The sequence below is a fragment of the Dryobates pubescens genome, chromosome 29 (assembly GCF_014839835.1).
Source record: "Dryobates pubescens isolate bDryPub1 chromosome 29, bDryPub1.pri, whole genome shotgun sequence".
In the NCBI taxonomy this organism is placed as follows: domain Eukaryota; kingdom Metazoa; phylum Chordata; class Aves; order Piciformes; family Picidae; genus Dryobates; species Dryobates pubescens.
The window spans coordinates 4,602,237-4,856,198 of record NC_071640.1 but is presented as its reverse complement, the minus strand read 5'-3'; the positions used below and the strand labels follow the sequence as shown (position 1 = coordinate 4,856,198).

Sequence of the window (253,962 nt, the reverse complement as noted above, 5' to 3'; positions counted from 1 at the left end):
TTTGCTCTCATGTTTTATTACAATAATGTATGTCTACAGCCAAGTTTGATTTTGCCTCCTTTGTTCTATTCTTTAATGTTAATGAGTCTTATGATCTGATATTCTCCATACTGTCAAACATGGCAGAGCTGTAAGACTGATGGCATCTGGGCATTTTGCACAGGACTGGAGAAAATTCCCTGAGTTCCATGTCAAAATGCCCCACTGGCTGGTGATCAGAGCTGTGGCCTTGGAAGCCCTGTCAGTGTGGAGAGAGTCCACCCATTTAGTGTTCTGGACTTCATGCACACCCAGCACTGAGTGAGGTTTTACTTCAGGAAAAGTTTGGTTACTTTGCTGAGGTCAGTTTCCAGTAGCATTCCTTCTTCCTAAGTGGCAGCATGGCAATACAATGTAGACTCTAGCTGAGCCCACCAGAATCTCCCCCCTGGCATGTGTCTGTGCCAGATGTGGGCATCCCTTCTTCCCTGTGGTTTTTTTCTGTAACACCAGTAAGTAGTGGTGATGATCTTTTTCAGTTCAATGACCAGGCTATTTGAAATTTTATGTATTGTACACGAGGACAATTGTAGACTAATGCCACTGCCCTCAGCCTTGTTTAAATTTCATAAAGATTATTGCAGGATGAAGATAAAATGCCAGACTCCAAGGTCTGGCATCTGTCAGAACAAATGAAGCTGAAAGGGTCATTTTTTTCACACTTTCATTGCAACATATTTGAAGACATTCACAGGTTGAAAAATGGTTACTTCTCCTTTTGTGACATCTGACATTTGTCTTGCGATTGGCAGTGTGTTACCAGAAAATAGCTTACAGTTTCTCTCATCTCGTGATTGATGTCCTGGAAAGAGAGAGTTACAGAAGAGATGGATTCAAAATGCTACAACTGCAAATGCCTTTCCTTACAGCTTTCAAGTAGTGCAATATACAGCCTGAAATACCCAGGTTTGCCTATTGTGTAAGCAATAGTTAATTTTTTCCACTGATAACAGTGGAATAAATTAACTATTGTATAGAATGAACACTGCTAAGATCTCTCTCTGGTGTGGAGATCTTTCTGTTTCCCTGAATGTAATTCAGATTTCTATAACCTGTGCACACACAGGTTGATGCAGTATGCCATGTTTATATCCCACTTCAAATGTGAAGGGTCCCTTGTAGAAAAGTCAAAATACTCAATTATCTGCCTCTAGTAATCCAGTGTTCATTTATTTATGTAATTGGAAAATTGAATGCAGTATTATTCTCAGGGGGAGGAGGGAGCTAAGCCAGAAGTGTACTTTAGAGACTTAATGACAAAGTCACATTTCTTTTCTCTGCCATCTAATGCAATTTCTTCTGCGTACTATTTACCATCCAAAGCAATTTCACATTGCCTTTAAGTTACCTGCCTGTACACACAGACACAAAAATTACCAAGACACTTTATCCAGGACATGAATGCTAATGCACTGATAATCTGTTAATCCTTCCTAGCAAAAGATGCAGAACACGAGAGGTGGTGAGTGTTGGTTTTTCAGTAGTGCTTTTCTGTATATACTTTTTGGAGGATAACACAGCACCATTCCATGACTACATACAGGAGATGAACATTGCACACCAGTGACATCTTTCTCCTTACCAGACACACTGCTCTGGGATTCCTCAATGAGTGTAAATCAGAATAGAACACTTCCAACAGCTAAGGAAGATGTAAGATGAGTGAGTCAAAAGTTTCAAGCCAGACTTCCCCCTTTCATTGCAGGTTTGCATCTAGCCCAGGCTTGGTGACTGCTTGTGAAATTGTGAGTTCTTCCTCTGCAGGTTAAGTCACCTGAAAATTGTCTTCTAGGTCTAGTTTGAGCCCTTGACACTTCATGGCAATCTCACCCCGTTACAGCCATGTGTTTTGGGAACATTTAACATGCACTAAGCAAATCACTTGCCACATCTAGCTACTCTCTTCTGAAACACAGCTGGAAGGGGAGGTACTCAGGTAATTACACAGCTAATGTTCAGGTGAAACCAGTTATACCTCCTTCAGAATTAGTCTCCTCAGCTGGAGATTTCACCCTCATGCTGTGCAGGTGATTCCTATTTACCAGCATTAGCCCCTGGTCACATTAGTCTTTGGTTCAGCCCATAATCAGGAGGTCAGAACATTCTCTCAGAGGGGTAACAGCAGTTTGGAAGCCCTTTTGATGAAGAGGAATCTAGTCCTTCTCCTGGAGCCTTGTGCAGGTCAGTCAGTGGTGTGGTTTCATATCTTTATGCTCTCAGTGCTTGAGTTAGAAGGGGCTGGAGCTTCTGTGCTGATTTTGGGAGTGCAAGAAGGTTATTCCTCCTGTACTACTGATGGGTGTGGGAGCCACAGGAGCAGCTTCTGACTGGGGCTTACCTGTGTGGTGCCTCTGCCCTTGCTTACTCTAGCGAGACTGACTTTCATGGTTGCCATCAAAGCCCTGCCTTGCTAGCCTGCACTGATACTCTCTTAATCCTGAGGTAAAGGGGGATGCAGGACGTGAGAGGTGGTGGTGTTGGTTTTTCAGTAGTACTTTTCTATCTGTTCTTCTCAGAGGATAACAGGATGGACAGTGGCAGTCTGCTTCTGTATTACCCTCTTCCCTCAAATTATTTTCTATCATGCATCACTCTGTTTCCACGGTTTTGCTTCTCAGCTTGCCTAATAAACTGATGTGGTCAGCTTGGCCAAATCCATTAGTTCAGCTTCCTATGTTTCTGTGCCAGCACTTCTGCAGGGTGTGTGTCTCCACTTCAAAGGTGAATCTGTCCTGTGGGTCTCTTCAAGGTGTTGCCATGCATCAGCCTTTGCTGAGTCGATGCATCAATTCCAGCTTTTCCCTTTGTGTTGTTAGAGGATTGCTCTCCGTGGCTTTGTTGGGCGGGTGCTGGTCCTCCAGCCTGCCCACCTTGCTGCTCTCAGGCCGTATCCGGCGTGCAGGCTGCCTCTTGGTTCTGCAGGGCAGAAATGCCTAAAGAATTACTGCTTGGTCAGGCCCAGCTCCAGCAGATGGAGTTGCCCAGGGGCTTTTTGGAGCACTCCCACACACGGGAATCTCCATGGCCATACCTGCCTGGCTTGGCCACTTGGGGAGCAGGGCCTGGCTCCCTGTTGCTTCCGGAACCTTCCGGGCAGCCATTTCCCGCCTGAAGCAGCCATTTCCTGCTCAGGGAAGCTGCCGGTGAGTAGTGGCCGGGGAGGGGGAGGGCAATGGGGAAGGGGGAGGCCTGGCTTGGAGCAGGGGACAGCAAGGACTGTCCTTCAGGTAGGTTTGTCATTGTTGAGCCCCGAGTGAAATGGGTCACTTTCATAACAATTTCTGCTGTTAATGGTTGGTGAGAAGGAAGCAGAGTGCAGAGCCCCCCCCGGCTCTACACCATCAGCAGCTGGGTGAGTGCTGAGGGGCTGCTGCACGGCTCCTTGGTGTGCAATAGGGAGACCGGGTTAAAATAATTGGCACATCTGGCATGGATTTTGCTCTATTCCACTGCTGATCTTCATCACCCACAGAAGTTGATCAGAGCCTCCTAAAGCAGGCAGCTGTGTACCCTGTGGGAAGGGGACGGTGCAGTGGCATGAGCTGTGGGACCTCCCTGTTGTGAGTCCTTCAAGAGCACTTGGAGTCAGGGTGGTGATGGTAGAGTTCGGTTAAATGGACCAAATTTCAGTAGCAATTTATAAATATTGCTGAGACTTGGTGTAGGTCAGGAGATAAAAGACCTGGGTCATGGCTGCTGCCCCAGCAGCATGGTGGGAGTGCAGGCAGGAGGACTGCGGAGGTCCTCAGATCACAGCAAGCTGAGACACGCAGCAATCTTTAGTGGAACATGAACAGATCTTCAGAAAAGTAATTTTTTTTTCTTCTTCTCACTTCTGCTCCCCTGTTGCCCTTTATGTTCTCACCAAAGAACTTTGCTTCATTTATTTTCCTTGAAACTCTTGTTCTCATAGCACTTCTGCTTTTTCACCTCTGCTTTTGCCTTTTATCTCCCTCCTTTTCCCTCCCTTATTGTCATGATGGAGGGGAGAACTGAACTCTCACCTTCCCTTTCTCGATCCTGGGGGTGTTGTGTTTTTTTGGTGTGGTTTTTTTTGTTTGGTCCCACCCCCAAGAAATTAGATTATTGAACTTGATGGTTCTCACTATGTTGCTGGGTTTGGGGAAGGTTCCTTTGCAGGAAGGGTTTGTCTGAAGAACTTGGAGCTCCCCACAGCAGCCCGGCTCCCAGACAGGGAATCTGGGAGATCAGCTCCTTCTGCACCCATCTGCTCTGCAATGCACCCAGATATCTTGGCCTGTGTGTGGCTGGGAGTCAGCTCACTTTACCTGATGCAGCCTTTTGAGATGTGGGTGAATATGCTCCATCTGCCACTCTCCAGTGCTTTGTGTCTGTTCTGATTTCTGTGCGTGGGTACCTTTTGTATCACCTGTGATTCTAAAATGACTGTGAAATCCTCTCGCTAGTGAAGTCAGGGATTAAAAATCAGCTCTCAATGCCATTGCTTTCAAAGCATTCAGGAGTAGCTGCCTTCTCTGCACTTTTGGCCATGCTTATTTGCAGCCCCATGCTCCCATCCCAGCAGTAGCTTACTTGTGGTCTCTTTTGCCAGCTCACTGTCAGAAACAAGCCTTGTGCCCATCCCTCTGCCTTGCTCACCTGCAGCTCATGCCAGCCTGTTCTGCTGGTTTGCTGCCAGGAACAAGCTGCAGGCAAGCTGGCCAGGCCAGGAGGCTCCAGAGGTACCCTGTCCTGTACAGCTCATCAGCATCAGCTTTATTCTCTCCTACTAATGTTTCAGTCTTGGATCTGGTGGGACCAAAATGTCTCTTTGCATAGACTGGAATTGTTAACTATGCAGTGCTCCAGATGGTATCTCCCAGCTGTGCCGCAGGACAAGGACTTCTCCTCGTCCCTGAGAAAAAGAAAATGTGTGTCTGTCCAGTCACCAGCACTGGCCCCAGCTGCTCAGCCTGATGCTCTGTTTTGCTTTGCTGTTGTGCTATTCACTTACTGATTTAACTATCAAAAAATCCTAGATGGCTTTCTCCAGAGTGGCAAACTCACCTTGGCTTTGTGCAGGGCTAAGCTGCAGCAGCTCAGGCAGAGGTACAACTCCCTCTGTGGGCACCCAGCTGTTCCTCCCCAGGACGCTGCAGTGTGCTTCTTGTTGCCCACTTGAGCAAGAGCAAACTATTCCACTCACAAGCTGAGCACTCACTTCTCTTGGGTAATGACTCTGTTTATGAAGCTGTCACCTCTTTTTGGAGATGCTGACTGGTATGACTGCTAATGTGCCTCTGCCTGCAAGTACACAGACATTCTGCAGCAAGCATTCAAGTGTGCTCAGTAATTAGAAACCTGTCCCAAAAAAATGAGTGCTGTCACCTGCCTTTGTGCCAGCATCTAGCAGTTCTGCTGCTCAATTGCTGGTTTTGTTACCTGTCTCTGCTTTCAAACTTATTTTTGTGTAGGAGAGATAGTTATTCCCCTTTTTATCTGGTGCATAGTTTAGGGAAGAGGAAAGAGAGCATCTTTTTCTTCCCAGTCATTGCCTTAACAGCAGAGGCTTCCAGCAGCTGCAGAATCTGAGCATGCAGAGATGTGGAATACCTCAGCACTAGCCAGGCAGACAAAGAGCACAGCTGAGACATTTAGCAATAGTTCACTGTGCCCAGAGCTCTTTTCTGTACCCATCTTTTGTCCCTGAGGTGACTGTAGTAATCTAGAAGCAAATCTACACTGCTTGGAGAGGGACCTGTCAGTCTCAGAGGCTTACTTTGCTGATACCCTTTCCTGTCAGTGGGCTGTTCAGATCTGTCTGGACGACAGGAAAAGTTGCCTGTAAGGAGACGATAATAGCAAGAAAAGACATGATCTCCAGGCCTGGGCTGATGCTGAGCCTGTGACCTATGCTCTGTACTAGATAGTGCTGATTAGAGTTGCTACTTAACAGTTTTTCGTGTCAGCAAGGGTTTGGAACCTGAACTCCCAGATCCTCTTGACTGATTTCTGCTCTGTGGCATAGGCTTGTTAACATTTGGTCACAAGGTATGAGTGTGCTGGAGGCCAGACCAGTATGCAGAAGGAGGTGGCTCTTCCCCACCCCTGCTGTGCTACCACATGAAGCATGGCACTGGGGAAATGGGAATGCTGCCAGCTGGGATGGGAGCTGGATGTGTACACCTGGCACTTAGGTGGATGAGTCTGGACAGCAGCAGCATGTTTTGATCTTTACATACCATCAGCAGCAGCGCTCCATGAGTGCTCCCCACTTGTGACTTCTTGAAAGCAACAATACTTGCCAGCATGAGAGGCAAGGGGGTGGCATCAGCCATCTCACTGCATTAGGGTTCCCCAGAGAAAAAGGCATCCTGGGGTTAGTGCATGTAGGAGACACTGTGAATCCTGGCTGTTTACAGAGAAGAAATGAGCTTGTTCTGAGCCTCAGACAGCTTCTGGCTTTGCTGTTCCTGGGGGATGTGTGTACTGAGCCCACTCACAGAAATGTGCGGCAGCAGGTTTGCCCAGATGTTTACTGTTCCCGTGTCAGATCTGGCTCTATCTCCATCTCAGCCCACTGCTGAGATTTCTTTTTGTTACAAGTTCCTCTCCCATTGGGAGCCTCATTTTTCTGTCAGTCCCTGCTGGAGCAGTGGCATTAATTCTGTGCCACAGGCACATGCTGTAATTGTCCTCCCCTCCGCACGCCGGCAGCGGGCACATTGCACTCCTGAGAATGCAGGTGCTGCGCAGGAGCTATTAATGCCTCGTCCAGATGTGGCCCATCAATCCTGGGCTGGTGGTTGCCCAGCATAGCTACATTTCAAGGAGTTTAATTTAAAGTTTATTTATTGCCATCTACTTTTTTCCAGCCTGGTCCAATCTTGCATCTGCTATTGAATTATGAGGAAGAACTACCATCAACACTGACAATTAAAATTCTTTGATGAAGGTGCTGTTGTGTGATCTACACTCACCACCTCTTTTTTTTTTTCTTAGAGAATTGCCTGCCTTTCCTTCCTTCCTCCCCCCCCCCCCCCCCCCCCCCCCCAGGAATGAGGTCACTTACTTGAATGCTCAGCTCTGAATTGAGGAGTTTCATTGTGGCTTTGGAAGCCTGGAGCAGAAAACGTTGGAAAGCAGGTTTGTTTTGAGTGCCAGAGCATCATTCCCTCCTGCATAGCCCCAGGATGCAGCCAGTGTTTGTCTTCTTATGGCCTCTCATTGTGCCAGGGGAGGTTTAGATTGGATATTAGGAAGAACTTCTTTACTGGAAGGGTGGTCAGGCATTGGAACAGGCTGCCCAGGGAGGTGGTGGAGTCACCATCCCTGGAGGTGTTTAAAAAAACATGTATCTGTGGCACTCTGGGACATGGTTTAATGGCCATGATGGTGTTAGGTTGATGGTTGGACTCGATGCTCTCAGAGGGCTGTTCCAACTGAAACAATTCTATGATTCTCATCATCCTCCTTGCTCTGCTGGGTCCCTGCAGCCTCCCAGGGCCAAGAGAGGCACAGTCTGTTAGGCGCCCTCAGCTGCTGTATTTAACCTGGACTATCATTTCCCTTGTTTACAGAAGTGTGAGAACTGGCATCAGTGTGTAGTGTTAAAAGGGTATCACAGAGCACTGCCACTCTGCTTTGAATCAGCTTGCCTATCCTGTCAGCAGCCTGCTCAGCGGCTGTGTGATGGAGACAGTCATGTTCCTTTCTGCCAGAGCTGTGTGCTCTGTGGGGAGCATGGTTAATCCCTGGATCACAGGGGGTTACAACAAATGACCCTGCTCTTAGGCCAAAGAAATGACACAGGCTGCAATTGAATAACCTTATTAAATAACCTTTAGCACTGGTTCCCTTTCTACTCTGAGCTTCTGACTAATGTCTGAGAGCTTTACGACAAGCTTGGTGTTTGGTTTTAACAACAAAGGGCTGTGAAGAGCTGCATTGTAAGGGAAAAAAACCTCCTGTGGGAAATTTGTTTTATGATGACACTGCTTGCAGTTTTCAACCAAAGAGCCACAAATCCAAGGACTGCTGGTCTGTTTTTCAGCATCTCTAAGACAAAATTTTAGCAAAGTAAGCAAAAAGCATATTTTGATTCAATATACATATGACCAGCTTGAATGATAGGAAGCTGAAGCCTGGGGGAGAAGTGATTGCAGCTTTTATGAGCTGCTCTAAATACTTTTTTCCCTGATGACTCTCTTAGAGAGCTGGAGAAAAGTCCTGTGGTCCATATGAACAGTGTCTACATGGACAGAGCACTCTGGGCAGCAAAAACTGTCAGAAGACATGGGCTGGCCAAATGTGGTGGCTGTAGTCCAGGCTCCCTGTCTCTCACACTACTAGAAGTCCCTATATGGGCTGTGTGCTGGGGTGCTTCACCTCAGGCCATATGGATTGTGTAGGCAGTGCTGCTCTGGGACTTGTCCTACAACTGGAGGATCTGGCTGGCTGTGGGGGACATTTAGTTTCAAGGGGTGATGTTTCAGCAGCTCCTGTGCAATTTAAAATCACAAACTGATTTGAGTAGTCTGGGGCCTTTAAAGGTCACCTAATCCAACCACCTGATGTCATCAGGGACATTTGCAACTAGAGTGGGTTGCTCAGAGCCCCTGCCTGTCCTGGAATGGTTCTGGGAATGGGGAATCTCCACCTCTCTGGGCAACCTGTGACAGTATTTCACTGGCCTCAATGCAGTGGGAGAAACATCTTTGCCTTGGTGAGGGTTATGGAGCTTTCCCCTCAGAGAGGGAGAGCATCTCTGTGCCTGGATATAGGCATGGTTCAGTTTCTTCATGTGCTGCAGAGGTCCTGGGTAGGTGAGAGATGGCATTTGGGCTCCTAAGTCCTGCTGGAATCTCAGAAGTTAGGTGCCTCCAGCTGCCAGCTAGGCTTGACCTGTCTCACTCTGCCCTGTGGTTATTCCTCCATGAGGTGAAATTGATAAAGTATTAATTTTTGTCTGTTTCCGTCAGCTCTGCCTTGTGAGCATCCTCCTGCTCGCTTGATTTGTTCTAGCAGGATGGAGTCCAGAGCCTTCTGCTAACCTGCCCCAGCTGCACACAGCCAAGCTCATGCCTTTCTCTCGCATTATTTCTGCCTTACTTACCTTCACTTCACCTTAAGCACACCAAAGAAAAAAAATCAGCAGCACTACCCGGATAAATCCATCTGGTCTCTGTCTCAGCCTCATTTAACCTCCCATTGAGGAGATTGTATCACATGGTACTCAGCTGAAACCTATTACCTTGCATGCCCGAGCATATCATATTGAATTACCTTCACCCATAGGCCTGCGGTGTTTGCTAATAGCTAATGGCATCTTTTAAGTTGGAGCTGATTTATTTGAAGGCACTTCCTGTTCCGTGGAGCAGCAGGGGTTGTGCCTTGGTGGTTTAAGCAGAGCTCAGTGAGGGAATGCCGATGGGCTACTCGGGAAGCAGCTGATGGCAGGCTGGCTTCACACCTCCCCACACCGGGCAGTGCTGGTGCTGACTTCCCAACATTCCCATTCCTCACCAGTGGCCAGACAAAGCAAGCATTAATAACTGGGAGAGGCTGCTTCTGCAGAGATCCAGGAGGGCACAATGCTCTGGGTGCTGGGCAGCGTGCAGCTCATCTGCAGGTGAGGGATTCACTGAGAACGAGGCAACGTGCCCCAGGCTCCCCCCCACATGTTGTTCCCTGCCCTCTGCTTCAGCTGCCTCTGTGGGAGATGTTGATTTTGTGTGGTTCTGATGGCAGAAGCAAGTTCACTCGTGTCATTGCTGATTTTTGACAATTTTCTGCAGGTGTAGGACAGCACTGGGATGAAATTGTTGTAAAGGAAAAAATCAAAAGCCTATTACAGTGATGTTATGAAATTTTCTCCCCTCTTCCTTCTCTTTATCAGTGGAAATATAAAAGCCCTTCTGCAGGTGAGGGTCAGATGTGCTAATGGCCAAGCAGTGAGCTGCACCTCAATATAACTGGGCTCTGGGGTGTGAGCAGCTATACCAGGGACACGAGGATCTGAACACAGAGAAGCTACAGCAGTGGTTCAGGAACAGCAGCTGGGGCTATTGGTAACTGGATGGTTCCTATCATGCGGCAGAAGGTCCCTGCAGCGTGCCTGTGACACCAGCCAGCTGTGTGTGCTCTGGCTGCTGTGGGCCAGGGGGGCAAATAGCCCAAGGACCAAGAACAGGGCCAGGTGTTGTGGTCATGTGAAAGAAGGAATGCAGGCTGTGGTTCTGCAAAACTCCAGGCTGATCTGATGTCAGCTTGGAGAGTTTTGTGTTAAAAATCAATCCGTTAACCCCTTGCTGAACTTGTGAGGTTGGTCTGGTAGCAGCCAAGCTGCCAGCAGCACTGCACATGTGTGCAGGTATGTTATCCATCACTAGCTAAGCAGTGGGATGAGGAGATCTTCGTCTCTCAGCTCCCTGATGTCAGCAACATTGTGGCAGGAGGACATGCCAGAGATCAGTCATGTCTGCCTGCATGTGGGGCTGAGGGCTTTGCAGGGATCCCAGGAGAAAGTGAGAATGTGAGTTATGGACACAAACCCAGCTCCCAGACCAAGACTTGAGTCTGATATTTGTCTTTGCATCAGCCCAGGTGCTCTCAGCACTGCTCTCCTTATGTGGGGATGAGGGAGGATCGTGGCTTCCAGCTTCCAAGCAGAAAAATAGTGACTGCAATAAATCAAAGTCCATCATCTTGGGACCTCTGTTATTCAGGTTTCATTCCCTGAAGATGTGGCACAAAAATCAAATGGTTGAGATTATTCGATTCTCACTCATCTCAGCAATGGAGAAATCTGATAATGTAATGGGGCTGCATCGATATCATTTATGTGCAGAGGAGCTGGGCTTGCTGTCAGGTGAAAGCAGCAGAAAACCTACAGGGTGTCCAAGTTTTCCTCTGCTTCTCCTCACCTCCTTTTTTAATAACTGAATAACCTACTCTGATGTCTCTCTAGGATCAATAACAGTGCAGGACACATAATGACAAACTGCAAAACGTTTTCCCCTGAGTGAAGGGGCAGTGTCTCAAAACAGAGCCTTTGAGCAGCTCTGATGCTGATACAGCCAGGCAGAGGTGGTGTGGTGAATGAAGCAGCATGTGGACTGCTCCTGTTGCTAGCCCAATCACTTTGATCTGCTCTTTCTCTGTTGATGTTGTTCTTAATTCGTGTTTCAGGGTGGTGTGTGGGAGCTGGCTCCCATTCAGCAGCCTGTGTGCTCTTCCTTGTGCTTCACAGATCAGGGGGCGCTGCCCTCTGTGCAGGGTGCAGGCAGCACTGGCGAGAAGCCTGCAGCTTTCACCTCCCAGCCCTTGGGCAGAATTAAAGACATTTCTTGTTTCCTCCTTAAGATGCAAGGAGAGGTGAACCAGGCTGTGTGAGTGCCCCCGCAGTGGCTGAGGCGATGGTGGGGAGGACGTACTGCTGTTGTCGGATCTGGACCGTGAGTTGGCAAGCATAGTCTCGGCATCCAGCACAGGGATGGTCTCGGTGACCAGCCTGGCTGTTCAATGACTCAGCACCTAGTTACCTGCATGCTGGAGTGTGGGTCAGAGCAAGGGGCAATGATTTTAAACTAGAGCAGGTTAGATTTAAATAGGACATTAGGAAGAAGTTCTTTACTGTGAGGGTGGTGGAACACTGGAACAGGCTGCCTAGAGAAGTTGTGGATGCAATGCTCCCTCCCTGCAAAGTGTTTAAGACCAGGATGGATGAGGCTTTGACCACGTCACTCTAGTGGGAGGTGTCCCTGCCCATGGCAAGGATATTAGAACTAGATATCTTCAAGGTTCTTTCCAACTCAAGCTGTTCTATGATTCTATGAGACTGTTTGCCAGGGACTGAGAAGTGGGCTTCTTGGGTGGTGATTTCAGCAGCAAAAGCAGGTGGCACAGGGTGGAGGCAGCACTGGAAGAAGCTGTGGGAAGCCCCATCAAACATCAAATGCAGATTCTGCAATACTTATCTGCCTGGTGCCAAGCTGCTGGCTGCCAGTGTGTGGGGGAGAGGAGAGTTAGGGAATGTTATGCATAATATTTCACACTTCTTCGCAAAGTAATGTTAATTACACCTACTACAAACAAAGCCACTGCATATTCTGTGCCACTTCCACTCCCTCAGGTACCCAAAGGGCAAAGGAAGTCAGAATCAGAGGATCACAGGCTGGTTTGGCTTGGAAGGAACCTTTCAAAGTCATCTGGTCCAACCCCGCCCTGCACTGAGCAGAGACATCTGCAATTAGAGCAGGTTGCTCAGAGCCCTGGGAGGTTAAAAGCCTGGGGACTTTTTTTTCTGGGAAGAGCTGCATTCTTTGTCCCCTCAATGCTGCAGCCGACCTCCCTGGGGTGGCTGGTTGTGTTCCTCTCCAGCATGTGTGTGTTTACCTTATTCTGCTGTGCCCAGATGGTCTTGGGCTGGTGCACGCAACAGTGGGCTTTGGTCAGAGCCTCTGAACATCTCCATCCTGGCTTGGCTATAGGCAACAACCACTGGTCCTTCCTGCAGGATGTGGGAGAGTGTGGGCAGTCAATAGACATAGGCAAAATAAAGTTGTGAACAGCAGCAGGAGCTGAAGTAGCAACATCAATAGCAGTTCCCAGATAATGATCTAATTAGCACAAACAACAAGTTTCCACTAATGACTCTTGTTCTTCCAGCCCCTTCCTTTCTGCTCGCCTGTCATTATTGACTTCTCTGGCAGGGAGAAGCTATGGTCCCCTGTCTCTGGGGCCAAGGCTTTGGAGGTTTGTTTACTGGCTGGCTTTGAATTACTTCTCCAGAGGATGTTTGCTCTGGAGCTTGGGCTGACATGCGTGGGATGGCTGTGTGCAGAAGGGGAGAGAAGTCAGCTGCTTGGCTTCTGTAGCTTGTGAGAGGCCTTGGGAAAGTTGTGCTCCTGCTGCGTGTGCCCAGATGTAAAAAGAAAGATGCTGGCATTCACTTAGGGGTGGAGGGTGGCAGCTGGCTGCTTGGGAAAGGCTTGGAAAGATGTGAGTGACAGGTGCAAGTTGCTGCTGTTGCTCTTGGCTTTGTTGGGCTGATGGAGTGGTTCAGGTCTTGCTGTGGTGCCCAGTGGCAAGTGGGTGGCCAAGGTCCGGTGATCTGCAGCGAGGACCAAACATTCAAACCTGCCCTAAAATGGAATTTCAGTGCCCAGGGTGTCATTAGCAGGGGTCAGGCATTACTGGCACTCAGGTCTGTGGGGTGTGGAGGATACTTTTATAGCCGTGGTGTGAAGGGGCAGCAGGAGCAACTGCTGCAAACTGGATGCTGGGGAGCTGCTGGAAGGACTGCTGCCAAAGGACCTTCAGCATGAGGCAAAGTGTAAAAGCAGAACAGACTTTGTACTTGGATCATGGCAATGCTGCCTTTGTGCAGCTCTGTGCAGGGACATGGGGCTCCTGCTTGGAGGGCCCAATGCAGTTAAATGCAGGTGATGGTGTGAACCACTGCAGGGTGACCAGGAAGGGTCTGAAGGGAAACACAAGGCCCAGAGTGGGGGATGTTAGTGAGTGTGTCTTTTGCCTTCCCTTCTTGGGCAGGTGCTCGCTCCCGGCAGGAAAAGCAGCAGAAGGTCAGAGGGTTCTCTTGTCTGTCTTGTTCCTGCTGCTGGAAGCCAGCAGACTCCAGTGACCAGCCTGAGTCCAGAGCTGCTGTCTGAGCACAGGAACAGCCACAGGTGCTTTCCACATCCCGTGTCATTTTGATGCAGTCAGCCTGTCTTCTGCTCCTCCCAGAGGAGCTAATTACAGGGATGTTAATGAGACAGAGGTACTTCTGCTGTCCAGGGTTTTAACAACTCTCCTCCAAGTTTCCTGCTATGTTTACTAGACAAACGAGGTGTGGCTTGGAAGGAGAGCTGGGCAGGGGGTAGGGGGTGAGCCCAGTCAAAGCCAGGCTCTGGCCTTCAGCACAAGGCTGGTGTCAGAGATGAGAGGAGCAACAGTGAGCACTTGCTACATCCCCCAGTGTCGTCTTCTGGCCTCTACCACTGCGGCAAATACCCAAATCAGGGATGTGACTCCTGGCCAAGTCTCAGGTGCTGTGGATCCTTGAAGCTGCCTGTCCCCTTGGAGCCCTGCAGTGCCCAGCCCTCCCCCAGGGCTCGGTGATGCATGCTGGAGGGGAATGGGGTGGTCAGCCAGGCCGTGGCTGAAACGCTGTTGAGAGCAGCAATTCAGATGGTTTGTGTGTGCACGTGGCGAGCACGTGCCAGCATGCTCTAGAAACTGGCAATGACCAAGGAGAGGTGCTGGAGCCCTTCTGTAAAGTATCTAAATAAATCTTTAATATTTCTAATTGCAAATGTACATAAATTGCACAGCCACATCATTTCTTGGAACACCAACAACTTTCTCTGTACATTATTACATAGTTTAAAAGGAGCTGAAGGAGTTTCAGCAAACACTTCCACTTTGCTTTGCTTTTTGTTTGTTTTTAAACATACTTACAAAAAAAGATTTTTTTCCTTTTTTCTTTTCTTTTTTTTTTTTTTATAAGAGGATATAAAACATAGCGACTGCTTATCAGGAACAAGTATCAGCCTAAGCAGATATACAGAGAGAGGTATATCTTAAGACACAGTGATGTATGATAAAGGAATATGTGGACATGGAGACTGCACTCTGGGGGTACTGGGAGCTGATGCAGAACCACATGGCATTTACAGCAATGTCACAGCTCGGGTGATCTGTGGAAGTCGATGCTTGGACGTGACACTCCCAAAGTGTGGCTGTTTCTGAATGTTGTGCAACACCCTCCAGGTTAGATTTGGTTTGTAAAGCCCATCAGCTGCATGTCATCATGTGGCCGTCGTCCTCCCTCTCCCCTCCGTGTGTAATTTTCCACAAGGGAAAAGGCAACAGTTTTCTGTGCAGGGTTTGAGAAGGGCTTGGTGGTTCTCAGAGCAGGGCAGGTGTCACACGTGCAAGTCTCGTGGCTCAGCAGCCTTCTCTGAAATTGCCCTGAAGAGATGAGAGGTCTCTTGGAGATGGGCAGTGTCCAGTGAAGGCATTTCCTGGTGGCCATGAGGCCATGCACTCTGATCCACATCAGGTCCCACACTGGCCAAGCTGGAGGCTTGGACTGCTCTGAACACAAAGCTTTCAGAGGCTGCTGACCCAAGAGCTGTTGCAGGTGAGAAGGACGGAGTGCTGCAAAGGAGCCCAGCCTAGGGACAGTGTCAGAGTGCCTTTGGCCTTTCTGCTCTGTGCTCTCCAGGCAAAGCTCTGCGTTAGGGACAGGTCAGTGACCTTCGTGGAGCTGCTGGACACTGCTGGTCAGAGGCATTGCTCCCTGGGGGACCATCTCCCCCAAGAGCATCTCCCTGGGGCTGCTACCCCTGCCCGGGGGTCACTGGGGAAAACGAGTCCCTTGAAGATCAAATCTCTGAGCTATACCTTGTGGCTGCCCTGGAAAAATGCATGTTTTTTCTACCTCCTCTCACTGAAAGTCCTCTTGTTCACCACAGAATGGACCCCAGTATATTTTCTGTTGCATCTGGGAATGAACATTAGTACCAGGGCAAAGCCTGTGAGTGCTCTGAACTTTGGAAATGATTGATTACATGCCAACTGCTTTCCTTAGGAGGGCCTGTGCTGCCTTGCTCAGGTCCACCAAGTCCCTTCTCTCTTTAGGAATATTTGTAGTAGCAGAACCTGTCCTGCACCCTGCAGCCACGTACAGGGCTGGCTGCCAGGCCAGAGGATTCAGCGTGTTCTCACAGTGCAATCAGTGCTTTACAACTGCAAAAGCAGGAAAAAAACCAACCAGACTCAAACAACAATGCAGAGTGACACAGGACTCTTTGGATGGCAGCAGGATTTGCTTAAGCTGGTGCAAAAGGGGCTGGTGACTATACTGTAGTATTTATTAGTTGGCGTGGGGAAGGACTTGAGTCCCTCTGCTCTTTTGGTGCTGAAGCTATAGTCCCTGTCCAGGATGATGATACTGGCAGAGACCTTGGGATACTGCAGTTAATTTCATCCCCCTTTACACAAAACTTTGCTCATTTTTCAGAAGTGTTCACTACAGTTTAACAAAACCCCAAATCAAAAACTCTTAAAACAGAATCTTTGAGGTGGACCAACCCCAAATCTGGATCCCTGGTTTTTTCTCCCTCCCCCTTCCCTCAGAATCCCCAAAGGGAGGAGGCTGAAATCATAACCTCTTTCCGGATCCAGATTTGCTTGCTTGAGTCCACCTCTCCAAAACAGCAGTGAGATACAGCCAAATCCTGACCAAATAAGCAGCACCAGAAGTTACTATATACAACTGTTAGTGAGATTGATACATTAAACACTGAAAACATTTACAAAAAAACCCAAAACAAAACCCAAACAAAACCCCCTAAGACTTGTATTAGGATTAGAAATCCGAGTGTGTTTTTGCTTTGTTTATACCTTGACAAGTTTGCACTAGAACAGGCTCTTACTGTAGGAAGCGCAAGAACGAAAGAGATGGAGCCCATCACAAAAGGCTAGGGGTAGTGGTTGCTTTGCTCTGGTGCTGCACGCACCTCTTGGGATTGCCTCTGGTATTGCTACACCAGGTACCGGCCCCAAGGCCATGTGGGGTAACCTGGACACGTCGGCCTCTTGCTGGCTCCCTCGCTCACACACATGCACACACACACACACACACACAAATGTACAGTTTATAAATAACAGAAACACAAACTGAAGTAACAGAACTGAACTGAGCCTGGATCTCAAAACCTACCCCCAAACTGTTGTAGGGGACGGTCACTTTTAGGTCCAGCTGTTGCAGTTTGCAAGGGAAGGAAAAAGGGTGAGGGCTGGGGGGGATCTCTACTGTAATGAGACTTCATCCTGATTTGAATTTCTTTTTATACTGGCTCAGGAACCTAAGCAACAACTCCAGAAGGTGTTAGCACTGGAACCTTAAAGGTTTGAATAGGTTGCTGTGGAAGGATGTGAGTGGTCCTGCTATTTCAGCAGAACAATGTGTTTGGCAAGTTGTGAGTCTGAGATTAACCAGGAGTTTCTGACAGATCGGGGCAGGGGGGAGCAGTGCCTTGGCTTGTGGTTGAGAAGACTTAAGATGTACTGTGCTTAGCTTCAGTACTAAACGATTGTTTTGTGGGTGTTCCTTTTTCCAGCTCTTACAGAGAGCACTGACTGCATCCCAAAATTGCTTCGGTGTATGAATAGAAACATGTTGCTGGTGGGGCGCCCGCCCCCGTGCCCTGTTTCCATTCCTCTATGTTACTTCTCTCTTGAAAAACTTCCGTCTCTCACAACACAAATATTTTGGAACTCAAAACCCATCAGCTCTAAACATAACATCTCAGGGCAACAGTGGTTTAAAATAGTCTTTTTGCAGGGTTCTCAGCGTGTATTTGACTCTGAGACAATGGCAGATGCGAGTGTATGCACCCAACAGTTCACAGTACCCTGTGTATTCCTAACCTGTCTGGGTCTTTCTCCAGTTGTAACCTTGTCAGTTTTGTGATGTTCTTCAAAGCCATCTGTGCTAGTCTCCAAAATTCAAAGGTGACTGTTACTTGCCACAAAAACTTAGTGATTACTGTTCTCTGAGGAGCTCCATTTGGGGTCTGCTGTGTGACACCACTCTGCAGGCGTTGGCAGGGGGTGGAAGCCTCAGTGCAACACATCCACTCCTCCACAGACCAAGCTGCACCAGGCTTGGCCCAGGGCTTCCAGGGAGCAGAAAAACGTTTAGGAGGAGGAAAAAAAAAAGGCATCTTTAATTTTGATAGAAATTGCACATGGAAGAATGTTGTTAATGAGCCTTACGGCTGTGGGGCAGCATGGCAAGGCAGAGCTTACTGGCAAATAGTGTCCTGCTCAGGCAGCCTGGGTAGTGTGAGGCTGGAGACGGTACCTAAGCTGTGCAGAGCTCAGTGAACAGCCTAGTCCCTTTGACTGTACATTTACACATGGCAGGAGGAGCTAGGACAGGCGTTGAGCAGTGTATTAACTTTAGTGGGAGGAATAGGCAGATGTCCTGTACACTGTACACTGTCATCCATGTCTCAGAGGACTCTCTCTGGCTCGTGGTACGAGTACCTGCTCTGAGAGTGGGAGTCATGAAGGACTAACTTAAAAAACCCCAAACCCCGAACCACAAACCAACAAACACACCGTGGCGGCAGGTCAGCGGCACAATCCCCCGTTAAGGAGGTGACCCCTCCGCTGAGCACAACGTGTCTGAGGGTGCCGAATCTGCATGGCAGCAGTTAGGAAAGTCTAATCCTGGCTTATGCCTGCACAGTGCTCCTGACAAGGGGGCTTTCGGTGGTGGCTGCTGTTCTTGTTGGTTACTCCCTTATGACCATGTTTTACATTCTTCGAGCCGGTTAATTTCCATGCAGTGCTCATTCCCAATTTAAAGAGGACAGTATTCCAGAAAATGAGATCTTTTTTTTTCTAATGCATACTGTGAAAGAAAAGAAATACAATTACCGATCTTCATGCTTCTTCAGGGCGTTTTTCTTGTTTTTCTCCCCAGAAATAGCAAAAAAATTCTCTGCACAGAGCATTACATCCCCATAACGAACCCTTCTTCAAAGTGGCCACTTCACGTAGCCCCTCACTCCCCCTCACCACAATGGGCACCAGGAAATCCAGCCCCTGTCCCTCGTTCACAGCTCAGGGACCAAGCTCAGGCGACATTTACTTTCTATTCTGCGGCTGGAAGAGAGTGTGTGTGTGTCAGTGCCCTGGGGCTATTGCTTACAAAGACTCTTCCCCATTACTTCTGACAGAGCTGGATCTGTAGAGAGGAGGCAAGTCGCCATTCACCAGGTGCCAGCTGCTCCCTTTAATTTTGTGCAGAGCCTTGGGCTTGCTCTGCTCCCTGAGGTGCCCAGGGACCCCCAGGAACCCCAGCAGTACCAGTCATGCCCTTCCCTGCCCCATCACCATGACTCCTTGCAGCACCCCTTTGGCTACCACTTCACACAGGGTGCACCCTGACCTGTCTAGACTGTGCTCCCTACGCGGGTGGAGTCAATTAACTGCTAAGCAGCTGCTAAAATGCCCTGCGGGTGGGTCACCTGCTGTAAAAGTGGCCTTATAAAAGCTACCTAAGGAAAGACGCTGGGCTTGGCTTGGGGCTTGCTTTGGGAGAGGGCTGTGCTTCGGGAGGGCGAGGCACAGGCCACATCCAGCAGCACGCTCTAACTGGACTTACTGGGCCGCTGCCTGCTGCAGGCTCTGCCCAGCTCCCTTTATTTCGCTTACTGCAATGACAAGGACGTTATTCCTTGCTGGGAGGAGTGGGGCATATCGTTTGGGCAGTTTAGGAGGAAAAGGTTATTTTTGTTTAAACATTAAACACTGATTTAAATCCAACAGTGACAGTGATTCTCAAATCTGTGTTATTTCCTTATGCCACTCATCTCACACTCCATCTCTCCGTCCCCTCAAGGTGCTGGCATTAGCATCTCCCACCAAGGCTCAGTCAAGCGCGCCGTCCGCAGAAAGGAGCTGGGATCTCGGGGGGACAGAGCAGCTGTTCTCTGAAGCCGCGGCTCACACCTGCTGCTGCACGGTCTCTCTGGCCAGGCCTCCTCTCCTGCGGCAGCGCCCTCCACGCGTTAACAATTACTGCTGTTTCTGAATTCTCCATTCTCTGTAATCTGCAATTTAGTTGGGTTTGTGGGGGAGATCCCATTACGTGTCTGCATGCTGTACCTCTCTTTCAGTTGAGTAAGGGCACTCATTAACCGTGCGTTGGCAGCATCCAAGGAAGCAATGCGTTTCTCCTGTGAACAAACGGGCAGAGGGGAAGAGTCAGGGCAAAACTATGGAGACCTCTGTGAGGCCAGGGCTCATCCTGAGACAGCAACCAGGAGGTCTCTTGACCTAGGACCTTTCACAGGTTGGGTTGGAAGGAACCATAGAGATCATCCAGTTCTGACCTCTTTGGCATTCCTGGATGTGGGGGTCTCAAGTGCCACACAGCATTTTAAAACCTGCCATCTATTAGCAGGGCCACAAATGCGCTTTGCCTGCACAACGTGAGCTAAACTCATTTCAGCAGCCTGAAGAAAATGGAACACAGTTTGATTCTTCAGTTATACAGAAATTCATTGTAGTGTTTGCTCTAACTGCAGCTGTTACAAGGCAATAAGAGTCCTCTTCTAAAACCTTGTGTTCCCCCAAGGTAGTTATTCCTGTCGGTGTTTAATTGATTTTGTTAGTGTAAATTAATAGTTTAAATGACTTGTGGCCTCCCAGGATGCCTTAGATGGCAACTCTCACTGATTACACTATCATAAGGATGGGAGCAAAGCTTCTGTGTAGCAGCCTGCTTCTGCCACGCCTGCTCTTTGCGACACTAAACAAGTCACCATCCTTCTCTGTCTGCCATTAGCAAGCAGGAACAGAAACAACTCAGGGAGGCACAGGAGTTTGCCCATGTGTAACTTTGAAAGTCCACATACTAATGTGTCCAGCACTGTTCTACAGCTTGAGATGACAGAGAACAATGCAGAAGACCCTCAACATGTAACACACACGGCTACAGGAGACAGGACAGCCCATGGAGAGGTGCTGGCAGGCTGCACTGCTCACACCTTACAGCTGTCCCTGTATCTGCTCAGCTTTGCCAGAGTGCAGAAAGGAACATGATGATTTACAGGCTTTGGACAAATTAATCTGCAGAAAAACAGTGATTCTTTCTGCAAAGTTACTACTGTCTCATCTCCTTTTTAATTAGCTATACAGTCAATTAGTCATGAGTAGTGACTCACAAATGATTAATAGGGTTATTAAGAGTAAGCCTAGAACACACTATCACCTAGCCACAACCGGTAGCTAGGCTTGGCTGCTAAGAAGATGCTGGTCTCTGCTTACACAAATTAAAAGACTATGGGCCGTATTTTCAGATTCTCTTTTCCTTACACAGTGTTTTGCACCCAGCCCTTGATGCTCCTCTGTCACTGTGATCTATGGCAGTAACTCAGCTTCCTGAAAGGCTAAAAAAACCATGTTGGCTTTGCTCTGGCCAGGCAGTGTTCCTTGTGTCCAGGTCCCGCAAGCATTACTGGAACATGAAGCACCAAGCAAAGCTCTGGGGACCTCAGACTGTGCCAGTGAGGATATGACCCTTCCACAGACTGACTGGACTGTGGGCATGGTTGCTCCACAAGCTGCCAACCCCACATCCTCTGTGTCACCTGCCAAGTTCCAAGGCTTTCTGGAAACAGCCATGTAAATGTGAATGTTGTGACAATAAATTGCATCATGCTGGAGCCTTGACCGGCTCTGCCACTCACTGCAGCTTGGTGCCAACTCAGCCATGCACACACTTCTGCTGGGCTTAAGCTGGCATTACTGCATGGCAGGGAGGCTGCATATTGGCAGACTCACCCTGGAAAGTGCTGCAGCCCTGGGTATTTGGGTCTCACCTGTGCATCAATAATCTTCTGCTTGGAATCCACAGCAGCCTGCATTTCTGCATGGTCCTTTTTTAACTCCTCCTCAACTGACATCAGTCTGGTAGTCAAACAGACAAGAAAAAAATTAGTTTGCTGGGCTCTGCCAAGCCCAGGTATTAGTCTCTTACACAACTAAACCAGCTTTTTTTGCTGGCTCTTGCTCTTCACTAGAGATCTCTACAGCAGACTGTCCCAAAGCTCAAGCGGCACAGAGCAGTGAAGGCTGGCCCATTGATGAGGGCTGATTAAAAGCACCAAGTTGGCTTGGCTCAGGTAAAGATGAAGTTCGTTGGACTGGAATAGTCTATGCCCCAGACAAATGTAAATACTGTATCCCACTGGGTTGGAGAAAGGGATTTACAGCTAGGACTCATGGGATAGTAAGAAGATCATTAACCAAACATCGTGAAGAGTATTTTGATCATCTATTGCTTGTATGAGCAGAAGAGCAAGCCAGACAAACCCTCTGAGAACTGGGGCAGGCTGCCAGCTCCTCCCTCCCAAGTTTTGCCTTTGTTAGTCAAGAAAATTCTGGGGTTATCCTTGTCCCAGGTAACACTGGTGGTGGAGCCCAAAGAGTCAGGGCTCCAAGTCCCCTCCCAGAGACTGTAAACCCAGAAGGACAGAAAGTGAACAAATGCTGGAAAACCCACATGGGAAACCTGCCTGCATCTCCAAAGAAACCTAACTCTGCCAAAGAGGGATCAGTTCTAACACCAGCCAGGCTGCATGCCTTACTGCCACCTCCAGCAGTCCCACCTCCGTCCCCTGTACCTGCTGATGATGCCCTTCATCTGGATCTCCTTATCCTCCTGCTGTCTCCGGAGACGCTCCTCGCTCTCCTCCAGCCTGGCCTGGTACTCCAGCATTAGCTTCTGTGTTGTCTCCTCCTGGCACTTGAAGCGAGTCTCATACTCCTCCAGCTTCTTGTTGGAGATGCGAAGCTTGTCCTGCAGCACCACTAGGTCCTGCTGGTACTACAGCATGCAGGGACAGACACAGGAGGAGAAAACACAAGTGTCATGTTACCTAGCAGGGCTTTGCCCTTGCCATGGTCTCCCCATAACCTGACCGTGCCCCTCTCCTCGCATCAGACTAGCTGCAAACCCGTCTGAGATAACCCTGCTCGCCGACACCTCCTCTTCTGTCTTCTCCACACTGTGCTAGGAGCGATGCAGCGTTCCACGGGGCGGGCAGGTCACTGGCAGGTTCAGAGAATGGGTTGTTAGCAGAGTCTGGCATTTCACACGGGGAATGCAGGTTAGAGGCAGTGAATGGCAAATGCATCTGGCGCCTTCCTCACACTAGCAGTGCAGAGCTAAATGCAGGCAGGAGAAGCTGCACAGGAGGGATTTTGGGTTTACACATGAGCTCTTCAGTCTGCAGCTATAAACACGAGTGCTTTGGCTGTGCTGCAAGCCATGCACCAGCTCTGCAGCAGTGACAGATGCAGGTCACGGCTGCCTTGTCACAGAGTGGTCACCCTGCATCACAGTGAGGGCAACTCGTTGGTGTGAGCAGGGCAGTGAGCAATACTGCCTTTTGAGGCCCAGCATTTTAAACAATGCCATCAGATGTCAAACCAGGGTTCAGTCTGAGAAGAGCTGCTGCATGAAGCCAAGATCCCACAGTTGTACTGCTCATTCAGATGACACTAATCAGCAAAAGAATCATAGAAAGCAATAAAAAAAATTAAAGGGTTTTCTAACTTAGTAAAATTGGGTTCAGCTATTGCAGAAGCACAGCATTCAGTACAACTTGCTTTGCTAAAGGAAAATCCAGTGTGTACCTGCATGAAAAAACTCCTTTTGGTGTAAAAAAAAAAAAATCTTTGGAAAGAGTATTTGAAAATAATCTCAGCTGGAATAACCTCAGCACATTTAACATACAGTTGATACTCTGACAAGCTGCTTTTAAAGAGTCAGATATGGGAAAAAGATTTCCACCTGAGTCATGAAGCCTGTTACAAAGCTGAAAGTGTTATCCATGGACAGAAATGGATTTAATTATGTCTTGACTTGGCTTGCTGAAAAATATGGCCTTCCTCTTTGGCCATCCACACCCCTGTGCAAGCACTCAAATGCTGGACTTGGTTGTGCCCCAGCTTTGAGTCTTGCAGAGGAGTCTGCCCCGCAGATCAGCTCTTAGTGAAAGGGGGAGGCAGTTCTGCTGGATTCTCAGTCCATGGAAATCCACATTGCTTTCCTGGTATCACTCCATTAACTAACAGCAAAAATAACTAACTCCCAAGGATTTCAAATTTATGATGCTGATGTTCTTCCTGCCATTGCCATGGCTAGCAGATGGGCAGGTTCCCTGAGCGCCGTCTGCCCGGGCAGGGTCAGGCACAACGGATCACACTATTTTTCCTTTAGCAAAGCTTTTACTGCAGCACTAGAACAACACAGCTTGCACGTGTAACCTGGAGCGATGAGGGAACAGCCCAAACAGTGGCACAGAAGCACTGAAGTCAGACAGAAGGGAGCTGCATGAACAGGAAAGATTAAATACCTACCCTAGCCTTAAAATAGGAGCAGGCAAGTGAGCTCAAGTGATAGCAGGAGAGGCCTCAGAGCCCGAAGGAGTCGCTCCTGTCTCTAGAACACTTGTCTCATTCTTGGTTACCATTCATGTCTTACAGTAATGGGGAAAGAGATTATGCTAATGGTGATCTTTAATGTCAGTGACTGATGTGACAGCAAAGTAACAGAAGATGCTGCATGGGAATGAGCAGGCTCGTGGGGAGGTCCCTCTGAGCTTGGGACAGGGAGCAGTTTGCTGCGATGCGGTCAGTTTATAATCCCAACATTCTACCTTGAGCAGGACCTGTGCTCGAGAGCCCCTCCCTGCACAGGTTGGGGTCTCTCTGGCTGTCATGGAAGTAGAGCAGTGCCTGGGAGTGCCCACCTGGTGAAAGTTGAGCCCATGTCACAGGAAAAGCTGCCAGGAAAGGGATTAGTGACAATGCTTGGCATGCACTGCGTCCACACTGGAGGCCATCTGCCTGCCCACGGGAGCTGGAGAAGGCCAGCACATAGTTTGTGGTGTGTGGCCCTTCAGCATTTCACCTCACTCCAGTTCCACTGCCAACAGCACTGCCTGCCACTAACATCTCACTGCAGACTCAAATGAGCACTGAACTCTTTTAGAAGCCCTTCAGTGACTAAATGCAGCAGTAACCTAGTGCACGACACACCAGGCTGACACCACTTCCTCTTTGATTTGTTCCTACTGGTGTCTCTGCTTAGGTGGCAGGCAAGGTTCCTATACCTCTGCAAACAGCCTGCTAGATGTGTAGAGTTTCCTGTATCAGCTGCTGTCTGACCAGGGCCTGCATATTCAGTGTAGTACCCAAGGAGCAGAAAGCCAGCATGAACTATGCTGAACTACCATAGGCTACACTCTTCTTGGGGCAGCTGGGAGTCACTCTGTATCTCCCAGTACCTACAATATCTGCCTTTGGCACTTCACTTGAGTTTAGCAGGTGACAGTCCCAAAAGGATAAAGCACAGCAACATGAGAACAAGAAAGGCTATAGTAACAAAACCAGAAACATGGCTGTGCTGGAAAAACAGGAAGGAGGCTCCAGGAGGTTAAGGTTTGCAGTTATATGGGATCAAGTGGTAACACGTGGCTGATGTGAGAGAAGAGAAGCACACTGAAGAAACATCCCAAATGCTGACTGTGCCCAACTGCAGTGGTCTTGGCAGAGGCAGGCTGCTGAGAAAGCACCTTGCAGAAGCAGCAATCAGCAAAGACAGGCTCTTCTCAGCTCTTGACTGCTGCATCCTTATTTCTAAACCTACTTTGCCAATCCTATCTCTTCTCTGCTTCTCCCACTCTAGGCTCATCTGGGAAGGAGGGGATGTAAGCAGCACCCACTGCTTCACCAGCAGCAGAGGGTCTCTCTGGGACAGTGAGCTGTCTCTGATACCAGAATCTGGACTTAATTTTTAGGTCTGTTTACAGGCTTTTGACATGGAAGTTGCTTCTTGCTATGTGGTCCCTGTTGTGATGCTTCCTACACCTTACTCTCATCTCTTTTATAGGTGCACTTTTTAAGCTCTCTCCCTGCAGCTGGAGGGAGCAGGAATGGGGGAAGTAACAGGCACTGTCTGGCTTCAGTGTCTGTTGCAGAGCAGCACCAACACTGGATTCCTTGCTCCTGTTTTTCTTACCATGACTGGCAATTCCAGTCACTGAGTGTGTGAAAACCCCCCAGACCTTCCCCATGAGCGCCCTGTGAGACTGAGCAGCCAGGCAGAGAGCAACCTGTCACTCCTCTCTCTTGGGCAGTGATCACCCCACAGCCCACCTTGTCCCCAGGGTGCTCAGATGAACGACAGTCAAGGAAATTCTCTCTCTATTTAGAAACTTGTTTCAATCCAATCAGGTTTTACCTTTTCTGCTTGGCTGAGCTCGTCCTTATTCCTGAGCTTATCCCTGTGCTTGGAATCTGGGTCAATGCTTTCATCTTCTAAAAACTGCATGTTCATATTCAAAAGCCAAGCAGCAGTGCGGTCCAGGGCATTGGGGTTCACAGGAGAAGGGGCCTACAATGAAACATACAACCATAACAAAAGAAAAACCTGTAATAGAAATGGTCATGAAGCTGGAGAGAGAATTTCCTTCCAAGCCAGCCCTCTCCCATGCTGCTCCTACAGCAACAAACAGGTCTGAGATACAAGAGCAGCTGGGGCTGAGGGTAGGAACAGCTCCTGTTCTGCATCTACACATTATTTTAGGGCAAACAGCCTGTGACAGACTCAATTCTTCCCTGTCACCTGCACAGAACAGACTGCAGTGTGGTACTGCTGAAAGGAATGGACCCAGCATTCTGAGCAGGTCCTATCACCTCAGGAGGATGTGACCCGAGATGCCGAGCTGCAGGCAAACAGGGCGGCTTGATGTGGTATATTCACTCTGCAAGCAGAGACTGCACTCAACTCTTCAGCCTCTTTTACTGAGCTGTCTTTGTTTGCTGTGGAGATTTTGTACAGACAAAAGCAGAACTGCAAAATTAAATGCTCCTTTTGGTGGTGCAGGTACCGTCTTAGAAAAATACAGGTTTCTTTTTGGCTAGACTACACTTACAATGCTGAAGAAGCCTAGAAGCTCTCTAGGTTTGTTCATGTAGCTATGGGAGCTCAAGGAGCAGTGCTGTTCTATGGTCAGTGAGCTAAAGGCAGGGCTGCTGCTCTTCAGTCCCAGCCTGGGCAGGGACTAACAGCATTGCTTCAGTGCTTTCCAAGTGCATTACAAGGCTGAGGAAGTGCATCTCCAGCTATTTCTCCTCCATCCTGGGTCACTATAAACTGCAATAACCAGTTTCTTGGGTGAACACAAGGGAGGGACCTGGATGACTTGGTTAAGGGAATTCAAGTTAGAAAGGCAGAAACGTTGTGGACTTTCTCCTTCATTCAAACCACTGGAGAGTGGAGAGACCTAGACACTGGCAAACAGCACAAGAGGTGCTGTACTTCGAAGGAGTGGGGTCAGGTTTAATCACCTCACTGGGGCTGTAGGATTTCCCATGCTGTCTTCTAGCCTGATCTTCTCCTTCTGAAATTTTACATCAGGCTTCAGATTCAGCTGATGAACATCACTTGCTATAAATCCTCACCCAGCTTGTGGCTTTCTACTTTTTCTTCCATCTCCAGCTTGGGCACTGCTGCTCAGAATTTCTGGCTCCAAGAAGCTCCACTTCTGTCATATAAAGGTCAATGAACGGAGCTCAGCTCACTGTGCATGGGTCCCTCTGTCTCCTTTTTCCCTCCCTTTGGTAAAAAAGAACATCATCTGATCTGACCGGGGACAGCCTGGAAGTCAGGTCAGCAGATGGACTTAAAGAAGTAGAAGAAGGGCTTGCAGCTGGCAGGAACGAGGTTCATGGGCTTCTAAAATGGCCACTAAATGAGATTTCTTTGTTCTTAAACAGCATTGAATACCACCAAGGAGGAGTGAGCAGTTTCATTATGGTCTACAGATGCTGCCAACAGACAAGTAAAAATGCAGATAGGGACAGGAGAGACATTCTGAGGACTTCAAGTCTTCAGAGAAATTTTGAGAGGCCAGTAGGGGTAGGTGGAAGAAGGATCTGCAAACACAACTTGTCCAGGGCTTTCCGAAGGTCACATGGAGTTTGCTGTTGTCTTTCTGGAAGAAACAGGCTGCTGCTGCTTGCAGAGCTCTGTGCCCTCTGTACTTAATGAGTATTGATCTGCATTACACAAATGCTGCTGCATGGCATGCCTGCTAATGTCAGCACTTATGAGTCAATGCTGTGTGCACAGAGCAGCTCCAGACAGGGCTGATAAAACAGCCTTCAATGGGCACTCTGACAAAGGCCTCCACAGCTGCCCTGTAAAGGAGAGGTAGTGACACCAACTTCGTGGCTCTTTCAACACCATAGTGCTGGGAAAGGTGTCTTAACCCTGGGCCTGGGCTGAGACGAGGTGAGCTCTTGCCAGCTGTCTGTATTCTCTGGGTTTGGCTTACTTCTAAATGTCTTCCTTTAGGCACTGAGAGCCCCTGCTGTGTTAATTTTCTATAGGGTTCCTTCTGAAATGTAGAATGAATAAATGAGCACTAGAACACTAATTTATCCATGCCAGGAAAGCCAGAGGGCGCTGGGTCTGTGACCTACTGCTTTCAGTTTTAGCACCTCAAATAGTGGCAGTTGTTTCTGTGCAGACTAGCAGTGGTCTGGGACCAGAACCACTGCAGAGCTTTGCACAGCAGCAGCTTTCCCCTTGGAGGGGAGCACACTGCTGCCTTACTGCTACCACCTCCCCAGATGCGCTCACAGGAGGGTCTCAGAGCAAACAAGGAGCGTCCTGGAGTGCCGTGGCCCTGCTGGGACAAGAGCAGCAGGAAGGAGATTCTTGGTTACAAGAGAAGATTAGGGCCTGGTTCGAGTCTGGGAGATGGTGCAAGGTTGACTATGGCATGGGATGACAGTCTGGTCATGGAGGGGCAAAGCAGTGACAAGATGGTAGCGCAGGACAGGGGCATGGCTGCCATCACCGTCGTGTCTCTGCCACCTGCTGCCTTGCGGCAGCCACACACCAACATGCCACGCAATGGAGGAACACGGAGAACGAGCACTGGTTTGTGTTCCTGGCCCTGCTGAGCCTCCGCCTTGGGCCAAGCTGGGTGCAAGAGCCAAGTACAACCCCACATACAGTGCCACCCCAGGGTTGGCACTGATGTGGTAACAGCCACAGTGACATCCCCTTCCATTGCAGCAATCTCCATCAGCCAATTTCTTCTCCAAGGTCCATGACCCCTGCCTGGTCCCTTCAACACCCAGGGCTGGTAGAGGCGCCAAACTTACCTGTTTGTGCATCGTGCGCTGCTTCATCTCAGGGCTGTCGCCCTTGGAGGAGGAGGACTGCTGCCGGAGGCGGGCCCCGCTGCCGGGCCAGTCTGGGGAGGAGGACATCATGGTGCCGCTGGAGGGTCGCTGGTACTGCACCGTGTTCAGCAAGGAGGGTGGCGTCCGGCCGCGGGTGACGGGCGGGGGCGGCGGGGGCGGCTGGTCGATCCGCCGCTGCGGTCCAGCGCTGTTCTGCCGCGGCATGGTGGGCTGGCCGCCCTTCTCCGTCAGCGAGAGCTGCCGGCGGGCCAGCTCCCCCGGCCGGCGGGAGAAGTCCTCGCTGGCGGCGGGGGTGGCGAAGCCGTGCTTGGTGGCCGTCAGCTCCTCGCTGTTGCTGTGGGAGCTGAGCGAGCTGTGGCACTCGGAGCCGGAGTCGCCCAGGCCGCGGGGGGACAGCGGGAGCCCGGCGGCCATCTGGTAGACAGGATTCTGGAAGGAGAGGGGCGCCAGGAGCTGGGGCCGGCCGGGCGCGCTCTCGCCGCTCGGTGTGGTGGGGGTCTGGCCTACCCGGCGCACGGTGGCCATGGCCGTCACGCTGTTCTGCTGAGTCCGTGTGGTCCATATGCCCTGCAACTGCCCGAGGGAGGACTGACTGTCATTGAGGGAGTCAGCCGTGCCAGGCGCGTTGGCCCCACTGTCCAAGAGCCGATTGTCCTGCAAGTCCACCATGGACAAACTCTTGCTGCCATTAGACATCTGCACGTCGGGCTCATTGGCCTCTGAGTAACTGGAGCTTCGGGCAGGTGAGGGCTGGGCCCCAGCAGACCTTGTGACAAAAAACAAGTCCTTGTTTTCAGGGGTTGGAGATGGTAACCGTGTGAAATCTATCAGACTGCGGGGAAGTCAGTGCATAAGGAAGAGGAGAGGAAAACAAAACAAAAGAGAAGAGTTGTGAATGCTGCACCAGAGCAGGAGAACGAAATCACTCAGAAGAAATCAGCGTGGCGCAGCTGTGTGGGATGTGGACATCACCCAGCCCTCGGCCTGACCAGGTCTGCCCATGGGGAGGGAGAGTGCAAGGGGAGCAAGGGAGGATGGAGGGGTATGGAGGAGCCCTGGGCGAGCCTTGCAGGGGCAGGCAGGTGAGTGAGGGGTGTGTGGTGAGAGATGCAGGAGGCATCACAGACACACTCCTGGGGGCTCATCACACCAAAAGTACATCACCCTTCTGCTTCCAGTTAGCTGCACCCATGCCACTCCTGTGCCCCTGCTGTGTACCTGGGCAGTAAGCTCCTCAGGGCACACTGGCCAGTACCTGTACAGCATGGAGCACCAAGGGGGCCTGATCCACAGGTCAGACAGACAGCTCCAACAACAGAGCTAAGTCTTGCCATTGAAGGTTATCCACCCATTCCTTCTGCTGTAACACACATTCATGCAATATTGATTTCTTGAGGATAGGAAGAAAGAGCTTTGCAGTAGCTTAATGTGAATATACTGCTGATCAAAGATGATGCATTGTAAGCAAGTATTTGGGTGAAAGCAAGTTGTCAGAGATCCTCCATAGCATTAGATTTAAGTAATTGTACCTCATGCTGGGAAGCATTAGAGATGAAAGCTCTGATTACAGCAAGTCCAGCATCATTGCTACTTTTGAGTTCTAATTGCACTGTTAAATGTTCTGTAGTTCCCACTTACAAACTTTTCTACTAGCACAGTCTTTCAGTCTGTGTGGGCTTCATTTCATTTAGCACAAACAGAAACATTACAGGTCTGCAACAGAGTCATCTTCCCCATGAATGAAACTTCTTACATAATCAGGGCAAAAAGTACATTAGGTGACTGTGCCTGTGAATCACTGCTCAGCACTAAACATACCCACTGTTAAAAACGCTGGACAGAACAGATTGGAACTCACTCTAGGCCTCTACAGCTCAGCAGCTGTTAGAGAAGTGTCCAGATCTGGATCTCAGTGAGTTCAGCACATACCCTCTGTCTTTTAAAGATGGAATAAGGTCAACCCTGAAAGTCTTATGCACTCAGAGACCTGATGAACTTCCTGGCAATGCCCATCAGTCTGAGGTTAGGACAAACAGCCCTCAAGTCCTCAAAGGATGAGGACAGCCACATTTCAACAGCTGGGACCAGAACAGCCAAGTTCTTGATTTCCCAGACCACATCCTCAGTTTTGGCTCTCAAAGGACCTGGGAGGGGGCCGTGTGCTTGCACTACCACCCACAGCTTTGTCTAGTTTCAGAGCTGAACTGCACCCAGCAGCAGTTCTGTGACTGGAGAGCCTGATCAATGGATCTGCACACCACACCCTGTCCTTCTTGTCCCTGCAGGTGCTCAGGTTTTGTCGGTATTTCCCTGGCCACCTCCTGTGCTCTTACCCAGACAGGTCATTCTCTATCACCATTTTCTGCAGCCCCGCGGAGATGCTGTTGCCAGCGCTGGGCGTGGACACGGCGTGCTCGGCCGCGACCGAGACCTGCAGGCAGGCCGGGTTACTGAGCGCCGCGTTCACATCCCTCAGGATCCGAGGCAGAGGCCCAAGTTTTGTTGCAGTGCTCTGGGCAGAAAGGAGAGCAGAATTACCACCAACATCCTCTATTTCTGGTAGAGAACTAAGGGCTTTGCTGGCTGTGGGACAGTCTCCTCAATGAATACATTAACATTCATTTTCTCCATCATTTCCCCCCACTGCTGAGGCTATGAGATGTGCCAGAACCCGTGGTTTTAGAAACCATTTGCTGCTGTGGGGCAAGGGAAGCAAGTGTGACTGAGCAAGTTCAGATACAGAAGACGGTTATATCCAGGCCTGGTCCAGCTGTCTTGACAATAACCCTTTTAATCAAAACCAAACCTTTACAAACTGCAGACAGATTCGAACAAAATCCTGGTGTTTAGCTGCTCTGCCTTCTCATCCCACCTGCCCCTTCATCCTCTCCCCTCAAAGATGAAGAGCAGAGGAGGGAAAGGGATACACTCACTCGCCTCAAAGAAGGATGTAAAGAACAATCTACTTTTGCAGCATGTCCAAAGTCTGGGGAAGTACTAAGGTGACCAACAGCTGTGGGGGAGGGTGTGGTGTGGTACTGGCCAACTGCCCTCCTCCCACCCCAAAGCCTGTCCTTGTGATCCTCCTGGATACCTGCTCCAGTTGAGAAATGACTTCCCAGAGTAGTGAGTGCAAAGTGGACAGTTCCCGGCCCAGGTCAATGTATCCTTCAAAGCCAGCTGTGTTGGAGATGGTTTCGGGATTGGAAATCTCCAGTAGAAATCTCTGCATATTAGTCCATTCGTGCTCCAGGAACTGATTCATAAAGGACATGTACTCCTCTTTGCTGCCAAACCTATCAAGACAGCAACACAAATTTCAGCTAAATCCTTGTAAACAGAGCGGGTAGGGACATAAACAGGTAAGAAAGCCAAAGCTTTCCTTTGGCATCTGAACCCCTCAAAGCCTTTGGGATCCCTGGGTTGCTAGCAGGCTCCTCATACACCTCACTGATCACAGAATCAAAATTAATTCCAGCCTAATCCAGCTAAGTCCTCGTCAGCATGGGATCTCTGCAGTAAAAATGAAGGTGAAAGCTTGAAAAACAAACCCATTCTTGGTAATAGACTGAATCTTACTGCTGGGTCAGTGCACAGCCTCCAGAAATAGGACCTGTCACTGGAAATAAAGAAACTGTAATGCCAAGCACCATCAACTGACTGAAGCCCAGTGAATGATGATGGCAGGAATCCTGCACTCTTCCATGGGCACTGAGGCTGACTCCAGTCATGCCAGCTGCTGCTGCCCAGCACAAACCGCTCCTGGGATCTCCCTGGAGAGCTATACCTGCAGCTGGGTTGCTTCCTTGGGCTTCCTGCAACCTCCTTCTGCCCTCCAAGCACTCCACCCAGACTTCTGTCTCAGTTACATGTCTTATTTAGAACACAACAGGGAGAGCCTCATGGTTCAACTGCACCAGCAGTAGCTGGTGCTGTGCCAATGCCAGTGATTTGGTGAGGACAAGCTTGGCTGTGTGCCATCTGCAGGGCAGCTCAGCTGATCACCTTGGCTTAGTTAGCAGAGTCTTTCTTGCAACGTGCTGAAAATCCAAAACCCCTTTAGCTAGGGTTTGGTCAGGAATAGAGGGAATTTGTCATCTGGTGTAACACACTTGCATGTCTTCTGTGCCTGCGTGCACCTATGTGCATTCCTGACTGCGAGCGTGTGCACTAAGCTAGTTTCCAAAGCTAAGAAGCTTTAGACAGAAACTGTCCATTCATGTTTTGGAAAGCTCATCATTTTGTTATCAGAGCTCAGGATAAGTAGCTCAGAGCTGCAGCCAGTGGAAAGATTTTCAGAATCTCTGGCTTTGTTTCCATCAAACCAATGGGCTTAGTCAGAAACTGATAGTCCACCCATTCTCTTTTCATACCTTCCCAGATCAGACAACTGCATTGTTAATAGGAGGGAAGGCCCCAGCGCTCGGAGAAAGGAAAGAGCAGCTCCTGAGCTGTGCACACCATTGCTGCTGTCTGGGTTCTGGTGCTGTTGGTGCCTCTGACAGGAGGCCAAGCCAGGCACACCATCACAGGACAAAGAGCCTGGCTGTGCTGGGGCGTTCCTGCTGCCACCCCGCCTGCTCGTCCATGTGCTCACACAGCCTGTTTCCCTGCTCATAAAGCATGTCCTGTTTTGGAAACTTAAATGATCTGCCCGACCCAGCAGCGAGGGAGCGAGTCCCAGAGAGACGTGCAGGAGAAAGCCAACAGGAAACAAACAGAAGCCTTCCACAGAGGAAAGCAGCAGCCAGCGTGGGACTCCTGATGCTGGAGCCGTGGCTCTGCCCACGCACCCAGAGCTTCCTTTCGCCTCTCCAGACCCCTTCCCACTCCTGCACCCCAGCTTACTTGGCAAAGTTGGCGAGGTTCTGGGTGACCTTGGCAATGAGGGTCAAAGTGCGTGCAGTGCGGTCATCTGGGTACTCCTGCAGGAGGCTGAAGAGGGACGGGGACATGATGGCCGGGCACAGGAACCGCAGGAACAGGGAGGCACTGATCAGTCGCTCACTGATGTCTGGGCGGCCTCGGTTGCTGCATTCTTGTCTCCATGAGGCAAAAACTTCTTTGAGCTCCCTTGGGAAGACACTGCAATGACAGAAGGACATGCAGGGATGGCAGGTTCAAGGCCAGGGTGTTTGAGCTGCCACATAGCAGTAACTAAACATGGTGTGTATCAGCTGCAGGGCACAACACCCAGACCTGTACCGTGGCAGAGCCCTCTCACCCTGCTGACCCACAGCAGGGTGGCTGCTTGACACCAGTCACAGGCTCAGGTCCTTTGGTTTTTTTGCAGTGTGCTGTTAGGAGACTGAAACCTCCTGGAGAAAAGCAAAGTCGCTCTATGAAGGTGTCAGAGAAGCAGTTTTCATCAGAGTGATGTTCCTGCTCGTGCTGGGTGCCCAAACCCCAGACAAGGGAAGACAGAGAGATGAAACAAACTGTGCAAAGCAGCTCATTGCACGTCAGCCAGCACTTTGAAGCCAGGGCAGCTCAGCCACCCAGATGGGGAATGTCTTCTGAAGAAACACAGCATGGTGGGACCCTCTCAGCAGAACACCAGCAGTACTGGGGTCACCAGCACGAGGGCTGTACAAATTGTAATGCTCCTGTTCAGCCACCTGGATCAAATCCCTCTGTGACTGATACAAACAGAGAGCCCCACTGGAGTTACTCCAGCCTTGTAACTGCTCAGACCTCAGCCTGGCTTTCCTGGATACCAGAACTCCCCTGGGGCCAGCAGACTGCAGCAGCCCTTATCACCACAGAACTTGCTGCCTGTTTCTGCTCAGCCCTCTCCAGCTCCCTGCTCCCACCTTATCCTGTTCCCAGCATGTGTTATTTATTCAGCTGGATACTCCCACGAAGGGCACAGGCTGGCAATGGGTCCCACCATGCTGCTGCTGGTCTTGTAGGCCCCTGGCACACAACTCCTCACCCACCCCAGAGCCTGTACTGGCCAGCAACCACTGTCCCTGTTTCAAAACAAGAGCTGTTTACCAACAGAGCTGGATGGTCCAAAAGCAGACTGAGGAGCAGTCAGACTCCATTTTAGATCACAAATCTCCCTAACAAACAGCCATCTCAGAGGATGGTTTTCCAGCTTCCTGCAGGGACTATCTGGGAGAAGCAAAGCAATGTCAGTGGCTTTCTCACTGGCCAGTCCTCCTCTCTGGGCTAAGCCTCACACAGCTCAGGGGGATAACCACAGAGGCTGCAGAGCCAGAGACACCATCCACTGTCCAGCAGCAGCAAGATCAGGTGGAAGGTTCTGAAATGGAGGAGCGAAGCACACATTCGTGGGTGCGTGCCCCTGCGGCAGCACTACCCCCAGGTGAGGACAAGGTGTCCCTCCTGCTGCCAGCACCTTCCATCCTTCATCCTCTTCTTCCCAGGGCTACAGACACTCACCTCATCAAGCCTGACAGGCTGCTCCTTGCCACAATTGCTGAGTTCAAGATCTGTGGGGTTTGTGGTCCACCAGAGTGGCAAGTACCCTGTGGCCAGAGGACCATAGCCTCTAGCTCCAGGGCTATTCTCTGAGCTCCACAGGCAGAGCCCTCACCCATCATTTTGTTATCTGCCAGCTGCAGACCACACTGCTCAGCCACACACCCTGGGTCTGGGGGGGTCTCAGACAGCAGACCATCCCCCCCCATGATGCCCACCCTGAGCATGCTGCTTGGCACTGTTGCTGAGGTGTGTGCCACTACACTGCAGCTTTCCAGGAGGAAAACTTTCTCTGTACTTCTAACAGGGGTGGTGCCACTCCATGGAAGCGCTCCGCAGGCGCTGCCATTGTGTTCAGCTACTGCTCCACGCTGGCTTTGTGCCTTCACACTCACCAGCTTCTACCCCCTGCTTTACAAATAACATTAGCCAATGCCTTCAGCTGGATAAATTCTCCTCTGTCTTGGGCTTGATCCACGCAATTGGACAAAGCCCTTTTACTTCACGGTACTTGCACAGAAACAGGAGAATCCTTTAAGCAATTTAAGGCTTGACTGATCAGGACAGGTTGTACAGTTACTGGAAAGTAAACCCTGCCGAACGCGGGCACCGGCTGCGCGCAGCCCATGAGCGCCGCTCACCAGCGCAGCCTGGGAGACCACAGAGGTTTAATTGTGCACCAGCCGGCGGAACCCGGTTAGCTGCCTGGATGTGGCAAACAGGCCCCTAACTCATTACCCAACTTTCCAGTAACGAGCTTCCACATGCTGCATTTCTGCTTACACTGAAACTTTCCAGATGTCCAAATTATGTCATAATTATAACAATTTTCGGTTATTGTAAACCTCTTTCCTCTCGCTGACTCTCTCCAGCAGATGAGCAGGCACGCTCTGGCACTCTATTTAAAGCAAGATCGTTAGCTGTCAGGATACCTTGGGCCAATCCTGAGCACTCATCAGCCCAATGAATCCCCAAGAACCACTGGGTGCAAAGGACCGAGGGGGAACCGCTGGGAGCAGGGGCTGAGCCGCTCCGGCCTTCCTGGGAAAGGCTGTGCTGGAGGAACACACTTCCCCTGCATTCCTCACTTTCCTCAGGTCATTTTAAAGCCTATTTTTAGAGCGACCTTTTAGTGCTGCTTTGGGTATTTTTAGGAAGATATAAATTCAAACAATTATAATCTAACTGAAAGCAGTGAATCCCTCCTGGGAGAGCAGGTAAACAGCATTCCTGAGTCAGAGAGTTATTAATTGGCCCAGGATTAGGCAGATGATACCTGCACAGAAATCTGCCCTTTGCTTTATTTGTGGTAGATAAAGGAAGTCTGAGTGAGCCTCCCGCTGCTTGTTCTCTCCCTGAGCAGTGTCAGGAAAAGCCATTCCCTTCCTGGGCTCACAGGAGGGGACCCTCTGTATCCTGGGAGATTACATCTAATGAGTTTTCAGACCTCAACACAACAGCTGGGAAATGAGAGAAAATGAGAAATCCTTATTATCAGAGACTTCCTCCCTCCAATAATATCCTTAGTTGATCTTCTGCAACAACAGTGTTGCTACATTAATAAAAACTAAGCCCAGGCTTCAGCAGGAAGACTGCAAATCCAGCAGTAAGGAAAAAATGATCATTCTCATATGACCTGGACAAGAGTCTCTGGGAATGTCAGCAAGAAGCAGAGAGAAAATATTTTTATTTCTCCAAGAAATGAGTTATAAGCCCATTTTTTAGCCCTTTCAGGACATTTTTATTGCAGACATCATCTGTAACAGCCCCACAGAGTCCCTGCTCTCCTAGTGCCCTGGGCTGAGCAGCTGGTAACACCATGGGCACAACCATGCCCGACAGCTGCCTCCACAAGATACCATCACCACCTTACTCCAGTCAGTTTTGCATATTGGGGCCTGTCCCAACTAGTTGCAGAAACATTCATCCTGAGAACAAGCAACTAGGAAATGCTTCAAACTGCATACCAGGCCTTGGGCCAAGGAGGCAAAGGGCACCCCATCTACACCTCAGCAGCCCCCTGGGGCTGGGAAAGAGAGGGGTGAACCCAGAGGAATGCAGGGTGTTGAGCCAAACAGCAACCCAGGAGGAAGAGCAGTATCCTCCCAGCTCCAGCACTCTGCAACAGCAGAACATCTGCCTGAACCTAAGCTCCCTGTGCTGGTGCAGCTCCCTCGCAGGCAGGAGAGGTGCCAATGAATTCCAAACCTTCCCCTCATGCTCAGGAGAGGCAGAGTCTGTCAGTCTCATCTGGATGGAATTGTTACATGGGTAGGAGACCCAGGACATGCATTCTGCCCTTGATCCCAGACTTTCATATGCAGCTGGCACCAAACCCCTCTCTGAATGTGTCACATCAGAAAAGGCATTTTGTGTTCCTTGACTCCACTGCCCTGGCCCTGTGAGTCTGTGACAGTAACCCTCCAGCACCCGCTGACAACAAGCGTGACAAGGAATCAGCGAGGCTGTCGCACCTCCAGAGCAGATCCTCCAAACTCTGGCTGAGAGGGAGCCACTCTCTCACCCCTGGCCATCCTCACCTTTGCTCCTGGACCACCAGGACTTGCCTGTGCACTGCAGGATGTGGACAGAGCCCTGCAGTTCTCCTTCCAAAGCTCTCTGAAAAACTGCCCATGAGTGTGTCTAAGGGACAGGTCTGAACAGGCTGAGGTTGGACTGCTGCCACCCTTGTCCTCTGTGGCTGTCCTGCCCCTGTGCTGACCGAGGGCGTGCAGAAGGGAGCGATGCTCAGGGGATACCCACCAGTAGGAGTTGATGATTTTGCAGAAGGCCAGCTCACAGCACATTTTCAGGTTGCTCTGATGTTCAGGAAGGTCTGAAGATGAGCACTTACTGGGATCCACCTCACAATTTTCATCTGACTCGTATAGTGCCTTGATAAATTCCCCTGGAAAACAGACAGTTGGTGATGGGTTTTGGAGAAATGAGACCCAGGGCTCAAGCAGTTACCCTACACCCCACCACTAGCTGAAGAGAAGCCAGGTATGAGAGCAGGTGGCAGTGGCTTCCGGGGCAGGCTGTGCCTCAGCCAGCTCTCACGATTCTGAGCAACCCAGAAGCAGCCAGCGCTGCTTGGGGAGCTCACAAAACAGTACAGAACACCCTGCAGAAAGGCACCTGGACTCCCAAGCAGCACATTTCATCCCTCTTCCCCACTTGGCAGCTCTGCCTCTGTGGCTGTGGGCTATTGCATCTGCACTCTGCTGCCAAAACACTTCCTCAGCCTGCCCCGACCCCCAGCACAGCAGTTCCAGAGACGCTCCCTCGGGCTAATCCAGTAGGAAGTATGCTGGCAAGTTCTGTAATTATTTGTAGGATGGCCTGCTACTGCAGACTGTGTCCTGGCACTGCCAAGCCAGGGTGATTCACAGGAGAAATAGGTAATTAAAGGAAAGAAACAATTTACTTGGTTTATTTTGAGATGAACGTCACACAGAATTAAATTAAAACATTTTTCTGCATTCCCTGCACTCCTGTTTGGTGCCTGGCTGCTCCTCACCCTTGCAGACACTCAGACTGTGGAGCTGAATTGCCAGCTCCTTGCCCTGGTGCCACCTTTCGCCTTGGAGTGCATGGAACAGACCCTGGCTACCCGGGCTGAGGGTGCTTCCCACCACTTCCACACACGTCCAGCTCATGGGGAAGGTAGTCCTCCATCCCAGTCAGGACACAGCACTGGCTGGGGAGACCTGGGTACAAGAGGCAGTGTTCAGCTAGGGACCTGCAGGCCCAGGTGGCATTCTGGGAGAAAGGTTTGCTTTGCCTTGCTTCTGTCTCCAGTTGGTTTGCTCACCTCCTAATTCCTGACTGTCTTAGACTTTCCCATCCTCCTGCTTTTTGCCCACTCTAGCCTGCATTCCTATCCTATTGCCAAAACAGATTTTAATTATGTACTGGAGAGCCTTTCCAATGCACTTCAGCTCTGCCAGCCAGCTCTGCTTGCCTGCAGGTGATGCCTCCTGTTACCATCTGACCCCATTCCTTGCTCATGCTTCATGGTTTCAGGGGAAGTGCTGCGCTGCATGGCGTTACCTTGTGACACACAGAGGAATCAGTTCACTGAGAAAAGGTCTGCACAGAATCAGTGCCCCGAAGAGCCAGCAAGAACCGCGGGCTCCTGCTGTACTAGATGGAGCTGGCTTGGCAGCATTTGCATTGAGCCCTGAAAGGGAAGGTTTCAAAATTCTCTGCCTTCATTAATCTCCTGGCTTTTTAGAAATTTTATGAGGTAATCTACTTACAGACTTGCCTTCAACCAGAATGCATTATGAGGCAGAAATAAATAATGTTCCTTTTCCTTTTCTCGTGGGCTATTTGTTGGCTTGATTGAATTTGCCCAACGACCTCCCCTCCTTCAACGCTGTCATTGCTATTATTGTCTTAATAAAGTATTTACACCTCTCTGTTCCCTGCTAAAACCACAGAAATCCACTAGTAGGAACCCAACATACTGGAAAATTAACACCTCAACAGAAACCCTGCTCATCCTACTGCTAAGGACGTGGATCCAATCTAGCCGAGGTTCAGACACAACGCTTCAAAGGCAGCTTCTCCTCATCCTCATGCTGTGCTGACTGCACACAGCAACACAGCAATTCCTTCCTGACCTGCCCAGAGGCAGAAGCTCTAATTATTTTCATTTGCATCAAGAGAAATATTTTTGGAGCCATAAACATAGCCAGCACTTTAAAAAACCACCAGGAGGGTTCCCAGCCCGATCCGAGAGGCAACTCTCATCACTGTAACTTGGGAGATTTCATCTGACTCAGGAGTGCTGCGAGGAGCCAGGGAGCGTCTCTGGCGGGGGTGTGCAATCAGGGGAAGGATTCAATCAGCCACCCTGACACTGCCAGTGCTGAGACAGAAGACTTGGCAGGCAGCATAATGCCTTCAAACATCAATTTGCTATCTCCTCTGAAAGCAGATCAAAGTGCTAGCTCAGCAGTGACCTTCACCTGGGAGCAGAGAGCTGCCTGCTGCAGCCACGGCTGTGCCCTGCGCTCAGACCTCGCTGCCAGAGGAAACCCTCCAGCAAATGAGCAGTGGTGTGTCCTATGGCCATCAGGCCTCAGCTGATGGTCTTCACCCCGCAGAACACCCTGCACCTTAGAGCAGGGCCTCTCTGGGCAAGACTTGCCAACGCTCTGTACGTACCTAAGGCATCTTGCAAGTATTTCTGCCCCACCAGCTTCAGGTATTCTTCGATGGCTTTGGTGGCCAGCGTGTTCTCCCTGAAAATGAGATGCTCATTCTCACCACAGCGATCAACTTCAGACATCATCAGGTCAGTCAAGAAATCCTGGAAAGCAAAGCCCATGGTGGGTCACCATGCAGTGGCAGACGCTTTGTTCAGCAGAGCAGGCAGCCTCCCCTTCTCACAGGATCATAGAATGGGTTGGGTTGGAAGGGCCTTTAAAGGTCAGCTGGTCCAACCACCCTGCAGTGAGCAGGATCACCTTCAGCCAGATCAGGTTGCTCAGAGCCCCACCCAACCTGACCTGGAATGGTTCCAGGGATGGGGCATCCACCACCATTCTGGGCAGCCTGGAGCAGTGTTTCACCACCCTCAGTGCAAAAAATTTCTCCCTTATATCCAGTCTGACTCTCTTTCAGTTTAAAGTCATCCCCCCTTGTGCTGTTGCTAAAATGTCTGACCCCATCTTTCTCCTGGGCCCCTTTAAGTACTGAAAGGACACAGTAAGGTCTCCCCAGAGCTTCTCCAGACTGAACGACCCAGAGGGGTCCCAGCTTTCTAAGACACAAGAGGGAGTAGAGGTGCTGTGGGTGAACACAGTGTGCACACTCCCATCCTACCAGCCTGAGCTGCCTCCTGTTTCACACAGCTCAGAGACAAGAGGAGAAATCACTCTCTGAAGAGTCACAACTTTTGCACCCCAGAAACGATTGATCCCAGACCTGCACCACATTTGCCTCTCCATCAGTGCTGGTTTTTGGCTGGGTCTTGGCATCAGCCTCACCTTCTGTGGGTGAGCTATTTTCTTCACTGTTGAATGTGTCTGCATTTGGTGTGCAACTGCACTGGCTGTGAAACAGGGGCATACTGAGATGCCTCACAGTTAACAGCTGAGAGCCAAGCCTGTAAAACGCCTCAGGATGCTCAAATGCCCCATTTCCTAAGTACTCAGGGAAATAAACAGCACTGCTCCAGCACACATTTTGGGTACATTTTCGGGCTGATGTGCACACAACCCAATACCACACGATTTTATAACCCTCTGTGCTGCAGAGTGATGGAAGGGGTGAGCAGAAGCAGACCTCCTGCTGACAGCTGCCCCGTGCATCAGTCTGGGCTACTGAACTGTAAATTCTAAGAGCAAACCAGCACTTCAGACCCAGCTCCATGACTGCCTCACCAGCCTTCACTCATCAGAGAGGGTCACGCTGCTGCCTGTGCACTCTGCTGAAAATCCACTCCAGGGAGCGTTATTTGGTGTGCTGTAGCTGGCGTTAATGCAGGAGAAATGCCATGCAGCTTCTAATGCTAATACACATTCAGCTCCTGTCCTCTGCTCTGCTAAAAGGGAAACCAACTCCGGGCCCCTGCTCAGCTCCTCGCCGTGCTGGGTGCTAGAAGGGTTGATCTCCTCCCACCCAGCACCACTCACCTGGACATGACACAGGGAAAGAGGCTGCTGGCACCCTGTGCACCCAATGCATTAAACCTCTTACTGTTTCCCCATGCAGGGGACAGCAATGTTGACATACAAATTCCCTCCTACAATCAAGGGCACCTTTTTTTAAACTGCCTTCCTTTAAAACAAAATAATCTGCTCAGTAATAACCTTTCACTAAGAAATTCTCCTTCATTTGTCACGCCCGCAGCAGATGTAACCCGCTCCTGGCAGGCGCAGCAGGCACAGCCCAGAGCTGCTGTGCTGAGACCCAGGTCCTGTCCTTCCTGTCCCCAAGCCAAATGCTGCTCCCAGAGCCCCCCAGAGCACTGTGTCCACGACCCAGCCTGCTCCAACCCCGAATCTGGAGAGGGGTCACTCAGGTCCCATTCCCTGCCAATGGCCGCCTGGGAGATTTGCAAGAGAGGCACTTAGCTCCACGTCATTTTTCATAGGGATGTCTCTGCACTGGAAGTTTAATCAAGGTTCAATGAACAGCTCCATCTGAACCCAACAGACTCAAATCACTTCATCCACATGCCCTTCATTACTGTGCTTCTGTCCCAGACAAAGGAAAATCCTGGCTGCAGGCAGGCTTATCTCCCATCTCAGACCAGGGGAGGAAGGCTGGCATCTCCGCAGCACCCAACAGCCCTACCTCTCCCACCTTCCCACGATACTGTGACTGTGACCAACACACTGCCATAACCTCAGAAGGGTCTCTGAAAGAGCCAGAGGAGGAGTTTTGGAAAAAAAAAAATCACTTCAATGATTTCTTTAGCTCCCTCCCCGAATCCCTCTATATCTGCAATGCTCTGGCAGCTGCAGAGGCAAAAATCCCTCCTGGAAGCAAAGCAAGGTCCTCCTCCCACGATTTTCTCCCATTTTGCCCTTTTTAACAGCCAAGTTGGAAGGAAACTTTAAACCCCAGCTCAAATCCTGCTAGCTACTATCTGGGTAACTCGATCACCTTTATCTTCCCGGGTCTCTCCCAGGGTACGTTTCAATTCCAAACCACAGCTCAGCCTGACACAAGGTGCTGATTCTTAATTAGCAGTCACTGACCTTGGCTTTGCTTGATTCTCTTTCCTGTCACTTTCCCAACATACTAATTATCTCAGGAACACCAAGTTTCACAGTTTCTCTTAGCCAAGTGTTTGCCTCTTCCCCTCTCTTGTCAGCGGAGCACTGGCTGCTGCAGGACATGGAGCCAAGCTGCAAAGCTCAACCCAACTGCGAGCTGGGGCTGGCGAGTCCTGGAAACCCAGGGGACAAGTTTTAGCCTGTAATAACCTGAATCTGGATGATTTTAGCTGATCTGTACTACAGAATTCACTCGAATTTAAAATAAGGCAAAGTTCCACTGTGGGACTCAACAGAAAGCCAGAAAAGATCCCTCTGAAACCTCTGCTGCAGTCACTATGCCCTACGGAGCACTGGCAGTTCCACAGCTGAGAAAACAACCCCCTGAATCCCAAGCGCAAAGGAAAGCTGCTGAAATCCCAAAGAGCTCCAACACAATGCAGAATCCAAAGCCAGGGTGTAACGTGGCAGAATCTGGCCTTGTAAGTGACCAGAGGACAGAGCCAAGAGCCAGAACACCCAACAGCATCCCACTGGCCAGGGCTTCTCGCCTTCCCCAGCCCATGCAGCCTCCCTGGCTGCAGGAGACACCTTGCTGGGCTGTATGAACTGACCCCGAGACGCACCAGGGATCAAAGTACCCCAAGCAGCACCCTCCAGCAAGTTCCTCTGCAGAAGCAGCTCTTGGAGCTCTGTCAGCCTCATCCATGGGTCAGCTCCCACGACATCCTGCAATTCCCGTCCCAGGGCCATCTTCCCTCCACACAAAAGCCACATCAGCTCTGCAGCACAGGTCTGGTGTCTCTGCCTTAAGTACGCCAGCAGCCAGCACTCGGAAGACACAAATGGAATGCAAATACTTGTGGAACCCCTCCGGGGGCCTCACTCACCCACATACAAGGCTCTGAATAAAATGCAATAACTAAAGCCAATAAAACTCCCTCTTTCTGAGCAGCAGAGATCAGCAGGGGTTTGTTTTCAGTTAGGGCCCCTGGCAATGGAAGAAAATAAGATGCTTTATTTCATTACATCAGAGTTGAGAGGGGAAGTAAAAGGTCTCCAGTAAAAATTAAGGGCTGTGGCAGCGCTCTTCAGGCTTGCTCCTGTGTTTATTTTCAGGCTATCTGCTTCAGACTGGACAAAGCTGAACCTGTGCAACTTCAGGCACTGCACATCTGCTGATAAGGAAGAGCGATTCATAAATAAACAAACTCAGAGCGTGACAGCTCAAGGCTGCACTGGTTCCCAGCTCTTCTCAAACAAACCAAGCATGAGCCCACAGCAGTGTTCTAGCCCACCACTGCTGCCCTAAGGCACCAACTCCAGCTCCCTAGAAATGCACACAGGGCTTTTGCTGATGGAGAGGCAACCAGGTTCCTGCAGCAGGCAGCGTCCTCAGCATGACCTCAGCGCTCAACCACATCGCCACAAAGTCCTTCCTGTGCTGCTGCTTCCCCTCTGCCTGGCATGCTCCTGCTGCTCTGCAGTTCATCTCACATCCTCACACACATCATCCTCTGGACAGCAGTCCTGGGAGCTGAAAGCTCATGGGCTGTGTGTCACCCACACAGGGCAGCTGGCAGTGCTGGCCTGAGCTTGCATTTGCTTCACGTGCCTCAAAGTCTGTTGCTCAGATACCTCTATCCTGATTTACCTGCACTGTAGCCTAAAAACATGTCTGGTTCCCATGGGTCTTCATCTGCTGAGCTTCAGCTGCTACTTCTCCTGCCCCACCTAGGTAAATTCACCCTCCTGTCTCAAACCAAAACCAAGCAGCATCCTCTCACGGGTGAAGAAACGTCTCCTAACCCCTGCCCTGTCCCTCAACACATGGCAATTCAGGATCTATGACTAAGACAGTGAACTCACAACAGGACTGCTTCACACTGCCCTGAAGGATCCCCATAACCCTTGCCTGAAGAATGTGGAAGAAAGATATGGAAAGAGGGTGATGCCCTGGAAACGAGCAGGCTTCTGCCCTACCCTGCTCCACACGAGGTCCCTGCAGGTGGCCCTCTGAAGCTGCTGCCCCGTGTCAGCCAGCATGCCCATCAGTGCTGGTCCAGGGCCCAGCTGCCCTGGGGGTGGCCTGAATTGGAAATGGCTCATTGAAAAGTGAACTCCACCAAGAGAAAAAACCAACATCTGCTCAAGGAAACAATCCTTCATTGCCCCTGTCAATAGGGCCAAGGAAGCGAACTAATTGCATTGCTTAAACACAAGAAAATGAGAAGAAAAAGCTTTTTCCCAGAGGACAAAGCCAGAGCAGAGAAGCCAACTAATTCAGTCATGTGTCCCAACAATAGCTGACAGCCCTGCCTGCCTTGGCACCCCTTGGCCCCACACACCCCAGCAGGCTGGGCAGGCTGAGCACCCCTCAGTGTTTCAAACCTCCAGTGCCACAAAAGCCCACTCCACCCTTGGTGAAGGGTCTGTCTACATCAAATATTGCAGTCCTGAAAGGGTTCAAGGTCCCAGCCTCTGTGCCCAGAGGTGTTACTGGGCAGTATCTGCCCACTCCAGCTCCTGAGCCCAGGAGGCATAAAGATGAAGCCAGGAGGTGCCTGGCATGGCCATGGTGAGAGCAGAAGTGTTTCCCAGGCAAAGGGAGCCAGCAAGCAACACACATCTTGCAGGATGTATCCTGTCCACACCTAGGAAGGTCCTCCAGCCCCTTCAGGATGGGTCCACAGCTGCAGCATGTGAGGTGTCACAGACCTGATGAGACCCATGGGCCCACACAGGCTGCTTGGGTCATGCACCCATCTGGGCTGGAGCCAGCTGCTCCCAATAGCGTAACTGACTGATGGGCAGATTGACTTTGAAATAATAAGGTTCTCCACATCACAAGCCTGATTAATAGGATTGACTTAACCTTAAGAGGATTGAATTGATAAAGGTAATAAGATTACTGCTTATTTCAAAGACTACCCCAGAGTCCAGCTGGGCTTTTATGCAAAGGTAATAAACACCAGGGGTTGGTGGGGCTGCAGGTGGATGAGTGCCAGGACACACCTACCTGCCAGTGCTGAAGCAGCAAACATGGCACTTGACGGCGCTGAGCTGTGCAAGGGGAGCAGTGAGGGGGCAGCAGCTGGGTCCTGGGCTGACAGTGGAACCAAGGACCTCATCCGAGTCCCCGAATTTTTATGATCACACAGCTCCTCTGAGGGTCTGTGCTGGACAATTCTCTGACAGGAAAGCAGTGATGTCCTCCCCTTCGAGCCCTGGAGCTCATACTTGATGCCTCTAGCACTATTTTCCCTTGGGAGGAGGCGGCGAAACAGCAACGTGAGGGTTAATGCACAGGAGTCTGTGTCCATCACCTTGCAGACACCTTGCTCGAGGCAGTAAGAAAACTTCAGTGAGGGATATAACACACTGAGAGATCCCCATCTCCTCCTGAGGGCAGAGGGGCTGGATCCCACACTGACAGCCAGAACTCTGATCTCTGCAGCTGCCACTCACCGGCTTGCTCCATCCTTTCAACCAGCCTGACCTGTGTTTAGCAGGGGGGGGAACGGTGGAGGTGCTTATAAAACTGATTAAAAGCCTTATTAGCTCAACTATGGCTGCTATAAAATATTATCAGGGAGATAAACTCTTTGTGGGGGAATGACAGTCCTGCTGTCAGTCCTGTCTATAGCTGAACGTGGGCAGCATTCTTGCTGCCCTGCCCTGTGTCTGCAGCCTTCCCAGCGCAGATATGGGAGCAGTGCTCCCTGAAGGCACCAACCAAACCCAGCAGCTTCCTGGGCTGTAGCTGTAGTCCCCTCTCCAAGCTGAGCAGTCATTTTGAGGCCACCCTGCACAGTGTTCTCAGGTCCTGCACTTCAACCAGTGCTGCCAGCAGGGCTCTGACCACCCTGCACAGGGGGGAGCATGGGAAGCTTCCAGCAGGCTCACACGGGAGGAGTAAATACATCTGCTCAGCTGAAGCAAATGCTTGCAGCAGAAACAAACATGGACACATGTTTATTCTTCACTCCATTCACAACGTGGTAAATATTTATTTCAAATGAGCAGCTGGTTAGTTAGAGCTTTTTGTACTGCTGGGTTTCATCCACCGAGCCTTCGGACATGAGAAGGGTTTTTTACATATTTATGGTCACAAAATGAGCTCCAAAAGCTGTAAGACAGCCCCAGAACACATCTAAGCATGGGAAAGATTCTGGAAGCATCCAAAGTCATGATTGGTCTCACTTTGGGAAGGATGCAGCCTGCCTGTCCACACCCACATCACAAAGGCCACGTCAAGCCACGCTAATGGCAAGGGTGAGCACTCCCAGGAACACCAGGGATGGCAACAGAAATAGTTTAATTAAGACTTGGTGTCTGTGGGCTGCAAAAACACAAGGAAATGGGAGGGCATCTCTCCACACCCTCACAGGTAACGTTTCACCAACTGGGAAGTTGAAGCACCTAACAAGTCAAGGGCAGATGCTGAGAGCCTGCATCCCTGTGTTTAGCCACAAACAATGTCCCTCTTCCAGGCCCTACTCACCATAAAAAGAGCAAGTGAACAACCAGGGACACCAGGACAGCTGATGCAGGGCTGGATGTCTGTCAGACTCTCCGGTGGGCTGGGGCAGCTCCTTCAGCCAGGCTGTCTGCACTCTCAGCTTCATCAAAACACTTTTCCCCTTCTCTCTACCTCTTTGCCTTGGTGGCTGACCTGGAGTTTCCAGGCATGGTGTGGTGCACACCAACCCCTTGTGCAGCACTGCAGGGACAAAGCTTTTCACTTTCCCAAACAGAGATAAAAGGAAGCATGGACTTTGACTCTCTGTTTTCATTCTCCACCCTTCAATCTACTGTGATGTGGATATGACGTCTGGGAAGGAGCAGGTATTGAGGGTGAAAATTCAGCTACACTCCTTGTCCCCTTTTATGCCTGAAGCTCTGTGTGTTTTGCTTCTCAAGCAAGAGAGACACCTGGGCTTGTGTCAGCGGTGGTGTGGCCAGCAGGACCAGGGCAGTGATCATTCTCTTGCACTTGAGACTGGTGAGGCAGTGCCTCAAATACTGGGTTCAGTTTTGGGGTCTACATTACAAGAAGGGCATTGAAGTGCTGCAGGAGGTTCAGAAAAGGGCAAGAAAGTGGATGAAGGATCCTGAGCACAAAAGCCTTTTCTGAGGAGTGACCGAGGGAACTGAAGTAGTTTAGCCTGGAGAAAAGGAGGCTCAAGGGGAGACCACCTCACTCTCCACAAGTCCCTGAAAGAAGGTTGGATAAAGGTGGGGGTCAGTCTTTTCTCCCAAGGAACAAGTGATACCACAAGAAGAAATGACCTGAAGTTGCACCAAGGGAGGTTTAGATTGGACATTAGAAACATTTCTTCCTTGAAAAGGTTGCCAAAGCCTAGAAGAGGCTGCCCAGGGCACTGGTGAAGTCCCCATCCCTGGGGCTCTGTAGATGAGGTTTAGCGGTGACCTGGCAGTGCTGGGTTAGTCTTGATAACCAGAGAGGTCTTTTCCAACCTAAACGATTCTGTGATGCTATTCTGTGACTCAGGCAATGCTTTTAGCAGCTTCAGCTCACACCTGACTGGTAGGGGACAGCTCAGTATTGTGACCCTCCTGCTGTCTATGGGGCTGGCACACTCAGCACCACCCGCACAGCACCACATTGCACCTCTCCTGCACAGAGCTCCTGCAGCATGGCTCTAGGTGGACTCCTGCACCCAAGGGGCCCTGCATCATTAAGGGATTACACAGTAGTTACAGCACATCACTACAGGACAACAGGGCTGAAACAGTGTGAAAGCAATTAGCTGCTAACGAGTCTTCACAGATAATCTACTGGACACTTGTTTCTCAGCCCAATTGTAATTGCTGCTTCAGCTCAGCTACCGCAGCCAAGATGCACAAACCCCCCTTTATCAGCAAGATAAATTAATGGTTGCTGATTGCCACGTCTGCACTCTTCAGGGCAAGGGAGAGCTCTGAAGAGGTCACTGGAAAGGCTCTTGGCAAGGCACAAGGATGAAGAAGCTACCTCCAGCCTATGCAGCTTCAGAGGGTCAAAGGAGGACAGAAGCCTGAACGAGAGGGCACTGCTCCACTGTCCCTGCACACCAGTGCCAGGGAGCAGGGTGCTCACCACTGCTGCATTGGGCTGAGGTTCTCCCCCAATGGACACTGGGACCCAGACCTGCTTTCTACAGCCTCAAGCCTCTCCCTGGCTCCCCCGGCCCCATCTCCATCCACTGGTCTCCTGGCCCACCGGGCACCAGCCTGTTGGTCTCCATGGCTGTGCTGCTCAGCCACAGGGCAGCTTCCCTAAGCCGTGGTGGTGCACCCCTGTCCCACGAGCAGGGATGAGGGGGTGTCTCCTCTCCCATTAATTGTGTTTTTACCTTACTACTTTGCTCTTCCCTTTCTCTGCTTGTCCAACTCCTCTCCACACTGCCCAGTCCCATGCTCCAATAACTCCTGTTGCGCTGACAGCTCCCTAAACCCTGTGCTAATGCTGATGGCAGATGACAGGCAGGGAGAGCAGAAGCTCCATTTTAGGGAGAAATTCATCAAGCCTGTTTACTGTTTGCTGTTCCCTGGTGCAGAGCCTCTGGGATCTCAAGCACTGATGCAGACACATGTCTAGAAACACGCTTGCTCTCTATGGAGTCTCTCCAGTATCAAAGAGGGAAAAGGCAGGAGCAGTGACAGCAGCTCTCAGCCAAGCCCACACATGAGCCACGGTGACTGACACTGGGGTGACACCTGAAGCCTTTTGCAGCATAACCACGTAAGCCATGGAGAGGGTCTTTCATGGCAATATCATTCCAACAAAAGCCCTGGCACAAGTGCCATCAGAACCAGCAGAAGGCAGGGCTGTGCCTTGTGCCCCGGCACAAGGACTCACCTACAAAGCTCTCCTTGTGTAACCACAGGGCAGCGTTTCACACACCACGAATCCAAACCCACTTCTGTCCCCACTGAGGACAACACAGCCAACAGGACCAAGACTGTGGTCCTTCCCTGTGCTCCTGGGGTCTGACACTGCAGCCTGGGATCAGGGAGGCTTTAATTGAGCTGTTTTCTCTGCCTCTGCCACAGCAGGCTCATGGCCTCAGAATCCTCTCAGTAAGCTTTGCCTGCCTTGAATTAGATCAGGAGGCCAAGCCACTTCTCTGCCCAACAGATGGTAACTAAATCTAATCCACAACCCCTGCCATGGTCCTGAGCAGCAGTGGCAGCTGTGGAGGAAGCACAGCCTTGTGACTGCCTCTCAGGTGAGGAGCTCATGTCTCCTCAGCACTACAAAAGCTTTGGAAATCTTGCTCTTCCCCAGCTCCCCCCTGCAGAGTTCAGTGAGATGTTAACAGAGAAAAATGCTGATGCTCTAACTCCTGCAGGCCTGACACTGGCACTGCCCACCATAGCTGTGCCATGCCACCTGGGGAGGAAGGATGCTCTGCAGCAGATGGGTCATGCAACTCCACACTGCATGTGCCAGGGACCTCAGCACTTGCCTGTGGTCCCCAGTAAGGGACTCTCCAGCTCTGCCCACTCTCCTGTACCCTCACAGGTCACAACCACCCTCTGTCTCTTTCTGACCTGCTTCTTCTCCAGACCTGGCAGGGGATTCCCAACCTTGAAAAATGGTCAGATTGGTCCACAAAGCCTGAATTTCTACCTCTCAGGTTAGCCAGCATCCACATCCCAAAAGCACTGCCCTGGGAGCACACCAGGACCACTGAGCTTTCCTGCACTGCTGCCTCCCCTCATACCTCCCATCATAAAGCACCAGACCAGACCCTGAAGACTCTGAGCTGACTCAGAGACACACATGCCTGTGGGTGGACATTGTTCTGGACTTCTCAGGAGGTCATCTGCTCCTGTTTGGCCCCTGCCATGCTGGGGGCTCAGTGCAGCAGCACAGTGACAGGGAGGGAGTGGAGCAGGGAACCTGCTGGGTTCCCATCAGAATTCCCAGCACAGAGTGGCTGCTTAGCTTAAGCCAGCACTGCTCACATTTCATCCCTGGGAACTGCCTCCTCACTTACTTTCACATTTGTGCCTGTTGATAAAGTATGAGCCTGGCCCTGGAGCCTCCAGAAGGACAGAGAAACGACTCACTTGGCATCTCATGGTCCCACTGACCTCTCTGCTAATTAAGCAATTCGCACTGCACATGCCACCAACTTGTTAGTAATTAAAAGCAAAATTAGAGTGCACTAATTATGGCTAGGCCTGAAGCCCAGCTGATATGGTGATTTCCAAAATACAACACAGGAGCCTGCTCCTGCTGGTCTCTGGTGGGATGGAATGGATGATGAAAGGTCTTACCTTGGCCTTGCCTGTGCTCTGCAGGATGTGCACCAGCGCGGATGCCATCTCCTCTTTGTTCTTCACGCTCAGTGAGGGCTCCAGCACCGAGCACAGCACCATGTAATTGTTAGTGATGTACTCAGCAAACTCTTTGTACATCTCCATGGGAAGGATGCTCATACTCTGGTAGCGTGACTTGATGCGGATCATGGGCCCTGGGGACTTGCCCTTCCCGGGGTTGGGGCCGACCACTGGGTACCATTTCTCCACAAACTGCCTCCCCGTGACGGAGCTGACAGGGATGTTCACTTGCCCAATGAAGTTGGTCTTGTCCTTCTTTTTCTTCTTGTCAGTCTCTTTGTACAAGTGCACTGTAATGTTTTTGAGCGATGGGAGGTTATTAAACTCAAAGTGCTCCCCCCAAAACACATTATCAGTTTTCAATTTACAGGTAGTTCGTGCATACAGAACCTCGTCCAGGCATAATTCGCACAAGTACTTTTTCTTGGCTGGCAGGTCCTTGGCTTCAATAATCCATAACTTTAACATATTCTCTACCCTTCTGCTGTTGTCCTGAAAAAAAGAAAAGAAAAGGAAAGAAACAAAAGAGCAACAAAAAAGGTCAATAAAAAAACCCTCCACAAAGCCAAGCAAAACAAAACCGGAGAGATGAGTTAATTATTTCGGATGTGCTAAATGAGCAGAGGCTTAATTACATTTTATTTTAAGGAAATACTGGCTCTCAGGAATTTGCATAATAGCACTACTTATGTTAATTTTCAAAATATCACCGTGCTCTCCATGTCTGTTGGTGCCAATTAATATGAGGAACAAGGAAGATAAACCCCTCCGAATCATAAATATCCCGTTTCCCCCATTCACTGCTGAGAGGGCCTCAGAAGAAACCAAAAGAGCCTCACCAATCATCAATGGCTTTCACAAAACAAGAGCCATGGTACCAGAACCTCACAGCCACCTCCCTTCTCGGTGCAGCTGCCTTACAGCAGCACTGGAGTGTATTTTCTTTACTGTAACAGAGCAACAACAAAGGGATCTGAATGCACGCCCAGGGATCACCTCATCCATGGCTGGAACACAACCGCTTCTGGCAGGGTAAGAAGCATTTGCAAAACCTCATGGTATTTTAGGGCAGAAGTCTAGAGCACCCAACTGAAACTTTGAGAGGAATTATGGGAGACAAAGTCAGTCCCACAGCAGAATCAATACAATTCAGAAATAGCAATCTGGCTTGGATATTTTTAAAACAACAACAGAGAAGAGGATGCTGTGGATCTTTAAGAGCTCCCCAGGGATGCTAACCTCATCCTGGAAGAGCATCCAGGGGCACCTGGTGCAGGAATGACTTGAAAGATAAAGCACTGCTAGGGGTTGTGCAGGAACTTGTTTTGTTTGGAACCCCTCACTGAAACAGCAACTGTGGCTTACTCTGCTCAGCCTTGAAGTCTGGGCAGGAACATTTGTGCTGGAAGTCCACAATGGGATACTGTAGGTTCAGGAAGTACACACAGGAACTATACAAGAACACTGAATTCCTGATAGAAATACCAAGTCAGATACTGAGAGTTTATTGTCTAAGAGCTGAAACAAAGATGGAAAGTTAGCCATCAGTTAATGGCAGGCTTTGGGATGAGGGCACACTTCCAAATGAATTTCTATTCACCACTGCATCTCCAAGCCATACTGATGTGCCCAGCCCCAACTCACATTCCTGGGACTTTTCTCACGGCAAACCTTCACAGAGCTCTTTCAGATCATTACTACCAGGCTGCTGCACTTGGAAAGCACCAGAGTCACTGAACTCCACACGCTGCTCGAGGCAGAAGTCCACTTCTCCCCTCAACTTCTTGTTCTTATATTGAAGGAAATATTTTATACTGACATTTGGCACTGTGCTGGGAACAATAAACCCTGACACAGAAGGCTGCTTCAGCAACCCACCAGGCCTGCACCTAACTTATGTGCACAGTTACGTGGCTCTGATGCCAGGGATGAACTCTCAGGATCCCATCATCTGTGTCTTCTCTGATCAGCAGAAAAAGGCTTGTTGATTGAGCTCATCAGTTATCTGCTCCTGTAGTTGATTAGGGTAACCCCAGACCAGAGAGGGAGCAGCAGCTGTAGACTTTTATTTTAGGATGTACTTAGTGGGCCATAAGCCAGCACATTGGGTGTCCCTGTGTTCTAGTGGAGAGAGGGATTTGTTTCTGTAGATCCCAGAGGAACTGACTGGAGAAAGCTACGTTCCACTATGGCCCCACAGAACTGACTGTGATGGGCAGCTGAGTTTCACCATCACTAAAACAGTCTTTAAGTACTACCAGAGTGAGTCAGGAGGTGTGGTATGTGAACCCTTGAGACTCTTCAATCTTGTACCTTTGCTGGCAGCAACCTGCCATCTGTCCCAGAGCTTCTGGGAAGTGAAAAGTCCTAGATAAGTGGCACATATCATCAGTAACAGAGCAAGACTGAAGACTCTTCAGATCTGATCAATTCTTAGCATCAGCTGAAACAGCATGTGCTGAGAAACGGGGAGGAAATAATTGGCACTTGTCTGTAAACATAATTGTGGGAGAAAGCAGTATGGAAACAACTGACCCACCGTTACACTCACTCACTGAAATGACAATACATCCCCTGCTGCTACTATGCACTGGGCTATAAAATGTAATAAGGAGGAGCTGAACTCTACCAGAGGCAATCCCTCAAAGCCAATACCTTATTTGGGTGCACGGCACGCCGCAGGTTCTCCATCCATTTATCTCGCTCTGCTGCGGAACGACACGAGAAGCACTTACTTCCTGATGAAGTCGTCACCTACAGGGAAAGGAACAGGATTATGTCTTGACCAGCACACTGCACACTCTGATCTGGGGGGAGAGGGGGAGCTGGAAAGATGCTAGTGGATTGTGTATAGTTTTCTTTTAAAGTAAACAGCTTTACCCAAGCATGAAGCAACAGCCCCCAAGGCCAGCAGAAAACAGGGCAGCTCTGTATGCTACAGAAATAATCATGGAAGCAAATTCCAATTAATTCTCCTCTTCCACACCAGGAAACACTAGATAATGGGCCCCACACATGCAATGCTTTGAACCACCAAGTTCCACAACTGAGAGAGTGCAAATCCTCAGATGAACTGAAGATAAGTTGCAACCACTTGGCATTCCTCCAGAGTCAGCCCAAAGCTTGTATAAGTAACAACTCACTCCCTATTTTCAGCAGAACACCAGGCCCAGAAAGGCTGGTGTCCTACCTTCCCTCTTCATGTCCTGCTGCTTCTGAAGACCATGCTGTGAAGAACCTGGGAACAAGTACATACACCCCACTCCCAAAAGCATTATGAGCAGCAGCTCACAGCCTGGCCAGAGACACTCCCGTGCTCACAGCGCCTAGTTCTTGGCTGAGGAGAACCAGGCTGGGGCTCCTGGTCATGGAGATGGCTGGTGAAGTGCTGCTGAGCCTTCCTCTCATGTTTCCAGTATCACTCCAAGGGATCTTTCTGCAGTATTTGTGTGACTTCCTCTCACTATTGGGATTTTCTAGCCAGGTCTCAAAGAACCATACTCACAACTGACATTTCCAGTGGTGCAAATGCTCCACGTTGCACACCACGTCCCTCTTGTCAGATGGAAACTCACACACGGATGACAGCTTCTTCCTATTCCCCACACCAGGCCTCCTTGGAATCAATTATTGAGCCAAGGTCTAAAAGGCCAGTAGTTCTCTACACCTTCTCACATACACATATTCCTCATGCTGCTATCTCCTCCAGGCCCTGCTGGCAAGCTGACAGCTCATGACTGTGGTACCAGAACTCTGCCCTGCCCATAAAGCCCTTCACAGCTGCTCTGCCCTTCTCTGCAACTGCTGCTTTTGGTGATGTGCAGTAATATTCTTTATGTACATCTCTGCCTGCAGGCCAAATGGACCTGGCTGATACTTTAAATAAGTCCCCTCTGAGCTTCATCTCCACCAGTCTCTAGCTGCAGAATTATTTCCAAGTGCTTTTATCATCTCACAGTGTTTGTGTTTACATGCTGCACACTGGGTTATCTGCTTCTGGGAGACACAATCTCCTTTAATTTCATGTATCTCCCAGAAGCCTAACCTGTTCCTACAGCAGAGCTGGCACTTGCTAAGCTGTGTCATTAGCTAACCTCAGTGATGTGCTGAACACATCCCTTCCTTTGAACAGGCATCTTCTAACCAGGACAAAATGAGAAGAGGCCAAACACATCCCTTCCTTTGAACGCAGACATCTCACCAGGACAAAATGAGGTCTATCCTGTCTTTACACAGCAAAGGCAACAAATCTTCCAACCTTTGACACACTCTCCTTCAGATGGACTGTCCTCAGAGGCTTTTATCCTCTGTCCTGTAAAATTACACATCCCGCTGAGCCCAAGTTAGCTTCTCTTGCCAGGAGAAGAGTCTCTATTAGTAGGCACCACAGTTAGACCTTTTCAGCATCTTTTCATGCTTCAGTGTATTCCCAGCTTCTTCAAATACCCTCATTACAAATCTGGCCTGCTCCATCTTCTGCTTGCTGCTGCAGATGCTTGTGTGAACCTCCATCCCTGAATCTTCACAAACAGACTTCTGGTGCCACAACAGATGTATCACTTGCCAGACTGTGTCTGTGGCATGCAATCCCCACGCCTTGCTCTGCCAGAAGGTCTGGCAGCTCTGCATCTTGCTCCTTTTCTCAGTAAGAGCTCCTGCAACAGCATTTAAACTGACCTGACTGCTCCTCACACCTAAAGAAAAGCAACACTTCTCAGAACATTCCTCAGACAAGAACCTAATAATTTAGCATCTGAGCCCCATCTTTTTTGGCCCATGTAACTCAGCTGTAAAAGACTTAGGATGTTCCTATCCAAAACATCACAGTCCTTAGACCATAGTCCACAGACCCTCCTTGTAGAGCTATGCTGCTCTGCAGACGCTACAGCTGGGTTTCTGTAACCTCCCACTGACATTCTGGCAAAGATCCAGAGAACTCAGTCTCCACTGATTGCTCAGAAATCAGCTACTAAAGGTAGAACAGGTCAAATACCCCTTCCAGTCAACTACATCATTAATCCACTGCCTCACAGGCCATTTCTTCCCTAACTTCTTGGTTAGCCCTTTTGTTTTGATGGGAGTTTGGTCTATGAATGTATTTGAAAAGTGTTCTCAGACCTAGAGGATTTGTAGGAAACTTGGAGGTTCTCCCATAAAAGAGAATTACAACTCCTTTGATTGCTACTGAAAGATGCCCTCTTAAAGGCAAGTTCTCCATGGTGACACACATGGATCCCACAGCTGCCTAGAGGTTTCATATCCAAATAAATAAGCAGGCAATTTAGCTGTCCTTCTACTGAATCTCCTAATTTAATGTCAGTTTTTTACCAGCTATTTGTTAGGTTGAGTATCTAATAGATTTTCTTGCCACACTTAAGTCAACACATCAGCACTGAGCAATCGTGGTAAAATTTATGATTCAATTCCAAACCAAGTACTGATTAACTAATCACTCAACACCTAAAACCTCTCTAACTGTCACACTTCAGTGAGAGGAGGGCAAAATCCTCCTGTGCCAGACACAAAGCACTCTTGATCTGATGGAAGTTGAAGGCTGTATGTACCATGTGTGACCAAAAATGTAACTTGTCCCAGATCTGCAAATGCATCCCAGCTTTCATCTCTGGCCTAAACATCACATGGCATTAATGATCTTCATGAGATATTAATTATCTAATAGAGTATTCTGGTCTCATCAAGGTTTTTGGGTATGCCAGAATACTACTAATGTACAGGATAAACTCAATTAATAAAACTCATTAATTTCTGAAATGTTACTTTTCCACATTCATTAACTGCAGTCCTTGCATGGGTGGTCTCTTAAGCCTGCTAAGATCCTCTCATTTTAAGAATGTCTTAGGTACAGCACAGGTTCCTCAAAGTATACCTGAAGGAATCTCACTGGAGTAGCAACCAAAGATGATAGCTGAGTTCCTGAAGCAGCTTCACTCAGTGTTCAATTTGTTTTATGAGGAAAGTTTAAGGCTCAAGCCAGTGAATCCCACCACGACCATGTGCAAAAGGGGAAGCCAGTGCTGCCTGGGCCAGCTCCACAGCCCAGTGACGGCTGCTCAGAGCATGAAGGGCCGTGTGAGCCCTGCTGAACACTTGCAGAGCTGGACTAAATTTAGTGGAGCTAAATTTAACTCCACTGAATTCTCCCTTGCTCAGGCAAGGCCAGGATGAGGAGGCAGTTTCAGCTGTACTGGAGCAACTACAGCTTTTCTTCCTCCTGCTCTACAGCCCCCAGCTACATCCTGCAACAGCCCAGACACAAGCTGTGCAACAGGACATGACTTTGGTCTGCCAAGACAGTGACAGAGTCCTCGGGCCTCACTTCCCTGCCTGGCCCAGGTGCTCAGGACCCCCACAATTATCAAAGCCAGGAATAGGCTCAGGGAGGCTGGACTCCCAGTCTCTCTTTACTGGACCAAGATGCTCACTGTATATTTAGCACACGCAGCATGTGCAGCAGCTCTAGACGATTATGCTGACAGGGAAGTCTTCCAAAGAGAAAGGAGATGATGTTGAGTAACTCCTGTAAGAGATCAATGAAGGAGCCCAATAAATACTGGCTGCCAAGTACTCAGCAAGTTGGAAAAAAGCAGGTTTCAGAGAACTAAATCAGTAGCAAAAGCCAAGTGCAGGCTGTGAAAAAGCACTGCATTACTGCTGACTCCTAAGCCCTGGCAGCGCTGAGCCCCAGCTTCCGCACGTCCTAATGCAGGTCGTGGCAGAAGAGACAAACACTTGCACAGCACCTTCACACAGCCAGCTGCCTCCAAACCAGCCACTTGGGTTTTTTCCACTGCAGATGGCTTTGGCACCTCCTGCTTTTGTCTCAGTTTGGGTGTGCTGCCAGTTCCCTCTCTGAACCTGCCCTCTTCAGCATAACTCCATCTGCAGCCATGTCAAACCCTGCTGCTCTGCTCTCTGAGCCACAGAGCTCCTGCAGCTCACTGGAGGAGGACCTGTGGCACATTGGACCTCACACAAGTGAGAACTAACAGATACCTTTGCAACCTGCTCTGGCTGACCCTGCATTAGCAGGGAGGTTGCACCACACAATCTCCAGAGGTCCCTTCCATACTCTACCATTCTGAGGCCCTGAAGGCAGTGTTCAAGCACTGAGATGATGCGTGTGTATTTTCTTGCCCAGTTTTCACTATAACCTGACATGGAGAACCATGTGGCAAGTTGTCTGTGCCAACGCAGGCAGGGGTCTGGAGGGGCCAGCACATCCACCCAGCTCATCTCAGTACATACTGCTCCTCTGCCTGGGCTTGTCCCTCACGCCCTGAGCTGCCCCAAGGGGATGCTAACCCTCTGTTTCCATCATTTGTACCCTAAGTGCATAGTAGATTGTGGTCACCACATGCTGCCCACCAGAGATCCTGGGAGATCTGCAAGCTCATTTCAGTACTGAATCTCACTCCCCCTGTGAAGGAGGCTCTCTGGAGATACAAGATCAACACAACAAATGGCATTTACCTCTCATCTCAGTCCTTTCCCACTGGAGCTTGCTGACAAGTAATGTCAGTTACAAATCAATGTCCCTTTTGTTTTCTGGCATCCTCCCTTCCCTCTGCAGAACAGCAATCAACATGTTCTTTTTTTTCTGTATGACTCTTCTTTAGCCAGGTCACTTAAACATAAAACTTTCTTCCTCCCTACAAGTGCATGACTTGTGTAATCTCCCTCTCAGTCAACTTTCTACAAGTACTGCTCACATCCCTTCCTCTGCTCTTACGTGCTGAACAGACTTGGTAAACAACTCATATTATGGATGTCACATCTATTTTCCATCTAGCTTCATTTTATCTTTCTTGAGTGGAATGTAATAGGGGCCACATAATTTACAAAACTGTTCTCCTCCTGACCTGCTGCACTCGCTCAATTCTGCAGAGAATGAGCAGCACTGGCAGATTTGTACCTCAGCCCACTCCAGAGTTTATGTTTGAGGCTATTGTATGTAAGAGTGTTTTTGTGCTACCTGCTTGTATTTCAAGAAATGGATCTTTTGTTTCTTTCCAAGTGTGCTAATTTCACTAAAGAAAAAAAATCCTCACCTCTCCAGCACGACTCCTCATGGGCACACACAAGGCTGTGTTCACATAGCACTGCCCAGTGAAGGGAAGCCTGCAGTCCCACTGCCCCCAAAGTACAATCCAAGCATGGATATGCTAGTTATCCCCTCTTTTACCTCCAAATACAAGCAGGTTACCCTCTCTTCACAGTAACATAAGTATTGACCATCTTATTATCTAAGAAAACCATTTCCCAGTTCTCTGTCCAGCCACTGCCATAAGCAATAACACTTTGCCATCCATGATGCAGGACAAATGATTCCCAAGACAGACTACATTGAATTATCCAACTTCAGACTGGTTTGTACATGTTCTACTACCTCCTGCTAGTACAAACCTAACCACATGCCACAACAGATGTTAACTCCCCCCTCCCCCCCCTCTAAATACTCACAGATTTTTCTGTTTACCCAAGCAAGCAAAGATTCAGTTTTCCAGACAAAGCCCTCAGCACTCCCACTGACCACAGTGGACTATCTTTGTGACCACTTATGATGTCTTTGTTAACACTGAGCACTTTCTGATAACTGCATGAACATTACAAAATAGATTTATGCTCTTTCTAATACACAGCCTTAAGCAGCTCAGCACCTGTGGCAGCAGCAAGCTCTGCTGTGACAATTCTCACAAGGCAAAGGGCTTGCTGCTCTGATTTGGTGGATATGATCCTCCTTAGGAAGATGGGAGTAACTTTCTGCCTGTGGTCCCTGTGTTGCCATTCAGAGCAGAAACATTTTCTAACAGCTGAAGCCCAAGGTGCTGGCCACACCTGGCTCGCCAGTCAGCCCCATGGCCTGGCAGCCCCAGGATGGACAGAAAGCCTTCTTACCTCAAAGCAGTAGTCCTGTCCCAGGATGCTACTGTGGACTGGTTTGATGACCACTTCTTCCTCCATACTGAGATCCAGAGCCTCAACAGCACTACTAGGACTGAGCAAAGACTCGTGGGAGCGTGATTCTTTCAGCCTCGGCATTAGATGGGATCTAGAGGAAAAATGTAACAGGATCAGTGGATTCTTTCCTTCCCAGAGAACTTTTAGTCTGTTAGCAACAACTGCAGAATATTCCTGGGAATATTTTGCCATGAGATCACTGAGAGCCCAGAATAGAAGGGACTGCTAAGTTGTCCCACGTGTAAGTCGGTGAGCAGGTTCTACTACAGGCTGCATGTTCAACAAAAAAGCCTTTTCTGAACTCCAAGGCAGTCAGGACCATGTTTTGAGAGGTCTGCAGAGGCAGGTCTCTGCACAGCTGAGGATGTTTTTAAATGCTCATCACACCCAACCACCTCCAGGTGTGCTGCATTATGTGCGGATCAGAAAGGCCAGCTGGTCCCAGCACCAACTAATGGGCTCCACAGCACAGGACTGGGTTTGCACACCCACAGGAGATCCCATTAGCACCCTTCTCCATTTCATACTGCTTCACAGCACCTAGGCCCTACTGACAGGAAGATTTTACCTGCAAAGAGGGAGGAGTCGATGACAAACCCCTGAGCTGGGCTCGCTCACTGCACAGGGAGCATACCTGGTTAGCAGCTGGCACTGCCAGGGCAGATGTCATCACTGTGCATGGGCACAGGCACCCTTCTCCCCACCAAAATGCACACATCTCTACCAGGGATGTAGACAGTGTCTGGGTCCACCCTCTGTCACCAACATCCCGAGGGCTCCTGTGCTCTATCCAATTGTTACACACATCTCTGGGCTGGGGACAGTGTGGAAAATAAAGCCATGATAGCCCTATTGATTGATCTAAATGCTCTGGAGTCCCACTGGCAGCATTTAGCAGCAGGGAGCCCACAGACAGCGAGCAGCACACCATTTTCGAGGCAGCCAATACAATCAATGGTGCTGTAACTCTTAAAGCAAAACCAGCGAGCTCAAGGGGGAAAAAAAGCCCCAGAAAGATAGCTGAGTACTCCTGGGGAAAACACAGCAAACCCAGAAAGTGGCAAGGGACAAATAACTTGAGAGCAAAGCGAGCAGTCGCTTTTTCTATAGCCTGCACCATGGAAAATGTTCCTACGCCAGCCAGCTCACAAAGCTCTGAGCCTGACCTTTAAAACCTCTGGCAAGCACTTTGGGGTCTGCCAAAGAGACCACGTGTCCTCTGTCCACAAAGGGTGCACAACGCCTTCTTCAGAGGCACAGAAGGACAGAAATACAGGGAGTTTGAGACATTCTCAGCATGGCCTTTCATGAGTGGAACAACAATGCTCTCAGTATACTCCCAGATTGCTTTGTCTGTGCGTGTTGAGTTGTGTCTTTCTCTAGAATCAAGCTGACCAGAACACAGAGAAATGTCAATAGTGCATGCAAAATTCATTGCTTCCAGTGAAGGGCACGCCAAGCTGCATCCAGAAAACTGCCAAAGGAGCTTCTAAGATAAACAGTAGCAGAAGATAAACAGCAGCAGAAGATAAACAGGTGCTTCTCCAGATCTGCCATTAAGATTCAGCCATGGATGAGCCCCTGGGTGATAAGGGATCAGCCTGCAGCTGGGTTCTCCAGCTGAGCACGCTAAACGGCCAGCTCGAAGAGCCGCAGGCCAGCCCTCCTCACCAGCAGCACGGCAGGACAGCCAGCCTGGGGACATGCTGCTCCGGGGCTCAGCGACAGCACAGCCTCCAGACACTCCCTGCTCCTACTGCGGCCGGCAGCCAGGACCAGCTGTGGCGGTGCCCCTTAGGCATCTGCAGAAAAGCAAACTACAGCACTGCAATCTCTTCCCAGAGGACAACCCCCAGCCCTCCAACGTTAAAAGCCCTGGGTGAGCAGAGCCCTGTGCTGGATCAGAAGTGGTGGCTTTGAAGCAAGAGGCTCTCTATCCCATTAGTGATTCTCTAAACTGCCCACTCACCCCATATCTCTATGGTGAATAAATTGATCTTTAGGAACTGAGCACAGTCATTTCCCAGTACTTTGTGGCAATTTTACACTATTTTCACAGAAAAGGGTCCATATCCTTTTCCTCTGAATGATACTGCAAATTAACTCTAATACAGGCAGGCAGATCAAGTTACCTCTGGATGCTGAGTGCAGAACCAATATCCAGCAGCTCGAGAACTGACAATACCCACTGCTCACCAAGCCCTGATAAGGCCAGAATCAAGGCATTTATGGTAAATTTTATTTCCATATTTTACAGATGAAATTAGAAAAGGTAAGAAACCAAGCTGAGACCTGCACTGGTGTGTGGACAAACATAAATATTCGTCATCTAAACTGCAGCTCAGGAACTGCAGGCTGTACCCCACACGTGTACATCACCGAGCTGGGCTGCTTCACGCTGCCCTATGAATTTTTCTTAAACTTAAACCAAAACAAGTCTATTTTTCATTTCAAACTACTGCAGCTGCGAGGCCACGGGTGGGAGTGCAGATGTGCAATACTAAGAGCCACCAAGGGGGAGTTTCTCAGGACTTATGTTCTCACCAAATTCAGCAAACGCGTATTTATATCCCTCCACACTCTGCTGTATGCCTCTGGGAATCCTAAAATTAATGGGACTTTGCTTAGGCAGGAGGTTATTTGTCAGGTTCCTGCCTCAGCAGGATCCACTCCCGTGATGTCTTTTACCCCTGAACGGCTGATCAGATCCAACCCAGGTCAGTAACAGAAACACTTCTCACCAGATGCTGCACTGCACGGAGGGAGCGCTGCAGGTCTCAAACCAGCCCTAAAAGGCCCAGCATCTGTCTGTGTGTCACGAGCTAAGTGGGGAGATGTCATTAATTAGAGACTCTCATTTGAAATCTCAGAGGAAGGGATGAGAGCTCTCTCTGCCACAGGCAGCCCTGGCAGAGCAGGATGAGCACTGCCTGTGCAGAGCCTCCTCCCAAGGGCAATGTCCCCATCCCTCCCCAGCACCCCAAAGCTCCCCTGACCCTACAGCACTTAACCCGCAGCAGCACAGCATGGTCTGGGGAGCCTGCAAATGTCCCAGGGTGAAAGAAGGGCTACACACCATCAGTCTTCAAAGGACACCAGTTCCTTTCATTTTAATACCCTGTTCCAGGGGAGAGAGCATTTCTCAAGCCCTTTGGTAAGTGACATGACATTTGCAGCAGGAGTCCATTTACTGGAAGAGGTTTGCAAGTCCCCATCACAGCTCCCACAGCCTTCCCTTTGCATTAACAGTAAGGAAAAGGTCCTGCTAAGGCCATAAGCTGCTTCCCTGACTGGGAGAGTGAGGGCACTCTTCTTACCAGAAGGATCACTCAGCCTTCCCCTGGCTTGGGCAGGTAGCACATAAACCTGCCAAGTTACAGTGAAACCTTGTGAGTGAGCGCGTCCCTGGCTCCTCCACATCAAGCTGTGACAGACCTGGAGAGCTTCATCCAAAGACTGGGTGAGGCCTGGCAAGTGCCAAAAAAACACCCAACCAACCACTTGCTGATGAGGAAATGTAGAAATGTTCAGCACACAATAGACTCAGCCCAAAATGGAGCATCAGGCACCAGGGTAACTCTGCTGGTGTGCTCCAGCCGCTGGGCAGACCCATCTTAGTTCTCTCCAGCTCTGCCCCAAGACTCATCACCTGCAGCCAAGATTTCTTCAGGGGAAAGCAGGCATGTTTCCATCAGGAGACCCTAGCAAGGTGCTGTCTCCAAAGGAGCACCCTGGGGCAGAAGCAGTGTTGTAAGCAGGAGTTGGATACTCCTCAGCTCTGCCTGCTTCCACCCAGCGTGGGCAGAGAGCAGCATCCATGGTGACAAAGATACCAGTGTCCCTGTAAACTCGTGCTCTTCCTTAGCCATCTGACACCCTACCAGGCAAAGGCACCAGGCACATCATTTGCTTACTGTGAACATACACTTCCAAGGTGACAGAGGTACTTTGTTCAAATTCATTTCTCTACCATCACTTTTCAAAAGGCTGCCTGTGGGGCCATCCGATCTCTCGCTGTGTACTCCAGGTCCTGTCCTAGCTTACATGAGCTGATCAAATTCAGCTCCTACACCTTTGTTTTAATACAGCGGGAACGGCCAGCTGCCCAGAGACATCTCACAGCAGGAAACCCTCTTTCCAAACAGCACGTTCAGTTCTTTTTGCCATGGGCCTGATTTTAATCCCTTTCTACTCGCCTAAAGTTCAGCTGAAATGAAGGGGGAGAAAAATCTCATAAAGGACCACATTAGTTCTAAAGAGAAATAACATTACTGCTACCGGCACTGACCTGCAGAGTCCTACAGAGAGGCAGCCAGTCTCTGGTTATTAAAGAAAGAGGTTTACTGCCCAAGAGCAACGAGAAAGGATTGTTGTTCTAAATAATGAAAGTCATAAAACATTACCATGTGAAGGGACGCTATCCCCCGCTGCCTGCTCCCTTCACAGGCAGCCAGAATTAGGGACGTCAGGTATCGTCAGACTGTGACAGCACAACTAATCTAACCTGGACCTTGCGGGCTGCAGCCAAGGCTTTGAGGATACAGAGGAACAAGCATGGAGGGACAGTCCGTTCCTTTTCTCCTCATCAAACTTCAGGGATTGATTTTGAGCAATGGAGGCAGCAATTGTCCAACTACAGCAGCAGCACAACACATGCAGCAGCTCCACATTATGACTGGAGGGATGGCCCAGGAGCCCAGGGCTACAAGGAAGGAAAACATGTAGGGTCTGTCTACATGGAATTATTCTGGGATAAGTCTTGTGTTTACACTCACACACTCTTATTCCACAACTGCCTTCTAGTGAAGACAAGTCCTCAGAGGGGCAACACCATCAGTTTTCCTTTCAGAACCTCACTTGCCAGAAGCTACCCAGCTGCTGCTCATGTGGGTTTATGGGGAACATTTTCCTAGTATTTTTGAGAGACAGAAGGAAAGAGGGAACCTGGCTGGGTGGCTGCAGACGGACGGAGCAGACACAAAATGTACCACTGCAAGATGGTGGGAAAAACAAAGAATCTTTCTTACATCTCCTGTTCCACTCTGAGAGCATGATCAGATTGGGGAATTCTGAAGAAGTCCAGGAACTAAGCTGAGCTGAAGATGTCCCATTAACACCACCTGCAGAGTTGGCCTCTGCAAGGCAAATGCCTCCCCACTGTCAGAGGGACCTGATCTCCCAGATTACAGGTTTGACTCTGTGACACATCTCCCAGTCAGGGAACATTCCCTGCAATGGCTTTTCAAGGGCTGACAGTTTTTCTCTCTGACCAGCTGGGAAGAGGGTCTTTAGGGCAGCCCTCACCCTCTCATCAGCACAGATCCACTGCAGGGGGTTCAACATGCACAAACGCAGTGGAACAGAGCGTGAGAGCCACGTGCAGCATAGACAGAATGTAAATCTGTCTCCAGCCTGGGGATTAGGCTCTCTTATGAATGAGAACAAAGTGGGCAACTCCACCAAACTGATTTGCAGCATCAGATGGGAGAAAGGTTTTAGCAGTCACAGATGGGGAGTACATCACACGCCGACCTCTGCCAACTTCACCACAGGCAGCAAAATCGGATGCTGGGAGCTCTGCTCTATGCAGCCTGCCCCTCCCCAGGCTTGGGGCCTTGCTGCTGCTGGTCACAAACTTGGACTATGCGCTCTGCAGAGCCCAAACTGGTCCAAAGGCTGCACTTCTCATGCAGCAGATGCAAAGCCTGCTCTCATATACAGCAGCTCTCCCCTAAGCCCTCTCACTGTCTCATTAGCAGTGCCCCCCCTGCTCAGTGCTGGCTTCCAGCTAACCTCCTGACCACTGCTGGGAGTTCTCATCCATTCCTCCCCAGTGCCTCATCTTGCTTCGATTTCACAAGTAAACATGAAAGTGATGTTATGGGAATAACCAAGAAGGAGAGCACAAGAGAACTTGCATGCTGCCAGAAGATTTATGTTTGGGGTTTTATTTTCCTGTAGGACAAGACACATGGATGAAGCCTCAGCATGCAGCCAACATCCTTCTCCATGTTCTGTTAACCTAAACTTTCTCCTGCAGCTTTCCAGACACCAGCTGCTGATCCCTGCTCTGGCCACGGGTTGAAGCAGAGGTGGATCCTTCGCAGCATCTGGGGCTCTCTGAGCAGCAGAGTGCTGGAAAACACCCCTCAGCCCACTCAGGATGGGAAACTGGTGTCACATGTTAGCCTCACTAACGTAACACCTTCGCTGAGCAACACAAAGGACATGTAATTAAACCCATTAATGCCTGCCCTTGTTTTTAGGCTGTTCTCAGTTTTAACCAGCAGCAGAATTAATTACACTCCAAAGGACTCCGTCAGCTCATACCGGATTCCAAATGTTGTTTTTGCCAGAGCAAACCTGAAGGATGATTTTAACCCGTGACATTCACCTGAGCATGGGTATTTGTTTGTTCAACAACGTGCCACTGCAAGGCTTATCAGGGACAACCTGAAAGTCCAGCACAGTATAACCAGCAAGGGCACAGAGGAACTGCAAAATCTAGCAAAATGCATCAAAAGCAAGAAGCATGAGGTGATCAGAAATAGCTATTCCCTGTTTCCCACAAACAGAATGACACTACCATTTCACTTTCAACACAAACTGATGCTTTATGGAAAAAAATAAAATCTTTTCTTATCATATCAACCTAAAGCAGCAGATAAAGCGTTGTACCTGTGCACATCCGATGCAAACAGCAGTCACATCTTCACCACTCCAACCTAGAGTTCACACCACAGCCCTGAGAGTCAGACACTCCCACAGCACCAGTCTCAGAGTGAGCAGGGACTGTAGAGACCCAAAAAGCACCTGAAGAACCTCCAAAGAGGCACAAGTGAACCCACAGCATACGACCCCGAACCCCTGCCACCTGCCACGAGCAGGAACCCATGAAGCACAGGGTACCCCCCAGACGGATCCCAGACTCCCCACTGGAAGCAGGGTGGGGATAAAAGGTTTGATTTTTATCACTGAAATTTTGCTTAACATGAGTCTGAGGTAGAACCTGGGACAAGGAAGGAAAAGCATGGAAGGGTGTCTCCCCAGTGAGGAGAACCTGAAGCCCTATCTCCCACACCACGGCCCTGGGCTGCAGAGCCCGGGTCCGGGCCGCGGCGACGACGACATTTTAATAAATAATGATGAAAACAAATTCTTAACACACAGAATCACGGACAGGCTAAAAATAAACCAGCCGTGCCGAGAAGCGGGCTGGGGCGGCCGGCGGGGCTCAAATCACGCAGCGGAGGGTCGCCAGCAGCCGCAGCGGCCCCGGGCCGGCCCTGGTCCTGGTCCCGGTCCCGGTCCCGGTCCCGGTCCCGCTCCGGGCCTCCTGGCCGTGCCCGGTGCAGCGGATCGGGGAGCCGCCGCCGGCCTCCGCACCTCCACGTCCGCACACACACGTCCATACATACACACATACACACATACACGTACACACACACCCGCACCCCTCCCCGCACTCACCCGCAGGGCCCGGCTCCTCTCGCCGCCCCGCTTCACCTCGGCCATGCCGCGCTCCCGCCGGCCGCAGGCGGGCCGCCCCCCGTTCCCCGCCGCCCCGGGCCGCCCCCGGCCCCGCCGCCGCCACTGCCGCCGCCCCGCCCCGCTCGGGCAGCCGCTGCCGGGGCTGCCGGATTGGCTGCGCTGTAGCTGGGCAGAGCGCCCCGGGCCCGCCGCCCCCGCTCCCCGCTCCCCGGCCGCGGCACCGAAAGAGCGGCACGAAGCCCGGGCTGGGTTGCCGAGGGATGAGGGTGGAGATGGCTCTCCCCAGAAGGCCGGTGGGGCCCCGCCTCGCCCTCCTGCCGCCCAGCAGCATTCCCGGCGCCTGGCGGGGCCGCCGCCCACCCCTCCGCGCTGCCCGCGGTCGCCCAGCCGCTCACCCCTCGCCCAAAGCCCGCTTGTCCCGCGGCCGTTCGTAGCCTTCATTTTGTTGTGCTAACGCTGGGGAAAAGCCAGTTCTCCGGGAGCTTGTATTTTTGCAAAGCCTGCACCAGGGCACTTCTTCCGTCCCCGGGGACGCGGGGCTGTCCCGCAGGCCGGCAGCACTGGGGAGGGGAGGAGGAAGGCAGCCGCCAGCCCGCCCGCCCGGCTCTTTTCGCCCTAGGATGCGCCACGCACATTCCTTTCCCAGTTTGGAAAGCCGAGTCACTGACCTTTGCAGCAGCGCAATCCACAGTAAGGAGTAGCGCCTGCAGCAGCAGCCAGCAGCTCCGGCCTGAGCCATGGCCCGCAGCCGGCTCCCCGCACGCACAGAGCCGAGCGATCCCGCATGGGAGCGAAGCGCACCCGGCGAGGCTCACGGCCCGGCGCCCCGGTCCTCCCGGTTCAGCTCCGGGTTGTGTAAGTGCAGAATCACGAAACACGGTGCCCAGAGCAGCAGGTAAGAGGGAGAGGAGGATGCAAGACAGCGGAGAACGGAGGGAAAGGCTACACAGCATGGTCCAACTGTCCTGACTGCCACCATCCTCACCCAGCCCACGCCGACACGTTCCCAGAGCCAGGCTGCTGCTGTCATCGTGGCGTATTCAAATGCCTCCATTACTCATCAAGAACAAAGTAGGACTATCTAGTAAATGAGAAACCACCACATGGCACTGTCCCCTGCCTGTTATTTATAGCTGCTTCCTTTTCTACTTCTCAAAGTCTACAGTCCATGTCTGCAGCAAACCATAAATCCTCTAGCTCATGCCAGGCTGCTCCAAATCGGGGATGAAAGCAGGTGCCTGGGCTGCAAATTCCAGTCAGCTTTGCAGGGGAAAACGAGAATAGAGGTAAATGCCCCTGCTTGAAAAGAATCCTCAGGGTTTCCCCACACCAGAGGGGAAGGGGTCAGGTCCCAGAATGGGAGAGGGACAGGTCCTGCCCAAGACAAGCAGGCTGAGTCTCGGCTCCTCCGGTAACTTGCAGGGTGGATTTCCAGAGGGACTGTCCCTCCAGCCAGCACCACTGCGTGCAGCGCTGACAAATGAGTCGCAATTCATAGGTTCTCTGCCCAGTCCCAAGACTAACTCCCCGCACATCGTCACTCACATGCCTTTCCTCCTCACCTCCAAAGGATCCAGAAAATGTGAATGACAGGCAGCATTATTGCTGGGCTTGAATAATAAGAAGCACTGTCTGCCACTTAAGGGGGTCCTTGGCTTCCTCCCAGGGTAAACTGGTCCCCATTACACTCTGGGGACAACAGTATCAGCTCACCAGCCACGCTGGCAGCAGAACGCCCCAGTCAGTGCATTTCCCACCTCGCCTCCTTAGCGAAGCAGAGGCAGACCCTTTCCCCTTGCAGTCTGCAAACACTGCTCTGGATTTAGCACATTTTGCCTCAGTTTTGCCTACCCCACTTCCCCCGCCAGCAGTTTGAAGTTTTCTCACCCTTTGCTGGCAGATCCCATGCAGAGAGACAAGCTTGCTGTCCTCGATCTGCTTTTCAGGGCTTCTATAAAGTAGGGCACCAGCATCAGCCCAGCATCAGGTTTTTGATACATGGCTGGAGTAGCCAAAAATAATAAGAGGCAGCTTCAGTCAATCTTTTAGCTCTCAAATCTGCAGCAGCAGCAGCAGCACAGGGGTCCTTTGTGCAGCACAGCAAAAATACGGCACACGTCAGACTGAAATCCTGGTCAGCAATCCACGTCCATTCCTGCCCGTGAGCCGGGCTCACCAGCAGCTTGGGAAGTCCTTGCCTGGTGAGGTCCCCTTGCTCACTGCCATCAGTTCTTTGCTCTCCGTGTTTCCTTCAGCACCTTATCTCCCTGACTGCCACCAAACGTTAAGGTCAAGTTACAGTTTTACCAACCCTTTTATCTTTCTGCAAGGCACGAAAACGCAGAACCTGAACTTTGGAACAAGCCCTCACACTTGCAGTGGGTGGAGAGCAGAAGCAGCTGGAGAAAAGAGGACCCAGATTCTCTCTGCAACCCAGCACTGGAGTATTTTCTGCTGCACGTTTAGACACATTATTAGGACAATTTGAAAGGAAGTCCCAAAGCCATGTGCTTTTGGCTTGCATTCCAGCAGGAACCTAGATACACTGGAAACTGTGGCAGCTCCAGCTGACGTAAGGGCCCAGCACAGCTCCACTATTGCTACCAGATGACAAGAAGAAGACCAGCAAGACCCAGTGAAAGAGCTCTGCTTGCTGGGAACCACTCAGTTGATCTTCCCTTGTCCCAAACCTGAAATTTCAGATGGTCAGTCTGCACAGGTCTAGCACAGAGCCCAGGCATGAGGAGATGACGTAATGTATGAACTCGGAGCCCCTGGGTGCTCTGTGGTACTGTACTAGTGCACATTCGTTCTCCACAAGTGACAGATGTGTTTCCCCAAAGTACCATCTGCCCCTTCTCCAACAAACTACCTCACTGATCACACTTGGGTTGGTGTCTAAAGCACACAAACTTCTTGGGGTACAGGTCTATAATACGCAAGTCATTCATTCCCTCCCACCTCCTCCCCACAGCCTCTGGACTGAGTCTCCTTGTGTAGCTCTGGAGGTGCAGAAGTGAAATCTTTGCAGACCAGGGCCTTGGGGGTGGCTCTTTCTTCCTCTCCAGGGAGTGCCAGCAGTGAAGAAATCTCACTGGGTTGACTCAGTGTTTAAATACTGCTGCAGTGAGTGTTGCTGCCACCAACACAAAGTCTGTACATCAAAGTCTCAGCCAATTTTATTCCAACCCGGGGTTTCCCCCAGCTTCCTCAAAACAAGCTTATACTTCATTCCTCACCTGCACAAGGTGGTGTTTCCCTGCAGACTGTTTTTCTCCCCACGGGTGCCCTGTTCAGAAGGTGATATGCAGGTGTACAATGTGGTCAGAGCCATTATTACACTGGCATCTTCCCTGTGGTGTGGGATCTCTACCCCTTCTTCATGTTTGCACCTCCTGCTACTGATGGGATCCCAGCACCCACCCACCCAACTTCCTGGTTAAAGAAACAGCATTTGTGAAAGCAAAGGCACTGTGCTTTGTCAGAGGTCAGGTAAAATAGTACCTTCATTAAAGTCATTAAAGGAAATTTTCCATTCACAGTTAGTGATTATTTGTATTTTCTGTAGTCCTCTTTTCCTGGGTCACTTTTTCTCCTTTGGTCCCTGCCAAGTCTGGCTTATTCTGTTTCCCCAGCTGGCCAGGGGAGGATGGTCAGACAGAGCTTTGCCTCTGGCCCTCTGACCTTTCCAAACTCCTGCTATGTTTACTTTTTCAGCTATTAAACCTGGGTCTCTCTCACATTTTATTGACTGTGAAACCAGTGCTTTATGGCCACCCTTGTCTGTCACTGGGAAAACGTGAATTCCCCAACAACCCTTAAGAATTCAAAGCAGAGAGGACTGTGATCACCCAGATTTAATCCAAATTTACAGTTAAAATCAAAATGCCTGTTGATGTCCTAAAAAACACTTATTGTACAAGTTCCAATCAGCATAATTAACATTAAAGCTATGTAATGCACCACAGGCTGGCTGTTACTGGGCTACTGATGAAGAGCTGCAGTGGGCACAGTCATTACTGTGGGGCCGCTCTGAAAAACTCCTCAAGGGGTGTGCATCAACCTGTGGCACCATCAAGCAACATACAGATTTCACTGCAGATACTATTGAATTGGTTCTCAGGACTCCCAGTGTTCCCCATCACAGTTCACATTCACACAGCAGCCTCCCAGTGCTGGAGAACCACAGCTCAGCAGCCCCTGGGCACCTTGCCTACACAAGGGCATGGTTTGTCCTTCAGTTCCATTTCAGCAGAAAGGTAATGGGAGGCTGAAGGGCAGGGGAATCAGTCAGGCCTTGCAGCCTGCAGGAACAACACCCAGAGTAAACCAAGAGATTATTTAAAGAGTTCTTCACCTGCTTTGATAAAATGTGCTTGACGCTGACAAAAGCTGAGCTGCAGCACTGCAGAACTGACATCTCTAGCGCTTCCAAAAGACCAGGCACCGTATCAAACAGTGTTTGCACTGAAAAATATTTAACCTCTGACTGATGCAGCCTTCTACACTGTGTTTCGTAGTGGCTAGACAGTGGATCTGGACCCACCAATTTATCTTCCTGCTTGTAATTAGCTCTTCACTTTCCTGCTGTCCTGAGCCAGCATTAGACTTTCCTCCAGGAATGTAATCCCGATGCCTAGGAAGCTGTCTGTACTGCGATGCCACTGTTCCTTCCTGGAGGTTTTATTTAAAATGTAACATGAGCAGCAGACTTTTATAAACCTTTCGGTGAGGACCCATTCCTGCAAACATTCAGCATCATTCTGTGCTATTAGTCTCGCTTCAGAGACACCACTTAACATTCAACCACAACTGGAGCCAAGATGCATTTGCAGGAGTCAAGTTCTGAATTTCTAATCTAAACTACACAGGGGTACTAATGGCGCAGGACTTTGAGCCTGACAAACACAAGTCCATGTTTTAGCATCTAAACTACATTTTATTTTGATTTGTCCTTCTGACTAACACTGCTGGCACATACAAGAGCTTCAAGTTTAATAGGTAATAGCTGACTTCAGAGACGGAATGATGTTCTTAAACAAAGTGATGTTCTTAAAAACCAACATCCAAGCAATGAAAAGTTTATAATCAGAATGAAGTCAGAGAAATGATCTTTTGCTCCTCTCTTAAAGGGGGGGGGGGGGGGGGAGAAAAAAAGGAAGAAAAGAAAAGCTCAAAGCATTTTAAAGTTTGTTTTGACTGTGTGTTTTATCCAGAGATAGTACCAGGATATAAAGCTAATTTCTTCCAATTGCTATCTGCCTTCTAGCCAGATAGATTTTAGTGTCTTTTAGGGATATAAAGCACATCCTTCTCATGGGAACCCTCTTTTCAGATGGAATGAGAGATTCACACTGATGAAGCTGGCGATTTTTCTATGGTTTTCAGAACTGTAACTGGAGGCAATCCATCTCAGGGAGCACACACACTGTCTATCCCCTGCTCTCCTCTGTCTCTGGTATGTTACAGGACACATAAGTCCTTGGAAGACAATAATTTTGCACTCATACACAGCACCTGAGCATACGTGGACAAGGTTGAGATGAAATCAGAAAGCACTGAGGGATGCTGAAGGCAGAGCCAGTGCTGAGTGCCTGCTTCCAGCCCATCAGCACTGTCCCCAGGCTTGTCTTGCAGGCACGGATGCTGCAAGTGTCTACGAGCCCCTTTCTCCTGACAGCCTGGGGCTTTGCCTTCCGGGGTGCTCTCCTCAGCCGACTACCAACAGAAATCAGTAATGCTGACACATGAGCCACAGCACCTCGACAAACAGCCACATCCAAACTGAAAACATCCCCAGATCCCCAAGCAGCAAGACGTGTCTGACTGCACAATCTGTGCAGCAATGCCTGTCAGAACAGGACCTCAGGAAAAGCACTGGAGAGCATGCAAATCCTGACTGCAGTCCACATCTACCCCCACAACACACAGGTAGGAAAAGGAAAGGTGTTTTTAAAGATCATCTTAGTGTTTTTTCCTGCTCTCTCCATATGTCTTTTCTCACTCAGACCAACAGCCCATTTCCAGGAATGAAACATTTTTCCTGGTGCACTGTGTTCTGCACTGAACCTGTGTCAGTCCCAGGGACCTTGCTGGGACCCCGCACCCCCTTTGGCCAGGTTGGTTCTTACCCTTCTAGACTCCCTGACCAGAAATTAAACTTTGCTGTACTGGGCTACCCTGCATCACTTCTCCAGCTCAGTTCTTAAAGTGTGTCATTACTGCATGCTTCATGCAACATCAGGAGGAGCCACTTCCAGAGCTGATGCAAAAATTGTTATTAAAACTTAAAAACTGTGAAAAACTCTTTAGAAGTCCAAATCCTGGCACTGCCTTAAATTAAATTACAGCCACAGTCTGCCAGAGGTACATGGATAAGCACAGAGCCAAGCTTGCATGCAGCCCTTATCCACAATCCACACCTGCTGCTCCCTTCTGCAGGTTTAACTAATGAACACAGTGTACAGCCCAGAGGATTTAAGATATGGAAAAGGTCAGAGTGAAGACTCAGGAGTGAAGAACAGATTGAATGGGGTTCATAAATGACAGGCCCATTTTAAACTGAAAATTAATTTTTTTTTTCAATAAATTAGGGCAAGTGAGCTTTCCTCCACCTCAGACAATGCTGCTCTCCCTGGATATAGACTGCTGGCAGGAGGAGGAGGGCACGTGCACTCAGGAATCAATGCTAATACCCTAAAAAATTAAACCTCTGAAAATTAATTCAATGGAACAGTAATGATTTCATATAAATCTCTGTATAGCAAGAGCTGATAAACTGTCACAGTGATACCTAGCATCAGTACAGCCTGAAAAAATACGGCTTTGTGTTTTGATTTTTTTGTTACAGAGGGTTGGTGCAGTCATTCTGCCATTCTGTGCCTCAGTTTCCCAGCTGTGGGTACAGGCTGTGCCACCAGTGAATCTGGGAAAGCTGCTGGGGTCTGTCAAGAGCTAATTATGGTTACACAGGACTGATAGGATGCAGCTTCCTGAAGATGGAAACACTGCCTATTCTACTTTAAATGAGAGTCATGGTTTGTGATTTCAAAACACAGTCAGGATGGCACTCTCCAGGGAAGGGAGGGACAGGCTTTTATCAAAGCCATGCTAAGTGTATTGGACTCTGGGTGTGTTTGTGAATGAGAATGTGCCCATACAGAGTGTGCCTTCTGGCACCTGCGGCAAAGCTGCCCACCCTGCCAACATCTAAATCAGACCTCAGAAGTACCAAGTCTCTCAACCAGGCTCAATAATATATATTCATTAAAAGGAGACGATGAGCAGCATGTCAGCTGACCATTCACTCGGGGAGCTGCAGACCTACAGCCCCACCTTGGCTCGGTTTGAGCTGTGCCAGCGTTGCTGCTGGGAAGCAGGGCTTGTGTTGCTCCTGCCTCACTGAAGGGCAGTCCCTAGTCCTCGGATATAGTCCTCATCCCTGCACAGGTCCTGGGAAGGAGGACTCTTGAGCCAGGCTGCCAGCCTGGAGGAGAAGGGGCTGCAGAGCTTGTACTGCAAACAACACAGTCCTGGGCTGCGTTGTCTGAGACACAGATCAGCTCCAATTCACCCTCTAGCCTCGAGAGCAGACAGGGTGCTGGGATCTCACACACATCTTCCCTTTGAGGGATGAAAGCTCAACTCTAAATTTGGTCTCGCCTCTCTTTTTAAAGGGTTGTCTGTGATAACAACAGATAACAAGCTTAGAAACCCCTTCCTGTCATTAACAACACACAAGCTTCAAACAGAGAGGTAGGTCAGCCAACGTTTGTTTTTCTAACATTTGATCACTTATTTCTCTCTGAGGGATTAAATTAGACCCAGTCAATCTTTCTGACTAGAAACACTTTTACAACCTTTTGGACGGTACATGAAGAGAATCCTAAAGGAGCTCTGTGAGCTGACCTGTCTGATGTGAGAAATCTCCATGCTCAAGCTACCACACAAGGAACTAGAGGGGACTGACCAAAAGCTTCACACTCGAGGCAGGAACAGGGACAGGTCTCAGCCCCGAATCAGAAGCTTTACAGAAGAAACAATTTCCTTTTGTAACCAAGTTATTTTAAATCAGTCTAGTTAGACAGATGCAAAGCACTAACACAAATGCACTGAAACAGGTTTGATCCTTGCCTGAACAGGATTAACTTGCCTCAGTTATTACCCAAATTAAACTCCAGCTCATCTTCACAGCAGAAATGGCTTATTTCACAGGGAGTTGTGTCATGCACAATTTTAACAGAGCATCTGGGGAGGTTTCCTTTAGCAGTAGGAATCTGGGGTCACCACACAGCTCCCTACAACCTGTCTCAGCCTCAGTTGAGGTAGAAGTGTGCCTGCCTCACCTGCAATTTTACTCATTCTTAATGTGCAAACCTCCACTTTAGGCCATTACCCTGCACTGATGACAAGGAGTTAAAACCTTTCAGACACACACTACACACCTTAGTTGATGTAAACAGATTGAGTTAAAATAAACACAGTTGCATGGACACATCTCTTTCTGCAGACCTCGCCTGGGTTCCACTCCTTACACTCAGTCCTGATTCTTGCCTTTGCCACTCACTGTCACTGGCTTGGCTTTGTGGTTCCCCAGCTCTGAAGGGTTAAATCTGCACAGCAGTAAACAAAACTTCTTAGCTTACTTTCTTCTGAGAAAAATCCAAAACGTTTTGATCTGGAAAGTTAGGAATTTGATTTTTGTTCTTGTATTCAATTTCTTAAAACATTCATCTCCACAAATACTTTTCTTCCCCTGTTGGAACAGAAAACCGTCCCTCAAGAGGGAAAAACCAGCAACCCTCTCTGCCCCACTCCCCATCCTTTGAACTGCCACTATGCTGGTGCCACTAAACCACTTTTTCTTATCCTGCCAGATGCTAAGCTTGGGTCAAATCCCTGGGAATACAGAGGGCCAGCGTATGTTCTCATTAACAAAATTGCAATCTGCTCCTCAGCTGATGAGGCTGCCCTGGATTTACACCATCCCAGCTAAACCCAGACTCAGTTCTGGAGGGGTGGGCACACGTGGCCAATGGCCTCTTCTGCTGACAAATTACATGAGGCAAAGAGAAAAGCTGGAGTACTACAGGCTGCAGAGACCCCACTAAGAGTAAGGCCTCTGGCACTCTGGGCAGGATACACCAGCTGTGGGGTGTGAAGGTGCTGGCTCCCATCGGCTGGTGGTTAGCAGAGTGATTGACTCTGTTAGCACCAGCTGTAAATAGCTAAATCAGAACCTGCTCCACTTGGGGAGGCAGCTGACAGATTTGTAGGTTTAAGTGACTATAAAGACCAGCCCACTTGAGTGAGTGTGGTCTGGAGAGCTGTGCTGCCTATGGCAGAGGCTACTGACAGTGCTGCAGCATCCACCCATGCTGGCAGCTCCCTTTGCCTGGCACTGAGACTGTGCCTGCTGAGCACCCACCATCAGTGGATCCCAGACAGCTTCTCCAGAGCTGACAGCCAAGGTCTGGACTAGGGCAGGGTTCAGCCAGTATGGCCCAGAACACCAGACTGGGGTCCAGCTCTGCAAATTTCATCCCAACATACATTGTTTTGACCTGTTCCCAGCCTCCAGCCTGCCTCCTCTCCTCTCTCCTCAACCAGATGGGAACACCAGTAGAGAGCTTGAAAGAAAAGCAAGCTGCTAGAAAGCCAGCGCTGCCCAAGAAGGTGGTTCTTGCAGCATCTCCAGTGCAGGGATGGGCAGAGAAGTAACAGGCTTGCACTGGGTACTGGAGCCTGCCCTTAGCCCCCAGAAGAGGTGGCCAGCACTGGAGCAAAGAAGCTAGATAGGAGGATTGTGGGTGGTGCACCTGAGTGGGCAACAAGCAGACAGTGCCTGGCACCTCCCGGCCCAGTGCCAGTAGCTGAGGATGACTCACCTTGCTCTGGTAGCAGGAGCCAGCTGGCAGCTGGGCCACCTCTTCTCCCTGCTAGCCTCATAAGAGAGAGCCTGCATCTCTTTATATACTATCTCAGTGGAGCAAAACTGAAAGCAGTAGGTTAGTTCCCAAATGAGCAACAGCACTGTAAACAGCGTGAAGCAAAGTCCATCCCAGCCCAACCAGTCCCAGCTGCTTCCCACTTGCCATCACAAATGAGCTGTAAGCCACTGCGGTCACCAGTCCTACACCAGCAGCATTTAATCCTGTAACAGCTTCATAAAAACTGGACCTGTTGAGAAAGTACATGTTGGCTGGCCCTAGACTCTACTGTCTCTCCTTTCCAGGACAGGACCATCTTCAGATGTCTGTTACAGGACTGGAGGCACAGGAGGATTCATCCAAGGGACACACAGGCACTGCCAAACACTGGTGATTCAGCTGAAGCTCCCAAACCAGTTCAGTGACAGGGGAATTTTTTCAGCAAGAGCTGTGTCACCTCCCCACCCAGGAGCCCAGCCACTGACCCCTGGATGGGTGTCCCTGCCCAGGCTGCTGGCCAGGGTGGCAGAGGCCATGTGGGGCTGCAAGGGTTCTCCTTGCAGGTCTCTGGGGGACCTCATGCAGTGCCACTTTTCCAGTGCTCCTCCAAAGCAGCAACTGACCATCTCAGTCCATATTGACTTCAAAGAGTGAAACAAAGAGCTCCATTTCCTATTACCAGTCCCCTCTCTGCCTGCACTGTATTTGTAGCTCCCCCTCCCTGACTTCATCTTCCAGACCAGTACAATTGCTGTTGGCTTCCAAAACCCAGACACACACACAGAGACTCTGGGGAATGGTCTCACTGGGGCTGATCACGTGGAGCATGATTCAGTCCAGGCCCTGGCCGGAAGGCTCTGCGCATGCCCGGGGTGTCAGGGCTGCCTCTCCATTAGGAAATCATCAGCTTGTCAACAGGAATTACACAAACAGACCTTGGCTGTTGGCGAGTGACCGAGCACGTTCTGTGACTAAGTCACTCCGTAACCTCCAGTCATATCTCATTTACAGAGCATGAGGGTGACAGTTCAAACTGCTGGACTCATTTGCTATCAGAGGGGTGGGACAGGGCTGTGACACCATGCTGACTTCTGAGACATTAAAATAACTGCCAAGTGAGAGAAACATTCCATGATTTCTTTACCACTTCTTTGGCCACCTGAGAAATGCACAAGTGATGAGGACCTGGCTGGCTGATTATGGAGGGTGATGTGAAGATAGTACAAGCCAATCTGCCCTGGTGCAGAGGGATGGGTTAAATGCTCTGTGCTTTCCAACCTACATGCTTCTGCAAGAACCAGCTGCACCAGCAGCTGCCCTGCTGCACATAGACAGCTTCGAAAAAGCTGCCAAGAACCTTCTCTCTCAAGTGCCCACAGAGCACACATCCATGTTTACAAATGATGGAGTAGTAACTCAGCTTTTTTTGTTCATGGGTTGTTTTTTGTTTAGTTCTCTTATAAAGAGATTTGATCCGGTGGGAAGTGTTATCCCAGTCCCTGGGCAACAGATAGTTTCAGCTCAGGCTGGTAGCAGCATGTGCTTCCCACAGCGGTTCACTGGCAGCAGGCTGCAGCCCTGACCCGATGGGTTCAGCTCCAGGAGGAAGAGCAAGGGCCTGACCCTGCTCTTGTGCCTGCCCTGATCTGGCTGACCCCATGGAAGGATGGTGTCAGGGCAAACACCAATTTTTTGGTCATGAACACAAGGTTACATTTGAGCCCTCCCATGTGAAGCAGGATGCAACCTTCTGAGCAGCCCCATCCCTTGGACAAAGCACATTTCCCTAACCAGACACATTCCTGCCAGGGTTGAATTAATGACACTCTTTAGCAAAGCTGCTTGGGAAGATGAATCATTTTACTCCCCTTCTGTTTTTATTTTAATAACAACCAATGTAATTGTCTTGACAAAAGGAAAACAGAGCTGGAAGGATGCTGGAGGAGGAAACCCAAGCCCTTGTCCAACGTCTGCCTGTGATGTAATGTCAGACAGTGCTGAACCCAGACTGTCCTCCTGCTCAGACAGAAAGCTCCAAGGATGCAACAAAGGACTGAATGTCCAATCTAATCTGAACACTATTGTTTAGAAGAAGGCAATAAACCCCCCTGAATTAGGGCGATGTGCAATTTGTGAGCACAGTTGTGGCCCACCTTTGACATGTGGCTTCCCTTATACACCTGAAGTGCTTTTAAATGCCTTTGCCTGTAGAAGTGCAAAAGCAGCTTCTTCATAAATCCAATGAGATTCCAAGTGGAGCCAGGAAGCCACTGGAGTTGTGCACCATAAAGACTTTCATGATGTAAATTAATAAGTCTCTCTGAGGATTGGGAAGTGTGCCACACGCAGCATTTCTGAGTCCACAGCCCTTTTATCTGAGTTGTTTTTTCCCTTTATCCTTGTCTCACTCCATGACAGTTTTGAGATTTTTGGCACCCTAACTGCAGCCTGACTTGTCAAGCTAAACATCAACAGCCACTTTATATGTATGTGAGAAATGAGAATAGAGGCAAAAATAGTTATTAACTCTGCTTTTAGAATACTGAACAAGCAAAATGGCTGTGTTCCAGTAAAGGAAGGGAGTTGAACTGTTTCTGATCCACACCTGTTTAACGCTGTTCAGTATTGCTGCCTTCAGTGGGGCTCTCCTCAGGGCTGGACATGAGGGCTTTCCTTCTCTGCACTGTTCCTTACCCCATGCTATATTTGTGCCATGACAACATTAGCAGGTAGCATGATGCAATAGCATCAAATTTTAAGTGGGAAGAGTTGGTACTGAGGACAATGCCCTGTCTGTACCCCAGCAGGGGCTGGTGGTGGCTGGAGTGGTCACGCTACTCCTGGAGCACATCAGCAGGTTCAGCTCCTGCTGAAAGCGCTCCAGGCCCTGGGACTGCTCCATGGTGCAGACCCAAGCACAGTACATGGGGACAACTGGGAGAGTCATCTGAGATGCACATGCCAAATCTGCCCTGAGACACTGACATGGACCCTGTCCAAGACCTCAGCCAAGCACTGGTGGGAGCAACATCTATCCCTTGGCGTCCACAGGGCTGGAGAGCTGTGTGGAGACTCTCTTGCTTCCAACACAGTCACACTGCCTCACTCTAAATCACATCCAGACAAACTGTTTCTCAGAGACCATCCCAGCTTGCTGCAAACACTGAAACAAGTTTGGAAACACTGGGAACACTGGACTCCATTAAAAAGAGGCAATCCATGCCAAGGCTGAGAGAACAAGAATGTGACCTAGCGGGACTGGCTTGGCTTGCAAACAGCTCATGGACAAAGCTCGCTCTTTCTCCCTTGCTTTTCACTATTGCTGAGCAGTGCTTGTCTTCCCTTTATTCTGGCAAGTGTCTTAGATAAAATGTACAAGGATTTCTCTCCATGCCAGTAAATTTTAGAAGAGAAAAATGGAAAACGGCTCTGGGAGACAAGCCGGAGTTTAGCAAGGCTCCTGAGCACAATCCTGCTGACATGCACAGCAGAGAATGACCCAAACACTGAACTACTGACTGCTGTGCTGCAGGGCACCTGCACCCATGGCTGCAGAGTGCTGGACTACTTGTGTCACACTTTGGAGACATTTTAGTCATGAATAGGAATAATCATAGAGTGGTGGGGGCTGGAAAGGACATATGGAGACCATCTAGTCCAAAACCCCTGCCTAAAGCAGGGTCATTGACAGCAGGTTGCTCAGGATCACGATGTCCAGGTGGGTTTAAAACCTTTCCAGAGAAGGAGACTCCACAACCTGATGCCAGGTATTTTTTTTTTCACCATTTGACCTATTAAACACTGGAATAAACTCCCAAGCGAGGTGCTGGATTCCTCTACATTAGACAGCCTGGACTGACAGGGTGCTAGGCCACCTCATTTAAACTATATTCTTGGCCTGGAAGGTTGGACTAGATGATCCTTGAGGTCCCTTCCAACCTGGCATTGTGTGAATCTATGAAACCTCTTCAGACAGCCTGGTCCAGTGCCCTGGCACCCTCAAAGTGAAGAAGTTTTTCCTTAAGTCCATGTGAAACCTCCTGTTCTAGTTTGTACCTGTTGCCCCTTGTTCTACCACTGGCTACTACTGAAAAGATCCCAGCCCCATCCTCATGACCACCACCCTTTAGCTATTTATAGGCATTTATAAGCTCTTCCCTATTCACCCACTGTGGGTATTATCCCCACACTTTGAAAGACCCCCCCACTAAAATCAGAGATGCCCAGTGCCTGCTGTAAGAACTCTAAAACCTTCAGCTCCTTTAGTGAGCACTAGAAAATACTTTCAGGCAGGGTTTTAAAGGCATCTGTAAGATAAAATGAAGAAAAAAAACCTATTCCTTTTAAAAGGCATGTTAAATATTCACCTTATCATGCAGCCACTTTATTTTAATGAGGTTTGTTTTACTTCTTCTGGTATTTGCTTTGTCACACAGGGTAAGTCTTGAGTAGTTCTGTGTGTAAGATAAATTTGATTTTGCTGGAGCAGGTTGGGGCTGAGAGTGCTGCAGGAAAATGCTGGTGGACACCAGCCAGGTAGGGCACACGCTGGTAAATGCAGTTGCCACTCATGCCCTGCATCACTGCAGGCAAGCAAAGCCTCTGCTTTCATTACACAAATGCTTTGAGTCCTGTAGATCAGAGGCGTTAGGAGAGAGCCACACACCGATCCCGCAAGTGGGAACACAGCTACAGGAATTTTATTTATGGTGATATTAAATATGCAACAATCATTCCCCAACAACAGAGTAATAAACATCACAGCTCCATCTGATCTGAAATCAGCACGCATGCTTCCCACACTCAGAGAGAGAGACAAAACGCTAAATTATTTATGCTTTGAATATGAACAAATATAGAGAAATAAGTTAATTCGGTACAATGCAGCAGAGCAGATGCAGGGCAGATAATTGTGCCTCCTTCAATCTAAACACACTCTCTCATTACTCTAAACAATTGTTCCTCCTCCAAAAAGTGGGTTACAGAATTCTAATTAAGGGATCAGCAGAATAATTTCTGACAATTTTTCTTTTTCGGTTTACCTACACCTGTGAAACCTTCTCCCCTCTGCATCCTGGAGCATTTAGTGGGATACAGCACCAGTGCTGCCCAGAGCATGCCAGGTGCAGCAATCACATTAGGAGAGCAGTGGTTCAGTGACTTTCCAGGACAAGAGCAGATTCACTAGGCGGGTAGGAGCAAATGTATTCCCAACTATGCTCTACAGAACTCCTTCTAAAACAAAACAATTCTGTCATGGTCACCAAATACCGAAGAAGCAGAAGGAAAAAAGAAATGGAGCCATTCTGCCTCACATTTGCACTTCTCCTTATCACTAATCACACTGCAACAGACCTGTCAAAGCCAGTGCCTTAGCAGAGGGGTTTGTACTCATGCCCTGTTCAGTACAGACTGGAAATGACCCTGCAAACGTCAGTCAGAAGTCACAAAGTTGTCACACAGCTATAAAATGCCGTGTCCACACGACAGCTGTCTTCTGTGGATGGGCATGAGCTGCAGGACCTGCCCACACCCCAGACACAGGCTGGTGCTCAGCCTGTGTTCTCACACCCCGAGGTGAGCACAGGCATTTCTGAGTGCTGTCACTCAGCTGGTGACACAGGCAGTGGCACATGCAGGCAGAAGAACCCCAAGTCCCTGCTCCTGGTACATGGTGGGCAGAAGAGCCCCAAACCCCTTGTCTCTGGCAGTGGGCTCTGGCTGTGCAGGGTGCCACCCTCTCCACCAGAAGTCCTGCTTCAAACCACATCATCTAGTCTGGACAAGTCATCCCAAGGACAAGCAGAAATGTTAAATCCAGTGTTTGCATTGTACCTGCACAAGTTTCCTTATGTTTTATTCAGCAGATCCCTGCCCATGCAGCAGGCTGTAAACACCAGCACGTTAATGAACTCCTATTACCATCATTACAGCCATTAACCAGGGAGGGCTGTGAAGTTTCAGGGCTGTTGTGCAAGTCTGCACTCTGGGGAGCTGCAGAACCAGCCCCAGCCTCATCCTCAGTCTCAGCCCTGATGTCTGAGGCAGAGGGGAAGTTCTCTGAGTTTGGGATCCTGTATGGCTGTGCTGAGCCTCAGCCCTGCCACTGATGATTTGAAACACTCCAGAAAGCTCAATCATCACAGGAATGAATGAAAGATACTCCACAGCTGCACAGAAACCTTTCTACTTCCCATATAAGTACAGAATCACAATTACATCTTCCATGCTGCCCTGAGACCTATGGTCAGCATTGGCCAAGCGTTTGCCATGCCCAACTGACATTTCAAGGTTGGTAGGAACAAAAATCCACAGGGAAAGTGGGGCAATTGCAGGAGGAATGACAAGAATTCTGGGACAGGAATGCCTTTGGAGGCTGATTTTTCAGCAGCCACACCAAGCCCTCTACTACCCACGTGTGTGTGCATGTGATAGGGAAGGGGATGAGATGAGAAAGAGGGGATGAGAGCTGTCCTTCAATTTCTCAACAGTTTCTTAACTTAAATCCTTCATCTGAGCCTAAGTCCTAAATCAGGCTCAAGGCAGGAAAAACTTAATTAATCAGAGGTAGCCAAGTTCAAAGTGCTCCCAGGGTCATCTTTATTACTCCCCTTCACTTTGGAGGTACAGGGTTTATGGCTAATCCCTGTCTGCTGCAGAATGACAACTATGTGGTGCTCAGTATTTCCTGGCAGTAAGTAAATTTGAAGGTTTCCTTCTTTCCACTCATCTTTTAAAAGCTTAATATTGTCACTGGAATATAACTGAGGGCCACATATAGCACAAGGGGTTTGAATCTCCTGCACAGGCTGGTGACACCATGTACAAGCCTTGTGTCATACCTTGCAGACTCCTCTAACTAAGGCTTCTGAACACATGGTTGATGCTGATCCCAGTGAAATAGAATTACTGGAGATGAGCAAGGGCTGCATGGTACCCTGCTGAGGTAACAGGCCAAGGAAGCCCACTATGATCTGCTTATTTAATATCTCCACATCCACAAATCTGCTGTTCAGTGCAGGGAACTGAATCATCGTAACAAATGCTTTATTACCTGTGTGAACAGAATCACTCAAGAACTTAACCAATACCAGCAGCTATCAATTATCTGATTAAATACCAGCAGTGATAATGCCATCAAAAGCTGAACCAGGTTTTTGTGGACTACTTGGACTACCTGGCTTGGCAGACACCCCACAAAGCTGACCAGATGCTTGGTACCAGCCTGCAGACTCCTATTTTTTCCACCTCAGCTGCCACATGTTCTGTGGCAGTGTGCTTTCCACCAGTGTGGAAAGCAGCATCCAGACGTTTTTCTTGGATACAGGTGAGAGAGCCTCAGTTTCTGTGCTCAGAGAAGGATGCAGAGGGGGTTTCTGTGCCTAGCACCATGTTTGCCATTGGGCTCATGGAAGGAAGTTCTACCACAACATATGCAGCAGATGAACTTGATTTTGCCTCACAAACCCAGTTGCTACACTGAAGTTTGTCCTTATTCCCAGCCAGCTGCCAGCAGGCTGAGGTAGCTCCTTCTTCAGTCCTGGAGATGTTTGGCTATGGCTCATCCACTTGGAGCTGTAGAACGTTTTGCCTGGGCTGAACGCTGCAAAGTTGGGAAGGTGGCCATCCCTGCCCCATGGGATTGACCCAAGTCTTGTTTCAGGGGTGGATTCTGTAATTCTGTTGTATGTCACCTGCTGGGTCATATTCACCTTGATGCTGGAGCCTTGTGACACTCAGCTGGTTCAGTCTACAAGAAAAGACTGAAGGGCATGAAGATTTGATGTACTTGAGAGTAAGTACACAAGAAAGACAAGAACTGGTCAAACTACAGGGCAGCATTGGTGAAACAAGTGCCTATGAACTGGCTGTGAATGCATTTGGACTTGAAAACCAGAAGAGGGTTTTTAACCATGAGAGAACTGAAATTTGAAATTAGCCTTCCAGAATGAAGGAGAATGGGAGAGAAAAGGTCAGTGATGTTGAGATAGAGAAAATATGTTTATGAAGGATATTCTATAATATGGCCACCAGTGGCAGAACAAGTCTGGATCTGCTGAAGGAAGAGGTCCCTTCTGGTCATATGGAAAATGGCCCACTTGGTCTAATGATTTCCTAGGAGACTCTCTTTGGCATGTACAGAGATGTGAAGACAGTTCTTGAATATCCTTCCTGGAGGTCTGGTGAAGAAGGACAAGCTGAGACAGAGCTATCCAGCATAATAGCTGCTCCCAACTAATGCAATAGCCCTTGCATGAGTGCAAATTAGGACAATTTGGGAGGCTGTGGTCATTTAGTCTGAGGCTTGATTAGCTCCTGTCTGTTCCAGAGAGTCAGGCAGGAACATACATATGGGACAGAAAGAGTCACATTCCCACCAGCCCTACAGCTGTCTGCTGACCGTGCTTAGCATCGAGCTCCATGATACAGAACAGCTGGATGGAAGGAGCTGGCTTGGACCTCACCAGGAACAGACAGGTGCACAGGGCCCCCCAGGCTCCCCACATGTCATGTGGAGGGATCTGAGCCAGACCCCCATCACCAGCAACTTCCAGGAAAATGTGTGCTGGACCTGGGGTGGGGAGTTCTACCCCATGCCTAAATAGTAAAGCCAGCGTTTAGTTCCTTCCTCCCCACACCAAGTATCTAATTTCAGTTTAATTTCACAGTTGTAATGGATTTTTCAAAAATATTCAAGAACATATTTACTTTCCAACATCTTATTTCCTTTCACATTTGAAAAAAACTTTCTGTCTAATCCCCCAAGTCATCCTACAGTCTGAATAATTTCAGGTTTTTAATCAATAGCTGTCAGACTTGTCAAATTACTTCAGGGACCACAAAGCAATTTTTAAACATTCATAAACCCTCATAGAACAGTTAAGTGCACTGAATTTTAAAAGAAAGAGGAACTGAATAACACTGATCAAATAGGATTATATTCTGGCAAATTATAAATTAGGTTTTTTATGAATCACAGCTACTTATCTAGTGTCAGGATTCTACTGCTGTAGGAAGAAGTGACTGTTCACCTCTAGAGAAAGAAGCCTTTTCTCTTTTGCTTCTGACTCTCCTAAGCAGGAGCAGGGCACAATGTTTTTTGTTGTTGTCCTTTTAAAAGTTATCCAGTGAGCTCCCCTGGGGTTCTCTCCATCATCCTGCTGCCTAGGCCAGCGATGGCCAAGCTGCTGCTCCAAAGCTGTACAAATGCATCTTGGTTCCTGGCATCCCTCCCAACCCAGACTTTGCTTCCCACTGTGCTTCTGGCATGTGAATCTGTCTGACATGTCAGTCTAGAAATGAAGGTCACCAAAAGTTCTCAATTTATTGGACATCTGTACCCAAACCACAGCTTGAACCCTTTACAGGGATGATTTTCCGCATTGCACTAAGTCAAACTATGAGATGAATGTGGGAGCCTGTGCTGCTGTTGCCTGTTCTGTGCCTGTTCTAAGAATAAAGAGAGATCAAGAACATCTGAAGAAGTCAAACATGTTCATCCAGAAATGACTTCACACACAACAGTCTCACTTCATCATCACAGCATCCTTCTTAAATTTGAGGGATGTGTCCTGTATAGTAAAAAAGGAAGAAGCTTCATAGATACACCAAGAATGTTGGAAGCCTTCCAGGAAAAAGCAGAGCTCAGATCAAAGACAGGCAAAGGACAAGCAGAAGAAAGGAAGGTCTTAGTTGGCCACATGCAGACTAACAACTCCAAATCTTCTGCTCTCCTCCTAACATCTGAACTTACTCTTCCACTGCATCAGAATCACCCCAAACATACCTGCACCTCTCCTGTCCCCATGTGAGGTTGTCTCTCTGTGGTAGGTCTCCTTGCATTTTAATTAGAAGGGCTGAGAACCAGCACAGAGCCCATGCAGAACCTCAAGAGGCCATGAGGCCACAACTGAAGAAGGGGCTGAACCCCACCTGTGGCACCATGACAGCAGGGAAATCCCCATTCTTTGGTTGTTGAAGACAGGACAGGGCAGAAGTGTTCTCCCAAGGAAGAGCTGCTGGGGCTACTGCTACCGGAGGGACTACTGCTCAGGTAGGGGTGCAAGAGCCAGGCAGGTCTGGGCAGGACACATCAGGGATGGGGGGGATGCAGGGGTGCTGGGAACATGTATCCTGCTGCAGCTTCACATCCAGTGCAGACACAGCCACAAGCCAGGGCACAGGCCTCCAAAGCCCTTCTTTGGAATGATTTACCTTATCTCTGCCTTGTTTCAGCAGTGCTGGTCTCCTTGCTCTTTCCTGGAGTTCCAGCATGCACAGCTCCACGGATGCAGTCAGCACTGGCAGTTCTGCAGTTCTGCTTCCCGTCCCACAGACTGCTGCTCACTGAGGTATTAAACACATTCCCTGGCTATCTGCATCTGCTGCAGATGTCCTTTGCCAGAGATGTGCAATTTTATCTGTAAAGCCTCTAAATACCAAACAATGACTGCTTTTAACCTTTACACTGGTTTCTGGTTTCCCGAAGGACTCTTGCTGTTGCCATCTTAATCAGCACAGTACTGACAGCAACAGGGGAGCTCCATCTCACACAGTCCTGCTGCTGTCCTCTGACAGCCCGCAGTTGCCATGCGCTTGCCCAGGCTCAGATGCCCCAGAGCAGGACATCCAGCAAGCACAGATTTTGATATCCAGCTGACCTACTTTTGACAATGGTTCGATGTCTAAATCATTGCTGTGGAAGCTGAACCTGTCCTAGCTTTGGGCATCCTTGTTCTCAGAGCCCAGGTGGCCAACATCTGCCCCAGCTGCTTTCTCAGCCTTCATCTGGGGTCTGTGAATCTTTCACACACACACACAGAGCTCTGAGCAGGAGATGGCAAAGGAGAGCACAGGAGCTGCTGCTTAGTCCAATTCAGGAGGAAATGTGGGACTGATTGATTCACAGAGTTGCTTTTTTTGTTGTTGTTGGTAGTGCAAACTGAAGATGCAAAAATATTTTTCAGTGACACTTCAGCAGGTTCAGATGTTTTTAAGGGCTTACTTTGCTTTTCTTGGTGAGGTGCACTTAGCAGGTTTGTCAAGCCAGACATCACAGACATCAAAAGTCTGTTGCTCTCCTTCAGTTTTCCCCGTGTTTAGCTTATTGCTGTTTGCTCAGTGACACAGAAAGCCAAACATACTCAAGCCCACCATGCTAGAGTCATAGAACTCTTTTGGCTGGGAAAGACCTCTATGATCATCAAGTCCACTGACCCAACACCACAACATACAGAAGCTCATACTAACACATGTGCAATTACATGTATTGTATGTTCCAGGCCAGAACAGAGGCTCAAGCTCTAACTAAACAGTAAAGAACAGGACACTGAGCAGATCACTTTAGCATAAAAACTGGAGCTAACTTTTTCTTTCAACTTAAATAATTAACTCCCTCAATTATACTTGATAAGGAATCAAACATTTCATTACTTTGCATTAGTAATAATAATAAAATCAGGAGGCCTTTTTTTTGGTGTGTGTCATGAGATACCCTGCCCAGGGATTTGTAAGAACATTTAATTACAGGGCTATTTCATTCAATGTAAAAATTAAATGAAAGATGGGGGGGAAGGCAACAGTGAAAAAGGCCCTTACAGGATATAAAAGGAGGTAAAGACCCTAAAAGAGAGGCTGAAGAGCAATTTCTCCTCATACTCAGGGGAAAAAAACTGGCTGGGACACATGGTACAGGTAGCCCTGTCCCTGCCAGCCCAGGACTGGCCTGCACCCTTGGGCATCCTGTATGCAGATGGACCATCATGGCTCCCTGCTCACTCTCTGCATGGCCATCCTGAGGCCACATTGGTGCCTATGTGATGTACTGTGCCATGCCATTTCATGCCATGCTCTCCTGCCAGCTTGCCAGGCAGCTCAGCCCTCTTATCCCGGGAACTACAACCAAAGTGACATTTAAAAGCTCAGACTTCAAGGTCCTGGGGGTATCTCAAGAAAGCTAGGATCACCTCAGCAGCTCTGAACAAACCAGTGTCACTTTTGTTTGAAATGACCAAAAATCCCTCACTGTTTTGCATTTTGCTTTCCCCTTTTACCTCTGGAGGCTTTCCCACACAAACAGCTGCCTTTTAGGTATGGATTTCCTCAGCACATAGCAGCAAGGGACAAGCAGCAAGGGAGCCAAGCAGCTCTGCATGCTTGGCTGCGATTCAAAGAATTAATTAATAAATAACATTAGTTACCATGGGGGCACTGCCAATATGAAAACTACTGAAAAATCACAGGACAGAGAAGTTTGAGTTCTGGCAGCTGCTGGTGTTGGGTTATGCTGCTGCCCAGTGAGAGACACTGGTCATACTGGCCACAACAGGGAGAAGGTGACTCACTAAAATACTGTCAAGCAGACAAGGGGGGAAAGCTCATCAAATGGAGTAAGGAGGCTGAAACAGCTGCTTTGAACATGAATTTTAAGTTGACTGTAGTGTCCTCATCAGTTGGGTGTATTTCCTTCCCCAGGAGGGTAAACCAGAGGCAGCTGGGAGGCAGGAGCTGCCTACCCCACCATCTGTGTGTCCTGGTTCTCCCCATGGCTCCCCAGTTCTGCCCTCCAGCACACTCACTGCAGGCAGAGGAAGGGTTGGGAGGGAGTTTGAGTGTTGGGTTTTTTTCAACAGTTTGTGCTTATCTTTGTTGTGGAAGCATTTCAGAAACTCCATCAGTGCCTCAGGGGGTGGTTTTGTGGTCTGAAGGGACTCGGAGCTGGGAATAACTGGGGAACCAGCCAGAGCGGTTCAGCTCCTACAAGCAGAAGAGTGGGAGGAGATCAGATCCTACCTCACTTCAGTCCCAAGGTGGGTGGGAGGAGGAGAAAAAAAACATCAAACAGAAAAGCTTAGCTCTGTATGAATGCATTGAGTTTCTCTTAACCCAGGCTGGCCCTCACACCTGCCAATGCAATTTTTTTCCTTTCAAATAGCTGGTGCTGCTTCCAAACCGAGCTTTGCATTATCACAGTATCACAGTATACTTCCAAAAGTGAGAGTTTCTTTAATATGAAAAATAAAATCCATCCTGAATTAATGTTAACATTAGTAATGGCCCCAAAAATCATTTACTGTCATGCTGGCATAAGTGCTATTGCTAAATACACCCAACAGCCATTTAGTCTCTACCTGCTAGCTCAAGCCACCTCTCTGAGCTCAGCTGTGGGACTGGGACTAAATGGACTCCCCACTCAGCTGGGCTTCTGCAAATTCTGGTGTTAATGGACAGAAACACCCTCTGCTTTCAGATCCTGGAGTGCTTTTCACAGCTGAGTAACTCCAGTCACCATCAGCCAGGCTTACAGATGTATCCATAAATAAGACAGAAAACCCAGCCCTTCACCTCCCTCAAGTTCTATGCTCATCATCACCTTTATGCTCTGACTAGAGATCAGCATAAAGAGAGCACAAAGACATAGAAACAGAGACACTTTTTAAAACTCCACTGACATGCTCAATGCTCCAGGAAGCCAAGTAGAAAAGTGGAGAAAATGGCATTTAAAGCTCTAAAAGAGTGGACAACCCTTCTGCTGAGGAGGCTGTTCTGGCCAGCACTGCCCAGAGATGCCAGCAGTACTGGGATGGGTCTTGGCAGTCCAAGACCACAGCAGTTCTCCTGTACTACAGTTCATTTCCCTCATTAAAACAATAAATCTGGTTTAGGAGTACAGTTCCATATAAATACCATGAGATCTGGCCTTAATACACTCAGCTTTATAATTAACACCAACTTCAGTGTCTATGAAGGCTAAGAGGTCTCTGGGGTTCCTGATCAGGGAATAGATCTATTTAAGACCTACATTTATGGGGTATCAGAGCTGTGTATTTAGCAGGGGCTTGGGGCTCTGACAGTTTGGTTCAACAGGGCTTTAAGGGGATCTTCTTGTGCAGAGGACAGGCACCAGTCCCATTTCTCAGATAACCTGCAAGGCTGCCAAAGCAGAGGAGAGACTAGAGTGTGGTTTCTAACCAGCGCTTGACTAAGCAGGAGGAAGGAGCAGAGATGGAAAATACCCTGAGGTTCTAAGATGGTATTTAAGAAAAAGAAGTTCCATTGAGAACCTGCTGCTGGGATTTGATTTGCTGCCATTCCCATTGGCATTCCTGAGAAATTTCCTCTTTATAAATAAAACATCTTAAAGTAAAATGCCTTGCTTCTAGGATTTTTGGTGTAACTAGTGAAGAATACTGCAGAAATCTTTGTGGAAAATAAAGCTGAGTTATCCAACAGGCAGCAATGGAGATGGGTGCCCCAAGCCACGAGACCTGCACAAACAGAGCAAATGAACCAAGCCACAGAGACTCATTGTTTCCAACATGAACCACTACAGCCACCCAGTCACTCAACATTTACCACCTGTGACACAGGAACAGTCTCTGGCTGCTATCTGGAAGGGCTCTCAGGAATTACACAGGAGTAATTAGAAAATATGAGAGATGTGTTGGCCATTACTTTTCCAAGAGCATTTTCCTGTAAGCTGCTGGGTGGCCTGACTCACTTGATGGCCTTTGGCAAGATGCTTATCTGCTCTGGCCTTTCATTTCTGTTTCCAGCCCAGTATCCCACAACAAGCTTCTAGCCTATCTAATATGGTACCCTGCCTCCAGCAGCAGCTAATAGCTGGTGTTTCAAAGGAAGGCAATCTTGTTAACAGTGGGAAAATACAGTTCCTGACCCTCGAAGGCAGGCAGGCAGAGCCCTGAAACTTTTGATTTATTCTTCCTGCTGATGTTGGTTGCTTAGCTACAAATATTCTCAATGCTCATAAAAGGCTCTCTCCCTTACTTCTCCTCACTGCTCTGTTTTAAGTTCAGCCACAGTTTATTTTTCTTGAAGCCAAGGTGATGAAATTTCATGTTGATGTTACATCTACCATGTAGAATTCCCTGCTCCCTCCCCAGGGCCTGGATAATTGCCATTAGTTCTAACGGGAGCAGAGGGCTCCATGCCACGCCGAGGAGAGCAGTCACCCTCCAACACCCAAGATGGGCAACATTGCCCAGCTCTGATGTAGAGGCAATCTTAAAGACAACAGAAAGGAAAAAAGGAAAAAGTTAGAACTAAGCCTGATGAATCAGATGGAACCAGCAGCTAAACCAGACCTGCTGGCAACTGGTTCCATGGAGGCAGTGCCTCAAAATCTGGCAGGTCTCTGATGCCGTGCTCGGTGATGGGTGTAGCAGGAGGGTGTTGGGGTACAGCACCCATGAGCAAATTAGGTTGGATTGGATCAGTTCATACAAGTCTGCCATAACAAGGGGCAAACATGTCTCCTGCACCTCCCTCTCTTTCTAGCCTGCCTTCATGTGCCCCAGATGCCTGCAGAGTATGTCAGCAGCTTTCCAGCTCTACTGCTCCCTCCTTTGCAGGGTTTCTTGCAGGGTTGCTGTAACACTGGAGCACTCAACAAATCTGAGGTGCAGCCATCTCCATCTCCCACCCTTGTACCACGTTTATGTGAGGGACAGGAAGAGGTCATTGACAGGTGACATGAGTCAATAGGAAACAATGGTCTGGTCTCCATCAGGGATAAATAAAATTCTCACAAAAAACAATAATCTCAGCAAGCTACCAGTAGGAAAACAAAGCAGCAGCTCTGGGTAGGAACACTGGGACAATCACTAGCACCAGCTGTGGGGACAGGGCAGGCAATAGAATTGAAAGGTGGGATTTTTCCTGCCTGCTGAAATTAGAGAACAATGAGCACAACCTCTCTGGTAGGAAAGGGAAGCAGCTTAGCAGGAACAAATGGCCCTGGCATCCAACTCCAAAGCTGAGCTCAGGAGCAGCGTGAGGGCTACTGCAGGGATGAACAGCTCTGCTGTGCAACCAGTCATTGGGACAAGACTCACTGCTCTGCCTCTCCTATTGACTAGGAAGATGTATGCTGCTGTGGGTTCGGGTTTGACAAACAGTTTGAGATGTCTTACTAAACACTGCTACCAGTGATGGCAGAGTTCTATCCAGCGTTAGGGAAGGTTCTGTGCTTCTGCTACATCATGACTCTTGAGTGTACTTTAGGATTCATGCATATCTGTACAGCTGTCTTTTTACACATCCAGACAAGTGAACACAAGTTCCTGCAGAAGGTCAGAGAGTGCAATCTGGAGCTCAGGGAAAAGGACATCAACAATGATGACTCAACAATGCCATCAGTTTTTATAGCCCACGTGCGTGAGCCTAGAGCCATTTTTAACTCACTTTGCTGTGAGCCCCTTTAAAGCACCAGATCTGAGACACTCTGGTGCTGTGGAAAGGTGGAAAGGAAGAGCAGAGCTTGAGGCAAATGCCCTGTTCATCCCTCTGGCTGAAGCCCAAAGAGAAGCTCCTGCTCACTTTGTTCTTTAGCCTCCAGCAGACCAGCAGCAGTACCCAGCTTCTCCCAGCCCAAACTGGACGACAGTCATTATGTGATCCCCAAATCACTGGAGTGGAGCCAACAGGCACATGCAGAGAGCTGTGGGTGCTGTCACATTCTCACTTCTAAAAGCTAGAGAGACTTGAAGACTAAAAAGCACCTTTCGGGCTAACAGTGCCTCGTGTTTGGTGAGCAGATAGCAGAGGAGACAGCAGTGCTAGAAGTCAAGTGCCTCTTTATGAAGCTTGTTTTTGAACTGAGAACTTTGCCTCGATGCCAAGAGAGAACAGAAAGCTCCCAGTCAGCTCAGCATCGCAATCAGTGATTAAATTGTTGCACGACACTTTGCTTGCTGGACATGACAGAGCTCATCCATTCTCATTTTTATTGATGTTATCCTGGCCAGGGGGGCATGGAAAAGGCTGGCTTGTGCTCCAGGTGGCCTGGGCAATAACCTGGGGATGGTCAGGGAAGCACAAGCAGCTTGAACCACTGATGCCACCTGACTGGGGACAACCGAGGACACAAGCTCAGTATCCCTTGTACCCCCACGTGCACAGAGGCACAGCATGTGTATGGACACACAGGGAGGAGATGTCACCATTCCCTCAGCCCAGCAGTTGCCTCTCAGCAGCCGGCTGCAAGCTGTGGTACCACAGAAGGGCTGCCACAGGCATTACTCGGAGGACTTTTGGTTCAGCCCTGTCACCTGGCTCCCCAAAACCCCTACAACTTCAGTGACAACACCCTTAAGAGCTCAGCAAGGCCAAGAAATCTGTGACACTCTACATTAGGCAACAATGACTCCTGTTAGTGCAGTTTAACATCTGCTCTGCACTTTGACTGGTCCCACACAGGAGACATCTCTGACATTTCTCTCTTGCCATGGTCTGTAATTTAACATCCTCAGTTCTACTCATGCCCACCATGACAAGACCCAGCAGTGACCACAGGCTCATCAGGCACTGATGATTCACCACAGCATTTTATATGTTCTCTTCAGATCACTTTTCCTAGACGCTGACCACGTTTCCCAGAGCCCAGCAGGACAGCTTGTTGAAATGTGCAGCTGCCCATTCTCTGAGCTGCAAGGGAGGAAACAGTGATCTAAGAGCAAATAGCACTCAGAGGACTGGAAGATGTCAAATGCACTGTTGGGACAATAAACATTGGGAAATGTCCCTCACTGTGATGATCAGTCTTGCAAGTGGAAAGACTGATTGGAATCTCTGCTGGAGCTTTCTGCTCTCTCCCATGGGACAGCACAGGCACATGCACCCCGATGTGCAAGGCCTTCGAGAACATTCCTGTCCAGTACATCAGTCAACCACCTTGCAGGATGTGACAAAGTGCTTAGAGGCTTTGTTAATGCCTTCGTATCATTTTATCAGTCTAATTCTTGGTTTTATTGTCTTTGCTGTAAATCTACTGGCTGCAGCCCAGTCTGCATCCTGCTCTTTACTGGGAAATGGATAATTAGAGCCTCCCATAGCAGCAGGGCAGAAACTGCCACCTCTCACTGCAAGTCACAGCGAAACTCAGAGCAGCTCCAGTGCCACCAACGAGATCTTAACCAGACTGCTGACCACCCTCAGCCCCACTCACTGCTGCTGGGACACACAGTGAACAAAACGGCCCCCAGCTGGGGTCTGTTACCCCTTGCTATAATAAGTGCTGCATGACCACAGCATGAGGAAAAAGAGAGGAAGGCTCTGTTTATATAACAAACAAACAGAGCATTCCTATATGGAGAAGGAGCCAGTCCTGTGGGAGGGAAGAACCTCTTGGAACAACTCCTCAGCTGTGAAAAACGACTAAGCCAGTACACCTAAAAGCCACTGACTGGGGTAACTGGCAGCTTAGGCCCAGCACTTAGCACAACTCCAGCAGACATCAGTGCCCAACAAGTCTTAAAAATTGGGTCTCAAGTACCTAAAATTGGGACTGTACAAATCAGTGCCTTTATGTTTTGCTATCCCAGGTGATACAACTCCCAAGGTCCTTCAGCAGCTCTTCTCAACACTGATGACAGCTGAATCTTATATTATTAAATCTGTCATAAAATTGCAGGTGTCTGAAATGGTGGAAGTCAAGGAGAAGCGAGGAAGGGGAGTGTTGCTGTACAATACCCAGGGGAGTTGAGGGGCCCTTTTAAATCCAAAAGGTGTTATTCCTGTCACTTTCAGCAGGAGGAAATGCACAAAATTACCCAGTGCTTTCTCATCCCATTTACTATCTTCCCAGCTTCCCAAGGATGCACCCCAGGGCCACAACAGCCCTTCAAGCTGCTGTGATCAAACACCAGACAGGCACAGGGCTGCAGCTTGGACTGGGAGCGAGCGGAGCACCACGCACTGGGGTTCACTGGAGAAAGCAGCCAGGTCTCTGTGGAACTGAGGCTCCCCTTTGGCTGCAGCTGCTTTTCCACCCACCCTGTCCACGTCTCCCTGTTCTAATATTGTCACTAACGAGGCCACGGGAGGCGGCTTAGCCTCACAAGAGTCTCTGTTAACTTTACAAAGCCCGTGGCAGCCCTCTCCTCCCAGGCACTGCAGTTGTGCCCAGGGACACTTCCCGCTAATTGCTGCGTAGTGGGAAGGAGGATGGTGCCAGGAGCCCAGGCAGCGCAAACATGCCGCAGGGCCATGTGTTCTGCCAGCTGGGCACCTCCAAAGATCATCCAGACCCAGCCCTGCTTCATCTGTGCTGCTCAACCGAACACAACTGAAATGATGGCTAGGAATCAAAAGAACGCAAGGACGGTCATTTCGGTTTACCTCTGAACATTAACATGACTATTAATTACCACTGGCTGCATCAAGCTATGATTCAATGAAAACAGATACAAGATGCAGCCTTGACCTTTTCTCCCTCACTGCACACTCCTTCCTTTACACCCTACCTCCAAGCCACTATCCCAGCCCTGCCTGGGGCAGACGCTCAGTGTCACTGCTGGGGCAACACATCAGCTGTCTCCTGCTCACAGGGTTGAGTGAGCCTTGTCCTGATAGAAGAAATCATGGATTTCATTAAATTTAGGTGTTCCTAGTTGTACACATTATTTGGGGGGTTGGTTTTAGCTGCCTCAACCCCTGTAAAGGTCCCTTCCAACCCAAACCATACTATGATAATATAATATTACCATAAATATGCTGATTATTATTTGATGCAGTGATTGAATAGTGAATGGCTAACAGGGTGTCTGCCATTGCTTAAGATATTGGAAGCAATACTGGTCACCCTTCTACTTTGGGGGAAGAGTGGGAGGGAGGAAGTGTGTCTGAAGCCTAATGAGGACACAAATGCTTGCCAGATTTTAATTTGAAATGCTTTCTTTCTTTTCAACAATATCCTTTTCCGCTGGGCTCTGCAAAGAGCAGAGCTGGACAATGGTACGGGAAGCCGGGAGAGACTAACAATAGAGGAGGAGTGGAGAGGGGAGTGAAACCAGCCTATCTCCTTTGGTGCAAAATGAAATGTGAAAAGAAACAAATTGCATAAAGGATGACTAACAAAGACAGCTTTAAAAATCATTTCAGGGTTAGTCTTTTCAGGTTCACAGCAGGGACGTCAGGAAAGGACATTCAGTTTCCTACATTACATAAGTTTTAGTACATCTCCCTTTAAAGTTAGCTCTGCTGTACTCTTACCACGTACACGGCCGCCTACACACACCCGGGACTGCTTGCAAACACACCCTAGCCCAGTGCACGGCCAATTCTTTTTTTACAATCCCACAGATCTTCTGCAGGCGCTTTGCAGAGGGCTTTAATTCCGCACACAGCGCTGCGGCCACCCCGCACGCTCCGCTCCCCACGCTAGCAGGGAACCGCTTGCCTGGACGCTGGGCTCCGACCCACAGATCCCTTCTGCAAGAGTACTAGAGGCCAGAGCAGACACTTTCCAAGCAAACTGCTTTACCAGTTCATTCCTGCATCTTTCTTGTTCTCCCCACTAAGGTCTGAACGCTCCTTCTCTCGGCGGGTGATTGAATCCAGAGGTTGGCTACAGGCGCAGCTGCCTTGACTCCCCCAGGCTGATTTCACAGCAACGAGCACAAACATCTGCACCACCAAACCGGCTGACAGAGCTTGGCAGATCTCCCTTCAGAGGGACCCAGCATTCGAAAATCCAACACCTTGTAAGATGCTCTACTCCAGCAGTCCTCACCAGCTGAAGCAACATACTTGAAAGTCTGTTTTCTCCTTATCTGCTCCCTGGCCCTTTCTAAAAAAAGCAGCCTATGAATTCAGACTTTAAGAGGTCCAGCTTTTCAAATCTGCATCATCCACTTCCAGAGCAAGCTCACAAAGATGCAGGAAATACTTGTCGTTGCACTTCCATCATAATTTGGCAAATCCCAGTGAACCACTGAAAAGAGACCTAAGTGGAAAACTACCAGAGACTTACCCAAGCCTCCACACGACAGAGAAATGAGATCAGGATAGGAAAACAATTCTGAGGTCCCCAGAAAAGTCAGCTCCTTGGAGAGCAGTGCAAGTCCATCTCCTGCGCCCTCTCCCTTGGCCGGGTCAGTCGGCTCTGGCTGGTTTGTATGATTGAGCTGGATCTTAAACCGCTCACAGACTCTGGGACTGGGAGACTTCCTCTGCAGCTGATAGTGGGGTTATTAAAGTAAACTGACTATTGCCCTTTGTGAAGGGAGGTTGGGGGGAGGGAAGCTCAGCCCCTTCCCTTCCTTTGTAATTCAAACCCTTCCTTGAGGCTCCCGGCTTTGGAGGAGAGGCATCTGCTCCCAGCCCCTTCCCTTCTGCCGGGGAGCTCACACAGGTACTGGCTGGGATCCAGCTGAAGAAACTGCTCTGCACTCCATGGTTACAATGGTAAAGCAGCTCATTCCTCATTAAACTTCATCGAGCAGTTTTCTTTCTCATACATAATTAGTGCAGTACAGCAAACACACAGGTGAGAAGTGAGAGAGTTTGCACATAAGCACAGACTCCTCAGTCTGCACCTCTGATTAATTTAAAGATTTCATTTATTCAGTAGCAGGCTCCTACCACTTCCAAAACATTATGTGTTCACCATTGCAACCGGGGTGCTTGGCCAGTTGATGCTACCAAGGACTGGCTGCTGCTGGGCAGATGCTGGTTGTGCACACGTTTCTGAACCCTCCCCAGGACGCACTGCTCCTGAAGCCTGTCACTGCAATGTCAACATGCTTTCATAGGCAGTTGCATCGAGATCGTGCAGCTCTGATCTTTATTACTTCCTGAAGGCAGTTAATCTTTAAGGCTGAAACTATAAATGCTGTCAGCTTAGCTTGCAGCCTCCTTCTATTGGTATTTACAATTCACATTTTAAATTGCAAAAAGATCCTGGTGTACAGGAATATGTCCACAATCCAGACATGGAGGAATTAAAGGCCAATCTAAACTTTCATTATTAGCCATACCCAGTGCGGTAATAACTCTAGCCCCTGACAGCAACATATGTATCTCATATCCACTGTATTTCAGCATTACTGCACTCCACAATGACTTGGTAAGCAGCAGCCTCAGTCCAGCAGATTTTGCTTCACCCTGTCAATGAGAAAATTCTGACACATTATAGAAATGAAAGGAAAAAAATCTGATTATTTTCTTTGACTTCCCACAACTCCTTGCTCCTCCCCTCTTCCCCAAAACACATCCTCCTTGCACTCATTTCTGACGGCAAATGTTTAGATTGGCTGCTCTGATGTGACCACAAAAAGTGAGGACAGTCAGATTATCTGTTTCAGTTTGTACCATGCCCTGAGTTAATGAGACAGGGCATTGAGAGCATCTGCTGTGAACCAGGGCTCATTGTGCTACAGGAGAGCCCTGAGCGAGGACTTGCTGTACTTCTGGACATGTTTTAATGAGAGAAGTAAAGTGGAAGAGCACAACTGCAAGGATGTTTTCTGTTACCTTTCCATTCAGTGTCTCAACCTTACGCTAGCAGCTTCCCTGTGACTTGTGAATAATCACAATGAGTATTTCACAATCTCGCCAATGCAAACAAGCATCTTTCTCATCTCCAGGGTTTGCCCATCTGGCTCTCAGGACATGGGCACATGTCCCATTCTGTCTCAATCACTTTTCCCCTGAACTCAGTTGTTCCTGCACCAGAAATGCTGCTATATCCAGAACTGAGGGTCAAGAATGAACCCTTTTTGCAATACCTATGGTGAAGCACGTATTTGGTGTCTGCAGGCCAATGCCATTTCAGCTGGAGTCCAGTGGCTGTGTTCTCACTGACGTAGCAGGAACAAGATTCCACTATGAAGCAGCCATCCACCACAGGTATCTGCAACCCTTGCTCGCACTGATTCCAGGCTGGCTGTGCTATCAGACTGGCACTCTGGCACATCACAACTCATCTTAACTTATGGCCTTAGGGCACTACTAGTAGGTAAATATTAAATGACATGGTTAAAACACGGACAGTCTAAGATAAGCCTGGTAAAAATAACAGCTAAGCGAACAAACAACACATACCTGTGTCTGCAGCGTGACAAGACACAAGGACCTTGCTTTTCTCCTGTATTACACTGGCCTGAACTAATTCCACTCATTCTCTATATTCATGGGCATATTAAAATAAGAATTGACCCAGCACTGAATATTCCCTGTCTTAGGAACTATTGCCATCTGCTAGTAACACAGAAGGTCCACGAGAGCCTGGGAGAATGTATCCATATGCACGCTTATCTCTTCATTTCAGACCATTCATCATTCCTCGCCTGGAAGCAACAGTTAATTTACAATAACTCAATGTCAAGATGGCAGTTTAAAATCCTCTTGAGGATTGCCCTGAGAGAAGATTTTGTCCTGGCTCTCTGTAGCCACTGTAGGTTCAGCTGAGCCTCTTTTGAAGTCACTTAGTTTTAGAGCATGACAGAAATAAAGAGAGAAGACCTGCTAGGCTGTAGCTGGTGCATATTCAAGCCCAAAGGATCATCTCTCCAGTGCATTCTTTTGGGATTTTGTTAGTCACAGACATTAGAGACAGAAAAGAATAATATGACCAGTCAGAAACCCCTGCATGTGATTTGGATTATTTCCTACATTCCTATTGTTTTGCCCAGATATAGATTTAAATAACATCTGATTCTTGCCAAGTGGGGAAGTATTTCCATTTGGGACTGGAGGAAGAGGTGTCCCTGAGCTAACATCCACAGAGTGGACCTTCCTAAGAAGACCATGTGATGACCAGACCTGCCCCCAGACATTCCAAACAGCAATCCAGTTAAAATCCACATGGAAGACTCTCTGAGCAGAGCTAACAGCAGACTGAATCCTGAGGGCCCATTCTCCCTTTCTCTCTCTCTTGTATTTGTTTGGACTCAGCTTTATCTTTCCATTTTAAGGACTTTGCTTACCACATTTTACTGGAGTTGATGGCCCTTGCCTGTTATCAAGGACTATCTGCATCTCATATTTTGGAAAGCAATGATTTAAAAACCTGCAGGTAGTGCTGCAGCCAACGGCTGATGTGCCATCTCTGTAAATCAGGAGGTGTCTAAAGAGGGTGTTTACAAGCAGAACGCTGCTCAAAGTCTGCCCTGGTTGCAGATAACGAGGCTGAGACAATGACAGATTTCCTTCCCCTCGAAGCCACCAGCAGCTCCCTCTGATTGGCTTCACCGTGTTTATCCAGGATGCTGGGAGAGAGCAGGCACCAAATATGCAATTAATTGGCAGTTTGAAGGAGCATATTGCCTAAAGATAAACAGAGTGGGTGATCGTGGCCTGTGCAAAATGGCTGAGTGCTGCAGATGTAGTGTTGACCCACTTAAAAAGGAAATAAAAAAGAGTTTTGGTTTTTTGTTCTCTTGGAAAATAATTGTATTCAAATGAGTCCTTATTTCGTGTGGTCCCTCTGGCCTTTGAATATTTTGTCTATGTAAGCTGCTGCAGGTTCTTCCTTAATCTAGAGGTACTTAGTACATTAAGAATTTGCTGAAAACTTTTGCTGCTGACATCGCTGGAGCATTTCACCAAGCATTCAGTAGAATATGCTCTGAGCAGGAGTACACAAGTACATTGTGATATGTGGCAATGGCCTTTACTCTTCACAGTGGGTGCTTCTACAAGCAGGAGAAGACAAGAGTACTGGATCTGAGGCTAACTGGAAATCAGGTGATGTGAAAAGCAATGGCACACCCTAAGACAGACCTGGGCGTGGGAAGGAGATAAGGACTTAAAAGTCTAGAGTGGAGGACCTGGAGCAGGGGAATGACTGATGATGGGGAAATGGAGAGTGCTGTGAGTGAAAAGGGCAGGCTATGGCTTCTAAATATAGGCATGTCAGACCAAAAGCACAAAGATGACACAAACCCCTGAGTCAGCTAAGGAAATACAGAAAATGGTAAGAGAGAAGACTGAGCTCTACTTAGGAACTCAAGATACACACTGTGTGAGTCTGGAAAGAAAAGGGGAAAGGTGACTAATGTGATGCTGGCCAAGCTGGGTAGCTTAAGAGATTTCATATAATCATAGAATTGTTGAGGTTGGAGAAGACCTTCAAGATATCAAGTCCAGCCATCAGAAGGTGTGTCTATGACATCTGCACAGCAGCACAAACCTTTGGATTAAGTGCAAGATACAAATGCTAAACAGAAAAGCTCTCACTTTCAGGAGAGACAATGTGTCCACAGGTTAGACTTGCAGACTTAGAGTTTTGCAGAACCAACCAGAGGCCCACACAGCCACCACACAGAGCAGTAGAGGCAGTGAAAACCAGTGACCTCACAGGACAAAAGGACACACTTGCCCCTCCAACGTTTTTATCCTCAGTGCTATAAAACTAAGATTAAAGCACGTGGCAAATTGTTTACTGAGATCACATTGCCATTACCAGCACTGTTCAGATCGAGCAAGTCATGACCTGGCAGCTCCTTGGTGAGGGGCACTGCACAGAGATTGTATCTGGCCTGACCAACACGATGGCTTCACAAATGCCCCTACAGGAATTACTGATCCCATGGAGAGATTTCCACAGCAGGCTTTGACTTGCTGTTTGCTTGATACTTTCACTTTGCTCTCAGTCCAGGCTGGGAACTTAAGAGTGGGCAGTTTAGTGTGCACAAAGACAAATTCTTCATGCAGGGATCAGTCCAACTTCCCTTTAATTCCCCTGAGGGCCAGGAGTTTGTTATTCCAGAAGCATGGCAAAAATTCAGCAGAGTTTTAAAAAATCTCTTTCTTTTAGATCAAAGTTTCTGTATTTGGGTACCTAAAATTAGTTACCAAAATAAGTGACATTTTATTCAGGGATGCAGAACTTCCATTGATTTTAATGGATTCAGCATCCCAGAAAAGTAGGCCACTTATTTATGTACCTACATAAGCATTTCCAGCCTAACTTGAAGGAGCCAAGTTTGTAAACAGTGACCTTATGTTTTAAAAATCATGAGACAACTCTGCACACATCAGTCTGTTATTCCCTTTTCTGTCAGCAAGTCTCATTTGAGAGGTAGATTTAAGATGCAGAATGTGCCTTTAAAGTTTCTTGCAATAAGGTTGCCTCTCTTTAGCAGAACACTTAGGCACAAGCTTAATGCCTTCCTGAAGAGAAGCACTTCAGTGAATCAAGGCTAAGAGCTTCCTCATACCCCTTCACTTGAAATGGAGAATGAATCTTCATCTCCCCACAGCAAATTTCTGATCCTGATGGGAATGGCTCAGCAGCCTTGAAAACTGTTCCTGCCTCATCACTTTACCCTAGGAACATACTAGTGCAGCTTGCAGCACTTCATTCTTCAAAGCATAGCAAGACCACTGAAAAACTGCTCCTCATTCTACAGCAATCTGTTTTGGGACGTGGGGGCACAGGCACCAGCACAGTGGGATGCAGGGAAGGAACAGGGCACCAAGGAACAGCACAATGTTGAGTGAGAGGTCAAGAGGTCTTCCAAGGAGGGCAACTGTAAAGCAATGAGTCACAATCCTTTTGCTAATGCACATGAGAGGAACTCCTCAACCTGCTATTTATGAGAGGAACTCCTCAACCTGCTATTTATCTTGCAACTTATCTATTTTAATCTTGTGCAGCTGAATGACTATCAGCGGACTGCCACTTGGCTGCTTAAGGAAATAGCTGTATAATTTAGCTCTGATTGTTTAAAGCACTTGGCAGGAAACAATAGATAAAAACTGACAGGACTTTCACAGTTAACAATAGAAACTAATGAGGTGAAATACTGCTCAGAGAAATATTGTGACGGGTATCCACAGATTCAAATGAAGAAAAAGAAGTGGCAGGGCAGATTCTGCACTGCAGTCCCTCAGTCTTGACTTTGAAGAAAAGTCATCAGATCTTCCTTCCCTCTGCTCTCCTGTCATGCTGGCTTGGTTACAGAGCACTGCATGCAAGTTTGTAAAATTACATGAGTATAAAACATTCCCAGAGAGGAACCACAAATGAGCTTAGCTCAGACCTGCTGCACTGTCGCATTCCCAGAGCTGTTACCAGCAGGAGTTCACCTGTGGAGTGACATGGGCCACTGGAGGGAAGCCATGGGGGAAAACCTGAACTCAGACAAACACAGAAGCAGCACTGAGCTTCCAGCACAAGTGTTTGTGTGCAGGGTGTTCACAGTGTCAGTGCCACAGCGACTCAGCACATAGCCACCAGCACAGGCTGGAGGACTCTGTCCCACTCCCTCCTAAAAGCAACCGCTGGGTAGTGAATGCTGGTAGAAAGAGTTACTGCCACTGCAGACAGCTACAGGCACTTTTTTGTTTTTCTTTATCTTACAAATTGCAGCTCAGAGTCTGAATTATTCAAAGCAAACTCCACTGACAGCAGAGGGGCACACAGCCACACAGATGGCTGCTGCAGTTTTCCCCTGTATGTGGCGTATCCCAATTCCCAAGTGTGTTTAACTGGACAATTAGTGCAATTTGTTAAGCAGGCAGAAAGCAGTGAGGTGGAGCACACCGTGCTGTGCACACCCAGCCCCTCTCTTCTTGGTATCTGCAGAACAGAGAGTGTGCAGACAGGCAGCAGCCAACTTGTCCTGACCACAAGTACAATTGACAGGATCTGTCAGTTTGATTACTTGTGGTCTCACCCACTGGCTCAGCTAAGATGCCCCAACATCAAAAGCATGCTGGGGGAGGATTTTCCTGCTGCGTACCTTACTCAAAGCATAATAAGCTTGTCTTAGTCTGCACAGAAGTAGGATCAATAACTTTATGACACACACTGCTGAGTGTGATCCAGTTCTCAGTAACTCCTAACACACAGCAGAACTCTGGGCTCTTTGGCCACTCTCCAAGCTACCAGATTCCTTTCTGCCTTGATCGCAGCAGAGAGAGACCTAAAGGTGTAGCTTTCCAAAAGATTCACGTGCAAACAGAGCATCTGGACTTTGAGGGAAGCTGAACACTATGAACTAATTTGGTTTCCATGGTGCAGGTCTGCAAAGTTTCACTTACCCTAGGAAGAAGGGGATTTTTTTATTTTCTGGCCCCAGGTAAGAGCATAAGGAAAATGACATCTGGCTGGGAGTGGGGACAGCTTGCTTGTAGAAATCTAAAGAAAGAATTAAGCAGGAAAGCAGTGCAGATACAGCAGAGTGCTGCCTGAGTAACATGTAATGTAATGCACTCTGGCCAAATTTTTGTTACTACCTGTCCAACTTTTTCATGAAGAACATCCTGACCTAGAGTGGGGAATGTGCTCCAGAGCTCTGAGGAAACAAACAGGCAAATCCCTTGAAAGAGATGAGAATGAGAACTATCCCTGCGAGGAGAGCCAGCACAAGGCCCTGTGCAGGGCTCAAAGCCCACTTAAACCCTGGGAGGGGGATATATATAAATAGAGAAATATATCCCCATGCAGTAAGGAAGACCAAACCCACAGACTTAACCCCAGAGCCTGTCTAATGAGCATATTATCTTCCCAGTGAGTTAGGATAAGCGCAGTTTTACTGCAGTCATCATAACAGAAGCCGTCACTACTGCGTCCTCTAGATGTCATTAATAAATAATAAATGAAACCACTCAGAAAGAGGGAGGAAAAACAGAGCTCAGATTATTTATTTTTTTTTTGAGCATGTTGAGAGGCCAGGAGCAGCGACAGACACGAAAGGAAAAGTCTAATGGGACAAACTCTGAGGAACATCAGCTTTGCGGTGTCATGAGGGGACAGGTGGGAAGAGCAGATGAGGCTGAGAGCGCACACAGCATCTGCCGGCTCTGCTCGGGTGGGCAAAGTAGGCAAAGCCCAGGTCCTGCTGCCATGGGCAGTGCCAGCAGGCACCCTGACAGTGTACAGAAAAGCACCACCCCACAGTGGCAGCACCAAAATTTGCCAGAGAGGGTCAATATATTTTTCTGTCAGCTCCTAGGAGGTTTCTTTTAACGTGCTTTAATTGGGTTTTAGCACTGCTGAAAGCCCTGGGGGGACATAACTTCTGCTTAGTCACAGAAGAGTTATGAGCACTCACAAGGGCAATGTCCCTCATCACAGTCCATGTGTGAACCAATTCTCTCCTCCCTCTCTGCAGCCTGGCCCAGTGGGATCTGGAGTTAATCCTCCCTTTTCTTTCTCTCTTCTGTTCAGTACACAGCATGGCCCATCCCCAAAGTTCCTCTCCTCTTGCATTGCTAACAGCGGGTGAAACGGGCGGGTGGTGTCACCAACCGGTGGCACAGGAAAGCTGCTGGGGCTGATGAACCTGCCTGTGTCTGCCTGTCCTCCTTCCTCCCTCGTGGGTGTTCATGACCTGACCTGTCCAGAGACATCTCATTCTCTCCCCTCCACTCCTCTGCATCAATAAGGGCTACGACCTGTACTCTAGCTCACCTCAACCACTCTCAATCAAACCATCCTTCCATGAGTATGGGGCTTGGAGGACACATTTTGACCCCCACCCTGCATTGCTTTTGAGCCAGCTTACCCCACCCTGAGCTGCAGGCAAGCCCTGCATCCCAGGTAACTCCACCAACTAGCTTACAGAGAAAATAATACCAGGCATTCAGTTGTTTCCACAGAATTGTCTCCTGACCCCTGCTCCTTCTCAGCTGATTTATACTCACCCTGACTTGCATCTATCAGAAAGAAGGTAAATAAACAGCAAGAATAATTCTTTTATTTTTTTTCCTCTAAGACAAGTGATAAACTACTCTCCAAAGAGCTGCTTGATTCGTAACTAGAAAAGAAAAAACATCCAACCCCACAATGCAGGCAAGCCAAACACACCCTGTTGAGTGGGCAAAAATACCTTCATCATCCTTTAGCACGTTCATATTGGTCCCTGTGTCCAAGCCAGCTACAGCACAGGGAGGGAAAGTGAGTTGCTTTTAATTTCCTGAGCACTTTTCAGACTATGGAAAATTCCAATTCATCATCCCAAACATGGCTTCAGCCATTTCTCAGCATCTTCTGTCCTGCCTCTCTCTAAGAACCTCCATCTGTTGGAGCTTCATTGTAGCCATTTTTCTTGGTTAAGAAAGTCTTATTGCTGAGAATGCCCAACCCCACATGCAGCACCAAAAGGGTTACTGTCACCTATAATGGTCAATAGGTTACTGCAGCCTGAGACAGGATTTCAAAACATGTCAGATCTTTCCAAGATCCTGTTCCTGCTCCCACTCCCTACCCCACCCTTTGCTCTTCAGGGTGATCCTTTGGAGAAGCTGAAACTGAAATCTGTTCCCTTGCCAAAGTATTTTCCTTTTCACCACCTACACTTCCACTTGCTCTCTTAGGAGGCCCCTGGAGCGGGCTGCTGCTGGCACTCATTCCTGCTCAGCGAATGTACCTCATGTCATTGGGCTAAGAGTGGAGGAAATCTGCTTCACATCAGTTTTTCTGGTTTTCCTTGGTGGGAAGGGTATTTTTTCTTTAGAGGATGAGCCTGATTATTGGCTGTGGATATTTTAGTGCATTTAGTTTTTGTTGTTGTGAATTTGGATTAGAGGCATCTCCTTCCTCCTCACAGTTGCTGGCAGCATGCTGCAAAAATATGATTAATTAAAGTGTGACTATGAATCCACTCAAAGGCTTAGACTTTTCCTCCTCTAGCATTAAACAGAGAAAGGGCCATTTAACAAAGTTCAGATCCTGAAGCAGATTTTAAAGTACAATGTGGTTTAGCACAGCACAACTAGGAGGTTCAACCTTCAACATTTAAAAGCTATGAGTCCTTGGAGAGAAGAGAGTTGTGCTTTTGGTCCAATCCCAAATACAGAGATAAATAAATAAATAAGAGATAAATACCCAAGACATGCTCAAAAAGGACTTCAGCAGCACAGCAGAAATACACTGGTCACCTGAGGGGCTCCTTCCCAGCCTACATGACACTTTTACCTTTGTAGACAGTTGAGCCACAGAATACATGCAGTCCTGTTGCACTGAGATTTTTAGATTAAAACAACACATTTCAGGCTCTTGCTCTGCAAGAAGCCACTGGAAATCCTAGAAGCCCTTCAAAAGTGAGCAGTGTAGCACTTGAAAAAGAGACACAACTTTACTAAATTGAAAAATTTGAATTTCCTAACGTGGACTTGAAAGGTACTACTGAATCTTTAATGAGTGCAATGTAGAGACAGCTCAACCTGAGAAGGGCTGAAGGTCTTCCTTTGAAGAAGTCAAACTTTAAAAAAAGAGTAAGAAAAATGTCTGCCACATCCCAAGGTCACCAAAGGTTTCATGAAGCTTTGTATCCCTCCTGACTCTGACTCCCTAAATGATAGTCACTTGTTAATCCAGAGCACCTACTTGAAACTGAACATAATTAGCAGGGGAAAGGGAAAACATGCCAGGCTGAAAAAGTATTTCTATCACAAGAGGTTGCAAGGTGCAATGTGCTGCAGATATAGATGGAAAGTGGGCTATTTACTTATTTCAAGAGCACAGAATTCTTACTCATTAAATGTTACTTGACACGTTTTAAACTGTTTGGTATTCCACAGCCTTCTGCCTGACTGATAGCTTGGAGGAAAGGATCAAGAATGGGAAGCAGAGGCTTTATTACTTAGCAGTGTCTGTGGGGTCAGTTACAAGCCTACTTTTCCAAGCCCTCATACAATTTATTTCCCATGTCCAGTATCATCTTCAATCCCCAGCAAATTCCTGTGTCTGCACCACATTTCACATCACCACTCAGACACTCTACTAGTGATATTCTCTTCAGAGCCTTAATGACCAGAGGAAACCTCTGCTTTGAATATTGCAGGAGGTGACCTGCTAGACAAAATGTCCTAATTTAGCACATCCAGGCCATGAGGAGGCTCCAGCACACACGAAGCTCAGAGGTTAAAATCAGCAGCCAAGTTGTACGACACAGCCCAGTGCTGCTGTGATAAGCGCAAAGCTGTTCCCCCAGCTCCAGCAGCTCTCCACACTGTACAGGCGCTGCCCAAACCTGTGTTCTTGTCAAGCCTACAAGCAAATGTCACACAAAGGAAAAAGCCATTTGCTTCTTAAAAAGCAGAGAAATAAATCAACAATTCCCTGCTGTTAGGCAAGAACATGGGCTACAGTAAAGTGCCAGAACAGATAAACACTTAGGCAAAGCCATACATTTAGATGGTGCAAGACTAGGAGTGCAAATCTAAAAGGAAACATTTGAAGTTGGAGTGAGGGTAAAAAAACCCCTGAACTCTTTGAAAAGGCAGTAATTATTTGAGATTATAAACCTGCATGCTAATTTAAGTGATTTCTATTGAGGTTTTCTTTCTAATTCAGTTTTTATTAATTTTATTGCATGCAGATAAATTCTAGATAAGAGCATTGTGATGTGCAGAAGGCTTAATCCAACAGAAACCCCCTGATATGCAATTTAAGGATCTCAGTTTCATTAATAAACCTCAGAGCATCTTGTTTAATCTAGTTTATTTGCATGGGACTGAGTACATCTGAGCAAGACAGGGTACAGCAGATCCTATCTTTACTTCTGAGACATGCTTTGGTGTCCATGCCAGGCACCCTGTGGAGACAGAGTTCCTTTCAAGGGCATTCTCCATCCTCTGGCCATTTACTGGGCAGGTAAAGCCTGGACAATCCTAGAAAAGTCTGTTTCCCAGAGGCTCCAGCATGATCTGTTCTCTCTGATAAGAAAATTACATGAATCCCCAAATATTATTCTTCTCATCAATCCATCGATTCACCTACTGGCAGTCTCAATAATGAATTAGATAAACATGAATTATTGTGTGTGTGAACAGATATGCTATGATCTGATGGGTGTTTCCTAAAAAAACCCAGCATTTATCCAGATTTGATAGAGAAGGTGCATCTGCTTATCCAGAACCCAGATGAGGTAAGTCTTCCAATGACTTGGACACTGCAACTGTCTTGTGAACTAAATCCTGAAAAGAACTGGTTTTACTCTGAGAAACAAATACCTTCTCCCCCTCCCCTGCTAGTTCTGTGCTCTATCCAACTGCTTCCTCTTCAACAGATCCAACTATAAGCAAGCCTGAAAATGTCTCCAAACTTGTAGCCTTCAGTGTACTGGCACAAGATAACATTTTGAGGCCATGACCCATCTCCATGGGTCTGTCCATGAAAAACAATACCTGAGGCTTATATGAAAGGAGTCTAATGAAAAAAAACAAAGACCAGAGCCCCTAGCCAACACTTGCTAGAGAACAAAGCACTGCACCCACCCAGTTCCAACAATATCCATCAAGACATTCTCCCACTCTTCCCCCCAGAGCTCCCTTTCCCCCATGAATCTCCCCGCTCTCAGACCCTGCCTGGGATCCTCAGGTGCTAATGGAAAGCAGAAGAGACCTGTTGGGTGATTGATTCCTCCAGCACATCCTCAGGGACAGTGTCAGTAACAGGAGAGCTTTCACTGCTTCTCCAGGCAGCCAGCTCCAGACTGACATATTGGCATATACAGGTAATTCCCTAATGCCTGGATGCCTGCATCTTCCCACCTTGTCCCACGTTCAGCTGTCAATTATCCACCCTAAATTCTTCCACCTCCCCGCTGCTGACGCCCCTTAAATACATAGTTATGAAATTCATCCTCTGTTATCTCTCAGCTGACCTAGATAACAGAACTGACTCTGCTCTGTGCTCTCTTCAGCTACTCAAGAAGTTACCCAGACAGAGATGATTCCCAAACTCTGAATTTGATCCTACCGAGGGGCTATGTTTAGATCACCCATCAGGGCCTCGTCAGAGCCATCCTAAAGAGCATCCATCACAGCTTTATTCTACTTTCCTGCCTCCAATCTAGCTTGTTAACTATTCCCCAAAAATGAGTATATTTTAATTACTGTTTTCTGAGAATTGGGATTATTTTCCTTCTGAATGTATTCATCTGATTATCTCCAGGATGAAATTCATTTGGTTAATTACCATCCTTTTAATTTGTTTAAGACTATGTTTCTGTTTCCTGTGCTGTAACACCTCCCTGCTAGCTCTGCCTGCATTTATTCAGTGTCTGACAGGCTCCCATTTTGGGGAACAAACAGCAGGTTTCCATAAAGGCACACACCAAACAAAGCCTTGCAGGCAGAGCCTGTGATCTCACCTAAAATCCAGTGTATGAGAGAGACACCACTCCAATGGACACACTTACTGCTCCTGTTTATTACTGGAAGTCCTAACCCTGTGCCCATTTGGGTTTCAGCTGCACAGCACCCGGTGCTGGATGGTGGAGAGCACCAGCTGTGGGCAAGGACAGGACCCTTCCTGACATCCACTGAGTCATGAGGACTCACAGTTTGTCCATGAATGTTCAAAGCCCTCCCTGCTGGTTAGACTGGGCTTATGGCAGAGTGGAGCCTTCCAGAGAATGAATAACAAAGACTTCATGGTGGGAAGCCCACCCTCAGCCACCTTGGACCTCTAGGTCCTGCCTTTCCCCAGGTGCCATCACACCCTTAGGGCACACACAGAGGTCTCAGACAAGGCTGCCCAAGGGAAGCCTTCACAGTCTGGCCTCCTATGCTCTTGGCCTCGCCTCTCTGTGCATCCCACACCAGTGGGGCTTCCCATGCTCTTGGCCTTCAGTTCTCTCAGCCTCAATTCTCCTTGGGCCTCTTGCACCCTCTTAGCCCTCAACTCCGCTTCCAACCTGCACACGTAGTGCAAGCTGTCAGACACAATCTTTTATAACATTTCATTCATTTGCCAAAACCCAGCAGTTTTGTATCTAATGCCTGGCTTATTCTATCATTGTCTTATTACAGCCCCCAAACAGAGGTAGACAGATTCCAATTTCATTATCAAGACCTCAGTTCCAGTCAATGACGCACACGCTGGAAGAAACCCCTAATGTAATTTTATTAGTTTTCTAAACTCTTCTAATAAAACCCCCATAAATCTTCCATGGATAATGCAAATGAGAACAAGGGAGACATTAGGAGAAAATTCAGATAGGCTTAAGGCAAAGGAAAAGCCTCCCAAAAGGAAAGGTCAGGGCACCTAAGGAGATTGCATACACTGAACTGCAGAGAACTGCAGAGAGCATCCAACAGCCTGGGATAAAGCACAGAGCTGCACATGGTTACTGCCACACATGTAACACCAACTGTCCCAGTTGCATGGACACCTGCCTCCTTCTGTCACCTTAGCAAGGATGATTCCTGGTTTAGTTGACAGGAAATCTGTACAGCAGCTCAGGATATTTTCCTAGGGCTGCCTCTTGCATCCTGTGCCCCAGTGTAGCCCTTGTGCCATCCTAGCCTCGGCTACACCCGCAATTCCTCTCCATGCCAACATATTTCCATCTTACTCAGAAAGCTGTTTGTCCCTTAATAGGGCACATTTTCCAGCTAGCTTTGTTCTGCAAATTATGGGCTATAAAGAATTAATGGCCGAATATAAATCAATTTTGCTCACTGAGAGAGTGTGTTTTACGTGGCAGAGGTTTTCAAAGAAAAGTAATTGGTTGATTTGGCATTTCAATCTGCAGAAAAAGAGAGAAGCTGTTTTTCTGCTCAGAGGATGTGTTTGAGCACACAAGATGCATTTTCTGAACCTATATTAAGAAATATTCTTTACCAGCTAGATGTGGCATAGCTGATAGTTCCTCCCATTGTCTCCAGAAGATTCTTTGTGATAAAGATTTCACCTTAGAGACTACATTTTACTTCCCAAAGTGCCTGACTAGAGGCTTTAAAAAGGCCAGACAGTCCATTTCCATCTAGAGAGGAAAGAGAAGAAAAGGTCTCCAGGGAGACCTTACTGCAGCCTTTAAGTACTTAAAGGGACTGATAAAAAAGGTGGGGACAGACTTTTTAGTAGGGCCTGTTGTGACAGGACAAGGGGTGATGGTTTAAATTAAAAGAGGGACATGTAGAATAGAGAGAAGGAAGACATCTGTTATGCTGAGGGTGGTAAGTCACTGGCCCAGGTTGACCAGAAAGGCAGGAGATGCTCCATTCATGAAACCATTCCAGGTCAGGTTGGACAGGGCTCTGAGCAACCTGCCCTAGCTGAGGGGAGGTTGGACTAGATGGCCTTTAAAGATCCCTTCAACTGGTCTGTGATGTCTCTCCCAGGTAGGCTGTTTTTAGCACCTGTTCCAAGGAGATGGAACGAATGAGAACAAGGTCACCGATCAGACCTGCCCTCTGCAGCAGACAGGGTAATGAGTGCACCCAGCAGCTGCTGCACAGCCTGGAGAACCCAATCAGAGGGTCTGGGGCCTGCTTTTAATTACTGGGTGTTACCAGCCCCACAGCCATTGCTCAGCAGGGCTGGGGGCTACGAGTGAGGCCAGGCATAGGGGCTACACCCTGGCAGAGTTGCTCTGGTGAGCCTGTGCTGCAGCTGCCCCAGGTTTCTCCATGTCTGGACTAGGCACTGTCCATCTGGTCACTCTCATACAGCCCCAAATAAGTACCAGGAAAACAAAGACACTTCTCTGCTGCGGAACAGATAACCTCCTTCTACACTTGCGAGCCCGAAGGAGCTCAGACAGACCTTGTGGGATGATTCAGAGTGACTGACCCACCTCCTGGGGACTGTTGTGTAAGTTCCCACTGCTTTGCAATTTGTTTCCCTCTCTCTGCAGTACAACTATCTGAATCCAAAAGGCTGTTTTGGGCTTTGTGAGAGAATAAGCCTGTCGCACTGGCGAGTCTCCTTTGCCCTATCCATGTCTCTGTCATACTCCCCCAAAATTCCACCCTTCTCCATTTGCTGAATTTCACACATTAACACCCTGGGTGTGTTTAGCAGAGACAAACCAAAGCCAGCTCACAACCCATTTGAGTTGGCTTCGCCCCTGCTCCCCACTAATGACTCATTTAACAGCAGCCCAGCAATTAGAAAATCGATATTCCATTCAGACACGAACATTTTGTCTAGAGCATTACTTAAGGAATGTCTCTCGCAGCCTCATCTTTGCCTGGACAAAGGATAAGGCAGGAAGGACACTCTGGTGGGAGGTTATCTGATTGATTTAAGATGATTTCTCTTAAGACTCACACGGCATTTGCAAAAACGTTTCAGGCTGGCTACAGCCAGCCTGGATATGACATTCTACTAATAAGCACCTCTGTGCCAGAGAGTGTGGGCATAAATACAGTTGCAGAGAAATGCAAGCTTGCTTTATTGTTTAATATCATACCACCCACCTGAATAAAACAGAGCCTGACACATGTCATAAGGAATTACTTTGAGAATGCAAGGCCCCGAGGCGTCAAAGCCCCATTTGTATTCCAGTTGTATTAACCCAAAATAAAATAAATAAGTACCAATCACATCTTCTTTGCCATGAAAGGATTTTCCAGCCATTCAAGTGCTTACTACATTGCTGTTACAAGCTCTCGTACTGGAAGTGCAAGGACAGCAAAGGGGAAGCAAAACAGAGACAAAGCAAACAGCAGAAATCACAATGGAGAAATCATTCTGATTTGCTGCGTTTGAGTTTGTAACTGGAAGGCTCCAGCACTCGCCCAGCACAGCCTCACATGCTCCCAGTCCCCGGCTGGGAGCAGCCCAGCAGCTCCACTGTCTTCCCCGAATTCTATAATTAGTATCAGTGATTATTCAAGCAGGATTCAAAACACTGCCCATCTGTGGAGTCTGGGGTGGAAGAACTCTGGTTTATTTCAATGTTATTTAAAACAAGAGCTGTAATTGCCAACTGCTGTTGTGAAAAAACCACTCCCTTGAACGCAGGGAAACAGGGATGGTCAGGCACTGTGGACTCGGGGAAAGTCACCACCTCTCTGAGTCATTAGAGAGTGGCAACAGCAAAAATTCCCTAAGCTCAGAGCAAAACCAACCGTGTTCCTCCCCACCTTCCCCAGAAACTGATGATCAGATCTGTGTTACTAAATTAAGTAGCAGAAATTCCTTTTGTGGAGAATACTGGTGATGAAAGCTGTCCATTGCAGACTGCCCTAATCCACCCTACATACTAATTCCCTGGTTTGTTTGCACGTGTGTGTGTGTTGTGTAAGCCATAATTATGCAATCTCACCATTTACCACTGAGCAGATTCTCAGCTTGTTACAGCTCAGCAGCAGACAGCAGCTTATGACCGCAACAAACAGGGAATAACGTGGCATGGAATAATGTGACCTCTTGTATCATGGAACAGGGCAGGGCAACGATGGGCTCCAGAAAAAGGGGCCACTGCTGACAGGAATTCCCAGCAATGTACTTGGTTAATGCAGAACTAAGCTGACCACGGGAGTGACACACAGCCTTTAAAATAGGTCTGTGACGAGATTGCTGTGAATTGGATGCCATGACATAGAAAAATTGGAGCTCTGTGACCTCAGAAGAAGCAGAACCAACTACACAGAGCTGAGCTAGACACTTGACTGAGAGAAAGCAGTTTCTAGTCTGCTTTTTGATACAAATGATAGATAAAGCCACTGAACAAAATAGCCTGTCCTAAGTAATCCTCACAAGCTGCTAAAGCTATTTTTTTTGGTTAGCTGGTTAGTCAATTTTTCAACAACAACAACAGAACAGTCTCAGTAGACATTTCAGGTGAGACAAAACAAGTGTAATTTTTAAGGTTTACAAACAGTTGTAAAGAATGGTCTGGGTACAGGCATAGCTGCACTTCAGAGTGTTTATTAAAGAGTTTACTAATCACTGGTCCAAATAGCTGGTTGCCTTAATCCCCACAGAGGTATACAATGGGGTTTGAGGATCTATTTATGTTGGTTTACTATGGTTTAGTAGTCATGAGGTCTTGGGTGACAGGTTGGACTTGATGATCTTTGAGGTCTTTTCCAACCTTATTGATTCTATGATAAGGGTGAGCACAGTTAGGAGGAGTCAGTTTTTGCCAACATATTTTACTGGTAACAACCAGTGTTGTTCTTTATGCAGAGAACACCAACAGCCCAAATCAACTTTAATCCTGCATTCTTTATGCACTCATATTTATAGCAAGAAAAAGAAAAGGAAGAGGAAGAAAAGTGTCCACAAAAACTACTCAGGAGCTGAATGATGCTTTTTCATCTTACTGGTGCTAAGGTCTGTGATTTTAATAGATCATACAGGAGCAAAATAACAATGCCAGCGATGCAGGTGATGCAGTGCTCGTCCTGTTTTGGAAGCACCGGCACGTTGCTCTAGCCTGTAACTTACTGGAGTCAGAAGCCAGCATGCCACGTGCTGATTTGGAACAAAGTAGGATAATGGGCGGGGTGAAGTCAGGGACTGTGGGATAATCTGAAATGTTTAAGGGAATTTGATGCTTCCAAACCCTTCAGCATTATGATTGGGTGGGTGGAATTATTTAGGTCAAGTCCTGGTTTGCATTTTAATTAAAATAAAAATAAACCAATCTAACCTGAGTTTCAGAACACCCAGGCCAGGACAGTTAGCTCAGGAAATCATTGATGAGTCTGCAAACCACAGGTAGTGGTGTAGGGCTAAAGCAATTAAGAGTTACCATTTGGTTTCCTGAAAGCAGCCTGGTGAGCTGAGTCCAGCTCTCAGCAGCAGGTGCCTAATCCTCAAAGAGCCGCTGGCCCTGCTCACAGGGACTGATGGTGTCCCTGGGGCACGAGCAGGGGGGGCCAAACAGCCCCCACTGCCACTGCAGCAGTCCCTGTGGCAGGGGTTCAAGGCATGAACTGGGAGGTGCAGGAAAAGCTGCCATCACCACGCAGACTGTACCTCTCGTGAGGGCAGAGAGGAGATCCCCAGGCTGTCAGTCACAGCTACATTCATACAGAGGATTTTTTTCATTTCTAAGAGTTGTTACTGGAAAATGTCACTATTCATTGCCAAGAGTTCCCATGATGCAGTAACTCTCATTACACCTAAGCCCTCTCAGCACAAAATAGCCACACACTGATAACCTGAATATATTTGCTGCAGCTGCTGTTCCATAGACTGCACTCTTGTACAGTCAGGTTATTTTACATGCTTATTAGCCCCATTATTTTATAGCTCATTCCTCTGTGTAATGCTGACTCCATATCACTTCATTTTAACAAAAGGATAGGTTCCTCTGAGACAAGAAGGGATGAGGAGCCTCTGAGATGGAAAGGGAGGGTGGAGAAAAGGCAGCAGGTCGTGTTGTGCCTGGGCTGAGGAAGTGCTGGCGGTGCGGGAGCCCTGGAGCCTGTCCCGTGGGAGCCTTGAGGCCTCTGTCCTCCAATAAAGCCCTGGAGCTTCTGTCCCATGGGAGCCCTGAAGCCTCTGTCCCCATGGAAGCCCTGGAACTCTGCCCCTACTGCTGCTCCTGCTGCTCTGGAGGATCCCTTGGAGAGCTGTGCCCTGGAAAGGTGCTCCCAAGGGAATGGAAGTGAGAAGGAAGCAGGAGGCCAGCAGCCTGCACCCTCCTGGGTACTAACTGGGAGCACTGTGCTGAGATGCAGCACATTGTGCATCTACCAGAGATGTGTGGTTTGCTTTGGCCACACCATTTCAAGCTGCCTGAAATGCCGCAAAGCTGGGGCACTCATCAGAGTCTCAGTCCCCAACGCTCTTGCTCTCAGCCATCAGCACCATTCATGCTAAGGACTGGATCACCTTGGAGAGGGAAGAGGTGTCGACAGTTCACAGCCTTTGTGCTGCTGCACATTGCTTGGACCAGGCATCCTCATCCCACTTATTTAGTAACAGTTCCTGCTGAAAAGTCTTCCTGTAACCAGCCAGTCCCAGCAATCTCCCTCCTCCTTCACCCCAAAATCTTTCTTTGTGCAGAATCTGGGTGCTACCAAACAAACATCTTCATGTTTCTCATGGTTCAGTCTTTTGCAGCTCCCAGCTCCCCTAGGACACCTCCTGCAGATGCACAGAGCACATATGCTGGTGCTTTCAAGAAAAGAAGGTGTAGAAAGGGTATTTCTTCCTATGGTGCACTAATGTACATTGGGCTATACATTTATTAGAGAAAACCTCAATAAGTGATGTAAACCCTGTGAGGAAAAGCTGGGAAACACAAGGAGAGACCAGAACAAATATCCCCTCAGCAAACAATGTGCAGCAAACTAAGAAATAAACTGTTTCTGTTTACTGTCTTTTACTAAAATGGCCAAGGAATAGATAACAAAGATGAAAGATAACTAACAGCAAATTAAAAACTGTTAGTGATATAAATTTTCTATCAACATCTCCCTGTATCTGTGCAACTCATTAATACCAGATGTAATTGAGAACAAAAACTTCACATGACTCAAACAGCAATATTAATTTTTAAGACAATGCAACCCTTTATAACATTCAGAAGAGGCATCCAAGCTCTGGAGTCAGGGAGGAAACCAACCACAAACTGGCAGCAGGCACTGAGCTCCTTGTGCCATCGCTCTGATGTGCTCCTGTCATTCTGTTTCCTCACTCATCTGCTCTGACTGAGAGGCACATGGAGGCTCTGCCTGTGGTGTGAGAGGGCTGGAACTAAGGCTAATAAAGAGAGTGATAGCTTCAACATGAGTGACTTTATCTAAGGAAGGCAAGACACCCTGCCTTGCTTTATACAAAGAGAGAGCTTTAGATATAAAGGCATCAAGTAGGGAAACTTTTCTCAAGTGTATGTCAGAATGGGTACAAGAGGGCCATGATAATGAAAAGAAGACAAATAACGCCTTGCCCTTTTCTTGCGGGTTTCAATCAAGGACCTGGAATTGCATTATGAATACATATCACAGAAGCTGCCAACAGTCTTGGGAAGCAGCAATGTTATACATAGACCACAAGCTGGATTTAAGAGATGAGAGAGAAAAAAAACCCACTTAAATGCAGCAGGCAGATGATGATTTTTCCTAAGTTACATCTCGTGCTACAACATGTTAAAACAGAATCAGAATTATTACCCACTCTGTAGGGCTCTGTGTAAATGAAGCCAGGAGTATCTAGTTAAAGGAGCAAGGATTGAGGAGATTAATATTAGCTAGAGATACTTCCCTAGATGGCTCACAGAGCTTAGAATAGAATAGGGATGCAAGAAAGCAATTAAAAGAACTAACTTAAATAAATCTCTAAGTGCTGAAGGTTTGCCAGCCTCTAAATTCTTCTGCAGTGCAACTGGGCCCCTTCCTCTAGGGACTTTCTAAGAACCTTTCAGACATCAGGATAATTATTGCAAAGTGTGACCCAGACTGTGGTTACTGCTATAATCAAGAAAAGCCCTTGAGGTTTCAACAGGAGACACAATCTCACCAGTGAAGCAGACTTTCAACTGCTGGCTAACATTTTTGTAATGACTAAACTTAAAATTACATTCTCTGTGCCTGGGCAATGCACCCAGTGTGTGGGGTTTACCACTCTCTGCTGCAGGACCCAGACAGCCTTTGGGATCCAGTATGGATCAGACACAGCTCTAATCCCCAGAGAAGCCTCCCAGCAAGGAGTATGTTCAAGGAGTTAGAAAGGGGAGAAAATAGAGAATGGATGGAGAGAGACAACATCTTCATGCTGTTATCACAAAGGCAGGACACAGCTAGTGAAGTGTTCCTACTTGGGCAGTCTGGGCACTGCTGTTCCCTCAGAGCATTTTCTAAGCAAAACTTGCTCCCTTGATGTTTCAACTCCTTAAACTGACTGAAACGTTTCATCTCTTTGGGAAGCTTAAAGATTGCAGTGGATTTGCTAGTTTCTGGTGCACAGGGAACTTCCATTGCTGGGTTATAAACCCTTGCTTGGTTCTAACTTGCAATCTCCAATTTAAGCAAATAGGGAGTAAGGAAAGAAATTAAATACTAATTGCAATCCAAATTGCTCCATCTTCTCTCCAACCCCTGCCAACCCGCCTCCCTGCTCCCTAATCCATAAGGTCTGAGTGATGATCAGTGAATAATTAATTCTGGGTGAGCTGGAGAGAATTCCTGCAGGGAGCTTCTGCAGATGCATTATCCAGTTCAGGAGGGGCATGGCATGCATCAAGCTCTTTCCTGATGGTACCTGGGGGCACCCAGAGCCCACCAGGACACCCTCACACCTGCAGCCTGGTGTTACTCTGCTAATCACATTTTGCTGGTCAACCCCTCAATTATCACCAACACAGACCCTGCACATAAAACACATTTTTCCATGTTTCCTTAGAGGGTTAGTAAAAGGTGGAGTGAAGGTGCCACAGTGTTGGGCAACGATGAACAGTGAAGGCACAGCATTAAAGCAAATAATTTCAGCATCTATCAAATGAAATAAAAAAATGCTGTAATGTGGTTTTAAACCCATGCAAACCTCATCCTCACAGCAGTTAAAAGAGCTCATAAATAGCCATATTTTATAGCTCAGCCTCCTCCACTGATGTGAGTGTGTAGGAGCTGTGATACACTGCAAAGGTCTCTTCCCTTTGCAACAGTCCAAAGTCAAGCCTCTTGATTCAAGTACCACTGAACTCAAGCAACTGACAATTAGAATTCAAATTATCTTATTGTTTTTCAGCAAGAGCCAGGACTAAAATTGTTCATATGTCACCAGGTAGCAATAAAGAAGTTTTATTGTGATGGAAAATGTCAAACATCTCTCACACACACTCCAGACTCTTCACATTACAGATTCAAGACAACTGGATAACTGAGCAAAGTCTCCAAAGCAACTGTTTCACCCTGCACTGGTTGCAGCACTGGTCCTCCTGTGCCTGGAGGGACGTGCAGCACAGAGGGTGATGGCTGATCAGGGAGCAGCACAGAGCACGTTACCCCTTGTCAGGGAAATGTCACATCCTGGCTCACCAAGAACTTGCCCTGCAGCCTGGATTCACATCCTGCCAGGATGGCACTTGGCCCTCCTCAGAGCCCAGGAGGATTACACCCAGACAGAGGGTAAACAACAGACTCCAGGATGAGCTAATAGCAGCCCTCAGCTCTTCAGTTCAATTCTCAGAAGCAATGCATTTGCAAGAAATGTTGCTCTCACACACACAGAATAATTAATATATAAATCCTCCCCTCTTTCTCTGCCTGTATACATACATGTCATCTTAAGCGTTCCTATATAGCAACAAACACATCCAGAATGGAACAAATCTCCCCACACAGCAAGGACAGCAAAATATTAATTATTCAGGGTACAGCCAACAGAGTTATGTAAATCACTTGGTAACTACTGCAGGACTGCTCTGCAGAGGGACTCCTGTGGGGAAGGAGCGTTGAATGGTTCAGACTGGAGATGTGAGCAATCTCTCATGGACCAGCAATGGAGTGTGGGGGCTATTGAACAGGCCCAGCATCATCCCAGAGACATTAGTAAAGGTGAGCAAAGCACATGGTCTGATATAATACTGATGGCTTTATAATTACTAATACATTTAGATCATCTGGGGAATGAATGGCGCCCTCCTGCACACTATCAACCATGTATGAGGCATGCCACATCCCTTTCTCATATAATTACTTATATAACACATGGATTAAAGCTAAATTCGTATTTCTGGCTTTAATTCAAATCAGTTAAGCATTTTAAAACAAATTATATTTTAATTCCAGCTAAAATGCACTGGTTTAATTCAATTGAAATTGGTTCTTGCTTCTTTTCAATACTCCTGACCTGAATTTTGCCGAAGAGAACCTAAGTGAGCCATTCTGTAGTTGTAATGAGAATTACAAACACTGCCAACCAGATAAACATCGTAACACCAGCACCATAAGAAGATATTCATACATGGACAACCTACTTGAAATCTCCCTAATAATCACTGAAGAAGAGGCTCCGTATCATAAGCTGTTATTAAAGAGCATGGTAAGGAGGAAGGACAGAGAAGCATATTTTTCCTCAGTCTGTTTTTCTCTTCCCTCCCAGCTGATGGATGAACTTGACATAGTTATTTCATATTCACAAGTCCTGAACATCATTATACCCAGTGCTCTGTACAGCTAACTGCCAGCAGTGAGCTCAGCACACAGGCTGCCTCCAGCTACAATCAACGGATTTCTGTGCACGACCACTGCAATACGAAATGGATAACAAGATCTACATGTCAAACATCTGTGTCTCCCAGCTCTCTGAACAAAGGCTGAGAAACCTTGCCCACCTCAGCTATTCTATGTTTACTCTCAACACTGTCCTTCACACAGATTTTCCAATCAAGGTTTTGCAGAGTTTCAATAAAGAACAGAGAGAAACTTGGGTTTAAACATTTTGTCCTTCCAAGAGAGAAAGATGTTTATTGCTAATACTAATTGCCAATAGAAATGACAGAGCAGGGGACAGAAAAATTGGATCCAGCAAGCAATGCACCTCTCTTAGGAGATGGGGAATTCCATTGTGAAAGATGGAAAACTGAGGCAGGTGCCAGATAGAAATCCCTTGCTAGTGTGTACACAGTATTAGGAGCACAGATTGACATTATATCTCATTAAATGCAACTGCACACTGCCAGAGAAAGGAAAAGTCCCTTTCTGCCATCTTCCAATTACTCTGCAGTTACAGGAGTTGGTTCAGTGCCTTAACCAAACCAAAAATTACCTCCCCACCCTAAATAATAATTTCCCCTTGAATCAACTTGCTGACCTCTCTAAGACTCTGTGATGAGCGGATCTGCTGCAAGGGTAATGTGTGGCCAGGAGACAGCAGGCTGAGAAAAGCAAGATTGGTCTTCTTTGTTTGAAAGTAAAGTTTACATCATGAGTGGTTTTCACTGTGTGCCAGAATGTTTAAGCCTAGGACAGAAATATCTTGACCTGCATTGTAAACAATTAAGACTCAAAAAAGCAAACAGAAGGGTCTGGAGCTAACCGAAAGTGCCTCCTGGTATAAGAGCTGGAGGGATGGCAATTTTTCTCCTTTGTGTGTGTGTGTGTGTGTTGAGTTTATTGACATGAAGAGTAATGCTAATGTAATTGCACTGAAATTCATGCACATGAAAGTCTCACCAGGGCAAAGTCAGAGTAAATGGTCTGTTTGGAAACAAAACAATGCAATGAAGTAGCAGCCCTCAGTCTGAAGGGTATCCAGACACCATCAGCCACAATGCTACTTAACCATCACCCTCGCTCAGAGTCTTTGCTGGAAGGATGCAAACAGAACTATCTGCTTGTAACCCTGAGGTGTACACTGATGCACCACAACATCAAGTCTGCCAGGCAATGGCCAAATGAGTCAATAATACTTATTCAGACTGTGAGAAGAGTCAAATGAAAGCCAGCAGCATTCCATCCATTAATCAACCTGATCTTCCGCTGCAGAGACAATGCCTTCCGATTGTCAGCATTTACCAGACATTCTTCAAACGCTAACCATCTGCAGCTGTAATACAAAGCTTTGATTACAAACGTCAAAAAGATAGAGCATAAAATTAACTTCTCCTTATTTAGTAGGTTTAGAGAAATGTGGCTTCACGCTACACTAATTCAGTGCCCTCAGTATGAAAACTCCCCATTATGATGTCTCGTCAAATTAGAGCCGACGCTACCACGATGTCATCTCTATCCTCACACAACACTGTATTTTGTAATTAAGCAGGACAGTGAAACAATGGCCTTGCTTATAGAGAAAAGGTCAGGAATGCAAAACATATTTTTGCAAGCTAATTGTAAGATGCATGAAGCCAATTATCCCGGTAGCGCTGCATATGCCTGAGCAGGAAGGATTCTGTAATTTTGCCACATGACTCCAAGTCGAGTCAAAGCACAGGTTGTACCCCACGAGGCACGGTGCTGCTTGTTTGGACTGTTAGAATCTGGGAGAGGGAGAAAGGTGAAGAAGGCTGTTAAAACAATTCCAGCCTCTTAGCCCTTCCCTTGACATTTTACTATAGCTTGAAAAATGTCTAGGAGTTAATATAGTCTTGTGTTGAAAGATATTAGGCAACACCTCCCTGTTCCATTAGGAAGTTAGTTGGAATATGCAGGATAAGGGAATGTGTTTGTGCATTGCTTTCAGAATACTGAACATGTTGCCTCAATATAAATCACAGATTCACGTGTGTAAAAGCCTGAGCAAATCTCTCTCTCTCTATGTGTGTGTGTGTATGTGTGTGTAACAAACCTCAGTTTAATAGTAGAGATAGTTGCGACCTCGCTGTTGCCTTGGGAGAAGCTGAAAGGCACCGCATTTTCAGTCCATCCCTGCCCCTCATGAGGTTATGAAATGCTTTAGGCATCAGGAGTAGCAGCATATTGCTGAACTGGGCTTTAGAACAAATATTTCTATATGCACAGGCTGGTGCAATTAATCTGCAGCCTTCCAGATTTACCAGGAGCTCTGCTTCCCTTAATAAGGAAAATGTAATGCAAAGAGCACAGACCTAGGAAGGGCTGGAGCTTTGCCGAGCCTCTGCTGGCACTGCCAGGGCTGCCATGCTCTGGAGGGCAGAAACTGCTGATTTCATCCCTAGCTTTACAGACCCTGCCGCTCTAACTGCCCCATCATCAGCCATTAACTGCAGCAGCAGACTGACTGCAAAGGGGAGTAAATGCCACTCCTAATACAATGGAATCTGAGCCACATGTATAAGGCAACTGTACATGGCTTTTCCAAAGTATTAGTCTTTCTTCCTTATAAAGGATTATTTTTGTTGTTTCAATGTCTCCCCCAAGCCCCCCTCTAAAATCCCATCTTTCTACTAAGAGCATTATCATTTAAAAATATCTGAATACCAGTTTCTAAACTTCCTAATAACATGAGAAGAAGATGAGGAACATAACAGTTTCTGGGAAGAATTGGCAATTTCCTCCTGCCATCTCTCCTTCAAAGCAGTTCTCTCTGATTTTACTCTAGCCTCCTAACACAGCCATTAATTAGAGAACAGTAATTAACTTTCTGGTTCAAGAAATATTTTGCAAAGGAACCCCATTAAAAGTCTGATTTGCATATTCCAGGACAAAGCATCCTTGCTATAAATGCAGGTAGTATATGATGCCAGTCTCAATCCTGAGCCTGTCCTCGAACCTTTAAGTCGCCTGCACTTATTCCTTGACTGCAGGGGGAGTGGGAACAGATGCTGACCCTGCACCAGAAAGCAGACACTGAGACCTGCTGGATGCTCCCTGACTTTGCAAGATGTTTTATTTTGCATTTCAGTTATTGTTGACAGTGCCAAATGGTTTCCCTGTACAAACTCAGGAATGTTTCCTCAAAGTATTGTCATTATCATGGGAACGAGAGGCTCCCATGCTGTACTTCAGATGCTGTTAGTGTCACCCTTCACTGTGCACCTACTATTATAATTCTTCCTATTTAGAAAGCTCCAGTGGCTGATGCCATTTAAGTAAGGAGGCAGGAGAGAAATCAAGCTCTCCAGCCCTTGTTCACACAGGCCTGAAAGCCCTTCACACGTTCTGGGGTCTGCCAGTGCCCTACTTCTGGAGGATGAGTCATTGCTCTTTCCAAAGGCACCAGTGGCTTCTTCAGCCTTTGGAATGCAGCACACACTATAGTCTCATCAAACTTAACCAATTTCATCATGCCTAAAAATATGTGGCATATCAAGTTTGTTGGGGAATAAACAAATGTTAATTTGATCTAAAAAGAACTCACAAACTAAGTTTACTGTACGATTGCAGACATTCATAAGTTATTGATGCTCTCCTATTGCATCCAAATAAGCTTTATGAACATTTGAAAACCCACACAGCAGACTGCATTAGCACTAGATTAGGAATCAAATGCACTGCAGTACATGACTTGTACACTTCCTTCTCCCCCTGTGGGTTATAAGCAAAAATATTTAATGGGACTAAAAAGAAAGAGGTAGTTTAAAGAGGAAGCAGCAGTAGTACAAGTCGTTGGTGTTACTAATGCACGGCTGTACTCCTTCCAAGGCTGAGGCTCATTTAACAATCAACCATATGCTCAGACTTTTGTAGTGCCAAGAAAGAGCTTAAATAGAATGTTATCTTCTGCAATTATGGGGAAGAAAAAAAAACACACCACAACTTGCAAAATAATCACAAATGTTAGCAATTGAGAGTCTCTCAGCATTAAATCATTTCTAGGTGCACTGAGGAAAAGTGTCCCTAGAAATGACAGCTCAGGGATTATACCAGAATACTGAGTTACACAAAACACCCATTTTACAGCAAATCAAGACCATCTGAAGGTATCTGTCCCACAGAGTGACACTGTGGCCCTGTCCTCTCACTGCTCATGTAAAATCAGAGCGGCCTCTGCCAGTTTCAGAAGAGATTAGACCAAGTCCATGTATTTAGATTGCTAAAAACCAACACTCATATAAATTGCCTTTCTAAATTCCTGACACGCAGTCAGAAGTGACTTTTAAAAGATTCCTGTGATGACGTGATGGCAGGGCCAGAAAAGGTCACACAACAAGAAAACAATCAGAAATGCACTAACAATATTTAACAACTGCAGCAGAACAGCCTTCTCTCTGTTCTCTAGCTCTGCTCCCTGTGCCCAATCCCCAGCCCAGAAACTTTCTCCGTCACAATTTTTGTAGGAGAAATGTGGGTCCAATTAAAAGAAAAATCCATCTGCCAAATGCTTGATTTGTGACTGGTTCTAGACAGGCTGCTACAAAGACAAACATTCAGCGCTCCATGATAAAAACTTTGTTAGCTGCCATAATAAATCAGGATGCAGGAGACATTGTTAGCAAAAAGGCACTTTAACAGACCCCCTTTTAGCTCTAACAAGCAATGTGACCAGCCAACAAACTGAGAGAAGCACTCATTCCACAATCCTTCTTTTAATCTTACATTTATACAAACTGATTTTACCAGATTAGTGCACTTCTCATGCAGACTACTAGAGATACTTGGTCTGATTTTCCTTCTCTTAATCACAGATAATAATTTTATTACTCTAACAGGACTCTTAGGAAAAAACCAGTATGCAAAAGATTGGCAAAATTTGGCTAACTACATCAGTGTGAACCCCACAGGAATTTACTTGTTTCACCTTTTTTTCAAACAGAAGGTCTCTTCTCAGGCAATGTAAAATCCAATACTATGAGGAACAACCCTGGTTTTCCTACAAACATAAGCTCTGCTTGACTATCATCAGTGTGGTCTTCTAACACACCACTTAGAGCAATTCCTCAGATGTTCTCTATAGAGAAAAAACAGTTATCCAAGGTTGTACAAAACCAGAATTCTCTCTGTTTCTATAGTTGTTCTGAACATACACACACACACTATGGCAGAACTGCCAACAGCTGCCTGGCAATGGCCATGGGACCCAGGTAGATGGGATATCAATTGGACAAAGAACCCCACACACATTTCAGAGCTGTCACTTCTCCCCAGGATGCAGTCACCATGCTCTGTAAGAGCAGCTTATAAAGACACCACTGGAAACGTGGCTGCTCCCTTTGTGCCAACACAAGGTATCAAACCCAGGCACTACTGACACAGGATGAACAACTGACACCAGCAAGACAGTCTGTGACTCGTCCAATGGTTAATGTTACTGCTTTTCCCAGCCTTTGTTACAAAACTCACACTGCACAAATTTCTCACTCTTCTAGGAGGTAATAACTTTCCATTTAAAATTTACATGATGCATTTAAATGCATGCATTAATCAAAACCAGGATAAAAAGCACAGATACATTTGTTTGCATTCTCTACACACACCCCACATCCACCTAGTTAGCTGTCTGTACATGCCCAATTCATATATTCAGATGCATGTGCTGTACACAGCAGGTGGAAATATGGCATGAAAAAAAAGGAGGAAAAATAAAGAAACTAAGAGGCATGACACAGTACCAATGTATATATACAGCAGCCAAGTAACAGAATCATTTATGATCTACTAGAGGTCAATATTTCAGCCTGGAGTGTTTTGACTGTATTTATTGCACTATTCGTTTTTGCTATGGCATCTCCTGCAAAAATTCCACAATGCTCCAGAGCAGATGCTGTTAGAATGGTTACCTCCACGAGCAAAGGAGTGGTTGGTGAAAAATCAGCTTGGATACAAGATGGAGTCAAGAATCAAATATTTAAGAGGCAAATATTCCAATACCAGATGCTTCTTTGAAACAGTTCCTGGATTTCGAGACAGGCAAGGAAGCACAGCAGCAAATGTGCAAGAGTGATCTAAAGGACTCGAGCCCTTTCATATAGAGAAGTGAGAACATTGTGCATTTTAGCAGATGTGGATGGGAGTGTTCAGGAAGATAAAATTATCTTCCATGCATGACTGAGAAGCCCAGCTGCTGCTTTTGTTTCACCTCTCTCAAAGCAACAGTACCTATGGTCAAGATCTTCAGCAGAAGGATACCTGCTTACTTTGCAGATCTGACGCTACTATAAAAGCTGGGGGACTAACAGCCTGCTGTCAAAAGCTCCCCAGTGTCAGACAGTTTCCCCCAGACCAGGACACAGCTGTGTATCATGGATGAAGTGCATCTGAGAGGGATACCTGATGAATAGAAGCCTTTCATTTGCAGTTTCTAAATGCTCATATAAGCAAATCCTTGGGTTTTACTCCAGGCTGCCAAATGCTACCTCTCCTCTCACCCACCCTTTAAGCTCTACACTGAAAATAATACACCACAGCCATTCACTGAGTCTCTTCAAAGAAAAGTTGCAGTAATCCATCTCTACCTGAAAGGACACTGCCCAGCAAGGTCCAGGGCTCTCGTGCTGGGAGGGCAGGGAAATGACAAGGCTTAATTTGGGAAAATTATTTCAGCGGCAGGGCTGGCTGAAACGGTTAATTCCCATGTCTTGTACTGCTACCTCACAGAAAGGAACAAACTCATCTAGGTAGAAAGAAAACATTGTCTGTTTCGCCTGTTCTTTGAGGGAAGCAGCAGCACTGTAGGCAGATCCCTGGCCGCCCGGCTGCACTGGCTTCCATATGGAACACAGTGCCCTACTTCGAGCATTTGTGAAAACTGCAGCACAGGAATCAAATCAACTCTGCTTTCCCACACAGAAACCCCTGAAATATTACTCTGCTCTGACCAGCATAATCCTTTTACCTGCAGAATCTAGAAGGAAAAAGCTTTAACAGCTCAGGTAAGGAAAAATCCAGACCGATAAATGCTGTTTGCAGGCTTCAGAAATTCACAGCCCCACCAATGAGTGAGTAAAGCCAAACCAAAGTTAGAGCTGTCACTGCTTTAAAAGTGAAGAATTTACTCAATGGATTCTAAAGTACTGCCTTGATATTTGAAGATGCCACTGCTACAAAACAGTTACTTCAGCATATGTCTGATTTGGTGTGTTTCTCAGACACAGACTTTTCTTGGCACTTCAGTATTTCTGTGTCATTTCCCAGAATGATTCAGATAAGGTTAAAAGATTTTCCTTTTGGAAGCAAGCCACTAGTCTGTTTCTGTGGTTGGTAATGGAGTCTGTCTTACCCAACCATGACCTTGATCTGCACGTGAATTTACACATAAATTTACCTAGAATGTGTGCCTGTCTCACGCACATGCTGGCAGAAATCTACACACAGATAAATGCACACACATCCACCACGAGCTGCAGTACTTTCTAACTGAACTGAAGAATAAACCTCAGGTCTCATTTCTCTTTTATCTTGCAATTTGCTCTGCTACTGACCATCCCATCCCAAATGCTTCATCTGATCCATCTGCACATCCCCTGCAACGCATCCCTCCTGGACTGAAAGATCCTGTCATGGCTCAGACAGAAAAAGCAGCTTCGGCCACATGCCGAGAATCCATCTCAGTTTAATGACGGCAGGCAGTGGCTATGCTGAAGATGTGTGTGTGGAAGGGGGAGAGAGGGATTTGGGGAGATTATGGTTGTTATTGTTCTGTGTTATTGTTCATACAGTGTGCAACCCAGTAATGTTCAATATAGTCCAATGTGTAAGCATCTCTCCCCTCCCTCCCTCACCTGCATCGGTCGCTTTTTGGCTGCTGCATCTATGTGCTATTTATGTGCTGGTGCATTAACTTAGGGTTCACTGGGGGGGAAGACAGCAGAGCAGTCAGGCTTCTCCGGACACATTATTTAACCTAAAAAGGGAGGGCTTGCTCTGTATACATGCCAACAAATTAAAATCACCCCTCTTGCAATTAAGCAAGTCTACTTCTATCACAGATGTGGCTCTTGCTCTGAATAAGATAATCAAGATATTAACAAGACCTGGAAAAATCAATATCCTCTTTCTCTCTCACACACCCTCCTCCCCATCTGCCGAGAAACGTCCCCTTACCTTTCATTGTCCACACTCCTGAAGCCAGGTAAAATGTGTCGGAAGCTGCTGTTCCTATCAAGCTTCGGTTGGCTCTTTGTCCTTTTGATGGAGCCTTTAAGCCGACGGCTGAGGAACCCCTGTGGGGTGAGACAAGAATACTAAATTACAACAAAAAAGGGAGAAGAAGAGCGCGAGCCCTGAACCTGCTCTCCTGCACCGAGTGCAGCCAGGCAAATTGTCCTCTCCAGCTCCCTTCATGTGCAGCTGCTGGCAGCTCTGCTCCTCGCCGCCAGCCCAGCTCCCCAGCTCGCAGCCAACATCTGCTCCCAGCGAGGCCAGGGCGCTGCGTCGACGCGAGACTCCCCGAAGCCTCCGTTACCCTGGCAACCATCAGCTCACATAAAAATACTGTCTGAAAGACAAGACTAGCACATTGCAACTCCTTGACGGGAGGAGAGGCTGCGACGCGGGGCTCCGGCTGGCTACGCTGGCCGCCCCATCTCACGGGCACCGGTACGAGCTGCCACCCACTCACCAGCGACCAGGAGATGGCAAGAACTTCATTACCTGATTGAAAACCCCCAGATTTTCAGCCATGGCTGGCAGAACTGGACTCAGGTGTTTTAGCTACATGTTCAAACGTCCTACAAAGCACGGATAAACACAGCAGCTACAGACACTACCTTTGCAGAAGGGACAGACCCTTGCTCTGAACGCACAGCGCCTTCTTCTCTGCCGAGCCTCCTCCCTCATGGAGCATAAGTCACGGCTCCTGTAGTGCTCCACAGCAAAGCCAGCACTAAACATTCTAATAGCAAAGCTTCTAATGTGTTATTTGCTTATTGTTAGGAGTTAATGTTCTACATAATCTGAACATTACATTTAATCTCTTGGCTAAATAAGGTAATAAAAGTATAAAACTACTGCGGTGTCCAGCATTTACAGCATAGGAGAATAGTCTTAGTGGGTCAAGCACTTAGCTGGAGGACGTGGGATAGCATTCTGAAGAGAAAAAAGGATATGGGGGTGAAGCCTAAAGAAGTGTTACTTTTGTGCACCATCATTCCAAAGAAATCAGTTAGCTGGCAAATCCCTGCACAGCCTGAGGTTTTTGCACACACAGCTTCCCTTCCCCATCCCCAGGAAAGGGGGTAAGATATCTAGTGCATATCCAAGCACAAGAGTTTGCCTTGCATAAGGAAAGAAGTGTGAAAAGAACAAGTATCTCTTCACTGGGTGCTACACCAGCATTCCAGTCATACCCACAGAGCATGCCTCCACTGCAGGCATGAGCCTCAGTAGCTACTCCAGTCAACCTTAAGGAATGGATACAGGTGGTGTAGCCTTCAGCAGATCCCTTTCATAAATTAATACCCTTTATGTTTCTTGCAGGAAGATAATCACAGCCTAACTCCTATCTAGCCTGTCATTTGTCCCTGCTATTTAAACACTCCTTCCCCACATAGGATATTCATGGGTCACATTATGTCTTTCTCAGGTTGCAAAACTTCCTGGGGCTCTGTGTGCTGCACTTGTTATGGAAGCGACTTTCCTGTTTGTAAGTGCAACAGGAATTTGAAACATCTAGATAACCAAAGCTGTTTCACATTTATTAAGTGCCACTTCACTTACAAACAAGGTATGTAACATGCATTCGTGTGAACTGAATAGTTCTCCAGGAGCTGTTTGTGTGATTGAAACAGCATCATGCATGTAACACAGGCCATCAGCTTATACACAAAGCCAACACAGAAGGTGTTGTCAAAAAGTGTTTTGACCATGAGAAATACCTTTTGAGAATTTTGAGAGTATACAGAAACATGACTATGAAACAGAACATTTGAGAGTTTGCACTACCTAGAACATTGCTAAGATGCTTTCCTCAGTACTCGGACTTCAACCAGCCTCGTACTTAGGCTATCAGCTTCATACTCAACATCAACAAGGTATCAGCCCCATACTCATGGTATCAGTGTGATATCAGCCTCATAGCCTTGCTCCTCTGGCTAGATCAGGCCACTGGTTGTCGGCGATGGAGACTGGCCAATATTTGCTTTAAAGGATAAGACTGCAAATATGCAGCTATCCAATCATGCAGTATCTCCCTAAACACCACTGGTGAGCAGGTTTTGCCCAGAAGCAAGAGACTGGACTTCCTTCATCACTGCCAGTCTAGCCACAAATATGTCATCATATTATCAAGCCACTTCTTCAAATCCAATAATAGCTTTGAACTTTGGACAGGGGATTGATAAGGAAACCCCCAAACACCTTCTGCAGCAAATGTTCACTGCTTTCTTTCAGCACCTTGTATTTCACCTCTCAACAACTGTGAGACGATTTGTACAGGAAATTAGAATGTAGGGTTGCAGCAAGACATTACTTTCCTTCTGTTTCCCATTGTTTTTACATTCATTGTTAGCAGAAGGAGATGACACAGTGCCATTTTCAGTTTTCATTGCTAGCTTCCTCAGAGAATGGTATGTCAGAGATTATAATGCGGATAAATTACGCTGCTATAGCAATCCTTTGCACCTCCATAGTGTGTGCCAGAGATCAGAAAGTCTAATGTGTGAATTAATACCTTCTATAATTTTTAGATGGGGTAAGGAAAAAAGAGAGGAGATGGTCTCCACAAATGAAGAGAGAGAGGATCTGACCTGGGGTGTGACTGCCATGCCTTCCTGCTGAGATCATACGAACATCATCCATTTCTTCTTCATTTGTGACTTTAAACAACATTTGGTTCTGATCTCCAGACAAATGAGGGTAATCCTCCTCTATGAACACTGCCTGCTCCTCTAGCCTAGCTGCATTCTTGTGAGTGCTAGTAATTAAAGTAGTGCCCATTACGTTACATATTCTTTATATGTTTTTAAGTTTATATTATTGAGAGCTGTCTAGGGCAGAATTGCGTCTTCCTGTGTGTGGGCAGTGTTTACTACCGGCAAAAATAACTCAGGAAAAATTAAACTCCTAAGGAAGATTTAATTCAAAAGTTAAGAGACTGTATGAAACAACAAGAAATAGAAATCTGCAGAGCCAAAGAACTCTTCAGAATCTGCTCCAGCAGAAACCCATGAGGTGCCACTCCTGTGGTACTGAGGGTCCTTGTGTGTGCCTCAGCTCAGCCCACACAAAGCCTCCCCATCCAGGTGTGGGTAAGGGCACTCTCAGAACTCTTAGCCAGGCTGTAGAGTGGGTGCATCAACTCCACAATGTGATGAACTTCTGCTGTGCCACAGTGTGAGGTGCAGACACTTCAGTTCATTCAGAACTGGTGCAAAACTTGCACAAATGCTTTGTTTAGTACAGGTTTGTCTTTGTTTAGCCCAAATGACTTCTCCGCTGGAGTACAATGAAGCAAAATGAGCAATGAAGGTCTGGAGAAAAGTCTTGTGAGGAGCAGCTGAGGGAAACAGGATTATTTAGTCCAGAGAGGAGGAGGCTGAGAGGAGACCTTATTACTCTTTACAACTTCCTGAAAGGAGGTTGTAGTGATGTGGGGATTGGTCTCTTCTCCTTAGTGAGATGTGATATCACACTCCTCAGGATCATGTGATAGAACAAAGAGAAATGTCCTCAAATTGTGCCAGTGGAGGTTTAGATTGAATATTAGGAAAAATGTCTTTATTGAAGATTAGTCTGGCATTGGAAAAGGCTGCCAAGGGAGGTGGTGGAGTCACAGTCCCTGGAGGTGTTCAGACATGGCACTCTGGGACATGATTGAATGGCCATGAAGGTACTGGGTTCACAGATGGACTCAAGGATCTCAGAGGTCTTTTCCAGCTGAAACAGTTCTATGATTCTATGAAAACTTGGGCTAAGTTTAGGCAGTGGACAGAAAGTAAAGACTGAAATAACCTTTTCAAATTTAAGGAGAGTTACTAACTAGATAAATTAACCATTACACAGTCTACTTTCTACCGAGCAAAAGGAGATATTTTAAGGTCAATGGTGTAGAGACACCCACTCTGGTCAAGAATACAGCACAATGCAAACCATGAAAGCCTACAGCAGTGTGGCATAGAATTCAACTTGCCTAGCAAGGGAAAGACCTAGAGAGCTCACACTGTGCACTGATTTCACTTTCCTAAGCTCAAACACCTTGCTTGTCTTGTTTTGTTTTTGCAGTTTTGACTCTGTCATCCTCAAGTCTGGAATACAATTGCTCTAATCAGAAGAGCTGACTGAAATTAGAGTAAGACACAAAGAACTAAAGCAGAGAAAAAACCCAAACAAACCCTTTTGAGGAACAGCTTAATCACAACCGCCGGTGTATAAGCTAAAACAGGGCACAATTCAAAACAGGACAATTAACTCTGCTGTGATTTGGGCTGAATTTGCTTACACATTTGGGCAAACCCAAGATCTGATGCCATCATCCTGCTGCAGATGGAGGAAAGTGGGGCTCTGATTTTAGATTTTTCCTGCTTCTCAATTTGGAATTTCCAAGTACTCCAGACCTGGAAATTGCCATATATTATGACATATGAATACCTGAAACACTGTTATATTGTAATGCTTGTAAAGCATTTGTGTACACCCATCAGAACCATAGGCCCTTAAGAGGCAGGAACTCTGTACTTCCATACACCCTGAGCCAACAATAAGATATCTGGAAAGAGGGAGGGCTGCAAAACTGGGTAGAGTATTAAAGACATCAAAAAATTGAGCTCCTGTTTTATTAACCATAAAACAATGATGCAAATCTCATATCTGGAACTGACTCCCACGCCGTTAACGTTCATTCGCTACGATCAAGTTTTAAAGGTAAAAAGTCAGCACCATGGAAACACAATAGATATAAAATTTTAAAACAATATGTCAATAAATCAAGCTGGATGCATCACAAGAAGCTTTCCTCAGAACAGTGCTGGCAGCTCACAGCATTTTTCAAGCGCAATGAGCAAGGAAAACAGGGTAAGGGGCTGGGCAAACACGCACGGGGCAAAGAGTGAGGGTTGGAACCGGGGGCACTGGTCTGACAGGAAGGCTGCAGGGGCAGGCTGAACTCCTGCTTTGTGCTCTTACCCAAAGACCATGCAAAATAAACACACACCACAGGAGCTGGAGAACAGATGGGGTTATTTTTATAGTTCTTCCATATCTTTTTGTTTCAGTCCAAGCAATTGAGGACTTAAGAGGATGTCAGAAATGTCTTCACTACTCATAATAATGAAACTGCCATCAACAGATACTTGCCACGAGTTTAAATGTGCAATGCAGCATTGCCTATCAGATGTTCACTTCTTCTAATGTATCAGGGATAAAACTGGCAATAAATCTTCTCTACCACACCCATCCTTATTCTGGGCTTTAGAATCTTATAGTTGGGTGTGGTGGGGTTTTTTTGTTTGTGGTTTTTGTTTTGGTTGGTTTGTTTTAATATTAAACTCCTTTAATTCTGGGATCAGCTTTTTCTCTGCTCTTGCACAGCCTCTATGCTGCTCTTCCACAGTACATGGAAACAGCCTTTTACTGAGGCTCCACCAAATGGATAATTAACATTTGTATTTGTGAACCAAGTAGAACCTTGCCAACATTAAACATTCTATTATAACCATAAATGTACCCAAACCAAGAGAGTTTACCCATTGCTACAATTACCTCTGTCAGCCTTAGCTCTCAAAATAAAATAGAAACCTTTTTTGAGCAGTACTTGATGCTATTTGTTACCACGTAAAGACACCTAAGTGCTCATCTCTACTATTCTCCTTGTAGACTGCATTAAGCTACAAGAAGTGCACAGGCACTGGGGGTGAGTTTAGGCATCGGGAGCCCCAGAACAGAAGTAATCCACTGAGAGGTCTCCTGGCATTGCCACAAGAAAGGAAGGGAATTTCATGTGTAGCCTTCATGGATCAAATACTTTGTTTGTTCAGTGTAAAAGGCAGGTGCCTGTAAGTGTACATACATCCTTTCAAACACTTAATGTATAATTTATTACTGTCAGCTCTTTTGATTTGAACTTGTAAGTTGTTTTCTTTTATCATCCAGTTCTCCTCCTGTCAGATGTGATGAAGGGCTCTGTTCATGAGGTGGCTGAATGGACAGCCCCTATGGAGTCCCTGTGTTTCTAGCATGTGCAGTGCTTCCATAGGACCTGGTTGGGACTTGAGCAGATGTTAGGCAGATGACTGTCATCCAGAGTGCCATGTGAAGTTGAAGACAGCCTCAAGTTTATGAGAATCCTTGCTGAATTAACCTTGAGAGTTATATTCTTGCAACTTTATCAACCAACAAACCCCAGATCTGTTTACATGACAAAACCCAGCTTGCTCCAGTAGAAAGACTTGCCTAATATGGAAATCCAGGGAAAGGTCAAAGGAAAGCAATAGTGACAGAGCACAAGACATGTGAACTTAACACGTTACTGTCTCTGGACCCAGAAATGCACACTCAGCTGGACACGTATTACTCCTTCTGTTTAGAGGAGGCTGAATGCATGACTTTGTTTGCATGGGTGACCAGTGCCTCTATTTCACCTTCTCAATTTTATCTCATAAATCTTGGGACCCTTCTCAGTCACCTGAAGAAACAGGTAAGGAACATCTGAGAGGAAGAGCAAGTGACATCCACCCACAAACCACCAACTTGCTCTGAATCATGTTACCTCAAAACATTATTCTGTAGGGTAAGGAAAGCCCCTCCGAGATATAAGCGTCTTGGAATTAGGATAAAACCCAAAAGAATGAAAAAATAGCTGCAAAAACCTTGCATGTCCAGTGATAGATGGCAATAAAAACTCAAATCCTGCCACTCTGCACACAGTGGTCAGACTTAGAGTCTGGCATCCAGAGTGAGAGAATAAACAGGGAGATAGAGTACTTCAGCGCATGAGTGGCTCTGTCTGTGAGCCAGGCCATAAAGCAGTCCTGGAATGTGAGAAACAGCTCATGTTGGTAAGTGCTGCTTAGCAACACTGCCCTTCTATGGCAAGAGATTAATCAAATTTGCAGTGTCATTGGAAACACTCTGTTCAGTCCATTTGAAAAATCAGATGAAGATGCACTGAAGTCCCCCAGGTCAGCAAAGGGACAGAGTGGGTCTGTCCAGGTCATGAAAACTGGAATTACGTCAAATGAGTGGCACTGAGGGTTAATTGTGAATGTGGCACATCTAATACATGCAACTACCAGCAAATCACAGATAAAGCATTAGCTTCAACACATAACATCTCATCCTTTTTCCACCCGTGGCTATTAAAGGATTGCTGCTTATGCTCTATTTTCATAAAGATTTTACCTATCATGTTGAAAATGTCTTAGTCACAAGATCTTCATCTATTGCCCTGGAGAAAGAATGACAGAGAGTGGCAGCTCTCAGTGCCACGTATCTCCAGGACATTTTTCCTGATATTCAGCTAAATGTTTCTTTGCAGAATTTCACTCTTTTCCACCAGGGAAAGCCTTCTCTCCCAGCCTCTGAAACAGTCACCCTCAGCCAGCACACACCCTTGGTCTCTGACCATGAGAACCGCCAAAAAACTTCAGGCAAGCTGTCCTGGGTATACCAGGACACAAGCCAAAGTCTTTCAGTACAGTAACAGCAAAGTTGGGAAGTGCCTGTCTGCACTCTGCAACACACTCATGACTTGCATGGAACATGCTCATGGCCTAGGCAGGATGTTCAGAGTCCAAATGAAGGAATGCAACTGCCAGGAAGAATCTAGAAGCCAACTGCAGTTCAACAGCCATTGTTTTTCAGGGATTGCCTGATTCCTCAATTTGGATTCTTTTGTGCTCCTATTAAAACCAAACCACACTACTCTGGATTATTTGTTCACAGTTCTGTAATTATCGTACTGTCAACATTTCATATCCGAACAAGACAGATAAATATTCCTCAGGAAGGCAGGAGAAGGGTAATTGAGCAATCAAGGATGAATGATGCAGAAACAAGAGATACAGGTAGAATGCAAGTAACCTTGAAGAACAAAAACAGTTATTTACCCAAAGAGAGGAATGACTAGAAAAACCCTGCCTAGCTGAAACCAAGCAAACATGTCACCTGAGAAAGAATTTCAATGGGGTGAAATGGTTTTGTTATTTGGCTGGCACAAAGGAGTCAACCATCCCAGAGGACAAAGTATCTGTATACAAAACTTTGTCTTTAGTGAGAACAGAACCCTCATGACAGAAGCAAAGCAGCTCCTGGGCAAAGCTGGGAAGTGCCAGCTTCACAAAGGGGAACAGAAATTACACCAGAAACACCTTGAAGGAGCTGTTTTCCAGCTGCTGGGACTAGGCTTGCTGTGGCCATTCCAGGATTCTGCTTCACCTTGGACTGCAGGAAAAGAGACTCTGAGCTTTGTTTTCTCTGTCTCCTTAGAGAATTATGCACAGGTTAGGTTCTTGAGCATCTCTAGTCCCCTAGAACAAAGCTGTCACTGCTGGGCAGAAGTCAAAACCAAGCACCAGCAACTGTTATGGCAGGTTGTAATTGCAGCAAAGGAAAATCTATGTCCTGCCTACCCCAGGACTAAGAAAAGTGCCTTCTGATAATCCCTGAAAATCATAGCACTGTCTAAATGAACTGTACATGAAGCCTTTTCTCTCTGATGTAATGATGGCAGGCAGTCAGAAAGCAAACAAAATGCATCACATATCCATACTGTTTGTTACTGCAAAAAGTAAAGCTGAGTAACATACAAAGACACACATTTCTCCAGGTCAGGCTTTAACAAACTAATCCAGCCACAGGGAGGATGATCAAGGAAAATTTGAGAGAATCTCTCCACATCTGTGTCCTCTAGAAAAAAAGAAAAGTAAGGCATTTAACCTTAATGAATAAAGCAAGTTGGTCTTATTTGGAAATGGAGTTTCATACAGGTAGGAAGGAGAGTGGAATACCAAAACCATTTAAGAATATGCCAGGGGTTGGTAAGACTCCACTTCACTTTATCATGTAATGCGAGGAAGCCCAAAATCCTTTTGGTAGAGCCTGTCCATCCTCTACAGATCACTACCAAGACATGGTCCATCCTCTACAGATCACTACCAAGACATGGTCCATCCTCCAAAGAGCACTACATGCTCCCTCCCTCAGTTTAAGCTTAGAGAGTGATTTTTTTCCCCTAAAAGCTTAGACGCTTATTACAATTTGTTTTACTGCAGATAATTGCCTGCATGTGAAGCCATCTGAATCTGGACCCTGGGAAGGCAGCCAGGATGGCTGACTGTCACGTATGTGCCTTGCTCTGTTCAAGTTAGTTCCAAGACAGTATTTTAATGGCATTGTTCTGCTGTACACTCTTGTGTGGTTCAGATCATGGACCTCTGAAAGGAAGCCTGCAGGCAGTATGTATCTCTAAGACCTGACATGTGAGCCTGTATGAGCTGTGTCAACACCTTGTTTGCATTCCAAAGGTGCCCATTCTTACCTGTGGAATGGCAGACACACGACACACCTGCAGTTATTGCAGACACAGCCTCTCAGAAAGCACAGCTACGGCAGCCCTGCCATCCCTGGTAAAGCTGGGGGAAACACCCAGCTGCTCTGCAAACACCTAATTCCAAATTGAAGGCCATAGGTAGAAAAACAATTCCTAGCCTCCTAAGAAATCCCACAGCACTTTTCTGTGCTTTTTGTTTTGTTAAAGAACCACCCTCCTGGGATTAGACTCCTGAAAGTTCAAGTGACTTGAAACAAGAACTCCAAATCCTGGGGAAACACAGCTAAACCATTTCTCAGCACTTTGAAAATATATCCTGTGAGGTCAGGGACTTCAGTTGTTTATGTTATAGTTTTAAGTATTTGACTTCCAATAAATGCAGTAAGTGTAAGTTTTACATTTACAGTCTCCCACGCACTGTACATGCAGGAGATTTATTTTACAGTGGAGAGCAAGAGATTCCAATCAGGCAAATATTTTTGAAGCCTCAGATAGGGAGACAATGAGTGCCTCTTAGATTAAAAGGGATAATCCCCAGCTGACAGAAAATTATCCACACTCCTATAAAGCAAAACTTTCACCATACTTTTGGTAGCATGATAATGGCTTAAGCACTTGATATCAGCTGTGAATCATTGCCCTCATCCTGCTTTTAAAATGTACTTGTGATCTAACTGGGGATAAAATAAAGTGTTTATAGGACATGGTAGCAATATATATTTGGATTCTTGGTGATCCCATTCAGGCATGAAAACCAAAGAAACTCTGCAAGGACTGATGGTTTCTATCACTCAGACTTTTTATAGAAGGCATCCAAGTGAAAACACCTGCAGGTTCTTAAGGCTTCAAGCCTGTGCACAAGGTTCTGGCACAGAGCTATATAAAGTGTCCTGCTTGTTGTGATAAGTTACTCAGTGCAAGGCAGATGGCCATAGACTTCATGATCCACAATCCTTCGGTGTTTCTGCCATGGTCTAAGAAGCCCAGGAGCTGTCAAGAGCTGCACTTTGGGACTGTTATTGTGGGACAGAACTACAGCTCCAGTGGGCAGAAGACCATTGGGCTCAGTACATTTATACCAGGTTCATAACTCACAAACAAATAGTGGGGATAAACCAATCTGCCCTTTGATTTCAGGAAAAAAAGGTGGGGTTTTTCCACATAAAACAATATTAACTTGATTCTTTTACACTATCAGAAATGAGAATATACCTTTTGAAGCCAGCCCATAGGAAGATCCATGCTCCAACTGTCTCAGAAGAGCAGAAACGAGGGAGCACAGGTAGAAGTAGGATAGCATGTAGAAAATACTGTCAAAATAGATTCTTTCAGCAGGTTGCAGGGGAAATGAGTTTGAAGGTAGAAGTGTCTAATTGATTTGCTACATTGACTACACAGCGGAGAAGCTGCAAAGCCAGGATTACTTCCCAAGAACACCTCATTCCTGTCAGCGGTCTAACCATCCAAATACATTGCCCTGTGTTAAAACAGGTATCAAAGCTCTCCAAGCTGAGCAAATAAACACATGGGGGAGGTAAGAAAAGCATCTCCATAAATCTGTTTACGTTAATGTTCTCTTTTAAAGTCCACTTTTGCTATATGATGCAGAGTAAACTGTTTCAAGGGTGTATTTTATACATGCCTGCCCTACTTTGATTTGTGGCCTTGGAGCAGCACACGGATGGCATGCTGTATCTAGTCATCAGGCATCTTCCTACTCACTTCCATCTAAAATCTTCAGGGCAGAGCAAATACTGGAAGAGATAAGCCCATTACCCACAATATTGATGACCAACTCTAAGTCTACAGGAAGTTATCAACATCAAGTCGCTGCACTTCCATTGACAAATTTTGTGTGCTTTTAATAACACATTTCCTACAAAAGCAGCTGCCAGGCCAATAAATTTCCCAAAGCAGTTGGCAGATGATATGTTTAGAATAAAAAATTATTATTATCCTTTGAATGTGGGAATTCATGGTGTAATTTTGCAGTAAAAGTTACTCATTCCAATATGAAACTCATGTTTCAGGCAGATGCTCTTGGCTCCAAAGACTCTCACCACGTTTCTGAAGCTCAAATTGGAACATTTGTATTCAGCAATAATTACAGGTGCAATCAAACCCAAATGTTAACTTTTGTGAAGGTACAGTGAATACCTGCTGTAATCCAGATAATCCATCAGTCTTGCCTATTTCCCTACCTACCCTTCTAGACAACTTAACTTCCAGAAACTGTGAAAATACTCAAGATGAAGCTCATTTGTCCTAACTTCAAAATTTATGAAAATGAGTGTTTCAGTTTGATTCACTTTCTTCTTACAGCCTGGAAGAAAAGGAGAAAAATTACAGTGAAGGGATAAATATAACACACACACGACACTTACAGGAGTAGAGCAGCCTTGCTTTCAGCAGTTTTTTCCATCCCTCATGCCACAGATCAGACATTTTCTTGATTAAGAAAGCTTAGGACTGTAGCAGGCAATAATCCCTAGGATGGGCCAGAAGAAATCTTTCTATTTGAAATTACAGCATCAGAAAAATCAAGAGTTCAGGTGGGTTTAGAGATCTGTAAAACAGTCCTCAAAAATCTCCAAGTAAAATAGAAACTTAAGGCTAGAAATGCACACAGTTCTATTTAGAGGCTGGAAGTGAGGTCTCTACCTGACCCCTCTGTGCAAAATAAAACTCAACAAGGGCCCAAAAGCTTTCCCTTTTCAGATGAAATCACAAATACTCAATCACCATTTTAAACTGAAATGAAAAACAAGACAAGAGTACTCCCTGCTAATTTTCTCCATCTTTACACCTTTTCCTCCTAAGCTTGTACCTTGGGTTAAGATGGTGAAGAATGTGATACGAGGCAGCAATAAACTACACAGCTGACAATTACATTTCCTAGGACACTCAGATTGAAAGTTTGTCAAAGATAATAATCCCAACAGAATATCCTTCAAGAATTGGAGGCAAAAATAAAAAAGGTTCATTGCTGGTTTATTCCTCAAACTAGTAAAACAGACATTGTAAGTGGCAGATCCCATTTCTGGGGCTTAGCAGTGATTATTTCTTGCCTAATTATTAGCAGTGGCTTTACCATCTTTAAAGCAGAATTTTCTCACCCAGCAGGAAATTCCAATTCTATCAGGCAGATTCAAGTTTCATTCATTTATTCCTTAACTGTTTTTGACTCACTTGCTAATTACCAAGGAAGGCATAATTCAGAGCAGGTCTGAAGCCAGGAGGCAGGACTGGCCTGCATGCTGTCCCTCAGTTCCAGCCAGCTGCCACACCAGTTGTGCAATCTTCTGAGTCCCTGCTCCTCATGAAGGTATCATCCTCTACCTTCTCATATTAGCAAAGCTTGTAAATATTTTTTTTAATCTAGACTTGACAGGGAAGTACAAAACACCAAGCAAGGTAAATGGATGCCTTTTGACCTTGTTCTTCTGACAGGTCAGAAGCTAATAGATGTAGGGATATGGGAGAGCATCACTGGACCAGGCTGAGTTCCCACCTTGTTCCATACCACATCCCTATTTCCCAAGTATGTCTAAAGACATGGTCCCCTCTGCTCTCAGTATTAATCAACTGCTAAGTAATATCAGTACAGAAGGAAAACCAATCCTAGGTTCCACCCACTCCTGCAACATCTGCATAAGAGAGATGAACACAAACCTGGGCTCTATCTTTCCTCATGCTACCTGCATACCTTAGGACAGCAGGCTGCAGAAACACTCCTGGTCATGGCAAGGAGGCAGAAGCATGGCACAGCCCCTCAGGACTCCCAGCTGCTCTCTGAACACGACACGAGTCAACACAGCTCTGCACGTCACAGCCTGCAGCACGCACTTGGGCAGCTCTCCCACCAGTGGCAAAGGAGGCAGGGGAACTTGATCATTTGCTGTAATCAGGCCAGGCTGCCACATCATGGGAAATATGTGGATATGACCTTGCAAGTGGCAGAACGAAAGGAGGGGACAAGGGCGGGCAGGCAGAGGCAGGTTATGCTGAGCACTGTGAATCCCATTGTGCGGAACAGTGTCCATAACTGCACAGAGCAACTCAGGAAATCAAGACGTGATTACTTCTGGAGCTAATTTCCTTGGTGCTTTGAAGACTGTTGCAGGTATGATATGATCCACGGTAATTACGGAGGAAGATAAAGACAGGAAAGCTGCTGGCACAGTGCCATGCCCAGGAACACCTGAATACAAGAGGAAAGGCATTACAGCTTGTACCATTGCTCTCTCAAATGATCTGTGATGCCTGAGCCATGCCTGGCACTGTTCACTGGGAAAAAAGAGAAAGTGGGGAGGACAAACTCAATCCATTTCTTATTTGACTGCAGTGCTGAGGAAAAGTGACCTTATGGAGGGGAAAGTGAATCCTGTTTCCATGGTAACTGAAGTTTGGGAAAAGTAGATAGGAATCAATGTTATCCTAACAGGCATGGTGACATACAGACCCACAGCACTGGAAGGTTCTCCAGCTGCAGGTGTCATGAGACCATGTAATCATCACGAGACCATCTGAAGCAGATCTGTTTCCAGGAGCTGCGCTTGGTTTGGAACAACAGTGTCACCACCTGGAGAAACATTCTCACATGAGGCAGCACCACTTTGGCATTTGGGTGGGAAGAAGAAACCTCCAAAATAACTTTCAGCTGATCTAACTCAGCAGCCCTACTCAACAGAAAGTGACATAAGCTCTTCCAGGCCTGTTCAAGGTCAAAGCCAGACGCTTCTAAAGAGGTGAACAATGCAGACAAGATCACTTCCAAAGGGGATGGAGAATCTCTTACAGGATTTCCTGTCACAGCACCCTAAATTCTCCCCAAAGTCTGCAGATGACACGTGAACCATCCATCATAATGAAGGTCCAAGAAATCACGGCTCAAAAAATGATGTCTCAAAATATGACATAGTCATGGGTATTAAAGAGAAGTGTTTAGTCTAAGTGAGAAATAAATCTGTCTCAGAAATTAAGTTAAAAATTAGAACAAATTTATTGATAACCACTCAGAGTTAACTGTGGCAATGAAACACATTTCTATTAATTCCCCTGCAATCAATTTAACCTCTAAGTTAATACCCAGTATCCACGAGCTAAAGCGAGACAAACTCCCAAATGGAAAAAGTTCAGAGATGAAGGTCCTGATTAAAGGGACACTCATGTTCTACTGGAGCTCTTGAAGAGATTCAAATAATACCTTCCACTCTTTGACTTGTTTTCTGAAAGCACAATATCACTGCTATTGAACATGGGAGAACAGAATGTGCTTATTATCCTACCTTTTATATCTGCAGTACAATTCTTTATCTGTGACCCAGAAACAAATTAAAGGGACGCTGTCAAGCTGTATATTTTAATGGCCATCTTTTCTCCGTGCTACCAGCAATCTGAGACTTTTTTTTTTTCAGTGGCTAGAGGTTTAAACAAATTAAAGCTTTTGTTTTGTTTATTGTTTTTTTCCCCCCTTTCAGTCATTTCACAGGAATGAAACTGGGCAGATTCATCTGTCTCCCTACAGCTTATTAATTAGTACAGGTTGTTTGCATTTGGACTGCCAGGGAAGAGTCTGAAGTGCTACCAATTGTTTTTGTTTTTCTTGTAGTTGTGTTGAAATGAGCAAGAAGTGGCCTCTTTTGTTCCAATCATCCTTTGGAAATGGAAGACTCCAAAGAACTGATATGAATCCACGTTGCTGAAAACTCCGGTGAGATTTGAGATTGTTTGTCTGCCTTTGCGGAGGGAATTCGAGTTGTAACAGATGAAAAACACAACAGAGCATCTGAGCATATATTAAATTGTGAAACTGCCACGAAAATTGCGAAGCAAACAAGTTTTAGAGAGTAAAGGCCACTCATCTAGACAGGTTTAATAATTTTCATCATTTGTAATAGTGGCTTGAGCTGGTTTTGTTCCTCATAAGATGAGCAGCAGCACTACCTTGCAGTCCCAGCTCTTCACGAAGATTTATAGAAGATGGAGAATGTTGTATCATCTTCCCATGCCTTACTTTCCCCATTTATTTTAAGGCATTGTGATAAATTGCAACCCCACAGTTACTGCAAGCTTGAATTCCTGCAGATGGGCAGCACACTTTAACAGCCTCAGATGAAAGGTGCCACAGAAGTGCCAAGTACTATCACTGTAATTATCATTCAATACACACTGATCAAAAGAATGAAATGGGAATTAGCATTTCCTATTAGCCCTACTTACAGCCTAAATTTTAAATACTCCTCCCATGAGCTCTCTCCATGAAAACATACAGGAACTGTTGGTATTTCTCCTATGGCTACAACACTGCTTCTACAGGAGTGGAGGAATGGAAGGATCTAAAGAGAAAAGTCAAAAAATCCTGAGAACAACTCTGGTTTCTCCCACAACAGCTTGCTCAGGCTTTCTGGGAAGAGCTTGGAGCTGCTTCCTCATTCTCACCCCAGTCTCCCTCCTGGCAGAAGGATGTGATCTTCTCTCACAGCCTCAAGGATTTTCTGTTGTTAGCCTCCTTTGGCTCCTGAACGACAGTTCTCTGAAAGCCATACCCCTGAGTCTTGCTGTCCATAGAGGATGAGGAAGTGTAAACCTTTGGAATAGCTAAATGAAATTGATGGAGTCGTGCTAATTTACACCCACTGCAGAGCCAGGCAAGGTGCTGAAATGTTTGTTTTCCCCTTTCCCACCTGGGAACTACACAGTGCTTGACTTCATTTTCCCTAGCTCCCCTCTTAATCCGCTGTTCAGGCCTAACATAGGAAACAAAAATGTCAGTTTCTCCCCTCGTCCTGAATGTGTTTCTGTGGTGGCTGAGGACAGCAATTTAGTCACTCACAGCTGTTTCCCTCTTGGTGGAAGCTGCCATCACTGCAGATTAAATAAGGGTCTGACTGCACTGTGTGGATTCTTACCCTTTAGGAGCTCTATTAATCCTTCTCACACAAAGCATCTAACAGATGCTAACAGTACCAGGTCATCTTCCATTCTCTCCTTACTGCCACATTCCAGAGCCAGCCTTGCTGCTGACCATACAAACCCTGCGGAACAGAGGCTTTGCTGTCTGACCATGTCAGTTTGATAGCAATCAAAAGCAGTCCAAAACCATGCTCCACCCCACAAAGACTAAACAGGATTACTAATACTTTAAAGAAAAGTAGCCTTGGTGTGTGAATTAAGCTGCTGATGAGACCTCGTGCCTCTTCCTTTCTGTAAAATTGTCCTTTAGACAGCTGCAGGCTCTGAAAAAGAGACCTCCCTGGAACAGACTTAGTTCAAAAAGGAAAAAAAATCCATACTCTGCCTTGCTGAGTCCTTTTCAGTGAAGCAGGTCGTAGCACCATGTCTTTTACCCTGTCATTCCTGTCTCCTGGTTGATGCACATAATAAATCCACAGTGGTTTGAACTGCAGCTCTGTGCTGAAATCTGACAGTCCCACGTATCTGTAACTGTGCTGCCTCCCAGTAGCTCCCCAGCTGAAAATTCCAAACTTACTTAGCAACTGTTTGAGATACAAGGTCAAACACAAATCACAGAATACTTCAGGTTGGAAGGGACTTTTAAAGGTCATCTAGTCCAACCCCCTGAAGATGAGCAGGATCATCTTCAATTAGATCAGGCTGGTCAGAGCCCTCAAGAAATCTGACCACAAATATTTTCTGGGATGCAGCATCTACCACCTCTCTGGGCAACCTGAACCAGGGTGCCACCACCCTCAGTGTCCAAAAAATAAAAATCTTCCCTGCTTCTAGTATAAATCTCCCTCTTTTAGCTTCAAAACATCACTCCTGTCACAACAGGCCCTACTAAAAAGATTGTCCCCATCTTTCTTCTAAGCCTCCTTAAGTACTGAAAGGCTGAAATAAGGTCTCCCTGGAGCCTTCTCTTCTCCAGGCTGAACAACCCCAACTCTTTTAGTCTATTAAAAGGGAATATTAAATATCTTGTATTTGCAATCAGCTTAGTTTTCCAGTTCCTGTGCTAGGTAGCACTGAGCATAGGGGGGGAAAAAAAATTAGTAAAACAAAAATCTTTCATGCCTTAACTAGAATTTATCCCATGTCTCATAAAGCACACCCAGAAACTGAAGAGCAAAAGTATCTGGAGATTTATGTGACCAGCTGACTTAGAAAAATAAGACAGAGGGCTCTTATTTTAATAACAAGCAATTGGAAATCTGCCAGCCTGGGGTGCTGGCAGAGAAGGTAAGAAAGGCAGAGATGTCTGACCTGGGAGTGCAGAAAAACGCTTACTCATTTTCACGTGACAGCATCAAGTTTGAGAAGAGTATTTAATTCGCTTGAAACTAAAGGAGGATTTTAGAGTAGTAATTAAGAGTATCTTAGCTAGTGGTTAACACCAGGAATGGGAATTAGAAGTGAAGAAACTCACCTCAGGACATATGTCCTGGCTTTGCTGCATGATCACATTTAAGTCAGCTAAACTTTTTCCCACCTGAGTTTTCCCTGCTGTAAAACGAGGGTGCTAGGAGAACCTGGATATCCAGCAGCAAAAGGTGCTTTACGAGTGCAAAGTCTGCACGCTCTTGCACCTGACAAAACATAATCTGGCAGCCAGGTGAGCACCTCAAATTTTTGCAAAACAGTACCAGTGAGACTAGAAATACTGCAAATGCTCAGAACAACCTCGTTTTCCTTCCAATCCTTAAAATGCTCAGAAACCCAAAGCCTCCAAGCATGTCCTGTTCCAGAAACAGCAACGGAATTGACAGATACATTCTCAAAGTAATTTGAATATTTCTTGCTGCCACTAACCCTGGTTATCCAAATTCAATTGCAGTTGACAGTTTAATGATAATAGCTTTCTGTTTATGTATCATCTGTGATAATGTTCCTATTCTCCTTAAATTCAGTCCCTGTAAAAGGGGTACTATAAATGTATGCAGCCACAGACCAAAATGACAGTAATTTTCCCTTTTAGATGGAATGGTTTAGTAAACAATTACATTTCAATTAAAGACAGGGTGATCATGTCAAGGGAAGCACCATTCAGCTCTTTTCATAATATAGGAAGATAAATTCTCTAAAGTCAAGCCATTATAATATAATTTACATGACTGCTTTTGGGAGGGAAAAAATAATTAAACCAGAATGGGAAGTGGTGTTACACTGTGCACAGGCGAAAACTTGGGGAGAATCCTTCAATATCTCATCCACAGCAGCTTGAACCTGGATCCCATTACTAAGGATTATGTTCAGTGAAGAGGAATGGTAGGAGGGTTGTTCACTTTCATCTCTCCAGGACTTTCCATTTACTGGGATGCCATTAGTATTTAATACTTCATTTATCAAGGATTAAAACCAGGATAGATGGAGGAATGCCATAAGAGCAGCTTTTAATCTATCACTGTACATTCAGCTGTGTATCCAGCCCCAACAGGCAGAAAAACTGCTGGAAAACAAGTTAACATACAGCAGAAGAGGATCCAAAATCTAAAAAAGGCTTTATAGTTCTTTGGAATTATAAATGTTTCATTATTAAAGAGTCTAAAGGGCAGAACAATGACAAATGAAGCAGAAGGGAAGGCTCCTGCTCCAAGACCTCACACTTGAAGTGCAGAACAACAGGCAACAAGCAGAGGATGAAGGGACTTGAGAAAACAAGATGACAGCCATCTTCATGCCTGACAATGAGCTGCTGTGGAGTGTGTCCATAGCACTGGGCTTGGTCTTTAAAGCTTCTCTGAGAATTGTTTCCCTTCCAATTGACACAACTGTATGGATGGACACCCTAGATCATGTAGCTTACAGCTGCAGTGTGCTTTGCTTTAGGGTTTTTTGTTTTGTTTTGTTTTGTTTTTGTAGCCATTGTGGCTTCAACCAGAAGGAAAGAAGTGCTTTCTGAGATCCTGGGCAGCAAATGATTGATACTGGAGCTGAGAATTAATGGTCTGGAAAAAGTCCTGAATTCCATCTAACATTTTGGAGTAAGAGAGCATACAGATACTTGCTCAGACACAGCTCTGTAAGAAAGGCAAAGCCTTTTTCAGACCATTTAAATATATTGAGGCTACACGATAAATTAATTCACTCAGTTTGGAAGAAGCCCCTGGCACTGAGCAGACTAAGAGCAAGAGTCTGTCCAACTCTTTAGCTCAAGTTCTTTGGCAGTTTGGGCTTCAGCGAACTGAACCAGGCTCTACCCAAAGCAGTCAATAGATGGCAGCACCCTAATGAGCTGGGAGAGAAGGCATCACACAGCCTGTTCCTGCAGTCCCACCCTGGCTCATGAGCTCCCTGCGAGGTGGGCAAAGCAAGAGGATTCCATTAGTATCTAGCAGAGTTTCTCATCATCTGGTCCCGGTGTTTAATAAAATACAACACAAATTTCATGTTTAACTCATCTCACACCTTAAGCTACTTGGATTCAATGAAGAGAGGCTAAATGCTTCTCTACATTCTCCTAAAAGGTGTATGTCAGACAACAGCAAGGCTTTGCTCATCACCCCTTGAGCATGGGGTTATGCTGGTGGCTACAGCTCTTGAGCTGCTTCCAGCTACTCATGTTCAGCGGAGATAACTCAAGGTCACCACCTAAGCAGGCAACATTTTAACTGATATCTCATGCTAAGTTTTCTGTCCTTTTTCTCTCCTTAGCTATTGACTTTTCTTGAAGCACTTTTAAGTGGTCCCTTTATTCAAGAGGCAGAATTATGACAAACAGGAAAGGTTCCAACAAGACCATTTCACTATAAAGATGTCTGCTGCAAACATGTGATGATAGTCAGTCTCCTCCATCAGCTTATCAGATATAATAAATTCAATAGGACCACAACTGTCTTGCTTAAGTTCTGTACTGACATGCACCAAATCTACAGTTTCTAGGAACTGATGCAGCAGTCAGCAAGGTTTGTTCTTGTCCAGACCAAGCACTGTATAGCTGGTGATGAGAAATACATCCCTGGTTTTCTAATCAGGCACTGATCAAAACTAAATATGGAACTTGGTGCTTAGAGCAGGGACCTCAGATGACTGATCAGTTGGATTAGAGACTTGAATTCATTAGACTGCATCAGATCATACAAATCTCTGACAGCACAGAGTGAAGTGAGCTGGGTTTACATGGAAAAAAATAATTTTACATCATGAAATATCTGGTACCCAGCATGATATTTTCATGTTTAAGAAGCTCTATTAAACCTTTCTTTTGGTTGGGCTATTAGTTTGTGTTCTAAGGTACAGAAATCTTACAGCTTGCTTTTCAAGGCTATACTCTATCATTCAAAACAAAGCATGAGCTATTGTTTTCCAAAGCTCTTTCAAAACCCATAATACTCAATGAACTGTAACTTGCCTGGCAAACTTCTATATGGGAAGGCAGCCATTCCACTCCAGTTTGCTTTATTTTTCAAATGAAAGAAGGCAACTGGGAGCACAACACTGTCAAAATAGCTGATCCCAATGGCTCCTGAGCTTACTACTCCCTTGGAGACTCAGCAGCAAAAGGATGGAGATGTCAGGGAAGAACAATCAGCTATAAAATATGAAAAGCTTACAACATCAAAACCTACAGCAGCAGGCTCAAAAGTAATAATCCCATTACCACTAAACTAAAGCACTAATTACTATTCCCAGTGGCTGGAGTGGACTGACTGCTAATGTTCCTCTGGTTAATGAAGGAAGGTGAGGAAGAATATATTTCTTAAGTCAGACATCTGCTGAAATCTGGGCAGCCATAAAAACCGTATGTAATGAAGCCATTCATATTAATGGCAATAACATTCAGAGGGCTGAGCAGGAGCAGAAGTGAGATGATAGTGGATTTTAACTCCAAGAAGACAAATGCTATGTATTATCCATGTGATGACTGCCCTTATTTAATCCACACTGAGGAACAGAGACAGTCAAAGCAAGCAACCACATCCCATATAGGCTGCTCCACTAACAAGAACTGACCTGCTTAAAGGCAGGAATAACTTCTCTAAAACATAAAGCAGGATATATATTGTGGAAAAAGCAGAAGTAAGCAGCCTTTTATTTTCACTGACTACGAGTACCCTAAGAAATATACTCCCAAGCCCTCTGTCTTGTGAAGAATCCAGACTTCCCCATCATTCTTTGCCTTTTTTTACATCAACAAGTAGTCCCCTGTTTAAGGTTCAAAGCTATTCATGTACTGAGGTAGCTAGATTCTGATAAATGAAAGGCACAGAGCAAAAGCATGCCTGTTCGGTTAGCTTCACTGTGTGTGTTTGCTGTGCTTAAGAGTATTAGAGCACTTGTAACTGATAATCAATTCAGATGGAGGGTATGTGGCTTGTGGGACAAGGGGTTAGGGGGAAAAAAAGAGTTTCCCTCTTGGCATCAAAATATTCACCTTGTTCAGCAAAAAGGTGATGCCACAAGAAGAATTTGACCAAAAGATGATCTCATTGTGTTTTGAGCTGTTAGAAAAGGGAGCTCTGAGGAGAATAACTTCCATCATCTCCAGAAAAAGAAAACCAGACATGCCCTACAGCAAATGCTTAAAGACTTCTCATACTCCATTGTCATCCTGTTTCATTGTCTTTGGTATTTACCATGTACTGTACACACTCCTTTCAAAACAGAACTCATCTGCTGCCATCCACTCACTGTTTCCATCACTTCTTCACATTTCATTTAGCAAATAAGACAGCACAAAAACCCCACGCTCATATGTGCTTGCATATGATGGCTACAGAATATAGCTCCACAGAGCATGTTTTGCATTCACAAACTTAGAATTTATAGAACTCAAATAAACTACTTGGAGAAACTGCTATTAATGATTCATCCATCAGCCCAAATGTTCTCAGGTGAACTGGGTGTGCTCAGATCTTTTTTTTAGATTGCACCATTGTCTTTCCTTTGAAATTCTGGTTCCACCTTGGTTTGCTGTGAAGTAGCTGAGCCTGTAAAAGAGGTGTGGCTTGCAGAGAAAACCTGTAAATATATGTAGAGCAAACCTGCTCCAGGACCATTGGCCTCTTCTCTGAATAAAAATTCTTGTGTGTAAACTTATTATCCACCTACAGCAGACATTTTCCTCTTGGACAGATAACTTCTGATTGCCTTGGTAGCATCAGCTGATTACAGAGCCCACACCTCCCAAGACTCTGTTGCATTAACTACAGACAGAACCACAGAATCCTTTTGGTTGGAAAAGTCCTTTAAAATCGAGTTCAACTATTACCTGATTCTAACAAGGGTGGGGCTAAACCGTGTCCCCTAGCACCACATCTCTGCACTTCCAGGAATGGGGACTCAATCACTTCCCTGGGGAACCTGTTTCAGACTTTGAGAACCCTTCTGATGACAAAGTTTCTTCTAATGTCCAACCTAAACCTCCACCGGTACAACTTGAGCGTACTTCCTCTTGTCCTATTACTACTTACATATCCAGGATGATCATACATTATAAAACCCCAAACACCTAGCTACTCTCAGCTGCATGTTTGTTGCCCACTTTCAAACAAATATTTATTTTGAGCTCACCATTGTGCTTCTATTTGTCAGCTGAGTGTACTCCTAAACTAAATAATTGCTTGGATTTGGCATTATTTGTTAGATAACAGAAGCCTTGTTGTAAAATGTACTGTGATCCACTCTAGAAGTCTATCCAGTATCTGCAGGATGTTAGAGATGACTTCTGTCAGGGAGGGGGTGGGGGGAAGGCAGTGATGAATACCACTGTGCACATTCTAACCAAAGAAGAAACAAAGGCTTTTAACTCTTTCCAGAGCTACCTCCAAGGCACGACAGGGCCTATCTTCTAAAGCCTATTGCAGGAGTGCAGAGAGGGTAGGGAGTAGAGAGGGTAGGGAGTGGAAAGTCCGGGGGTTAGACTCATTACACTTCATACTGCAGTGAAACTTGGCAACTGCTCTATTGTCTGCAGCAGCACAGAGCCAGGGCCAAGCACCAACAGATCCCTTGGTCAGTTGCCAGCTCTGATTTCTTTGGGTCTGCAAAATGGACACAGCAGTGCCCTGCCCCATAGAGCAACAAGACCTGTTGTGTGCTGTTTGATTTGGGTATCACTGTTTCTTGTGTTAGTGGTGCTGCTCTGCTCCGCTCCCAAAGGACTTCCCATTCTTTACACACTGCTCTCTCAACAAAACAGTGATATTAGCAGAGCATCTCACAGCAAAAAGATTGAAGAAACGGAAAACAGCGACTAGCTCCTCTAGGCTCATGCTGAGAGAGGATACCAGGCTCTGGGGAATCACCAGCTTGGCATGTTTCCTGTTAGTTAATAACAGGTTCTTCTACAGGAGGTTTTCTCTCTGTAGGACTACAGGAATGTACTGTACAGTTGCAGACCAGTAAATACATCCATGAATATACTGCACAGCCTGAGGATTCCAATGGAAACCTCACCAGGAAGGTCTCCCAATCACAAAGAAAATCTCACAAGGGAAGTCTCCCAAGTAAATCACAAAGGAAACTTCACCAGGAAAATCTCTCAAGTGAAACAACTTACCCCAACCTGCTTCAGATTCATATTCAAACCTTGTTGCTTTACCAAGCTATATTTCAGTTGCTCGTTACTAAGAGTATCTAGCAACATCACATTCACTTAAAAACAAGTCATCAATTAGTTCCACACACACCACCTCTTCTCTCAGGATGAGGAAGTTCCTCTCCCTTCCCCAAGCCCCATAATAATCATTAAGATGCCACAACAGTCATTAAGATGGGCAGAGAGACTCACCGTGACCCGGAAGGGCGTTGTGGCAGCAGGCTCCATGGTGGGGTTCTTCTCAGTGCCCCCGCTGGGCATGCTGCGCCTCTGCCCACACCGCTCCGGGGGGGACTCTGTGCAGGGGACAGAAAACAAAGGACAATTACAAACAAAGCAGCATAGGACAGACCAGGACTGTTAGCAGGCCATGCAGAACATGCCTTCCTTTTTGAGATGGCCTTGCAAATGAGCCAACACAACCACCCCATCATAGCTGCTCCTATTTCCCACAGCCGCCTAGAACAACGTTCAATCAGTAAGACTTTCACCTTCAACAATTAGCATTTTTTTATACCACTGTAAGCTCCAGATAATGCCTGGCAGGTTGGAATTATCATTATTTCCAGTCTGCTGATGGGTAAACAGAAAAATGTATTGAGCTGAGTGCGAATTATATGCAAAGTACAGATCTGTGCACTTGTGGACTTGATTCTCCTAAGGGAAACTGCTAATGGGGTTAGAGGCACAGGATACTTAAGTTCCCTCTCTAATTCCACTAGCAATTTGCTTTGTAACTAGGAAAATATTATTAAATCCTGCATTTGCTAAAGCATAAACTGTGGACAGGAATGAGCATAAAAATAAATTTCAAAATGGAGCTGGAATAACACTGGGGGAACTCCTTCTAATGCACAATCTCACAGGCAACAGCATGCCAGTGAGGATTACATCATTGCCAGGATTTCTTACTTGGGAATGACAGGTAGCCTGAAGAAGTATACCTGCTGCACAAGGAAATGAGATGGTAGACTCTGCTAGAGGATGACTTCTACACAGTACTATGAAGAGAAATGTAAAGATGAAACTACGCTTCAGAATGTCTCAGACAATGATGCTCTCTTAGCCAGTGCTACTTAGAGGTGGTTTCTTTGCCAATTCTCAGCCTCTGCAGTCTGCAATTTGCTGCCATCAGGCCTTGGCAAGGAGGGTGTCCCCTTAGCAAGGCTTTCCCCTTGTCAACAGTTCCTGAGATGGATCTTAAACTATTCCAAAAGGACAGACTATAAGATCCGACCCTTGGGCTGGGTGAAGTCTCCGTTTAGCGACATCATCCTTGGTTGCAAATCCTGCCCGTAAGTTCCTCACCAGGAGCCATGTAACCTGTATGAGAGCCAGACAGCCAAAATCACAGAATCACAGAATGTTAGGGGCTGGAAAGGACCTCGACAGATCATCCAGTCCAACTCCTCTGCTAGAGCAGGATCGCCTATACCAGATCACTCAGGAATGTATCCAGGTGGGGTGTGAGTATCTCCAGAGAGGGAGACCAGTCTGTTGCTTTTACAACTTCCAGCCAAGCCTTCTAATGTCTTGGCCACTTTCTTTGCAGAATGCTGCACTTTGAATCTCAAGGAGGCAATCAAGCCCTTTGGTGTCACCTCCTTTCACACCAAGGCTCCCACCCCATTCCTTTGAACAGTGCCTTTCTTTTTTTCTCGGGTTGTCATAAAGAAACTACTTGATCACAGCATGTTGAAAGTGAGTTCAAGATGACAAGACAATTGAAGAAGCTGCTTTGCATTTTCTTCATAAGCAGAAAAATAAAGGTTGTTTAAAGCATTTCTCATATACAGTGCTGGGAAACAGGAATTATGGGATGGGATTATGTGAAAAGCAGCTGCCAGAAATGCCTTTCCCAGAGCCTGCAGCACAGGCACAGACCTGAGCTCCCCAGCCCAACACACCTTCAGCACAGAGGCACAGGACTTGCTGTTCCATAGTGGTGTTCCGGCACTGTTAACTTGCACCGCAGTGCTCTGTCAGACCAAAGTGCACAATTGTCTCACATGCTGTAATCTGTCAATCTGCTTCCTCCTCCAACCACACAGGTCAGCCCTCTTCAGAGAAAAGGGAGAGTGTGTTACGACCCAGGGCTGATTAATATCTGGCTCTGATTGCACTGAAGTTACAAACTGTACTCTTAAATTCTTACTTTGTGATTAAAATATACCCAGAGCAGAGCCAGCAAACACATCAGTTTGACCCAGGCCAAAACAGAGAGATGAGTTAGGACCTAATTATCCTTAAGCTTATGCTTTATAAAGGGCTTGGAGTCAAATCTCCATTTTAGCTTAGTTTAAGCACTGTGGGTAGCACTGTGTGGAGAGGAGAGACACATTACAAAACTCTTCATAAGAAACCAGAAATAACTAGACAGAGGGTTGGTTGTGGGTGTTTGAGGGGAGCTGTTTGTTTTAAAGGGAAGTAAAAATAGCTAACAGGTAAATCAGTAACTCCTAACTACCAGAAATGTGCAGCAGAACAGTCTTCCAGAGCAAAAAGTATGAACACATAAAGGTTTGAACTGCCTTTTTTTACTTCTTTAGGGTGAGACGAGAAGTCTGAGGTCAGGTTTCTCTGCCTGGAGACTGGCATTAGCCAATGTCAGTGATAGCCAGCCCACAGGAACACCACAGCAGCCAGCCACCACTTTTTTGCTGTAAGGCAATAATACAACCTCTCTCCAGAGCCACTAGAGGCTGAGAAAGAAATGTCTTAATTTACAGCAGAAGATATTTAGGTTAGCCATCGGAAAAAGCCTTCTCCTGACACGCACGGTTATACACTGGAATTGATTGTCTGGAGAGAAAATGCATGCCCAAGCCTAGCTCAGGCCTCTCTGTGGCACAGCTCTCCCTGTCACACGAGGCTCAGGTACAATGAGCTTCCCTCCCTCCCCTCTCCTGGGACAATCCAATACCACACAAGCTCCTGAAATCCCTTCCAGCCTAATTTTCTGTGATTTCTGACAAATCTGCCCACTTGTGCATAAGACAAGTATGCTGCAAGAGATCAGATACAGTATCGGACTTCAGCCTTTCTTCAGGATCTCTAACACATCTTCCTCCCCTCCTGAATTCCATTCCAGTTCTGCCTGCACAGACTCTGGCAGTTGTTACCCCTCTCAGTAGCACAGAATCCAGGGTCCTACACTGACCTCTGCTACAGAGTCAGAGTGTGTCCCCTGGCCATTTGAATGCTTTTCATCAGATTCACAATTGATAAAAACCTTGCCAATCCCCTGGGAGCAATGCAAGGTTTCACTAATGAGTGTCTGCCATCCATTTTGTATTCCAAGATAAAGGATTTTAGAATGAGGAACAATCCTACTGGCAGGCAGCTAACCACAGAATGACATTTCCAGAAGCACTTGGTATTATCAGGTAACATCCTCACTAGACACTGAATTCTCTGTTAGCTTACTGCTATCCCTCAGCTCATAGAAATTCCAGGATTATACCTTCATTTGTCCATTTATTTGCTCTACATCACATCTGATCTGAGGACTTATACACACAGTATCTCAGGACACTATTTGCTCTCCCAAAGACTTCAACTTGTTCTGAACTTAAAACCCCCAAATCTTTCTTTTATGACACAGAGGCCTGAGAATCACTGAAGTAACAGTCTATTAAATGAGGATTATTGTGCAGGCATGCTGGATCTGAAAACAGATTCCTTGGCTGTAGTGAGAAAAGCACAATACCCAGCAGCAGAGATACCTGTGTGCAGGAATGGATGTCCACAGCAAGGGTTGGCTTTCTAATCGCTCACCATTTCCACCAGCTCACAATGCAATATCCAAATATAGGATGGGGTATGTACAGATGGGCAATAAGAAACTGCTTAATTACTGTTGGAGAGCTGAATTGGGCAGGCCCAGCGAAGTATATTACCTGGTCCTTTAGAAGCTCTTGAAAAACCTCACAATTGGACTGGAAAAGGTTCATAAATCACTTTGAAGAGGACTGTGGCATTTGGATGGAAATTCCTCATCTAATGTTCTCTTTCTCACTGATAGCATTTTCCCTGCATTTTCCTAAGCTTGCCCCATGATAAGCAGCCAATTCTGCTCACACTGTTTTATTTTCACCCTGCATGTTGCAGAACTGTGCTCCTCTGGGCCCTCCCAGTTCTTCATGAACTTGTACTAACTCTCCCCATAAGCAGCACTGTTCAATGTCTGCCACAGGTCAGCACCCGGCTGGGGTTCATCCATCTCTCACAATCACAGAAGCATGAAGAAACAAACAAAAGTATTTCCTGCTTTCCCAAATATTTACAGAAAGCTGCAATGTTCAGGGGTTTCCCAGTGCAGGATCATAAAATCATAGGATTGTTTCAGTTGGAAAAGACCTCTAAGATCATTAAGTCCAACTGTTGACCTAACATCAACATGTTTTATTGGCATGCCCTGAAATTATCAAACCTCTGAAACCTCTTCTAGGTTATCACACATAGCTGAGTCCCAAATCCTGCTTGGCACCAGGACTTTTTCAAGGACTGAAAGTTTCCCGCTGAGTTCACTGCCAAGAGGACACAGCACTGTAAACACTGCACATAAATTTAGAACCCAGGGCTTATGAACACTTCTGAAACTCTTTGTCAACTAATTAAAGGCGTTTGAATTGGCAGAACAATGAATCCTTCCTACGCTCTTCCATGCCTGTTCTTCATACTGCAGAATACTTTCAGAGCAGTGTAGCAATCCCCCCGGCTCAGGGTTCCAGGACAGCCTCTGAGGAACTCCTGGCACCCAAGCTCATGTTTAACCCACTCAACAACACCGTCTCCTTTGTTACAGCTTCTCAAAGGCTGCTACAGAGCAGGTCCATTTGTGTAACAAACACACAAACATTAACACTGTTTACTTTTCACTTAGCAAGTGAGATGTTTTTACATTTGCATTACCTGCTCTTGTGAATCACAGCTAGTCCAAGAGATCATCAGGATTACGCTCTCATTAGTGGGAATGAAACACCTTAACTCCTCCTGTTTGTTCATCTCCACGCTCTCCCCCTCTCACACACAACTCCAGGGATCAGCCAGTGGAAGAGACAGTAAGAACAAAAGCAAAGAGAACCAGCTGGAAGGAATAACTAACAAGGAGGCACTTCCCAGCAAGCTGATTTTCTGCTATGAGACTGTTCCAAGTCCAAAGAAGAAAGGGAGGTACAAATCTGAATGCTCATCACAGAAGTTAGCAATGAGAAAACGTCTCCCTCAACTCACCAAAAGGAAGCCGTGCTTGTCAGCAACGCACATGCCATGGCACTCCGAACAAGCCAGGAATAAGAGGAGAAGTAGAGATGATGACTTCATCAGAGGCAGCAGGAAAGAGAAGTATGACTGGAATGCCAGACAAGCCAGCAGCTCTGGGGAGCCACGGCAGGAGGCCAGGTTCCTGCACCGCACCGCAGTGACGTGCTTTAAGTAAAGGAGACTATAGAGGACAATCAAACTTCGTCAGACTGGCTGGATGTAATGCAGAAAACTGAGAGGTCATCAGAACCAAAAGCTGGTGGGAAAGATCCTGCCGGCAGCCCTCGGAGAGGTCAGGCTGGCTCCAACCTTTGGCAAGGATCGGCCAATGAAGGTGTGCTCCTCCCTGTCCTGCCCCACCGCTTCAGCGCTCCACATCGCCAGGGTGCCCTGGAGAGCTTACCAGGGTGGAGTTTCTGTGAAACCAGAGGGAACAGGAATTACCGGTCTCCTGTTCGTACAATTACCCTCTGTGAATTAATTTTATTGCTTAATGAATTTAGGTGTTATTCCTCTAATTTCTGCATTATCTAATAACTCCTTACTACAAACCCAACAGAGAGGAGGAGGCACAGAGGGACAGAAGTGATTTATTTAACATGGCTCACAGTAGCATTTATGAATTAAAAACACTCCCTGGAGAGCAGATATTTGTAGTGTCTGTGTGATTTCAAACACTCAAGAGAGTCTCCAGAAAAATCTACATTTCTGATGACTTTAGGTGGTGAGACGAGCCAAGGAGGAAAGATGGATCTTTAATGTGAAGCTAAAAGGGTTGTGTAGAAGCTGCAGGTCTAATAGTGTCACTTTTTAAAAGTGGATTATTACCCTGGGAACAAACAATGGCATAAATACTGAGCTGAGCCAACTTTCCACTTCCCAAGGCACGAATAGCTGGGAATGGGAAGCAAAGATGCAAGAATGTTTGATTTCCAGTGGACACAGGTCTGTTGAGAACCTCTGACAGGTTCCGAATGCCCTTGTTTACGCTCTTGTCCTACTCCTGACAACTAGACTAGAAATACAGCTGCAAGGGGCCAGCTCCATTGTTCAATCACCTGGAGAACTATTTATTGGAACACAACACCCAGTGTCCTGCTAATCCCCCAGTGAATTCCAGCTGATCCCTTACAGCAATATTATAACCATTATGCCCCACACAATTAATTAAAAGTCAACCCTTTATTAGGCAATAAAATTGACTTTTAAATAAAAGCGGTCATGAAGCAGAAGTTTAGGGCAGGTAATGCTGCCCTCTGAAAAATCAGACTCATCTGAAAGCAAAGCTAATGAATACTCAGGGTGTTCTCTAAGCTAATAAAAGTTTGCATCATCCCCCACATTTTCTGTTAGAATAAAATTATTTCTTTTTGTGTCTTGGAAATCTCTAGCTTAAAGCCCTTTCTATAAAGCACAGCAATCCTGCACCTGCAACTCCTGCACATCAGAATCAGTGATTTACTCCCCACTCATTTAGCTCCAAGTAGAAAGAGTTTTCCATTTCCTCATGCTCTCAAACCTTTTCAGACAATTAAGGATACTGTTTACAGAATTAAAGCTTGTAAAAACGATCCTCACTTAGCTAACCATTTACCCACAAAACAAACAAACAAACAAGTTGGGATCGTTACTTGCCTTTTGTGCTACACTCTGGCATGAAATATTTACAATTAAATAATTAGCAGCTGGTTGGATTCCTCCAGCTAATGCTGTCTGCAGTGCCTACACCAGCTTCTTACCATTACCTTTATTTCCCTCACAGAGGACTTAAGTGTTACAAAACCACTCTCTTCAGCTTAGCAGGGGGAATGTCATCTCTGACTCAACTGTGTCCCTGCCTGAGAGCATAAAGATGCACCTGAAGCACCTCAACCCTCGGCAGCTACAAGAACTGTGGCTGGGAGAGTTGTGTGAACTGAAGAGCCTTCTTAGAACTGGCTGGAAAACAGAAAGGAATTTGCAGAAAACTGTTTCCCATCAGCTAAAAATGATGACCATCATCTCTCAAAGTGGGAGTAAAATCCTCTGGAAGAGGAGCATTTTCTTTGTTAAATAATGATGCGAAGTGACACTGACCTTTGCCACAGCAGCACACTGCACTTTAATGGATCTCCTCTCATCTCAGTGTCAGGTTCCTGGATATCATACACTGTGCAGTATTTAATATTCCTCATACTGCTCCTGAACAAGAGCTATTAATGGCTCTCGAATCTAGTAGTGAATAAAGCTCTGCTCTTTTCCCCTGTACTTGATATGTATCCATTCCTCTATTTTCTCTAATACTACCCAGTAAGAGAATTCTTTTCCCACCAGCATTCCCAGGTGCTTTTTGACACATACAAGCAGAAAAGGGACTTAATGCCCTTTTTCTCTGGTCCTTCTGTGGCTTCTACTGCCCAGTGTTTCACCTTTTCTCTCCTGGAGAGTTTAGTTAGGCCTTCCAGCCTTCAAAGCTGGAATAAGCTGCTTCTATTCCCACCCAGCAGTGGGCTAAAGGGAACGTTGCTCTACCACAGCAGAAATCCAGCAGCTTCACTAGAGGGAGCTGAAGCCCCTTCACTGGACAACCTAACCTAACCCTGTGCAGCACTGACCAGCCAGAGGACAACGGTGAACTGCACCTCCCGGGACAAACCTGCTTCTAGTGCAGACAGCAGGGAGGTTGGGACTTCTCCCTGGTAGTGTTTATCTGCTTGTTTACCTGATATTCAGTATCGCTAATAGCTAAGAGGGCTTTCCCTGCTCTTCTGTATGCTCCTCTGCATCTTTCACTACCCTGGAGCCATTCCCCGGCCAGGTCAGATCCCCACTGCTGGCTCTCTCCATGCACTGCCTTAATTCCTCTAGCTTCGTGACAGACAACTGTCTAGATTCTGCTCTCACACAAAAGGATGGGGAATATATTCTTTACCTGAAGAGACAGATTAAATGTATTTGTCAGGAAAAATATACTCCCAGAGGGCAAAAAGGAAAAGAGAGAAGAAAATAGCACAAATAGGAAAGGAAAGCTTGGGTAATTCTCAGCATAAGGAATCAGAAAATACACTCTTATTTTCTCTCTGCTACAACACTGAAGAAACACACCCATGTCCCAAAGACAGACACAGCTGCAGGTGCTCAGACCTGGTGCCAGGCTGGTGCCAGGGAGAGACCATAAAGCATCCAGAAAATTAACCTCCTTAATAAAAACACATAATAAAGGCTGCTCAATCAGCATGATTTACTACAAACTCCATTTCACTGCCTGGTATTTTTAATTAGATATGTGTGTGTGTGTGTGTGTATTTGGTATTTTTGTTCTTTATTTATCAGTCTCTGAAATAAAATATGAATGATATTTATCTTTCTTTGGTATGAAGTCTGGAGAACAAATTCCTCTTTTGCTAACGGCCTATCATTAGAAGTCTTTTCTCTAAGGTAAAATGGAAATCAAGCACAGACTTAAAAAATACATCAGAAAAAGATGAAATTCTAGTCTGGTTGGGGACCAGATCGTGGAGACTGCTAATACCCTGGTTAAATTGGAAGGGATGATAAAGTGAAGTGGAACATCAGCTTCCTCCTATGTGATGATAAAGACAAGCAATGCAGAGTCTGGAGAACAAGAAGTCAGCTCTGGGGAGATTTAAATTAGGTTCATCCATCATGCTTAACATTTCTGCAAAGATTCCACAGTGTTACTGTGCTGCTTTCTTGCAGCACTTTATCTGCATGGCCACCAAGTCACAGGGGCAACCCAAGGCAGAGGAGGAGTATAGACTCCTGCAATCACTGTCACTGTGGATGTAAACTATGTCACCTACCACCCGGGACAGAGCAGGGACAATACAACTCTCGTCCACCTCAGACTGCCCAGAGCCCCAGTGGGCTAAAGCATTATCAGTAGCTGGCTGCCTTTGCCTTTGCAGATTGCTGGCCCAACACAGGGTGGCCATCAGAACGTGGTAGTGGAGGATCATAGACACCTGCTAGACCACCTGACGTAACCTTTGTCCAACTCACAGGACCCCTGCAGCAGAACACTTGGAGAATGGACTGTGCCTTCTGCAGCTACGTCTCCTGAGGGATTTCAGAAGAGTTGATGTAGGTCCTGCCAGGCTTCCCATTTCATTAACACTCCTGGGATTGCAAAAGGCAGCTGGAAATCTCGCAGAAACTGACTGTGTGGCAGCACACTGCCCCTCTGCTTCCAATTCCAGAGAGAAGTAACAAGAGGCACAGACTGCCACGGTGGGAGCCTGGGTGAGATGGAAGATATACATCCAGCTCACAGCCACAGTTTTGTCTCCCATCCGTGAGGTTTGTTTCCCAGTCAAGATGTTTTATGTTTGGTTTGGGGCTTTCTCAATAGCTGACTTGGAGAGGTGAACCACAAACCAGTTGGGAACAGTTTACTTTGTGCGTGGAGCATCAGCCTGATATAAATAAACTCTGCAGAGTTTAATTCCTGGGCTATTTTCTGAGCTGTGCATGGTGGCTGCTATAACAGGTCTGTACTGGCAACATGCAAATTAAATAAATAAATACTTAATTTATAAGCATGATTCATCAGAGGTTTCATCTTCTACAGCAAAGAAACAGATGTTCTATTGATGGCACTTCATTAGAGAGATAAATGGGGTCACATACATATCTCTATTCACATCCATCTGCATAATAGACCAAACATTAAGATTTGGAATTCACATAGCACATGCAGCTCTTACATCAGCTTGAAAGAGTTTTAATGCCCAGAGCCAATTAATCCATTTCAGATTGTCGTAACATTGAAGGAACTTTAATATGCTTCGTGAAAGCAGAAGGTTGGGACTTGGCACTGGCCCTTAAGGATATACTGTCATTGGAAACAGAGCAGCATACCAGAGTTTAACTACCTGAATAGCAGTAATTTTTGGTAGCTACTGGACAAAATATAGTATGCCTCCTGATGAAGCAACTCAAAGGCAGTATTAAGGAGCAACAGTGACAGGAAAGTCTGAAAGCACTGTTCTTCCTCCAGTTACAATTATCAAGGGTTAGGATTAGGGAAAGATGAGAAATTTTTTACTGTTTTTCCACATTTGTGCAGGAGGCCCAAGAGTTCCTTTCCCCTACCTAACAGAAACAAGTCTCCTTCATTTTAATATGCATTATTAGACAGAAGACAATGAAGACTGTCATCTTCTCCACCATCCTGGTTATTTTGTAAAGGCGAGTGCTTACACAAACGTTCTGCATTTGCTGGTGTGTGGATGTGGGCATGTACACACAGGTATGTGAGGATACAGCATGCCTGCAACACTCTGGCAATCCACCTATGTGCTACAGCCACAGAGGACTGCCGAAAATGCTGCCTGCCTTCACTACTGTTACTCACAAGTCTTTCTTCCAGCTACTCAAACTTTTCTAAGCAACTGTTTTACATTCTACAGTTCCTAATTGTAGACAGTAAATCCTAATGTACTGTGACAGATACCTTTATTTTGTTGGGGGTGGGTGGGTATTTCTGCTTCTCTTCCACACACATGCTCTGAAAGCATGCCTGCAGGTGTCAGCTTCACAGGCTCACTTTTTTGTTTTCAAGCAAACATCACCAGTGCCAGTGAAAGAGAAAGGCAACTTCACAAAGCGGTCATGCTTTTTTACTCCTTATAAATACTGTTGTGTCTCAGAGGGACATACAGACACCCCCATTTAAACCACTGCATTCCTTTACACAGCAAACCCAGAGCGACTGCACTGGCTTTGTGATGCTGTTGCCATGCTTGGTGAATTGGTACCAACTCCCTACCTACAAGCAAACATCACAGTAGATTCCACACAGGGATCTAGCAGGGCTATATCCACTGGAACAGTTCCCAGTCTGGTTCTGAAGTGAAAGGGAGCAGGAGGACATTCTTACCTACACTAACACTGCCACTTACATTTTTCATCCTAAAAACCATGCAGGGTATGTGTGGGGATTCCTCCTGCACTACTGGACTGCAGTCACCCCAAGGAGCCATACAGTCTCTGTTCAGCAACAGGCTGCAATGCTGCAGAACCATTTAGCACTTGTGAACAGCATTCACTCCTCTGGGGGAGATTAAAGCACAACACCCCACTCCCAGAAACTGTATCCTGATATTCATCCCAAATTCAACTGGTCCTAGACAAGTAAAGTTACATAAATGCACACCAAATGTTCTCACTTGAAACACGACAGCCAGATCAAAATTTGTTCCCATCTAAGGGTATAAAGGTAATAACTGTTAACCTTTGACTGCTAAAAATGTAAAGGGAAAATATCTTTCACTTAAAACTTGCTCGTTTGGTTACCATGGACACTGCTTAATCATGAAGGATGACTATTACTTGTTCCTATAGTAACCAAGAAGCTTAAGAAGCATCCTGTAATTTAACTCCAGATGCCAAATTTTACAACAGTCCACCTATTACCACATTTGGATACTTCAGAACAAGCCCAGGCTTGATCTCTGACTCTACAAGAAATTCACTGATGCAGAAGTGCTGTTAGAAATCAAAAATGTGAGCACATAATGTACAAAAGAAACTTGCACTTCAAATAAATTGGTTTCTTCAAAAAGAAACATTAAGTGCTCAGCATCTGAGGATTCCTTTTTCAGTGTAAATGTTAATGAAGCAAAACTTGGACTTGCTTCATTCTTGTCAGAGTTTCTGAAAGTCTAACAATTGCAGGGTATATAATTTCCAAAGTAAATGTTTCAATGCTCAACTTAAAATGAACTTCTGAAGTAACACTGGGGCCCGAATTCACAAACCAACTTCCAAGAGCAGATCAGGACTGCCAGTCCAGCTCTTGAGAACAAGCCTACAGTAAAAGCAAGAGGCAACAGACAGCACAAACCTTCCCAATTCAGCCAACCAATGTGGTGCTCTACGCAGTCTTTTACAGTAGCTCTCCTTATTAAAACCAAAGCCTAACGTCTGCCCAGCGTTACTCAGTACCATAAAGCTTTACCTTCGGCCCCAGCAAAGAAATTTTAGTCAGAAGCTTTGTCTGCTGTAGGTCTGGGGAGATGAGACTTCCAGCAATTACCTGTGGCTGGGCTCTGTTTCTTAACCCTCTGCAGCTCTATACTGGGCAGGAATTGAGTTTTCAAAAAGCCATCAATTTTTGTCGTCGCTGATTTCCAAAGGGATCTGAGAAAACTCGGTTTAAAAGCCTGACCCTGAGGCTGTGTAAGAGTGAAATGAGGAAGGAATTTTTGGGGGTTTGTGTACTTTTTGTAAGGTGCATTTGCACAAACACACAAGCAATTAATATCCAAATTTAAAATAGTCTCTGCAGTGTGTAAAAGGAAAGCAAACTACTTCAGCTAGTGTCTGAGTTGAAAAAACCCAAACATGATAATGGCCAAATATGGAAAGTGACCCAGCTCGTTCCCCATCTCTATTGAGAGCAAAGCAAATTAAAGGATTATAGAGTGCCTTCAGTGCAATAACTTAAGGGATTAGTGGCACACTAGAAGACCTTCAAGGGAAATACAGGTTTAAAAGCTTTAAAAGGCAGCTCTGTGTCTAAATTGTTTGGACTGCCACAGCTGTAAGGAGACAAACTTACTCTAATACATAAGAGATCATGAAAAGTCTGCTGAAACCCCTCTAAGCATGCTTTTGGAAGCAATTCTCTTTTGGACTCAGACCAGCGTTTTTAACCTCCTTCTCATTTATTACCTATGGCTTGTAGATAAAAACTTACTCTGCATTACTTGGGAGCAACTCTGATACTTATTCCCTTTCAAGAGTAATCATCCTCTCTTAGCAACACAGTTAGGGGGAAGTAAGGTTATTACCAGAAGGAAAGAACTTAAAATAGAGATAAGCGAAAGATGAGCAAAAAGATACAAGAGGCAGTCTGCAAGTTGCCTGAAAGTTGCTGCTACAATTTCCAAATTCCTGTCACTGCATCGATGGAGCTGTTCCTTGGATAGTAAGTTCCCAAGTTACTCTTAGGCAGTACTGACAAGTCCCACAATTTTATCAAGGCTGCTGCTCTACTTAGTTACCTCTCAAAGCAGCAGCTGGAACCGTGGGACAGCAGTCAAGATTTTAGAGAAAGAACATGAGAATCAACCCCCCTGAGTACTCTTCCTACCCTGTGGCAAAAAGGAGTCTCAGAGAAGAATAGAGAGCTGCTGGAGTTTATGCCATTACTCTGTCACCAACCATCCGTGGGATTTCCTCCAAGTTATCCCTGGTTACCTCACTGGTTCAGTAAGAATGCATCTACCTAAGGCTTCTTTCAAGTCCATTAAGTATTTGCAGTTCTTATAAACACGCTAAAGAAAACCAGCAGCGGTTCCAAGGCAGTGTTCTGGTTATGCACAAAGATATTCAGATGATGTTTACTGGTTTGGGTAGTACCACAAACACCACAATAGGTATGTAACCTACACTCACACTATCAGCAGACACACCCTTCCAGTTGCCCAGTCTCATCAAGATTCTGAGTTCTTTAGTCAAACCTGCTTCTTTTCAAGCTGTTTATCTGACTTGCAAAGCTGCTTCACCCCACATATGGAGCTACAGCTGCTGACACTTACTCAAGGTGGCTGTGCTGTCCTGCATGAGCCTTCCCCCACATTCCAAGTTACTCCCTACAGTTTTCTTGTCATTCTTCTCTTTCCCTTCCTTTCCCTTCCTCTTTCATGTCTCACAATCAAAACTCCACATCCAGCAAGTTTTAAACCACCTCCCCTGCAACTTTTCTCTTCAACTCTGACAGAAGTCACAACACATGAAAATCAAAGAACGAGGGAAATGCAAAGCCCTCAAACTGCAGGATATTGTTGTTAAGAGAACCAGTGAAAAGTATATAAACAACTTAAGAATTCCTCCATCCTGTGCTACTGCCCAAGTTATTAAATGCAGTACATTTTTATTAGGTGATTAAGCATTGAACAAATCCAGCAAAGCTTCAGCTGGAGCACTAGCCCAAAAGATAGCACAGCTGCCAGGGAGTATTCCTTACAAACAGAAGAGCTTCACAAACTCTGCTTCTCTTTTCTATGGGTATCTGTCAGCCACACCATTAAAAGCCCAATGAAAAACTGCAAGAGCTCTGTGGTGAAACAGAAAATGCCGCAAAAGAGACTTGCAAAACAAAGCAATGGTCATTAAAAACTGTGAAGCAGGAAGGCCTCCTTTTCCTGACATTTAAAAGACACCACCCTCGGAAATAAAACAACTCCATTGCTAAAATTTACTACTGGGCTCTTCACTTGCCTCCTCCCAGCCCTCAAAATAATTAATAACAACAACAATAATAATATTTAAAGCAAATTAGAGGCATTCCAAGGTCTATGATTTAGGTTCTTCAAGAAGTCTCACCTACAGGAGACAGGTGAAGTGCACATATGTATCCCTTTGGCTATCCAGAAGGCAAGGCAAGATAAGATCATACGGCAGAGAAGAATTTACTATTGATTGGCTACTAGAGTGAGTAACTTAAAATCAAGTAAAGCAGAGAGATGGAAATTGTCCCAGCGTGTGCCAGAATGACAGAACTACAAAGGAGGTTTTGTTGCATTTAAAGCTAAGTGTAATTCAAAGAAATGTTAATTGTGAGTCATGGAAAGAAGTAAGTATTGTTTAAACATTTCATGTGAATTATTTACTTACAGAACCCTGAATCTCACTTAACAATGCAGTGGGAATTTTTAGTAAGAGCAAGATTTCTAAGCAGAATGAGAGAGCGATCCTTTCCCCCCACATCTGATACAGTCTTGTCCAGGGGACTGCCCTGGGCTACAGGACTAAGTCCTGCAGAGGTGAAAAGGGAGAAGACCACATGGCATTCCTTGTCAAACATCCCTTTTTGTTAACATGCTGCAAAATAGATTTTCAGCTAGAAAAGATTAAAGAAAAGTGTGCAACATTTCATGTAGCTTTAAATACACTAAAGCCTCCTCGGTTGTTCTGTCATTCTGTTCCATGCTGGGACAGTTTTGAAGTCTCTGCTTCCCCTGTCCCAGGCAAGTGCCCAAACCTCTGAGGTATTGGTTATCTGGGTGCAAGTTGGTCTCTCGTTTATCACTTAGAAGGTTTTGATTTCCTCAAACAGAGAGGACTAAATTCCAGCTGTTCTTAGGAGATGTGTATCTGAATAGCCTGCCATGAGAAAAAAACAGCTTGACCTTAGCCTTCAAGCTGACGGTGTTTGGTGTACTAAAATACTGGGCTTTGCTAAAGATCAGTCAGCCCTCTGTTCACAGCAGCCATCAAAGCCAAAGAAGACAAGAGCTTGTTAAATAAAAATCCTTTTTGTAGAATACCTTGAGAAGCTTTTGTGATAAACAGAACTTAGAGTGAGACATTTATGTCCAAGGAGCTGACAGAGGCAGAATTATCAGGAACATTAAGCCTTCAAGATCAGGAATGCAAAATGTTCTCAAATTCTTCAAGCTTTGATGACAGCTGATTACCTGCAGAGTTTTACACAAGAAACACCACAAGCCAAAGCTGTATTTGGCTCAGATATGAAACTGTGAATGAAGCATCTGTGAGGAGCTTCTATGAGCAAACTGAATTTTCCAAACACTTGTCACTCACCCCCTTTCTTCATTATGGCCATAATTAAATAGAAGCAGAGATAGCATGAAGAAAGTCACAGACTGAAATACTGCAGGCAGAAGCAGGTGTTGCTTATATCAATAATAATCCTTCTACCCTTTCTGCCTCCCCAGTACCTTCCACTACATTAGCTGGATCACCTGGTAATAATCATAATTACTGCCATGATTCCTCATATCACACACATCTCTGAGCTGAACAGATGGTCCAAGGAAGAGATGGGGTTTCTGCACTTAGTTTTTTTTTTACTAACTAATGCCTACCTGCAGCATGTCCTGAATCTCTGGGGGAAACAGAGCCAGGAGATTTCAGACATTATCATCATTCTAACAAAGATTAACAGAGAGGTGAAACCTGTCTGGTTTATCCCCTACCAAATAGCAGTAATTTAAACATGATGGAGACATATGTGAGCTTCCTGACAGCATGCCTTCCTGGTCTGGTTTGACTTCCCCTCCCCACCACTTTTGCTGTTCTAGCCCTGGACCTCTCAGAGAGACAGACTAGAAAGCATAATTGATACATGATCAATATGTTAAAAGCACCAAAGAACTCTGGAATAGAGGCTACCACCCCATAAGCCATTAAACAAACTGGCTGTCAAACAGCTCCAAGTACCATATATTTTTCTTCAGGCTACCTCAGGCTGTCTCCATCTGGAGTCCCAACAGAAAGCAGTCCCTTACTTTCCTTAGACACTTGCACAGCAAAAGCACATTCCGTTCACTTCTATCTGCAGTGCTTTCCTGAGGGAGCGGATATCTCTTTCTTTGTGCCTCAGGAAGCACGACCAATTTCCCCAGAGAGGTCCCGGCTCCAACAGCCACCGCCTGTGACTGGAATGCGGCTGTCCAAGCCACGACGCCAGCCTGGCTTTTACTGTTTGTCCCCAAGCAGGCTGCCCTCCATACTCACAAGAGGCCAGCAGCTGCTTTCACAGAATCACAGAGGGACCCTTCAAGGGCATCTTACTCAACCCCCTGCACTCATGCAGCAAAGCTCACCAGAAGGGCCAGCATAGAGAGGTGGTATTGTCCCCTCAGGGAGGTGACAGTGGGCAGCAGTCATACATAAACGTATGCTTTTAAGCACAACCTGTTCTTCATTCAAAGAGACCTAGCGATCTAAATCATGGACGGGTTAAAAGGTTCTTTGGCGGAGAGCAGTGTCACAAACCCTGGAGAGGAGCCACGCTGGCAGCAGATGGCAGCACCTGCACCTCATGGGTGCTCCATCGGCACGCCGGCAGCAGGGATTCCTCCCGCAGGACTGACGCAGCAGTGAATGATTCCAGATGGGGAGAGGGGCTTGCGTGCCAGCAGAGCTCTCCTCCTCCCTGCTAAATGGCTAACAACTGCCTGATCCTCAGCAAGCTCCCTGTCCAAAAGCATGCTAATAATGTGATGAAGTGACACACCTTTGGGAAAGCTCAACCTCCAGATATGACTGCTCTTTCAGCTGGGGCCACAGCCTTACCCAGGCTCTGTGGGCACCTTGGCAAAGGGCCTGGAGACTGGAGAAAGCAAAAAGTTGCCAAGAGGATGTCCGGGAAACACATATGTGGCAAAAGGAACGTGTGCCAATTCCTGTGCACTACTCAGGAATTTATGGTAACCTCCCACTAAGGATATCTGATCTCTGAGTCTGTGACATGAGAGCAAATTGCACTGCAGAGCAGCATTTCAAAAGCAGACCCTCAGCTCTTTCCTTCATCCAGACACACAGGTCTTGGAAATGAACATTACATCAAACCCCAGCCATCCAGAACCTCAATCTGATCTATTCTCCCCACAGGTCCTTCAGTCTTGCAGTCTCCTGTCCATTAACCTTCCAGTGGATCAAAACTGCCAAGGGCAGTATTTCTTTTGCTGTATCCCAGCACTTCCTTCACCAGGTCCAGACTGACAGCCAGGCTGCTGGAGCAGCACACAGCTACTCAGCCCGGGATCAAGCCCTACCACTGACCCACCCCATGACCCTGCTGTATGACACCACCACTGCTCAACTTGCTTTCTGTATTTCCTACAAAACCATGTAGAAAATAAAGAGAAAATTCTTACCCAGATTAGCAAATCCCTTTAAGATATAGAGATAAAAAGAGCCCAACAACTGGGAAGGTTTATGATCCTGTTAGCATGCCGGGATACTAGAGACTAAGCGTGACAAACACAAAAGTACTCAGGGAGAGATCAACAGCAAGATTTCAGTTGGTTCAAATTCAGTTCCTTACACATATCAGGGTTGGTTTCCATTTCTATCAGATCTGCTTGCATATTCCTTGTGTTAACAAGGAATTACACCAAAAAGTTCATACTGGGTCATCTAGATGAAACTTAACACATTTCATTTATCACAGTAACTGAAATGACAGCAAAGTATTTTGGTTCTGAACTGTACACAGATACAGGGGGAAAGGAAACTGCTACATGCTTGTGAGTTTACAAACATTCCTCCCTGACAGGCAAAACAACAACAACAAAAAATCATGGAAAGAAAAACATTCTGCTTAAAGGAGCAGATGAAGCCCAGCAACTGATTTTAGCTCCCTATTGTTTTCTCAGTGAGGATTCAAAATCCTGAAAAAAAAGTACTGAATGCCAGGAAAAGAAGAAAGAGGACACTGCACTAAGCCAAATCTTGTAGTGCTGGAGTCTATTTTACAGTCTGCTTGGTAAATCAGAATTAACTCCAGTGAGACAAGTACAAGCCTGATCCGTATGAACACCTGATGCACTGTTGCTGTTATGGTTTGTATCATGATTCACACACACAAAACCAAACTCAAACCCACCATAATTAATGGCTTTGATTCAGGTCAAGACATTGTAAGTATGACTGGATTGTCACACTGGAGGCCAAATACAACCCTCTCCCCCTGCTTTCTGACAAGACAGTTCAACAGCAAAGTGACTCAAAGACTCCTGCTCCTTCAGCTGCGTTAACGACAGGCACAAGCATCAATAGACATTTATTCCACACTAGAAGAGAAAGCCAGAATAGCTCATTTTAAAAATGCAACTGGGTCACTAGCTGCCTGCAGTAGAATAAATGGGCTGCATGAGTGAGTATGCCCGAAAGAAACATTACTCTGTGGACCTAACTCCTGCTGATGAGGACAAATAGGCCCTTTTAGAGCAGGATTTTTAAAAGCACAAAGTGATTTGGGAACACAAGTCCCACGGGTTTCCTCAGTGCCTCAGGAACACAACCTTTAGGCTCTTTTGAAAATCCTACCCCTAAACTGTAGTCAGTTTTGTAATTTCAATCCCCCTGGTGATATTCAACTCTTGAAGAACAGGAAGTTCTGGCAATACATCTGTGTGTATCGAAACCACCTCTTAATCAAGGATTGTCAAATCTCTATAATCATCCACTGGGCCTCCAAACAGTTCAGTCAGCTAAAGAAACAGTCACCTTAATTATACAAACTGGAAAAACCCCTGAACCTGGAGAACTAACAAGACTGGATTAGCCACAGCTACACAAGGTGTCAGAGCCACTGCAAGGAACAGCACCCCATCCTGACTCCCCCAGCCGAGCTCTTCACATTCAGCATTCTCCCTCCCCACGCTCCCTGCAGCACTACACAAGCAACTGACCTTCTGTGCAGCTCAGATACGCCTCACAGGGAGCAGGCACACTTACAAGTATTCTTATCTACAGTAACGAAGCTACCTGTAAGCAGCGGCACGTCTGCCTTTGCACTGTCAATTAAAGAGAACTGTTGTTGCAATTACCCCTACTAAGCGGCCTGTTCCGGCTCCGGGATCGGCTGCGCTGTCTCTGAAGTCGTGACCTCCGGAGCAGTCGATAGTAGTAGGACGGTCTCCCAGAACTTTTCCTGCTGTTCATTGACATTTTTGTATCTATTTTACACATACACACATGCAGGCACAGGTTCACTCTCCCCTCTGGCACGGTAGCAACAGTCCCAGCGTTTAATTAGCTGGAGGTTGGTTCTTTGGAAGGGAAAGGGAGAGGGGGGGAAGAGGAACTCTTCACTTTACACATTTCAAAACAAAAACAACAAGAAGAAAACATAAAAAAGAGAGAGAGGAGGGAAAAAAGCATGCGGCACCAGGGTGCATGTCTCAGCTGAGGGAGCACTTGCAGCGAGCAAGATAAACTGTACTAACAATTCCTGCCCCCAAAAAAGATAAGCCTGCTGGAGTTGGAATAGGAAGCCAGTGTTGGCCTGGGCTCTTGAAACGTGAAGAATAGGCTGGAAGAAATCCTGGACTGGATCCTCTCTGCCGGACAGCAGCATCTGATCAAACCGTACTGGAAAAAAAATCAACAGCTTGCTGCCTGAAAGTGTCTGGGCAGCCTTCGGGTGCCAGCTCCCTTCTACCTGCCCTGACCATCAGATCATTTCGGAGATGAAGTTTCAGGCGGCTTGGTCTGCAGCAGGAGGTATCTATGAAAGACGGGGTTGGGGAAGGGTATAATGATTTCCTGGCCATGGGACACATGTTAATAATCATCATGGAGCAAAAGCCCCGGAAAATAAAGTGAAACTTGAGAGGGGAAAACTTTAATTAGAAGTTGAATGAACAGAGCTCCAGACTCCCCTGGAGGCCCATTTCCTTTCAACATTCAAACTGAGTTATAGCACATCCCACAAATTAGAGAAAGAGCCTATTTACCATTTGGGTTCTGATGGCAGCGAAGATTCCGCCTCCGGCTCATATTGCTCAATAAAATTACATTTCAATGGGCAGAATTAACACTTTCAGCCATGGAGGAAAATAAAAGGGGGTGGGGGGGAGTTGATAAAAATTGATAAAATAGACAGAAAATAAAATCTCATTCCACATTTACAGTTTAGCAGCTCAGAAGTGAATTGTCCAGGACCTTCCATCCAAGCTCCTTCCCCAGCCGGCACAAAAAGCACTCCGAGGGAAGAGCGACAGACAACGCTGCAGAAAACCAGAGCGGGGGCCAAGAACTTCACGCGCTGCCGCTTCTTCTGGCAGGCTGGCAGATAACAGAAAACCCTCATCGGAGTGGGATGAGCTGCAAAATGACATTTGCACAATACCTCTCCCTATTGTACCCTAGTTTTGTCATTTTCCCCAGACGTTTGTGCAAATCGGTCTTTGCAGTGTCTTGGGAAGCTGCAGAACTAGGCAGGCTTGAGGCTTGGCTGAGGATGAGCAATGTTCTCCAGTTAGCAGGAGCTTCTTTGGAAGGTTGAAAGCTTCCCCTGATTATACTGTGTTCTATCATCAATAAGAAGAGGCAGAAACCATCAGACTTCAGCACCCTCACCATGACAGGAGCCCCATCCCTACCAGCCACCTTCATTTTAGGATTCCATGAACTTGTGCAGTCATGGAAAACAGCAGAATTCTACAAAACCTGTATTTCCTTGTTTACATATCGAATAGTAAACCCAGGATGCTTATCAGCTGAGAAAGGTCCTTCCAGGAGGCAAACCCAGGGAAGTCCATGCCTGGTTTTGAGGCCAGACATAAGGAATTCAGCGCCAGCTTTCAGCAGCGCAGGAATGAGCCAATCAAGAGGGCAACGACAAGTTCAGGTCAAGGAGGCAGATCCCAGCTGGACAGCAGAGGCTCCACTGCCTTGGGGAGGGGTTGCCGCTCTGGGACATTCCTCCCCATGCACCCACAGTCACCAAATCCCACATCAGATCCTGGCAAAAAGGGAAAGGCTTCAGTTACTACACATCTGCCCTCTTCTCTTAGCCAGGATACTTTAAAAAACAAACCAAAACACAAAACCCCAAACCCCATATTTGGGTAGATTGAAAAACAAACAACAAAAAAATACAGGAACAACTCTTAATAGTTTTCCAGATGACCAGACACTCATCCTGTGCAGCTGATTGAATTCACAAACAAAGCTGAGAACATCCAGAAGGGAAAGTCTGAAAACACTGACCTTCAGTTAAAGATTTGCTGGAGACAAGAAGCCAAACATTCAGTGGTCACTCTGCAATTTTTTGTCCTAATAAGTGAGCTGGTAGTTCCTCAGAGAATCATTTAAGGTGATTCTTTTATCGCTACAATTATCTTTAAAACAGTCAATCTAATGTGTTTTTCCTTTTCTTATGCCCAACAGCAAAAAAAGGCACTGATGGAAATACAGGTTTAAAGAAAACCATTAAAAAAACTCACCCAAATTCAGAAAATCTAAAAGTGGAAGGTCCACGTGGGTTGGCTTTAACTAGAGCCAGGTGACTCATCCTTCAACCACCTGGGATGCGATGAGACCCAGGCACTGCTGCTCTCCCAACCTCTGTGGGCAGGTGGGAATGATCAGGATGATAGGAGAGCAGAGGCCGGCAGTCACTGTGCTTCACCCACGTGTACTTAAGCATCTGTTCCACGTTTAGGGATTTTTATTTTTAATCAACCAAGGGCCTTCAGAAGCGTCCATACAGGTGACCATAAAGCAGGAGAAGTTAATGAGGGACTATAAACTACCATGACAAGAGAAAGCAGCCTTGCTATGGAAGCATAAATGCCCAGGAGTTTTGTTCACGTTTCACCAGCTTGCCTCTGTCTCTCTCACTTCACAATGTTTTTGAAGGCTTTCAGTTCAGATGCTACATAGCAGCAGGCAACAAAATGAATGGCCCATCTGGGAGGGAATGTGACTGGTCTGGACCTTTCCAATTAATCCAGCACTGTTCTTTTTTTTTTTTTTCCCCTCTTTTTTCCCCCCCTTTTTTTTTTTCTTTTTTTTTTTTTGAAAGCCACATCCTGATACAAACACTCTTTTGTGTATAGCAGCATCTACCTCTTGTAAACCTTAGATATATGAACTGCTCTGGAGGGAAGTTGACAACATTAAAATCTCTATCTCAAATACCACATCACAGTCCGGCTGTTCCCTCCAAAAAGCAGGAGGGTGAGTTCAGTCATGGGCTCTGCTGAATCCCTCAGTAAGAGAGGAATAAATGGAGCCAAACAAAGCAGTGATTTGGGGGGTGTTAACTCCTCCTCTCTGACACTGACTACAAACCTGAAAACCCGTGAAATTAAATATCCACCAAACTGTAACACCTCAGTAAAATACCCACTTTGATGCCCTGTTGGGCTTTAGAGGAAAATCAGAGCACCCACAGCTGACCTGGCATCCCCCGACCTCCACTCCTGTTATCCTGCCATGAAGCCTCCTTAAAACTGGCTATATTTTGCTCCTTCACCAAAACTAACTAACAGCATGTGAATAAATTTTAAATTAGACCAGAGTAAGTCCTGGGATAGATTGCTACACAAACATTGGCTTGTTTGCGCTGACATCAAAAGGAGCAGGCTTTGCCTGAGGCTTTGCTCAGCTCCAACAGGGCTGCTTGGTGCAGGGAGGCTGACAGAAGTTGGGCCTCCCCAGTGGCTCCCACTTGCCTGTTTTATCATTTGTTTATTGCTTGGTGCTGGGAAAATAATGACTGTACTGCAGCATGCACGTTCCCAAGGCAGCCCCTACCATTAAACCTCTTGCTTTCCCAAAGGGCTTTAGAGGGAAACAATCATTCCTCTTCACTCCCTCTGATTTTATGGTAAGGAACTTGAATTCCTTATTCTGAAAGTGAAGTTTCCATGCTCAGCAGGGCTCACTGGTACAGGTATGAGGGTACAATTTGTCCACACATATGAAAAATGGCCTCTGAATTCAGACTATCTCCTGGAAGACAGCAGCTTTAGCAATCTCATTTCAGTTTCCCCTGGTGTTGTCACAAAGAACTGAACAGAGGCTTTCAAAAGTGCAAATAAACCAACCAGAAGAGGTTTTGCCTTGGCCAGTGGTGAGAGGAGTGGTGGAGATCAGCTTCACTTCTAATTGCATTAGGTCAACAAACTGCAGACAGATCATCAAGAAGTTGAAAAAACACAACCCAAATTGCAATCCAGATTTCCCTGTCACTTGTAACTAGACTGCCTCTGAAGAATGATTGGATTTCATTTCACAAGCTGAGGCAAAAGGAATAAGGGCATAATCTCTACAAACTATCTGCTTTTTAAAACAAGAGAGAAATAGAACAGTCTTCTTGTCAGTGATCCTAGACACTCTCAAGATGTGCCTGCTTGCATTTGCTTACAAGTCCATCGCAGACTTCAGTTCTCTATGCTATGAAGTTGGAAGATTTCCAGGCTTACTGCCTCAAGGCTACCAGGGATACATAAGCTCATATGCAGAGCCAGAGAGGAAGGTAATTTCCTTTGTGTAAGGATAACTTAACTTGCAATTCAGCTGTACCCATAGCACAATCTTCAGTGACATATTTGTTTGAAGATCTAAAAGGAAAGTTTCATGCACACAATTGAAAGTAAACTGTTTCTTTTAATATTCTAATGGAAAACAATGATTATTATAAGACAATGCACAGGGAAATTAATTCCCTCACTGCCTTAGGTGGAATGTAGCAGCTTTTTGAGAGCCTCACAACAAAGTGGTACACAAATTTGGATCAAAATGAGAAATAAACATTTACATGAAATTTAAGCATAGAATTCATTGCTCTCCATTTAGTGAATGGTGTCATTGCTACCAAGACACTATGGGATAATCTTGCTGGTTGTACAGTGATGAAATCGAAATGGAAAACACATAACAGAGAGAGTTCATGATATTAATGAGCAGCAAAAGCAATGCCATATGAAAAAGACAAGAGAAACAACGTGTTTCTGAATAATTTAATATTAAACAATTGTTCAGGGGGTCTTGTAGGTGTCAAATGAGGACATGAATTCTTTTAGTGTTAGTGTTCCCTACATACAATGACTGTTGTTTACTGTCTCTATGTTTATGATGTATTTACTATGGTGGTGCCCAGAGATGCATAAAAAGGTCCATGTCATGTTGGTTCGGGATCTGCACACCCCCACTAATTAAGAGGTGACTCCTTGGCCACAGTACTTGTGATCTAACTACATGCACCCACTATTGCACACACCACAGTAACAATTACCATGGCCACTTCAGGAATGGAGATGTGAAGCCCCAAGTGGTTCATAGGAGGTCAGGTGGGAAGCCTGGGGCTTGCACAAGAAATAATGGAGCTTCCTCACTCTCTCAAGACAATCTCCTTAGGATTAATGAGTATTAAGTTTTGTGGTTTTTTTTCTACAGTGCCTATCAACCACCAAAGCAGAGATGCTTTTCCAAATACTTCTTCAGCTTTTTTATGTACTTAAAGCATACAAACTTCCTCTTTTTCACTCAGGTTAAAAAAAATATAATGAAAGGAATGTGCTCAAGGTTAAGCCTGAAAGTCAGTTATTTGTTTCTAATAAATAATGTCTTGATTTTAAGAACAGGTCATAATAGGTTTCTTTAATGTGAATAAAAGAGCTTGTTAAATATCACACACAGAAAAAGAATCAGGAAGAAATAAACACAGAGCCTAGGAACTCTACCTCTAATTCCCAACAAGTTTATCAACAAGTTGAGTTTTGGACCACATCTGATTTCCGCAGATAGCAGGCGGCTTCTTGAGAGTGGGAATTCTGTCCTGACATAGCAGCTCCAAATCCATGTGGAACAGGCAAACAGGAGCCTGACATGTTGTTCATTGTGCTGAGGGACGTGTAGTGCTTTGTGAAAAACACCCAGAGTGATTCAGGTCGGAAGGGCTGCTCATTCCCTGGGCAGGTTACGGCAGTGCCAGGAGAGTCAGCGTGTCTGAGAACCCCTTCGGAGATGTTTCCTGCGCCACGCAATGAACTCTGCACTGCAAGAAACACACGGACTGACCTCAAAGCAGAGCACGTTTCCTGACTGCTTCCCAGTAGAACAATAGAGCTAAAGAACATAAAATTTTTCAAATCTGCTTTTAACTAGCTGGGGGAGACCAAAATAAAATCAGTTGACTTACTCTAAATCTACTGACGTGTATTCCTCACGATAAAGAATACTCCGATAACTTGGCTTGTGACCTGACTGGTAATGATGTGAAAGAAATGTGTTGTGTTTAAATTTATCTTATGATTTGTGATATGATTTCCATACATGGAATGAAGTAATTAAGAACTAATGTAGTGATTAAGCACTAATGTAGTAGTTAAGCATATGAGTCCAAAACAAATAGAAGAAGAAACTTTTACCAGAATCTGACATCCCATGCCTCAAAACAGCCTGCTGCTTTCAACAACCCAGAAGGAAAAAAACAACAAGAGTAAAATCTCCATTGTATGGTCAGAATTCCCATACCAGAAAGAAAATGTTACACAAAACACAACACCAAACAAAGCTCCTCACATACAAATGGGAACTGTACAATACTTCCTTGCATCATCTGTCATCCAGGAGTAGCTGCCGGGAGGAAATATTTGTTTAAGCTCAATTATTCTTGACAAAAAAACCTTATTACTAAAATAAAATGTTAACAATGATCCATTGAGTGATTAACAGAGTAACTTCAGCTCTGGGTTTCCAAAGATCTGCCATTTCCTTCTCCGAGACAAAATTAAAGCAGTTCTCTGCTATGACCCCTGTAAGCTGACCCATGGGGCTCTCTGCTGTGAACTCAACTTACAGCCAACCTCAATGTATTCATTGAAATGCTTTTACTGGTTCTCTGCGTACAGTTGAGCTAACACTGCTATTTACAGGGGTCACCGAGCCAGACAGACTAAACCAAACACATTTTCTTCCAGCAGAAGAATCTTGCCATACAGATTTCCCTCCGACAGATGACACTGGCGCTAGAGCTCTGCAGTGGACACCCAATGCTGTGCCCCTAGTGCTCGAGACTCCAGAGAGCTGTGTCAGCAGGAGAATGAAGAAAGTTGTCTGGATTGCCCAGAGCTGATTCACTTCAGCCCTGTAATACAACTGTTTGTAAATATTTCATTTCCAATAATACCCAATGAAGGGAACTTCTTCCCGGGTTTGTGTTAATAGTAACCCCAGCATTCACCACCCAGCAGTGCAGTTTTTTCTCCTTGGTTCTTTTTATTGACTATTTTTAAAACAGCCTTTTGTTCAAATGGAATATTTGGGGGTGGGGAGTAGGGTTGTAAACATGTTTTAATTATTGTTTCAATTGCAAATGGAGGTGCCTTTACATTTGTCCCTATCTAGTACAGGCAAAATGGGTCAACTGGATTATTTACTGTGAAAAAAAAAAGCAACTGAAAGATACTTGAGATCCTGCAAATTCACACTGAAAATTTTTTTGGGGGGGGGGGAGGGGGAATGAGGCACATTAGAAAACCAGCACAGCACAGGAAAACTGGTTGTTTTGTTTTAAAAAGAAAATAGCCTTATCTTGGTTGTTTTAAACCACATTTTTAATAGTTCATCTACCTTGCCTTCCAGAAGCATGTTGGCTCTGTGAGATCTCTTCAATTTCTTTCTGGTGTGCATGTGCCTTAAGATTTCCTGTGAGCGATGAGCACTCAATATGTGCTCAATGGGTAAGATTAAAAAGATGGTTGGAGAATAACTGCCTGAAAAGTCAATGGTTTCTGAGACAGCTTTGAAGTAAAACTTGTGGAAGAGAGCAAAGCTCCCAGACAGCTTATAAGATACACAGCTACACACTTCCCAGAGATCAAACCAACCACAGCATCCCAAAGTTTGCACCTTCCAAATTTTGCTCTGGTCATTTAGTCTTTCTGAAGATATCTATCCATCCTGGGCAGTCTGTTATTCACACTAAAGAGCAGAGACATGCAGCTTGTTTAGTACAGGAATCACAGAACAGAATCACAGAATAGCCCAGGTTGGAAGAGACCTCTAAAGATCATCTGGTCCAACCTTTTGTGGGAAAGGGAGCCTAGATGATGAAATTTTGTGATCAAAGAAGACTTAAACATTGCAATAGCTAATGCAGAAGACAAACCATCAAAGACAAGTGCTGCCAGACAAACCTTGCAGAAAGTGGGAGCTGGCAGACTACTGTGTGCTGCTGAGGAAGAACAGAATGTCAGAAATAAAGAGGGAAGTCCAGTGTCTAATATGTGGAGCTCAGTTCTTAACAGAGAAATGACATTCACATGCTGCTCCCTCCTTTGCAGACGTGAATTAGATGCTCCTATCTGCAAATGTAAATTACAAATACCACCAGCTTTAGGTCAGGAATCTAATTATTAGATGCAATAATAAATTCTTGTAATAAACCATGTATTCTGCATTAATCTTGATCAATATATTCATAACCCAAAATGAATTAACTCACAGAAATATATTTACTTTGTATTTCAGCAATAAACTTGCTGTTGTGTTGCTGCAGGGAAGAAGCTGATAAAAGTTTGGCATCACTGGCTTCCTACACCACATTTATTGGTTATTATTAGCAGAAATCCCAGCTAGATAGGGTGTGTTCTAATAGACTGGCTTCCCAATGTGGTGTGCTAAAAGGTCAAAGAAGAAAAGGTCAGCCTTTCTGAAAGTTGCTGCAGGGTATCACTGTCCTTGCTGCATGGCAGACCAGTCTGGTTTAACTCAAGATAGGGAGAAAAAAAGGGGGTTCCAGGTGTTAGAGCAGCCTGGGAACTCACTTTGTACACAAACAACAGTTACCCAATCTGAGGAATCTGGTGTTCTCCAAGGGAAGCAGACACTTCTGTGCTCATCTGAAGGTGAAGGAGCACTGGATCAGGATGCCCAGAGAGGTTGTGGTGTCTCCTTCTTTGGAGACTTTCAAAACCCACTTGGATGTGTTCCTGTGTGTCCTGCCCTAGGTAATCCTGCTTTGGCAGGGGGTTGGACTGGATGATCTCTAGAGGTCCCTTCCAACACCTAACATTCTGTGACGTGTCGCTGGATCCAAAGTGCAGCATAAGGACACGTGAGACACATGAGCAGTATGACTCAACACGCGGGGTGTTTATTCTCATGGTAACATCACACTGAAAACAGCATCTATGTTGACAAGTGAAATGAGAGATTTACTTGATTATACATGCTATGTAAAACTTGCTCCCTGATTAATAGATTAGACACTTCCAATTCATGTTTCAGTGCCGGATAACGATCTTACAGTCACATAGCAGATCACTGATTTATATGCACACAATCCAAACTTCATTTTTCATGTGACAGATTATTTTCTTCCTTTCCTTGCCACATAATTTGCAAACTACACTACAAATATAGTTGCCTGTTTTACTTGTGTTTTGGCATCAGATTACTCTTCCAAGGAATATTTTGGCAACTGTGTTCTTTAGCCATCTCCCTTATCAGACTTACATGACAGTGTATCACAGAAAACACCATCCATTTCAAAAGAAGACCGTGGTAACAAGTTAAGAAAGTGAAAATGGAGCCATTGTTTTGAAAGACTGGTTTATAAACCAACTGGAAATCCTGCAATCATTTTTTTAAAGACCACTGTGAGGGTGGGTTTATTTTCTTTTATGGTCTTCCTCCTGGCACAACATCACAGTGCTGGTCTGAGAGAAGTTACTGTCCAAGTTCAGCTGATTGCCAAAAGTGAAGACCCTCTTTAGAGTAACAGAAATACGGAAAACAACGTAAGAGCAAGAGCAGGGATGGGATGTTTTTAAGTGTGGAACCTCAATGAACACAACATCTCCAGGCCACAGCTCCCTGCCAAGTCACAATCCACCCCTACAATTTATCACCCTGCTAGGTCTGTACGTCAGTGACCTCACAAGCACCGTGCAGAGGCCTGTTGATAATCTCCTAAATGACACTGAATAAAAATGTTAGAAAACATCTAGCAAGGCACAGCTATTCCTGCCAAGTGATGACATCATGCTCTTCTATCACAGTTAATCAGTTCAAATAGAATTTTTTTTCTGCTTATTTCCCTATTTCTTCATCCAGATTGCCACTAGCAGGAGCAACTGCCTATACACACCCACTCCACTAATATGCCCATTATATTTTTAGAAGAAAAAAGCTACAGCAAAAACTCATCCTACTGAATTAATATCTTTAGAAGTAAAAAGCTACAGCAAAAACTCTTCCTACTGAATTTATATCCTTTATTTCTTCTACCATACTCTCTTTTACTGGTTAACAAGACTAACCTTTGCCTTCGAGCCCGTACAAGAGGCTGTCCAACGACAGCTTATCTTTATGGTACCAGTACATCCATGTGGCAACATCTGGTTTGTAGGGTTTGTATAATTCATTAGTCAAAATGATCTAGGAATGCAAAGCAGGAAGAGTTTTCTGATGCTTGTTTGGTCTTTTTTTAAAAATAGCTAAGTGGCCTCAAATCAATCTTCACAGGAGACACAAATAATAGTTCCTAATTGATAGAGCACATGCTTATTCTCCACCCTGAAAAACAACTTCTTCTTAGCCTCTGTGCTGAACATCACAACAGGTACTCCCCAAGCAAACATCCAATTCTTTAAAAACAGAGCTAAGAACCAATCAATACTTCTGGTTGTTTATTAGAAGCACTCTGAGATTTCCATTACAGAGAAGAAAATGCAAACACCAGCCACAATCCAAAATGCAAGTGTTCAGACCAAATTCTGCAATGAGAAGTTCAATGTGACCTTGATAAAAATCACAGCTGAGTCTGCAGCACCTAAGCAATGCACAGATAGAAAAATCTATCTCTGTACCCATCAGCCTGCCCACCCAGCCCATGCAGCCTGCTGCTTCACAGCTCAAACTATGAGGTCAGACTTTGCTAATCTCCATCTAACTCAAAACTCTGCTTAACTTTTTCTTTCTAAATCATCCCCAGGACAAGACTAGAATCTCTTTTGAAATGTAAAGGCTCTATAATAAAACTTAGAAACAACATATGGTACAAATATCAAGCATGAACATCTCTTCCCATCTTGTACATTTCAAAGACTGTGCAAACAGCACTTCTCCCTCGTTTTGATCCTGCAGCCAAAATGAGTCATCTGTGAACAATTATGGCTCTGGCAGGGGCCTGACTGTTTGAGAATGAAAGGAAACACTTTATTATTGAAATGAACAGTATGCCAAGCCAAGAGGCGACTGCAGAGAAATGTTAAGAGTCCTTTGTCCTCTTTTAGCCAGCAAAATCGAAAGCAGTAGGTGCAGCACTCTCCTCTCAGACGCCTGGTAACACTGAATTTCAGTGTGGGCAATGGAAAAGCATAAGAAGTGTGACTGTGGAGATGAGCAAGAAAGTATATGGAAGGAAAAAAGACACAGAGTGCCTTAAAGCAGGAGGCCTGGCTTGGAAAACTGTTTGTTATTCCTTGCTTAGTTCTCCCAGAGGAGTCATGAACATATTAAAGGAACAAGACAGTCAGAGGCCACAGACCTGAAATCTGAAACTATTAAAGGACATATTTTGGGAATTTGGTACTGGCTGAGTTTAACAGGCTCTCCTGAAAGGGGATGAAGGGAATTCCCCTTGAAGAGAAAAAATAGCAACATAGCAGTTTAGTAGAGACAGCAATTCTGTTATGTGCAGCCCATTTTCAGCACTGACACCATCATATGTGGTTTTGATACTGCCAGGAGGGGATAGATAAGATCTCTCTGAAATTGGAAGGGTAACTTTCACGATATAGGCTGCTCACTAAGAGGTGACAGAGCAGCTAACTGGCTAGGTTATTGGCTTGATGGACTTGGCACATGATACAAATAGGACAGGATTTAAATCCTGGACTATGAACTACATATGAGCATTCTCTTTTTTTTTTTTTCTCCCACGAGCAGCTTGCAGAAGGAAGAGAAACAATATGGTAAACATCACCCAAAACCTACAGATTATTTAAAAGCTTGACAGGAGAAGGCAGAGCAATGTACACAGAACTGTTAATCGAAGGTGTAGGGCTTGAGAACAGGAAAGAATCTGGAGTGTATTTTGCATTCTGAATTTCAGTTCCAACCCCAAATGATATAAATGTTTGAGGAAGATCTTGAGATTGGTATTTTGCTGGCAGGACCTCTCAGGTCAGGTCATTAGCTGAAAAAATACCCCTTACTGTTTGTGAAACTGAGCTTTGAAACCTCTGCAACAGATTATACCACCATTAGCACAGTGTGGGCAGCACTGATCCCCAAAACTAAGCACCAGCAGTAGGCTTGGTGCCTAGGCTTAGCAAGCATGCTTTATACCCTGGTCAGAAAGCTGCTGAGCATGCAGGCTCATCAGTATTAGGGGATTCTTGCTGTTCAAGGCTAAAATGCAAACCCCCTATATTCCCAAGTGGGGTACAGAACATTTATAGCCACTGTATTTGTTTTGGCAGTTGAGAAACAGTAATAAGCCTTGCAAAATGCCAGACTCTCCTTTCTTCAAGGTTTCAGAGATCAGGAACCCCACACTTAAGTGTATTAGGCTAAATACAGCAGGCTCCAGAAGTCCTTGAATTGCAGGGAATTTGGAGGGTCCTGTGTAGCTCATTACACAAAAGCACTTTTGCTCTTAACAGAACTCACTGAGGGTCAGAGGTACAGATTTCCTCCAGATTCACATCTAAACAAGACAGTCTGGCAAAGACTGACAAAGATGAAGTGGTAAAATAGTTAGCAGCAATGTTGAAAACAGACATCAGGAATAGAAATTTCCCCAAATGCTCATTCTTTGCAATTCCACAGAGTAGCCTATGGTTACCTTCACACAGTATGTGGTAATACTACACGGAAGGCATCTTGTTACAGTCAGAGTCATCTGGAATCTAATCTTGGCAGCAAATGGAGTGCTCTTTTGTTTGGGTCATGTCACTCATACACTTCATACCATAACACCCATAGCTGTGTATAAATCAACATAATAGGGGCTATTGTGAAGCACTGCCAGTGGTGTCTGTGCTTTACTTTACACACATTAACTGTACACCTCTGTTCAATTTGTCTCAACTTTTCTGAGCATTACCAAATAAGCCCTCAGAGTCTGTCAATACTTTGACTATTCCAACAGAAATTAGATAGTTTCAAAGCAGCTACATAAAACAAAGACAGGTTCAGGGTCTCAGTGTGTGCTGAGCACACAGGAGAAACATTTGTTCATACACCAAGCACAGAAAGACGTGGAAGCTGTGAGAAAGCCTTTTCAGCTGAAAACACCAGGAACGCTGGGCACCATGGCAGCACTTCTGTGTCTGATGGCACACTGTTCACGTTCTGCAGACACTTCCCTTCGGATACACCTTGGGGGGCGTTTCCTCCATCACATCGGGTTGTTTCATAAGGCAACAGCCTGCGCAGTGCCTAAGGCACGATCTCTAACTTGGTCAGAGATACCCTTCCAGGTGAATTCCCTCAGCATCTATGGTTTCCACTAAGCAAATCTCTGCCGTGTTTCCCTCCCTAAGGCAAGCGCCGGCTGCAAGCAAGAAAAGGCAACGGCATGGCTGCCCAGCTGCCGAGGCTGGGCAGTGACAGGCAGGGCCGAAACCGAGCCGGGACCAATGCAAGTGCTGGTGCAGGGATCAAAGCGGCTCAGGAGCTGGTGCAAGGACCGGGCAGGGGCAGGGCCGGAGCGCAGCCGCGGGAGGGGCTGGTGTCAGTGCAAAGGGTGGGGTAGGGGCAGGACCGGGCCGGGGGCAGGAGCGGGCCGGGGCCGTCCCGGGCCGGCGCTCCGCACGTCTCTGCTGCCCCCCGCAGGCAGGCGGCCTCTGGCCCTGGGCTCTTCCCTTCCGGACCCTTGCCCCGGAAAAAAACCCAGTCCTGGCCGCGGAAATGAGTCCGCAGCGCCCGCACTAGCCAAGTACCTACGCAGTTACGTTTCCTCCTAAGATCTGTTTTCCTGCTAAAAAAATCTTCTGGGGGGAGTTAGAAAACAGGGCGGGTTTTGTCTCTCCCCCCGACTCTGAAACCAGGAACTGAAACGCCATGGCCAGACCTCTCATACTTGTTATTTTAGCTGAATAAACTTTGCCTTCGGCATTGAAAATAAGCTAGGAAAATAAATCCAAGGTCACACTTTGCAGTCGCTGTCTGCAGTCGTTTTCATGCACAGATGCTGAAGAACATTTGAAAAAGCTGCATGCGTTTCACTTGGTTGGAAACCCCAGTGAAGGATCCGAGTGAGTTAGTTACTCAATGCTTCAGCACTTCTAACTTGGGGAAGAAGCAACAACAACAACAACAAAAAGCAAACCCAAGACTAAGAAGGACAAACCTTCTGGTTTGGAATAATACTTGAATATGCAAGGCAAAGAAACAAGCCAGGTGGGACAGCTGGAGGACAGTTCAGCAGTAAAGGCAGTGGCAAGGCAGCAGATTTAAATATGCACAGGCCCTGTTGTGATTGTTGTTGGTGCTAAACTGAGACACAGGCAGGTTCCAAACTCACAGTGCAGTATCTGAGGCAAAGCTGAGGTTTTTTTGGCTTGCACTGCATTTTCTTGTTCATGAAAAAAGAGGCAATTATAGAAGATGCCAAGCAGTCTAAGGTCAAATTAGCAAAAGTTTTATATGCGTGATTAATTTCAAGGTTATGACTAAATGCAATCCAAACACTCTGGGTTTCATTACTTCCATCTGTAACAGCACAGAGCTCCAGGTACGCTCAAAATCTTTCACCCGAATCACTTCCTGGCCATAACAAAAGTTTAATAGCACTGCCTGGTAACTTTCCCAACCTGCTTTTCTCCATGGTATGCTAAAAAGCATATGCGGACTTAATAATTGCTAATTCAATGATTGCATTACTTTACTGCACACAACTGACTTGCAGGTGCCATCCACAAACAATCCCAGAGGTTGAGATAGAACTGAATGTCTGAAACACGCCTCTGCTTTCACATCCTGTGCCCCGGGTAGACTGTTGATGAGGAGTAGTGTGTGACTGAGATGAGAGCAGAGGACCAGAGATGTGAGTTACGGTGCACCAGCCTTGTCTGAGTCACAGCAGCACTTGGAGCAGACCTTAGGGGATCTGTTCTCCCTGCAGGGAAGTGTTCAAGCTCACCCAGAGTTAGAGAGCTCGCTGCTGTGATGTACTTAAGAGTTTTGGGTTGAACAAGGGAAGAATCAAGAAGGAGTTGCTCAGTGTTCTACGCCCATTAGGCAAAGCAGTTTCTGCTCTCTTAAGTTATCTCCCAAACCCACTGTGACCTCGTGCTCATTCCCAGACAATTTTTCCCCTCGTCAGTGGGGTTTTTAGTGTAGCCTTCTGTGTCTTAAACAATGTTGTCACTTGCTCACTCTTGTGAAGTAGAGTGACCCGCTCTGAATGCTTCCAAACTGTGACAAAGATGACTAAGAAAATCTCACCAAGTCGAGATGAGAAGGTGGGGGAAGCTGCTGGCTATCTGCCAAGTCTCTGCACTCTGGTTTTTCATTTTTAGTTTCTGCTCTTTGCTGGAAAGTTTCTACTTATGCTCTGGTTACCATGGCAACTGCATTTCTTGCCTTTCTTCTCTAGCATTAAATTTTTTATTTGATTTCCCTTCTTCTCAAGACATGACTTTCTTTTCCATTTGAAAAAAAAAGAAAAAGAATTAAATGTTGTCTCCTCTTTGGCTGGTGATGTTTTTAAAGGAGGTGAGAGAGCCTTTACTCTCCATCTGATGGTGAATCTGTACATAATAGCAGCAGAGAAGTAATTTGCCCAGTTAGAATATCAGGGGATTCCCTTGCAGAAAACCCATTTACCATAACTATCCTATGTGTAACAAGGTTATGACACGTAAGAGTTCCAGATAACAATGGAAGCCAACATTGTATAAACGTTGGCTGGTTGATTTTATGAGACCAAACCCAACCATTTTCTCTAAACCTAAACATTCTATAGGTTTTCTAAAGTATTTCTTGTGATTCCTGAGCAGTCTCAGGAGAATACAGAATAGTTTACTAAGTGTAACTGCACTAGGAATGTGCTCTTCAGTTCCAAACTGTAGGAGCATTCAAGTATTTTCACTGACAACCTCACTTGGCTGGGAGTAGCTTTAGGGCAGGTGACAAGCTGAAGGGACCCTTCCCCTGTGAATGCCTAATCATCTGAAGGCAGTGCCCTGCGTATCCTCACGCAGAGTACACAGAGACAAAACCCTTGGAACTCAGGGAGCTTAAGCTAATTAATTTGTCTTGCCCTTGCCATTTTGGGACTGAATTAATCTGACAACCTGAATTAATTTGAGAGTGAAAAAATATTCATCAGAATAGCAAATCTGGATTAGATCTAGTCATTTGGTTTTTCCAGGCTTTAGGTTCATCAGAAACAGAAATAGTTTACATGCTGCAAAGCACTCAAATAATGAAGGTTTTCATCCCATTTCACAAGGAGGGATTCTCCCCACATCTGAATTCTCCAGCACATTCAGGCCATAAACTGACCCTCCTGTACAGCTGTAGATTACAAGGTTTTTAGTCTTATCTCCGCCTGGTGGGATTTCACAGTAAATTCTTTCAGGACTGAATAATTAAAAGAAGCAAAACCACAGCATTTGGCTCATATGGCAACACAAACAAATCTGTCCATGGGTGCTATCTTGTTTGCAGCACATGTGCACAGATTTACATGCAGGATTGAGGCTTTGTGCTCTGTTTGTTTAGATTTTTCATTATTCGGTACCACAAGCATAAGGTAAATTGCATAAAGACTGAAATTGGAACAACTTTTAAGAGTGAGCTGACCTTAGATCATCCAAAATCATTTTATTAACCCCATTTTGCATGTTTCAGATTCTTACTACTCAGAAGAAATAAGGGAAATGTGTAAGAAGTGAGGAGTCTGGTGTTCCATTCTTGGTTCATGCTTCCCTCCTCTTCTTGAATTGCCTCCACCAATGAATATGTAGGTCAGGAATTTACAGGATCTTATAAAAATCTGGCAATCTTCAGTGTGTTCAGCAGCCAAGCTATTTTAATTGTCAGATATTAAATATATCTGCCAAGATCTGTGTTGTAAAATCCCATTACAACATGCACCGTGCATAAACTTCCCATCAATCTGGGGGTTCAAGTAAAAGTCAAGAGAAAAGTTTTGTAAAGCTAAGTATGGCCTCCCCATTTTCTTCCATTCGAGCTGACAGGATTAGGGATTCGAAGGACTGCTTCAGGTGTAGCCCCCTAAATTGCAGCCATAATGTGTCTTTTATGTGGCTACAGGCAGGCTTCACGTCTCTGCTGTTTGAATTCCCAGAAGAGGGATTGATTTAGACAAACAGCAGCTTACTCAGCTGCTGTGCTGAGGCGAGAACATCCAGGCAGCCCTCTGCTCATCTTCGCTTGATTTAATGATTTGCTGGCCAGACTACAGAGAGCATCTCAGTAATTCATACACCACTGTGGCATGATTTGTTGGTTGCTGTTGCTCATCTGTAATTGCAATGAGAAATGCTCATCAATCATTACAGCTTTCTAATACAATGTTTTGAGATACAGCAATGAAGAGGCTTCAACCTGGCATATCTTTTTGAAAACAGTCTAATCTTGCAGATAAAGATCTGAAAGCTCTCCAAAAGATAAGCCTCAGAAAGGGCTGAGAACATGCACTGAACACACTTTGACCCTAAGAGCATAACCGATTCCTCAATGAAAAGAATGAGTTTTCCTTTGCTTAGTGCAGGGGCAAGAAGAGGTTACAAGTAGAATTTGCTAATCTGCATTGCTGTAGTCATTAACACCAAACTCCCAAGACAGAATCAAAATATTTTTGTTGATGTTGCTCGTCTGATTAATTTATTGCTATCAGAGGATACTGCATCCTACTGCACGCCCTCATGAGATACAGTCTTTCTCCTTTATTACTTTTCTTACGGTATTAAGGTATGCATCATATCCAGCAAAGAAGGATGAAAGTGCTAAATTCAGTGCCTGTTAATTCCTGTTTTCATCTCCAATGATCCAGAACTGTTGTTTGACAAGAAAATGTCCTTTTCACAATCTCTCCATCTGATCACCATTACACATGTTTCCTCACATCTTTGAAGCACAACCTGAAAATCATCTCCAGTGGGACAGCAGCATCCCTGTAGGTAGAAAGACTGACAGAGGATCCCTGGGTAGCTGCACTCTGTCTCTCTGCAATTCCTATTGCCCTCATTATTGCCTCAGTCAATTCTGAAAACTTTGGTCTAACTGTCCTGTGAGCATCACACCTTCCCAATAATGTCCATAACTGAATTGCTGACATTAATTTCCTGGAGTGTAATAGAAAACAATCTTAATGCAATTTATTGAGACGATTAAAATTCAGAAAACAAGCTTCTTCCTGCTCCATAAAGCACAGCAAATTTATTTGCTGCAGTCAGTAAAACCCTGCTGCCTAAAGCTGTGCAGTAACTCAGTAGAGCTTGAGCAGTAACTGCAAGATCCTTAAAGCTGCACATTTTGGATAATCAATTAGCGCCCTGTTGGCTCCCATGGAGGCTGGCTGCAGACACACACCACAGGTTGAAGTGCCTTCTGCACCTGTAGAAGCCAGCAAAAAGATTCAGAACATGAAAGTTCAGCAATGGTTTGGAGTGTTTATGGTTAAGTCTGTTGTGTTCAGCTGGTAGATATCACCTTGGTCTGCTGACGATTGGTTATCAGGAGTGGCTTGTTGAAGTCAACATTGCAGCCCTCAAAGTTCTTGTAGCGAAACCGGGGAAAGCTGCAGTTTGCAAGGTTTACCAAGGAACAGCTGAGCACCAATGTATTTAACAAATACAAAATACACAGTGGAGAAGCTTTAAGTTTTCAAATGAGATGATGGGAATGGGTGACAGAAGCATCATGTGCTCTGCTACATGATGTAAGTGATTGAGGGGTCTGTGAGAGCTCCTGGGAAGCACCACTGGCAAGCTCGGCATAGCTCTGAGACTCACCCCAAAAGAAATTCAGTGTTACTGGGGTTCTAAGATGGGAAATAAAAAAATGCAGGAGATGCTAGGAAAAGCTTCTGCTTGAGCAGTGACTTCCTGCTACAATACCTTGGAATATGCAGATTACACAGTTGTCATTTCTACCAACTTTCTACCAATAGCTGTGACCAGTTTTAAAGCTGTACATTGATATAATCTAGTTTCTTAAGTTTCCCTTACCAAAGACAAAACAGAATGGATTTTTCATCTCCCAAATAAAATAAAACAACAGCTGGATTCATTATAAATCTGTAAAATGGCTGCAAGCAGTTGGATTCACCACATTCAAGCCCTAATGCATATATATTTATTCAGTAAAATCACTTTAGTCAAAACAGATCACCAAGAAATCAGCTTGCCTTTAGACTGCCTCAAAGAGGAGATGTCACACTGGAGAGTCTTCCAGTTACTTATAAAACAATCAATTCTTTGAAGTTACCTGCCTGAGAGGTAATTGTTAAGTGAATTTAGTCTATAATTGGTCTGAATACAAATAAACTTCCATTATACACTGACTGAGCACTACAGGCAGGTGATAAATTGTAAAAGTAATGCTCCACCAGAGTTTACTTTCTGCTGAGTCACCTTCTACTGCTCCAGCACTGTACAGAAAGGCCCTGCTTTTGTTACTAATAAAACACAGAATTAATTACTCAAAAGAGTCATTGAAAATGTGCTGCCTTTTGGCTTTTTTCCCCATTTTTTCACCTAAAAGGGAACCTCAAACCCATTGCTAGTTATTTCTTGGAAGTCAGCTGCACCACACTGGTTTCTTCCAGATCTCTTCCAAAGTGGGTATTCGTTCCAGTCACAATAGTCCTATCAAAATACTTGAAACTGAGGCCCAACAGCACTACAGATTTCATTTCTCTGACTGGATTATGATAAAAAGTAGTTGAGTTTTAGAGATTCAGTCAAGCCACACAAATATTTCAGTCTGAGATCTGAATCTTTCAAATGAGTAGAGCTGGACTGGAATTCTCCAGGGACTTCCAAGCAGTTCTGCTCCAGCTCAAACAAGAAGAATCCAAGGCTTGTTATTAACAACAGCTGGGAATCTTTCCTTCCCTACTCTACAGTAAGAAGGGTTCCAGCTTCTCCACGAATCTCATCTTTACAGAATGTGCAGGTTTTTGCACAGAGAATAAATGAACATGTTTTCACCTGGCAGTTCTCCAGAAATTTGCTTCAAGACATAAAGAAATGGCACCTAGTTTCTAGGAAATTTTAGATCATGTCACATTTTTGTTATTCCACCACCAACCTCAGGCAGGGCTCTGACAGTAGGCTACCTGCATTCAAGAGCAAAACCAGGAGCAAAACACAAAACTTCTTCAGAGAATTACAAACACAACTGACAAGGTTTCCACCAATTCATGACCAGAGTTCTTAAAGCTTCCTGGGCAGCAGTCCAGCCCTTTTGGCAGTACTGCTGTCATGTGGAAAGAAAACAGGGGAGAAAGAGGCAAATCCAACAAGCACAAGACCCATTCAGCAGCCAAACAGCTGCATGCTGATCTCAGGGCTTTTCTCAGCAGGATGAATTTTCTAGCCTGGCCAGTGGCAACACGAGCAGTACACAGTCGTGGACTTAGAGATGGGCCTGACCAGAGGACCAGGAGCCTCGAGATCTTACCTGTGTCTCTGACAAATAAGCTGTATGGCTATGGGTGACTGCATTAACCTTGCTGACCTTTACCCACTGCTTTGTCTGCTAAGAGAATGCCTCTGTTTCACTTGCTCAAGTGCCTCACCAGCTGTGGATAAAAACAATTATGCAAAGAAGAAGGTTTAGATGTGGTTTTTTCCCTAATTGTCTGAGACAGTCTGAAAGGTGCTTTATCTACCTATCAGTATTTTCCTGCCATACCTCACTAGGTAAGAACATATTTGGTCTGCCAAGCTACTCTAAAGTCAGTTTTCCAGATCTCTGAGGCAAAGCATGACAGATAATGAAGGTATGATTTAGAGCGTGGGCTGAAGAATCTCATGTGAGAAGATTCCTGCTGCAGAGGTAAAGCATTAGCTAAATTTTATAATCACAGAGTTAATTCTTTTGCTAAGAAAAGCAAAGCCAAGCTGAGGATTGGCTCCAAAGATTACACAGTGTGTGGTCTTCCCCTCTGAAGAGGTCTGCACGGCACTGACTCCTGTGACATAAATTACTTTAACAAAGATAGGTTCAGAATAATATTTGTAAAGCTGAGCTCTGCAGACCTTTTTGCAGTCACCTGGGTACTGTAACCTCATCCACAAGCACTGGCTATAAATTATGCTAATCAGTGGAACATTAAGAAAATGAAGAAGGGTTTATTGTGTCATTGTGGATTTCCTATGAAGCAAAAATTGGGGAGATATAAAAGTACAGCATTTCAGTGAACACTCCTTTTAAATTCTAAGTTACCTGTTGTTGCATGTCAGTAATATAAAGGTTAAAGCACTATGATCAGGAAACTTAAAACGTGTCCTTTTATAGTGGGACCCCTTTCACCACTCCACACTGATTAAATATAATGCTGAAAGGCTTCACTGCATGGAGACATCACCTCAAGAACCAATCCTGACTGCTCAAATGAAGCCTAAATGACGTGACCGTAATTCTGCGCTCAAGATGACAGCCCCATCCTGGAATCAGTCCCTCTCTCTCTGACATTTTACCATTACACTGTCTTAAACCATCTTTTATTGTGGAGTTTTTATAAAATAAAATATACAACTGGGGCACCTCTTCTGTAACTGACCCCCAAAGATGAATCTAAAACACTGGCTATAGAGAAATGATGTGGGAAATTGTTCGGGACTGTCACAGCCTACAGCCTCCAAGAGAGCCAGAAAGTGTTGTCCTGTGAACACTTTCACAGGGGAGGGAGAGCTAGGCCCTCTCTCAACCCTTCCACAGTGGTTCTTCCTACAACATCTGCTATGTAAAAGCAGAACATCTGACTAACACTCATGAGTGAAGATCTTGCACAGCAGGTATGTTGTCCTGTTCTGTTGGAGAGTTGACAGATGTTTAACTCTAGAAGCTGTATTTCCACCTGTCCTACAGCACTGGACCTTCCCTTACCACTGCTTGCACTACCCAGAGGTCACTGCTAAGAAGCCAAAATAAGTCATGAGAGCATAGCAAAAGAGGCAGCTGGCTGTGGGGTTATCTCCCATGCTTAAACTCATGTTCTGTACTGAAGTGTAAGGGAGGCACAAGAGAAGTAATAATTCCACATGGTTTTAAATAAATCACAGGACTGGAAGGTGAAGTACAGGAAATCCTGCATTAGCTGTGACATCTGGCAACTTCTATTTACGGATGGATGATGAAGAGAAAGGAGTAGTAAATGACTTCTCTAAAGCCACAAAACAAAACACCATGTAGACAGGATTAGGCTGCAGGACACAGACTGCCCTGTTATCTGGGTGATTGCTTTTCTCCATCTGTCTTTGCACAGTCTTGCCTCTTTTAGGCTCAGAGCTGAAGTATCACAGCCTAATACAAATGCTGATTAACCACTTTGACAGGGGAGTGCTTCTCCACCTTTTCTGCCCAGGTTTCTCTTGAATCAAAGTAAGATTTTGTCACTCTGCCATTTGGAGGGTGCTCTTCAATACCTTTACTGCTGACAGCACATCACCATGTGTATACATCAGGTCTATAACCAAGAACTACTTGTAGATTGTTCACCTGATAGCTTTGTTCAGAAAATGTCATATTCAGATTCCATGAAGTGAAAATCTTCCAGCCAGAAGTTACAACACTAAGTGTCCAGGCTTTTATATAATTCAAACATCTTGCAGCCACCCCTGATACCTGTAACACAGCCCTGAGGGCTTGAAACCATTAAGGAATCCACTTGTATGTCGATTCTTTCTGGTTTCCATGAGATTATTTGCACAGACATTACACAGTGATGATACTTGGCACACAAAACTCCATTAACAGGAGTGATGTGCTGTCTAAAATTCACTCTGTATTTGTTTTCCCTTCAGTTTCTATAGAACATGAGGAGTGATGCAGATGGTTGACAGCAGTGAGATTATAGTGATAGCTGTAAAATTTGATGGCTGTTATCAAAGCATTGTAAGGCTTATGATAGCAAGTAGCAATTAAAAAAAAAAGGGGGGAGGGAAATAAATAAGTATGCCCAAGCTTAACCTGGACAGGGCACTTCGCAAAACAATTTTGTCATCACACTTCATAAACTAGCATTTGCAAAAGTAAGTTTCAAGCCAGACTCAATTTTCACATGGGCTGATGCTCATTTAGCCTAAGAAATAAACATCTTAAAGGAATATATAGTAGGTCAGTCCCCATGCACTACAAAGCAGTAACAGCAAGGAAGGCAGTTTTGTACTAAAGATCGCTACTTCAAACCTTAAAAGATACTGGGCATCGGATCACATGGATCAATCTGTCAGTGAAATAAATGTGCTGTCTGCTAGTCTGAATCCATGGGAAACAGAGAGATAAACCTATGGGTGGGAATTTTGGACTCTTAGGCTTTTTTTTCTGTTGGCAAAGACCTCTAAGATCATCAAGTCCAACTGTCAAATCAAGTAGTTTATGAGATGCTTTGAGGAAAATCAAGGCCGATTTTGAACAGCTGAACCTCTGTGATTTCTGTCTGTTCCTGCAGAGCTAATTCTGTAAGCGGGGTGATTCTTTCAAGCCTGTCTCATGAATGCTTAAACTTGAGAAAGATGGGGAGCTGAGGTGCAGAAGCAAGGCATTTTCCCTTTTTAGTATAGTTGCATTAACCATTAAAAATCCAGTACCCAAAGTACAAGCATGGTATAAAAGGGGTTAATATACAACTGGGGCACCTCTTCTGTAACTGACCCCCTAAGATGAATCTAAAATGCTGGCTACAGAGAAATGGTGTGGGAAATTGTTCTGGACTATCACAGCCTACAGCCTCCAAGAGAGCCAGAAAGTGTTCTCCAGTGAGCTCCCTCACTATATGTGCCTGGAGACATTTACCACAACCACAGTGGCCTGATGGGGCTCTGGAAAGAAATGGCTGAGGCCCTGGTGACTGGCATGAATCACCCATGCCAAGCACAGCACAAGAGACAGGGAGATGGACCCAAATGTGCGCCAGGGCCACAGCGCTGGTGGGACAAGCCTGTTGTTACATCCCCAGGTGACAGACTATGATGTCAACTAGTGACAGATTATGACCATGCATCCCTCGCTGTCTGCAATTGGGCACCAAGCCTTATCCAGTCACTTCGTTTCCAGACTGAGTGCTGAGCGAAGTTTTGGGGCTGGTTTGTGGAGTTTCTCACGTGTCTCTCCTCTGTCTCCTTGCGTCTCCTGTGGCAGAGCCATTGAAGAGTCATCCCCAGCCCTGCCACCTTCAGGCAGCCAGGGCAATCAAGGAGTGCACTCAAAACAGCAGAGGTGAACTGAGAGGAGACCACCCCACACTGGGGAGATGGGAGGGTTTCCTTCTTGAGGGACCAGGGTATTTCTTCCACCTTTTCCCAAGGCAGGCCTGTGACCATGGTTTCTCTTCTCTTTCTAGTGCAACACCCACTGCTCCAGCAGTGACGGGGAGCAGCTTGTCACCCCCTGCTCCCCGCAGCCCACTGCAGCCAGGAGAGAGAGCATGGCCAGAGAGCTGGAGGACCACTGTCCAATATGCCTGGACAGCTGGGAGGATGCCAGCTTTGTGGTGCCATGCCTCCATCAGTTCTGCTACCTGTGCATCATGCAGTGGGCTGAGAGCAAGCCCGAGTGCCCCCTCTGCAAGAGGGCAATAACATCTGTCGTGCACTTGGTGCGGCGGGACGATGACTTCGAGGAGCATGCTGTAACACCGTCAGTCATTGTCCCCCGGGCAGAGGAAGCTCCTCAACACCCAGCTTCCCTGCCACGAGCTCTGGGGCTGCTGCCCAGGGCTCCCATCGGTGGCCTCTACCCTCATCGCTGGGCATCCCTCTTCCGAGGGCACCAAGATCTGCTCCGGTCTGTGGAGCTGTGGCTGGGACCAGCGCTGGGGCGGATCTTGGCGGGGCGTCGCCTGGCAGACACACGGGTGTCCATCCTGTGCACCCTGTGTGTCTCTGGCCCAGACAAAGAAGCCCTCATCCAGCTGCTGCTGCCCACCCTGGGCGGACAAACAAGACCCTTTGTCTGCCAGCTGCTCGAAACGATCGAGGACGAGTGCGGCGAGGCAGCCCTGCAGCGGGTGGGCCTAGGTGACCCCAGAGCTGCTGAGGAGCAGGAGGGAGGACGTGCAGCTGCCCCAACCCCCAGTGCCACCCAAGGGGGCACTGCTGTTCCCAGCACCTCAGCAGCTGCCCTTAGTGAAGGTCCTGCCAGCTCCCCATCTGCTCCCGTTTCCACCTGTGGGGAGCAGGAACACCATCAGGACCTGGAGGAGGCTGTGCCCAGGCCCTCCACCTCCGGCCAGGGCAGCCAGCGCTCCCCTGGGGGGGGCCGGCAAGCCCGGAAGAGGAGGGCCGGCAGCCCTGAGGCTCAGCCACCAGCGAGCAAGAGGCCATCCCACCGGCCAGCGTGAAAGTGCCCCAGAGCTTCCCCCAGGAGGGGAAACCAAGACCAGGCAGCATCTGGGGCACCTGGTGGCCTCCAAGGAGACCAGGAGACCGTCACGTCAGACAAGTTGGATCATGCCTGGCCCTGCTGGGGTCAGGCAGCTGGGGTACCCAGGGAGAGCACTCCCAACAGCTGAGGTGAGCTGAGAGGAGGCACCTCACCCTGGGGAGATGGGAGGGTTTCCTTCTTGAGGGACCAAGGCAGTTCCTCCACCCTTTCCCAGGCCAGTCCTTGACCATGGCCTCTCTTCTCATTCTAGTGCAACACCCACTGCTGCAGCAGTGACAGGGAGCAGCTCGTCACCTCCACATCCCCCAGGCCCACAGAAGCCAGTGAACAGCATGGCCACAAAGCTGGAGGGTCACTGTCCAATATGCCTGGAGAGCTGGGAGGAGGCCAAGATGTAATGCCATGCCTCCATCAGTTCTGCTGTTTGTGCATCATGCAGAGAGCGGAGACCTAGAGGAGGGTGGCCTTCATCTTGTACTTGGTGCGGAAGGACAAAGACTGAGGAGCACATTGTGACACCGCCTGTAGTGTCATCAGAGTTGTCATTCACCAGGCAGGAGAAGCTCCTGGACACTCAGCCTCCCTGCCAGCAGCCCTGGGGCTGTTGTCCAGGTCTCCTGTGTGTGGCCTATACCCTGATCTCTGGGTTTCCTTCTTCCATGGCAACCAAGCCCTGCTGTGGACTTTGGAGCACTGGCTGCAACCAGCGCTGGGGTGAATCTTGGAGGGCCATCCTCTGGCATTAGCAGACAAAATGATGTCCATTCTGTCCACCCTGTGCTTGAGAGCAACAAGGCTGCCCCGCAGTGGAAGAGCCTGGGTGACACCAGAGCTGCTGAGGACTGGGAGGGGAGATGCGCAGCTGCCTCCAGCCCTACTGCCTCTCAGAGTGGGTTCCAGCCCTCAGCCTGGCCACCTATCGCAGCCCAGAAAGATCTAAAGAACAGCAGCAAACCAGAAAGTCTTCAGCTGCCCTTGATGGAGGCCTTGGCATTAGCCCTCAGGCCCCATTCCCACATAGAGGAAGCCGGAAGAACTGCAGGAGGACTTAGAAGATGTGCCCAGGCCCTCCGCTTCCAGACAGGGCAGCCAGTGCTCTGCTGGTGGGCCCCTTCTTGTTCACCTCCAAACAAGAAGCCACTCTACTGGCAAAAGTAGAAGGGTACCCAAGAGCTGGAGAAACCAGGACCTGGTGCCTGCCAAGCTCCAAGGACGCCCCATTTGCCCAGCAACAGATTATGATGGAATCAGAGAATCTAGGGGTTGGAAGGGACCTCTGAACATTATCAAGTCCAACCCCACTGTGAAAGCAGGATCATCTAGGGCAGGTCAAACACAAATGCATCCAGACTGGTCTTGAAAGTCTCTAGAGAAGGAGAGCCCACAGCCTCCCTGGACAGCCTGTTGCAGTGCTCTGTCACATAACAATAAAGAAGTTTTTCCTTATGTTGTGGTGAAACTTCTGTGTTCCAGTTTGTATCCCTTATTCCTTGACCAATCCCAGGACACCGTTGAAAAGGGTCTGGCACCTTCTTCTTGATACCCACCTTTCAGATATTTGTAAATGTTAAGATCTGCTCTCAGTGTTCTCTTTTTCCAGATGGACACTCACTAGTATATCCCTGTCCCTCTTGAACTGGGGAACCCAGAACGGGACTCTCCCTTTTTCCACATCCTGTGAAAGTCTTTCTTCCACATGACTTTTTTCAGCAGCTCCTTTCTAATACATACAGCTCTCCTCCCTCCCCTGTTCAGTTTTTTTACTCAAAGGAATGCACATATGTTGGGTTTGGAGGAAATGATCATGCATCCCTTGCTGCTTATATTTGGGAGCTGAGTCTCATCCAGCAACTTTGTGTCCAGATTCCAGCTGAACAGTTTGCAAGGCTGGAGTGTTGAGCAAAGGTTTGGTGCTGGTTTGGTGCTCAGGAAAGCAAGGCAGTGATCAGCTGAGGCAAACACTGTGCAACTTGCCCCAGTCTCTCTGGACTAACTTCCTTCAGACACATCACTGCTTCTCCATGTCTGGAAAAATGGTATACTGCATGTTGTAACATTGAGGAAGACACTTGGCAGATTAAGTTGAATCTACTAACTTTCTGCTATTGTCAACCAGAAGACTTTATTCCACCTCTACAGATGAAATATTAATCCAACCTGTAAGAGAATGATTGCCACAATCTTCTCTTGTCACAGACACACCTCCGTGTTCAAACTCTTCTCCTAAGAATTACCTTTGCTCTTTAACAAGCTGGCAAAGCTCTCAAATTCCTGTTTCCCCCTCCCTCTTCTGAACTGCCACAACTGGAACTCTAGACTTTCCAGAGCTACAATGATTTATTGAAACCAGCTCTACTTAGTAAGAAGTCTGGCAAGCAGAAACTACACTAAATGCATCGAGCAATTCACAGAACAAGATAAAATCTCCCAAGAAAATTTCCAGGCAGTAAAAGAAGAAACAGCTAGTGGAGGGCTGATAGTTTTCAGTGCTCCCTGAAACATGGGAAGATCAGAAACAGAAAATTGGTATCTTTTATCTTAAAGTACAGATCTACCCATTCACTAGATGAAAATTAGGGATGGATTTATTAGAAATCAGGGCAGATGAAAGCAACATTCCTTGTCCAGGCCTCCAGAGAACATATCCAAAGCATCTGTAAGAGATGAGCACTTAAACATTAACAGAGTTTTCAAAATATCCATATGTTACATCTAGTGGGATACAAGGGTTTTTTGCAGTAGGAGGAAGCTAATTATAGTCCAGTGGGGAATATGTTTGTGTTGGTTTTTGATTTATATTTAATCTCTATCCCACACCAAAATATGTACATATATAATTAGCTTAAAATATTTAAGAGCATTTCTTGATGTGGGATCCATTTGCAATGAACATGATGCTGGGCACCAAGACTCAACTGATGAAGCATCAATGTTTTCCAAACATTGATGCAGTAGAGAGTATAGAATTTGGTAATTTACAAATTTCTGTAACATTGGTAGGTTTACAACACATAAGGTCTTCACCCCCAACTATGTCAAGTAAACTCATGGGCTGTTCTTCCTCAAACGTTTTAAGTCAGCTCTTTCCCTTTGAAGAAATCAGAGCATGTTCTGAGAAGCTTTCTTCCTTTAGTTGAACAGCATTGTAATGTAAAAAATACTAGGAAAAATACAAGTGTCAGTTGCTGGCTCACCAAGGAACGTACTTTATATGAAGATGTACTTCAGGGAGGACAGAACAGTTCTGCTTCCCCTTGTAAACAGCCCCTTGTCCTAGTCATACAATCATAGAATTGTTTTGGTTGGAAAAGACCTCTAAGATCATTGAGTCCAACTGTCAACCTAATGGCCACTATGGCCATTAAACCATGTGCCCAGATGCCATGTCTACACATTTCTCAATCCCCTCCAGAGACATTGACTCCACCACTTCCCTAAGCAGCCTCTTGCAATGCCTGATGACTTTTTCAGTAAAGAAATTGTTTCTAATATCAAAATAAACCTCCCCTGGCACAATTTCAGGCCATTTCCTCTTGTTTTATCAACTGATACCAACCTCCATCTCACTACAACTACCTTTCAGGGAGATGTAGAGAGCAATGAGGTATCCCCTCAGCATCCTCTGCTCCAGAATAAACTATCCCAGTTCCCTCAGCTGCTCCTCATAAGACTTGTTCTTGGACCCTTCACCAGCTTTGTTGCTCTTCTCTGGACATGCTCCAGCATATCATCCTGGTTAAGGATAGTAAATTAAAGAGATTCAGTCTCCTTTCTTGTAATGCTACATGAAATAGTGACACCTTTCCAAAGAGCTGATGGGAGACTGCTTCCCTTCATCAGAGGAGGAAGGTTCCAGGTTTAAGAAAAAACAGATGAGTACTGCATATAAAACCCCAGATTAACAACGGGCTTCATAGCCATTGGCATAATTTTGCCCAGTTTTGTTTTTCTAGACAGTGTTGCATTTAGCAGGTTAATCAGTGTCAAGACTCAGTCACAACAGTAATTCATTCCCATCAAGTTCATGACTCCTGTCATCAAAGAGGAGGTGAATGAAAAGCAGGCAAACCAAGGATTTCAGCACCTATTATGTATGACAAATGATTCAGTCCCTACAACATGCACACACAAGAAGAGGGAAGGGTTTAGGCCAAGAGGTTAAGATTTAAAAATTGAACTTAACTGGGTTATTTCCCATATATGCATAGAGATAGCAGAAATTAATTACTTAAGTCCTGCAATTTCACAACTGCTTCTAAGCCTGGTCACTGCACAGGGCTATTCCTGAGCAGTGTGCACAAAAGGCCTTTTCGACGTACCTTCCAGATCGATGGTTTGTAGGACAGTTATGCTCAAGACTGAATACTGAACAAAGCTCAGCACTCCTTTATTCTTCCTCCACTCTTTACCTTTTGTATTTCGACCACAGGGAGGGAAAAGAACAAACCCCATAAATCTGGCACAAACCAGCCATACAGCTGTTCCTCACAGAGGTGTAACTGCTGAGATGGGCATCAGCATTTGCACCTGTGTGCCAGAGCGATTCTCCTCCAGCTGCTCCTCAGTGGCAGTGAACCTGGAGGCAGCAGAGGAAGGAGCTGGAATTACCTTGTATAATGAGTTTTGGGTCATCTTGCAGCTGAAGAGTGTTACTCATAGAGACAGTTTTGGTCATTAGTGTTCATTGGGTTTATTTATCCTTTTTGTTGTATTTGAGGTTAACATCTTGGAGCAGTTACTGGGCAGACGGAAATGAAATGAAATGAAGAACCCAGAGGCTTTGATTCTCCTCCTGCTTACACTACCACAAAATCAGTTCTACTCCACTGCACATAAAAGCAGGGTCTGAGAGAGCAAATGCAGTGAGAGCTGGACAGGAATCTGATCAGCTGTCCACAGAATGCTGGGAGGAGGAGCTTAAAAAATGTCTTCATTTCACTTTTAGATGCACCAAATGCCTGAGATCAAGAATCAGCCAGCAAGACGCCCATAGGAAGCCAAGAGGAGCTTATCCACATCCTTAGGACATACTTGTATTTGGAAAATTCTCAGGCAGTATCAGACAAATCACTGCTGCCTGTACCCATGCCAATTTACCAATAGTTATAAAACCTGACCAAAGCAAAAGGAGATCTTTCCAAAAGGGGATGCCTTGTACTTACAGCCTGTGTCCATGCCTCTGCAGGCATGCCTTAACGTCTTGGCTTCAAGCCTATTTAGGATGCAAAGCTGTTAAGGCATCTGTTCACAGATTTTTATTTTTATTTTTTCCAGCCACAGGTGTCTGCCTGCAGAAATCCCTCAAGTAAACCAGAAATCTGAGAGAAATAGAACTTGAACAGAAGGGAATTAAATTTGACTTGAATTAAAAGCTACCACTGAAAGCCAGAATAACAGTGACTAGGACAGTGCAATGACATCAGAACAACTCTACAGACAGGGCTAAGTGGCAGTCAGGAGGGGCAAGGGTCAGTGATGACAAAGCTGACCAGGTTGGAGTATCAGAAGAGCCTGGAAAGGGGAAAGTGGGGGCAGGCACCTAGATATCAATACTTCTAGGTAGTAGTGTCTGACAAAAGCCTTTTTCACCTTCTTGCCCACAAATACTAAAATGTGCTACTGGAATTCAGTAACAGTTCAGTACTGGATGCCATTTCTCTTCCCATCCCCAAAATACATAAATGGAAAACACAATTATGAGACAAGCTGTCTGATTCTCTCTTGGACTGTGACAGTATTGACAGAATGCTGGACAAAGCTCAAAACAACTTTATTTTTTCCTACTCTACATTGAATTTAGACTTGAAGTACAAGAGGAGAAGGTCTTTTGTGTTAATTTGTAAATGTCTTTGAGAACAGGAATGACCTATTTGCACTGATGACTTTTTACAAAGCAAGAAAAACCCTGCTGTCACAAAGCTCAAGACTTTAACAGATCTTGTTAGGTATTCCCTTAAGGAAACTGCTCCAGCCCTGAACACTGGTAGCTCGCTCAAAGCCAGGCAGTCGGCTACCCTTGGGCTTGAAAACCTGAAGGGGTTTGCTCTTAACACTGCAGGAGATCTTCTCTGTTTGAGCATGACAGAGTGATAGACAGGCCAACAAGCTGTTAACCTGTTCTTTCTTCTGGAATCTTTTCATTCCACTCATTAAAAAAGTCTTTTTCACTGCTCTGAAAATCTGGCTGTTGGAACATCCTACAATTCCACATTTTCCACAGCTACAAAATTATTCAGCACTCTCAGGAGGAAAGTTCATGTCATCTTCTGACATCAGCACTTCTTCTGAGCACTGTAAGGGGTTGGGGGACACACACACACACACACTTTGCTTTTAGAGATAAAGCAGTGTGGCTAAAATCAAAAGACATTTGAGAAAACCATCCATATGAAGATATGAACCTTTCTGTAAGAATTTCTTTTCCAAGAACAGACTTGTTCTCTCTTACTCCCCCCCCCCCAAATTCACCCACATGAACTGTATTAAGAGCATTGGCTTGCATTTGCAATCAGTATTCTCCATTTCTTTATAATCCTATTAACAATTATCACAATTTCTTCAATTACTACTGTCAGGAAATTCTTCTAAGGAAATCTATAACCTGCAGATGTACCCAGCAGCCATTTCGTGAACAGCAGTTTGAAAAATGTAGCTGTCCTAATCTAAACCACATCCTCTTGTTTCAGTCAAAGGTATTAAAAGCAATTCAAATATTACTCTCTTCAAACACTCCTCTTGTCAAGGTAGCTATTTTCAAACCTTAACTTTATTCTGGAGATTGAGTTTCTCTACACAGACCATAAACCATTTTATCTTAGTTCTGTCAGACATGTGACTGCAGAATGAAGTTAAGTACCAGACTCAATTCAACTGGGAATACTCTTTGCCTTCAATTCCATGCTGCTTAATTAAAAATTACAATCTTGAAACAAGGGAGGTTCTTGTCCTGCCTTGGAGTTGCTGAGGTCAGGATCAGAAGCTCAGGATGCTGTATGGGACTTCAGCAGGAAAGGCTGGAAATAGGCATTTTGGAATATTATGTTGGGCTGCTTCTTTTATTATTTGGTATATAAATATTTATGGCTAAAGTAGTGTGGGTTGTGCACATGCTATCCACAATTATTTATTATTTGAAATATTAAGGAATCTCATCCTTAAGCAAGATCTTTAAAATTTAACAGCTTGATATGCTAGACTCAGCTTGACAGGGTGCTGAGCCATCTCATTTAAACTACAGTATTACCTAGAAGGTTGGACCAGATGATCCATAGGGTCCCTTTCAACCTGGCATTCTGTGATTCTATAGTGCACTTCAGGTTTAACCTGCAGCCTCTACTGAAGTACCTGTGGCTCTCCCAGCCTCACCCTCAGCCTGCTGAAGGGCTGTGGCACAGAGTTATCACAGCAGTTTGTTTAGTGACAGTCCCTAGTAATGAGAACCCTAGAAAGAAGGGCCCTGCAGCCTAAGTTCAGCTCATGGCTGGGAGGATCACTAATGTAGGTTTGTGGTTATTCTTCTATAGCTTCTCTTGGCACAACACCCACGCAGTGCTAGAGGTTAGGCAACAGCCACCGCTTCGCACAATGCCAACCACGGCAGCAGCAGCAGGGTGAGTACAGAAGGGCAGCAGGTAGCACAGAAAAGGGTTTGGAATTAAATCTCAGTCTACAGCACAATGCAGTGTATACTTTTGCAAATTACCAGGAAAACCATACAAAAACCACTCAGGTTTCGACCAAGTTTGATTTCAATGTAGCAGTTAACTGTTTAAAAGCATTAACTCCAAGGAATGAAGTGCTGGGTTGATAAATTGGAGGAGAAATCCCCATTGTCTGATTTTCTTTATGCAGTACCAATCACACTGCAGTTTTGTTGCTGGTAGTAGGAATAGCATTGCTTTAGACACTATAACAGTCAAAGAGTAAGACATTGGAAGTTCATAAAGAAACACTGTCTCAAAAGATAAGTTAGAATTAAAAAGAAAAGATGTAGAAAGATGAAATTAGCTGAATTTTCTCTGAGAAATAATTCATTCTGTAGAAAATCTGATCCTGGTCATTCAAAAGCCCTTTCCATAGTTGCCACACAGCTCTGGCTGCATTTTTTCAAGAGTAAATTCCCAAGACTGGAGAAAGGAGAAGCTGCTCATTTCCAGTCCTTGTTCCAGTCATTACGTATTGCTCACAGTAGAAGAGGTCAGAGATACCTTGAAAGAAAGAAGGACTTTCAAACTGTCCGTGGGGAAATTCAAAATCAAACCTACTTTTGCTGATTTTCACTTTCACAGCTGCTCTGCAAAATGGTTTCACATAGCCTGAAACACAAACCAGGAATTCTCTGGTCTACTGTGCTTGCCTCTAGACTGTCCCAGTTTCTCTGAAGTCATCTCTCCATTAATGCTTCTCTTGTGTTTAAAACACTGGCTTCTATGCTTCATCTGACCTAAATGGAAGCAAGATAGCCATTTTTTTTCTCTTGCCTTTGTTGACTTATCTTGATTTTATCTTGATTATTGAAATTTTTGTATTCTACTGGCAAGCACCACAAGCAATGACCTCATAGCAGGAGGCGGCATCTATTCAGAGGCGCTCAGAGCCAGCAAAAATACTCCCAAGCACACAAAAATAGTTCCTATTACATTTTACTCCTTGGCAAAGGAATATTAGATTATATAAAAGGCAACAGAAATAGCTAGCACAGATACATGCAAAGTACTTTAATGGTAGTGCCTCATCACTGTGGTTCACGTCTGCAAACTGGGAGCCTATATTCTAGGTAGGTCAGATTTGTCTTAAGCTGAAGTTCGCTAACAATGTACTGATTTAGACTCCAGGCACCAAGTATGGCAGAGGGAGCCACATTCTTTGTGATTTAAGTGAGACTGAACAGCCAAAGTCTGGCAACTGAGTCAGGCAAGAGAATTGTGGTGGAGAGAAGAAAGGAAGTCTATGTGGGTTCCTGAAATGAAGCTGTAAATGCACAATAGTGCTGTGCTGTCAGAGTTGCCACTTTAGCATGAAAGTACTCATTTCTATACTGAAAATGACAATTCTTCATCTTCAAGGAAATAATCACAAAATCCCAGAATCCCAGCATGATAGGGGTTGGAAAGGACCTCTGCAGATCACCAAGTCCAACCCCCCTGCTAAAGCAGGTTTGCCTACAGCAGGTTTGCCCAGAGGGGTTCAGAATCTCTTCAGAAAAGGAGACTCCACAACCTCTTTTGGTGGCCTGCTGCAGGGCTCTGGCACCCTCAAAGTGAAAAATGTTTTCATCATGTTTAGGTGGAACCCCTGGGGTTCTACTTTGTACTTCTTGTGCCTTGTTCTGTCACTAGACACCACTGAAAAGATTCTGGCCCCATCCTCTTACCCCCACCCTTTAGATATCGATAAGCATTGATAAGATCTCCTCTCAGGCTGCTTTCTCCAGACTGAAGAGTCCCAGATCTCAGCCTTTCCTTGTCAGAGAGATGCTCCAGTCCCTGGTCTGCTAAAAAAATCCCAGAGCTAAAATTTTCAAAGTTCATATAGGCATGTCAGGTAGATATTGCTCTCTGCAGCAAAATGACAGATGTCCTCCAGCAACTATTTATTTATTGAGGTGGCAGTAAGAGATGAAGGGAAGAGAAAGGAAAGGGAAATGGGCAAGGAAGAAGACAGTGATGCACAAGGAAAGTCTGAAGAGCAACTGAGGAGCATAGAAGATTCAATGCAGCTACAATACAATGATAAAAGCTTCCTGTGTGTGACCTTAGGCAAGCCACTTCCAATTTACTTCCCCTTTATAAGAACAGGACAACAATGCATTTAAGCTGGCATGAAGATACCTGGATTAGAGAGTGAAAAGCACATAAGCATTGCAGCATTGATGATCATACAAACATATTGGCAACAGGCAGGCAAACAAAAGTTGCTTTGCAGCTACCCAGGATCACATGAAAAGGAAATACTACAAAGTTGTGGAGGGCTTTGTTGAGGAACGCAGCAGATCTTACCCTCTGCAGAAGGGTTGTGTGTTAAGTCCCTAAACAATAAATTCTGTCCATGCAAAAACATCTCTCACAGTTAGACCACTGAAGCAAGCAACTACTGTGTTTGAAGAAGGGGAGACATAACAAGTTTGTCCATTCTGAGCAGAAAATACACATGCTTTTACAGTCAGCTGGAGCTTGATCTGTGTCCACGTACATACCACTGAATTAAAAAGCTCTCATTCCACGGTCCTGTAGACCATCAGTTACAGCTGATACTCAGTCACTACTACCAACAGCTAAAAAAACCTTCTGCTATGTCTGGAATGGAAGTGATCTTCACCTCTGGAGTTCAAAGGTCAACATTTTATTCCTCATGCTACTTCATTATAGTCATGTTGCCTGGCCAAATGACAAAGTAAAGAGCAACACCTGGAAAATCTAACACTGACAGTATATTTCTACCAACAACAACTAAGTAAGCATTATTAGCAGCAGCGATGAATGAGAAACCATTTTGTTTTATCCCCATTACTGGAAAACCCCATTTGCACTGGTACATGTCTGACCTTTCAAGCCTTTTAACACACATAAAATGAGAGACACTAGGTTTGCACGAGCCACAGTGAGACCTTGATCCCCTTATCCTCTATTCTAAGCAAGTCCAATGACCACCAGCCAAGGGACTATACTAGTCTTGCACCTTGGTGTGGTTCAGGCCTTCTTTGGCTTGCAACAATTTTCCTGATTCAGGTTTCAGCAAAGTAAGGGTATTTTTATCTATTAAAAGAGTTTCTTTTGATGATCTGGCATTTTGCCACAAGAAAAATGGCTAAATGCAAAGACATCTAATTGTTAATCTTTTTTTTTTAGTGAAACTGCAGGCAGAAACAGCTGTTTTCTGTATTAAAAGACCATAAGCTCAAGAGGCCTGAGTGTAAGAAAGCATCTACTAGATGTAAGATCTCCTCTTGCTTATGTAAAATTGATTCAATATGAAAATGTTTAGGTTAGATCAAGTACCAGTTACATAAATCCAGTGCTCCCTATATCCAGGTACTAAATATTTGTCTTAGAATACATGTAAGTACATGCAACTTCCTTACTGTGCAGTTATAATTAACATAACAGCACAGAAGAGAGAGCGAAAAAACCAGGTATTTGTCAAAAATAAAGTGCAGTGAAGCCTTCAGCAAGCAAAGTCTTAGAAATAGGCTTTGCAGATTTCCCACTGAAACAGACAACAGTAAATGGAATAACCTGACCCACTGGAAGGAAGGCTAAGATTTTGTAAAACATCACTATTCCACGTCCTCCCTTAGCTAACTTTGCCTTGTGGAGATGGATGTGTCTGATTGGAATGTAACCTGCAGAAAAAAATCAACCACAGCTAAGCTTTAAAATAGGAACATCAAAAAGTTAAGTGTGTGCTAACAGTAATGGGAGAGAGTGGTGGCCATCAGTCATGTTGGTGTCAGGCCTGTTGTTTTGGGGATAAAGGAATGGCTACAGTTTTCTCTCTAGTGACTGAGTCTACACCAGCAGGTCATTAGTGAGCAGGGTTTAATGGGCTCACAAACTACATCTTGTCTTGTTGAAGTGGAATGCACCATTTGACTGCAAATCTGGACTGCTGAAAAATAGCTGTGTTTCATCTGAGATAACAGCCTGCAAAAGGGATTCCATAATCAGGTAAATAAAGAGTTGAGAGAGTTCCCTTCATAAGGATGCAAACCGAACAACATATGCAGAAAGTTTGTGTTAAGACCTATTGTGAAACGATTTCTATACAAAAGAGCTCAAGAAAATCATTGTTCCAACTCTATTCCTTTCTTCAGGCTCATTAAAGAAATTCTGAGACAAAACACAGCCTTTGATCTCAGGCATTGCTGCAAAGCAACTGCACATTTCAAATGAGACATATTCATTCCCAACAAAACAAAACCTCTATGCAAATAAAAAGTCAGCCCCAGTAATTCCAAAGTCCTTTGCTGCTTACCTTTTAGCGAGCAGGTCAAATTTTTGGAAGTAGTTTCTCAAAGTAACTCAGACATTCCATGTTAACTGTTGTGCTGCAATAAACAGCTGCAAAACTTGCTGATTTATTTCCCCATTTGGTGTGCATGCTGAACCCCAGAAGAAATCCCATGCAGCGGGTGGGGGGGAGGAAAGGAAAAACAGCCCCCAAACCCAGGGGGGAAGCACCTCAGCCCTCGAGCAAAACACAAACAAAGTTTTAACAGGGAAACAGAAAGGAGATCCAGCGACCGCTAAAAGTTTGGATAAGAACCAGCATAAGCTAGCCTGCTCCCCTTGCCTGGAGTCCTGGCTAAAGGTGCCTCTCCAAGCAAAATTTCGCTGAGGCTCCCAGCTCCTCCGAGCAGATGGTATTCACACATTATTCCCGAGCAGCAGCATTCCCTAGTCCAATCAGCAGGCAGCACTCAAAAGCCAAGCGCTTCCCAGACTCTGTTACAGTTTTCAATAGCTATAGCACAAGATGAATGACTCAGAAAGTGAATAAGCAGGGAAAATAAAACACGCCTCTCTCCTAGTCAGAGGCACAGGCAGGCAGTTCAGCCGCCCTGAGTCTACTCAGCACTGGTTTTCAGTGGAATGCACCTGCTTTTTTTGCCCCCTAAATCCCAACTGCTGGTTATCTTTTCTGTACCTTCCATTTGTGCAATCACCTTGGGTCAGAAATCACAGTAAGAATGAACTTTTTTTTTTCTTCTTTCTTCAGTCTTAGAAACAACAAATATTTGTAAGGCTCAAAAGAGGATGAACTGGATGTGTGCTCATCCAGACAAACAATTGTCTGATAACTGAGTGAAACTCCTCCTGCCAGCTTTTGCTGAATACATACAGAAATATTTCTAAGGTTAAGGCCTAATTTTCCAAATCCTGGTTCAAATTACATGAAAAGAAGAGAGGTTAATTTCCAAACTGTCTCTCCTAAACAGATTGATACATCCTCTGTTTTCCTCTGAAGTTTACCAGGGAAGTTTAAACTGCAATGAAACAAACACAGCTAGGAAGCAAATGAATTACCAACGGCTACCAGCTTTCTGATGAAGTAGAGCCATTACCTAAATGCTGGCCCAACAGAACCAATAAACTACATCCAGCTGCTTTGTTTAGCTTATGGATCATTCCCATCATCTCATCCAGTTTTAAATACACCCTCTCCACTCAATGCCTGGCTTTTTCTGACAGCTGCAACTGAGCAGTAAAGGATGATTCGCTAAACACAGCGAGTCACTCATGGACACAGAGCTGCACAGCACCAGCAGGTTTCTCCCTGGAACACAGCAGTGCACTCAGGAGCCTTCCAGAACACACTGAAATTCTCTTCAGTTGTGTAACAGGAGAGACTGCAAGGAGGGGACCCTGTGTTTAATGTTCCTACACCAACTCTCAGTGTCCTCTACATACAATGTCTTTATTGCTGCCACTCAGAAATTAACTGCAGGTTAGCTGAGAACACTCACAGTCAGACGAGTGGAATCAGTTAAATCAGTAAAATTTGGGGTGAGAAGCATTCTCCCAGGTACCCCTGGATATTTTCAGATCTTTGTCTGTGGCTGTAAATTGATCCTTTGCATTCCTGTCTGACACATGAACTGTGAAAAACTCTTCAGGGATACTCTCTGGGCCATGAGTAATGCTCTAATAGCACTGCTGCAAAACAGAAGACCAGTGGCAGAGACAATAAAACATTATGAACTCTGGTCCAACTTTTACAACTATTAAATAAATTCCTTTTTCTTCATTCTGGAACAAGTAAGATAATTAGCAACTTATTTTCCTACTTTCAAAACACTAAGTATCAAGATTTCTCCAGCTTGAATTTCTCCAGTCTAGGCAGGACCTAGACTCAGAGGCATGGATTTGCTGCATCAGCAAGCCATGCCCACCCAATGGTTAAGCAAACAAACCCACACATACAGCTCCAGGACAAAGAACAATGGCTTGTGTTATGACATCTGCCACAGCTGTCTACCAACCTCCCAGCTACATCTAGAGAAGTATTTAGAAGTGTAAAACAAAACTAGAAGCATATCTAGATCTGGTAAGAAAACAAACATTTCTTGACACCTCATTTTGGCAGACATTTTCTGATCGCTGCATCAAGCTCTGTAGCAGCCAAAAATCACTGACTACTGACTCACTCAGCAAGGCATCTGGTAGGCCTCCCAGCCCATACCAGCAGTAGCAAAGCTTTGCAATTAAATCTTTCACATGTGCCAATTCCTTGGAGATGCTGCAAGAGGAAGCACATCTAAATGTAAACATTATTACCATAATGCTGTAACTGACATGATAATCACGTGTATGCTCTGAGAAGCCTCCTGGGCAAACATCCTGATCAGACATAATAAAGGATATTACAGTGAAGTGCCTGAAGGTAAGCAGCTATTTATTCTTTATATCCCTTGTGTACAGTACATTTGTTAGACATGGATGCAAAACATTCAGGGTTGTCAATCTTTCTGGTATCACCAGAAGAGGAGGCTGCTCTCAAACATCTTAGAAGCCACAGGTATGTGATCACAATAATCCTTTGATGAAAGGCCTTAGAAGAACTCAATTTGACTGAGACTTTCTCCAAATGTGGGTCTCAGCTCTCAGTAAGGACTGACCATTTCTTCCCTGGCTTCTCCAGTTTCTGTTATCTACCACCACAACCTTATGGACTTAAAAGCTTCTGGCCTATAAATACCTTGATATATCACATGAATGATTTTAATTTCTCGGTATCTCTGCTCCTATGAAATTTTTTGACCTCTATTTTCCAAATCAGAGACAGGAACAAAACATTAAACCCCTTTGGTCTTCACTATCCCTGCACCGTGGTTCTGAGGCATTTTCCTGTGTAGCATCCTCACGCAGCTGACACACCTTGCCAGTATTAACATCTATTCCTAGATCCTAGGCCCTGACAGAAGCAAGATTCATAGAGCAGACTCTTCCATTCCATTCAACTGTGCTGAATTCACTTCTCCCATAGTAGGCTGTTGCTCCAGACAGTTCTGAAGGAGACCTGTAACTGTGCTGTATTTTAGAGACGCAACTGGGAGGTTTCTCCACAAAGCTGTGCTTTGATGTTGCTCTATCTCAGAAGCAAAATGAAAGAGGCCATGAACATGCTTGACTATAAAAAGACCCTTTGCTTTATTACCAAAGAATGAAGACACTACTTTAACTGTTTCTAGTACCTCCAAGTCTGGACAGTCACATTCTATTAATCTAATGGTTCTTATGGGCATGTTCATGATCTGGTGGGGAGTTCCTGGATTGGCTCTGTCCTATTCTACAGTTTTCAGTGAGAAGAGAAAGGAAGAAACAGCGTATAATGGTTGCTCACAATTCAATTACAAACTGGGAAATTGTAGAATTTATTCTGCAAATCATTATACAATAATCTTCCTAATCCTTGGTCTCCTATTCCCCTGGAGCTTTCTGCCTCTCTGATATTGTTAGACACTTTATTAAAACTATATTGGATCCTTCCATTTCACTGCTTACTGTAAATTATAACGAAGTTACCAGATAGTGCTTGTATCTGTTTTTAAATCTTTGTTGCCAAAAGGCTTTGATGCCATGAAAGAAAGCAAATTAAACCTGCACACCAATTTTTTAACTCTGTGACATGTGCTCAATGTGCCACGTGGTCACTGACATTTCAGGCAGATTATTGATGATCCTTTTCAAACAATGGTCACTACACACACCTGGATAATTTCTTTGGAGTAAATCCAATACTTACCATAGAACTTAAAGGAACCTCAGAAAATGATGTGGAGCAGTGGCCTAGGGTTACCTGTGGGGTGAATCTGTCTTTATTTCAGATATTCACCAATAAATAATGCCCTCAGGTAGGACATTTTATTTGATTTTGTCACCACTATTTCTTATGTGTCCAGATTTCCCACTTTGATTTTGCCCAGAAAAATTTATTACCTGCTCTGGACATACCTTTCAGTACAACACATCCTTCCTATGAATTATAGGTTGCACCTGGATACAGTGAAGAAAACTACGGTTCAATATAAAGCAAAGGGTTGCCACCAAAAAGCTGCCTCCCACTTTTGTGCACAATTCATCAGGAATTCAGCCTGCATTTATCTTCTCCAGCTATTACACTGCCATTTGTCTTTTTCTTTTTGATTTTTCCTACCATTGAGCACAAGTTTCTTTACCTCTCTTTTGTCAGAAGCTGTAAGACAGACACGGTGCAGGAACTATAGCGGAGAGAAGAATGAAGCATAGCTGTTCAGCGCTCTATAGCCCTCTGCTACCTCAGCCTTGAAAACTGAAATTTGCTAAGAAAAAAGGATGATTTTTCAGAACTGCTCAAAAGAGAGACCTTGCTTTTCAAATGGAATCTCCTGAAATGATGCACTTGTTAAATAATCTGCTTGCTCACAGATGTCTAGGATAAATATTTCTACTCACAATATACACTTTGTGCCTCTAATGCATTTAACCCCCAAGAGTTCTTTGCAAACAATATAAAGGTTGGCTGAGGTAAGCAGAGAAAGAACAAATAATTCTTTAAGGATCTCTGCCACAGGCCACAGTACAGCACTATCTAATCACTTAGTGATAGTTTAATATGTTTAATTGCCAACCTACTCATTACTATTCTTCTTCAGTCCTGTAGACAATAATGGGAAATTAACTTCTAAAACTATAACCACCATAACTCATTACTGGCCAACGCTGACACTACAGAAACCCAAGTTTTCAGACTTAATAGGGCAGGACAGTTCCATGGATAAGAAAATTCACTTCTGCTTTTGGGCAGTTTTTGCGAGATGGCTGCTCCGAGACAAAACTCCCTCTTTCCTCTCACACAAGGAAAAGGATCAGTGCTCTGCCTTGCAGAGATCATGGCAAGTTGTCTGCAGTTTGTGCAAGCCTACAAAAACAACCATAGAAGCCAATACACAGTGACACGTGGCCATGAGTAAGGCAGCAAAACTGGTCTAATTTTACTGTTGCACAAACCCACATATTAGGACTGTATTATAATTACTTTCTAGCTGCCTGTATTACTCCAAATCTACTTCAGACTTCATGTTTTCTCTGCTTTTAATGTGTCTACACGACAACTGTATCAACCCAATCTATTTAAAGGATAATCAAAACTAAAAAGAGTGTGCTGTGCTGTTTTTTCAGTACAAACTTCAAGCAAGCTAGTCTTCTTTTTTCCATACTTCCCTCCCCTTTCCATGTCTCATGTACTTTTTCAGCATACCACATCTAAATCAAACCTTGCTTTCCAGCATCTTTATTTTCTCTCTTTACTTTTTCAGATACAAATGTTCAGTAATACTAACTTTACTGCTCAGACAGCGTGCCAGAATGGCAACACCTATAAGAAATATTTAAGATTTCATTTCCAGGCCATGTGCAATGCTAAAGCACACAACATACTTCTGTTAAAATAGATCCCTGACCAAATTTACACACTCACAGGGAATTCAGATCACGGCAAGGTTTGTTCCAGAACAAGCTAACTTAATTGCAATGGTAAAATGTTAAGTAATTTACTCTCATAAATCCTCAGTTGTTGGTAGATGAGGAGTTTATTTTTCAACATGTAACTGCATGGCATCTGCAGTACTACTTCAATTTAAAAGACAAGAACTTCAGAGTATTGCACCGAAAATCAGTGTTGTCATCCAATTTTCCTTCTTTTTCTCATTACTAGGTGCCTAAAATGCAGTTCTGACTAAGAAGCACCAGATTAGCTCCCCTATTATCTGCCTCTGCCTCACTGTTCAGCAACAGAATTTCCACCTGCATTAGTAATTCCCCCAAAACAACCTTTTCTGTAGAACTTCCAAAAAGACATTTCAGAAGATTTCACTATTTTAGTCTAATCCTTGTTCTCTCTGAGATAATCATATTATCTTTAAAAGAAGATACTACAAGGCTAAGAATACAGATATATATTGTCTACACAGTGAAAGTAAATGTCAAGCCCTGGAAACAAAAGAGCCTGGGGTGCTGATGAGCCTTTGGCTCTGTTTGCTGAGGTACATCTGCCAAAAGCAGCTCAGCAGCAATGTTCATGGTCGTCTTCTGTTCTAAGGCAGATCTATCCTATCTCTGAATAAAACACCTTGGTCTTCACCAGCAGCAGCCATAATGTGTTGGTCTTGGGTTCCTGCATGACTCTGCTAACAAACTTCATAGCCAATATATAAAACATTCCATTTCCCAAGCCCTTGCTTCTCTTTTCCTTGTGTTATTTTTAATGCACGTCAAGGTGTCACTGAGGCTAGGATTTCATTACTGCCCTAGAACATTGCTTGAGGAATCTAAATTACCAACAGCAGACAAAGTTCAAGTCTGGCTGTCATCCATGTAGCTCACCTGCTTCAATGTCAGAGACTGCAAACATATGCTATAATTATTGTATTACTAAAGAACAATGGGGTTTTTTCTTCCTTTCTTTGTGGTACAAAATCTGCATCTGTGATTCACACTTACTGTGTAGGGAATACAATTCCTCTAAAGCCAGAAAATGGGATTTGGTCTACAAGGTTGTTCAAAAGGTCTGCTAAAAATACTGTGCCCTTAAAAGATTAACAACTGATTCACAAAGAAATATTGCCAGGACGCACGGAAGAATAAATTCAGAGGTGGTACCAGTGTTCAGCACAGCCATAAAAACCCCAATCCAAGCAATTAAAAGACACAATGAATGCATAATTCATGGCTGTTTTGTACTCCAGAGTTTGTACACAAATACAACATCTTATAAATCTTCACCAGCTCACAAAAAGCTGCTGAGTTGTCTTTTCTTCCTATAGCTGCAAGTGGCTATAGTACAAAAGAGGAATCTGTAGCTCTGATATGTCATCCCTCTGAAATGGGTAATTTAGGGTTATGGTTTCAGGATCAGCACATTCTTCAGCACTTCTCTTCCAAGATTTTTTTTTTTTTAATCAAATAAAACCACCCCAGTATATTAAAAAGAACACATCAAAAAGTCAGAACTGTGAGCCATCGTAAAATGACAATAATCTTTCTTTATATTCCTGGGTTTCAGAGAATGGAAAGAAAATATGGAGGGGAGGAGGAGAATGGGAGTGCTTTAATTATTTTTTGAAATTTCTTACAAGCACCTGTAGCTTTGTGTGAGTCTTTATCCTAGGCACACACAAAGTTACTGAACTCCCATCTCCTTTCACAAAAGTCACAATGGATAGAAACCTCCCAAGTTTGTGTTCAAAGCCATACGAGCACTACAGCTCAGTGAAGAATCAGAGAGAAAAAAATCCAATAACCATTTCACCCACAGGTTATGATTTTATTACAGGGTCTATCAAGTCAAAGCAACTAACACAGCTTAAATCTCATTTCAGGCCCCAAAATAAATGAGTGGTCCTTCTCTGTTCCAGTTACAAACAACAGGAAATCTATAGGGTATCTCCACGAAAAGCTGGCGACCTGATTTGATTAGGAATAAAAACTGTGCTGAGAAATGAGACACACAGCTTCTCAGTCTTGAATATTCCACTAACATCCTTCTAGCTGATTTCATATATCTCTGTGAGCAAATGAAAGGGCTGCAGGAGGAAACTCTAAAGAATATTACTGCTATATAGCCTTTGAAAAAGATTTTACTGTCATTAATGATCTATTGATTGGGCTGGCAACAAGCAGCTAAGAATGAATTGAGCTGAATTTGAACGTAGGTGGTGAACCAATATGTGTAGATCCAAAATTAAATACCTGTTTTCATTCTGTGAGCAGAAAAGGGAATTTGACCTGACATTGTTGAGGGTAAAAGGGCACTTCTACTATAAGCACAACGTTTCAAGTTATGGTGACTTCCCAAGGCATTAATATTTGTCACCTGAGCACTACAATAAGATAAACAAAATTGTTATGAGTGTGTTTGTAGCAGCTCACTTGCTGTTTGACAATAAAAGGGACAAAGAGGACAGCTACATTCCTAAGAGGAAAATTTCCATAACAGCATTTTGCTGGCATATTGTTGACAGTTTTGCATTTACTGAATTCATGCAAAGTGATGCAGAGTGTGTCATCACAACAGTTGAATCCCTCAGTCCTGCAGACTGCTCCGGCAGCTCCAGCAGCAGAACACTTAAGCAGCTGACCTTGTGATCAAGAAACAGTTCAACCCATTGGTTTTACAATGGGGTAGTTTAAATCAGAGTAATTAAAATACTCTAAAAGGAAGATGGAGATTTACACAGTTGGAAGGGGAACCAGTGAAGATTTTGCTAGGATACATGGTGCTTACTTATTCATGTCCTAGTTTATGAACATTTCCAGTGTCTGTCAACTTACTGAAGTATTTTATAGGAAAACTAGTTTCTACTCTGTGTGACAAAATAAACTTTGCATGTCTATAAGGAGAAGAATAAGAAACCTATGTAACTCACACTATGCATTTTAAATTCATTGAGCCATTTTAACATGTTTGAGAAAACAAAGCTAAACTTACATTTTCCACAGCATCAAGACACTGTCTCTGTGGCTCTTAAAGTCCAGATTCTAATGCTGGGACAGGCAAGAATACTTGCTTAGATGTTTGTTAACATCAGCCCAAGCAATGCATGCACTCCTCTGATAAACTTAAACCTTCTTGCTGTAAAGAAGAAAATAAGATTTAATTCTATATCTTAGTGGTCTAGGAGGAGATAAAAGACATAAGAAGTAGGTACTGCTTTTCTAGAGAGAAATTAATATAACTGCATAGGAGAGAGAGCAGAAAAATGAAATAAAAGGTGTGATCCTCCCCTCTCAATTCTTTCATGTAAATATTGCCATTTGAAACAACACAGCAATCTGTCCTTGATTATTTCATACAATTCAGCTTCAGCATGGCACAGAGCCCAAAGCAAAGCAGTGCTGCCCACTTATATCTGCCCAGTCAACTGTTCACATAGTTTAAATGTTACTTCATTCCCTTAACCACATTCCTTCCATACAGTTTTAGGTCTCCTGTGATATTAACGCTGCAGTGGTGTGGTACTTGGAGCTCTAGGTTATCAGCAAAGAATATGCTGTGAGTAATACATAAACAGTTCCGAAACACTATGTATGTAGGCAGTGGAATACTTTGTGGATTTCAGACTGTATCCAGTACAGCACCAATTACATAGTGAAGAGCTGACAGACAATTTAGTCTAAAAATCACCATCTTAAGTTGTTTTCATAAATGTAAACAATTTGCTGTTCTCAGTGCAGCCAATTCACTGTTTCAACAGAGAAATAAAACTTGCAATTGCAAACAACTTTTACCCCAATATATGCTTTTCTGTATGCCCTCCAATAGACTAGATATCAAACAAACAGCATGTGGAATGCTGTAAATCCAGGGAATAGCTGCAGTTTTAACCATGGACTTTAATTCCAGGGTGAATTTATGTGGTCCCTAGCTAAATATATCCTTCTTAGTAAATTACTCATGCAACTGCCTGTAGGAAAGCTTTCTGCAGATAAAGAAACTGCTCCCAAATGCTGCGTTTGACAGCACATATTGCAGAAAGTTACAGTCTTTTCTCACTGGCAAAGAAGACCCCCAAACTGCCTAATATAGGATGTAGAAACCATAGGTTCCTCTTCTCCCTGCAAAGACTGCCCAGAAGATAGGTTAATTCTGCCTGCTTACTGCTCCTTGCAATATGCTGTATGTATCAGTCTACCCTCCAAACCCTGTAAACAGAGTGATTCCTAGGATAATGTGAAGCACATTACCACATTCAGTTCTACTTATCCATGCAGAAGACAGTAAAAACACACGCCTAACCCTGTGCCTTCAGCAGGATGTGTAACTCAGACAGTCTTTCATTATCCTTTTCTTCCCTCTCTTTTCTATGTTTTCTACTTCTTACCATTGGAGTTGTCCTGGTCCAAAGGATTATCTGGTTCCATTACGTCAAATAAAAGCATCCAACATGCAGTTGTCCATGCAGCAGAGGCATAAAAACACAGCAGTTGCCTAAGCTGATTCACCTGATTTATGAATTAGTGCTGCATCCATAAGAGGCTGTGTTTCTTCTTTTGTATTACATCTGGCTCCTTTTCCAACTAGATGGCTGGGTATTACAGCATGCAGGCCTTTTTCCAGCATCCTCTTAATGCATTATATTTAAAGTAGCAGCAACCTTTTTCCTCCCATCCCCCAGACTAAGTTACAGCAGTAACTAGGCTGAGCTGGCAGAGAGCGGAGCTCATTCAGAACAGGACCTGCAAGCGTTCTCCGATTCGTGTTGCTGCATAAAGAGAATGATTGATACAATAAAAAGTAAGTGGGGTTTGACACAGCACGGTACGCACTGCAGAGAGCCGCTCCAAAACCACCAAAGGTCTTGAGGCTTTGGGGAATGCCTCGTGGAAGCCACCAGGACGCACCCCCTCGCACACAAACACAAATTATGCCCTGTTCCCTCCTCCTCCCCCCCCTCCTGCTACAATCTTTTATAACCCTGGATCTCCTCCAGCAATAGTCTGTTCCTTTACTCAGTTTATAATAAACTCTGCCATTCCCTTGTGTCCCCAGGGCTGTCTTGGAAAGGAAAGAGGCTGTTTGCAGAATGAATAGACCAGCCGGTGCCTAACAGGGAAGCAACTCAATGACTCCGCACTGGGCAGCTGTAACTTGCTGCAGCAACAGCCTTCTGCTGGAGACCTTGTCCTACATTTACCTCCTCTGCCAAGCCAGGAGATGCTGCTAAGCTGGCATTTTTAAAAACCCTTCTGCAAATGAGCTGGAGGGGCAAGCACCAGCTTTGCTCGACTCATATGGCAAATTATACCAGAGTCTGCAACTGCAGACTCTCTGATCAGAGACAATATTAGCTGACAGATCATACTATTACAAGTCAGGTCACCTTCATTCTTCCACTGGGTCTGCCACTAACTCCCTGAGACCTCACATAATTCATAACTCTTCTTTGTGCCTCAATTTTCTGTGATATTGACATTGAAAGATGTCTTATCTCACAGGAATACAGCTGAAACTTCCCAGCTTTACATGCTTTGAACTTCTCAGATAAATGGTATGGTACAAGGACTGAGGAAGATGACCCTATCACCTAGGTGAAGAATAAAAATTTCCTTTTCTCTGTCCACAAAACAGCAGGAAAAGATACCAGTGTGCAACTATAAACCACCTCTGAAAAGGTAAATTCATATTGCTGTTACAGCAGTCCTGAAGCAGTTCTCCAAGTCCAGACTTTCAGGATAATTTTACATAGAACTGTAAGAAGCAGTCTGTAGAGCATCATCTCATCAGGAATCAGGACCCCCTTACCCCAAGGACTTGGACTGAAAAGACCATGACAAGAACCTATGATTCAAACTCTTTCCTTCATACTCCAGCTAAGGCATTAAAATATATCTTGTCTAAAAAGTATGGTTTTGCCTAATGCCAAGGCGAGGATCACTGTAAACATCTCCTATGGATTTGGTGCATTTGGGGTTTGTCACGGCTGATGACACAGGATTCTGAGACAAGCAGGGTTTCTATTTTGGTGCTTTTGGGTAATGCTTCTGCCTTCCTAGCTCACTCTTTAGAGAGTCATGTAACTGGTGCTTTAGAGCTGACTGTTCACGCCTGGTGCTACAAGCTGTGGGCGGACAAATGAATGGCTGGCTGAAGGGAGAGAAACATGCAGTTCTGTGTGGAGAAATTAACCTAGCAGGTCGATATGACTCTACTGTAATTGCACTTTGCAAAACCACTTTTGTGCTGTTCCTGAGCATTATGCCATATTAATAGAAGGAAAAACTCATTTCCATTTATTTGTTTTAAGTATTGCACAGTATATAGCCTCTATCAAATAATGTGCTGAGATCTCTGCCCTGGTCTAAATTACAGTGCTGCAAACCCCACATTCTCTCCCCTCGCACCCTACGCTCCCTATGTTCTTTACAACTTCACTACTTCTCCCACTCACTGACAAAACAAAAAAACCTCCCTCTTTCCACCTTCCCCACAAAACCACCTACTCTGTGACTGCAGGAACATGGCACTCTGCCTGTTAACTGTCCTCCACCTGGTTTGGGTCATGTGTACTGTCTAGGAGTTAGTATAGGACAGGAAAAAAAGTGTGTTAACTCTTGACTGACACATATTACAGCCCTCCAGTCTGAATTAACAAAAGTTAATTAACTGACAATAGTATAGAAGGGATTTAGAGAAGTTTTGGAAGTAAGGAGTCCTGAACAGACATCATCTGTCTGTTCTGTAGCCCCGGATGTGGCGTTACACAAACACACTCACACAGACACATCAACGCATCCTATCTACCTCGATCCCAGAGGACCAGAAATATCTGGAGAATCATGACTGTCATTGTCAAGGAATACATGGTTCTATAATGAACATCTGAATCAAGACAAATTTTATCAAGAGAAACAATTTGTATTCCTCCATGAAACAGATGCTGCATGCACAGAATATACCTTCCACAGGCAATTTAGTGCCAGAAAAGAATAAACACCTGTGAAAATGTTTCCTTGTGGGGAGCCAGGAATAATCCAGGGATACTACAGAATAGCTAAGGATATTACAGAATAGCTAAGGTCAAGAAATCAAGATTGGAAGGTGAAAAACAATAGTTCTTTAGTCCTCAATGACTTTATATGACAACTGATTGGATTTTAATGTCATCCAAATGATTTGCTCATCTGTAGTTACAGCCCTAGTGAAAATCAGTCCTAAATGTGCAAGTCAGAATGGAGTCAATATTTTGGCTAAGCCAGTGTTCACAACTTCTAACAACTGAGCAATTGTCATATGTTCTCTGTTTGAGCACGGGAAAAGCAGCTCATGCAATGATTTTGAAAAGAAAGGGACAGTTGGAGGACCAGGGCTTTGATCACTGGGGACTTTAATTGCTCAGGCACTGAATGGAAAATTGTAGAAGTGAAGAGGGAAATGATTCTCAAACAAATGGCCTGAATGGTCAGAGGCTATGCTAGACCAAATCCTAGGAAATGAGCCAAGCACACTGAACTAATGAGTGTGGAAAAGTCTAGCTAGTATGTTCTCTGGAATACCTATGAGATTAGGTAGAACAAAATTCAGAGGTTTGGAAAGCTGATTCAAGGAAGGGGTTTTTGAATGGTTGGAAGGAAATGGAAATTAAATGTACTCTGTTTCTGTCTAATCAGAGCATCTCCTCATTCCCTAGACGCCTAAGTTCTGAGACTAAAAAAAAAGAAGTTACATTTAATGCCTGATGTCTGCATGATGTTCATTTCAACATCTTCACATACCAGCCTCCAGTTGTGCTCAATATCTAAGACTTTCCTTTGGAGAAATTGCTAGCTGCTACTTCTTAACTCCTATTGCTTTTCATAGAAGATGGGACTCATCACTCACGTTGGCCTTTATTTCACACTGCAATGTGAAACTGTAAACAAGAAAGATGGCACTTGCATTTCATTTGCTGTAAAACTTGGGCAAATCACCTCATTTCTCTTTTATCAGCTATGTGAATCTGCACTGAACCTGTTATTTTTTATTATAAAGCAGCTTAATATTTCCAGATTAAGCAATATAGCCAAAGTTTGAAATGCTATAAATGTGCAGACATAAATGGTCTTGGATTTATTTCCAAGGAGCGCATTTGCTTCCTGGGTCTGTTTGGACCAGGTTTTGCTGCTTTATGTACAGTGGCAATGGATTATAGTAATGAAAAGTCTAAAGTCTTACATTCTTTTCTACCAGGTGGTTTAAAGTTCTCTAGGTGAAAGTAAGTAGAAATACTTGTATGTATAAACAAGTACAGTCAAAAAGACATTTTAAAAACAATATTCCATTCTTCAAAATAATATTCCATTCATCCAGAAGAAAGTGCTGGTATAATTTTTATGTTATTCCTGGTAATGCATCATTTTGCTACCATAAGGCCTATCTCTCACAGCCTAGGAGCAACACTGAAGCACATCACACATTAATTAAGCCTTGCTTACACCAACTCAGCATTAGCATTTCCATCTTGTAACAAGACACAGCACAGAGCTTTGCAATCACAAATGTGTTAGTTTGAGAGTTATAAAAACTTGGAAGAGCTTTGACTACTTAAAGTTCTACTGGCCCTAAAACAAGTCTTTGCTAGGATAAGCAGGTAAAAAATAAATCAGTAATTACATTTCAGTTGCTAAAATCTTTGCACAAATGATTCCTGGGGATGCATTCTCAGCATGTCACTTCAGCAATGTCAGACTGTGTGAGAAGACCAAGCTGGAGATGGAAGGATGTCTATTATTTAAAACAAGGAGGAAACATTTCAGGCTGCATTTATCTAGAGCAAGTAGTGAGAAGTTCAGTTGCTTTCCCCTTGAGAACCGGAAGAGTGGTACATTATTTTGCCTGCTGCTTGATGCAGTCGTTGTTAGCCAGTGTAAAAGATCAGCATGATGCCTCAGCTGCCCACCACCACACAGTCCTTCTTTCAAACATAAATTCATATGTAGGAGGGAGCAATGAATGCCTGCAAGTTGAAAAGCCAGAGAAGTACAGACCTGCTTAACAAAACAGTTTGCCAAGGTTACTGGGGGTGTTGTCAAAGCCTTCTCTTTTGTGAGGGCTGAATAACAATTCATACCAAGTAACCAGCTTGATAGTTTCTTTGGCTTTACCTGGCAAGTTTTCAAAGCCACTGTTCATGGCTGGGTCTACTCCCTTAGAGATGCAGCTTATCATGCCCTGGACAGCAAGCGCCGGGATCATCCTACTCCAGGAGTTCATGCCAAAGCTTTATTGTGCTGGGTTTCTGCTTGAGCTGATCTACGTCTCTCATAGATGTGCATGAATGTGACACAAGCACAAACTGGAAAATGACACATCCTTGGTTACTTCATGTGGGTAGGAAGAAACAGAAACCATGAAATTTAACCATTTAATTTAATAAATTCAAATATAACTGGGATCTTCAGGAAGCCCCAGTTGCAGAGCAGCCCCAGTTACTAAGGCTCTATCTCTGCACATGTTCCTGCTAGGAAGAACAAGTGTGGCTATGAGCAGAATGTAACCTATTTTGAGCTTATTACTCAAGAACTTTCAAAAGGGTGATCTGTCTGCTGAGCTGTCCAGTGCCACCTGGAAGCCTCTATTCTCAGCTGCATCCCCTTTTGGAATGTGCATTATATAACCTGTAGCAACAGGACAGACATCCTCAAAGGATCTTTTCTTTGGGAAGATGGACAATTGCCCTATTAAATCTGCAGACTTTCATCTTTATTTTCTGAGGTGATGCTCTCATCACACATCTGAGGTGGCTGCTTTTCATCCACAACTCACCAAAGCTCAACCATAGATTCAAAGTTTATTTTTAAAAAAAAGTATAAGAATTAAATGGAGAGTGAAAAGCTGGATCTGTGTTGGAGAAAGGGTTGATGTGAAAGACATTCCCTAGGATATCAAGAAGTTGCAAGCAGTGCAACAACTGGTGTCTGTCACATCTTGCCTTTCAGTGCTCTCTGGTTTTATGAACCATTAGGAGTTTTGGTTTGTAAGAATGTTCTCTGGTGTAAGAAAAGGTCAGGATCTGATACATGCCCAAAGCATGTAACCTACTGCATCATCTCTGACTTTGGAAACTTTACAATAGAGCAATTCTTCAGCTTCTGCAAAGACCAAGCCTTATATCTCTGTTCATATCTCTGTACAAACCACTAAATCCTGTAATCATTAACAAACAGAATTCTAAAGAATAAACCAAACAAAACGTGTCAAGAGTTACAGGTTCTGTAGTGATCATGGTTAGGAAAGAAAAGTATGACTAGGAAAGGAGCAGACAGGAAATAATCGACCATGAAAAACGCCAACATTCAATTTGAGTTAGTCAACATTTAAAGATCCAAAACATTAATACTGCTACCAGGACATCTTTTCAAGGTGACTAGAATATAGCATTACCTCTTGCTACTGTACACTGCAGACTGAGGAAAGTGTCTTTGAACTTCTTTAGGAAAATCCTACTGGCAGTTTGAGGGAAGAAAACCAAACTAAACTGACTCCTGGGCAAAAATAACAAAAGGTCTGCAAGACACAGAGTTCTGTGCACAATTTACTGAGCTGTCTGTTGAGATTCCACCCCAGCCGACTTTACAGATTCCTAACTCTGTTTCTGCACTTGTCTCCTAGAAACAGGAACAAGAAGCATTTGCTGTTTTCTCAGCTCTTTCAAAAAACTCTGCCAGGGCTTTCTTCCCATTCCGGATGCACAAGTAATCAATGATATTTTCTTCATCAATAGACAGCCTTAAAGAATGGGTTGTTCTTTGCTACCATGTAAAGTAAATGCAATAGACTAGCAACTGGTGATGTGCCATTGAGAAAAACTTGGACAAAAAGCACCAAGGGAAAGTCAGAGAAATATTAATACAAACATTTGGACACTTAACCAAAATCCTGAGGGTATCCAAACATTGGATTGATACTCTTACAAGTGTGGAGTAGATGTTGAGAAGTTTGACACACTTCCTTCTTGCATCAAACTAAATTATTAATGAATGGTTTCTGGAGGGTATCTCACCGAACAGCAAAGTGGGGAAAATCAAGTGCAGTTTCTTGAAACATGGACAGAAGTCCCAGCTGACGCTTCTCTGAAGGTTCAGGCTAAAATAACATGATGCTATCCAAATAAATTAATGCATCCTTGACTACATCTGCTGGGAAAATAGCCCTAGTGGAGTATTTATAGATCTCTTTTTGTACATTGAAAATCATCTTTTCTTCCCTCTTCCCCATTTGGGCTGTTCTGATGCAACTTCTGCACATTGCGGACCGGACGTGCTGGGACCAAGACTGTTACTTCTTTCTCCAGCCTGGATCAGGGCAAAGAGAGCTTCTAGTAAATTCTTCTGCATTTGGAAAATTCTACAAAATTAAGAAAGGTTATAAAAAGCAAATATGCACCCAGGATTCTTTAATGTCTGTGAGTCCAAAACAGATGGAAGCAAGGTAAATGACATGAGTAAGGCCTTGCATTTTGTATGGAAATGGACCTGTGCAGTATAAATGGGAAAGAAAACTGATACCCTGTTCTCTTCCACTGTTACCTTGGTTTCCACAAATCCATAGATTGCTCCCATACATTCATAGCTAGAGCATAGAAATATGGTATCAATATATGTGTTTCTTTCCATTTGCAAGTTCTTTCAGACATACATGTGACATAGAAAGAAAACATTCCAGACAATATTTAGGCACATGAACAAAGTTGCTGCACTGAGAAAGAGATGTATCCTGAATCCTCAAGGCTGTCAGTCTGCTTGCTCTGAGCCTGAACATTCTTTTCCTGCCTTCATTTGTTGTTTCCTGTCTTTCTCTCCCTCTTTCCTTTTTGTTTACAGATTCAGCCAGTTGTTGTCCTTCCAGATCAAGCAGTCTCTTCATTTTAATAGCTTTTTTAGGCTAAATTACTCCATATGGTCTCTTGCTTTGTGTGAATTTCACACAGCCAAAAAGCAAAGATTTTGAACTAACTTTTGTTTCTTGCTGTCACTCGAAAAGTGAAAAACAAGATAAATGATGCCTTATTCTTTCCTCATGTTTCTAATCTATTTCAGATAAAAAAAGGCTTAGAATGTCTCTTTTAGGAATATTACCACCATTCTTCCTTTTGATTGTCCAGTAACTTCTGATTTCACATCACTTTTCCAATACTCTTTCTTGCTTTAGGCAGTATAAAAGTATGAGTAGGAAGAGAGGCTGTATTCTCAATGAGTTTTAGCTGAGCTAAGACTTCAGCAATAGATCCAACTATCTGACACAGATAAGCCATTTTTTAACCCAAGGTTTCTATAGAATTGTTGAGATATTGATGTGGGTATGAAGTACATACAGCGAATCTAATTTCAGACTTGGCTAGGAGATGAGAAACCTCACTGAAAACAGCAGGAAGAGTAAGGTGAAAAGACAGAAAATAAATACTCATCTTGGCATGTGACAAGAGACTGCAAGGTTCAGACCTGCTATTCATTACCCTGATGAATAAGAAATCGTGAATAATCAATCATCTATCATGCATTTCCTTTCCTGACCGCTATGATACTTCTCCATTAGTCCATGCTGCTATTGTGAGGGTTATCCTTTCCTTTTTCTACAGCACAGGTTGGGAAGCAGGAACAGTTATTTCAGATTCACAGCATCTTGGTCTACAGACACACCATATATATGCCCTCAGATGAGGGATGCTTCTTCCATTTATCCTGAACTATTTCTTAACACAGGTAAAACAGACCTAATATTTATTTAGAGCATTTTGGGCAACACAGCCACAAAGACAATAAATAAAAGGAAAACAGATTAATCTACTTAAACTACTGTTACCTTCTGATCCCCAACCTTCTAGCTGTCTTGCTCTGTAAACTGCAAAGTGCTCACTGCAGAGAGGGGCCTACCTTGGTAATGAACACAGCTGTCATTTAAAGCCGTGGATTATAACAAGATGCAATGAAATCAGACATTCCTTAATGAAGCTACATGGATTTTAGCCCTTCCAGCCTAACTTACAGATGCAACATCCCTTCAGTTCTTGAGCAATCATTTCAACTGTAAGACTCTAGTAACTCTTGCTTTTCTTATTGCTCACTTTAAGAGTACTTTTTCTCACTAGCTTCAAGTTGTATCCACCTTTGTTTAATAATTTGCTTATCTGTGGTTTCCCTTTGTGTTTTTTTTCCCCATATGCTTCCTGGTGAAGCTGCAGAAGCTTCTCTTGTTTTGACAATTTAATTTTGTTTCAGTGATAATAGAGTGTATCATCCCCATCTGGGGTTTTATTTTCAAAATTGCCTCTTTTTTTTTTTTCTTTCTTTCTTTTTTTTTAAGAGAAGAAGAAATTTTCCATTCAACATTTCCTCATTAATTTTTCTATTACTTTATGTCAAGTCTCCCTCTACAAAAGACCTCCGGTGAGCATGCAAACAGGTAGCTCAGACTGGCAAAGGCCAGTACATGGGCTGCACACAGCAACAAAGCAGATGGGAAGGAGCAGCCTACACCACTTTGGGACTGGCATGTCCTCCTGTCACCCTGAGTGCCCGAGGAGCATGAGATGGAGCTGAAACAGAGCTATGTTTTTTCTGCTGTGCACCAGGGTCTTTCTGTGCCTGCTTTTTCGCCCTGATGGAAACGAGTTTAACCTACCCACCTGGGATTGCTGGCCTCACAGAATGGCCATGAACACCTACAGATTCATACATACCTGTGTGCCTCTCCTATAAGTAACCTGAGACACTGAAAACACAGATTGCTAACATTTCAGCCAAAAGAATAACTTCAGTGGTTAGTTACATAAGCAGTCCCCAGGTCACTGTTTCACAATCTGTTTGAGATTTAGGGAACTCCTAGCCTTTCTAGAAAAACCTGTGGACGATATCCTCTAGCTAACCAACACAACTTTCCTATACAAACAAGAAAAAACTATCTAAACTTTCAAAGCTTATTTATTGTTTGATTTTCCCTCTCATGCGTCAGTTGCCAAACTGGCATGCAGCAAAAGGTAGGTGTTGCTTTTTCTGTGCGTTTTGGGTTGTATTACTACTTCCCACACCATTTTCTGCTAGTTTAGAGACATGAACAGTTCACAGACCACACAGGTTAGGAAATGCTGCTCCAGGTGGCTTAGTTTTAAGTAAACAACTATTATATAGTGCATGTTTTCAAGCACATTCAAAACCAAACCCCTTCCAATCAGCTTTTCTGTTCTACTTCCATGAACACACGGCTCTGTGAACACCACATGTGCAGTAACTGGGGGGTGTCTAACTGGAATTACCATGTCTGACTTACTGCAGTATATAACTGCATTAAGATTCAGCTGCTGATCCTACTTACTGTACAACATCATCTGCAGCCATATGTGTACTCCTCTCCCTGTGCAGTATTATCATCTTCAGATTCCCTGGCTCTCTTCTAGGTTTATCAGAGTAACTGACATTATTAGAATGGTAGGAAGAATCTAAAGTACATTTTTGCCTCCTCTTTGGCAGTCTATTTTTATCTGATTTAACAGTGTCCTGGTTTGCCTTCTTATTCTAACTAGGAGATACAACAAATTTCTGTAATCGCTTCCCATCACTTCATAGAGTAATTTTAGCATCAGATGAAACGAGCTCTGCCTGACTCTGGGAAATGCCCTTCAGCCTGCACAGGCTGATATCCTGTCGGGCTTCTCTTCTGCCGTGGGCCTCTTCCACCATCAAAACAAATCCTCCCCACATCCCATTCTCCAGCCACAATGAGCATGCCAGTAAAACCAGTCTCTCACAGGATTATATAAAGTCTACCTTAGACATTGGAGCCAGGGGTCCAATGCTCTTTGAGCTTCCATATGAAGCAACAATTTAATTTCCCTTTCTTCATCAATTCTTCATTCTCTCGTGATGTCTTGGCAACATTTTGTTCCCTTTCAACATTCATCATTAGCTTCTTTTTTTTGTCTCACTTCCTTTTATACTCCTTTCCCTCCCCATCTGCTAATTTAAAAGGAAATTGCATGGTATTCAGCATTATCAGCCAATCTGTTTACTCTGCCCTTGTTCAAATGAAGACCATTTCTCACACACTGAGCCGCTCTGTCTCACCCTGTAAACGGTATTATTATTCTCAAAGGCCCTGTTTTCTTTCCTGTGCCACCTAGAGAGCTGATCACCCTGCCAGCGGTACAGATCTTCCCCAAATTTTGTTTCTCTTTTCAAAGTGAGTATGTGGAAATAGAGAGAATGGGGAAGAAGCAGTATGTCCAGATTTAGGCCTTCTCTCATGTTGCAGTCATGTAACAACAGGTACACTGGCACACATGAAGGAAAAGAGGAGGTCCTGGTACCATTCTGGCTATCAGAGGAGCAGCATTCAAAACCTCAGACTCCACACCCAGCCAAAGGAGACCACCTCTGTGCAGAACAAGCTTCCTCTTGAGGAACAACTTCTCAGTGGGCCAGAGTCCCTCACCTCCACCAACTCAGCCCAGCCATCCTTAGCAGAACTCCCTGAAGCACCCTGAATAATTCCTGTTCCACGTTGCTGGTTTTGCCAATAATGTCTTGCTTGATATTACACAGTTCCTGATTTCATTACTGAAAATAACACTGATTCTGACCTCAAGCTTCAGCTCTTTAAGATACAAGATTAATAATGCAAAGTCCTTTGATCCCTATCAGAGTGGCTAATGCTAATAGTAAAGTGCTAAAACGGTTCTTGATAGCAACATTGTGGAAGTTTTGCATACTTAGGTACTGTAAGAATAACTGGTACCAATGGCTTTTAAAAGCCAGTGAGAAACAGCTATTAGGAAAGGCTTTATCAAATCTGCAAATGCCAGAATTCTCCTCTCATAACCTACTGAAATGTTTTAAAGAGATGCTGTATTTTACAAAGGAGGTAACATTTTGAGTGATGATCCTATTGACTAATTTAAAATACACATATAAAGAAAAATTGAACTGAATATGCATCTGTTTCTATAGAGATGAGATCAGCTGGCAAAAGTGGTCTCCACTACAAAATGTCAGATGTGAAGTTATAAATTGGATTACAGAGCAGATTTTTTTTTTTCTAATTCATAATTAGCTTGGCTTTAAACAGAGGAGCTTGGAATCAATGGGAGAACTGAGATTTCACCTCAGTTTGTGTTTCAGGCAGATGGTATGAAAGGTATTCAGGCACGTGCAATTTTAAGCAGTAAGCAAACAAAATTGCTTCAAAGTTGGAGCATTGTACTTAACTGATGCTTTGCTAAAAGCAAGTCTTGTCAAAGTCAGTGAAAGCTACACAAGTGGCAGAATGGCAAAGAATAACTTCTTGGGGGTTAATTAGGAAAAAAAATATTAATGTAGATGCATTTAGTACTTAGGGATCCAAGAGAAGAAACCTCCAACTTCTGTATGATTTTGTTACTATTAATATCAATCGTTATGTGCTGAAACAAGTGGATTCTTTGTGATGGAAAAGCAGATCAGAATAATTTTACTGAATATTGGAGCTTGACTTCTTACCAACTGCAGGAGGGTATCATGCTGTTATATTGTATGTTGCTTAGCAATGTGATGTGGGAAGCAGCACCACAGTCCTTGACAGCACCATTGTCCATTGAAATGCTTGTGAAATATTACCTGGGTTATATAAAGATAGCATAGAGTCACAGAAAAATGGCATCAACTTTCAAACCAGGACAAAGAGGAAGAAGGCCATAAAGCAAAAGGCATTGTTATTCCAATGGCAAAAAGGTCTCCCTGGATGATCTTTCACTATATGAATGCACACAACATAAATTAAATATGGAGAAATCATATCTGTAAAATCTCATTACAGCCATGCTTACAAATGGTAGACTGCACTGTAGAGCAACTGCTCGCCAACAGCTGAGCAGCTCCAAGTCCATGTATGTGCCAATGCCTCTACATTACTGCCATATAAAGGAGACCTATTGTTTATTGTTCAGATGTTGTGCTTTGGAGGAAAAGTTTTGTACTCTGATGTACTGATTAGTCAGGCTGAGCAGAATATGGACAAAAGGAGGAGCAGTAAGCAAAGATGGATTTGTTCTACAAACAGATGACATGACAGAGTCTGTGAGCAGTCAGACAAATGTGCATATTCACCTTCTGTGCCTTCACAGTACACCAGAGGTTTCAGGCACGTCCTCCTATATACACTGCACTTGCCTTTTCTCTGGTGCCTTTTGCACGGAGAAGTGTCAGTCTGCTCTTGCTTGATTGCTTTTGACAGCCTCAGTATAACAGCCCCTGCCAAGATCTGCCTTCATCTATGCCCTGTAATATTTCTTTGGCCAATTTTCCAGCCATTCACCATATTTTAACTAGCTAGAGAAAACAGCTTGGGTAATCTGTTTTCTGACCTTCGTAGCAGATGCCAAGTGCTGTGTATTGAAGCACACAAGAGTGCTGCTTCACTGCCCAGAGTTGTAACACTCTGGAACTTCAGCATTTGCAGTGATCCTCTCTTTTCTCCTGTCTAATTTCTCTTATGTTCCCTCTTCCCTGGTAAGGACGCTGAGATGAGATGGAATGAGTTAGTGTGGTGGTGTCATTAATAACTTAAACCATAATGAATTCCTCTGGACTTCCGCAGTGAGAGGTTTCTCCATAAGATGGTAGCCCACATTATGCTGCTCTTGCCAGAGACCTGCTGAAGGAGGGCAAGTATTTTGACACAGCATTACCCTGAAGAGATGAGTGCAATTTTATCATGGGTCATCCACCAGTATCATTCAGTAAAAGTTCCTTCATCATCACTTATCCCTTCTTGGCAAAGCAGCTGCTGCCAGCAACCTGACAGAGAAGCTAATAAGGGAAATTAGACAAAACTGAATCTGTACCCAGGAATAATCACGATCAGGTGGAACCTGCAGTTCATGTGCACTGCCATTGGCTTCACCATGCTGGAAGTTTGTAATTCGAGGAAGCATCAGGCTCATACTCTTACTTTGTCATATGGAACAAACCTCAGATTATGATGGTTCATAGAACACAGGAGCATATCTGCATCTTAGTAAAAAAGTACTGAACAGACATGACAGGTCCTAGAGGCTTTTCCAAGGAACAATTCAATATTCCCTTTTATAGTATTTGGCAGAAAACCACCACAGAGTTTATTCAGCTTGAATTAACTAATGGATTTGAACGTTCTCTTTAACAAAGAGAAAAGATGTTGAGTTACGCTGGCTGCAGGGTTACAGAGTGCTTTGGATGAAGCCTATAAACTGATTTACCACAGAATCTGTGCTGACTTGTCTCTAAACTCACAGGCAGAGATGCTTCATATTTTAAAATGAGAATTCCTACGTTTGGTTTAGAACGTATAAAATTTTTTTGCTGCTATTTGTATCACCAATAAGCAGGGGAAGTTATCTGCCTTTATTAAAAAAAAAGAAGAGATGGTCAGAATAAAAGATATGCTGTTAAAAGAACCCATACCACAGAAGCAGAAGTTTCAGGTGGGCCATACCCTTCCAATATGCCAACAAACCCCACTGAATAGGCACAGGGAGAGCACATTTCTTTAGAGAAGGACTCAATTCCTCCCCACAGAGCAGAACCCCATGTAAACAGGGGATTACCAATGGTGAGATTTCCCCTGTAGTAAGCCTCACTCCTCTTCAGCCAAGAGGAATAGGATTTTGATCTGAAGGAGTATGCATCTGACATCTAATAACCATTCTCCTAAATCAACATTGAGCTTTTTAAGCAGGAAGGGCACTTAGCTGGAAGTAATTGTATTTGTCTCCATATGAAAACAGACATGCTTGTTGTGGGGACCTTCCTGAACACACAGCTACCACTTGTGTCAAACTGTGCACACTATAGGCAGTGTTAAGGACATAAATCTCCCCTCATGATGTAGGAGCCAGAGAAAGGCCCACAGAAAGATCTTTTCCCCATGTGTTACTGGTCCAAGAAGGCAGAATTTTCTGTCTGGAAAAAAAAAACAAAGGCAAGGAAGTTTACACAGGTCAAAACTAATCACTGGGCAGTGTTCCCAAAATCATATTCATTAACTGAAAAGAAAACAGTTGATAATTTAAAGTCATTAATGCAGACCAGTGTATGGGTCATCTCTCTTCAGTGGCATCAGAAATACGATGTTTTCATCACAGCCTTCCTTTGGCTTTTGAATCATCTCATATTCCTTTGAGTTCCTTAATTTGATTCTCTTCGTTTTTTAAGCCTCTGCCACATATTGTTGGTGGTTCAACCTTGGCCTCCTTTTATCCAATCTGAAATTACGATCTTTTTCTGTGGCCTCTGTGCCTCTAATGGATTTTCTGGTTAAACACAAGTGAATGTGTAATTCAGCCAGAAGGTTTTTCATAACAGTGCAGCCTTACAATGGATTAAAAGCAGTTAGCTTTTATTAATGAAAGCCCCTTGTTGGATCTAATGATTCAGAGAAGTTCAGCAGAGACAGACATCTTCCTTTATTCCTTACTTTCATCCTGAGGAGAAGCTTTTCAAATTCACTAAATTCAAGGCTCTTTAATTTTCTTATTTTATTTATAACAATTTGCAGCTCAGAACTGGAGAAGCTGGCTGGCATGATACAACTGTGCTCTGACTTGTTCTCTGTATAAATAACTTCAGCAAGGAGAATAACATCCTTATTATCATAATCAATTGCTCAGAATAACTTTCAAAGTCTGACCCTATGTTTTTCACCTTCCCAAGCACACTGTGTTCTGGAAGCACCCAGAAGTGGGGAATAGCTGCAGCTGAAGGGTGGAAGAGTGAGACCATTCCTGGCTTCCTTACAGCTGAGCCTTTCAGTATCAATCAGTATCATTTATTTGCCTTGTCAGTTCAAGGCCATAAACCCATCTGATATTCATCCTTGTACTTCCCTCTGACTGAGCTAAGCCTTTGGACTAACTCCCTCTAGTCAGAGGATGAAAAACACACCTGAGCAACAGATGGTGCAGGCATCTGCCTCCATTGTAAAAGTTCAGAAGTGACCAATGTTAGGTGAGATTTGCAGACCAACACTCTCACCAAAAGGCCTTTCCTCACCCACAGCATTTCCTAAGTGAGAGACTACAGAGTACAGTGAGACTGATCAAGGATGATTTAGCTGATAGCATTTTGCATTTGTCTATCAAAAAGTTTAACAATGCAGGAAAAGGCAGGGAGTCTGCAGAATTGCTGCAGGCATTTTAACCTTTCATTTTATTTCTAGTTGAAACGGCAGGGAAAAACACATCACCAGGACAGCCAGAAAAAAACAGCTTTTCACAGTTCCTCAGCTTAACCAAGTTCAGTTTCAGACAGTGAAACAGTACTCTGAAGCTAGTAGACAAATTCCATTCCTGGATGAATTTGCTGAGGCGTGTTAGTGCTTATCATAGAATGGTCTGGGTTGGAAGGGTCCACCCCCCAAAATCACAATGATTTACCCTATGAAATGCCCACCTTTTCTAAAAGATTGCCAGGGGTTTACATTGGTTTCAAAATTTTCTGAAACTTACCAGAAAAATCTCAGTCACTACTAATTTGGAATGAATTCTCAAGTAAAAAGACCTCTAACTGGTTTTCTGTGGAGACAACACAATTCCTCAGAGGAACCAGTTCAGGTAACTGGTGATGCGATTGATTTGTGTCATTTGTGGCTGGTCTCTTCTCCCAGGCAACCAGCACCAGAACAAGAGGACACAGTCTCAAGCTGCACCAGGGGAAGTTTAGGCTGGCTGTTAGGAAGAAATTCTTCATAGAGAGAGTGATTGCCCATTGGAATGTGCTGCCCAGGGAGGTGGGGAGTCGCCATCACTGGAGGAGGTGTTTAGGAAGAGACTTGATGGGGTGCTTGATGCCATGGTTTAGTTGATTAGATAGTGTTGGATGATAGGTTGGACACGATGATCTTGAAGGTCTCTTCCAACTTGTTTTATTCTATTCTATTCTATTCTTTGTGAAAGTGGAACTGATCTGGCCTCAGTGGAACAGAAGCAGCAGAGCAGTTGCAGTGGGAGGATCAGCAGTGAAGGAGTTAATCCTGAATCTCTTCAGAGAAGAGGATAAGGATGGCAACGCTCCTTTCACCAACCAGATGACAAATAAATGCTAAGTTGACATGCAGCAGATGCCTGGCATGTATTTACCTGTCCACCACACAACCCAAAGGTTACAGCAAACCTGGAGCTAAGGGATGAAAGAATGGCAGCCAGGGGCTCCTTGCCTGCAGTTCCAAGGGCTCCTTGCCTGCAGAGCGGGAAGCCGAGCTCACCATCTTTGATGCACACCTGATTCCCTGCAGAAGGCAGTTTCAGCACCGCTGGTTGATGGCGCATTCGTGCTGCCTTTTGTCTCCCCATAGCCAAGGCTTTAAACTCCCTCTTGTGGGTGATTTGAGAAAATCCAGTCGGTAACAGCAGCCGCAGCGAGATTGCAATCTCTCTCTTTTAAAGTCAACAATTACCCCATACCACGACCCAATTACCCCATACCACGACCCTTGACCATTCCAAAACAGGTTGTCCAGTCTCCATCCTTGGAAGTTTTCAAGGCCAGGTTGTATGAGGCCTTGAGCAGCCGAGTCTAGTTGAGAGGCATCCCTGCCCATAGCAGGGAGGTTGGAATAGATATCTCTAAGGTCCCTTCCAGCCTAAGCCATACTATGATTTTGTGGTTCAATAACAGACAAAATAGAGCCATGAGCAACCTAATCTGACCCTGCTTGAACAGGAAGTTGGATCAAAGACCTCTTGAAGTCCACTGCAACAGGTACTATAACCTATGTCTTACAACCCTATACACACCAAAAAAAAGAGAAGGTGCACTCTAAAGTAAACCCAACAATTGATATAGAAGAAAAAGAAGTATGGAAGCATATTAGGAACTCTTTATTTCTTTAGTTCCAAGTGTAGTTGATGTCATAATCTGTTGTGGAAGACTTTGAAACATGGAAATGTATTTCACTGCCCTCTTGGCAGATTGGGATTTTGCAGCTCCCTGTCCTTGCTGTACTCTGCAGAGTGTCTTGATAATGCTCTAACCTTCTGTTCAACTTCACTCATATTGTCAAACCTTCTATAGCAATTTAGTCACCTAATCCATTCCTGTGCAAATAACTTGCATCTTCATGGCATTTACATTCTTTCTCATATGAAAGGACCTTATATCCTGCTTCTAATATCTGTTTGTCCTTTCAGCCATGCGAGGTGTTGTATTTCGATTGCCTTAGATTCCTTTTGTTGATAAATTCTCTCACTCCCTAAATCAGCAGCATGGTTGTCCAGCTGTCCAGGGTTTTCTTCCTTTTATTTCCAGTATCTAAGAAAGGTGAGTTGATTGGACAGGAATAACCAAGTCTGGTTTAGCTGAATCTTAAATGGAAACCCCCAGTTACATGCAAGCAGCACCCCTTTGCTGGACTCTTCAGTCACACAAAATGGAAGAAATTTGGTTTAAAATATTATTCCCTTTCCACCCTCAAAAACACTAGTAATGACAAATTCCAGGCTTGCATCATCAAATGTTAGAGCAAGGCAAGATCTTATTCCTGCTTCAGAACTGCTTAGCTAATACAATGCAAAGATGGCTCCTAATGTCTCCCTGTCCCCATTCAGTCTCTAGCACAGATGTTAGAAACACACTAACCAGACCAACCTGCTCATGTCAGAGTGAGAAAATCTTCCTGAGAAAACACCAACGTGACCTCCTGGGACATGCAATACACTTTCCTTTCAGCTCTGATGATCACACAGCATTAAGGCCACTTTTGACAACTAATAATGCCCCCAAATAACACCATCAGATACAAGACAGACAGCTGATGAGTTCTGACTAGTAGAAACATGCCATTAGCAGCCAGGAAATGACCATTCTTTTGTAAAACCTCTGGCAGGAGGTGCATTGGTCCCCGTGGAGGTTAAACACATCAAGAAGCACTTCCTCCATCTCTAGTTGTTTGCAGAATTCACTTTGGTAATTAACACAGCACAGTCCACACAGTGGCTAGACTCAGAACAGAAATTCCAGCTTATGTCTGAAAGCTTTTCCTGAATGAACCATGGCATTTTCAGATGTTATTGTAAAACATGAGCAACATAAAACGACTTCCATTCCTGCCTCGCAAGACACAGTTAGAAGAGGTTAAGTCCCACAGAAGAATCACTGGCTGGTCTTGGTTTGCAACATAATTCTAATACTGATTTCCACATAGGTCTTTGCATTCATTAAATTTCTTCAATGAACATTTGGCTTGAAACTCACTGAAAAGAAGGGTTTACAATTTGGTAGTGACTGGAGAACACAATGAGCAACACGGTGCTTGATATGAAATGCTGCTTGTCAAAGCTTGACATTTTATGTCTGTATTTATATCAATCTCAAGGAGATGGAGTTTGCTGACAGCAAATCCCAGCCACTAAAGCAGGATAGAACCTGCTGTAAAAGTTTGTCTGACTCATTTCAATTGGTCTATGTTTATTATTAGCATTATATACAGTCTTTAACATCTGAATTTTCTCGTTTAAGTCCTTCTGACTTCTCTGGTGTGATAAAGCCTTGTAAAGGGATTTTTGTTGTTGTTTTTCAGAGTTAATGACTTCTAGCTAGGTCTGGTGGCACTCCAAGTTCATGACAAGACCCGAGATTGAACAAGATCACTACTGTGTTAGCGCAAGGGATCCCACACTGCACTGTACTCTTGACACCCGAAGCTATTTCACATCATGAGGTGGATGCATGCCACAGCTCAAGAAGCACCTGCTTACAGCATGTCGTGGCATAAAGACATGCTGCTTTTTTGGCCCTAGGAAATACAAAAATACTGATGGTGACACATCAAATTGTAGAGTTGGAAGCTGTCATCCTTTCTGTAGAGCAAACACCCTTTAAGATTACTGAGTGTTGGAAGCTGCCTACTGATACCTGTCCAGAAGGACAGAAGCCCTATTGGATGAAGACTTTATCTTCTGGCTTCTGTTTGTGAAGGGAAAATGAGTTAATGTGTCATTTGCACTTAAGCTGAGTAACAGCTTGAGACATTTTGGTTCCACATAGATGTAGAGGGAATAAAAGGATGAAAAATCTGCAGTGAATGTGTTAACAATAGGGGGCCTCTCTGCCTGCACCCCCGTCCTGATGGGTTAGAAGCTGCCTGGAGATAGGGTGATGAAAGGAATCTCTGCTTGAAAACTTTGTACAAGAGTTGTTCTGAGCACTGCATGCAACTGAGCCTCTTCTGAATTTTCATCACAGCACTAAAGCAGCTGGCAGAGTACTGTGGGCACAGGGGCAGCTGTTAAGGAAAAAAGAAATGAGACTGCAAAGACTGAAGTTCAATATAAACAACATCCTAGGTGAAAAACTGAACTTCTCATTCCTTATCAACAGCTCTTTTCACTGGTAATTAAACCCCCAGAGAAGTATGTCCCTCAAGAGCCAAAGATGGACCTGTTCAGATTTTGGACTCTGCCAACCCTGAAGAAATTGCCTGGAGTAGAGGGGAGGAAAGCAGCTAATGCAAAGATGTGCTGCCTCATTAGACATTTCCAGCTATGAGAGGGGAACTGACATTAGGCTTATTGCCAAGCTTTGCCACATTAGAGGGAGAAAGCAAAAGGACACAGAATAAAATTGGGAGAAGGAAGTAATAAAATAATGTATAGCAAAGGGCAAGACTTCTGCTCTCCCCTCTTATTCTCCCAGAGACAGTTATATGATGTCATTTAAAGTAAAATGTTCTCAAGTAAACTGCAGAATGTCCTTAGCTCTCTTTTCTTTTTTAAGTTTTAATTAAATAATTTTACCAGTGATGACCAGAGAAACATTGGCTCACAACTGGTGAAAAGGACAACACTTTTCTGACAAACAGCATATATTAGGGTGGACCAAAGTGGCCATGGAATGGGAACAGCAGGGGAAATATTTTCATTTCCACATGAAACATTGTGGGGTTTCTCCATACTAATTAATGGCTTTAGATTAGGTACACTTTAAAATATTTTAGCAAGCTATGTGTGTGTGTGTGTGTATAGAGTAGACTGAAATATCTTCTCTCTCTTTTGTACCACCCACTCAAAGTCTAGATTATTCTTACCCCTGTTTTGATTCCTTCTTCTGTTAGTGTGTTTTGCTCTTGCCTTTTATCTCAATTTTATTCTTCATAGAATCATAGAACAGCTTAGGTTGGAAGGAACCTTAGAGATCATCTATTCAAACCTCCCCACTATTGGCAGGGATGCCTTTCCACTAGACTTGGCTGCTCAAGGCCTCATCCAACCTGGCCTTAAACACCCCTAGAGAGAAAGCATCCACAACCTCCCTGGGCAGCCTATTGCAGAGCCTCACCACCCTCATAATGAAGAACTTCTTCCTAAGTCTAACCCTACTCCTCAGCTTAAAACCATTCCCTCTTTTCCTATCATTAGACACCCTTATGAAAAGTCCCTCTCCTTGATATACAGATCACTGAACATTCAGCAGAGGAGGAATCCACCTACTGTCACTACAGTCAAACCCAATGTCTGCCTCTGAGGAGCTAGTGGTGTTGAACAGAATGTGGGAAATTCACATGGAAGTGTGTCCTGCAGCCCTGGGGAACAGCAGCTTCCCAGTGTCTCCCAGCACTTTGCCAGTGCTGCAGGTGAAAACCTTGTCTCACAACATGTGAGTAATGAAAACCTGAAGACTGGAACTGTTGCATGTGAGATGCAACATGGAGCATCTTTTTTATGCTTCTTTAAAATGACTAAAGAAAAGCTGAACTCTCCATTTGAAAATGATGGAAAATAGTATCAGATTTGTCTAACTTCTGATCAGCTGGTCCCATGCTCCACAGCTGACTAAGCCTAGATATAATTTTTAACCTATGCATAACAGTAAAAGTTGAATGCATGAATGGAACCAAACTGTTGTGGAACTCCAGCAAAGAAGGAGTAAGTACACAGTTATTTCTTGTTAGAGGTTAGAGTACTTGATAAACCATATAGGGAGATTGCCAGTACAGTTTGGAGCACAAATGTGTGTAGCCAGTGGTAAAGAGGAACTGCTCTCACTCAAGCAGGGCAAAATAGCTCCCTGCAGAAGTGCCCAGAGCCAAGAGAGCTTCTCATAGTGGTAGGAACACGTTCCTTGTAAGCACTTTACTGAATAGGAATTGGGCACATTTAATCCTGGGTGGGGATTGTTAGACCTTCTGCAGATTGCTGGAAGGAAGTAGTTGAAAATTTGATTGCACCATCAGCAAAGCAAAAAACATCAGCTGCAAAATCTGAACTGGAAAACGTGTATTGAACTCTGATTTTTGAGTGTGCTAGGGGAAAGAGACTCATAAGGTAGTTTAAAGTACCTCCTGGTATGTCTACTGCTACGGGAGGCACAAGGGCTGAAAGTCCATGTGAATGTTTCCCATTTTTTATGTTTCTCTGCAATCACAGTAGAAAGAGATATTAAGCCTAACATCCCCACTGGCAGTGAGGCTCATTAGGTACAAGTTGCACCATTTGACTAAGAAAAAATAGTACATTTCTTGGTGATTTATGAATGCCAGAAGCCAGCTGACTGCTCAGGTCTCTCCCCAGTGTGTTATAGCTCAAAAATTTGCAAACAGACTCTTAAAACACGTTTCAAAACAATTTGTGTCTGAATGTACATTTTGTTTACAAGAACAAACTACTGAAGCTGTGTAATAAAACTTGGGAGAAATGCATTTTATAGTGGAAACACTGGCACAACTTTAATTACTTCAGTGTAGCAGGCATCTCTGTGGACAGACTGTTCAGCCACTTCCAGAGGATTTTAAACTTACATGAAAAAGTCAAAGGAAAAAAATCTATACAGCAAGAAATAGAAACATAAATTCCTTCCAAATGCTAGATGACTTCAGCTGAGAAAGCTTGGAACCCATTAAGGCACAGTCCTTTAGATGAAAGGAGAGAGCAGCAGTGGTATTTCACCCATTGTCCCTGCTGATTCCCTTCTAACCAAAGTCAGAGGGAGCTTTACTAACTTAACAAGGAACAAGACCTCAGTTCTTTTGCAAATTAAACAGAAATAGTCATTTAGGAAATAGATTGCAGGCTTAGAAGGAAATGAAGCTTTAGCTGCTGTGTAGGTGATGTCCATAAGTCCACTCCCTAAATATAGGGCATCAAAACAGGGGGAAAAAAATAGGTGGAAGATATGTAAGGGACAACCATTTAGCAACTGGATGGACTTTTGCTAGGAGCATGCAGTTTTCTGTGTGCAGCCTGGAAGAGAAGCAGTGAGCTGGTGAGATGCCATACTGCTAATGACACCACCATTCCAGTGGGTATGCACATAGTAAAGTAAATATACAGCCTGATGTAGTAGCACACTGTCAGCCAGAGAACACAGCAGTATTTTGCAGAATTAATGCAACACAGGAGCTCCAGTGGAATCATTTCATCCACCACTGGGGCACACTTGCAGCAACTGCTTAGCAAGTAGTAACAATGCCTGTAGTAAAATCACTGTGTCCAAGGGACATGAGGCACTGATAAACCCAAATGGATTAAGAGGGCTCTATTGCACCTGTTAGTCATATTACCTTAATATATCTCACTATCAAGTCAAGATCCCGTGTTATGGGCACAGGCATGTCACTGACAGTCATATTCCTACCCAGAGCACAGACAGATCAACCCTTTGACACGGCAAGATAACTCAGTGAGGTATAGTGGGACTATTCATGGCTAGAACTCAGACAAGACAAAGGCCACTGGTTTAGAAAGAGATGTCACAGAATGTTGAAGGTGTCAGGGATTATTTTATGCTTTCATTCTGATTGTTTTAACTGTGGCTCTATATTGACTTCTACACTTGCATTTATGGAAATCACAGCCCCATTCCCTCCTGGCCTCTGCTGGTCCATTGAGATTTCTTCCTGCAATCAGGCCTTGCCCAGTAAGAGGCAAGTTAAATACAAGGAAAAAGAGCATACACAGAAAACCAGGAATATCCCCACTGCACGTTATACACAAAATAATTGCTCCTAATTCATCTAGTTCAACTGGAAAATAAACTAAATGAGATACCAAAATAGCACTGAAGTCAGACTGTTGTGGTTTACGTATACACCAGAATTCTCTCATGTTGTAAAGGAAAAAAACATCTTATTACTCTAAGTGAAATAATTAACAGTAATAATCCTAAAAGATGCTTCCTGCTAAACCCGCTTTCAAAATATGGCAAATATCAGGCCAGTGGGAAGTCATAAAGCAATAGATCTGCCATGAAACTTCAAAACAAAATCTATACAGCTTCTTGGGGCTCCCTTGTGTTACTTTAGCTATGACTAATAAGAACAGATGTACTCAATAGGAAGCTAAAACAGTAGAAATAAAAGTAAAAGAGCTCTTTCGCATGGCGTACCAGAAACTGTTCTATTATAGATAATCAGCTGCTCAACAAACATTGCAGAGAGGCAAGCAATAAAAGTCATTGACTAAAGAGCTGCCTTGACAGCTCTAAAGAAAGCTTGAGTAAAAGCTTCTCCAAACTGTGCTTTATTAGAGAGATTTATGAAATATATCAATATCCTCTTTAAAAGTTCAACACTATATCTAGGAATTGAAACACAACCGTCAAATCGATCGAATCTTCCAACCAGTTAGACCTTGTCAACCAAGTTAGATAGTCAGAGGCCCTAATGGTTTAATTATTTCTGTTTTCCTTCTAAATACTGTTGCTGCTGGCCCTAGGGGGTTAAACATTGTGTTCTGAGTCTCCTGTTCTACCATGTAATACTGCACATAATATACTTGGAATTACTGTCGCAATTTCAGCTCAGTCAGGACTTGCAGTTAACCATATTGATAGTGTGGATACAATTCCTAAAATATAGAGGTAAAAGCAGAAGATTTACATGTTAAAGAACTCCACCCTCCACCCCAAGGCAGAGTCTGAGATGCTAGTTGTAAAGCATGAGGGATCATTAAAATCAGTGACCCTCTGCTTAATTCAACCTTGGTAGTAATTTGTAGTACGTGCCTGAAATCGATGCAAATTCCCTCTTTAACCACCTGTAAAATGGGCATAATAAAGCTGACCTCTCTGGGGATGCAGGAGACTTTGCTCAGCCTCAGAAATCCCAGAACATGGTGAATAAAGACCAAAGCAAAAAGTTCAATTCCCTGACTGAAAAGGATTTTGTTCCATACTGCTGCATCCATGCCTTGCTGGCTAAACCCGGGTGGGGAGAAATTGCTGCCACCACGACAGACAGGCACATTCTGCTCCTTTCCTAGTGTCAGATGAAGCTGTAAAATGAACAGGTATGTATAAAACAGGTGATTGTCTTCAGCCCCCTTTGGACTGTCTCCCTTCCCACTGCCTAAATCAGTGGGCAGTCTCCCCAGCAGTGACTGAACAGCGGATGCAGGTAACTCTGGCTTTTGCAAAAGTCACAACTCTGCAGGAGTTTGAGGGAGGCTTTTCATTTTGTATCTGCATTTTGCCTAGAAGCATCCGCTCCCTCTTCTACCCTACCAAGCTAGGAGGTCAAAGATAATTATTCAGAGAATTTCCTCTTGCTAAAGTCATTTAAATTTGCTGCAATTATTATTTAAATGTTGGAATGAGCCACAGCATTTTAATGAGTTTTAGGACTCCCCATTTTTCTTTTCCCCTCAAGCAATCTGTCACTGGCTTCTCTTCCATGGGAGAGCTACAAAGCCCTCGGAACTGCCAGAAGAAAAAGCCCTTAGTGACTAGCTTCCAAATTCTCATTTAAAAGAAAAGTCCTTTTCCTACAAATGTCAGGTTTCCTGCTCAGGTTCTATCAGCAGGTGTGCATCCTCTGATACAGGATGTATCCTCATGCAGTCCAGATAAACCTGGATCAGGAGGTTTGTTGCTCTTTGCACATCAATGAAACATCTCACTGTACAACCAGCCATTCTGCTGTTTGCTGCTCTTGTCCATTTGTCTTTGTGCTTCCTCCAGTTCCCATGAAATAATTCATCCTCACTTTTGCTCTAATTGATTTTTTTTCACTGATTTGGCAGAAGTAATTGAGCAAATTACTTTGGAAAAGCAGCTGCCTCACGGGACAGATTTTCCCCTCTATCTTAACATATCAAGGGCATTAAATTGCAGGGAAAGACTTAGCAGGCAGGCTCTGGAAAGGGGAATGTTTATGAGCTGGTACAGTTTTTGTAGGTACAGGATATGGGAAGAAAAGGAGGGTGGAAAAATACAAGCATCTTTGGGACTGTCCATGGTCTAGCTAGGTCAGATTTCAATACTTTCTAGCTTAGCAATTAGCTTTCTTCTTTCCCGAGAATTACTGGAGTCTTCAGTGGCGTCACGACCGTATCGGATGCTGTACTGATTAAGCTCTCTGTCTCTGCAATCAGGTTATAAATCAGGGAAGGAAAAACTTGGCATGGTGATAATTAATCCCTTTCAAGCCCTCTACCAGCAATTTAGCTTTCAAGAATTCTGCATTGTATCCAAAATTCTGGAGAGAACGCATACAGAAGTGAAATGAGAGGGGAACTGTGAAGGGCAGAAATGCAGGATACTTGTGGGCTCATTTTCCCCTTGTGAGCTGTGAATATGTCACTGGGACACTTCCAGTCAGTCAGCTTAAACAGTCTTACAGAGCTAAAGTGATATCATTATTTCATAATTACTTAACTGCTAGCACCAGCTTATTTCTGTTTGATTTTGTGCAATGGGGACAGTAAATTTCTCTCCTATTAATCCACTGTCACTATTTTTAGGATGATCTAAACTCAATTTAATTACTCCTTTTGTGCTAGAGCTCTAAACACCTGGTACACAGTACTCAGCCCATTTCAAATAACACATCAGACTAGTCAAAGCAAAAGTATTTCATTTCCAATATCAAGAAGTTGTGTCAGAATGAAAAATCCTGAACTTCAGAGTTGCTTGGTAGCTGCTGCTGGAAACAGTGCTCTCGACATTATTTTCCACATTATACTTGTGAAACAATATTTCATGCATCCCCCACAGGAAACTAGCAGCAAATGTGAAATAGTTCAATAAAAGATGAAGAGCCAAAGGAATAGGAAATATTTTGCAGGTACCTCTGAGTTTTCTGAAGAGGTGGGAAGAAAAACAAAAATCCTTAAATTGGAAACAAATTTCTACTGTTTTCTATATTGCTCTTAGCACCAATTCAGAAGAGGATCTATACTTAGTGTGAAACAGTCTAAGTGGTTACTAACCTGGTGTGTGGGTACAATAGTGGCTTTAATTATCTCAGTAACAAACAAGTGACAAATCACAGACACACAGCCTTTTAAAGTGCCTTCCAAAACTCCCTACAGCATTCCAGATTGGTAACAATGGTCTTCTAATCTCAAGAAGAGTCCATCTAAAATTCCTAGTATTCCATTTGCCTATAGTATCATAGTATCAGTCAGGGTTGGAAGGGACCACAAGGATCATCAAGTTCCAACTCCCCTGCAGGGTCACCCCACACTAGATCAGGCTGGCCAGAGCCTCATTCAGCCTGGTCTTAAACATTGCCCCAACCACCTCCCTGGACAACCCATTCCAGGGCTTCACCACTCTCATGGTGAAGAACTTCCTCCTCAAGTCCAGCCTGAATCTCCCCACCTACAGCTTCATTCCATTAGCCCTAGTCCTAGCACTACCTGATATGTATAGACAAACAGAATCTTGTTGTGTGTGTAATATGTTCTTATTTCATCATTTGAGACTGGGGCGGGGAGGGTGGGAGTGGGAGGAGTGGAGAGGGCAGGGAGGTACATGTTAAATTTATGCTTTATTTTAAAGGCTTCTCTTACATTTTGGGTCAGGCTGTTTAATAATTTACTCACATCTATACAAGGGGAATACAGTGAAGCAAGCTGCTTTCTTCATACCCAGACTGCATGCCGAAGGTCTTTATTCCACTGCTGTAATCTCTACAAACACCTTGCTGTACTGAGCTCTCACAATACATACAGAAGGTGCAACATATATAAAAGGTGAGAGTTAAGTCCCAGGGCTTTTGTTCATGGCTGCTGGAGCCATCTGTTGCTTTGTGAGAAACCACTGTTGTGCAGAGGATGTGATTCCTTTTGTGTGAGGAGAGAGCCAGCATTTATTACTGTTCAGGTAGCCTTAATTCAGTATTTTTCCTCCTTGGAATGGAAGTAGAAATATGTGTGCTATTTCATTTCCTCTGACAGTCAATATTAGAAGACTGTCAAAGATGAAAATGTCTCAGCCTCTACCAATTTTAAACATGACCATGTGCTATTTTCATAATGAAGTGATTTGTATGGCCCATGGAGTTGTGAAGGAATTAATCACAGCTAGCACGAGGTGCCACTGACTTCTGAACAAAAACTTGATGAAGTGAGGATCAGTCTCTGTTGTGAAGTGCTGAAAGATCTGGTAGAAAGTGAGGCTGAATAGATTGTACGTAATGAATTCTGAGGCTGTGAACTGATCTATGTTGATTAAGAAAGTGAAATCAAAGTGAATAAAAGCAGGGACAGAAATAGCACAGTGGCTCAGTGAATCGTGGCTTTCATTTCTGACCGGCACTTGTGCTATGAGGAATAAATCATGCAGACCCTGCCTCGTCATCACAGCTCTGTGGCCACATCACAGCATCCACACAAAGCACAGCTCAGCACACAAACCAGCCTCGGCTCTGCAAACACTGGAGGCCGCTGCCAGAGCTGTGGGAATCTGGGTCTGGGGAAATGTGGATCAGAAAGGCAGGGGAGATACCTACCAGCAGGTGACTGGGCAGAATGAGGAAAGCAGAAACAGGATGAGTCAGGGACTGGAAATCACCAGAGGTGTGAACAGGAGATGTTCACAACTCCTGACCAGCTCCAAGCAAGATGTCACACTCTCACATTCAGACTAAGTGCAAATAATTAAATATCTCAGCAGCAGCTGAATGGAAACACATAGCCATACACTGACTGCTGAGCTGCAGCTCCTTACCAGCAATCTGTCCTTAAAATCTCATCTTTAAAGGCAGCGACTAAGACAGAAATGTCACCTAACATTTCTACAGCAGTTTTCATCCTGAAGCACTTCATTAACTATCTTTCCAAAGATCACTCTGCAATCCTGACTTTGCTGTATTTATCCTCTGTCTACCCAAATCAGAAAAAAAAAGAAAGAGAGAAAAAAAAAGAGGCAGATTGTACTCTTTTAGAATCTCATCAGATAAAGCCTTAAACTGTAGTTTCCATAGAAACACATCGTGGGTCTCTCCATTTCTCTATCAAACCTGTTCATAAACTTCCAGCTTTACTTAATGCTAGATTATCAAAACCACCAATTAGCTCTTTCATTATTTACTGCTCTTCCAGTCTTTTGTGCTTCTGTTAAAGAAAGGAAGCCCAGCTAGACGTGGTGCTGTTACCTGGAGCGTCTTGCTTTCAGCTTCATCATTACAGTGCATCTCCAAGGTGGAGAAGTGGTAAAGAAAGGGAAAAGGGGCAGTGCCTTCCTTCACCCACACATAGCCTGTCACAGCAGAATTAATGTTCCCTGAAGTCAAAGGACAGTATCTGAACTATGTCATCATTGTCCTAGTGAGACACAAGCTTTTGTTTGTGGAAACCTGTGTGCCTGTTTCTAATTGCAAGAAGATTCTGAGGCACAGGTTAGCCTCACTGATTGAAACCCACTGAGAAAAGAAAAGGGCAACAGAAGAACAAAAGCTGCAAGGGATGGGAGAGCATCAGGGAAAATAGCATTTTGGGTAATCTAGTAAAATCTGTCAGTCAAGTTCCAATTGCACTTCAAATGTCCTGTCAAAGGTTCTTACAGATATCTGAGCCTCACATGAACCCTGACTGTGGAAAAAACAAAGCCATGCAAATTATGGCCACAAGTCTGGGACATTTCATTAACATTCTGACACAAGCATAGTCTGGTTAAAACCATAGAATATACTTCTAAAGATGTATGATGCTGTGCTTACCAAAGGTATAAACCCAATCTGTATTTTAAACCCAAGGACTACCTAACCCGTGCAAAACTCCATTTTGCCTGCTGTTGCCACAGGTGCTTCCTTCTAGAAAAGCACACAAATATTATGGAACCCATGTTTTGGTTCACCACAGTTCCCTCATTCTGCATATCCATGGGCACCTACATGATCCATGGATGATTTACAAGCATTTCACAGAGCACCTTCCAGCAGGCAACAGGCTCAGAAATAATAACAACGACACTGAATGAGCTCCACAGCTGACCTGGCACTTTCCCTGCATGTCAGTGGTGGAGCTTGTGTCAGCATGGAAGATAAATCCCACCACGGGCACTGTTTTGCAGGCTATTGATGTGACTAATGCCACTCGCCACACTCTGCTGCCAGGGACCCCCCAGCTCAGAGTCAATTTCGTTGTCAGTAACAAGTGAAGCAATACAAATGTTTGTCTTTATTTCCTTAGAGTTTCCTTTAGCTCTTTCATTAATTCAGTGTAGTGGAATCACTGCTGCCAGAAATGTATTTGCATCAGAAAACATCCTCGGAGGCTTTGTCACTAATGTCATCAGATTTAGATGACACAGTTTGTCCTGTGAGACTTTCAGTGTCTTACACAGTTATTCTATTTGCAAATGCAAATATTAAATACACAAAGATTAATTCACAAGTATTAAATACACAAATACAGAGGAATCTGCAGCATATACACACACACACATGCACACATATATATATATATAGGGTTTGGGTTTTGGTTGGTTTGTTTGTTTGTTTTTTCTTCCAGTAATGTAATCTCTTATTCTGCAACTAATTTTCTCAAGCATGCCACTGCCCTGGAATGCAATTCTGCTCTAAGATTCTTGAGATGGAATCATTACAAGTGCTAAAACCTCCAGGCTACCCAGGAGTGAGACAAACTTATAATTTCAGTGACACAGGACAAGAGGATTTCTTCTGGAACAGTAAAGTGACATTCCCTTGCTGCTTTAAGTCACCTTTGATGACTTTGACTTGTTCTAGTAGGTCTACATTTTATTTTATTTATTTTTTTATCATTACCCAAGGCTTATTCTGTTTTGTTAAACACAAGTTTTCTCTTTTGCCAAATCTACAGAAGCAAGGAAATCATTATATTGAAAAATCAAAAAGAGCACTGCCTGGCCAGCTGGATTCTGGGTAAGACCAGAAAGGACAAGTAAAACCTTTGTGCACATGACTAGCATATGAAATGGCAGAGGGAATAGCAGAAAGGCTTCATGAGAAATGTATCTGAGAGCACTGGGAAATTTGCAACTGTTACATCCATTTCTCCATTTGTTGTTTTTCTTTCTTTTTTTCCCATCCTGGCAGCTCCTTCTGAAGGGGAAGTTCAACACAATGCCAACCAAGCTGCTTCCTGCACCCCTTTCCCCACTATATCCAGCCAAAGGATGAGAAGAGCGTGGCATGAGGAGCACCAGATTGCCATGACAGGAGATCTTGGACTGCTAACAAGTCCTGAGAACCCAACCCTCTCCCTCCCTGAATCATAAGAAAGAGTTCAGAAAAAAATCTTTCCAATATATTCTCTGTAGGCAAATATCAGCAGCAAAGACAGTTTAATTTGACTTTGATTTGTGTTTGTGGACCTTAATATCCCTTAACAGCATGTATGGGAGAATTTAAAGGAGGTAGTTCTGTAGAATTTGCTAGATTTTAAAATACATCCAATGCTTGTACAGAGTTTGGCAGTAAAATAATTTGCTGAAAATTTGACCAGATTTTCTTTCTATTTTTAATATCAGAAGCATGCTAGGTCAGGGAAAAAAAAAAAACCACCAATAGTATGTTATCTTACATACTTATTTGATTCAAAGCTCAGATGTCCCCACCAGCAGCAACCCACTGGAGAGACAGCCTGCTGAAGAGCTGTACAGCAAACACAAGGACTTGGGCTTCCCTCAAGACAGGCATTGCTCTGTCTGGTCTTTTATATGTGTTCTGTAAGTGTAAACAACTTAAAAATAATGAACCTCCCAGACTCAAAAGATATTTTAAACAATGCATCTTAATGTGGGAGAAATCACTCTCTACAGGATGCAAAGAAACTTGCTTTTAAAACATTCCTGTTTGGGGGATTACCAATTCCAACACACACATCTTCTTTTTTCCACTGAAAGCAAATAATCCCATGATATAAAAATAGGCAACTCAATGAAATGCAGACTTCCCCAACGTGGGAAATGTTTGCTGAAGTAGCATTCTGGTTTTGATTACTTTGAGATGTTTTAGGAGAAACTGATTCAAAGCCCTGGTTTTTCAGAGTAAAACTAAAATATATATAGACAGACCTACTGCAAATGTATAATGTTGAGTAAGCCAGTCCTCCAGAGACATAGCTCCAGTTCCAAATTCAACAAAATGTACATGTATATATAGTCAGAATGTAGTGGATGTCCTAACAAAATTAAGTTCACCCTTAAAAACTCTGGATGGTAAACTTCGATGGAAAATAGAATCATGGAATGGCTTAGGTTGGAAGGGACCTCAGAGACCTCATCTACTCCAACCTCCCTGCCATGGGCAGGGACACCCTTCAACTAGACTTGGCTGCTCAAGGCCTCATCCAATCTGGCCTTGAACACCCTCAGGGAGGAAGCATCCACAACCTCCTCTGGGCAGCCTATTTCAGAGTCTCACCACCCTCGTACTGAAGAACTTCTTCCTAAGCTCCCGTTTAACCCTGCTGTCCTTTAGCTTCAAACCATTCCCCCTTGTCCTATTGCTAGACACCCTCATGAAAAATCCCTCTGCAGCCTTCCTGGAGTATTCCTTCAGGTACTGGAAGGCAGCTCTAAGGTCCCCCCAAGTCTTCTCTAGGCTGTAGGAGTCTCTTAAAGTTTATTATAAATTGTGAAAAGCACAATAATGCATCTTGTGACCAAACTGTCACACAGGACTCCTGTGGGAAGCTGTCAGCATGTAACACTAAGTTTAGAAGAGCTTGTGTGCAGCTGAAGTTCCACATCAAATTCAGTACAGTACAAGCAGTTCCAAATGGGATTCAGAAGC

General features: G+C 45.3%; 1 protein-coding gene across 11 annotated transcripts; it reads right to left on the bottom strand.

The window, feature by feature from the left end:
* Positions 1 to 17,605: 17,605 nt before the first annotated feature.
* DAB2IP (DAB2 interacting protein) lies at positions 17,606 to 221,845 on the bottom strand. 11 transcript variants are annotated; one of them, XM_054174496.1, is made up of 16 exons: positions 221,490 to 221,845; positions 154,615 to 154,718; positions 130,544 to 130,662; positions 60,273 to 60,426; positions 54,012 to 54,110; positions 51,294 to 51,848; positions 40,441 to 40,585; positions 38,029 to 38,173; positions 33,667 to 33,903; positions 31,913 to 32,114; positions 31,152 to 31,330; positions 28,777 to 29,650; positions 25,841 to 25,993; positions 22,215 to 22,417; positions 21,411 to 21,498; positions 17,606 to 19,763 (listed from the first exon to the last, which is right to left on the bottom strand). In XM_054174496.1, exons 1-16 carry the CDS (start codon positions 221,605 to 221,607, stop codon positions 19,596 to 19,598), a joined length of 3,543 nt encoding a protein of 1,180 aa, XP_054030471.1. In that variant the 5' UTR covers positions 221,608 to 221,845; the 3' UTR covers positions 17,606 to 19,595. The 11 variants fall into 11 exon arrangements, with proteins under 11 accessions (XP_054030471.1, XP_054030473.1, XP_054030481.1 ...); XM_054174498.1 differs by having other exon boundaries at positions 221,369 to 221,574; XM_054174506.1 differs by lacking the exon at positions 221,490 to 221,845 and adding an exon at positions 211,483 to 211,514.
* Between the last annotated feature and the right edge of the window lie 32,117 nt (positions 221,846 to 253,962).

Excerpts from the sequence above, each read along its gene's own strand:
- DAB2IP (XM_054174495.1), bottom strand. The coding sequence starts at position 174,141 with ATGTGTAAAATAGATACAAAAATGTCAATGAACAGCAGGAAAAGTTCT. Across the intron at positions 32,115-33,666 it reads AACCTCGCCAACTTTGCCAA|GTTTGGCAGCAAAGAGGAGT; the intron begins GTAAGCTGGGGT and ends CTGTCTTGATAG. Across the intron at positions 25,994-28,776 it reads AGCGCACGATGCACAAACAG|GCCCCTTCTCCTGTGAACCC; the intron begins GTAAGTTTGGCG and ends GTTTCATTGTAG.